Source organism: Cupressus sempervirens, chromosome 4, assembly GCF_028749045.1.
Source record: "Cupressus sempervirens isolate cs-2001-9-10 chromosome 4, ASM2874904v1, whole genome shotgun sequence".
Taxonomy (NCBI): Eukaryota; Viridiplantae; Streptophyta; class Pinopsida; order Cupressales; family Cupressaceae; genus Cupressus; species Cupressus sempervirens.
In genome coordinates this window covers 715013265-715301622 of record NC_143121.1, presented here as the reverse complement: position 1 = coordinate 715301622, position 288358 = coordinate 715013265, and the positions used below count along the sequence as shown (strand labels likewise).

At 34.9% G+C, this 288358-nt stretch overlaps 2 protein-coding genes, 1 long non-coding RNA gene and 1 pseudogene across 5 annotated transcripts in view; 2 read left to right on the top strand and 2 right to left on the bottom strand.

The window, feature by feature from the left end:
* LOC149563273 (expansin-A4-like) overlaps nt 1-3303 on the bottom strand; it is a 4377-nt gene extending 1074 nt beyond the window's left edge. Inside the window, exons 1-2 of the mRNA XM_089826622.1 lie at nt 2062-3303; nt 1197-1515 (exon numbers count right to left, since the gene is read on the bottom strand). Of these exons, the coding sequence (XP_089682748.1) occupies nt 1197-1515; nt 2062-2200 (458 nt within the window). The 5' untranslated portion in view covers nt 2201-3303. The remainder of the gene's footprint in view (nt 1-1196; nt 1516-2061) is intronic.
* A 73203-nt stretch (nt 3304-76506) lies between these two features.
* Nucleotides 76507-243391, bottom strand: LOC149563271 (uncharacterized). 3 transcript variants are annotated; one of them, XR_016364047.1, is made up of 17 exons: nt 242835-243391; nt 216452-216553; nt 190088-190201; nt 189823-189910; nt 189640-189686; nt 188923-189525; nt 158547-158678; nt 158227-158352; nt 157574-157764; nt 134084-134236; nt 133718-133861; nt 133500-133610; nt 133133-133348; nt 132832-133024; nt 102364-102434; nt 77326-77445; nt 76507-77182 (listed from the first exon to the last, which is right to left on the bottom strand). XR_016364047.1 is itself a non-coding variant. In XM_089826621.1 (17 exons), the coding sequence occupies exons 1-17, from the start codon at nt 243342-243344 to the stop codon at nt 77054-77056; spliced, it is 3054 nt and encodes a 1017-aa protein (XP_089682747.1). In that variant the 5' UTR covers nt 243345-243385; the 3' UTR covers nt 76507-77053. The 3 variants fall into 3 exon arrangements, 2 of the variants coding, with proteins under 2 accessions (XP_089682747.1, XP_089682746.1); XM_089826621.1 differs by having other exon boundaries at nt 133678-133861; nt 134084-134200; nt 242835-243385; XM_089826620.1 differs by having other exon boundaries at nt 133678-133861; nt 242835-243382.
* Nucleotides 230832-235885, top strand: LOC149563272 (uncharacterized). The gene is made up of 2 exons (XR_016363550.1): nt 230832-231308; nt 235208-235885. It is a non-coding gene; the product is annotated as an uncharacterized LOC149563272 (long non-coding RNA).
* An 836-nt stretch (nt 243392-244227) lies between the features above and the next one.
* Nucleotides 244228-246883, top strand: LOC149563270 (chloroplast protein FOR GROWTH AND FERTILITY 2 pseudogene; annotated as a pseudogene).
* Nucleotides 246884-288358: the final 41475 nt, after the last annotated feature.

Below are 288358 nucleotides of genomic sequence, written 5' to 3'. Positions count from 1 at the left end.
CTGGTGGACAATCTGTGCAGAAGGTCTAGTGAAAGTGGAGAAGATGTGTGTGATTTCAAATGAGCCACCTAAAGAAATGGGTTTAGAAAATGTTGTTGAAGTTAGATGAGTGAAAAGATGTGAGCATAACTTATAATATTGTTAAAGTTGGACGAATGAAAAGATGTGAGTGAAACTTCCAATTTGTTGTTAGAAGTTGGATGAGGGAAAAGACATGGATGTGATTTCAAATGAGCCCCTTACACAAGAGAAAGCTTATAATGTGACATCTAAATCTGATAGATGAAGAGATGATTGCACTTCTAAAAGTGAAGAACCAACATAAACGTATCAAATAAAAACATAGGACCGTTTAAACTTAAAACTTTACCCTGGTAGAGAGCTCATACGATACCTACATCTCAGTAGGCAATATGCAAGAAGACAGAAAAGGTCATGTCAAAGTGGGGAAGAGGTGGGTTTAAATATATGCGTGATTTTAGATGAACCACCTAAACAAGTTTAAGTTAAAATATGCTGTTACTATTGGATGAATGAAAAGATTAACAAGAAACATATGGTTGTTTAAACTTATACCTTGACAGACGATTTAGCAGGTGGATAGGTTTACCTTCTTAATGGAAGGGTGTGATGTCTGCATTCAGGTAGGATTCATAAGGAAAGCAGAGAGGGCCATGCCAAAGTGAGAAAGAGGATGAAAAGATAAGTATTATTTCAGAGGAACCATCTAAAAAGTCAAAGTTAAGAATACATTGTTCAAGTTCGATGATGAAAAGATGTGTTATTTCAGATAAAACACCTAAACAAGACAAAACTTATTAAAAACAAACCACCAGTATAGATCTTTCAAATAAGAAGCAACACATGGCTGATTATTCTTGTATTCTGGTAGAGGGCTTAGGACGCAGAATGGGTTACCTTTTGTAATGGAAGGATTTCAGGTAGATAGAGAAGGCCATATTAAAGTAAGAAAGACGGGACTAAAAGATGTGTGAATTCAGAAGAACCATCTAGACAAATGTTATTTAAATTCACTAATAATAAAACTAACTGTAATGTCACAACAAAATATACAGTAAACAAAAAAATATGAGTCCGATTTCTAAAATAAACAACTAACAGAGACATAAAAAATAATAAGTAGCATGTTGTAGTTGTTTAAACTTTTAAACCTGATAGGGGGCTTAGGAGGTTACCTTCTGTAATGGATGGGTACGATACGCGCATTCCAATGGGCAATCTGGAGGAAGGCGGAGAAGGCCATGTCAAAGTGGGGAAGAGGCGGATTACACCATCCGCCATCGTTGGCCGCGAGAGCATAGTTAGGCGGGCAAAAATTGGTGGCCGTGATTACCACCGATGGATTGCCGGGCAAACACCATTCTGTGTTATCCACGCACTGAATCTCAAAGCACGCTCCGCATGCGATTCCGCTGTTAAACAGCGCTGTGCTCAGAGCCGCCGTATTCGTTCCATACCCTTGCTTGTACAAGTTCCCATAACCACACGCACCCGCTGCATACCACATTTCACACAAATCAATTTGGGCAAAACTAAACAATCAATGGCAGGGAACATTCGGAGAAACAGGGGTTTCTAAGTTGCTATTCAAATACATGGGATTATGATATTGCTATTCGAATTTAACTGTGTAATTTTTGAGTCAAATTAATTCATGAGTAGTGGTCATACGAACCCATCTCTAGTGAGAATGGATAATGAATAGTGGTTCACACGAATTTAGCTTCCATGAGAATGAATGAATAATGAATAATGGTTCACACGAACCTATCTCTCAATGAAAATGAATAGATAATGATTAATGATTCACACTAATCCATCTCTAATGAGAATGAATGGATAATTAGTTATTGAGTTATCCATGGGTTCGTGTGAACTACTATTTATGAAACCTGGGTCAATAAATTTGACTCAAAAACTCCATAGCAATATGACAATTTACCTTGATGTGGAAAATATCTCCTACTTGTCCAAAAAAAAAAAGGAAGAAAGAAGATTGTTTAAAGAAGCATTTCCTTAAAAAAATTGACAAATAAGTACCCATGGTGACAGAGGCATCGAATCCATCGTAGAATGTGGCATTTGCTTTGCTCCACCCCTCATCTTCCTTGTACACAGCAGCTTCCGAGCAGCTCAAAAACCATGAAAAACAGAGCAAGTAACAGAGAGTACCTCTCATGGCGTCCCTAAGAGTTTAGCCAATGAAATGTTACAGACACCCACATGAAATTCTAGGTAGATTTGTAGTATAATGGGGTAAAGTGTTTTCGGAGCAGATATAGTGGGCTAATGATGTTTATTCTTGCCTTGCAATTACTGAAGAGTATATATCCATTTGCGAAGGAAAGGATGGATTCAATGGAGGCAAACTACAGAGGAAAGGCAGCTTTAGGTTTGTTTCATATTACAGAGATTCTTCATGACAACGCTGGATAATTCGCTTTTGTAATTGCTTTCGGAAAAAGAAATCCCTTCCAGCATCTTCGCTTCAAATTTGGTGGCACAATATTCTTTAGTTTGCCCTGGATTCCTTTCCTACTTTTGCCTTTCCTCAAGTATCATATTCTTCACTTGAATAAGAAGGCTCTGGGGTCATGTCGAAGCTGGGAAAGATTATTTCATCCGATGCCTGGAATTCCTACACCTGCCGGTATAAATTTCATTTTGACCCGCTTCGTTAATTTTACAGCGAATTGTTTGTTGGCTGCCTTGTGTAACATAACCTTCCAAGTTCCTCCAGAATCAATATTTCTCTCGAATTTTCAATAGCAAACACTTATTTTCCCATCTTTTAAAGAAAATAGAAATGTTTTGAATGTTGCCCTGCCAATTTTCTATCAGCAATGCACCTGTACTTTTCAAAATTACAAACACCTGACCAAGTAGCAGCTCAGTAGTTATTATAATTTTAAAAACAGTTAATAAACTGATCTTACACTGTCCCTTATGAAGTGGAAATCCGCAATGGCAATACTAACATTGGAAATCACAGTCAATTTCAAATTGCGTGGATGCCCAGCAATAGCCTGAGTAGACTACATTTGGTCCATACAGCCATGCGGCCAAATTAGGTCATTTGATAATAGATAGAAAAACCATCTTATCTTCAAGATTGAATGGAGGTAGGGATGGGGCTTTGTTTTAACGTTGAGAGGCATAAACTATACTTCACAACTACTTGTATGCATTTTAGCTACCCATGCACAGAGAAACTCAGTCATTAAATCTAGTATTTTCTATAATGTTGCGGCCATTATTTTTATGTCAAGAGACATAAACTAAGTCGTAACCACTCTATGCACTTCACCATTCTTTTAAAGAGAGACTTGGTTCTTGAATCGAACTTCTTTTAATATTGCATAGTGAGATTTTTAAAGTGGATTGTGTGAGGTTTTTAAGGTAGATTGATGAAAAAAAAATCACATAATCTATAATAAAAAATTGTGGAAATTTGATATTCTAAATTCTTTTTATATGACAATTTTATTTTCCTAATTAAATAAAATGAATAAAGATATGTTGCTATTAATTTATTTATCTTAATAAATTATGTAAGATTAATATTTAAGATATATAGATTATGTTTAATATATATATACATTATTCATAAAACTTCATATCAATATTTCAATTCACCTTTATTTTTCAAAAGTTTAGTTTGGAGTTCACATGTCTAGATATGATGCTACATTAACATGTCTTTTTGTCTAGGTGTGGAGAGTTATCTTTAAAAAGAGATATATAGTTGTGTATGTAATTGGTTGTTTTTAATATATATTGAAATTATTTTGAAAATAAAAGTTACAACACTTTTAATGCTCCACACAAGGACATTGTGTCCAACTACCATCACCACTATTAAACCATGCTCCACTATAGGATTCTTCCCCGTACATACAAACAATATTTATATTTCTCCACAATGACACGAAACAATTTGAAGCCACCCAACTTGATTAAAGTGTTTTTGACCTTTTCTTTAGTTAGTATTACTAAGGGTTTTTGGGATTAAATGGTCGCATAACATCCCTTCTCTTGAAATGAAATCAAGGTTTGATTTTAGTTCTTTAGTAAGATTGATGAACTTTTAATACAATTGTAAATGTCATCCCAACTAATATGATTAACAAAGTTAGTATCAAATCGTATGTGAATCTTGGTGAAAGATTAAAAAAATGGTATCTGGAAACTATTTTTAGAACTATTAACTTCAACAAAGGTATGATAAGTTTTCTCTTTTTTCATCCAAGTTGTCCATCTTGAATAATGATGGCATTTGTATGTGCCTATTTTAAAAGGTTTCAACCATATGATTGGCAGTATGGACCTTAAATTGACACACTTTTCTTTAATGTCTACTATTTCAAGGCATCTTTATTGCTTCTAGATTTGCCCATTTAGGTGACTCTTCACCTTCTCTTTTTTAGGCATCAAGAGTCTCTCAAACATCTCTTTTAATTTTGTCCTAGTCTCCCAAAGCTAAGGATGTTTGATCTTGGAATTATGAATTTTGCAATTTGAATAGATCCAATTTGTCTTCTAGTTGGTATATGGTCTCGTTAGGTGGATTAGTTGCCTCATTTTGCTTCTTCTTTAACCACCTATTGGTTTTTCAATGTTTTATGTTATCTTTCCATGAGTTAATGGTCTGTATGGGCTTTGATGGTGTGACTTTCTTCAGCCACCTTTTTAAGTAAATATATGCAACACTACTTAAATGGCAATATAAATAATTGTGACGTATAAAATGGTGATCAAGGGTAGACCACCAAATTATCCGTACATTCTAGAAAAAATTGAGGACCTCAAATGCAACTTGTTGGAGGACACAAATCAAATCAACACAACCCAAATTGGAACACAACCCAAATTGGTGTTGCTAATGCAATATTAAGTCCTTTTAGGGATGTGAAATGTAAGGTTTCCTTTTTCTCCCAATTTGTGTAAAGATATGCAAAGAAATAATATGCAAATAACATGGTCATACAATGATAAACAAAAGATCTAATCTAGTGCATCAAAGTAAGTTCTATGAAACAATAAAAAAAGGAAAAGTGCCCACCTTGAGGGTTAGTAGAGGATGCAACTTCATATTTGTAGAAACCTTGTCATACTGTATTAGAACTAGAAACAAACTAAGATTTAGAAATCTTAGAGTTACAACTTTCGACTATGAAAATCTCAACATTCCAAGAATAGGTTGACTTGCGTTGAACTATATTGATATAGGCCAACTTGAGGTGACCTATACTTTAGAGAGCTAGAAATTAAGGTCTCAAGACCATGATTGAAATTGTATCTCACAAAATGGTGATCTAATTCTAAACAATCTTATAAATCTCACATTTTTGTGATATGAGCACTAGCATCAACAAGAATATCATATCCTAGAAAGTTACGAGTTATCTAAATTTTGGTACACTCTGGGACAATACGAAATGCAATCTATTAGATAATAACCTTGATCTTAGGGACAACAAAGCAGTCTCCATTATAACAAGTATCACGATCTCTAACACATTACATGAATCGATGCTTGATATATGAGAGGTGTTAATTCTATGTAACTGTGATAATATATTGATCTGAACAGCAAATTGTACAAGATCATATAAAGCATGAAGATCCTTATTTAAGGATTGGTCTCTTAAATACACTATTTATATGACCTAATCGGCATCTTCATTGGGGCACATATTATGTTCTATTTTGTATAGTATAGTTAGTAGATTTACTAACTAATCGTAATCTCCTTTGGATGCCAATCTTGGGAAGATAAATAGAGAGTTTATATAGAGGGCCGACTTGATAAGAGTCATGTCATGTCCTTTCTAAGGAAATTCCTCTTGATTGCCATATAAATAAGGGTTATTAATGTGAATAAAGGATACACAAAAATTATATGGTCTACTCCTTTAACATTTCTGCCCTATCAGATTTTTAACAAGTATAAAACATTTTTGCAGAATAATTATTATACTCTAGATAACACTTCATATCTAGGTCTGACATTTCAAGATCATCTTCAACAATTAGTGAAGGCATTATATCAATTTGGTAGTTCAAAATTTGCAAAAAATTTAAATGGTATTAGAGCTCTAGTAGTCAAACCTTGGCTCTGCAAATTAGTAATTAGACTTGATTCATATCTAGTAACATCCTTCTACCTTCAATGGCTAGCACAATCAGACTCGAAGACAGGTTTGATGGAAAAGAACACTTTGTTGCTTGGAAATTCAAAATTATGATGATTCTTGAAGATAATGGTGTGAGACAATTTGTTGATAAAAAATCCAAGTAACCTGATGTTGATCCTCATAAAACTATCTAGATTAAAGGAAATAGAAAGCCATGCAAATCATATTAGATGGGGTTAAAAATGAAATAGTACCTATGCTAATGAAACATCAAACAACATTTAATATGATGAATGCATATGAGGTTAACAATGCAACTAGAACCCTTGCACTAAAAAAACAACTAAATCATATATAGATAAAGAAGGGAGAATATATGAATTCATACTTCCTAAGGGTGGCTAATCTAAGAGATGAACTTGCAAGTATAGGGACCATAATCAAAGACAAAGAGCTAACACTTATGGTTATAGATGGGTTACCGAATTCATGGGAAAAATTCTCACAAGGAGTAAGTGCTAGAGACAATCTTCCAGACTTCAATAGAATTAAAGGAGATTGCCTTCAAGAAGAATCTAGGAAAATTGAAAACTAAAGATGAAGAACTTCATGTTCTTAACAAAAATTCCTATAAAGGCAAGAAGAAGAACTTCAAGAAGAAGAAGGGTAATCAAAGAAATGACAAACCTTAGAAAGATTTATCCAAAATAAAATGCTTCAAATGTGAAAAATTTGGACACTATAGATCTAGTTTCCCTAAGAATATAAAGCAGCAAGTAAACTGTACAAATGTTACTAGGAAAGAAGTTTTTCATGTATTGTATTCTACACTCTCAAATGAAGTATCAAGAAAAGCATGGGTAATTGATAATGGATCATCTCAACACATTACAGGGTACAAAGAAGTACTAGACTCAATATCAAAAGAAGTTGATGGTGAAGTTACCATAGGTGATATTTCCTCTCATTCAGTTAAAGGAATTGGGAACTACACCTTGAAACTGAAGTCAGGTATTTCTCTACATCTCAAAAGAGTACTTTGTGTACAAGGAATAAATAGGAATATAATATTTGTTACAACACTTGAAGATGATGGACATAATGTTATATTCATGGATGGTAAAGTAATGACCTAGTCTAAGAACTCTTCATTTAAGAAATCAAAGTTGATGGGTCAAAGAAAGGGATACTTGTATGAATTAAACATAGAACCTATTCAAGCCTTAATTCATGAAGCTACTGATATAAATGAAATATGGCATAGAAGGTTAAGACATCTAAACTTCAAAACCTTATCAAATATGGAGAAGATGGTTACTGGTTTACCTAAGTTGAATAAAGATCATTCAAGCATATGCAAAGGATGCACTCTAACTAAGAACACCTAAAGTCCATTTCAAGATAGCACTAGAAAAAATAACAACATTATGGAATTAGTCCATTCAAATTTATGTGGACCTATGTATGTTCCTTCTCTTGGAGGATTCTAGTATTACATACTTTTTATAGATGACTTGTCTAGGAAAACTTGGATTTACTTCTTAAAATGTAAAGAATTAGAAGAAACCCTTAAGAGATTTGAAGAATTCAAAACCTTAACTGAAAATTTATCTGGACATAAAATTAAAAATCTTAGGACTGATAATGGAGGGGAATACACTTCAGATTTGTTTAAAGATTTTTGTAAAGAAGTAGGAATTAAGAGGGAGTATATTGTTCCTTATAACCCAAAGAAAAATGAGGTAGCAGAAAGGAAGAATAAAATAATCATAGAAGCAGCAAGAGTTGTGATATTAAATCAAAATTTAGAATATTATCTTTGGGTAGAAGCCTCTTGTACTATTATCTATATTCAAAATAGAAGTCCTCACTTCTATCTTAGAGACAAAACTCTTGAAGAAGTCATTTTTAAGGTTAAACCTAATATAAGCCATCTTAGGATATTTGGGTGCTCAGTATACATACATGTTCCAAAAGAAAAGAGAACTAAGTTAGAACCCTCTGGGAGGAAATGTATTATTGTTGGGTATGGTGAAACGTCTAAAGCATATAGAATTTTCATACCTGGTCAGAAAAACATTGAACTTAGTAGGGATGTAATATTTGAAGAAGATTTAGCATTCAAAAGAGCCCTTAGTTCTAAAGATCCCACACATTTACCTAGTTTTGAAGAAAATCATGAATCTGAGTTTCAGAGGGAGAACATTGAAGAAATTGAAGATGAAAATCAAAATCTTAATCTTGAGGAAACTCAAAATCTGAAGAAAATATCACTTTGGGCTATTAAGACTATAGAGGAAGCACAAGACTTTACTACACCATCTAGAACCTTCAGAGAGAGCAAAAGACCCAAAATATTTTCTAGTTATATAGCAAACATGAGTGATTTATCTAAATTAGAACCAACCAATGTTTTAGATGCTATTAAACATACAACTTGGAAAGATGCTATGATAGAAGAATACCAATCTATTATTAAGAATGATGTTTGGGAAATCGTTCCAAGGCCTGAAGGAAAATATGTTGTTTCTTCTAAGTGGATATTTAAAATCAAGCATGCTGCTAATGGTAGCATTGAAAAATATAAAGCCAGATTCGTAGCCAGGGGATTCTCTCAAAAAGAGGGAATTGATTATGAAGAAACATTTGCTCTAGTTGCCAGACACACCTCTGTAAGAGTAGTCCTAGCTATTGCAACATCAAAGGGATGGAAAGTACATTAGATGGATGTAAAAACAACATTTTTGAATGGAAAGATTATAAAAGAGGTACATTTGAAACATCCTAAATAATTTGAAACTCATAACCCTAAATTATTTATTTGTAGGCTCAAGAAAGATCTCTATGGGATTAAACAAACTCCAAGGGCATGGTATGAAAGAATGTTCTTAAACTTGAGAAGTATCTCTCAAGTTTAGGATTCTCCATGAATGAAGCTGATCCAAATCTCTATTATAAAAAAGGATAAAGATGATATAATAATTTTGATACAATATGTTGATGATTTACTAATAATAGGTGATGACCATCTTATAGATCAATACAAAGAGAGATCTAATCAGAGAATTTAAAATGAAAAATTTAGGACTCCTTCATTACTTCCTAGGACTGGAAGTATGGCAGAATTTTGATAGCATCATACTTAATCAAGGAAAGTATACATTAGACATCTTGAAGAGATTTAGAATGTGGAACTACAGACCTATGTCTTCTCCAATGGATACTAATCTATACAAACTTAAGGAAGTTGTTACAGAATCACCTTCCATAGATTCTACTCTTTATAGATAGACGATTGGGTCTCTTATGGACTTGGTAAATACAAGACCTGATGTTTTCTATGTTGTTAATGCTTTAAGTTAGTTTATGTGTGAGCCAAAAGAGATTCACTTAGCTGTAGTCAAACACATTATGAGATGTTTATAAGGCACTCTTAATCTTGGGCTCAAGTATGAGAAATTGACTTGGACTTAGATTGGTACACATACTCAGATTGGGCTGGAAGTGTTTTTGATAGGAAAAGCACTTTAGGATGTTGTTTCAGTTTAGGCTCAACGATGGTATCTTGGATATGCATAAAAAGGCATCAGTAGCATAGAGTTCCACAAAAGCTAAATACATTGCTACAGTAATGGCCTCTCAAAAAACAGTTTGGCTTAGAAAGTTACTTGTGGGATTATTTGATCAACCCATGAATCTTACTATTATTCATTGTGATAATAAAAGTTCCATCAAACTTTCTGTGAATCCTGTTTTTCATGACAAATCCAAGCATATTGAAATTCCTTACCATTACATAAGAGATATGGTAGATAGGAATACTGTAAAATTAGAATACATTTTCACTATAGATCAGACAATAGATATTCTTACCAAACCTCTCTCTCAAGTGAAGATAGATCAATTGAGGAGAAGACTTGGTATGGTTGAATTATAACACATTTGTATTCTTTAATTATTAATTCAAAATAATTTTGAATTAAAATTATTATTTTCAGGCTATTGACTATTATGGGCGTCACCATTTGTATTCATTATCTAAGAGGTGATGATCTCTAAGATAATGAACACTTATATAGAAGACATTATGAGAGATGACAATCTCTCAGATAATGTGCTTAACAGTAGAGAACTACTGTTAGATCTGGATGAGTTCAAGATCATAATGTGATATAGACATTTCTATGTCTATGAGTCACAACTTGGATAAAGGAAGAATTTAATCATTCTCCATATTTTATCATGTATGTTGCATTCCATGCAATATTGTCATCACTAGTATAAGTGATAAGTCATATCACATGATAGTAATATGAAATAGTAGCATGTTTTCAATGATACCACATGCTTAGAATTTTAAGATAGAGATAGAGTATCAATCTATGCTTATTCATCTTGATTGATGGTGCTAGATATGTTATCTCTCAGTATGATTATCAAGTTAAGAGGGAGTGTTAATTCTATGTAATTGTGATAACATATTGATCTGAACAACACATCGTACAAGATCATATAAAGCATGAATATTCTTATTTAAGGATTGATCTCTTAAATACACTATTTATATGACCTAATCAGCATCTTCATTGGGGAACATATTATGTTCTATTTTGCATAGTATAGTTAGTATATTTACTAACTAATCATAGTCTCCTTTGGATGTTGATCTTGGGAAGATAAATAGAGAGTTTATATAGAGGGTTGACTTGGTAAGAGTCATGTCCTTTCTTAGGACATGCCTCTTGATTTCCATATAAATAAGGGTTATTAATGTGTATAAAGAACACATGAAAATTATATTGTATGCTCATTTAACCATTTTTCCCTATCATATTTTCAGCAAGTATAAAACATTTTTGCATAATAATTATTATACTCCAAATAACACTTCATATCTAGGTCTAACATTTTCAAGATCATCTTCAACAAGTAGTGAAGGCATTATATCAGTTTGGTAGTTCAGAATTTGTAAAAACTTTATGAGAGGAACTATCATAGGATATATATTAATATATAGCCTAACCAAGGCATGATCATAAAGTATAGAATAACATGGGATATTAGTATGTGAAGTAGATCAAACATATGCATATATGTATGTATATATACATACATATGCATGTGTGTGTGTATACCTACATATGCATGTATGTACATATAAATATATATATGTATGTTCCATATACTGATATCATATCCAACCGAAGCTATTACTTTAACATCCTTTAGGTTTTCTCACTTGCACATGTCATTCTAGGTTATCCCTTTGGTCATTTCCTTAGTCCATCCTTGTAGAAACTTGTTGTCCATTCACTTAGTGAACTTGGGTTTCATCTAGAGCCTTGTCCTTATTACCATTTTTCCATTATCTTTTTAGCTTATCATATCCCTTAGTCATTTGGTCCTTTCCCTTAGCTTGCATTTAGATCCCCATTTTCATTACTTGTCTTATATCACAATATCCTTTACTCTCATTTTATTAGATCATCTTTAGGGCATCCTTCCATTTCATTTGTCACCTTTGACTTGCATTATTTTAAACCTCTTAAAGTTATGGGGTAGACATTAAGTTGCATTTATCTCTTCCACCTTCCTTAGAATCATATTAGGTATTTCCCTTAGGTTCATACCCATGGCTAAAGCAAGGTCTCCAACTACTTGGAGATGAGCACAATCCTCAAAACCATCCATGGGTCATTTCAACTCAAGACAATTTCAATTTGAACCAGCACAACTCCCATATTATAATGCCAATAGGGAATCACCTATATAGTCGCATATTGATCTATTTGGAGCACCACAAGAACCTAACATTATAAACAATCCACCATTTTCTAGAAATTTGACATTTGACCTTAAAAAATGGAACAAAGGCCTTACCTCACATGCCATACCTAGCTATGATAACAATCAAAATGAACCATCCCCCAACTGTCAAGAAAATTCCCACATACAAATTTAATCTAAATCATCCTCAAACATGGACTCAATATTAGTTGGAAATGATCCTTTGATGGAAAAAGCCACGAGTTATTCCAAGCTTACAAAAAATTTGGATACAATGTTATTTAGTGACCCTATTGCATATGCCCTTTGTCTTCAAGACAAAATAGAATCAAGTTTTGAGCTTACATATAGATAGAATGAAGCTCAATCACAATACCAAAAATAAAGGTATTTACAATACACCATACACGACTCACAAGATTATCAAGAACCCCCTTGTCAATGAAAGAGCATAAAAACTTAACTTAAAATGCTACCTCAAATCCTTTTATTATTCCCATATACAAGTTCAATCTTAATCATCCTCAAACATGGACTCAATATTATTTGGACATGATCCTTTGATGGAAAAATCCATGAGTTATCCCAAGCTTACAAAAGATTTGGATATATTGTTATTTAGTGACCCTATTGCATATGCCCTTTGTCTTCAAGACAAAATAGAAACAAGTTTTGAGATTACATCTAGATGGGATGAAGCTCAATCACACTACCAAAAACAAAAATATTTAGAATACGCCATATACAACTTACAATATTATCAAGAACCCCCTCATTGATGAAAGAGCATAAAAATAAGACATCAAAATTTAACATCAAATGCTACCTCCAATATTTTTATTAGTCCAATATCATTTTCAAATCAAAAGGATACCCACATAAATACCCATGCAACAACATTTGGAACTAGATAAAATTCTCAAGTTTGGATTGGGAGCTTTTTGGATCCCAAAATTGGCTCATCAAAGGTTCCTCAATCAAATTAACAACAAATATAACCAAAAAAATTCACCACAGGTATGCCCTTTATACATCCATAGATTTAAATGTTAATATCCAAAAAAGTCTCCCACTTTTCATGTCATACCCTTTGAGTGCACCATCAAAAGGATCCAATCAAAATTTACCCAAATTCTATATACCTAGATCAAAAGTCTCCTTTTCAAATGTGTTGTGACAAGTATTCCCTTTTGTTGGCCAATTAAATTAATACTTATTGTAGATTCAAAAGTAAATAGTGGTGAATAAGGGTTGATTATATCAAAATGATTAAAACATTCAAATAGGGAAAAAATGTTTCTTGTCACTTGTTACATTGCTAGGCATACAACTAAAACCTTTCTTTGTTTCAAGTTTTTGTTTGTTGAGAAAAATGGAAATGGATGGAATATTCCATTCCAAAATCTAGTGATGGTTTAGTTTGTTCAAAGGCTAAGTGTTCTATCTTTAAAAAATTGCCCCATCTGTTTGTTGGCTTCGATTCACTCATCCACCTCCCTTCTCCCTCTACATTAGTTTTTGCCTCATGCCTCAAGCACTCATATTTTCCTTCAAATGCCTCATTTCCAATTGTTAAGGATTATACAATAGAAATTGATCCTATGCAATGTCCCTTGTACTCCTTGGTTTAACTTTATGATCTATAACAAATGGTTTTTCATAACAAAAACAAAGACAAGTTATAAAGAGATTTTCCCAACATTCATTGCATAGATAACTGAATTCATTTTCATATGACATTAACTATTTAACTATCAACAATAACTATTCATTAACTATCAACAATGACCATTTTCATTTGTGATATCTATATCAATGATCAATTGAAATAAAATAATTGTATAACTAGATTAATGATTAAATAAAAATAATTGTATCAATAATTAACTAAAATAACTAGATTTTAATGATTAACTAAAAATATCTATATCAATAATCGACTGGATAAAATAACTATATCAATGATTAACTGAAATAAATAGATTACAATTAACTGAAAATAACTATATTTAACAATAACTATAATAATGATTAACTATCTTTTTCTATGTACAAGTAAAGTAAATGCTTATTATGGAAAGAGGATAAAAGAAAACATACACGTATCATCCGGTGAGTCTTTAGTTGGTTGTACAAGCCTCGGCTTTCAATAAGAGGAGAAGCATTGAATTAGGCTTAATGTCCCAACCTTAGACCATACTTACCCCCATACAATCTATTGAATTAGAAAGGCTCTACCTACCTCAGGATCGGGCTTGGGATACTCTTAGTCTAGCCACCTGAGCATTCTGGTGTTTAAAATGTTTGCACAATTATGGATGAACATGTTTACATAACTAGCACCACTAACATCAAGTGATCAATAGATGACAAATATGACTTTAAACTACCTTGGCCAAGGTTTTCTAACAAGTATGAGGATGCACCACTGCTCGACTTGACAACAGGAAACATTAATAAGGATGAGCATGAGCTATTAAGTAAGATTATTTAATTTATTCAATCAATCTTATTCCACTTTTGTGTTCTTGTAGATTTCATCTCACCTCTTCACATTTTCCATGGCTATATAGTCAGTGAGTCCCAAGTGCTTGAAAATTCAGAGCAATCAGCTCTATCTATTGATTCTCAAAGGGTTCATTGAATAATATATCTTATCACAAACTATGACTTGAACAAATATGTTCATTAAGACTAGTAGAAACATCATCGAATTTTGATTCCCAAATGGTATATTTAAATCAAGATTTTATTGCCTTTAAATAACTCTTTTCTCAAGAGGTTCTATTTGATAATATCTATGATGATTATATCTATAGTCTAGTTGTTATGGAAGTAAAAAAATAGTAGCAATTGACATGAAGATATTCAACAAAGCTTGGAACATGGTTGATTACATAACCTGAGACTAATCTAGAAAAGAAAAGAAGTATGAGCCTAGCAGGCCATTATGATTCAACCCGTCCACAAACATTCTTCAGGTGCAAATCCAGTGTATAAATGTGTTACGTCTTTTGCAAACAAGACTATAAAAATAAAGACTTGGAATGCTATGGATGGCAATGGTTTTCAAATGATAATTGCAAGATATGGGTTCATGATTGGAAGTCAAAAATGAGAGAGAGAGAGAGAGAGAGAGAGAGAGAGAGAGAGAGAGAGAGAGAGGTGCTTGAATAGGTATATATTTGCCTCTCATTCTCAAATTCTATTAAAAATAAATAACGTGACTCCTTGGCTTCCATAACACAAAGAAATATCTTGGCTCTTTGAACACCAATTAAAAATGCCAAGTGATAAATCAATTTTTAAAAGAAAAAGAAAGAATAAAGGTTGGAAGAAGATTTGAAGATTATAAATCGAAGAATATTATGGGTTATATCTATCTACATATATGTAGATATATTAATGAGGTGACATCATTTTATTATAAAGAAATAATATTATGTTGTCACTTTATATTTATATCTATGTGTGCATACATAGTTATGTATTATAACAATATGGTGAAAGATCATTCAAAATCCTTTGAGGTACATATTATATTTTAATTAAATTATTTTGTGTTTAAAATTGTTTATTTAATAGCTCATGTGGGTCCTTCAGTTGTATCTTGAAGTTCAAGTTTCTAGGTCCTTGCCAAGGCAATTTAAGGTCACACCTGTCAATCCTGATGACTGGACTTGAGCTAGTACCCCATTCTGATGATTCTATTTAGCAATGCTTCCCTTCATCTTCTCCTACAATCACCCATGCAATACTTCCACGATAATAACAAGTTACATAATAATTTCCATACAAACATTTAAAAGAATTTTAATTCTTAAAAATACTTCTAAAATCAAGCAATTGCTAAACTTCACATGACAAATAATGATTAACGACTGTTGTATGTAGTTTCGATTAGTTTTAATGTCTGATGAAGTATATGCTTAGACATGATTAAATCAGTTTGGATATAATGCTCATCATTAGTATCACAGTTAGATTATTATCTTGATTGTAATATTAATGTAGATTGCTCTCCTTAAAATTGTTCTTGTTTAGCCTTTAATAGAACTCCTTGCATATTTGTATGGATCAATCTTGTTAAAAGATGATCTAATTAAGGAGATGTTAAATAAACTAATCTATTAGTTAGTGCGTAAAGAATAGACATGATCTATGTGGCCATATTCATGAAGAGTCGTGATTCTTACTCTTACTAACCCTTTGCATGATATATAAACATTATAGAATTATATCATAATTAATTCATTAAGTGTTGTCTCAAACTAAGTCGAATATCATAATATCTAAGTTTATTATCATGACAAGACTACATTAATTTGTTGCCTTGAATTGTGTCAAAATTCATGAAAGACTTAGATTCAAAAGGTATTACTTAAATCATCTCTTAAGACAGAGTGTTGAGATGGCTTCGATTGTATCTAAGTCATAGCTATGGTAGAAAACAATTGATGTACATATCATTGTTAGAATTAGATGTTGTTGGCATGTTCCATGAAGTGATGTCTACTATAAACAAAAAGGTCACAACTATGATATGATTAAGAGTTCTTGTTGAAACTTATATTATCAAAGAATAACATCTAGTGTGATAAATATATATTGATGTCTTTAATATGACATTCTAAGATTATCGTGATAATGTATTCTATAACAATCCTCCTGAGCTAAGAGGGAGTGTTAAGTTGTAGCTTCTGTAGGATTGAACTATCCTAGAGTTAATCCTTCTATGGTTATTGGTAATCATTAATTAGACATACTCTATTAGATTTGCATAGAGACATGTCTCTTCACAAGACATGTCTCTTAAAGATATATTTATATATCTTGGAAATCTACAATTGAAACACATAGAATTATCACAATGTTATTACATTTGCAGAGAACCTAAATTTAATATGGTATCAGAGTACTAGGCTATAAATGTAGAAAATAGAAAGAGGAAATTCAAAGACTGATAAATATATAAAGCATCAAACAAATGATCATGTCTTTATATGATCATGTCAGCTATAAAGACAGCAACATAGATGGAAGAAAATCAATATGAGACGTAAGACAAAAAAAAAAAAAAGTAGTGAGAGGATTTACTTGATTTAGAAGTGACATATAAAGACAATAAAATCATAATTCATGTGCATCAATATGGAATGTTGTGATAATACTTTTGAAGGTACAATAGAAGAGGGCATAAGTATTGGCAACGCCATGTATTTATTTTATGACAGAAGAAGAGACCATATCAATACAAATCGAATGAGATGAATGAAAACAATAAATCATTATTAATGACTCATCAACCATATGTATTAAAGTTAAAAGTAAATGGGTTATGAGAAGTGCAATTTACATGAAGTTTACGGACAAAAATTATAACCAAATTTCAACGTCTAAAGAGGATGTTGTCAGGAGTCTTCATTAGCAAAACAATACAATTGAAGCCTTCAGAGGTTGAGAGTATGATTAAGGTTCATGTGATGAAAATTTTATTATGATCAAAACAATGATATGGAATTAAATAAAACAAGCAACATAGCAAACACCGATGGAGATTTATAGCAAATACAAAAACAATTGAGAATGTGTTGTTCAGATTTAACAGAAATATAGAGGTGTTTTAGTTGATATGTTATATGTATAATAATGGAAATGGCTTAAGAAGTATTGAAGTCACCACCCTCCATGTCTTTACGGTGCAATTTGTCTTATTTATCAAGCAGTGATGATAGAGAGGAATTCGTCATCTATGGACTTTGAAGTTTGTGTGCCTTTAGTTTTGCATGACTAATGCGAACAAGAATCACTCAAATGAAGCAAGGTAATAGTCTTAGTGAAGACCCGATTAAAGACCATGCAAAAGGAGTGACGAAATTTCAAGAAAGAAGCAGCATCTAGTGTTTCTTTGAAATGAGTTGAGACACATTAGAAGTTCATGCATTTGTTCAAGCAAGACTTATTTGCATATATAAAAAACATTATAAAAAGAAGAAACCAGTCACAATGGACATTAATGTGAGTGGAATAGGAACACCATCTGCATATGAACAAGGAGCCATGAAAGTTCAAAAAGAAATGGATGAGTCAATGAATTCATGTCATAACAATGACTATAGATTTGAATGCAAAAATATTGTTTGAAAGTATAAGCAGTGATTAAGCAAGACAAAAACCATACATTACCATCAAAAGCTTGGATGCCACATCATAAAAAGATGTGCATATGTCAATAAGGTGATTTAGTTCTGGAAAGTGATGTCTGTAGCAGTGAGATTTGCAACAAATATTTATTATTTTATGCTATTCAAATCAGTATGGAATTATCATTATAAAGTTTGAGGGTGCATCCAATTTCAATCAGTGTCCAATAATCAAAAGTGCATAGGAGTAAGGAGTTCTTGTTAGTGATCAAGAATAAATGAGGATAGAAAGTAAAAGGAGTTATTATATTGAAGTTTAAAATATGTCATGTGTGGCCACCATCGTGCATCTTCGAATTTTGAAGATCTAGATAAAGAAAATAAATACCAATGGTTAAGTTGTTCAAACATATCGGATTAAAAGAAGTTTGAGGACATTTAATTTTTTAGTCATTCAGGAAGAATAATGTGTTGGAATATGGGTATAGAACCATAGCATAAACACAAGGATCATCCCTAGAGGACTGAATAGGAACATAATTCATCTACAAATGGGAGTCATTTTTAAAAAAAATTGTTGAAGTAGACCATTTTATGGTTCAAATTAATAATGATGAAGTATGTGGGAATTCTAAATTGTGGGGGGGGTGAATGATTATCTTAACCAATGTTTCATTCCCCATTGGAATCATTTTATTGTTTGATGCATACAAACCTTTATTGGAGCAATTTGTATCACAAACAGATAAGTATTCTTATCTCTCATATGTATCTACTCTTTATAGTCTCTCTATTATTTCTATTTCTTTATGTACAATGTGAACTATTTATCTTTGATCTTTTCCCTTGTATCTAAAGATGATCTTGCATGACAAGAAGGTTGTCACCTCACACTTGCTATCAAATATTGTGCAAACTCAATCTTGTGAAGTAGCTCCAAAGAAGTTGTGATCTAGAATTCATTAGTCTTATGATGATCAAGATGGATAAAGTGAGTATCTTGAAGCAAATATCCATGATGATCAAGATTATGAGTATCCTTCTTTATTAAGAGGGAGTCTGACACCTCTTCTAAGGTAATGTTGGAGCTCAAAAGAATTATAATTAGAGGGAGTCTAGAAATACATGGGTGTGACTTCGTGATTTTAATGGGCCTACCTCTATGCACATCATGAGAAAGTATTGACTTATCACCTAAAAGTTGAAAAGATTAATTTTTTATTTAGTGGGAGTAGACCATATCACTTTAGAGGTAAACTTTATATGATTAATGTTTTTTGTTTCTTATGCACTTATTGACTAACATCATATGGTTGATGACTATATGCATACAATGATAAATCTACTCTTGTAGAAAATTCTCCATGACTTAATGTCATGTGACCTTGTGATATGTATCTTAAGAGTGATACTGGTGCACTTATCACAAGGATGAGTTATATCACTTAGTTGATATGGAGGTGCACTTGCATCATTTAGTTGGTGCGTATATGTCATGGAAGGTGATGATCTTTCATTGACATATGTTTTAAGGTATCTATTGTAAGGTGACAATCTTATCAATAGGTGACCCTCCTTCAAATGTGTTGAAGGTAAATTGGTTATTCAAATTGGATGACCCTCCTTAAATCTGTTGAAGGTAAATTGGTGTCATTGTTCTTTGGGCTGAATTTTGCCAGACACATTGATAACCATCATGGTTCTTTGGTCTGGATTTTGCTAGACACCATGAAAAGTCTATTATGGTTCTTCAGGCCGGATTCTGCCAGACACCATAATTTGACCACATTTTAAGTGGTGTATAACCTTGTGTTATACTTCTTCAAATTCCCTCTTTTCTAAAGAGGGAGAGTTGAGGAATTTAGCCTCATAGTGAATTGAATTAAATTCCATATGTTAAATATATTGATATATACATATGTGTGTCAATGGATTTATATTGATATTCTTAATATGTCATTTTAGGAATATCATTCTAAGACCATATCTCTTCATATACTCAAGAGAATAATGTGTTATATATCAATCTTCCCTAGTTAAGAAGGAGTATTAAGGATGGTAGCAGTTATGTACATTGAAACTACTGGTGGATATTCTATCAGCCACATTTGAGTGGTACTCATACCTAGTAGTATAAAGATGTTTCAAACCCTCATTGCTAAAGAGGGAGTGCTGAATGTAGTTTCTATTAGTTTTAATTTCTAATGAAGTATATGCTTAGAAATGATTAAATCAGTTTGGATATAATGCTCTACATTATTATTATAGTCAAATTATTATCTTGATTGTAATATTAATGTAGACCGCTCTCCTTAAAATTGTTCTTGTTTAGCCTTTAGTAGAACTCCTTGTGTATTTGTATGGATCACTCTTGTTAAAAGATGATCTAATTAAGGAGATGTTAAATAAATTAATCTATTAGTTAGTGGGTAAAGAATAGACATGATCTATGTGGCCATATTCATGAAGATTCATGATTCTTACTCTTACTAACCCTTTGTAGGATATATAAACATTATAGAATTATATCATAATTAATTCATTAAGTGTTGTCTCAAACTAAGTCAGATATCATAATATCTAAGTTTATTATCATGACAAGACTACATTAATTTGTTGTCCCGAATTGTGTCGAAAGTCATGAAAGACTTAGATTCAAAAGGCATTACTTAGATCATCTCTTAAGAGGGAGTGTTGAGATAGCTTTGATTGTATCTAAGTCATAGTTGTGGTAGAAAACAATTGATATACATATCATTGTTAGAATCAGATGTTGTTGCCATGTTCCATGAAGTGATGTCTACTGTAAACAAAAGGATCACAACTATGATATGATTAAGAATTCTTGTTGAAACTTATATTATCAAAGAATAACATCTAGTGTGATAAATATATATTGATGTCTTTAATATGACATTCTAAGATTATCATGATAATGTATTCTATAACAATCCTCCTGAGCTAAGAGGGAGTAGTAAGTTGTAGCTTTTGTTGGATTGAACTATCCTACAGTTAATCCTTCTATGGTTATTGGTAATCATTAATTAGACATACTCTATTATATTTGCATATATATATATATATATATATATATATATATATATATATATATATATATATATATATATATATATATATATATATATATATATATATATATATATATATATATATATATATATATATATATATATATAAAGTAGATATGTTATAATTAATGATTAATTAACTTATATATATAACCATAGAGACATGTCTCTTCACAAGAGATGTCTTTTAAAGATATATTTATATATCTTGGGAATTTGCAATTGAAACACATAGAATTATCACAATGTTATTACATTTGTAGAGATCCTAAATTTCATAATGACTATCTTCATTAATAGTTAATACAATGGATATAAATAACTACCTATTTCATAGGATTATGAAAGAAAAATCCGTTCAATCTAACATCTCTAAGAAAATTTTAAATTAGTTCAAAATTTGGAATGTAATATACCCTCCCCCTTAAAATTTTCATCGTCCCTGATGAATATCACAACAAAACTTTAAACAATATCTATTCAAATTATTTCAAGAAAATAAAAGTTCAAGGTCTAGCCCTATAGAAAAGATGAGGGAACTTTTGAAAATTTTTGCGATAATCTTCCCAAGTGGCATTATCTTCTGCATACTGATCCCATTGGACCTTGCATTGAGTCACCTCTTGATTCTGTAAGCACAACTTATGCACCTCGAGTATTCAGAGTGGTTCTATTTCCACCACCCCTGGTTCTTGCGCTTGTAATATGTTCCAATCAACTATATGATCATGATGAGTAATGTTTTTCTTAGGGTATGACACATGGAAGACATCATGCATCCTTGCAAGGGTTGGTGGTAAGGCAATCCTATAAGCTACTAGGTTCAGAACTTCCAATATTTCAAAGGGTCCCACATACCTTAGGGCTAACTTAGAATTCTTACCAAACTTGATAGTACTCTTCTGAGGTTTTACTCTTAATAAAACCTTTTCTCCCACTGAGAATTCCCTAAGTGTTATTTTTGCATCTACATAACATTTATGTCAGTCATTGGATTCCTTCAATCTCTGACAAATTTGGATGATCTATTCTTCCATCTCCTTAAGCATTTTAGGCCCAATAATAAGTATATCTTCCAATCGATTCCAACTCATAGGAGTTCTACATTTGCAACCATATAGAAGCTCAAAGGGGGCCATTTTAATGGTGGATTGGTAGGAATTGTTATAAGAAAATTCTACCAAAGGTAAATACATTTCCCACTAGTATTGCAGATCCATACAGTAAACTCTCAAAAGATCTTCTAATACCTGGTTTACTCTTTCTATTTGACCATCTTTATCAGGATGATAAGTTGAACTGATGTTTAGTTTAGTACCTAATGCTGAAAATAATGTTTGCCAAAATCTAGAAGTTATCCTAGTATCCCTATCTAAAATAATTTTCTCTAGAACTCCATGCAATTTGAAAATTTCTTTTATGAATTTATGAGAGATTTATGGTGCTCCATTAGTTAGATTTCCTTGTATAAAATGAGAAACTTTTATCAGTCTATCTACTACTACTAGAATGGTATTATGTCTATTTCGTGTCATAGGTAATCCTTGTACAAAATCCATGGAAATTATCTACCATTTCCATTTTGGTACCTCATTTGGGTGCAAAAGATCAATTGGGTATCGATGTTCTTCTTTTACTCGTTGACAGTCCAATCATCTTGCCACAAATTTTGTTACAGTCCAATCATCTTGCCACAAATTTTGTTATCTCCATTTTCATTCCTTTCCAAAAATATAGAGGTTTTATATCTGACAACATTTTAGTTACTCCAGGGTGTCTTGAATATGGAGTTGAATGAGATTCTTCTAGAATCATTCTTTGAAGTTCAATTTTGTTTAATACATAAATCTTGTCATGATATCTTAATAGTCCATCCTCTTCTATCCTAAATTCTGAATACTTGGGGTCTTGAGGGTCCCTGATGAGGGCTAGGTTGATCTCTGCATAAAATTCATCATGCTCTAGATGTTGTAAGATCTAGTCCTTTAATCTGAAATTTATAGTAGTCATTTCTAAAATGTGTCTCCTCCTACTTAAGGTGTTTGCACTTTGTTTTCCTTGCCTTTGATGTAACTTATGTCAAATTCATAGTTTGCTAAAAATTCCATCCATCTTCTTTGTCTAGCATTAAGATTAGGTTGAGTAAAAAAATATTTTAGGTCATGATGGTTGGATCATAGATGAAAAAAATTTTCAATCAAATAATGTCTCCATATTTGAAGAGCATGAAGAATAGCTGCTAATTCTAGATCACAAGGGGGGTAATTTTGCTCATAATTCTTCAATTTTCTAGATTTGTATGCAATTACCTGCTGATCCTGCATTAGCACACCTCCTATTCCTTCTCCTGATGCATCAGTTATAACAACAAATTTCTTTTGTGGGTCAGGTACTCTTAATATGGGTGTTGTGGTTAACTTTTCCTTCAAGTATTCAAAAGCTAATTGATATTTTTCTATCCATATAGATTTCCTTCCCTTTCTCTGAAGTGATGTAATCGGGTAAGCTATCTTGGAGAAATTCCTGACTAACTTTCCATAAAACCCTTCCAATTCCATGAAACTTCTAACTTCTGTCACATTTTTAGGTATAGGCCATTCCTTAATTGCTTTGATTTTTTACGAATCTACAACTATTCCTTGAGTTAATATAATGTGTCCTAAATATTGAATTTTGTTTTGATAGAAAGCACACTTAGATAATTTTCCATATAATTTATGTTCTCTTAAAATTTGTAAGACTATTTCTAGATGTTCTTGATATTCTTCCTCATTCTTTGAATAGATTAGAATATCATCTATAAAAATTAGCACAAACTTATCTAGGCAATCTTGGAATATGCTATTCATGAAGTTCATAAAATCTGTTGGAGCACTGGTTAACCTGAAAGGTAACACTATGAATTCATAATGCCCATACCTAGTTCTGAATGCAGTTTTGTGAATATCTTTGTCCATAATATGAAGGTGATGATATCCTGACTTCAAATCAATTTTTGAAAATATTGTTTTGCCTTTCATTCGATCAAAGAAGTCATCAATTCTAGGAAGTGGATACTAGTTCTTGATAGTAACCTTATTGAGCATTCTATAATCTATGCATAATCTCATGGTTTTGTCCTTCTTCCTAACAAACAATATTGGGGATCCCCATGGTGATATATTGGGCTGAATAAGTTTCTTATTTAACATATCTTCTAATTGTATTTGCAACTCTATTAATTCAGTGGTGGTCATTTGATATGGCGTCTAAGAAATGGGTTCTACTCTTGGTAACAAATCTATGGTAAAATCAAAGACTCCGGATGTTGGTAAACCAGAGAGTTCTTTGGGAAACACATCCTGATAATTCTTTAGGTAGGGATATTTTTCTTCAAAAGATTCCTTTAACTTTTCTCTAATTCCCCATCTTCAGAAATGTAGTCATCTCCATATGTGGTGTTTATAGGATCTCTCATAACTTCAACTCTTAAAGAAAAAATCTCACAACCCTTTCTTCCACATTTCTTAAGGTGCATGGCAGATATTTGTTTTGATTTAATTTTATGTTCAATCCCTATAATGCTTGTTGGTTTGCCTTGGTCATCCAGGCAATCTACAGTTTTAGCAAGACAATCCACCTTGGTCTTATGCTCACTAAGCCAATTAATGCCTATAATAATGTCATAAGACCCAAGAGGTGCTACATATAGATTCAATTTAGTGAAGAAATTTAGAAAGTCAACCTGAGCCTCAAACAGACACTGCTCTACCTTAGCCTTTGACTAGTTTTCATACTCGACTATCCATGGTTTTTCCATAAAACTAGATCTCTTTGGAAATCTACTTAATAGTTTAGGCGATATAAAACATTCAAAAGCTCCAGTATCAATTAAAATAGAGACAAGGTTCTCGTAGATCTTACCCAAAGTTTGAATCGGGCCTATATGTTGTTCTGCTTGTCTATCATCCAGGGCTACGTGGATTCTTTGCTAGAAAACATGTTGTTATTGTGGAAGAGGTGCTCAGTGTGGCTAATTGGTGTTGGGTTTGATGGGGTATTTACTAGCATAATGATCTCCCTCACAATTGTAACATCTTGAAGGTGGCCCCTTTTTTTCATTTCTCTTATTATTTTACTTGTACTAAAATTTATTTTAAAATCCTTGATTCCATTTCCTTTTGATTTTGGCTTGCTATACTTGTAATCCTTAAATTGTTTCTTTTGGGATCTGATATTTGTACCTTCTGTATTCTAGTTTTTTTTTTTCTTTTATTATCCTGAATGGAGTCATCTCTCTTGATTTTGTATTCCTGTTAGACAACCTTCTTTAAAGTTTCTTCTATGGTTCGAGGAGTGAGAACATCAACTGCTCCTCCTATTCTATTATTCAGACCCATGATGAATTTTCTCACTTTCAGATTTCTATCTTGTTGATATGGTGTTACATACTTTAGTAGTCGGGTAAATTTCTCCTAGTACTTGTGTACAGTCATGTCTCCTTGCTTCAGGTTTTGGAAATCTAGTAATTTTTGGTCATAAAAGGTTTGGGTTAACCAACGATTCCTAAAAATGGTCACAAATTTTTCCCAAGTAATTTCAGTGGTTTTAATGTTTTGTTCAACCTTGGTGTTTCCCCACCATGTAGCAACTTCTCTAGTAAAGTGGTATATTCCCCAAATGGCCTTTGAGGTTTCTGAAAAGTTCCTAATTTCAAAATACTATTCCATTTCAGTTAACCAACCCTCTATATCCTCTCTAGATTTAGAATTGACAAATTTGGGTGGTTTATTTTTCTTAATATCTGTTGACAAATTAGTCACCATTTCTTGTTTCTTTTGTTTTTTAGTTTGAGTGGGTGAAGAGGTTTTCTTGTTGTATCTAGAGACTTTTGTCTTTGTTCTAAGAGGAGATGATGATTGTGTTTCCTCTTGGTTATGCCCCATCTAGGCTGCCATCTCATTCATTCTCTTTTCCATATTATCCAACTTCACTTGTGTTTCTTGCAAAATCTTAAGTAACAAATTAGTGGATGATTGTGTGTTTTTATGGACCATGTCATGATCTACAACATTTTCATTGCTATTCATTTTGTTTCACTAGTTTAACTTGAAAATTTACAAAATTTAGTGTCAATTTATTGTATACATAGTTTTAAGTGTGTCTACAACAAATTAAAAGAGTTTTGCAAGTGCATATAACACATGAATAAAGACATTTATTTAATTAACTTTAATACTTTTGCTGCTACATTCATGACAATCTTATTTATAAAAATTTCCTCTACTGAGGATGTTTACATTAGGGAATCTAAATTTTTCTTCTCAAAATTCAATTCTAATTTAGATTTGTACATATCCTACACCATCCAGGATCTGTGAAAATGTAGAAGAGAGTTTCCCTGACAAGCATTCCAGTTTGGAATTAGTTTGTTCCTATATCTTGTTTTACTAGCAGGAGTCCACCTGACTCTTTCCTTCTTCATTCGTTGGAAGGCTTGGTTCACGCTTTCATTGTCTTGGGGCATAGAGAAGCAAGTGTAATCAGAGTTTGGCATGTTTTTAATTAAGTACAAGAAGATGGGATGTTGAGCCTTCTTGCAGAGTGTTTTATATACTTGCATCTTGTACATTTATTCTAAGAAATTTTTAGTTTACTAGTAAGTAGTGTGCCCTAGGTTCAATGTCAAACCCAGCGCTTTGATACTATATGTAACAAACAATTTTTCATAACAAAAATAAAGACATGTTATAAAGAGATTTTCCCAACATTCATTAAATAGATAATTGAATTCCTTTTCATATGATATTAATTGTTTATCTATCAATGATAACTAAAACAACCATGTTCATTTGTGATATCTATATCAATGATCAACTGAAATAAAATAACTTTATAATTTGATTAATGAATAATTGAAAATAACTGTATCAATAATTAACTGAAATAACTAGATTTTAATGATTATCTAAAAATGTTTGTATCAATAATCAATTGAATAAAATACGTGTATCAATGATCAATTGAAATAACTAGATTATGATCAACTAAAATAATTGTATTTAACAATAACTATTATAACAATTAATTATCTTTTTCTATGTACAAGTAAAGTAAATGCTTATAATGGAAAGAGAATAAAAGAAAACATACACATATCATCCGATGAGTCTTTAGTTGGTTGTACAAGCCTCGACTTTCGGTAAGAGGAGAAGCTTTGAATTAGGCTTAACCTTTCGACCTTGGACCATACTTATCCCCACACAATATATTGAATTAGAAAGGCCCTCCCTACCTTGGGATTGTGCTTGGGATACTCTTAGTCCAACCACTTGAGCATTCTAGTATTTAGAATGTCCACACAGTTATGGACAGACATGTCTGCATAATTGATACCATTGACATCAAGTGATCAATGGATGGAAAACATGCCTTTAAACTACCTTGGCTAAGGTTTACCGATGGCTTCAATGACTCGATCACCACCGCTCAACTTGACAACAGGAAACATTAATAAGGATGCGCATGAGCTATTAAGTAATATTATTTAATTTATTTAATCATATCTGATTCCACTTCCGTGTTCTTACAGATTTCATCTCACCTCTTCACCTTTTCCATGGCTATATAGCCAGTGAGTCTTGAGCACTTGAAAATTTAGAGCAATCAACTCTATCCATTGATTCTCAAAGGGTTCATTGAATAATATATCTTATCACAAACTGTGACTTGAAACAATATGTTCTTTAAGACTAGCAAAAACATCATTGAATTCTAATTCTCAAATGGTATATTTAAATCAAGATTTTATTGCATTTAAATAACTCTTTTCTCAAGAGGTTCTTTTCAATAATATCTATAATGATTATATCTATAGTCTAGCTATTATGGAAGTCAGAAAACTGCAACAATTGACATGAAAATATTTAGCAAAGCTTGGAACATGGTTGATTATGTGACCTGAGACTATTGTAAAAAAGAAAAGAAGTATGAGCCTAGTTGGCCGCTATGATTCAACCCCTCCACAAATGTTCTTCAAACACAAATCTAGTGTATGAATGTGTCACATATTCTGCAAACAAGACTATAAAAATAAAGACTTGGAATGTTATGGATGGTAGTGGTTTTCAAATAATAATTGCAAGATATCGGTTCATGATTGGAAGTTAGAAATGAGAGAGAGAGAGAGAGAGTCAGACTTGAGAAAGGAAGTCAGGTGCTTGAATAGGCATATCCACCTCTCATTCCTGACTTCTATTAAAAAGAAATAACATGAATCCTTGGCTTCCATAACATAAAGAAATATCTTGGCTCTTTGAACGCCAATTAAAAATGCCAAGTGTTAAATTAGTTTTTAAAAGAAAAAGAAAGAATAAAGGTTGGAAGAAGATTTGAAGATTATAAATCGAAGAATATTATAGTTTATATCTATCTACATATATTTAGATATATTAATGAGGTGGCATCAATTTATTATAAAGAAATAATATTATGGTGTCACTTTATATTTATATCTGTGTATGTACATAGGTATATATCATAACAATATGGTGAAAGATCATTCAAAATCCTTTGAGGTACATTTTATATTTTAATTAAATTATTTTTTGTTTTAAATTATTTATTTAATAGCTCATGTAGGTCCTTCAATTGTATCGTAAAGTTCAAATCGCTAGGTCCTTGCCAAAGCAATTTAAGGTCATACCTGTCAATCTTGATGACTGGACTTGAGCTAGTACCCCATTTTGATGATCCCATTTAGCAATGCTTCCAGGCCCTTCATCTTCTCCTACAATCACCCGTGCAATACTTCCATGATAATAACAAGTTCCATAATAATTTCCATACAAACATTTAAAAGAATTTTAATTCTTAACCATAACTCTAAAATCAAACAACTACTAAACTTCACATGACAAATAATGATTAACGACCATCTTCATTAACGGTTAATACAATGGATATAAATAACTACCCACTTCACATGATTATGAAAAAAAAATCTGTTCAATCTAACGGCTATGAGAAAATTTAAAATTAGGTCAAAATTTGGGATGTAACACGATCTCTTGGCTAACAAACTTGCAACATATGTTAATATTCCACTAAAGAAAGATATAAATTAATAAGATTAGATCTAGTCACTAAAATTGTATGCAAGAATATAAGATCCTATCTCCCACTTAATTCCCTTCTTGAGGAGAGGTTGTGATCAGATGCTCTATTCTCAAGGGAGTGCTTTTTGGGGCTCTAGTTATTTATAACACCTCTCTTCTAAGCACCATCTCCTCATTTTATTTCCTCTCTTCAAGACATTATGAATAATTAGAATTAATGTACCCATCCTTCCTAGAGGAGATCTTAGTTGTGTTGATGTTTAGCATCGAAAGAAGCAAAACATGAATCTTCTATGCTACCTCTACTTTGGAATACATCTTAGAGATATAAGCATATGTGTTTTGTTACTAATATCTGATATACTTTACAGAGATATACATATGCCACCACTGTTTGATATGCATCATAGAGACATATGCATACGTACATATATTCATACTGATGTATGCATACATATACGTATGCATATGAAGTATTGATAGTAAAATGTGCATAATATTGACCAACTTATATTGGTCAGACTTCACATCATCAACAACAGATGTTATTATTCGTGGCAGGTTTCATACCCATGCCTTGGCATTTTTATTATTATCGGCCCCTTGTGTTATTGGGCAACAATATATAACTAATACTTGACAATTATTATGTTAATCAACATGCCTCCAAAGAGGCATGTCCCTACATGGCTTTTGGGCCACGTAGAGACATGACACTTTAGAGTCATGTTTGTCTCCAGTTTTATATATATATATATATATATATATATATATATATATATATATATATATATATATATATATATATATATATATATATATATATATATATATATATATATATATATATGCTCATTCTAAATGCAATGAAAAGCATCAATCAAAAGGCATACTCAGTACCTACAAATTATTATCACCATTGTTTATTATTTATTGTTATCATTCTCATTCTATTATACAATGATCAGGAGTCTCTTCCTTTACTGAAGAAGGAAGACTAATAAAAGGTTACTACAAGTCACAGTTCAGATAAGTTATTATATTCTGCCCAATTTGATTTAGAATTTATCTACAAGCATTTGTAATTTTTTTATCTATCAGATATCCACTATTTTTAACATGTTATTAGAGTTGCACTGATAAGAAAACCATTACAAAATATTAATTGTAAATTTGAGTCAAAATTAAAAAGAAAGAAAAGTTTTAGTTAAACATTAAAATGGTGAATCGTGTAAGAATTGAACATAGACTAGATGGAGCGTCCAACTTTTCATCTTGGAAAAATAGGCAATTAATAATTCTAAGAGAGATGGAATTAGAAAATCACATTGAGACAAATTTACCCATGCCTAAAAATGAATCTGAGAAAGCATCATGGAAAAGGCATAATAATAAGGCAATGAAAATAATCATAGATTCAGTAAAGGATCATATACTTCCTTTGATAGCCAATTTTGAAACTACATTTGATATGTTCTCCACTATTCAAAATACATTTGAAATTAATAATAAAAGTAGATTTCTAACTCTATAACAAGATCTACTTTACATAAAAATGAAAAATGGAGAATCCATTACCTCTTACTTCCTTAGAATTACTGAATTAAAGGATCAACTTGCTACTATACAAAGTCAAATGGATGATAAAGAACTAAGCATGATTCCCCTTAGAGGTCTTCCTCTATCATGGGAAACCTTCATAAGAGGTTTGAACTTCCAAAATTTGATCAACTAAAGAATGAATGCACTCAAGAGGAGTCCAGATTAGCCTCTAGAGGTCTAATTTCAAATCAAGATGGTGACATCTAGGCATTGTATTCCAAATCAAATAAGAAAAGAAATTTCAAGCATAACGAGAAGGACCACAACAAAAATTACAAATCTCACAAACAACGTGACTAGTCCAAAGTAAGATACTTCAACTGTTATAAGCTTGGTCACTCCTACTATGTGTGTCCTGAAAAATAGAAAATTCAAGCAACTTTAGCATAAGTTAAAGAAGAAAATAATGAGAAAATAGATAAAGAAAATTATGCATTTATAGTAGCTCTCTCAAGTGAGTTAAGCACTAACCAAAACACTTGGATCATAGATAGTGGAGCTTCTTGCCATACACCAGATTTAAGGATAAGTTTGAAACCCTCTCAAATCATGAATAAGAAGAAGTAACTATTGGAGATAATTCCTCTCACCCTATTAAAGGCATTGGTACTTGTTCCATTCAACTAAATTTTGAAATCACTCTTCAACTCAAGAATGTCCTATATGTGGCAGGGATTAAAAAAAATATTGTCTCCATCTCTGGACTTGTTGATCAAGGGTACAAAATTGTATTTCAAGAAGATAGAGTTCTATCTTGGACTAAGAACTCATCTATTAAGAAAGCCATCTCCATTGGGGTTAGGGATGGAAGTCTTTATAAGCTTTGTAATTATCAAAATCCAAAGTTAAACTTAACTCTTAGTAATGATAAGTCAAATTCCATTGAAATCTGGCATAGAAGACTAGGTCACCTTAACTTTTGAGCCTTATCATCTATAAGTAAAATTATAAAAGGGCTACCAAATCTAAAATTAGATCATTCAAGTATTTGTAAAGGGTCTGCTTTAGGTAAAAATACTAAACACTCCTTTCCAAATAGTGTTCATAAATCTAAAGACATACTTGAATTGATTCATACAGATCTTTGTGGTCCTATGTTAGTTCCCTCTCTTAATGGATGTCAATTCTATGTAATTTTTATTGATGACTACTCTAAGAGAACTTGGATTTATTTTATAAAACAAAAGCAGTCATCTGTGGTCTTATCCAAGTTTAAAGAATTTAAAGCCCTTGTTGAAAATCAATCAAGACAAAAGATCAAAACCCTAAGGTCTGATAATGGGGGTGAGTTCAAATCTAATATCTTTAAAAACTTTTGTATTTCTATTGGCATTAAGAGGGAGTGTTCTGTATTGTATAATCCTCAACAGAATGGAATAGCTAAAAGAAAAAATAGAACTATTGTTGATTCAGCCAAGGCAATATTACATGATCAAAATCTTTATTACTCCTTTTGGGCTGAAGCATCCAATACTGTTGTCTACATTCAAAATCATTGCCCTCACTCTATATTAGAAAACACCACTCTAGAAGAAGTATTTACTAGTGTTAAACTAGATTTAAGTCACCTAAGAATATTCAGATGCCTGATCTATATTCACATACCAAAAGAAAAGAGAACCAAATTGGAGCTTTTCGAGAAAAAGAGAATATTCATTGGTTATAGTGAAACTTCAAAATAGTATAGGATCTACATTCTTGGACAAAGAACAATTGAGATTAGTAGAGATGTTATATTTGAAGAAGATGTTGCCTTCAAAATTTCTAGTAATAGTGATGAATCCATTTCAGAAGAAGATCAAGCTACATAAATTGAGAGGGAGGATAATCCTGACATCTCTTCTATGTCAAATCATACAGAATTAGAAAACTTCCACCATACCAATAAGAAGAGACCTATTTGGGCTAGGAAAATGTTAGCTAAAAATCAAGTTGAACCAGATGATGTAATTTAGGAAAGCAAAAGAACTAGGAATCAATCTTGTTATATTGCACTGCTATCTGAACTCATAAAATATGAACCTGCCAATGTTAAATAAGCACTTTCACATAATCTTGGAAGGAAGCTATGATTGAGGAATATAACTCTATATTGAAAAATGATGCATGGGACATTGTACCAAGACCCAAAAACAAATTAGTTGTTTCTTCCAAATGGTTGTTCAAGATTAAACATGTTGCAGATGGAATTATTGAAAACTACAAGGCAAGATTTGTAGCCTGAGGTTTCTCTCAAACGGAAGGCATTGATTATGATGAGACTTTTTCCCTTATTGCCAGGTATACTTTAGTCAGAACAATCCTAGCTATTGCTACATCTAAAGGATGGAAGGTACATCAAATGGATGTCAAAATAACATTTCTCAATGGAAAGATTGAAGAAGAGGTTTATGTTGAACAACCAGAAGGGTTTAATACTTTTGATTGCAAGACTCATGTTTGTAAATTAAAGAAAGCACTTTATGGTCTTAAACAGGCTCCCAAAGCCTGGTATGAAAGAATAGATAATCAACTACTAAGATTGAGATATGCCAAAAATGAAGTTGATCCAAATCTATACTTCAAATATGAAGGTAATGATATGGTTATCTTTGTATCATATGTTGATGATTTGCTAATTACAGGTGATGAACATCTTATAGAGAAATGTAAGCAAGATCTTTCTATTCAATTTGAAATGAAGGACCTAGGGTTACTTCACTATTTTTTGGGGTTAGAAATTTGGTAGCTAGAAAACTACATTATACTAAATTAGGGAAAATATACAGTTGACATATTAACCAAGTTTGGAATGATGGAATGTAAATTGGCTGCTACCCCTATGGAGATTAACCTACACAAACTAAAAGATGATATGAATGAATATGAGGATGTGGATCCTACTTATTATAGACAAATTATTAGATCCTTGATGTATTTGGTTAATACTTGTCTTGACATATGCTATGCAACTCATACCTTAAGTTAGTTTATGTGTGCACCTGAGAAGATACATTTGCATTCAGCTAAATATATATTGAGGTATCTAAAGGGTACCATTGGAATGGGAATCAAATATGACAAAGTCAATCTTGAACTAATTGGATACTCAGATTTTGATTGGGCTGAAAGTTCTATTGAGCGTAAGAGCACGTCAGGATATTGTTTCAGTCTTGGATCTAGTATGATTTCTTGGACTAGTCAGAAGCAAAATTTTGTAGCTTTAAGTTCTACCGAAGCTGAGTACATTGCATCTTCCTTGGGTGACAGAGAAGCAGTATGGCTACAAAATTTGCTTTCAAATCTCTTTAAAAGACCTTTGAAGCCCACCATGATATATTGTGATAATCAAAGTTGTATCAAGCTTTCTTCTAATCTTGTGTTTCATAATTGCTCTAAACACATTGAAATTCCATTTCATTACATCAGAGATATGGTTAATCGAGGAGTCATTCAATTGGAATATATATGTACAAATGATCAGATAGTTGATATCCTTACCAAACCTCTTGCTAAAGTGGAGCTGAAATACTTTAGAAAAAAACTTGGTATGATTATTTGTAATGGAAATTTTTGAAATAAAAGAGTTGTTTTATTTGAGATTTTTTTTTCCATTGGTTACTTAATAATATTTGATATGTAATGAAAGGTGATGATCTTTCATGGACATATTCAAATGTAAGAAAATTATTTACAAGGTGATGATCTTGTAAATAATTATTTTTGAGCTTCTCTAGACATTGCTTAAGTGCAAGTAGAGATTATTTTTGGGCTTCTCTAGACATTTCTTAAGTGCAAGTAGAGATTATTTCTGAGCTTCTGTAGACATTGCTTAAGTACAAGTAGAGATTATATGAGCCTTCTCTAGACATTGCTTAAGTGCAAGTAGAGATTATTTCTGAGCTTCTCTAGACATTTCTTAAGTGCAAGTAGAGATTATATGAGCTATCTCTAGACATTGCCGAAGTGCAAGTAGAGACTATGTGTGCTATCTCTAAACATTTCTTAAGTGCAAGTAGAGACCATTTACTGTTCATCTGATATTGCTTATGTGATGACTTTGATTAATATTTTACTTCTCCCTAGCTAAAGAGGGAGTGTTGATTTTTAGCATCAGAAGAAGAAAAACATGAATCTTCTATGCTACCTCTACTTTGGAATACATCTCAAAGATATAAGCATCTGTGTTTTGTTACTAATATCTGATATACTTTACAAAGATATACATATGCCACCACTGTCTGATATGCATCATAGAGACATATGCATACGTACATATATTCATACTAACATATGCATACATATACGTATGCATATATCTTTGTCAGCATATGAAGTATTGATAGTAAAATGTGCATAATATTGACCAACTTATATTGGTCAGACTTCACATCATCAACGAAAGATTTTATTATTCGTGTTAGGTTTCATACCCATACCTTGGCATTGTTATTATTATCGGCCCCTTGTGTTATTGGGCATGGCTCATTATGTTATTGGGTGACAGTATATAACTAATACTTGACAGTTATTATGTTAATCAACATGCCTCCAAAGAGGCAAGTCCCTACATGGCTTTTGGGCCACATACAGACATGACTCTTTGGAGTCATGTTTGTCTCCAGTTATATATATATATATATATATATATATATATATGTATATATATGCTCATTCTAACTACAGTGAAAAGCATTGATCAAAAGGCATACTCAGTACCTGCAGATTAGTATCACCATTGTGTATTGTTTATTGTTATCATTCTCATTCTATTATACAACGATCAGGAGTCTCTACCTTTACTAAAGAAGGAAGACTAATAAAAGGTTACTACAATTCACAATTCAGATAAGTTATTATATTCTACCCAATTTGATCTAGAATTTATCTATAAGCATTTGTAATTGTTCATCTATCAGAGATCCACTATTCTTAACAAGTTGTTCTAGGCCTTATGGATAATCCATCCTTTCATATGCAATGTACTAACCTTCAAAGACATTTTTCCTAGCTTCTTTTAACACTTTGTTACAAAATGGCTTTATTGGAGCCTTTTAGAGGTCCTTATATGTTTGACTTGATTCCAAAGGAATGGGATGAAATCCCTTATCCTCTTGGCTAATAAGGGCAGAAACCTGAACTTTTTTTTTTCTATGCTTTTTGCTATTTTTACTTTAATAATTTTAAAAATATTTGTTCCTTGTTGAATAAAATCTCATGCACTTGGTGCTTGATTCTCCAGTGGGACTAGACTTCCAAATGTAGTGGCCTCATAACCATACAAAGCTTTGAAAGGAGTCATTTCGATGGACATATGATGAACTTTGCATTATTGTAGTATTCTCCTAAATGAAACCATTACATGCTTTATGTTGCCCAATTACATAGTTCCTCAAATATCCTTTTAACCATTTATTTACTACTTATGTTTGTTTTTCTATCTAGGGCTGGTAACTCGTACTACGAGCCAGACTAGTTCCTACTAGAATTGGTTGAGGAATTTTCTATCTCTATCCTTGATGACATTCCACGAGAATCCATGGAGTGTAAATACTTATTTGAATTATAATATCACTATTTAATGTGTTGATGATTCAATGGTAGCTATAAAAAATGACCATATTTGGTGACTCTATCGTATACCACATAAATGCTAGTCTTCTCATGTACATTGAGTAGGCCAACTATGAATTCTGTTGAAATGCTCTCCCATTTTTTATTAGGAATAGGTAGGGGTTGTAGTAGATCTACAAGATTCGTTTGTTCTACCTTATTCTATTGATATATCATACATTCTTGTACATAATTCTTGATATCTTTCTTCAAACCTTTCCATGAAAAATTATCTCTTACCTATTTATATGTTTTGAAATAGCCTTCATGGTCAGACAAAGGAATATCATGATACCCCTTTAAGATTGTGTTCTTTATTATTGATTGGGGGGTTAGGAATGCTCTTCTTTTGTAAAAAATACTATCATTCCAGATTCTGAAATCTTCATTTGGGATTTTTCCCTCTAATATTTCACTGACTTTAGGATCCTTTGCATACTCAGCAATGATATCTCCCTTCCAATGTCTTGAAATACTGGTAAACATATTGAGGTGAGAGAGTCTAAATAAAGCAACTACCAATGTTCTTCCCAAGTTTTACTATAAATGAGTATATCATCAAAGAATATGAGGAGAAACTTTCTTAAATCCTGCCTAAAAATATGGTCCATGCATGATTGGAAAGTGGCTGGAGCATTTGTGAGACCAAATGGAAGTACTAGGAATTCAAAATCCCTATAATGACATTTGAATTTAGTTTTTTGGACATATTTCTTCCTCATTTTGATTTGGGGATTCCAAATCTTAGATCATTTTTTGAAAAATACCGAGCACCATGTAATTCTTCCATCAACTCATCTATTCATGGGATTGGATATCTATTTTTGATATTTTTCTTGTTTAAGGCTCTATAATCAATGCACATTCTAATAGTTCCATCCTTTTTGTTGATGAGTACTACTAAAGAGGCAAATAGACCACTACTTGGTTGAATGTGCCCTATTTCCAATAATTCTTTAATATTCCTTTCAATTTCCTCTTTGTATATATGGGGATGTCTATAAGAAGTTGTTATGACTAATTTGGCTCCTTCCTCTAATTCTATGAAATGTCCAAAGCCTCTTTTAGGGGTAGACGCAGAGGGACGTCTTCAAAAATATTTTGACTCTCTTTAGGATGTGATGGATATCTACATGTATCATGCATTCATTACTAGGTGATTTATCAAGGACCATACATTGAACTACCCATTTTCATTGGTCATGTCTAAGGATACATTCTATTTTGTTGCAAGACACTACTTTGGTGGATCCATCAGCTAATCCTTTTAATGTTATATCTTTTACTTCATGTTTGAAACATATTTCCAAATTGGGGTTATCTATAGTGAAACACCCTCACAATTCAATACAAGACATTCCTAGGATGATATCATTTTGTAGTTTTACAAAATAAAAATCAGTTTTTATCGTATGGTGTAACACCCCACCAGGGAACCCAAAATAAATTAATCTCTATGTCACTAAGTTTTCTAAACATTTTTTTTGAAAGATTAAAACAAACAAGAGAATACATAGTGGAAGCAATAGCTCACCTACATACATAAGCAATACAATAATAATTACATCTCTCAAGGGTTCTATGATGTTGAATCATGCACATAAGTTTTATGAAGATTAAATCTAATAATTAAACAAAGTCCATATCATAAAATAACCATAAGTATGAAATCACATGAAATAATATACACATACATAAGATGCCATATGACATAACCAAAATGCATATTCATCCTCTGTACAAGTCACAAGGTATGAAATTATAAAAGAATATACATTATGATAAGATAAAACATCTCATAGGATCTTAAATAATCAAAGTACAATAAACTAGAATATGACCATAAAACATATTCAAAAGATCAAAATAATAAAATAATTGCACAAGGTACTTCCTGCATCGGCATCAAGCTGTCAAATCTCAATGGTATAAGAAACACTACCACTCGACCTCATAGAACCTAAATTATCCACTTCCACCATGTTGAGGAGGTAATCTCAAGTCCCAAATAGATAACAATCCAAAAGTCATAACAAAAATCTAGTTCAAGGAATCCTGATAGCAATCTATCTCAAAGGTACCAAGTACACAAGCAACATCTATTCCCAGAGGCAACAAAGAAATGTAGGAAACCTAATATGCATGTGGGAAAGTGTCATCACATGAGTCAACTCTAAGGTTATCCTGGAGCCTCTCTAGACCTCAACTCCCTAGTGACTCTATATAGAATTAGTATCCTTTCTTACAGACAAGGCATACTAACGAGGCGAGGTTGCAACTGAGCATCCTCTCTACTCCCATCCTAGCTTGTACTAGCACTCAAGACATGAGTGAGATAACATAGCAACTCTTGTTAATTCATTTCAATCCCATTAACACAATATTATCACTTATTAGAACAACTTACAATGGGCTACCCTGGAAGTCTCTTTAGGGCTTCAACCTCCATTGCAAGCCATCACTAAACATTATAGGTCAATTTTTGACCTTTTATTTTGACCAAGCCCTTAATTGGCTTGTTGAATACATTGATTTTGTTTTAATGACCAAGTTGGTTGAAAATTTGACCAAATTAGGTTTTCCTAATTTGGTCAAAATTTCAACCAAATCGGGTTCAAATAACAAAAAAAAGGGAAAAAAATTGTTTGTTATTTCTCCACTAGAGGAGGTTTCGTTGACGTGCATCATGAGAGCTATTTGAGGTGAGGTAAGACTCAAAGACTTCCATGGATCTTTTCTGCATTGTGTACAAAAGGTGAATAAAGATGAATCTAATTGCAAATCTAACTAAGTTTAACATGGGTTATTATTGCTTCTTCCTTCAGTGACTATGATAGGGGTTTATAATTATTTTTGGGCATATCTCGTGTTCTCTCGATCATTGCCTTATCATTGTTGATAGGTGACCATGTAAGAGTGAGATATAATTAACTTCATATATGACACTCATTGACCAATTTTATGTCAGACTAGCTTGTTTGGTCTTCCAAACATAAAATGGTAGCTCTATTGAGAGGTTCCTTACTATATCATATATGCCTATAAGGAATCAATGTAGGATTTGATTAATAATTTCCAAATTAAAATTAAAATTTATTTTCATTATATTCTTTTTTGTTTTGAATTGGAGGATATTATAAATACACGCTAAGCCATCCAAATGATGTTTTACTCAAGAAAATAAGTTCAAGTCCAAAGGGTCAATTACAATATAAATTATATTTTTTTAAAGTGTCCTTTTAGATTTTCCAAAAGACAAATGATTGAAATTCTAATCATTTGCTCACATGAAGTGTAACACTTTAATGTATAGATTGTTAAAAAACAACCTTAAGTATGGCAAGTTTTATTTATAAGCACCTTTTTCCTATACAAATTGCATCAAAGGACAATTAAGGTAATGAACCCTTGAGAAATGCAATATATTGAGCAGATTCTTGATAAAATGTTTCTTGTAAATCCAAAACCTTCATATGTCATGCTCCTCCATGATCAAAATCACAAAGTGTATCTAGCTACATGAAGTTTCTATTAAGAAAAAGGGGTGAGAGAGTAAAGATGATAAATGTGACTTAGAGAAGAAAACACTAAGCTATGAGACAAGTTATTCACAAAGTGTCCAAAGCTACCATGATTTAAAAGATAATTTTAAAAATAAAAGTGTTGATTTCATAATTTTACCTAACTATGAGGCTCTCAAATAGTAGATCACCACTCTCAAGAAAAAGATTTAGTACTCAGATAACCTCTGAAGGTTGATACCATAAATGTGGTTGCTCAAGTGATGAACTTTTTACCACTAAAGAAATATTTTTTGTTTCTTTACCCTTGCGATTTCCTACTACAATGGTCTCTATCATAGCTTTTGATGCTAGAATGAGGGAAGGATCAACATATGGAAAAGTCATTATAAAATCTTTGTTCTTGTCCTACTTCAAAAAATTAGCAATATATAAATCAATTCACAAATCCAAGAAAATAAATGGAGATCTATATGCTCTATAAGTTGAAATCAAAACTTCAATTTTTGTCCATCTATAAAAGACTTGAAATAAACAGGTCTAAAATTGAATTAAAAGGTTTAGTAACACTTGAATTTTGTATATGCCCATTGTGGAAACTTGTGACAAACTCACTTTGTGGGACTTAATCTATAAGATAAATCATTATTGAAGTAGTTGCACCCTAATATTTAGTTGGTATTTTTTTTCATTTTTCATAATCCTTACCATATCTAGAATAGTCGTCTTCTTCCTCTTAATTAATTTACTTTTCTATTGATTTATCTTTTTTCCAACTCCTCCATAGTACCATGATGCTTCCAAATATTTTCAAACATAATGGAGGGATTCTACCCTTGTCTATTAGACATTATGACCTTGATAAGTGTCCACTCTCCTCCTTATCTTGGGTCTTAAATGTGATAAAAATCATAAAATCTTATGGTTTATGCTTAAAAATACACACCTATCCCTAATTTCTCTAATAATATATAAAGATCATAAAATATTAACTCTCTCCTACGCATATGACCATATAAATTAGTGTGCACAAACTATAATGGTGTAGATTTTCCTTTAGAGTTTTACAATTGAAAGAGATTCATATTTTATTTTAATATAATTTTGGCTTGGAATATACTAATAAGCTATAAAATTTATGAAAACACTCTAGCCATCTCATTTTTTTAACAATAGACTCAAACCAATGTAGTTAAAATGTTCATACCCAAGATGTCCAAATAAAGAGGATTCTTGAACTAAACTCTTCAAAATTGATCATTGATATATTTCTATCCATTTTCTAGGCATGAAGCATGCAACTAAGTATTGATATTAAAAAATAAATTTCTATCAAAGGAAATACTTTTTTCTTTTTCCTTTTTCAGTACCATTAAAATATTTTCTCCTGTTCTTGTTAATGAAGACATGTTCACATTTCTCCTTGAATACTTTATAGCCTCATCGTATTAGTTACTTGACACTCAAGACTTGTAGTTAGTACAAGGGGAAATATAAACATTGTCTATCTCGTTATTCTTTCCATGCTTGGTGTCAATCCTAATAGGTCCTCTGTGTACTACTAGAAGTGCTCTATTATATCCCATTTTAATCTTGGATAGGATATTTTCATCCATAATAAAGAAACTCATTACCACTTTGTATTTATTTTATTCAATGTTGAGATGTAAAATTTCAAGTCCGCCCTAATCACCAATGATGCACATGAAAAAATCCTTTAAGTGATCAGCATAAACTACCATTTCATCAATTATATTTATCCTCTTCTATGTTTCATCATATTTGTTTTCCAAGCTCTCCCTTAATGACCAAATTTACTATCATAATAACATGCTACATTTCTTTGACTTTGAGCTTTTAAAATTCTTCTTGATCCCAAACAATGACTATAAGCTACTTGCTCCCTGTAAGCTATTTGTTACTCCATAGCTATTTACCACTCAACTTCCTCACTGAGACTTTCCTTTTCCTCTTATGAAATGATATAGCCTCTTCCCTAACCCCTTCTATTAGCTCAAAGGTTGAAAGAGTTCTCTTGGGAAGGATTTGGGGAGAACAAATCAAATTATCCACCATCAATTTTGAGAGGTCCTTTGCTTCACTAGGTGACCCAAATATACAATCCCAATGACTACAAGCTCTAGAAAGTCATTCATTTCCTGCTATTACTATCATCTTCTTTGCCTTGACACCATAATTTTGTCCCTTTAATATTTTCTATTGTTTCCAACTTTTACTACCATTTGTTATGTCTCAAAATTTAATGTTTCTTCTATTATGTCTACAAAAAAAAAAAAAAAACTAGCACAAAAAAATTGCCATTCCTTTTAAGACTTAGGGCTTTCTTAGAGCTAATACTAACTACTACATTTAAAATCCCAAAACACAGACGTTAACTCATTGCTTCACTTGCCAATCAATTGGCAATGTAGAAACCATAAAGCCCAAACAGAGCTAGAAATGAACTCCTATGATTTCTATTAATTGTAGACATGACATTTACAAACTTCTCTCAAACTCATATTATAATATGATTTAAACTACTTCATCTAAATCAATCAGAAGTTGTAGCCACAACTGACTTATTCAATTGACTAGAGCTACATCAATTTTATATTCCTTTGCTCCACTAGAATAGTAACCTTGCTGCATTGCAAACTCTTCTATTCTATGTTGTTGCACATTAACATTCACCTCATCTTCTCAAAATTGTTGTTCACAATACATTACTTTTCATGCTTACCATCCCTTGTCAAAAAAATGCATTATTTCTCTATGTCTATTACTATCCACTTAAAAGTCCATCTTCATGTCAAAATTTGAATTTAAATTTGCATGCTTCTTGATGTGCATTAGGATGGAGGACCCACAAGATGCCACAAAATCTTCAACGAATTTCTTCTGATAGGTAATTGGTTGAATGAGGATTCAGAGACAATTACTTTTCTAATAGATGATTACAATGCAACCTCAACTTCAAGGCCACCTTTCAATACCTCTAACAAAATCCATAACGAAAGTGTCTATTTGAATGTACTAACAATGACATGCATTTCCAAACCCACAATTGTAGGCTTCACCATGGGAAAAGCACTAGATGAATCAATGGCCACATTAATCTCATCATTCTCTATATTACATGAAACCCTTTTAGGGAATTTTTCAATATGAGATAAGTTTCTCAGCCTCTCTCTTTTCTTCCCCAAGTCTTGTACATTCTTCTCCAATTCATGAATGTAGAATGCAGCTGCTATGAGATGGTTTGATAATAAATGCTTTTCCTGATAAATTAGGTCAAATTTGTTAGTTCTTCAAGATTATATAAGGGTAGATCAATGAATAAATAAATAATTGCATAAAAAAGTAAAATGTACTTTGAGTTGTGTATGATAGGCTAGTAAAATATGAGATCATTGCCATGGCCTCTATGTCAAACCTAATGAGGGAAATCAACACCATGTTCTTGCTTCTAAGCTAATAGCTCTTTAGGTGCATTTTCTTACAAAACATTAATTTTGTTGAACAATTGTAAACTCTTAGAAAATGCATTTTTGTTTTCTATTAGCACTGACGGGCTTCCCTTGAACAAAATCAAAATGGAGAGGCATAAATGAAACACAAATTATGACATTTCCTTGATTACACCCATATCTTCTTATTATGTCCCTAAGCTAGACAATAATGTCTATTGGTTCTCATCAACAACTAAGATAATTAGTCCTCTACCACTATCAAAACTTATCAATGGGATAAAGATAGTCCAAATAAGTAATCAATATTCAATGCGAGTTGTGTTGATGCAGTAGATTGAGATATAAATGGAGCATACTTATAGGGGTGAGATGGGTCGCCGATCATTGGGTGAAAAATGTGATGAAAATGGATGAAATGCAAAGGTGAGATGTTGAAAAGGAATAATGGTGAATTTGAGTGAGGTGACCAATTTTTTTTTTCAAAACCATATGTGCAAATATAAACATTAAGTACAACATGTCCAATATTTTTGCAGATATACACATTAATTATACCAAATTTTTCTTTCAAAATCATATGTGTAGATATAAACATGAAGTACAACATGTCCAAAAATTTTGTAGATATACACATTAATTACACCAAATTTTTCTTTCAAAATGTGATATATTTTCCTGTAAAGAAAGACCATGTCTGTCAACATGAACCTAGAACAAAATAATGAGACAATTGCTAGATTGTGGTCTTAGTTCCAAAGAAAAGTTGATAAATATAATTGTCCTTGCAAAAAGTGGAAAGGCTTAAAGAATTGAAGAATTCTAATCACAATAGCCCAGAGTCATTGTAGGGAACATGGTCATGTTGAAGGGGGGCACAAATTTTGTTGATTGGTGAATGTGGATTTCCAATTGGAGGAACATGGAGGTGTGAACATCCAAGCTGAGGATAATGCTCTCATGAAAGAAGATGATCCAATGAAAGAGAACATAATTGAATACGATGGTATTGGTGTAGCTGATAATATGTTAGAGGATGTGATTGAAGAAGATGGTATTGGCGCAATTGATCAAGATGATCATGATGATGGTACTAGTGCATCTAATAATGATAATGAAGATGGTCTTGATATATCTATACTTGAGAAGACATGCAAGCCCCTATACCAAGGCTCCCAAACAATTATTCTCTCTTGTATAGTGTTGTTGGTGAACTTGAAGATTATGAATGGTTTATCCAATGCAAAAATGTCATGAATGCTAAGGTGTGCCATTTATCTCATCTTCGATGTTAGCATACCATTACTATTCATTATATTAACAATTCATATTTGTTGTTGTAGGTTAATAGGTGAGTTTTTTTTACCACCATCAAACATTATGCCTTGTTTGTACAAAAAATTATCTACCATTATGAATCAAATCTGAATAAAGTATTAGACAATACATGTATGTCCGAATGATCACATTCTCTATCATAAACAAAATGAATTTGCAACAGAATGCCTTGATTGTCATATTAGTAGATATCAATCATATCAAATAATAAAAATGGTGTCTCACAAGGTTTTTTGGTACATTTCCATTATTCCACATGTTGAAAGATTATTTAGATGCACTAGCTTGACACAATTTATAGATTGCCATGCACACAATAGAAGTCAAGATGACATTCTGCAAATGTCTATGGATGGTTTTGAATTTAAAGACATAGAAAAAACATGGCCACACTTTAAAGAAGAACCTCATAATCTCAAACTTTCACTAACAACAGACGATGTCAATTTATTTGGAGATATGAAATATGTTTACTCAGTGTGGTCTATTTTTGTTATTAACAATAATATTCCTCCTTGGATGTCCATAAAGAGGGATCACATAATGCTGTCAATGATTTTACTAGGTATTTTTTAATTTAATAGTTATCTAAATTAATTTATAAATAGTACATCAAAATGGTCATAATAATTATGTAATATTTTTGTTCATTCAATTACTAGGTAAGTACAAAGTTAAAGATATGAATGTGTATATTGAACCCCCTATTAACGAGTTGTTGAAGTTATGAAATGGGGTCACTATGTATGACATCTGTAGACCAATAAGACAAAGACCATTTCAATTCCATGCAATGCTTGTATAGACAATACATGATGCCCCTAACCTAACTTATTTTTGTGGTATGTCATATTGTTAAGGTCACATATTTTTGGTATGTTATAGTGCTTACACATCAAATTGTTGTATGTTTAAGTTGTGCATGATAATTTTACATGATCCTATTGTACATGATCTTTTAGGTCTTCAAACAAAGGCAAAATTTTCATGTCTAGTTTGTGGTCCAAAGATGAAATCTCATTATTCAAGAAGTTTAGGAAAGAAGGTGTTTGATGAGTTTAGGCACTTTCTCCACAATAATCATTAAGTATCGAATTACTAAAAAATATATTTTTAATGGGAAAGAAGAGACAACATCAAGGCCACGAGGAATGAAACTTCATCTATGGAAGTTGAAATATGATCGACTAAATCATCGAGGTAATGTCTAGTTTGTGGTCCAAAGTTTGAAATTTATATTTTGATATTGCCTTTTATTTAGTAATGATGTAATTGATGCTCATGAAGGTTGTCAAGGCATCAATGACCAAATTTTTAGAGGAATAAAAAGTTATCCTCCTCAATTTAGTAGGTTACCATACTATAAAGATCTCCCAATTGTGTTTGATGTTATGCATATTGGAAATAATATAACAGAGAAACTATGGAAAACATTGGATGGAAGGCGTGATAGAGAAAAAATTGCCAATATTTGTAATGATATTCATAAATCCAATCATGCATTGAAAATTTTCATTGAATCAAATAGCAACAGAGACCACATAAATATGAGTGCCCTTCCTTGGTTATTAACGGAGTAGCAAAGTGATGCATTAAAAGAAGTCATTAAAAAAACAAAATTTCCCATAGGATTTTCTGCAAATATAAGAAGTCTTATATCAAAGAAAGGTGATTTTGGGCTAGGATTAAAAACATATGATTGACACACCTTCGTCAAAGTAAGTCATGTTCTCTATTTACAATGTATTTATAAAATTGCATGTACTTTTTATTATATTATTTCATAATATATTGAAAATATTATTTTTTAATAATTGTAATATGTCCCACCTCTATCTCTCACACACTAATTTGACAATAATATTAAATAAGTTATATATGATCTTGGAAAATACATGAGGTCAGAAGTATTATTTCTTAGATTTGTTGTACATATATTATATTTATGACTTGCTTTACTTTTTTATGTAATTCATTGTATATTTTTATTTAAAATCTCATTTATATGTTCTTGCATGTTGAATCTCTTTTAGGTTCTTATCATCTAAAGAAATTGATATAAAAAATATAAATTATTGGAAGAGAAAATTTTTACAACTTATGTGTGAAATGCAAAAGTTTCTACCTTCAACTTTTTTCAATGCTCAAGAAGACTACCTCATACATCAAGTTGAGGAGATTGAATCGTGTGGACTTGTACAAGTTAGGTCAACGTAGATGGTTGAGAGGCACTTGAAATTTATGAAGAGTTTGGTTTGACAAAGAGCACATCCTAAGGGTTCTATGGTAGAGGGATGAATGGCATACTAGATCATGGTGTACATTAGTGAATATTTTTTCAAGTTCTCATCAAAGATCCACATAGATCACATTTGGGATCCCAAATCCATTAATAGATTCGAAGGGGAGTACTTGATGGGGAAAGGTAGATTGAGGAAAGTGAAAGGTAATTATAAGATGTTATTGTAGTTAATTAATTCTTATCCATCATCAATATAAACTATTTCTAAGTGGTATAGTTATTTTCTTTATAGTTAGTCATGAGTGGGATGCACTACATTTATATATTGCAAACAATCTTGATTCGATCACAATATGGATTCAACAGTCTAAAAAAAAGTCACTCATTAACATGGGATAGTGTTACATCATTAGTTAAAGATGCTCATTATAATAGAGATCTCAATATTATGCCAATGGTACTTGATCTAATTTATGACTTAAGAGATAGAAAGGTATGTATAAGATTATTAATCATGACCCATAAGTTTAATATCAAATCACAAATCAATGAAAACAATCTTGATATGTTCAAATAATTGTAGATCAAGCACCACAAAGCAATGTACTACCATGGTCATAAATTTTTCATAAAAAAGTTAGACGAAACAAAGAAAACTTGTGATTTGGGATAAATGCATTCTTTGAGGTCACCACTATTTCATCTAGAAATGGCATACATCCTCAACAATGTGAAAATTGATACTATGACATTTTGGGTGATATACTTGAGTGCGACTTTAATTTATTCAAATTAGTTCTATTTTTCATCAAATGGTATAGGCTATGAATGAATCAAAATGATCCTTATAGTACTATTATTGAATATGGTAGTGGATTTACAATAATTAATATAAGGTCATTTGAGCCAATTGGAGATGAGCCCTATGCTCTTCCAAGCTAATATGAGAAGTGTTTTACTTTGATGTTCCACATAAACCAAGTTGATCATTTATTGTTAGACATGATCCAAGAGGAAGGTCAGTGAAGTATAATGTGATGGAAGAAAATAATAATAATAAATTAGAAGATGAAGTAAATTATAATCATGAATGACAATTACACAATGATGATGAAGAAGAAGATGATAATGATTCTGGTGATGCTGACGATGATGGTGATGATGATGATGATCATGGTGATGAAGATAATGATGATCAAGGAAATGATGGTAATGATAATAGTGATGAAGAAGATGATGATGGTGATTAAGATGGTGGTGGTGATGATGATGATGATCAAAGTGACAAGTACGATGACGGTGATGATGATGATGATATGGATGAAGATGTTGATCAATGACATGATCAATGAAATGTATGTTGAGATATGATCAATGTCAAGTATGATGGAGTTATTTATTCATAGAAATTTTTTTGAATTATATGTTTTTATAATTAAGTTATTATGTATTGAACTCTACTATCATGGAGTATATATAATGATTTTGCACAGCGACCACACATAAAGTAGAGGCAAGGAATTAAAAAATATAAAATGATTTTGATGAATGCATCATGTAATTTTTGTCTTCTAAATAATTTGTAGCATATATCATGTCATTTTTGGCTAACTTAAGATAAATGATTTACATATGCAGGCTATTTAATGCCTTTGACCAAGATCATGCACAACGAAATGGATTGACAGGTATAAGTCAATAGAACCTATAGATACAATTTTTTATTTGAATATCTTCTCTTTACCATCAACATCAACTTTAGTCCTAGTATGTCTCTCATTTTATGGATTGCAGGTATCACCAAATAGGTATTTTTCTACTTTATCTTCCTCGAGTGAGGAAAATGTGAGAATAGAAGACAAAAGTGAGACATCTAGTAGGTCTAAATTAGGGAGATCAACTAGAGGTCAAAAGATTAGAAGAAAATTAAATAAATGAATGCAATTTTTCTTGTTGAGTGGGGGGTCATGTTCTTATGATAATGAGAGTGAAGGCAATAGGAGGGTCCCTTTAAGGTACACACATCTTCATAAAGAATGGGTACCCAAGGAACTACCTCCAGTTAACACTGATTTTTCTGTTAACAAAAGAATATATCGCATAGCTCCATCTTCATTACAAGGTTTGGGCCTATTTTCCATAGATGGCATAAATGTTAGTTATAATAAAGTTGTTGAATTGATGGAGTATGCAGAACCTTGTTGCAATTAAAACAGTTGGATGCAAATTGTGAAATAAAAAAAAGTATGCGTAGGTATGAATTATCATCAAATTATATACAATGCAAAGAAAATGATCAAAGTAAAAGGCTCACTATACATATTGATGGAAGACCAAAATTAAACAAGGAGTATTTCAGGATTTATAAATAGTTCTTGACCTGTGTCAACTAATAAGTGGTCAAATTATATATTCAAGACACACGAGGGAAATCATATTTTTGCATGTGTGATAAAATCAGTAAGTGTAGGGGAAGAACTTTTGATAGATTACAATTTGAATTGTGTAGATACAACAAAATTCACTATCATGGGACTAGTTAGTACAACATTTAAACTAATTGCCTCCAATTAATATTGATTCCAATAGACAATCTAATATTTTATTAATAATTTTTTTTTCTAAGTCTATTACTTTCATTTCACTACTGATTGCTAAGAATTATTAATTTTTGTCACAAGGTGAGATGGATCCATGAGAAGGCACATGTAGGGATTAGACATAGACAACTTCTTCGACAAAGGTAAACCTTAATTACTATAATTGTACAAATTATATAGAAAAGAATATCATATTATTATGTTCTTTTCTTTATGGATTTGGAGTTATTTTGATAAAATTTTACAAATATTGATGTCACGACTTGATACTTATTGATAGGGAAAAGAAAAAATGGGAGTAGATCAAATGCAATCTGATATTGAGGCATCATTTTTAGATGACATCACATGTAATGCTAACCCCATCTTCATGGCTAGTCAAATAAAAAATATATATTAATGAAATTCTTAACCTTTTCCTCAAACAAAACAAAACCAAGGAGACAGAGGCACTCAAAGATGAATTGATACTTAGAGTCAATTCTTTGAAGGTAAGTAGTACTTAATCTTAAGAAATAATAAAAGTTTAATAGATGTTTATATTTGATACTATCTTATGGATCATGATCTAAAATATTATGTGTTCTTCTTATAGGATTTTGTGACACCTCTGAGACCGCGTAGTTAATATGGGGAGGGTTGTAGTGCACAACCTTCATGTAAATAATCCTTAAACCTTTAACCATTCATTTAACATTTGGGATGCTTCTAGCTAGTATACCTTTTGATCTTTATCTATTGCAAATGTCTTTGATAATAATGTATTCCTCAACTCATGATAAATTGTGGATGCCTCCTTTGGTCACCGCTCTAATATTGCTGATTGCATTGCCAGCAACAAGGAGTTTGCATACATCTTCTATACCAAGTACAACAAGTAAAACTTTGCTTTGTTATATTTTGTTATGTACTAATCATGCAATGATTTTTTTGTTGGGTGGATTATAAACTCATGGACCTATTTTGTGCACTAATAGATACACCTACAATTGATACAAGAATAGAGACCACTACTAGTGAAGCTCAACCATTTCCTGGATCAGCCCATGTTACTAGTACTGGTTCATTTGTGGGGTCATTGTTGTTGAACAAGAAAACTATATTTCCATTAAAATTACCAAAGCTTTTAGGTGCTTTAAAATTGGTAGTATTTACAATGTAATTGTAGTTTACTTATACATAACTCATTTTAGACTGATAATCCCATGATTTTATAGGAAATGATACTTTCTATGATACTCTTTTTAAAATGGCATTGAAGCTATTTGGACCCACCATACGTAAAAAGTACATAGTTTCATATCATTGCTACAATAATATTCTTTTATTCCATTTATTTTACCATATTAAATTTATTGATCTAACAATTTTATTTTTTTCAAAAAAGGTGGAATGAACAAGATCCTAAATTAAAAAATCAGCTCATTACATCTTTTGAGGACCTCTTTGGAAAAAAAACATTTTTGATATTGCCCTACTTCTTAAAAGAGCATCCAAACATATAAAGACTATGAAGGAACAATATAGAAGGGCTCTAATGGTTAACCCAAACTAAGAGCATCCTCCTATGATTCCACCAATGAAGTAGAATGAAATAATGGAAAATGCAAAAGAGAAAAGGCTAAAGGGTAGAGGAATTCAACCAATAGACGAAAAAAGAAGGTAGGCCATGATATTATTAAGTAGAATGTAATAATGCACTAATTAGTGATCATTTTATTTATATAAGCTAACATGTTTTAAACTTTTCATAGACTACAAGACACATCAAAAGCTACAGAAGCGAGACTACAAAAAGTAGTTGTTGTATGAAACTTCATTCTCGACTTGTAAGTAGCAGCAATGAAATTTTATATTTAAAAAATTATATAATGTTGCAAACAATTTTGTTTAATCAAATCATACATGCAAAATTGACATTATTAAGCAAAAAATATAGGGCACGAAATTTAATGCAGAGCCCACAAATGAAGACAAAAAAAATGCCTCAAAGAAAGGCTATAAAGTCATGTCTGCATGCCTACGCCAAGAATCCAAAATCCATACCGAAGAATCTGGTCATGAGATTAGACGCAAGTAAATTGGTCAAATGAAAATTAAATAAGATTGAATAGTTGAATTTCATGTTTGGTGTTAATTTCAAACATAAATTGACTAAATTTATGTTTTATATATCAAATTATGATAACAATGCACATAACATTTTACTACAGCCTTCAAATCCTATCACAGAACCTACATGTGATGAAGGCTATGATGTACATCATAGTGGTGGAGATATTAATTTTCTATTGGAAATTAATTACACAATTATGAATATAATTTAACATCTTCAATTGTAATTTGTTGTGTAAACTTTTTTTGAATATTTTAGAGCATGTTGAACATCATGGTGAACGAGTGGAGCATGTTTGAAGTATTCATTATGTTGAGGTGGCAGTTGATCAAAATGTTATTGTACATGATGTGGCATCGTCAGATAAGAAAAATGCATGTTAGGTTCTACTGGTTAATGAAATATTTGTAACAGTAAAAGAAAAAGAAAAAGAGTATGCCAATTTAATGCATTTACTTGTTATTGCAACATAGACCCCTTTAGTGCAATAACCTTGTGCTCCTCAAACTAAGAGGAGGCATCATAGTTTGACATTACATGTGCCACAAGAATAGAATGATGCTCTTGTCAACCTTTTCCTTACGAAAGCTAAGAAAAACAAAAAAACAAAAAAAAAAATTAAAATTAAAAAATTATCTTTTTTATAAGTGTATTCAAATCTTATAAGACCTCCCAAGGTGTACATTCAGTTAAACCAACCATATTGCCCTCCTTCAATGGCATAACTAAAAAGTTGCACAAAAATGTTGTGGACCAACTTTTAAAAGTTGCTCACCACATTGCAATTTTTTACATTTTTGTCTTCTATACCCTTGAAACCTTTTTTAATGGAACCAAATAAGTTCAATAGAGGTGTTCAGGCATAATTTGGCCCCCTAGTAACCAATATGCCTCTTTTTGTCCCCGAGACCCATTTGAACAACTTCTTGACAACTTAGCAACTTTGACATTTGGGACCCTAATCAACCAACATTACATTTCATGAGTTCCAAACACTTGAACAAGATACTTCTATTTGTTGGCTAAGATTTTGTGTTCTTGAGGTTTTGTATTGCTGATGGTTGTGACTCTTGTCCACAAGTTACACTTCTCTACATAACTTTGTTTGTTGGCATTCTCTGTCTTCCACTGAATATTTTCTAGGTACATCTAATACAATATACTGGATAGTTTTAAGGTTTGAATTTAAAGTAAGCGTGATAGAATGAGTTTAAGTTTGAACTTTTTATGACGTAGTTTCTTGAAGTCAAGTAGAATGCAATTGGCTTTATTTGTCACAATGAGGTATGATTTATACTAATGATTCTCATTGTAAACAAAAGTAATGATGTTTTTTAGTTTTATAATTTTTTCAAGCTCATCAAATGAACTAATTTGAATTACTCAAAAAAGTTCTTTCTTGATCATCATTGGATTTTAGTTACATAGAAACTCCTCAATCTACATTTTCTTTATAAGAGTGGCTAATGCTAATTCTTGCCTACACATGTACAATTTAGATGTTTATTGGAGATGGTGCAAAACTTGTTCAAGATGCATTTCAGATTGCAAAAGAGAAAGCTCCTTGTGCCATCTTTATAGATGAGTTTGATGCAATTAGAACCAAATATTTTGACAAGTACTGGGATTTTTTGTTTTCATTCTTGTTGGTAAGCTCACAATGGTAAATAGTTTAAATAATAAAATTGTTTTGGATTTTAAGCTTAAATATTTCAAGGAATTTGTTTATTATGTATTAGTTTGCAACATTTACAAATCAATATACTTTATGTTTAGAGAACTTTAAAATCACTTGTGTATGACCTCAATATGAATTGAAATATTAAAACGTCTCTTTAATTTGAGTTGCAATTGCAAGATTGTCTAATCTTTAACCTTCACGAGTTATATACAAACAATAAATATAGTCAAGCTGCATACTATTATTATATGAATTTAGCCCATTTGAATCAAATTTCAAGTTTTCTATTGAATAAAGTACCTACTTCCTCAAGAAACAAATACATTTCCCCTCCAAGTAGAGGATCCCAACTCTTGGGGAATAGTGTGATTGTCTTCTAATGGTAATTCTCTGATCATGGTCAAATCAGGGTCATCCTGATGCAAAGTACACAACAAGATCTTCTTTCCAATCCAAACCACAAATGAACTTAAAAAGTTGAAATGCAACTCTTACTTTTCCCCAAACACCAACTATCAATTTCAGTCCAGTAACACAAAGAAACCACAAACAACACTTTAGCCTAGGTGATCAAATTAGGCTAGGGCTTGCTAGAATTGCCTCAACTGGGTGGATGAAACTAGTCTATTGATTTGGTGACCTCCTATAGACCAAGGTTGAAATGTTCCATCAAGAAAATCTGATTCACAATCTTCTTTTGTTGATCACTTTCTCAAACAATGCATTCTAAGGCTAAATACATAGTTATATTTAGCCTAGCACATCAAGTTTGAAGTGGCAAATGAGCTTTTCTTGTCCTGAGCCTTTAGTCTTAAAATACACCCTACCTACTTATATTTCACTAAAGGACATCAATTTCCAATGGTGAAATTGTAAGTTAAGGCCATTTCTTGGCTCCAAACCCTTGAATTAAGGGTTTTAGACCTGTAGTTAAAGAAAATGATGTAACTATCTCCAAAATTAATCAAACTCAACCAAACCAAGTGAAAATGAAAGCTAATAAAGATATCTAACTTTATATGTGCATTATTTGTCCTCAACAATCTATACGAGGATGTACAAGATAAGATTTCTCTAGAAAATAAGTTTTTCCTTCATAAAAATGTTGATTCTTTCATACAACTTGATCATCTGGTATGGGAGGGATACAATAAGACTTAAATGCCTTCATCCAACCGATTAAAACCATCTCTTGATGGTTATGAATGTTGGGAGGTTAAAAAGGACTTTTATGACAACTTTTCAAAACTTACATTTTTACACTTATTCAATTTTTTGCTAAACATTACAACTTTTTGCATTTTTTATCCTAATTGATGCCAAATGATCCCAAACCTTTACTAATGGTAGGAAATGTATATCTAAGGTAAAAAAAAACTTGTTTTCAATTATTGAATACCCAAAACACTCAAAACCCACAAAACTCAACCTAGTGGACTTAGGACTCTCTTGGCTTATAAAGTGGCCACAAAGAGCCTTGACCACACAAGAGGTTAAAACAAACAAACACACACACACACACACACACACACACACACACACACACACACACACACACACACACACACACACACACACACACACACACACACAATGCATTCACACACACACACACACACAATGGATGCTATTAACACATCACATCCTTATTACACAACAAGCAAAGAAAACAACAACTCTTCAAGAAGGAGATAGGTCTAGGTTCCCTGCACCACATCCCCTTTGAGGTCAGTTGTATTAAGATCCATTAGCATAGACTCTGGTTTCATTTGCATCCTCCATCTCATTATGATTTTAAAATTTTTTAATTATTGATTTAGCCCTCCCTCCCCTCATTATGCTCTTCAGAGTTAGGTTACTAGTACAAGAGCACCTAGGTAAGGCTCATGGTAAACCTAGGATTCCTAAGTTATTTTGGCTTGTAGTGGTCCTAGCCACACCATTAGTGTGATAAGGGGAGTAGCCTAGTCTTAAAGTGAGGTGTGTTAGAGTAGGAAGCCTTAATAAGTCCTTAGTGACCATAGTTGCAAGTATGCCCATATCAGGTCAAATAGGGTGTTTTTGTGATTTTTGTGGTAAATTGGCCAAGCAAGGGAATTGAATTCATTTTCCAATGTTTTAAGACCTTAGATAGGCATTTGGTGAAGTTTGGTGGACTTCTAATTAAGTTTCAATAGTGAATCCAAAAAAATGTAAAAGTTGTCAATGTTATCATTGACAACATTAACAACATTTGTTGCATAACTACAACTTCGAGCAATGGGTTTCATAACTATTTGAAATCATTTATTTTGAGCCTTGGTCAACTATTCAAGGCTATGCTTAACCTGATCAAGGAGTTGGCTTAAGTTTGGAAGAGTGTGTACGGATTGGACATTATCAAGAATAACCCTAGCTTTTGTTTTTCTAAGCATTTGGTGTTTTAATAGAAAGAATTAAGTGTTGTAACCATTGGAAGAGTTAAAGTAGTTCATTTCAAGAATCCATGTGGTGTTGATTTTTGATTGTGTAAGCTTTTAGTTAGTTTTGTAAATTCTTTTGTTTTCTATTAGTTCATTGGTCTGAACTAGGCAACTGGGGAAGATAAGGTCATAGGTCCTCTTCAAACCGTGGCATTTGTATGAGATTTTGGGATTAGGGAGGTGAATCCATGTACATATTGTAAAGTGAAGGATGGACCCTAGAAAGAAAGCAAGGTATTTTAAAGGTGATGCCCTAGACGAGCCAGAGTTGCATGGCTAGGGATCACAATGAGTTGCTGAGGTGATAAGGTGGATTGAAGGCATTAATAACTTCAATCAAAGCTTAGAGGGAGGTAGACATATGAGGGCTGAAGTCCCAAGTTCCATGGGAAGTAATAGTGAAGGATTTTTGGAATGGAAAACAAAGTTCTTGTCAAATAGGCCTTGAATGCCTTAAAACCTTGATTTATAGGCATGTTTATAGGTCATACTGTATGGAAAATTTGGGAGCCAAAGACCTTATGAATATTTTAGGTCTCTAAAAAGGGTTTCTAGATCAAGGTTTAGTTTGCCTCTTTGTTAAGGTATTTTTCAAGTCATTTGAGTTTTTCACCAAAAGCAAGCCTAATTGCTTGTAGCCCTATTTGGAAAGCAACTGTTGTGTTTCTTGGAACTCGATTATGGTTCCAATGCCAAATGTGGTTTCTAGCTTTGTAAAGGGTCCTAATGACCTCCGAGAAGTATACATCTCTTGGGGGCGTGATTATTGAACATGTTGGGGTAGATTGTGGAATTGGTGAAGAGGGAGCAAGAAGAGCTAATGCAAGCCTAGGAAGTGGTATGTGGAACTATTGTTCTATCTAATTAGTTTTCACTAGTTGAAGGAAGTAGGATCTCATATACAGAATCCTAAGGAGAGTAGGGTCAATAAGAAACCCTATTAGGTCATAAGAATGGCCCAATGAGACCCTAGAGAAACATAGGGTAGGAGCAAAACTAGTGTTGCATTAGTTACATTTTAAGAATTTGTCATAGGTTTAATTAGAGTTTTCATTCCCCATTAAGTATATATTGAAGAAAAATCCTTATTGATGTATCCTAACAAATTTGATTTGTCAATGAAATGCAAGGAAATGCTATTGTGTGAGCACTCTAGCATTAGAGCTAAGTTTGTAGTTGCATTCCTTCATGGGTGAGGTGGTGCTCTTATTCTTTCACATTTTATTTTTGTTATTTGACACATTTATGAATTTATTTACTTTCTTGCACATTCATTTAGGAATGGAATGAGTGGTATCAAAATTCTATTGGCTCTCACTGAAGTATTTTAAATTTATATTGTAGATTCCTGGAGTTACCTGACTGGGGAACAAGGGAACAAGTTTTTGGGATGGGGACCAAGGGCGTAAGTTTTTGGGTGGTAGGGGAACAATAGAAAGGTGGTTGCATAACTACATACGATTCCTAGGGCAAGCTTTCAAGGTGCATTCAAATGATTTTCAAATCAAGAACGTATCCTTAATCCCATCTATAGATGTCACCTACATAGTTGATTGTTCCCAATTAGTCATGGCAAATCTGTTGTATCTCATGTGATATCGCTACCAGATGAGTATTCTTCTTTATTTTATAATTATCCAATTAGATCTATTATTGGAGATTTTGGACTTCCATTCTAAAACTCTCCAAACACTTCGACAAACAAACAGTAACACTTGAAGATAAATATCCAAACTAATCACCAACTAGGCTGTCATCGGTGATTACTTTGGATATTTATCTGTAGGTAATTTTTTTAAAAATAAATCATGTTGGTTGAAATTTTGACCAATGTTGATTAGTATTGGTCAAAATTTCGACTACACTTTTGGTCAAACTTTTGACCAAAGCATCGACCAAGATGTCATCATGGGTTTGGCATCCTAGTCAATCGAGGGAGCCATTTTGACCAAGTTTGGTCAAAAGTTTGATGGACCTTCTTGCAAACAAGGGAGGCCATTTTTTACCAAATTTTGCATCGATATTCTAACGTTAACTTGAATTGGTTGAAGTTTCAATGAGGAAAATAGTGACAAACCAATTTGTAGATTATTTGACCAACATGAGGAGAAAATTTGACCATTTTTTGTTAAAAAATGAGGCCAATTCTACTAGTACACTTCCCAACATACAAAAAGATAACCTACCCTAAGCTCATAACATAAGATCACAATAACCACATTAGTCCTATATGAGCAACTAGAAAGCACTATAAAAAAAACTAAGCAATCCTCAAAGGTTAAATCAAGAAAATCACAATATGAGCTTACATAACAGAATTGGTTCTCAACATAGAAACACGTGAATACATCACAATGGTTGGGAATGAAATAATTGTGACTAAAAAACATTACACAACAACACCATAAATCAATCACTTTCCAAGCCTTTGGTAAACATACCTAACTAGTCAAAATAATAGGTTTCCCCAAACCCATTGTAAGAATAAAGTATGATATTTCAATATGCATTTACAACCGGTGTAGTTATTTAGTCATTTTAATTTTCCATAATAATTCTCTAAAGTTTGATTTGAGTAATAATTTCTGTTTTAGTTTGCCAAAGTTCTTGATTGATAAATTTCCAAATCTTAGTTTGATCAAACAAGATTTCATTTTCAATTTAAGAATTCATCTTTTTTTAATGACCATGTATTGTCTTCTTAGATCAATGATCAAATGTCTAAATTAGAAAGCATCCCTTTTAAAAGAAAAAGTCAAATATACAAAGAAACTATTTTAATACTATTTAATATTCAATTATAATTATATTAAATGTTAATTACATTTAATTTACTAAATTAAATTAGCATTAAATAATAATTTAAATCTAAATATAATTAAAAATTTTAATTAAATAATACTAAAATAAACTAATTTATTATAATAACTCAAATTAACTAATTAATATTAACTCTTTACTAAATTAATTTAATTTTTTTACAACAAATAATAAAATAAACCCCCTTTGGGGTGGGGCCCACGTTCATGGCCCATAGGGCTCACACGACCCCTCTCCCAAAGGGAGGCGGTTGCCCAAGCAGCCGCAACAACCAACAACAAGGGAGGGGGGGTCCGAGGTCATGAACCAATTCCCCAAAAATTATATGATTATTTTTTAGAAACTAGAACAATTTTAATTAACGTAGGAATTAACTATATTATATTTTTTATTTTTCTTTCATAGATCTAATACAAAACATATTTTCAACCATTTAAAACTTCTTGAACGATAAACTTTCTTAAGTCGAAACCCAAACCATGAATTACTTTCCTTCCAATTTTCTAGTAAGGGTTCTCAAATTTGTTTCTCTTAGATGATTCAATGATGAAGAACAATTGTTTCAAGAACAAGGGTTTCGGTTTGAAAACACGATTTTTGTAAACAAAGCTCCATATAACAAGCACAAAGAAGATAGAGGTGAATCAAAAGATTTACTATGATAAACTCTACAAAATTCCTATCTCGAAACTACTACATTTGGGCCCGAATTGTGATGGCAGGTTGTTGCAATTGCAATGATCATCCATCATCCAAGTGACAGTACCACGAATTGGCTCTTGTTGGATAGGCATCAGACTTTTTCTGGCAAGGGTATTCGTCATAATTGCTATGGATAAAGCTATCATAACTTGGAAGAAGGCAAGAGCAAGAGTTCAATTGCGACAATAAACTATTGCAAATACAGTGGCTTTGGCTTTCAATTTGTTGTCCCAATTGCGACAGTTGTGTGACAACGATGCTATGTGAGTGAAAACTATCCATTGGAACAATCTATCATAATTGCGATGACATGTTGGATTATTAAAAAAAGAATTTGGCAAAAAATTTTGAATAAGTATTCCCAGATTCCCCACGAGGACATCAAAAAGCGGCTCAAAGTCAGCTATGATGTTCTAGGGAACCAAGAGAAGGAGATGTTCTTGGATGCATGATCACTTGAGGGACATGAGGAGGGACATTGCAAATGGATAACCACCATATCACCTTTGGTCTCCAAATTCGGTTATCGAGGTGAAGTTAATGCCTTCTTGTATGGATTTATTAGTCATGGCTTTGGTTTCAAGATATTCCTCCTTAACATGTGAAGTCAATGCCTTCTTTTTATGGTTTTAATAATCATGGATAGAGCACCCAACTTCTCCAGTTATAGTGATCTCTAAAATATTTCTTATCTTTACTTTGGTAATTTGGGAAGTAATACGAGTCCGAGGAATAACAATAGATTCACACAGTTAGTTGTTATGCAATCATAGGTTAATGTTGAACTTCACTTGGGTTCGAGAATAGTTTAATATTCTCTACTAATCAAGGCCAACCACATGAAGGTAGAAGCTCATTTGGCCCCATCCCCCCTCTCCCCTGACATCTAAATTCCTTGTTAGCATCTAAAATTCATTCATTCATTCCATTCATAAATTCCCCATTAACATCATACCATTGATTTGATAAATTTGTGAATGCCTATCTGAATCGAGAATGCATGTGCAACTGCATTCTATATGCATGGACAATAGGTGGAGCTGAAAAAACCCACTACATTTATATTTATTTAATAGGTCTATGAAAACATCTAACAAAAATGCAAACCTGTTGGTTTTTTCAGCTCCACCTAATGTCGTATGTATATGAATTGAGATTGCATATTGAACTATGGTGTCCTTCTGCATTGCTTGAAACCAAGAGATTCACAAGGTTAGTTGTCATGCAATCATAAGTTAATGTTGAGCTTCACTTGGTTTCAAGAATAGTTTAATATTCTCTACTAATCAAGGCCAACCATGTGAAGGTGGAAGCTCATTTGCACCCCTCCCCCCCGCCCAACATCTAAATTCTCCATTAACATCTAAAATTCATTCATTCATTAATAGAATCCATTCATTCCATTAATAAATTCTCCGTTAACATCATACCATTGATTTGATTTGTATTTATATATACACATACATACATACATATACAAATACATACATACATCTACATATGCAATTTTATTAGCTTGGAAAATTGTATTTGATCTTTACTCAATCACCAAGAGATAATGTAATCTGTAAGTACAAATTTTTGCATACTTAGTTTGGTATGAATAGTTCCAATTGAATTCATTTGAGGAGAGTGAATCTACTCATGATGATAATGGCTCCATGTATTGGGTTTTTAGAGGAGAGAGACTTACAAAAGATTAGATGTTGTTTCTAGCTCAAATGTTCTCAATTTTATGTTCACAACTCAAATGCTCTCCCATGGCCTGAGCTAAAACTCTCATTACTGCATCCAAAATTAAGGAATGAAATATGATTATGTCTCCAACAAAGAATTGAAATGCAATTTTTTCGGATTCCAGTTAGCACTATGTCAATAAATTCAAGAAATTCTACTACCATGCAAATTAACTTACATTAATTTCAAAGCTTAGGTCCTAACAATAGTTGAAAGGTAAATTGTTGTCAAAGAATGTGCTAAAAACAAGCAAGAATACATATTTAGAATGAACACAGATATTGGCAACAATAAAGAAACATATAATCCTCTTATACATAATCAAAAGTATGTCAGAGATGAACTCAAGAAATTGAGCAATTGAGTAATCCAAATCTAACCTTTCAATTACCACACTCTATCCATCATTATCATTTTATCAAATTGCATAGCAGATCTAGAGATTTATCCAAATAATAAATTACACTCATACAGAAGGCTCATACTGTGAGAGATATTCAAACTTGTGGACTATTTGGAATTAATACTACTTTACCACTAAGATGACACTATAATGGAGCCATAGAGATATACTTCTAGCTTGTGTGTCATTCTTGAAGACCAACTGATATCTCCACTATCAAAATTATAATATCACTACTCACTCAGAATCCCTACTCACTTAGAAGATAAAAGACTAAGAGGAGATTTGAATAAAATTATTGTGATGTTGTTTTGTAGACAACTTATATGGATTCATATGTAGTGATCATAGGCCAAAGGTATTCATGTGTATCATACACTTATCATAAAAAAACCCCTACTTACAGAAGTTGCTTCTACTACTAGAGCAAGTATTCCCCCTTGAGTGAGCAACTGTACGCCATTTGTAAAAGCCCTTTACTTTTTTGGGACATGTAGCACATTCTATGTTAGTAAAATTCAAGTTTGTAGTTATTTTCTTTTTCTTTTTCAAAGATATGAACAGTGATTGATTAGAATTTCTTGCATTTGTTTCTAGATATTACCCTCTATCATTTCCTTTGTTTGGATATTATTGTCATCTTTAATTTTCCAAATCTATCCATACACATCTTCCTTCTACCCCACCATAGGCAGGGACTAGAGATGCATGCAACCCTTGTTCTCTAATGTGCATATGGTCAAATATAGACATGAATTACATAAGCATTATTTGCTGACCTACACATGGTCTTTTATTTTATGAAGTCCTCAATATGGCCTATTACAAACATACAGTCTAATTCTAAGAAAAATAATAGTCTTAAATGTATATGATTAAATAAAATAAATAAGAGTACTAGTTGTAGCTATATAATTCTAGTATTTTTTATTATGTTAAACAAAATGTTCAATAAAACAAGTATGAAGTAACATAAATGGATCATCTTCTCAATCCTATTATGACTTAATGTGAATACATCTGATCATTACCTGGAAAATATTATGCACAAGATCTTTACTCACTCACCAAGAGATAATATAATCTCTAAGTACAAATTTCTACATACTTAGTTTGGTATGAATAGTTTCAATTGAATGAAAGGATAATTGCTTGTGTGAATTCAAGACATGAATGATTAATTTAATTTATCACAACTACTATGCAAGTGTATATGTATGCATGTAAAGAAGTTCACATAGTGAACTGATATACATACATACATGCACATTTGCATACAATAATCATAATCAGTTATCCTTGAATCTAACCATATATATGAACAAGAGATACATGTTTAGAAGGCAAAAAAAAGAACATTTACATAGGTACCTCTTCTCCCCTTGAAGAGAATCACAGAGCAAGGGCACGATACGGAAAAGAAATGCTGCGATCACAAGGGAACGACAAAAAAATTCTAGACCTCCACTGATCTCCACCAACGTTTAGAGCTCTCCACCCTCTTTTGTGCGCAACTCTCCACACTCAATCAAAAAAAATGGGGAATGATTAATGGCATGTTTTTTTTTTTTTTTTTTTGTTTATAATCCATAATCCACAATTCACAAGATCTTTCTATATACATACATACATAGACACATAGATATGTGTGTACACACACACACACACACACACACATACATATACATATGTATATATATGTACATAGATAGATAGATAGATGTACATGAAAATAATAATGCACTTTCTAAGAATTTACAATTGTTCCACAAAATTAATGTTTAACAAGAAAATGCACCTAAAGAACTATTTAGCTTAGAAGCAAGAACATGGTGCTAAAGTAGTACAGAAAGTTCTTGACATGAGAGGTCCACAAGTGAGGGTGTTGACCAATCTTGAAAACTTGAATGTTGAAATTAAAGCTATTGATGATCAAACACCTATGCCAGAGTTACAACATAATGTGAAGTTGATTTTAGATATGGTAGAGACAGATATTTAGAAGTTTGGTAATCAAAATTTAAGGCACAAGAGCGAAGGAGAAGGAGCAGCTTTAGAAAGAGAAGGAGCAGTGGCTTTAGAAAGAGATTGCATAGCAAAAACAACTAGACAATATAGAGGATATTATGGGAGCCACTAGATAAAATCTAGTAAAGTGTTTTGGTAGGTACTATGACATTGGAATCACTTGCAAGTGTCTTTGAGAATTTATAGTTCAAATATCAAGAGAACTACAAGTTGTGCAATTTGTCATGTATTGCATCTGCATTTGCTTATAAGAGCATTTCAAGTATTGGCACTGTTTCCTTGCGATGATCCCAAGTATCAAATTCTTATGAGTGTTTCAAGGTTTGGAATCACTTCAACATCCTTTGCATGGTTTAGAGGTAATGTCATTGTGGCAAAGGCTTCTACAAAGGAATGAACCTCATGATTATGGCATTTACACAGAAACATAACTTGCTTCTTCAACTCCTTACACTCAACTCTTCACTGAAGTTATTCTTCCAGTAGTGAGAATAGTTGCTACAAATTCCTAGGAGCCAAGGGACCCTAAACCTATGCTACATTTTTTGGAGACATGAGATAAGTTACTACCGGCTTGAGTACTTTATAACATTCTGGATCATTTAGTGATGCCCAAATTGACAACCATAGTAGATACTTGGGATCCTTGTAGGGAGAGTGTGCCAATACATGCATGGTTACATCCTTGGCTTCCATTGTTGGGCCATCGTATGGAGCCTTTATATCCAACCATTCATTATAATTCGGGGAATGCACTTCATGCCTAGCATGCAAGTGATGCATCTACATATGCAATTTTATCACCTTGGAAAATTGTATTTGATCTTGATAGTTGGGAACAACTGATAGTTCATTTTATTGTACCTAATCTAATGATAGTTCTATAAGAATTTTTAATCAACCCAACTAATCAACAACTAGACCCATTTAACTGGGTTATGGCTAGTTTCTTTCTAAAAATATCTTCTATGATATGTTTTTGTAAAATTTCTTGTGAGTTAAGCCATTTTTCCTGGTCTACATTATTTTTATGCAAGATCTCGAGTTAAGTCACTTACCATGGGTTGAGTGAGTTTTATTGTTTTATTATTTGGATTCTGGAATTTGCATGCAACTGGATCAATTTTTTGTTGTGCTAAGATGTAATAAGCACCTTAAAAAAGATCTCTAAGAGATACATGTTTAGAAGGAAATATAAAGAGATACCTTTTTAGAAAGAAAAGAAACATACATTTACATAGCCCTTGAAGAAAATCGCAGAGCAAGGTCACATCAACAAAATTGTAGAGCAAGGGTACGTACGACAATGAAATCATAGAGCAAGGGCACAAAGACCAAAAGGGCATGACATGGCAACAAAATTGCAGAGAAAGGGCATGACAACAAAATGTAGAGGTCATAAGGGCATGACAATGACATTGTAGAGAAAGGGCACAACAACAAAATGTAGAGATCACAACAATGAAATCAAAAAACAAGGGCACGATAATGAAATGCAAAGATCATAGCAACAAAACACATTAATCACAAGAGCATGACAACATTCAGAGCTCTTCACTCTCGTTCGGAGCTCTCCACCCTCTTTCGCGCGCAACTCTCCACAATCAAAACAAATGGTGAATGATTTATGTCGTATTTATTTTTATTGTTTACACTCACATGGGCATTGCAATTATGACACCAACATTGGTATTGCAACGACATCAGGGACAATTGCAAAAAAAAAATGAAAATCACCACAAATTACATCGCCATCACAAATTGCCATCGTAATTTGACCCCAGATGTTGTAGTGCAATTTGATGCTAAAAACTGACAAAAACTCAATAAATGCAAAAATTCTCATCCCTCAAAATCCTCTCAAAAAATTGGTCCTCCAAACCTATGTGTGTGTAGAAATGAGCTTCAATCTCATAATAAAGAGTTTAACTCATCCCAAGGTTTTGAGTTTACGAACTTGCAAAGGCTACTTTTTTTTAAAAAAATTATTATTTTAATTTATTTAATTCCTTTGTGCACGCTTTTTTCCTTTAATTAAAATAAAACTTATTTAAATTATTCCCACTACATTTTTATTAAATAAGAAGACATTTATTTAAAACATATTTATTAATTTAACTAGTAATAATATTTAAAGTTTATTATTTAAATGCAACTTCTAAATTTATTATTATTAAATTAAATAAATATAATTATGCCAAATTTGGTCTTTTAATTAAATCTTTTAATTTATTTCTTCCATTTAATTAATTTCTCAATTAATTAAATATAACTAAAATTTGATTTTTCTTTATAAAATTTTCGTTCAATTAAATCATTTAATAATATCTTAGGTTGATTTAATTATATCCCAAAATCACAACAGACCCACAACTCAATAAGAAAACTCATCTAAAGGACAAAGTATGAACCAAACTTAAAGGTTAAAAATCTCAAAGTCACATCACTTTGATGAATTTGAGTACTTGTTCAATAATTTAGGGCAATTGGCTCAAGTTTAAGATTTGGACTTGAGAATTATCTCCCCTCTTTTACCATTGAGATACTATGATGAGGCATGCTCATCCTGGCAATTCAAGGAAGTCAATACTCCGTACCTGCAATCTGCATAAAAGTCAAACATGTACATATACATGTGCACCCATGCACGTGCACACACACACACACATATCTAAACTAAACAGGCAATGACACAGAGTGGTACATCATGTAGATCCTGACTAGCAGGTAACTATGACTCCCTCCCTCAACCACATCAGATACGCCAAACATAAAGTAAAACATACATGTACACCATACACATGAAAATATGGTGTAAGTGATCATAAAACCACATATAAATCATCCATACAACTGTCATCATGAAAATAATTGAAATCACTATATGATATATACAAAGCATCATCATCAACAGAATAACCATGAACACATCAAATATCAGAGTATAAAGTAACTCATCAAATATATAATATAAGTATGAAAATAACATCAACCTAAAAGAATTCAACAATATAACATAAAAGGAAAACTAAGGGTAGGTGCTACATATGGTTACTTAGATTAATTTCTAATTGGGGAATGATCTCCATGCATTGATCAAAGGTGCCAATATTATCAACTTGAAGCCTTTGAACTTTTGAGTTTGTAATCTCTTCCTTTCCACCAGGCCCTTGCTAATGAAGTTGTGTAAGGCACTTGAATACACTAATGCAATCACTCTTTGAATTTCTAATGTTTCGTTGATGTGAAAAGGCTTCTTTCCACTTTAGTAACCATTTCTAGTGTCCCCAATTCTTTCTCATCCACCTTTATTTTTCATTTGTTGCTTCATCCTCACTTGCTTCTACCATTCAATTTAGTTGTCACCTTTTACATTGGTGGTCTCGTGCCCAAGGTTCTTTGCATTTGAAACACAACCCTTTCTTAGATAATTCATCCCTATTTTTAATTGTCTCTTTCCCTCAACATTGGTGTCTTGGACTCCAGTGTTTTTTACAAAAGTAGCATGTTTATCCTATATTTTTCCTTTTCAATCCTTCATGCTCATTTGGAGTTTTAGGAGGGTAAGATTCTAAAACTTTTCTTGAATGCATTAGATTCCACTTTTTCATCCTTTTGGATGGCTTCTTCCATCATTTGAGGTTCTAAAGGATTGACTACTTTTTTATTAGAATCTTTTAAACCTTCAACAAATAAATATGTAAGCCTTCCTGGGATAAGTTAGGAACCATGACTGGAGGTTTTTGGAAATCATTTGCAAATTCTTATACTGTTCTGTGTTGTTTCAAATGATTTAGTTTTTTGAAGTGTCCTTTAAAAAGCTTTTGAGAGAATTCCTAGAAAGAAGTTATGTTTTGATGTCCTAAGGAGAGAAGCCCATTGTGTCACAATTCATGTGTTCTTCCCTCTAAGTGGAGTATGGTAAATTGGAGAGCATCTTCTTCAATCATCGGGCTAAGAGTAAAATAGGTATTTAATTTTTGGAGCCATGCATGGGCTATCATTTTTCTTGATCCATCAAAATTTAGTAGTACTACTTTGTTCACCTTGTGTTTAAAATCTTTGTTTATGTGCCTCCTTGTTCTTTTAGTGGTCTCGTGTTTTTGACTCTCACAAGATTTTGCAAATGTTATGAGTTCCCTAATTTTAGGTTCAAGGTTGGCATAGGCTCTTCCATTATCTATTGGGTTATTGGTGGGTTGATCTATACCTTTCTCTTCCATTGGCATTTCTTCTCTTGGTAAGAAGGGGAGACTTGGGATTCGAGAAGATGATGACTAATTAATATCTAGTTCATTCAAACTTGTACCTATCCCATAGGAAGAATTATTCTTAAGGTTATTAATAGACTTTCACATATTTTGCAAAGCTTTTAGGAGGGGTCAATTGGATTGATCTAATCTTTCATTTTGACTTATGAGAGTCCGGTTTGTTTGTTCCATGTAAGTTCTTAGCTTGTTGGCCATTTTGGTCATAGTGGTCTTCTTAGTTCTTTTCTCAAAAGTTTGCATGAATTGATGTTCACAAGATGACATGATTATACTCTGACACCACTGTAATGTCCCTTGTTCTGCTTGGTTGAATTTTATGATCTCCTGATTAATGAACCTTGAACATATGCTAGTATTCCAATAAAGAAAGATATAAACTAATAAGATTGGATCTAGTTACTAAAATTGTATGCAAGAATATAAGATCCCATCTTCCACTTAATTCCCTTCTTGAAGAGAGGTTGTGATCAGGTTCTTAGTTCCCGGGGGAGTGTTTCTTGGGTCTCTAGATATTTAGAACAACTCTCCACTAAGCACCATCTCCTCATTGTATTTCCTCTCTTCAAGAGGTTATGAATCTTACTTGTTCTAGGCCTTATGGATAACCCATCGAAACTATCCATCTTTTCATATTCATATGTTTTAGTCATTTCCATATACTGACCTATATAGATACTTCGCCTGACTTCCTTTGACACTGTAAGAAAATATCTTTATCAAAGCCTTTCGGAGGCCCTTAGATCTCTGCCTTGATTCCAAAGGAATGGGAGTTCGAATGGGATGAACTCCCCTATCCTCTTGGCTAATGAAGGAAGGAGCCTATACTTTTTTTTTTGTACAATAGAAATTCTTCTATTTTAACATGAGAGTTTTACTTCAGGATATATGATATCTCTATGTATGTATTTATTATATGCTTAGTGGGTTTTATTTGTAACTAGATTGTAGCTTGACAATCTCCAATTAAGAGAATTGTTGCCAGTCTATGTTCTTTCACTGTAATCACTTGTTATTATTGCCAATTTATGTTTGAGGGATTTATCATTAAATCTGGGTAACATGCTACAACTGTATAATCTAGCTATTGATAAGAAATGGTTTTGTTGCCTATTGAAATATTATTTGATGATTTAGTTGGCTTCCTATCTTATACAAATCGCTTCTTGTTAGTAGAATTGATGTTGATTGTCCTATCACTACCTATATCTATTATGGAGTCCACTTATTTCTCTTAAAGTGTCCTTTCTTGTTCAAATGGTGGAATGATAGCGATCATGATAATGAAAGAATTGTTTTTCCCTAGTTGAGGTGGGAATTGTTTTCGGACTGTGATTGCTCAGCTTGCCTTTGATGTACTTTGGTAGGGCTTAATTAATGGCGAAAGATCTTGTCTATTCTCCCTCTGCTCACTATGATTTATTCGCACACATCTAACTAGTGTATGTTTAATTAATTTTCTCTATTGTCCTAACCAAATCGTTTTGCTTGATCCTTCTATCTCTTATGTTTATCGTTCGATGCCCTTTACATATTGCTCCCTTATTATTGAGTCAGACATGTGTTGGCGAACCGTTTGCCAACCTAGACTGAGTGCAATTTATTAGTCATTGCCTATCTATAGGCAGGGTACTAATGTTTTTAGTGATGGTCATAATTAATTTTTATTTACAATAGTTCTTTGTTTATTTCTAATGTTTATAAAGCAGTTTATTTTTAAATTAATTTTTAAACAGTAATTTCTAATATATGATTGGTGAATCATAATTTTGCTAGGGGAAAAATTTATTTTTTGATACAAAAATTTAACAAAATTCAATATCTAGAATGTTCCAATGTCTATTAGGCGAACACGAGACTACAACAAGAGGACCAGTTTCCAGTGACACAAAATTTCCAGATGCCAGGGCAGCCTTTGCCATCGAAGATCTAGAGCAGAGATCCAAAAGACACGTCAGGTGACAAAAATATGAGCTCTTTTTCCTGTCTGCTTGCGCTTATTTTACCAACGTTTTTGGAACTTTATCTTTGCTGCAATTGCCGCCAATGCAAAAGGAGAAAAGTGAATGAGGTTGTAGAGAGATCGGCCAATAGCGTATGGCTTATATCTATATCTGAAAAAATTGGAATCATTTGAGCTGTTGCGTTCATTCTTAGTTCTATATTTCATCCGTTCAGGGAAGTGTTGGGCCACAGCTAAGACAGGGCACTAGGTAGGTAACGGACATAGTGGGACCAAGGCATCACACCGGAGCATCACAGTGGGACCAGGGCAGTAGACACAATACCAGACAGGGTTAAGATCCCAAACAAGCTCATTTCCAAGTGCAAAAGGAAGACTGGGCCCAGCCCACAGCAAGATAGTGGTAGGCCTTTAAGCCAGGGGTTTCAAGGTGCACTTTTCAGTTTTTTTTTTGTTTTATATATTTGCTCTTGTTAGTTTTTGTTTCGTCCTTCTTTCCTTTGATCAATGGAAAAAAAATTTGTGGATACACAAACAATGGGAAAGAAAACAATGGATATGCAAGCTATGGGAAAACAAACCATCTCATTGGTCAAAAACGGTTAAGAAATTCTAGTGCACTTTGAAACTAACCATTTAGGTCAAGTCAAAATGGCATCACTCGGCAAGACAGGGAAATATATTTGGGTCAATGTTAAATAGTTCAAGGGTATTTTAAAACGTAGACTTGCTCACTTGAAAGGGTCACATGAAAAGCAGAAACACAGGCAGAGATTGCATAAACTAGAGAAGAAACAGAAAGATGTTGTCAAAATGTGCCCTCCTCCACACTTAGATGGTGACAATCATTTGTGTGGTAGTAGCAACTTTGTTGATTCTATCACTTACAGCCCTACCTCCACACCTCTCGCTTGGTGCCTAGATCTTTATGTGCAAGAACTTTTGAGGGCCAAGAGGAGGTTGGAACTCCTAGAGGCTAAGGAGCAAGAAAGTTATTGTAATATGCAAATGTTAATTGCAACAAATAAAACTCTTGCAGATAATAACAACATTTTAAAAGCTCAAATCTCAATGCTGCAAGAAACACTTTTAGTAGGGAAGCTTGAATGGAAGAACATGAAGGATGAATGGAAAAACTTGAATGCTACATTGGAAACAAACAAGGTCACAACAAATACTAAGTCATCTCATTATAAGGAGAGAACGATTCTTCACACTAATTTGCTGGGAAAGGCAGAGGTTGAAGAGGAGAGAAGTTTTTTAGAAGTCACCAAAACTTGGGAGAAAAATAGCAAACACCTTGATATGGCAAGAGAAGAGGCAAAGATTTGTGTGAACACACAAGATGAAGAGGTCAAGGAAAGGCGGCGTAGGGCATCCAATTTAATTATCAAAGGGATACAAGATTATGGGGAAGGCGAAGACACCCTCAACTTAACGAGGGATTTCCTACAAGATGTGTTGTTGTGGCAAGGACAAATCTATCAAGCTTGGAGGGTTGGCAAACCACACACTGAGAGAAATAGGCCAATCAAGGTAGTCATGCCTAGCATTAGCGACAAACAAAATCTACTTAACAAAAAATAGCTCTTGAGGGGTTCTCACTTTGTTTTAGATGAGGATTTAACCATGAGACAAAAAGTAGAAAGAAGAATGGAAATGTAAAAAATTAGAACGGCTAGAAATGAAGGCAAAAGAGCTTGGATGTTCAAGGGAAAATCAATTATTGCTCATTTTGGCCACCGCTCCAATGAAGGGCAGCAAGAAGGCAACAAAGGTGTGACAACAAACACTTTAGCATGCAACGATACAACAAGATCAGCAATCACACTTAGCGATAATAACTCAACTTTGAGTCTTTCACATCAAAACAAATAACAAACAAGCTTAACCTAGGCGTCCTTAAGTTTAGTTTGTTGGAATTGCAGAGGTAATCCGTGGAGATGTGGGCCTCGGTTAGGGCCTATCGCAGAAGGCAAAGACATTATTTGTCTCATAGAGACACATGAGCATGAGGGATGTAAGACACCATTGTTTGAAGGCTATTGGAAGATGGCAGTGTGGAATGAGGCAGCGGGAAATGGTAAAGGTCATGGAGGTATAATGGTTCTAGTAAAAGAAAGAGAAGGTCATGCCATTCAGTTGGAAAAGACTGATTCTAATAAACAATTTATATGGCTCAAAATTGTGGAAAATAACACTTCTCAAGATTGCAGCCTGTTACTTTGCTCCACAAGTATCTAAAACTTATAAAAAGTGTGGCTTAGATCACAATGACCCCTATGCTGCATTAAAGAAAGATGTTGCTATTTTTTCATAGCATGGGGATGTTCTTCTTGTTGGATATTTCAATGCTAGGACAACAAATTGGCAAGCAAGTATTTTCAGCTCCAAAGTAAATAATAATCCTATTTGGCTCACAGAAGAAAGAAATCATCAATGGGAAAGAATATCCGAAGATGCTAAAGGCTGCAATCATTTTGGGGAAGAATTGATCACTCTATGTGGCACATTTGATCTCATAATTTGTAATGGTTTGGCTAGATGGGCTAAGTCGGGCAATTTCACTTACAACACATACAATAGGGCAAGTGTGGTAGATTATGTAATTTGTTCATAGAATTTGTATGAAAATATTGAAGAAGTTGAAATTGGAGAGCACATTTGGGATCTCAAATCAGATCATAGACCGCTGTACGTAAATTTGTATTGGGTAAAGGATAGGCAGATTGGGGAAAAAATTCAAGGCCCTCAATACCCCCCTTCTCAGGGAAGAATTTTGTTAACTTCAGAAAACAGTAACACTTTCAAAGCTACTCTTGAGGAACTTTGTATGGGACACCCTATGTATAAACATGGTGTTAACAGTCATGATTTATTAAATCTGATTCATGAGGCTCTTTCAAAATGCAAGAGAGCAAAAAATAGAAAATCTGAAACTAATTGTTTTTTAGCCAATGCTTGGTTTGATAAGGAATGCAAGAGGGCTAGGAGAAACCTAAGGGAATCAAATAGAACTAACCTTGACATTAAGGCCTACAAACAGATCCTAAAGAAGAAAAAAACCGATTTTATGTTCACAAGGAGAGAGGAGCTAATTTTCTTGGGCATAAATAACCCCAAACGTTTTTGGAAAGAACTCCAACCAAGGAGAAAGCAAACTGAAAATAATATTACTGCCACCCAATGGTTTGAATATGCTAAGAAACTTTATGAACAAGAGGTTGGAGTGGGACAACCACCTTTGGTCAACGATGATACAAATCTTTTCACGGTGTAAGAGATAGAGACAGGGATTAAGAAGTTAGGTGGAGGTAAAGCAAAAGGACCTTGGTGCGCTCCAAGCAGAACATCTGAAGTGGGGTATGAAAACTCTTGCACCACACATCACTGAAATTTTCAACAAAATCTGCCAAGAAGGGTTTTCGAAAGATTGGACAATCAGCCTTGCAATACCACTTTTTAAGAGTGGTGATGTTAACAATCCCTCCAACTATAGGACTATAATGATCAATCCCCTCTTTGCTAAATTTTTTGGCAGCATGATAGGAACTAGGATCAGCAAATGGGCAGAAGAAAGCCATAAATGTGCTAAAAGGCAAGCTGGTTTTAGGCCAAAGCACTCGATAGTGGATCACTGTGTCACTTTGAGACACATTATTGAAAAAGAGTGGGAGAAAAAGGAAGAGGTTTTTTGTTGCTTTGTTGACTTTAAAAAGGCTTTTGACATCGTTGCGAGAGACAAGCTTTGGTTTAGGATGGAAGAATTGGGGATTCCTATGCATCTTAGAGCTATTGTTCAGGATGTACGAAGAGGTGAAAGTCAAAATTAGAACTTCAGATGGCATTTCAGAATGTTTTAGGAGCAATATCCGAGTCAAACAGGGCTGTCATTTATCTCCTACATTGTTTGGTTTATATATTGACAAACTGGAAGACTGGTTAAACATGCAAAAGGGTGAAGGCATTCAGCTCGGTGAATTTGTTATAAAGCTGCTCTTATATGCAGACGATCTCATTTTAATTGCCAAATCTGATGGCGGTTTGCAAGATCATCTATCTTCTCTTGAGCGCTTTTGCGAAATGGTGGGGATGCAGGTCAATATTAGCAAGACTAAGGTTATGATTTTCTCTAATAATAAAAAACAACATCAACGTGAATTTTATTACAATGGAAGTGTTCTTGAAGAAGTTGCGGAGTATAAATACCTTGGCATCGATTTCAACAAAAAACTAAGCTGGTCTAGCTGCAGGTATAAAAGGATATTAGGTGGGTGGAAGGCTTTTTATTCTCTTCAAAATAAGTGCCGTGAAGCGGAGTTGTGGGATTTAGAAACTATTCAAACCTTGTTCGATCTTCTTGTGCTGCCAATTGTTCTTTACGGGTGTGAATTATGGGCCAACAACACTACTATAGCACAATGGAAACAAATCAAAGGAATCCAAAAGCGCTTGATCACAAGCAAGTTTAAAATCAAAAGCACTGTTCCATACGATATCATGCTAAGTGAAATGGGGGTTGTTCCTATTCAGGCACTTGCTATGGTTTGCCTTCTAAGCTATTTAAAAAGAATCGAAAAAATGGAAGAGGATAGATGGCCTAAAGTTGTCTTTAGTGACACACTATGTAAGCGAAAAAGGACATGGATGCAACAAAACATCAAATGGATGAGTAAATGGAATATTCAATTCAATATGTGCCCAACAAATAATAAAGAAATAAAAGTCTTTGTTATGGAGAAATTCTACAAGAGAAATTGGGGAAGCGAGATTAGGAGGAAGAAACTATATTATATAAATGAGTTCAACCCCACTTGTGATCAATTCCAAAAATCATACATAGGAGCCAACATTTCTTGGAGGGCTAAAATTCTTATTGCGTAGCTGAGAACCAACTCTCACCAACTTCGGTGTGAGATCGGGCGTTGGAAGAGGCCAAAGGAGGCTTGGGAAGAGAGAATTTACAGAGTTTGCAATTTTGGGAAAGTGGAAACTGAACAACACTTTATTTTAGAATGTGAGGCCTATAAGAGTAGCAGAGATAAATTTGCAGATACTATATGTGACAGTTCTTGGCATAACTTATTCAACGAAGAGTACATTGAGCAATTGGGTGGACTCATCATCATCCTGCACAAGAAGCAAACAGTGCTACTTAAGTCTGCTTGAGTTGTCTTGCTGTCCCATAGGCTATTTTTAGCCTCGTGGATTTAATTTTTTTATCTATCTATCTATTTATAGACATAAGTGTCTCATTTCCAATTGTTGTGGCATGATAGTGGTCGTACATTGTACTGCCAACTGTCGCAGGAGTTGTCTCTATTAGTGTCAGACTAAATCCCTCATTATTCTAAACATTGAAACTTTCTTGCCAGCATTTGATAGTCACGGAATATAAAATATAAAATTATGAAGTGTAACAATTTTTAGATATTTGATAAATGTTTATATTATAAGATAGATTTTTATTAATTTACTTGTATTAAGGAAAAATATAACACAAATCAATTATATTTAAATATCTATAAAACTATAATGTATACTTAAATTATATATATATTAGACATTTACACAAAGATTATATAATACATTGAAAAATATAATTAGTGAATAAAAATAAGGTTTGACAATTAAAAATAATAATGTAAATATATTTATGTATTTTTAAAAAAGTGCCTTCATTTTACATTTCTAATGTTCCTAATTCTCCAACATAAATATGATTTTTTTTTAAAATTACGACTCAACTATTGCACAAATTTATCTTTCCTCTTTGACATGAGGCAAGGACTCAAGCTCAACCAGAGCTCTTGTTTAGAATATGTTTTGAAATCTCCCAAGATATCTATTTGTTGCCCGTGATTGGTTTATAAATACTATGATGTCTTCAATAGTCGCGACCCATTTATTTTGTCTTTATTTTGTGTTTATCCAAATAATACCTGATTTTGATGATTATTAATTGATACGTATTGCTTGTTAAAATTATGACAGTTAAATTGTTATTAACATAGATAATAATAATAATAATTCATTATGTCATTAAATTATTATTAATTTGATAATGAAATCATTATTATAATAGCTATTTTTAATATTGATTAATAACGTATTACATTGCTAAATTTATCTAATTGGATCTAATCTTGATAATGATTAGAATGGATCTATTGTTTATTTGTTTCATGAATTTTATCAAGTTTTTTGAATCAAATGTTTACTATGCCATCCTAGGGCATCTTGCTTAGGTCTCCCTTGCATCCGTTTGGTGTAAATCTTTTGTCTATCTAAGGCAAGTGTGGATCTTCTCAAGGGTCTTCATTCTGTGTCTCCTACGCATTTTTTTCTTCTTCATGGAGAACATTTATGTAGAGGAATTGGATCCTTCTTCCTAACATGTGGGTAAAAGGGATTTGGTGCACAAATAAAACCACCTTGCCTAGTGTTTGGGAAGTATTGCAAGAAGACCATTCTGCTGAATTTGGCATGGTCAATATATTTTGTTGTTTTTGATCATATATCGTAGCTTTTCATAAAATTTCCACATGAACTATGGCACATAAATTATTAAAAAGAGCTAGCAATAAGAGCACCTCCAATATTATCTGTTATACAATAAAGCCAAAAGACATTCAAATTATTTATTGGCAATGCATTTAAGTCCAATAAACCAACTTTCTCTCAAGGATGTTAAAAGCTTCCATCATCATTATTGAATATATGAACAACTAATACCTTATAAGAATAATTCTCCATAAGTTTGAAGCTCTAGATTGCAGTCTTCATTGCTACTTATTTGTGTAAGTGAGACCGTACAATTGATGCTCCTTACACTGGCGACGCTATTAGAGACAAATGCTGAGATAATTTCCTAGATCTCGATTTACAAACAATAATAAATCAACAGCATCTCTTGTCACTTACCTAATTTACATTAACAATACTTTTCTAAAGAATTGGTAAAGCTGAGTCTATCTTCTCCATTATTATTCTATGTACAGAAGCTTGTGCACTCTTGCTTCAAGTCACCTGCAGCCATTGTTACGAGGGCAAGATTGCCAAAACCGTTTGCATTCAATGCTTTAATGTGGCTTTAGCATGCTTAGTCGCGAACTACATCTATAACAATCTAGTTTAAAATGTTCCTAATTACAAATACATTATTTACCTTCAAATTGCATGTCTTTTATCATGGCTTTAATAGTACAGAAGGTAAAGATGCTCAAAAACCACAGCTACATTATATCTGGACAATTCTGAAAAGCTTTCAGTTCCCGTGCACTCCAATATTGGCTGTTATAAACCCATGTAGGCTCGATAACTCCATCTTTCAGCAAGTTAACATGTTTTTTCCTGGTATCCCGCTGCAAATGTCAAACAGAATTAAACATTGGATCCAATGGTTATCTACAATTTGGACAGTTAATCAAATTGAGCCGTTACAGAAGCCATAAAAAAGACAAGTACTTGCAACACGCAATGATAATAGAGACGAGATTAATCTCACCTGTTGAAACCACATGCATTTCCACTCCTCTAGCTGGTCTTTTCGCCACTTACAGGCTGCACGCTGTTTCTCCTCAAGTCTATACTTTTCAAATGTAGCTTTCTCTACGTCACCATTCTCCTAAAACAACAAAGGTATCATATTATTTTCTACAAGAAAATAGTATGAAATATGATTGAAATTCTGCTAATATAGAACTGTGACGGAAATGAGCTATTCAGTTTTTTTTTTAGCTGGAATCTACATTTTTGCATTATCAATGAACTTTTTCAAAGAAAGCTTTCCTCTGCATAGCTTAATGAGTGTGTAGGTGGAATGACTTTAATAGAAAGCCTCCATCTGAAATCAGTTTGTAGGTAACTTCGGCATGAATGAAATGCTTCATGGAATCTCTGTTAAACACAATTTTCCACGACCATGTTTCCTATGTTTGGATATAGTTAAATGGCCTCTTCTCTCCTATATAGTTAAATGACCTCTTCTCTCCTATAGTTCTCTTTTAATCTTCGTAGTCTAAGTTTTCTGCTGCTAGCGATTTTTGGCCATTGCAGTCAAATAACCAAGAACGAATATACTACTCCAGTTCCATACTTAGCTAGATTATTGAGGATATTAAGATTTACAAATGCAATATGTAAGCCCATACCATCAATCCACGGGTGGAAAATATAGCAGCCAAGCATTACCTATTTGTGGAACACAAGATCCTTCCGAACCATCACAAATATCCTTTCACGTTGTAGACTCAACAATAAAATTCAATAATAGAACAGAAGACTTTTGTCTTGCAAGTTGCTACTTGGTCTCGAGGGTACTTCCTTTGCAAGACTGAAGATCCATATTCACCATACATTCCACATAGTTCAAGAAGGGGGTTGGGTATCAACTAGACGTTTTTGGTCAATTCTTATGTTCTCTTTGACACCAAATCCTCATTACTTCTCACCAAATCTTCATTCTTCAGAGAACTAATTGTCAAGCCAGAAATCTGACCGGTCTAAACGATGAAGCTATACTGTTCTTTTAAATTGTCTGTTACAAGAAAATCCTTAAAGCAGTCAGCAATGTTAAATTAATAGTAATTGCTTGATATTATTGAAAGAATGAAACGTACATATATTGACAGCTACATTGTTGATGTTTCCTAAAGAAATAATCAAACACTGAAGACTTAATTAGAAACAAATCTGATCTTGCCTAAAAATAAAATTTGACCATTAAATTAAATATGCAAATATTTTTCTAATGCCTTCCTTTAATAGTCAATCTGTCAACTACACCAAGTTAGCCCTAAAATTTTACAAAGTTTTCCAGGCCCAATGACTTGGTTAGGATGTCTGAAGTCTGATCCTCAATTGGAACATACTGCAATTGTATTGATCCATCCTCTACAAGCTTGAAAACGTAATGAGAGTGAAGTTCAACATGCTTGGTTGTGTTGCAAAGAAGCTGACACCAATGATTTGAGATCACGTTTCAAGATTATGGATTCTCATTCCTTCAAACCTCAGATTTGTTTCAATGCCCTTAAGCCTACACAAGGCTAAAACCTACAATTTTGTTAACCAACACTCAATACTCTTACCAAACCTTTTAGACACCTTTGAATATGCCCACATGACCTGTACAGACTCTCCACGGCTTCCAAGAACAGAGATCTAACTAACATAACCTGTACAAACTCTCCACGGCTTCCAAGAACAGAGATCTAACTAACTTTTATGGTTTCCTTGCTAAGATCACCTAAATTCTAGTAGTTTTCAAAAACTACTAAAATGATGATAACCTGCAAACCAGGCCTCGTATCCAAAAACTAAAACCTGTGTTGAATACCCTTTTGGGCTCTTTTTAACATATCCCAAAAATAGGGCAGGTGGTTTTGTACAGACATCCTAATTTTGACTGTCCTCTTTCCAATTAGACCAAAAAGCATGCAGCGATTGGGGTTTTTCTGGCATATCTTTCGGTATAGACTTATTTTAAGAAATCTAAAGCCACTTTTGTATACCCATTTGTCCATATAACAAATATTGAAATGGGGTAGGATTGCACGGGACTCAATTTTGACCATTCTTCCTCAAATTATGCCTACTAGGGTTTCAAATATGTCTGTAGTTAAAAAGAGCTTGGACGAAATAAAAAGCAGTAGAAAGAAGACTCAAATCTCTTTTCCACCATAGCATACTCAGGTCGTGAAAAGGTCATACATATCCATTTCATACAATGAAATCAGCAATTTAATGTTCCGAAATGCAGAGAAAAGGATGCCTTTTATGAATATCACTTCAAAATGGAACACTCCCACCTTGTGTTCGACCTCCCCAAAGTTATTTAGACATGTACCAACCATCTACAACTGATTTTCCAACTACCACCACTCTAAATCCTTTATTCTCTTTCTATGATTCTTTTGGTATTCTCCTAAGTTGGTTCTGTTGCTTTTGTGAACTTTTTGGAACATTATAGGCATCATGTTGGATCTACATCTGGGTTCACATCGTGATCTGTTTCTTTGTGGTGGAGATCTCTTGGATTCTTGCTCAGACCTATTGGCTCTTCACCTTTCACGGCCAAATGGAGCTTTCCAATCTTGCCAAGAAATTCCTTGATTTGCAAAGCTCCACGGCCCATCGTTCAATGTTCCTATGTTTTTGGCCAACCTTTCTATGAGTTCACGCTTTATTTCAAACCTTGTTGGAGGTGCTCAAGATTTGGATCCTGACCTCACTTTGGAAAATGTGATCTTTCTTGGTTGATTTGATGCATGCAATGTTCTATATATTTTATGTAATTGATCCTTAAGGAGGCAATGCTTAAAAGGATAATTAGGTCTGCATGCCTATTTCGTAAGTCTGCCTGCTTCTGGACACTTGAAATTGATTCTTTGATAATGCAAAGGTCTGATCTTGCATTCTATTAATTCCTTCTTGCTTTCATTGTGTGACTCTTGTTGCACAGTTTGGATTGTCCTCATTGAGGATCCTCCACTCATGCTGCATCATAATGTGATCCCACAAACAACCTATCAACCTCATATGACCTCAAACACACATAAAATGATCTTAATTGACATTATTACAGAGGAGAAACACAAAACGGCACAAAAATTACAAAATGGCCTCATGGAGGCATGAACTCAACTAGATGCTCTTGCACCAAGTCTGCTCATTGAAGACCAGATTTTTGGCAAGTTTGCGCACCCCTTGATTGTCACAAAATAGAGGTGAAGGACTTCAGATGTGTATGTCAGCAAACATTTGCCTCACATGCTACTTTAACAATTCCCTGATATTCTGCTTCAGTCGAGGAAAGAGATACCCTCTGCTATATCATTTTGGTCCACGTGACTACACCTATACCTAGATTGAAGACATGGCTAAATGTAGACTTCTTGTTATCAACATAAGCTGCCCAATTTGAGTCTGTGGAATATCCCCAATAGATATTTACCCAATTTCTTTCTCAAAATAATATTCAAAACATAAGCATATGAAGTTGCATTACAAACCAACAATATAAACCAGTAAATTCTCATAAAGTATCTTAAAATATGTTATTGCATTATACCTCAGCAATACAATAACTAGCATTCAAAATCCAATCTTAAGCATAGTTTTATAGACTAAGGAAAGAACCTGTAAGACACCTGATGTGACATCTTCACGGACAATGGGTTTGTGTCCACTGTCTACCGGCACGAGGGGCTACGTCCTCACGCTGAATGAAAGCTGAAGCTTTCCAAATAACTCTCGCAAGAGAGAAACTGAAATCTGAATCATAAACCAAGCATACATGAATGAACGAGTCGATCTCCTTTTTAATCCCCAAAGCTGCGACTCTTCGACTCCCTTCCCGTCTTTTCGTCTTATCTCTCATTGTCATTTTTAGCCCACTTTATTGTACTAAATTGACCTATTATAATTTTAATCCACGCTTTCATAGTCAATTTTAATATTATATGGATGTCTTTAAATTTTCTAGTGTCCCAAAAAGGGGAGATTACAAAATCTTCCCTCCTCGAGATTGTTTGTCCTCAAGAAATCAATACCAGGATCCCATATGAATCAATAAGTAGCTCTGTAGCCCAATCCGAAAATGAATCCTGCCACATTGTGAAGCAAGGTGTCAAAATGCAACCTTTCCATCAACCAGATCCTTGGATCCCATGTTAATTTATGAAGTATCGTTGCATCTGTAGGCCGTACAACTTTGATTATTATTGCATCCAGTCTCAAACTATGAAGAACTACAACAATATCCTCAAAATGCCATAGATACATATGGTCAACACCTGGATCCCAAACCATCTCATGTGCATGTTAAATTAGAACAACCTAACATGTGCTACCATCATATACAAGTTCCCCAATCCGACTGAGAATCTTACTCCCATTGAGATCACAAGCACCACTGTGGTCAAATAATCATGGGAACTCAACTGTGTGCCAACCAACTCCTGAAAACATTATGAACCATGAGAATGTTCCTCCCGGATCCCACAAACAAAAGGGCCATCCATCTTCCCAACTATCTATACTATGTTGTTGCTTTGTGCCCATAATAGGTGGAGTACTCTAGCTGCTCAATTGTCAAAACGCTGCCCCTCTCTCTGTTTGCACTCTAGCTATACTGCTCACCACATCTCTATCCCAGGCTGATTCATAATCAGCGTTATGTCCCTATGTCAAGGCAGCGACCTCTTCATTACAACAATTGTCAATCCAAAACTCCTAACCAAAATCAATGAGTGTACCATCATCAGACTCGAATAGCAAGTTCTCCATTATCCAATCAGCATCAACTTCAAACAAAGGGTTGTCTACAAGCTGAATACTATCAAGTTCATTAATTACTTCTTGGAAAAACTCCTGCCTCTCTTCACTCTCATGCTCTCAAAAATGATTTGTGATCCTAACTTGATTTTCTGCTTTCTAAAAAGCAATATGCGTATCATCCAATGCCTTAAGAGCATACTAAAGCTCCATGTTGAGCTCCATACTCTCATTATTTCCTTTATTCAACTGATCAACATATATTCCAGCAACCTTAAGAATATAATCCCTATCGGAAAGAAAACATAAATAATCCAATTTCATAGATTCAAAAGCTGTTTTGACTACCTGCAAACCAGCAACAAGCCAATCTCCTTCCACTCCCCTTTGAGCCTTCCTATGGAGATCCTCCACCATCATGTGAGTGCTGTCCTAACGTACTAGAGATGCCACAACCATGTCTTCACTAACCTTCAGATGGTTCTTTAAGGCATGCATCTCATTATTATCATGTTGATACAACTCATCGTCTTGTAGTGTCATCTTGGACTATTCATTGGAGTTAATATCATGCATATAAGAAACATATGGTTCATCGTACTAAGACTTCAACATGTTACTTCGAGTACAACCAACTTCATCAATATGTTTGTCAAGGCTAACCTCCAAATCACCAACATAGAAACTTGTGCCCTATGTAACATGATCACAAGAAGGCTGCAAATCAATGGTAGTTGACTGCCCTTCTTTTCCAAGATCATCTATTAGATGATTTTGGTCTCTTGAAAACTCCTCATACAAATTTTTGCACTTGTCTTTTGCAAAGAGATCCTATACCAATTCAAAATACTTCTTTTTTGCCACATCGGTCTTGTTTTGAAGTTTTGGATGAAAGTTCATATAATTTTTTAAAAAAAGTTGCTTTGAATTCATGCTAGAATTTTGTTATATTCATCATAAATGTCGAGTATATCTACTCTTATATCAAATTGGAAATTATGGGTTAGCTGTTGTTTAATTTGACCAAGGTCCTTTGTAACCCTGTCTTGATTAGGCATTTTCCCCAACTAATATCTTGGACTTGGCTACAACCAAAACTTTCCAATTTGCTCAAATAATTTTGTCAAACAATTGGTGGGCGTACAACGTCAATAGATTACTTCAGCAACACCCTAGTCCAACTTTCAAATAGACCTAAGTCTTTTGATGTAAGGAATTTGTACATCGTATCATCACTCTTTCGGAAAGAGAAGCTATAGGTGATTGGTACTAGTGATCCAAAAATAAGGTGAGAAAGTATTGCTATAAATCCATTGAACCAAAAGTTGTGTCCAACTGTTTCTGTGAACTTGTTTTGGTGGAAGTGATGGAGATACAAAATATTTCTTATGATTAGAAAGAATGCAACAACCAATTTTGCAATGCTAATCACAATCACAGTCAAAGATTTTGCCTCCCAACTAGCTGGATGGTAGCATGTGGCTGCCAATATGTCTCCCACTGGGTCTGCCCTTTATGAATATGTCTCCTGAAACACTTTGCACCTATACCATCGTTACACCTTGCATTACTGTTGGAGTCGACCTGGTAGTAATGTGCTTGGCTGGTGACCCCCTAACCTCTTCGGTAGTCAATACTGCACACTCGATGCTTGCAAAACTTATGACCTGCAGTCTGTCAGCAAGACCCCGTACTAACTCCAACTACCTCTGCATTCAATCTTATATCCTAGATGTGGCTATTGAATGGGATGGTCTGTGCCTCCAATTGGAAATAACATCACCCGTGTCTCAGACTTGCCAAGACACTTCCACTGATTTTTGCCGCAACTTTCACTATCTCCTTTCGCAACTCCCACTTTTCCTTGCCGAAACTCTCATTATCTCCTATCAAAACTCCCATTTTTCCTGCCGAAACTCTCACCATGGTCTCCTAAGACTGCAAACTTTCAGGTTACACTTGTATCATGGTTGTTACAAGATTTTCATAAGATATTTCCATAGTGAAATTGTCTTCTCCAAATATTTTGATTCACAATTGGTTACCAACTAGTTGCCTATTTTAATTTCTGGCTTGTAACGCTCTTGTCGTCAGTTCTGATTCTAAAACCCATAGACTAGCTTCGCCAAAATTCCCAACAAATCATTTTTTGCTACCTCGTATACTGGCTATAATGAAGTCTCATTCTAATTCCATCCAACTCCTTCGAGAATGAACGATTGTTCTGTCATAGGAATGGCAAGTGGTTTGAATGCTTAAAAGTAATTAAAACTTCTTTCCTGAGACACTTGAAGTGATGTCTCCACAGACAATGGGTTTGTGTCCATTGTCTATCGGCACGAGGGGTTATGTCCTCATGCTACATGAAAGTTGAAGCTTGTTGAAGTCAGTTTTATACCACTACATAACATATAGTAATTGAATATTTGATATGGAATACCAAACACTCAACCCTCTCTTGAAAAGTTAATACTCATAAAGAACATGAGAAAACTCCAAAGTTCCTTACACTTGTGGATACTAACTCAGTTATATTAATGTGATTTGCTGGTTAATCACGTAGGCAAGCTTACGTTGTTCTTTTAAGGATGTCAAACTTTTGTTGTGATGGTGATGAAATCTAGCTTTGCAACATATATTGACTTGACTTCCTCAATTTACTTTTCCAATTTATCTCACTTCCAACTTTGCTCTTCAAAACTCCAACTAGGCTTTACTACTACTCCTATGAATGGAAAGATTAGCAGATGGACGGGGATCAAATATGATAAAAGCTTGCCAGCGACGCTACCTCCATAAATACAATAATTCAAGGGGAAAAAGACTATTACCACGCAAGGCTTCCTAACAAGCCACTAGGATGCTAGTGGCCTAGTTTATGGATCCTTGTCAAACATCCACTAATATCACCATGCAACTATCCATCTATTCTTACTCTTGCTTAACAACTTTCTTGAAATAAAATCTACTTTAACAAATTCAATGGAATTTAACTTTAACTATTGGAAGTAGAAACCATGCAATAACGCCAAGTGTTCTTAATCACCATGCAAGACACAACAATGATAAGCGAAGCAATTTTGGTATTATGTAAGCAACAATTTTCTTCAACTCTTTACAAATGAGGGCAAATGGCCTTATATAGGGGCCAAAAATACAACCAACGGTAGAGATTAAGAGGTAAAATCAACCATCTAGATCAAATCCCAGAAACCCTAACTAGGGTTGCCACCCCATCGGCCAATGAGAATACGCCACCTTATCAATGGACTAATGAAAAAAAAGGAAAAGTGGCAACCAATGAGAAGGCACCAAAATGGTAGCCAATCAGAATTAGACACCTTTCCTACCCAAGAAGAAAGGAGAATTTGCCACTTGAGCTTACATCAAATGATCCTCTAATATAATTCTACCCTTTTCTTTCATCTTCTTAGTCAAGGCAATGAACTTGGCTAGCCTGTCATTGACTTCCTTCATGGGAGGGCAAAGCGTGTGCTTTATCTTGAGCTCAGCTAAATTCATCATGTTGCTTGCTGCTTGTAGTGTCTTCTCATGATCCTTCTCATATTCTTTTGCATATCCAATAAAGGCATTGAGGGAGGCAAGGTTGCTCAAATGCTTCTTCCTGATGGCAACCTTCCCTAACTCATCCAATCTCGATCCAAACTCTGTCTCATTGACATTCTCCTCTTGGATATCATCAAAATCAAATGCAACCCCAACATTGCTCATCATGGTTGAAATGGAAGTGTCAACACTTGGGCTGTGCTATGCAATCTCATTCTATAGCTCTTCTAGTATCCTCAATCTGATGGCCAAGGCAACATACCAAGATTGCACCGTACTCCTTCCTCCTTCATCCACCAACTTGGTTCTCTCTAAGTATCTCACCGGTAGCCCAATAACTGCACGTAGCCTGGGAATGGCTAAGTCCTTGACTAGAAGCAAATCCTTCCACTCCCCTTCAAATGTTCTGAATTTGTCTCTAATAGCCACCAATAACTTGAATGTTGAGATAAAGGAAGACAAGAAATTTCACCCATCTTGAATTATATCATTGATCCAATCTTTGATTTCGTGCAGTTGAGCCAATATCTCTTCTATGTTGCTCCCGCTGTCTTGCGGAAGGGCTGCTTGATGCAACTGTTGGATACGCTGGCAATCTCTCCAATACTTGTTTTTGGCCTCCAATTTTACAATCCTCTCGTTTGCCTTCCTCAACCTTTCTCTAATTGAAACCATGCCTTCCTAGAACTCCTCACACTCCATGTCATCCGTGATTCTTCCCAAGTCATGCTCTACTATCTCATACTCCTGGGTTACAATTTCATCCGTTGTCTTGCTAACCTTTGGTATAGCAATCTGAACTTTTCGGTGACCCTCATCATTGCTCCTGGTTACCTTTGCCACTATTTTTGCAATTTGTTTATGTTTCTCACCATCTTCCTTTTCCACTAACCTTTGAATATCTTCAATTGTTCAAACAATCACCACCTCACCTCTTGGCATAAGCATTTGCCTTAACCATAGTGGTGTAGTGCATCTCCCCAAATCTAGATTTGGTTCAACTAGCAAAGCATCACCAACAGTGTCAGGTGCTAGGCTTACTTCCTCAATATCAATTGGCCTATCCTCTTCTTCACTAGTGACTGTCATATCATCTCCATGCTAGTTCTCCAAGAGAGGAGAGTATTCAGTACTGTTGTAATGTTCCCGTTATAAAATAAATCATTAATCAAACTATTGGGCCAATTGATTTAATATATCTCAAACCCTTTTTTTTTTTATTCCATAGTTTTTGTCGCCATCGACTATCTTTGTACACCCTCGGAAAGTTTTCCCCAATAGGTATTTAAGCACGGCTTGTAGGTAGTTAGGTATGCGATTTGATTATATTTCCTTGTACTACAAATTCCCATGGGGATTCTTTGTTGTTCGCCATTTCGGAAGTGAAATATCTTCCTTATTTGGCTTGTGTGGTTTTGGTCGGATTCAACCCTCACCTTATTTCGTTGTTGCATGAAAATGAAATACTTTGCTCAGATCTGGCAAATAGGAGCACCATCTTTTAGCAAATATTAATTGAAAGATATTCTTGTTCAAATCTCCATTCTTGTTTGGCATTGCTGAATGAATTTAGCATTAATAGTTTTGGGTGCATGATTGAAATTGTTTTCCATCCGTACCCCATCTTTCATTCGCCACATTCATTGCAAATTTCGTACTACATATCCGTACGACCTCAGAATTCACTGTATTGCCCTCCATCCTACCGTACAGCCTCCTTATACATATCATACGACCTACAACTTCCGTACTACCTATCCATATGACATTAGAGATCACTGTACTGCTTTCAATCCTACTGTACGCCCTCCATACATATACCGTACGACCTCCATAGATACATCGTACGGTTTCTTTACTGCCCCTATGTAGCAACACGCTACTACCTTACAGACATCATCTTGTTCCCCCCTCACCTACCTTACCATACGGCTTCATTTCTTGACCATACGACCCTCTTTTGCTCCCGTACAGTCACACTAGTCTTGCCAGTCTACCTTACAAAGGGAATTCTAATTGCTAGAGGCTTACCATAAGGCCATACAACTACTCCCCTTGCTCCTTCCATAGCCATTTCTGAAATCGGACGAAAATACTTAGAGAGGAACATTATAGTGGTATTAGAGCTTCGATCTTGCTAGCCTATGGACAATGAATGAGAGTTTATAGCCAGAAGAGAACACATTCCATTGATAGAATGACTGTCGAACTGGAACCCACAACCGCTGAACTTGTGGCACTACTAAGGGAGCTTGCAAGGAATCAGGCACAGATCAATGATACTCAACAACTCATGGAAGAAACTCTCAAGAAGTTGGCAGACAAAAAAATATTTGATGAACAAAATGGTCACAACGCGGACTCGATGTCGGGTAAAGCAAACCCTCATCCAGCACACTCTCGACCTTCCATGCCGTCTTTTCCTCTATGGAAAAAGGCTCCACACGGAGGGAAACAATCGACCTTTGAAGATATCCAAGAACAATTGAGGGAAGATTGGAAGAATGCGAATTTGGAGGAAGATATATCCTACAAAGATTACACAGATCTGAGAATGAGATACTCGGGAGGTGGAAACAGAGGATATTTTGATAATGATCTCAGAAGGAAGTTGAGTAAAGTAAATTTGTCTCCATTTGACAGATCTGGATCCATATCTGTGTAAGCGTGGGTAATGAAGGCTGATACTTACTTCCAACTTAATCCCATGCCAAAAGAAGAAGCAATTGAATTTGCGGCATTGCACTTGGAGTAGCGCATGAATGGTGACATCACGACACCATTACACTAGGGCATGATTAGATAAATACTTATGCAGAACTCACTGAGAGATTGATATATTGAATCGATGGTAACGATCCAAAACTCAATTTCAAAGATTTGGCACAGCTGAAGCAAACTAGATCGCTCGACTAGTACATTGTAAAATTTTAGAAACTCTTTGTTTTGGTCATGAACATTTCTGAAAGAAGACGAATAGTGCTCTTCATGGACGGATTGACAGAGCCACTGAAAAGTTGGGTAAAGGGGTTCAATCCTGCCACCCTGTCAGAGGCCATTATGAAGGCACGGAGTATGACAACATCATCGGCATCATCCTCTCAAAGTTACTCACATTCCAAACGGTCAATGTTTCTGAGAAACAAAGATAATAAACCTCCACCCAAGAAGCCGTCATTGGACGAAGCCACCAGACAGGAGCTCCGAAGGAAGAAACTATGTTTCAACTGCAAGGGACCTTGGGAGCCTGGCCACAGATGCCTTGGAAAAGGAAAGATCCATTACATTGAGGTCGTGTCGGATGATGAGGACGAGCAGGAAGAAATACCCTCCGAAGACAACCAACATCACGATGACACCAACCAGGTTAGTTTGAACCGTACGGAAAGAATTGCAACATTGGTACGATGTGGAGGAACTATCGCCCTAGCTGGTAGCCCAAAGTGCACAGTATTCCATGTACGGTGAACCCTTCAAGGACAAAGGGTTATGGTCATGCTCGATAGCGAAGCCACTCTAAACTTCATAAACTCATCTTTGGTAAAGCGACACACGTTGGATTTCAGGTCAAGGTTGCCGGAGGGACTATTCTACCCTGCACACACCTTGTTCCTCAACTAACTATCACAATGGCAAATCACACGGTGACCGAGGATTTCTTCATAGTGGACCTTGATGACATGGAGGTTATTTTGAGCATACAGTGGATGGAGACACTTGATGAATACATTCAAAGCTTCAAACAGATGGATTTCACTTTTGTTGTTGATGAAAAAAGGTTGTTCTCCGTAGAATAGCAAATGAGGGTTCGAAGGAAGTTTTTGTGCATCGAATGGAGGCAATTTTTTGGTGTGATGATGTTGCTTGGGCTGCACATTTTGTTTCAGCAGAACCTATAAAAGGGCAACAAACACCTCCACAAAATGATGATCTCCAGAAGATTTTGAGCAACCATGATAAAGGTTTTGTAGAGATTCCTCCCGGCATATCACCTCATCGAGAGTTTGAACATACTATCGAGTTGGAAGCAGAAGCCAAGCCAGTCATAACCACACCGTATCACCATCCCAAGAAATTCAAAGATGAGATTGAAAGGATGATTCAAGAACTGCTAGAGAAATAATGGATCCATCCCCGTTCTAGCCCTTTCACGTCATCAGTGGTATTGGTCAAAAAGAAGGACGAGACGATGCGCATGTGTGTGGACTACCATGAGTTGAACAAAAAAAATAAAGAATAGATACCCCATTCTAAGGATAGATGAATTGCGTGGTGCAGTCTATTTTTTGAAAATAGATTTCCGTTCCGAATACCATCAAATCCCCATGAGGGAGGAAGGCATGGAAAAGAAGGCCTTTCGTTATCGCTACGTGTATTATGAGTTCCAGGTCATGCCGTTCGGATTTAAAAATGCACCTACTACATTCCAATCATGCATGAATCTCATCAACAAACAATTACGTAAGTACTTATTGGTATTTTTTGATGATCTTATTTATGGCAGGACATAGGAGGAGCACCTGAAGCATCTAGATGAAGTCCTAAGGATCATGAAGGAGCATTCTTTGTTCGCCAAGCAATCCAAGTGTAAATTTGATACGACAGAAATATTGTACCTGGGGCATGTTGTCAGTAAATATAGAGTTCAAGTTCATCAGGAGAAGATTTAGGCTATCCTTGATTGGCCTCCCCCAAAATCTCTCACAGATTTGCGAGGGTTTTTTCGAACTGTGCAATTATTACCAAAGGTTCATTAAAGGATTCTCTCAGCTCAGTGCACCCTTAATAGATTTGACAAGGGATCTTTCCAATGGAATGAAAAGGCACAACTCACTTTTGATAAGTTAAGAGAGGCAGCGAGCACTTGTCTTGTACTTGCACTACCTGATTTTGCTCGACTGTTCATTTGGAGTGCAATGTATCCGGAGAAGGCATTGACGCGATATAGATGCAAGATAGACACCCCATAGCTTATGAGAACTGGAAGCTTACACAAACAGAACGCTTATATTCCATCTATGACAAAGAGATGTTGGCCATCATACATGCACTAACCAAGTTTTGGCAGTATCTAGTGGGTACCAAATTTGTCGTTCGTATGAATCACAATAATTTGAGATATTTTTTGTAGCAACGGGACTTGAACAAGAGGCAACAAAAATGGGTAAGCAAGGTTCATGCTTTTGATTTTGATATTGAATATGTGAAAGGAAAGAACAATGTGGTTGCAGATGCCTTCTCCAAGAAACCCGCCATCTACTCACTAAACCAGATTTCAGCTGACAGGAAAGCATATTTGTTGGTAGAATATTCCAAAAACACATTTGCCTATGAGCTAGTAGATGGCAACACCCAGGATGATCGGTACAAAGTGATGGACGACATCATTTACTATAAGAGTTAGATATTTTTAGTGCTAGAATCCAAACTGAAGCAGAAAATTTTGAAGGAGGTACATGACTCGCCCTTGGTAGGACATCCGAGCTTCCTCAAAACTTACAAAAGTCTCAAGGAGAGGTTTTCATAGAAAGGACTTAAAGGAGACATATTGTAGTATATAAGAGAGTGTGCGGTCTACCAATAGAACAAATTCGAACATACTCTACCTGTCAAGTTACTGCAACCTCTGCCAATTCCAAAACATAATGGAAAGTATCTTGATGGATTTCATAACTAGACTTCCCAAGGTGAACAGAAAAGATTGTATCTTTGTGGTGGTTGAAAGATTGACAAAGTACGCACATTTTTTTGCCATCCCCTCAGATTTTCAGGCTGCACAAGTTGCTGATCTATTTTTTAAGAAGTCTTTTGTCTGCAGGGATTACTTCGAAACATTGTCAGTGATCGGGATGGACAGTTCATTAGTGTTTTTTGGACAAAATTGTTTCAGTTGGCAGGGACAGAATTGTCACCAAAAACTAGTTACTACCTTCAGACAGATGGGCAAACAGAAATTGTGAACAAGTGGCTCGAAAGTTACCTTTGAAACTACGTTTCGGCACAACAATGGGCATGGGTCAAATGGATACGCCTAGAGGAATATTGTTACAATACCACATACCACATGTCCATCAGAATGGCACCATTCAAAGCTCTATATGGGTATGAACTCCTTTCCTTTGAGTGACAATCACACACAGAGGGTGAGGGACTAGCTTTAGGAGGGATAGGACATCTTTAGATGCCTGAAGGAAATCTTACAACGGGCACAAAATCAATAGAAGATGTACATTGACAGACATAGAATGGAGAAGTTTCGAAGTAGGGGACTTGGTTTGTCTTAGGCTCCAACCATATTGACAATCCTCATTAAAGAAAAAGGGAAAAGAAAAATTGAAGCCACAATTTTATGGCTCCTATTGTGTAGTTCGTCGCATTGGTGAAGTCGCCTATGAGCTAGAACTTCTGGAGGGGAGCCATATTCATAACGCCTTTCATGTTTCATGCTTAGAGGCCGTAGGTCAGAACATCACGATAGCCATAGACCTTCCGCCGCTCAATGAAGGAAACCTCATTTTGGAACTAGCCAAGATCATCGAAGTACGTGAGAAGACCCTGCAGAACCACACGGTGAAGGAATATTTGGTGAATTGGAAACACTTATCGTTGGACGATGCAACTTGGGAGGGCGAGCACATTCTTTAGCATTTGGCATTGCATTTGCTTGAGGACAAGCAAAATTTGGGATGGGAGGACTGTAATGTTCCCATTATAAAATAAATCATTAATCAAACTATTGGGCTGATTGATTTAATATATCTCGAACCCATTTTTGTTTTGATTCCGTAGTTTGTGTCGTTGTTGGCTATCTTTGTACACCCTCAGAAAGTTTTCCCTGACAGGTATTTAAGCACGGCTTGTAGGTAGTCATTAGGTATGCAATTTGATTATATTTCTTTATACTATGAATTCCCGTGGGGATTCTCTATTGTTCACCATTTTGGAAGTGAAAGATCTTCCCTATCCAGCTTGTGCGGTTTTGGTGAGATTCAACCCTCACCCTATTCCGTTGTTGCATGAAATACTTTGCTCCGATCTGGAAAATCGGAGCACCATCTTTTGGCAAATATTAATTGAAGGATATTCTTGTTCAAATCTCCATTCTTGTTTGACATTGCTGAATGAATTCAGGATTGACAGTTTTGGTGCATGATTGAAATTGTTTTCCATTTGTACCCCATCCATCATTCACCAAATTCACTGCAACTTCCATACTACATATCTGTACGACCTCAGAATTCACCATACTGCCCTCCATCCTACCTCCATATACATATCATACGACCTGCAACTTCAGTACTACCTATTTGTACAACATTAGAGATCACTGTACTACCTTCCATCCTTCCGTATAGCTTCCATAGATACACCGTATGGCTTCATTACTACCCCCGTGTAGCAACACACTACTATCGTACGGCCATCATCTTGTCCCCCCTCACCTACCTTACCGTACAGCTTCATTCCTTGATAGTACGACCCTCTTTTACTACTATATAGTCACTATAGTCTTGCCAGTCTATCATACGGAGGAAATTCTAATTGCTAGGGGCTTACCATAAGGCTGTATGGCCACTCCTCTTGTTCATTCCATAGCCATTTTTGAAATCAGATGAAAATACTTAGATAGGAACATTACAACTATTACTATAACCAATTGATTCCGAATCAGAGCTCACCTCTACTGTGACCCCTTGTCCACTTGTATTAACCTCTTGGCTCCTAGCCTCAATTGTGCTCTCACTTGATGTGTTGCATTCAGTCTCTTTGCTGGAGGCTCCTGATGTTCTTTACTTTTCTCAACCTCCAAATTTCTCTTCCTTCTCTTAATTGCTCTTTGTTGCTGGCTATTGCCCCCACCTTTCTGTCCGACTGACTCCGCTAGACCCTCTTTCTCCGGTTTCACCTTCTCATAAGTAAGGCGTACCTTCCGACTTTGTAATTTCCTTAACTTCTCATTGTGCCATGACTTAGTGTGGAGATCAACTGTCCTCGTAACTGCCTCTAAGGAAGGATCCTGATGATCATCCTAATCCATTGAACCCAATCCTGTTCCATCCACTATATCATAATCTTCTTTTAGCACATTTTCATCATCTTCCAGTTGATTAGGAATATCAAGGCCTCTCCATTTGATCGCCCTCATCATGTCCACTAACAACCTTGAGAAAGCTAGCCTCCTCACATGAAATTCATCTTGTGCATTGGCCCAAAAATCTTCTATAGTAGGAATATGTTTGGATGTGTTTTCGCAAGATGCCTTGTTAAGACTATTAGGATCGAATCCTTCTCTTGCTCTATACCATCCTAGATGATACCATTCTAACTCCTTCATAGCTGTAAAGGCAATAGGGTTGGGGCAAGTATCATTGCCTATTCCAAATGAGAAGGTAATCCTCGTCTCACCTTAAAGTTTTATCATCTTGTCATAATGCTCAAGTTGCTTGACCAACTCCATCAAAACTATTCTGTTGGGTGGTACCTTGGATGTCTCTTAGGACAAATTGTACTTCCTACTACTCTGATATATGTGAATTGCAGAAATTGAATGAACCAACTCCCATACTTAAGTTTTGCTTCTACTTCCAATGAGAGCCTCCTAGCAGGTGTCCCTTGTAATATTCTTACTGTCTTCGTAGCAAATGCATCATAAAAAATCTTATAATCTTTGGTGTTGTGCAAATGAAGTTGTGGATAGCACTCATGCACCAAACATTGTCCTAGACCATTACCAATCACTCCTAAGGCCTTAAGTCCAAGATGTTCATATCTTGGACTAAATCAGATAGAAAAGGTAGGACCCCATGTAGAATTGCTTTTGAATTTGTATTGTCCTTAGTTGCAACTCTAAATTTTCACTTATAATTCTAGCGCAATCAAACTTTGTCTTTCCATTTTCAATTTCATCAATAAAATAGTACATCCAGTTCTCGAATAGCATACCTTGAGCCACGCTCATGATTCGGCTGAGAAGCGCAATAAGGTCGCCATACTCTAATTTGAAATCTCACTTGGTGAGTTTTGAGGACTTGGTAAATCCCTTCTTGCCTTCATGTAAGCAATTCTTCTTTAGATGAATAAAGTAGGCATCCAAATTATTATGAAAGAACTTGGTTGTTTGATCCATCATTACCACTGTCATGCCTTTATGCTGGGGAATATTGAATACTTCTTCGACCACTTGTTTGCTGATGTTAGCCAACACTCTCTTCCCTTCACAAAAAATGACAAACTTGGTCACAATATCAAATCGGGATGCACATTCCATTACCAATTCCGGACAAGGCAAGGTAGAAGGGAAAGCTGCCATGTGTAAAATTCCGCTGTTGTAGATCTTCTTTGCCACGGGGATTGTCCTTCCTTCAATCTATCCTTCAACTATACCATGTTCACCATGCCAATATTGGTGTCACTTATTCGCCTCATTTTCGAGAAGGTGGTCTTAGGTATTATGTTTTCCTTGTCTTTTTTGGTATTCATTCCTTTTGGGTTCTTGCTTGTACTAACATCCACCATCCTAAACACTTATTTCTGCCTCTTCGCTCTAAATGACATGGACTATCCTTATAAATCTCCCAACTTCTTTCTATCGATAGAATCTAACTTATTTTTGCCTCTCCAAATCCTATCTCTACACTTATAATTGCCTCTCTAGCCTAGGGGTGGGACTATCTCTTATTTCTGCCTCTTCGTTACCTTAGGATAGACTACACTTATATCTCTCAATTTCAATCCTAGGGTGGTCTAGGTTATTTCTATCTCTTGAAATGTCCTATCATGGAATCTACACTTATATCTCCCAACTTCAGCCTATCAATGGAGATAATGAAGTGGTGGATGAAAAGTGCAAGAAGATAAGGGAAATGAACCAAACAAGAACAAGGAATAAAATCCACCTTTAAAACCAATCTTCACCTTTAATGATGAAGGAAAATCTTACCTTAAATATGCCTTCTACCAACAATCAGGCCCCTTCAAATTCAGGTTTGATCTTAGAAATTTCAGTCCTCCAAAATGTGAAGCCTTAGCAAATGGATTACTTGCAAAAATCTGCTCCTTCCACCAAATTTCGACCTCCTTGCCAAAATCGCCCAATTAGAGGAAATCGCTGCCCTACGGCAGCAAAATCTGCTCCAAATCAAAATTTTGTCCATCTAAATTTGCCCACACTTGCAAAAATTAGACCTCAAAGCACCTTGTCTCTCCACCAAACAAAATCACCCCAGCTGAAGGAAACAATTTGCTGCCCTAGGAGGAAATCAGACCTCCAAAATCGTCCAATCTTGCCTAAAATCATATCTTCATCCAAATTTTCCTTAGGGCAAAAATTGCCTAGCCTCTAGGAAGAAATTCACAATTCAAAAATGGAAATACTCAAGCCAAAATTGCTGCTAAAGGAGAAATTCGCCCAGCTAGAAGAAATCACTCAACACCAAGCAAGAGGAGTAGAAATGGAATGAGGAAATAAGTGGAGGGAAGCCCTTTCTTATATCCTCTTGTTGACCTCCAGAGTGGGCTGACCTGTGTGGAGGGAAACAAAAACTTAAACCCCCCAAAATGGCCCAATTTTAAATAAAACATGAAAATAACTAAGCCCCATAGCAAAAATTGACCCCTTTTAATTGCCAGTTTGGCCCAGAATTACAAAATAGAAATAAGGTAAGTCTAGAAAATGTCAAAATTTTCATTTAACAACATTTTGACAATTAAAATATCATTAAAATCGAATCTAACAAGCCAAAAATCAATTTTTCATTCCAAATTACCAATTTTCTAACATTTCTAAAATCCTCTAGGCGAAATTTCAACCAAATTAATAAGATTTTGCAATTTAATCGAATTTCAATTTTGCAATACCATCTTCTTCACCAAAACTACTAAAGAAGAAAAAGGGCTAGAGTTGGGTCAGACGTGTCCCATGTCTAAGAGTTCCTTAATTGTCCTTTCTATTTCCTCTTTATAGTGCCTAGGGTGACGATAAGGAGTGGTAATGAAGGGTTCGGTGCCCTCCTCTAACTCAATGATATTCTCAAACCCTCTATCTGGGGGAATACCCAAGGGTATGTCTTCAAAAACCCTCTTGTGCTTATCAAGCATTGGCTAAATGTCAACATGAAGCTGCTGTCTTGAACCTAATGTAGCCTTAGAGGAAATGAAATAGTGCACTTCCCACTCCATGTCATCATGCCTCATAATAACCTCCATCTTGTGAGCTGAAATCAATCTAGGTTCACCCTCTGGCATGGCCTTGAGAATCACCTGTCAGCCATCCTGTAAGAATTCTACCTGCATCTTATCATGATCCACTATGTACCTACTAATTGTCTGTAACCATTGCCTACCCAATATAGCATCTAACCCATCCAAGTCAACTACATAAAAATTTGCCTCTAAAAGATAGTCATTAGAGTGAATTGAGAGCCCTAACACTTTTCCTATGCACCTTAATCTATCACCTCTTGCTATCCTAAGTTTGAACCTGGATATATCATCAACCTGTAACCTTCTCTTTAATGCCCAACGTGTGCTTATGAAATTATGTGATGCACCTATATCTAAAAGGCACACAATACGCTGCCCTCTAACTACACCCTGCAATCAAAAGGGGTGACCCGTGGGATTGCTAGAAAGGGAAGCTACGATAGGAGATTGTCCCAAAGTGGATTCCTTCTTCCTCTCTTTAGGAGGTTGCTCCTCACTTTCTTTCTCCTAGCTGCCATCAACATCGCTGCCTCCCTACTGCTCATCCTTCTCTTCCGAAAGAACTTCGACATAATGTATTTTCCCCTTGCCCAAGCACCTGTTATCTAGTGCCCATGGTTGCCTACAAGTGAAGCGTAACTTCTTCCTCCTCAACTCAATCCATGTTTCAAAGTCCAACCTTGGGGGGAAAGTCTTTATTTGGTTCTTGTTCTTCTGGATCGAAGTGGACCCCTTATAAGGTTTCTTAGGAGGTTGTATTATTGAAGAAGGTGAGTCTAGATCATCTGCGATCTTAATAGCATCATCCAATGTGTTTGGTTTAAGGACCTTGACCAAACCTCTAAATCTATTCTGTAAGCCCTCAGTGAACAGCATTACCTTGTAATGTTCTATCATATCAAAAACCATAACCGAGATCTGCTGAAACTCAACAATAAAGTCATCTAGAGATCCACCCTGTCACAACTACGCCAAATCCTTGTAGTAGACCTCGATGTCTTTCCTATCAAAATGAGTGATCAGCTTAGAGCTGAAAGTCTTGTAAGATGTAATGAGACCATGATCCTGGGCGACCAGCCCATGATGCCACCAATCATATGTTGCTCCCTCTAAATGCATTGTGGCAAATCTAATAGCACCTCTCTCCAACATGGGCTAAGTGTCAAGTAGGTGTCTAACTTGTGAATCTAAGCTCTAGCGGATGTCTTACTGCTGCCATCAAAAATAGGGAGGGGTAACTTGTTCACGGCATGCTTCAAGTCCCTATTTTGTGCCCTAAGCCTCCTATCCTACTGTGGCATCTATGTCTCCCTTTTTTAATTCATGTATTGAACAATGGACAAATTCTATTTAATCGGATCAAGGAATAAATCCCATTCATCATACATGGCCATAACATTATTTGGAAGTAAGCTTGTTGTTGCAGGTTGGGCTACCTCTTCCTCAACATTATTCTTAGCAAAAATGGGCATCAATGGCCTGTCAGTGTTCTGTGTGGGGGCCCTTACAGCCCGGGGTGATCTTGCCACAATACCACCTCCACTGTGATGAATCGATGCTCTCTTGTGTGTCAGAGCTAGCTACTGCATAACACCTATAAGCTACTTAAGTGTAGTAGTGATATTATTCTATCCATCTCTAATAGCCCACAAAGTTTCCCTCGCTTCCCATTCCTATTCATTCGCTTCATGAGTCATCTGAATAACCTGTACCTGTGCAATTTGTTCAACCTTTTCACCCTAAATGCTTGTCTCAAAGGTTAGCTCCTCATCAACTAAGTAATTGTCTTCAATATCAATCTAATCAAAGATCCTGCCTATTTAGGTCGGATGTGACTAAAATTATACAATTTCCTATTCATGCCTATCTGACATTTTAACTATTTTAACCAGCCTGCAACTTCAATAATTTACCCACAAGTTGGCAAGTCTTGTGGCTCTGATACCACTGTAAGATCCACCCTTGATCTAATAAAAGAAATCAAACCTTGACTCGTGGAATTTTTACAAATAGTTTGTGTGCAACCTAGGTGCTGAAAATGCTGATACCACTATAGTATCCTTTCAATGGTTATTATCAAAATTTTATGAAATGGCTACCCAAAATATTGACTTAATGACTCCAAAGAACTTGCATTATTGGTGGCTCAAGACGTTAGTTTGCATTGAAATATGTAATATCGATTACAACAATGATAGAAGATATTAATCTAATATGTAGGAAACAATGAAAGGAATTCCTAACTCATATAGGAAGATATCATAACACAGGAAAACTTGAATATAAAAACTAATGAGTTGCATACACACCCGATCTCACCAACAAGAGGATGTTGTTGTTGGGAGTTAGGCACACTAGCTGCTACCATATCATGTTCCCTATCAAAGCAGCTTCAAACTAATCCCTGTCTAGGTTCCAGGCGTTGCACAAATAGCACTACCCGAGTCACTACTTGTATAGGCTCTGTCATGTAGATGTCCCGTGATGGAGAAATTGGAACTCATGACATTCTGAGCAAGAGTCACGGGAATGTGACTATCAATCCCCCATGTAACTCTGATGTATTCAATCTCCCATGTAACTTTGTTGTATAACCCCAACCCTAGAAGGAGGTCACCGCTCGACACAACCCAAACTCAAGCAATGCCACAGTTAAGGCCTGAATGTTACCTCTGTCACGCTAATTGTGGGTTGACTGTCCTCCATATCTGTCGGCTCCAACTTCTATTTGTTGTGTTGATATCTGAACACCAATGACCCAGCCCAAGAAACCTTTCTCTTCGATTGACCATGCTCTTCTATCTGCTGTAAATCTCAAGAAGATTTCATGATGCCTCTAACGTGCTACCTCTAATTCTAGTCTGAGTAAGCAAGGTGAGATACTGGGGCTACGTCTAACCTCTCGATTCTTCTTAAGGGGTTTCTTCCTTAAGAAAACTAGTCACATTTAGGCAACCAGGATTATTTTCAAAATATTGATATATTTCATAGTTACAATCCCAAGGAGCTCATTGTTTTTATAGCCTCGATATGAGGGGAAGTACAAACAACTAGGCAATGTGGGATAAAAGCCATTTTTGTCTTCTAGTCACTTAAGTTACTTTTGTTATAAAATGACTTTAAGTCATAAAGTAACTTTATAAATCCAATTTATAGAATAAAGTAGTTAACTATAGAAAAGCTCCTCCACTTAAAAATTTCCCCAATGAAACCAAATAAACTCCTGTGACTGACTGACATCCTAATGATCAATGTCGTTACCCTATCCGGATGGGGAGATAGACCAACAAAGCACTAGTAAGGCCTAGCACGGAGAGTGGGATATTACACAAAGCGAGCGGCAACATTGCTAGTCATTCAGGCAATGACTGGCCCCTATGACTCTTTATGCCCTTTTCTTTTTTTCACATATGTATTCATGTTTTCAAATTCAAAATTTGAATTTCTCCTTTAGCTAGTTTCACAGCTTGTGTGAAACATTTGAACATATATGATCAATAAAGAATTATATTTTCAGAAAAAGCTTGTAAAAAATCAGTTTTATGTAATGCTCTTTCTTCTTGAAAATGTAAATTTTCAGCTCTTTGGTTTACACGAAATCAAAGTTCTTGGACACAAAAATGCACCTTTGATTGTCGTAAGTATAGTTCTACCTAAATTCAGCTAGGGGCAAAAATTTAGGTAACATGACCTTGGCCTTTCCACAAAGAAAATTAATTGTTCCCTTCGTCCAAAGAAGAGGAGTTTGTTCTGAACAATTGTTTGATGGAGGATGAACTAGCACTGATACCAAATTGTTGAGTCCACGATTCTGCAGCAAAAGCTTGGCACAAAGAGCTGAGAACTCCAAGTCAACATTAGTTCAGGCAATATTGAGCATCCCAATAAAGTGCTCATAAGACTTTGGTAGTCATTTTAGAGTGATTACTACCATGTCTTTGATGGGTGTGAAATTGTGCTTCCTTTTTATATTTCTTCATGCATTTTATCATCCCTTAGCCTTTCTTATAATCCCTTTTATGTCATTTATTATTGAAGAAATTAGGTACATTTGATAAAGTTGAAAGGTTAGAGGATAATTCCTAGAATACCATAGTACTGCAGAAAATGACAATAATCTGATTGGTTGTGCTATAGGAACAAGAATGATAATGCAACTAGTTAAGCGGGATGCAAACTGGAACGTCATGAGAAGCTGGTATTGCGTGTGGATGGAGTCTATTATCTATTAGGCAAATACTGTTTTGATTACGACCATTTCAATTTTTATGTTGAAAAGATCCTCAAAAGCAAGCCTAGCCTCTTTTGAACATAATGTAGTGATAAACATTCAAACATTAAAAGAATGAATGCTGTATTTGTGTGAATATAATCAGATCATATTTTAGCAAGCTTTTACAAAACGAGAGCACTCCTGAATTGTATTAAAACTAATTATAAAGTGGGTTGGTAGGTCAACGGGATAGCACCTCAGCAACAAATGGGAGATCCTAGGTTCAAGTCCTAGCTGGTCCATGATTTTTTTTAAAAGGTATTAAAGCCCAGCTAGGAGGCTTTGGCACCCACCATGTGGCTCAAGTGCAGATCTTGGAGAAATGAGCCACAACTAAACTTTAAAAGGAAAGATCACAAAGTGATTGGGTAGCTTAGTCACAGAAGTCCAACAACCATGGGATATGCAAAGCCCCATTCTTAATCATGAGGTATTGTTCAAAATAATAAAGGCCCATTTTTTATAACTAAAGTCCAGGGAGTAGAGAAGTTCAACAACTAGGGTATCATTTTACATTAGTAGATCGGGAGCAAAGTCAAATGAGATACCTATACAAGGCCATAGGAAAGGCCAAGAACGCCATCCAAAAGTATTATAGTGGAGATATAGAAATACTGGGACATGTATGGAAAATTATTGATTGGAAAAGAAATAATCAACTCCACTAACCATTTTGTGCACCAGCATGCTACCTCAACCTATGAAGGGCCTCCCAGCATGTATTGTTAGGATGTCCCCTAAAGATGAGGTCAACCACATCATTATTGAAGAGTTGTAGAGGAACTAGTATGTTGAGAGGAGACTTTTCTCTTCACCAATAGTTATCCAAGGTTTACCAACAAAGCAAAACGTATTAAAAATCCTAGTCTTCACTTCAAAATTTTCATGTTCATATCTTCGACATGTGCGATTATTTCTTGCTTAAATTTTCTGAATGCCTTCTTTAAGACTGCTTGGTGGAAAGATTAGGGCAAAAAAATCCAAAGCTTCATAAGCTAGCCTTCAAAATTTTGACCCAAATTTGTGACTCTTTTAGATGTCAGCAAAATCAAACCTTATCTCATCCCATTAACATGAAGATTTCAGCACAGTCTCTCTTAACATATACTATAATGTTAACAATAAATTCTATAATCCATTCAAGAAAATAATTGGTGTCAAGGCAAGATATAATAAAGAAAAAATATAGACATAATAAAATTTTATTTTCAAATGATTCCGTACCAATGCCCGTTGATCTGGTCTAAAACGTGAATCAGTGCAAGGTAGTTGTTCTTCCAATCCAGGCTTCATCTCTGCAATCAAATAGAAGCATATTATTATTTGGACATGCATTACATGCCTACCTACATACATACATAAAAAATGTGTGTGTGTGTGTAGACATACATACATACATACATACATACATACATACATACATACATACATATATATATATATATATATATATATATATATATATATATATATATATATATATATATATATCTATGTATATGTATGTATGTGTGTGTGTGTGTGTGTGTGCATATGCTAGAAGATACACCAATTTAATATATGAAGAATTTTTCAATTCACCTTGGTTGAATGTTTAGAGAAACACATATTTTATTTTTTGCCCACTGAATTTCAACCTCATAGCCAAGCATGAGAGGAGTACTTGCCCTTGAAATCCACATACAGATATGTGTGTAAAAAGAATGTGCATGGTCAGTTGTTTTATACTTTCTGTATATTTCTGTTTTCATAGCCTTTAGCGCTCAGACATTAAATAGGACATTCTGGTTCTATGTTCATTAAGGATGCTAGCACCCCATGCCATCATCCTCGACTCATGCATTTGTCCCGGGCAGAGCTCATTGAGCTTCCCAAGAGACCTCTATGGTCTATGTTTTAGGTTTGTCTAAATAGTTTATTTAATTTATATGGATGGTTAAAATAAACATTTAGCTAAGTAGTTGACAAACTCAAAGGTTGCAATTGAAGGTTTGTCCAGAGTGAAGATTTGAGATCCAAACCGTTGAAAAGTTTATTAACCTTCTGAGTAGTTCATTTTTCACTCTCTGCATTGTCAAGGAGTTCACCCCTTAATGATTTTTTAAAAGGGGGAAGACTGAAAATGTATTCGTGAGTCTGTATGTTGCCCATGCTCATTTATTTCCTGTCCATGCATATTATTTTAGATTATGCTAGTGATAATCTGATCAAATTCCCAACCTAAAATAAACAAAATCTCTGGAACCGAGTACGACTTTTGAAATTGAATATGTAAAAAAAAAGTTATGTCTGTGAAGTACCATTAACTACAAACAAATAGAAAGAATATTTTTAATTAAAATTCATGAATCTGACATTGCTGAAATCCCTAGACATATAGTATTGTATGAGAGAAAGTAAGAACAGTTAAATCACACACTTGTTTTTTATGTTTTAAAATTTCTATGACTGAAAGAAAAGAATGGGATGTGCCCTTTTAGTTCTGGGAATTTTCTGGTTTTTGAAATAAAATTGAATTGTAACAACAAACTAAAACGGAAGTTAATGCTAATCACAACTGCAAGTTTAGAATTTCATGTCAAACCCTTAATGCTGATTAAGAAAACTTCACATGCACCATTTATTGGCAGATATAAATTGTACGAGTTAAAAAACATCAAACACAACTGCTGGTTTTGATTGACATAAGCCAGAGGCTGCAAATGTATATTCAGAAATAATCATAATAGCAATAAATAAAGATTTAGAACTAATTTTATTCAAATAATGAAGCTGGAAACAAGGCACAAGTTTATTTAAGTGATGCTGGGAACATAAATTCAGAAATACAAAAATTTGTTTCTCACAAGGCTCCTTGCTGATCTCAATGAACGATCAATTTGCTTGATTGAAAATGAAGATAAATGCCAATGGAATGATCAACGAGACCTTTGGCAAGGTAGTTTAATCGCCAGTAAAAGTTGGAACAAATATCAAATGGCACTTAAAACCCTATTCCAACATTAGCATTGCTAAATTATAAGAACCAGAAATAAAAATTACAACTAACATGTGATAAAGTAAAAACATTAGAAGACACTAGAGGTTATCTTGGGAAAAACCCTCCTCACCAAGGGAAGCAACCCAGCCCACCAAACTTATATGCCTTTCTCAAATAATAACTCAATTACGAACTGTTCTCTCTCTGATTGACAACAACACTTGATCAATCATACAAAACAATTCAAATCAATATCTCCTCTTCGACCCTGTCAATGGATGCAAACTAGAGATGGAATATCAATTAAAGTTAAGAACAATCACTAGCTCACCACTCAAGGTGCACTTACAATGAACAAGAGTCTAATGAAATCTACTCCAAGTAAGGATTGAAGAAACCATGCAATAAATCAAAGCAAACATTAAGTTATCCACCATAACGATCAACAACGAATCATTAATCACTTTGATAGCATTATAACAATAATTTCAACAAGTCTCTCTTGTAGCATTGTCTAACATTGATAAGTAGGAGATGTTTTCCACAACGAGTCAAATTGTGATATTGTTATCACGACTCAACTGTGTAGTTTTTGAGTCAAACTCATTGACCCATATTTCATGAGTAGTGGTTTACATCACCTCTGTGAGCATCATCTAGATCCAATGCGTTTTAAGTGTTCCATTCATTATCATGAGAGAAGGGTTAGTGTAAACAACTACTCATGAAATAAGGGTCAATGAGTTTGACTCAAAAACTACACAATTGAATCTTGATAGCAACATCACAATTGTTTAGTATGTTTACCCTTTTTTGTTTGGGATAAAACATGTCCTCGTGGTTCTTTGAACCACACTATGTGCACAGCATAGTTCCACCTTTTTGGTTGCTTTGACAGTCCCATTCAACATGGCCCCACTTATTGCATCTACGACATTATATCAAGGGTTGCCCCTTCGCATTGTATTGGATGCAACTTCAAGTGTGTTGTTATTGCTATTATTGTTGTTGTTTCCTCATTGGTTGTTGCAATACCTACCTGGCAAGGCATTAGAGTTTGTAAGTCAAGGTGATGTGGTGGGTGGAGTTGCATGTTCTCCTTGTTTGAAGAGTACTTGGGTGCTCCTAACCTCCAAAATGTATAGGAACACCTTAATGAAGTATCCTAATACTCGATAGATGTCATAGATAGGAAGAGATTTACTTTGTATAATCTTCAACTTTACAGTCAGTGCACCACAATTCTTTTCCATCTTTGGTAGCTTACTTCTCGACTCTCATCTCCTTCATCATTCACATCATATCTTTTTGGAGAGCCTATATGGTCTTGGATTCTCCGTCACTATTGTTGTCTATACTATCATCATCACTACTTTAATCTTCATTAGGATATCTTGTTTTCCTTCTCAATGTCCATTGCATAGTTATAGGTGCCCACATAGGAAGAAGGGGGGACTCCTTTAACGAACCACCTTTTTTAGTTCGCCCGCTAGTTGGTTTTACAATTTAGCAATGAGTTCTCTTAGCCTACAATGGTAGGCTCGTATGGTCTCATTCTTCCCTTGTCTCATCACCATCTTGGAGTACTTTGAATTCTTCCTAATGTCCTCAAGTCATCCCAAGATGTTTTATACATTCTTGGCAAATTTGTGCACAAGTCAATAGCAACCCTATATAGATACACGTGCTTTGCAATGGAAGGTAGGGTCCTTTGATGCATCTCCCAAAATTTAAGTTGTTTCTACTTCTCCACAATAATTACCATTTTTCTAATCATGTTGATACCTTGTGTGTTGGACTCAAGTGAGTCGACTCTTTCTCCATGTACCTATGCTTCACTAGTACCTTCAACCACATGCAAACTCTCAACCCCTCCCCTAATGTCATTTTAACCTTTGTTACCTCCCTCAAATTGATGCTCTCTCCTCTCCAAATTTTTGTGGTTCTAACCCCCTATCCTTGGTACCCCTAATATTATCAGGTTCTTAAAATCTAATAGAGTGTTTTACACTACATCTCTATGAAGGTTTCTTTCTTCACGGTCTTCCTCCCTCACGAAGGATGGGGATGACTCACTTGGTACAAAATTAGACTTCGATCTCTATTTGTTCGTCACCTCTCGCACTAAAGGGTTTCTCACTTGGTCAGCAAGGCACTCCTCTACCTTGTCAGGGAGCAGTAAGTTCCTTGCAATTTCTTCCTACTTTTTCCTTTTTGGTGGTGTTCCACCTTCCCCACCAATAGGCCTCTGCCTCCCACAACTCTAGCTTCGATTGACACTCCATCTTTGGTTTTGTGGGGACTTGGAAATTCTTCGACTATTCCCTGCAACTATTGTTGTCTCTCACTTTTTTCTTGATTGCAAAGATTTTTTTATGAGGGTTTTTGCTTCCCTCTCTACATTTGTCTCTCTCCTAGTATGTCACCTTATGTCCTTGTTCAACAGAAGGGGCATTAATTATTCAAGTTGCTAGAGGTACAATGCCTACTTGTGTCGCACTCTTTCCTCCAATTCATCTCTTCATACTGTTACAATTTTTGCTGTTAACATTTATGTTTGCCTTTAGGCACAATGTTGTACTTCAACCAATTTTCATGCTAGGAACCTTTGGACACTTCTAAGAAGATCATAGATAGATGGTCGCACCGAGAATTTTTCACATACTGTGTTTTCAAGATTTGCTATCTCGCGAGCTTCCCTCTGCACATATTGTTGGATTGAAACTCCCTGTCAAGTCCCCTTTTCTAGGCTAGTAAATTTTGTTGCGCCATTCTACCTTAGATTCGTGGGCTAACTGGGTTTTCTCTTGGATCAGATTGCATTTTGGCCATGGTAGATCCCACTGCCAAACATTCGAGATTGTTTTAGTGGGATTTTCAAACACCTACTATTTTTAGAAGTCAGCAAGCTCAACATTCTTGGCATTTCAATGTTGGACTAGGAGCGTCTCATCAAGACCTTTCCAATAAGCTATCACACTTGCATGTCTAAGTCCATCTAAATAGTGATTTTAATGCTTAAAGATTTAATTGATTTATTAATAAAGTGACTTTATTACATAAGTTCATATTATTAAATGCCACTTTATTATTATATGGGCACTTTATTGTTTTGGTGGGAAAAACGATATTTCAAAAATAAAATAGAGAAACAAAAGTAGGAATGTGAAGAGTTGCCAGGATAGTCTTAAAAGAGAAAAAGAGAGTTTATTTGTAGCAGACTTGGTTTATGGTTTTGGATCTCAATTTCTCTTGGAGAGTTTGGAAAGCTTCAGCTTTCAGCAGGTGAGAGGATGGAAACACTCGAGCTTGGAGACAGTGGACAGGAATCCATTGTTGATTGGAGACATCACAAAAGCGTTTCACAATGTGCTTTAGGTTTATATTTCTAATATCTAATCTATTTGTATTTCTGTAACTATGATTGGATTTTGTAGTTGTTTGCTGAAGAAATTCAATGCAATATTATTTCTAAAATTCATTTTTGTTGGAGACTAATAGCAATATTCATTTATGAGACTATTTTATCTGGATATTTAATGGGTTTTGCCGGTTAAATCTGAAATGCATTGCATGAAATTAATTCTTTAAAATTTCGGAGATTTCATTGGGAGAATTGGGACAAATATCTGGTTAGGGATATGTGTGCACCAAGTCTTGCATCAATTGATATTCGTTTGGTACTTCTTCTATGTCATTGGTAATTATAAGCACTCGTCGTTCAAACAGTTCGCCCATTACTCTATCATCATGCCTTTTGTTTATTTGATCTCCAGGTTCAAATAGGCAACAACGCCAAAATGTTTACTCCCTTTAAGTTAAGGTTAATTAGTTCATGCACAAAGAAAACAAAAATTCTCACACAATATTATAAGAAACATAACAATGCCAAATAGAAATCATACAAAAAGTTGGTAGAATGATAAGCTTTATTCTATGTAATGTCATATAAATTGTAACATATTCTTGGTGCTAGATTACATTTATAAAACACCCGATGGTTTGTTGAGCCTTCTAATTGTCAATTCCTACAATCACCCAACAACCAACTTCTATTACATTGTCATTACTAATCAAAACATAAAACCTGAAATATTACTCCCACTAACTAAACTGCAGCTAACAGTGACCTAAAGTTGAAATTTCCAAGTTTTTCTAGTAATTTGAATCTTGAAGATGGTTGATTGAATAAATGAAATAGAAGACTAGTTTTTGAGCATGAAAAATTGAGCATCTAGAAAGTTGGATTTGCAAAAAAATAAGTTAAAGGAAAATGTTGCTATTTGGAGAAGAGAAGGTCAGTTAGACAAAACTAGGAAAGGAAATTAATGAATTCCAAGGGGGGATAAGATGGTTACAATGTTTAAGAATCAATTTGTACTTTCAAATAATGAATTGAAAATGTTGAGGATATTATAGAACCTTAGGCAAAACTTGAATCCATTCAAAGGAGTTTGCTTCAAATGTAGAGGGTATTGTGCATTTGCATGCCACCAAGGAAGTGTTGGCAAAAGAGAGGAGAATAGTGCAACTATGACATATGTGTAAGACCCTATACGATCATCAAGATCTGGGTGAATCATTGGTCAGGAGGAGAAATCCACTGCAAATTGAGACAACAAAAGAGTGGGAGAACACAGGAAAAGTTTGTTTCAAACATGTAAATCAAGAGGTAAGTGTTGCAAAATTATCATTTATAGTGGTAGTACAAACAATTTGCTTACTAATGAGATGGTAAGGAAGTTGAATTTGAAAAGGATGAAATATCAAAGCCCATAGAGGATTGCATGGATTCAAGATGAACACAAGATATTGGTGAGTAATGTTTGGTGAAATTTCACATAGGATCATACCATGATGAATATTTTGTGATATTATGCCAATGGCTGCATGTCATATCCTCCTCGGAAGGCCATGGTAGTATGAAAGGAAAGCAATTCATAATTGAAGAAAGTATACCTTTATTGTGATCTTGAATGGGAAGAAGCATATCTTAATACCTTTGGAGTAACATTAAAATCTAATCTATTATGTCAATGGAAGGAAATATTTGGATGGATTGAGACATGAATATATGGGGTTTGCATTGATTCCAGGCAAGTGCGACAATCAAAATAGAAAGAGAACTATAGCAAACAAAGAGGATAAAGTATTTCAATTGTTGACAAAATATCAAGATATAGTATAATGTACTAGAAAGATTAACACCAATCTAGAGCACTAATCATCATATAGAACTTATACCTAGAGCTAGTTTTCCAAACACAACAACACATGATGAAATCAATAGAGAATACAGAGCTCGATAGACAAGTGGAAAAGTTGACAAGGAAAGAATTGGCTTGGGAAAGTGTTAGCCCTTCTATTAGTAGTCGCCTTTATGTTTTCTTTAGGGTCTTAGCCAAATTCATGATTTGGACCCATTCATCCGACCCGTGATCTCACAACTCTTTTTGGGCCAGCCAGTTCTCGTTCTTGGTCTTTATCGAGCCTTCTCTTTAAGTCAGTCGATTTTTTTTACCAAGTCCTTGGTATTTTGAGTTATCTTTTTGAAGGTTTTGAACCTTCAAACCTCTTTGAACTGTTTGAACCACTTTGAACTGGGTTCAAAATGGTTCAAACATGTTCAAATGATACAAGTGTGCTCCAAATTGCCGATGGTGGTGAATCTTAACTCCAAGCTAGATTGTTAGGTACGACATCATCATACGGGGAAGTGGCCAAGAGCCCAAGGTAGTGTGTGACAGGATGTCATGACGTGGCATAACCTCATGAAAATAGTTGATTTTTTACAGCGCTAACCTTTAAGGGTAGTCATTAATTTAAGTGGTAATGGATAATTAATGCATGTTAGGCGATTTAAGTGATAAAATGGCTTCTCACGTGTGGTTGAGTTGTAATGAAGTAGGAAAGCATAAGGTGAAAAGACAATTATTTATTTCGCTAGCCGTAAGTTTTCAAATCTATTAATTTCATGAAATGCAAATCTTTCCTCTTTTGCCTCATGATTTTTTATTATCTTTTTAATTTAAAAGGCTCATTTTCAAGATGACAATTTGCTAAGTTTCAAAATTGGCAACAGAAGAGGTGAGATATAGAGGTTCAAGGGAATCTTTTGTGATCTTTTTTTGGCGAATTCAAGGTGATTTCTCTACAGCCCTTTTCAGTATTATTTTCCTACAATTATCTTTGTATAGAAGTTGGGTGTTATTGTTGATTTTTTGTTAAAATGCCATGAGGTCGTCTTTGCATTCATTTGGTAGTGGTCATCATATGAAGTGTAAAGGGCCCCTAATTACAGATGTAGACCTTAAAGGGGTAGTCGTAGAAGCCTTTTTGACCAAATTGTGTGACAAGGCAAATAAGCCCTATTCTGGTAAAATTCTTGACAATGGTCCATTGTCAACCACAGATTTTCCACCAATCGTTATAAGCCCTAAACTAATTCTAGAATGCGCAAGGCATTATGATATCAGGTCCACATGTATAAGGGGGAATGATGGCAAGGTATTGCTTTGGTTAAACCGGGAAACCATCATGTCTATTTTGAAAATTCCCAATTAGACCTTGGATTATACCCCTACCCAATCCCTAGCTGTGTTCAACGAGGCTCTTGAGAAAAACTGTACTGTCATAGCTAGGTCTTGGATAGAGAAATTTCAAAAGGGAGATTTGTGTCTACCTAGAAGTTTGAATAAAGATCACATGAAGCCCTATATACATGATTTAGTGGTGCTCTTATATAGGGTTAAGGGGTCAGATGAGCTTACCTATACATAAGACTTTTTCTAGCTATATAGAAATCATATTGGATGGAAAACAATATATGCACTGTGGAGAGTTAATCATCGGTTCGCCAAGGGAGCAACTAAAGGTCACTCAAACAATTGAGTAGGACTTTTCATGTTGTCTTACTTGATGTATTGTTTAGCTTGTATACAAAATTTGCCAACAATCCCTCACGAGCCCTGGACCAATAACATTGTCATCTATGATTATTGCCCCTTATTAAGGAAAGATTGTGTCCATGCCAATTATAGAAGGGTAAATGATGTGTTCATGGGCAAATTGTGTTTTGAGTTGGCTGATATGTAGGAACAAAGGATTTCCCCTAAGGCCCACCAGCTTGTTCGAACCTATGATAGCATATATATTCAATTCCCCATGTTCACCTACATTAGAGTAGGAGGTTTTGATGATGAATCCACAAGACTACCTAGAAACTGTGTAGATTGTTTTATACTAGAAGAAGTATGTAGACAACTAGCTTTCGTAGCGAATAGATATCTTCCTAAGGAAAAATGGGAAACTGTTTTCCCTGTTAAATTGGGCAAGCTCTCATGCAAATCAGTTAAAGATGCAATCAGCATTGGCTGTGATTTGTGTATTTTTTATTTTGAGTTTTATGAGGGAAGAGAAGACTTTGATAATAAAGGGTTTGCAAGGAAAACCTTGGAGTTAGAAGGACAGACAACTGTTATGATATTAAATAGTTTCTATTTACTCTCACACTTCTGTCTTTTTCTAAAGGTCACTCTTTTGTAGTGTTTCCATAAACTCCTTTTGTTCGTTATGGAAAATTTCTCTTTCTCTCTTCAAAATGTTTCTATTTCTCTCTTTGTTCATTACAGAAACATTCTTATATATACTTGTATATATAGATCATTTATGATCTTTGTTTAATAACACATTCATTATTTACCATAATATGGTATCAAAGCAAATTCTTGTCCTCTTTGAGACTTTTTAATTTCTTTTTTGAAATTATTAGTTCAAACTTTTTGAAATATTTGCTCAACTGTGTTCAAATTTTGTATTATTTTTTCCTCCAAACCCGACTATGGATTCGATGTCCAATTTTATTTCTTTTGCAATTTTCTTTGTGCAAAATCTGCCTTTTTTTCAAATTTTCCCTTTGTTCAAGAACTCTACAAAAAAATTTCAAGTTTTTAATCCGACTAAGGTTTTTTTGAAAACCCTCAATTCCTATGTTTGATAAACAAGTTTTTTGAATATACTTGGTGGGTTTTTGTAGATCTCAATTGGGTTAGTCTCGCTCTTTCCTGGGTGCATTGTTTTCCATGCTTCAATTTTTGAGCCAACAGAATCAAAATTTGATAGCAGATTCTATCTAGGTTTTTTGAGCTCTTCTTCAGGTCTCTTCAAAAGTTGTTGGGTCTGTTTACCGCATAGGTTAATTAAGAAATGCACACAGACAATGAACATGAACAACAGAATTCCTTAGATTATTCGCATATGCCAGAACATTACATTATGCTTCATAAGATAAGATGATTAATTAATGATAGAAGGTTTACAATAATCCTAGACGGGATATAAATACTATCCGCCGAACCTTCCCAAAGGAGTCCGTTGGCCACAACATTATGTCCGCTACAAACTATTTACCCATCGGCTACAGAATACAGAAACACCGACGACAATCATCCCGTTAGCTACAGAAACACCGACGACAATCACTCCATCAGCTACAGAAACACCGACGATAATCACTCCGTCAGCTGACATAGTTTCTACCGACGACATCATCCCCCCCAAAAGGAAAAGTCGTCTTCGGATGACAATTACAAAATATCTGAGATAAATTAACAAACAAAATACATTAACAAAATCACTACAAAAAAAAATTTGCTTCTGTCACATCACTTCCACATTCATCCCATTACATATGTAGCCTTTGCTGACACAATACTGTCTCCTCAAGCTGACCTTGATAGCCACCTGTGCTGCTTTCTCTGCTTCCAATATTGGGTCCACTGAGCTAAGTGTCGCTGTACTGCCTTCTGGATGACCCACTCCTCCCGAGCTCTCTATGCATCCACCAAGACAGTCTCTCGGCCAACACCTACTCCCAGTGCCTTTGGTACATAGACACTCCATCCTTGCAACAGCTCCAAGTCTTCATCAACTGGTCATACGTCCCATGAATGATATCCGCAATGACTGGGGGTCCAGGGGGCAACGCCCCCGCGGGGTCTTAGGGCGCTGCCCCTCACCGCCAAGACCAAATCAGCACTCCGAAATCCACACAAAATTGCATGGAACACACTATTTCTGTCATTTTCTGCCGATTCTACACTCTTCCTGGCAACCGCTGGTGCTTCCCCTTCCCTTCGGTATCCTCCGATACTCATTCTGAGCATTCTTAATTTGTCGTCGTTTTTTTCTTCTTTTTTTTAATTTTTAAGAAAGCTTCCTGCCACCTTCCCCTGCCGAAATCAAGACACCTTCGGAGCATAGAGTGTAACCCTGTAAGATGAAAAACATCCGCAGGAACCCAGCTACTCCACAGGAAAAACTTCGGACTCATCCACGGAAAGAAGGAAAGACTCTACGGATAGACCGGAGCGTCTCTTTGGAAATGCTATTGCAAGGGTGGTCTTAATTACGTTGGCAGATAGATTGCAAAACATGATGACCCGCTACACTTGAGACCATTGAGGGAAGACAAGTTGAACAATTAGAAGAGAGACGCAAAAAGCCTCGGGCACAAGCCTATCCACCTCCAATTTATCTATAATCTCATGCAGAACATCCGTGGGGAAATCATCCACCGGGCCTATCGTGTGCCGCAATATTAAGGCAAGGGAGAGAATTTGCGTGCTTTTCCTGAGACTTACACCAAGGCTGAACAACCATAAGCTGCTCAAGTTCCTGGAAGTCGCCACGAAAGAGAATACAAACCTCGCCAGAGATTGATTTACACCCGCAGGAGATTGTCGTTATACAAAAATTAGAATTCGAAAGTCTTCATGCAAAACTTGTGCGGGTAAAGAAAAGCCTCTGGATGCTTCCGCGGACAAATAGGGACGGCAGGGTGTTGACCGCGGGGAAAACTCTCGCAGAGATGTGCTCGTGGGCAATCTCCCGCAGAGAGTGACCAACAGACATGTGCCCGCAGGGCTTCTCCCGCGGAGAGTTGCCCGCAGGGCTTCTCAGCTTGCACTTTTTTTTTCAAAAAAAAAAATGAACAGCACCTTAATTTTTCCTCCAAGCATCGCCATTTTGCAACGACGACGATGAGGGAATCATCTAATCATTCTACGATGGTGATGGCGACGGCATCTTCTTGGCACAGTAGAATCCATTGATTGCGTGAGGTACATCTTGCCCGTCCAATGTCCCCAACTTTATCACTAGATTGTCGTTGACCTCCCCGATCTGATATGGTCCAATCCATCGTGCCTTAAACCTTTCCTATTTGCTTTCATTCTGATTGTCATACTTGAGTACCAACTACCTCAGCTGAAACTTGTTGAGTTTTTCATGCCACACCTTATGCTTGTTCTGTGTCACCTTCGTCGCCCACTGTGCCTGCGGTCGTCGCGCATCTAGATTATTTTGTTTTTGTCAGCACCCTTCAACTAAATTTATGGTGTGATGCATTCTTTTCTTCTTGTATGGTTCGTTCATCGTGTACCGGACAATGGAATGTTTCTTTTTCAGAGTTTGTATTATATGTCCTTCCCTTCTTTAGCCATAACCTCCTTTGCGTCATCTGCTTCTCTGTATTCCTTCGGACACTCATTTCCCTCTTTTTTATCACCTTCGTCGACCCTTAGCATATTACAACTCAGAAAGAGTTCGTAGTCTTCTATTTGCCAGTGGTAAAGGCCATTCACCGAGTCTAGGTCGTCATCATTTGATCCTCCTAGTGTCAATACTCCTTTGTCGTTCGGTTCCATTCTCCTCTTTCCTTCATCGTCATTTCTTTCGTCGTCACTGTCGCCTTCACCTTCTGAGTCTGACGATGCTACCTCCTCACCTACCATTTGTGTGTGCAGGTCAATTATGAATCTTTTGCCTCCGCGCTCCATTGATAGGGTATTTTGTTTCCAATCATGTTTTACTTTTGCTTACACCAACCAAGTCCGTTCGAGAATAGCATCATATCCTTTTCTTTTCAATGGAATGACCACAAAATCCAATAAAAATGGTTCTATTCCAATAATTATCGGTTGCGCCCTTAAGGTTTCCAACGGTTTGATCCCGTGCTAGTCCGCCATGAGCAACTGAAATGTAGGTGGCCACAGCATCGGCTTTTCCAACTTCTTCCAAGTATCCTCTGGCAACACATTCACACCGGACCCTCCGTCGACAATTGTGTCTGTCAGAACATTTCCCAAAATCCCCATCTCGACGACCACCGGATGCCGTCCGGATGTGAGTGCCAGTAGCATTGGGTCTGTTGTCGTCGTTGGACTACTGTCCCTTCCTCTGTCCTCTATTGCTTTCGGAAATGGTGTATGATTCAGAATGGCCGTCCGTAACTGGGGCATTGTGAGAAGGTGGTCACTTATCTTGACCGGTATCTCCATTTGTAAGATCTGTCGTAAAATGTTTTGTTCTGCGAAGTTCCTTGCCAAGGTGTCGGTGATGTCCTTCAACTGAGATGTCTCCCCTGACGATGCCTTTCCAATTTCCGCCTGTGCTTCCCAAAATTTCCTCTTTTCTTCTGTCGGATCTGGGTACTCTTTTGCTTGCCTTCGTGTAATTGCCAGAACCTCTTCTTCATCCATTTGGACGGTGATCAAATTCACTCCAGACTTCAGGCACTTGGCATCTTCATGATCGCCAGGTCCACACCATCTGCATAATAATTTCAGTGTGTTTGCCATTGTACAGTCCCGCGCAAAATGACCCCACAAATTACATGCTCGGCATTGAACAATCGGCCGTCCATTTGCATCATACTGGGTCCGACTTCAGCTCCCATTATTATTGTTATTGTTCACATTGTTGTTATTTTTCCCTCTGTTATTATTCCTGTACCCTCCGGATGTGGCACCTGCACTATTTGTATTTCCGCTACTGCCTGACGGGGAAGCCTCCTATGTAAGAAGCATCTGCGGAGATCCTCTTGTCTTCATGTTAAAGGGGCACTCTTTTGTCGAATGGCCTATGATCTGACAAATGTCACAAAATTGGTTCTTTGGACACAATCCTTTAGTATGACCGTCAGTCTTACACTCCGTGCACCATAGGTCACTGCCTTTTGGCTCCTTCTGCATGTTTTTAAACTCCTTCATCATGCGGATCATGTCCTTCTGTAGGGCACGAACCTTCTTACTGTTGCCTTCATCGTCGCTGCTATCACCTCCGACAGGCTCGTCGTCATCCGAATTAGATGAGCTAGTCTTCGTCTTCTTCTTTGTCTTCAGCTCACTTTCGAGGTCCAATGCTTTGTTATAAGCTTCTGTATATGACGACAGTGGCACAATTTTCATTTTCTTCCGCAGCTTCGAGCGTAGGCCTTCCACGAACCATCTTTTCTAAAGTCCGTCTGCCGGCTTACTTTCCATTTTGTTTATCAAGTCTTTTAATTTTCTGGCGTAAACGCGGATGGTTTCGTTCTTCCCTTGCTTAGTATTGAAGATCTCTGCTACAATTTCATTATCATCCCGCAACAATTTAAATTCTGCCAGAAACTCCTTTTTAATGTTATCCCAACTGTTTAGCTTTTATGGATCTGTATCAGTAAACCAATCAATTGCTATGCCCCGTAGGGTGGCCGGAAATTGCCTCATCCAGTCGTCTTCATCAGTTATCCCATTTGCCTTCCAGATCGTTTCAAATGTTTTGCAATGTCGAATGGGATTGGCTGTACTATCGCCATTGAACTTCGGCAGTTTCTCTTTTGGTCCCGCCATCAAAATTGGTTTCTGTAAACAGGCGTTGCTCGGTCCTGCAACACTGGCGCTCTTCACTCCCACACCGACGGTCTGCACTCCCACACTGATGGACTGGTCTCCCACACCGAAAGACTGCACTCCCACATCGGTGATCTACACTCCCACACCGGCGGACTGCACTCCCACACCGGCAGATTGTTCTCCCACATCGGTGGACTACACTACCACACCGGTGGACTGGTCTCCCACACCGGCAGACTGTTTTCCCACATCATCAGACTCAACAGCTGCAAACCTTGGTGAAGAAGGGTGTTCTGAAGTTGTCTCCCGCAGAAGTGTATCCTGGACGAAGAGGTCACTCCATGCTTGTGCTCCCTCAGCACTCCGAGCCGTGTGAGTCGATGCTCTTCCGTCTGAATTCTCTTCCCTCGGCGAACACAAATTCAAGAACTCCTCCCGTGCTTCTTCCACCAATTCCACCCGCTACCGAGTTTCCTCCAACAATTCTTCCGTGCTTCGGTTTCTGTTGGCAATCTTCTGAAATCTCCTTCGGCGTTCGTCTTGCTGTGCCAAAATTAAATGGTCTTGTACAGTACGGATTCCATCTTTCCCCTTGGCCTTATTCCAATCCTTGTTAAGCTGATTTGGCATTAATCTTCATTCCTCCCACCTTCCAGATTCATAAGGCAACGGCGCCAAATGTTTACCGCATAGGTTAATTAAGAAATGCACACAGACAATGAACATGAACAGCAAAATTCCTTAGATTATTCGCATATGCCAAAACATTACATTATGCTTCATAAGATAAGATGATTAATCAATGATAGAAGGTTTACAATGATCCTAGATGGGATATAAATACTATCCGCCGAACCTTCCCGAAGGAGTCCGTCGGCCACAACATTATGCCCGCTACAAACTATTTACCCATCGGCTATAGAATACAGAAACACCGATGACAATCACCTCGTCGGCTACAGAAACACCAACGACAATCACTCCATCGGCTGACACAATTTCTATCGACGACATGGTCTTCCTTCAATCTACCTTGAAGTTAGTGTCATCCCAGTTTTTCACTCTTTTTCATTGAAATGTGTAATGGTATGTTTCACCAGTATTATGCTAGAATGCAGTCAATGATTCAACGAAAAGAACTACAACACCTAAAAGTAGAGAATGATGACGATCTTCGAGTACTGTCGCCTTGAGGTGCTTGTTCTAGGTACCAAAACTCATCCTACCATAGTCAATGATACTTAGAGAAGTTTGATGAGTGTAATCGTGGTGCAATTATGCTTATTAAGCTTTGGGTTATTGATGATCGGATGCCTCAAGTGTCGTCTAGCAAGAAAGCTACAGAGATCTAGAAAATACTAAAGGATCTCCATGAGACATTAGATAAAAGTATAGCCTTCTTTCTAAAGAGTCAACTATTCTCCATTATTATGGATGAGCATATGTCCTTACAAGACCACCTTCTAAAGATTAAGGACATTAAGGATTAGCTTGAGGCCATTGGCCCATGGAGGAAGAGTACATGGTGGTCATTACTCTGAAAAGCCTACCACCTTCCTATGAGCACTTGATGAGATGCTCAACATTACTACAACTAATGTTGACCTGAAGTTCTCATGCGGCAGGATCGTTGGAAACAATAGTTTGGCAATAGTGCTCCTTTGTCCTCTTCTGAACAAGCATTTTCTGCAGAATTCTTTAACAAGGATAAAGGCCCATCTTAGTCATCTGCTTAGTCTCATAATAGCTCCAACAAGAAGCAAATTTGGTGCAACTATTCCCACAAATTTGGTCATGTGATCCAAAATGTAGGACTTACATTGTTTTTGACCAGCGGAAGCAAGGAGGGTCTTAGCCAAAGGCCAACATTGTAGAACATGCAGACCTCTTTGATTAACTCGAGACTATCTTTTATGCTTTTTAAGGATGTGCAAGTTTCTATTTTTTGAAGATAGATTGACCATTAAGGGAGGGTATTATGATATTAGATAGTTTCTATTTACTCTCTCTTTCGTCTTTTTCTATGGTCACTCTTTTTGAAATGTTTCCATAAACCCTTCTGTTCGTTATGGAAACTTTCTCTTTCTCTCTCTAGAATGTTTCTATTTCTCTCTTTGTTCGTTATAGAAACATTCTCATGTATACTTGTATATATAGATCATTTATGATTTTTGTTTAATAACACATTCATTATTTTACCATAATAATAACATCTTCCCCCTACATTGAAGATTTTTGGGAAGATAGCCTCAATGAGAAAGAAGTCGATAAAAGAGATCATTCGAGGTTATCCTTATCTCAAATTGTGTTTTTTCAATTAAAAATGAATATACATGGGTTACATGAGAATGGTTTAGAGGTTGTTGAACTAGAGTATTTGAACTAGAAACAAGTGACTTTGTCTACTATAGATTGGACAAAGGATGAAGAAGATAATATCATTTAAAGAATTAAGCCTATTGTTGAGCGCACAAGTGCCTAGCTGAAACAAAAGAAAAAGGAAAAAGCGTCCAACATGCAATCAAAAGAATCTAAGAAAAGTTTGCAACCTTCCCCTATAGATAATAGAGTTCTCTCGGTTGATCATGCAGGTGTAAAAGAAGGTTCAGGTGGGAAAAGTCGTGAACAAACTAGCAACCAGCCTATTGTCCGTAAAACCCGATCCCACACTAAGGTTCAAAAGCAAGTGGGAATGGTAGCCCAAGACTCCACCATGATGGACTTAGACCAAGACAAAGAACATGGCATCACTTTCATGGACAATGACTCTAGGTTCAAGGGGCTATGGATACAGTTTCATAGGTGATTGACACCCTGGTCACCTTGGTTAAAGATGCATCAATGAAAGAAACCTCCGAAGCAGTACCAAATTGGTTATCTAACTCCATAACCAAAAAACACTCTGGTGCCAACATCTATTCCTATCAAGGATGTTGTGAGTAAATACACTATCAAAACCCCCAGGACTAAGAGAACCAAAAATGTCGCCAACTTGATCACTAACTTGAAAATAGGGGAGGTAACTACTGAAATTATTCATTACAAACCAAAAGGAGACTCTACTGATTTAAGTGTTGGTGACTTTGAAATAACTAGAGTGGATTTAGGGGTAATCAACAAAGAGACCAAAGAGCACTGGTTAGATCAATCTACTCAGAACATGTTGGTTCAATCACAAAAAGATGGCAAAGAGAAAAGGGAACTTAAACAGATGAGCAATGCCCTTGCCAAATATCATAGATTCATTCGGTGGATTTGGAGCATTACCCATGGTGCAGGCACCATGTAATAACCCTTAATAGGTGATAGCTTAATTAAACATCAATTTTCTTTCACAAGATTAATGGTTTGAAATTTCATCAAACACTTTGCATGAAATCTTTATCTCGCTGTCTTTTATCTTTAGATTACTTTTGCTTGCTTGTAATGGTTCAAATTTAGTTTAGACGCATGCAAATGTCCAAACAAAGAAGCTGAAGTACAAATGCAATCTTTTTGACCATTCAAATACATACATATGATTTCAGCCTATGAAATGTGCATCTATAGCCAATAGACATTTATACAAACACTAGGCATGCAATCTAATGACTGAAACACATAACTACAACTCATGAAATTTGCAATTAAATGAAGAACTTGTAGGTGACTTCTGTAGATATCAAATTGCAGCAGATTTGTATGAAGAACAACGTGCAACAGTATGCTCCCTCCAACTTAAGGCAGATCGCAGTTAGCATGTAATAGACACTGCCCCAATAAAGAAAACATCAAACTCCAAAGGAAAATGCAGGTCTGCAACTTATAATTTCTGTCTCCAAACCCTTTCAAATCAGACCAATTCACTCACAAATATTCACTTCCCTTGCATAGGTAATACAGTTGAGAAGACAAATCAAATTGCTATACTTCAGCAGCAATTTGCACTACCAATTTCAGACAATCTTCCACTATACTTCAGGAGTGGATAACAAATCTTCAGAACAAACCCTTATACTTCAGCAAGGGCACAAACTTCAGAGCCTCAAAAAAAGCAGCAAAGTCATCAAAAGAAATATAATATCCAAGCATGTTTTTCCCAAAGAAATGAGCTCATATTGATAATGCCTTGGTTGACAAAAGTTTCGAAAAGAACTCAACTTCTGAAATTGTGAAGGTTTCCCAAAAGAACTCAACTCTTGAAACTTTCCAACTTAACTCTTTTGGCAACATTTAATACTTGACTTACGCATAATATTAATGAAATAAATGGCCCCTTCCAATGATGACTCAACCCTAAACTTAAGTGATATTATAAAGTTAAATTATAACTTTATAATAAGTCATAATGATTTAAAAATAATTTGGCCACTAAAAATATTATAACTTACAAAATACTCATCATTTTATATGTCGTCAGAAATAGGAGTCACACCTATTATTTCTCCAAGTGACTAAATGCACTTTCCAAAAATAGAAAGAGTCCATCTCAATCAACACCCAACTTACCAAAAATAGTAAGTATAGAAAACTAAGCCTAAATGAAGTCCGATTTGAGCCAAACAAAGACCAACTTGTAACTTACTGAATTGTGGGAAAGATAAGACCCTCCCAAGCCAAGCCACTACCTCAGAAGACCCTCTATCCATAATAATCAGCCTACGAGAAACACAATAATAGGCTAATCTCTCAAACTCTGATACTGGCAAAAATGGGGACATTACAAACCACAAACCTCTGATTTCAATTTTCCTAATAGCAAGAAGCTATTAAGCCAATTACAAAGAGGAAAAACCATTGATGTCACGATGGATAATTGGATTGATAAAATAACAAAAAATGGGGTGAAGTTTATTCAAGAATCCAATGTGATTTTCAACAATGCAGAGGCTTTTCTTGGAGAAGTTCGAACCCAAATACCACCCTAGGAGGCCGACAAGGCTAAGTGGAAAGCAATAGTCACTCAGATTCTAAAATAGAAGAATATGGGACTGTTAAGTTTCTAGTGGAGAATCCCATAAAGATAGTGGATGCGAGAATGCTTTATACCTTGAAGAAATATGTGGGGTGGAAATGCTCCATATACAGGTCTATGACCAGTCAAGCTCAAAACATTGAAAGTAAAATCAAAGGCATGTATGATAATTTGATTAAAGATATGAAAATTGCTAGCCTAGCCAGCCTACCACATTATGAATAGGGGACCCTAGATTAGGAAACAGTTGTCAAAACCTTAGAAGAAACCATGAAAGCAATCTAGGAAAAAATAAACCTTATAACAACAAATTTTACTAAGGTTGCACAAGTGGAGTTGATGTTGAGTTGGTGTACAACTCACCTTACCAGTTATGTTGACTAGATTTTGAAGATGAGACAGGAGAAGGACACATAGATGATGAGGATCTTGAGTTTGGAAAACTCAAGTATAGGTACCATCTAGAAATTAGTGAATGCATTTTGGAGCTAAAAGCTGACACATGGGACCATTGGAGAGGATGATCAAGTTGACAAAGTAGGGGGCAACTCGCCCATTTAATTTGGCTTTTTTTATGTTTCTTGATATGTTTGAACTCTGGGAACAAGTACCCTCCATAAACTATTAGTTTTTATAATTGTCTTAACTATCTCTAGTAGGTCGGGTTTTCAGGGAGACCTTCTGGTGATCTAAAACTATTTATATGCTGAACTAAGCATAGTTAAGGGTTAGAATTAGATACAAGGAAAGAGGACTGTATTGATCTCTAGATAGATGTTTCGATTTACTTTTTTCTTGGATAATTTGAACTTGATACATTTTGCATGTGATGAATGAGATTATCTTAGTCTTTTGAACTTTGATAACAATTGAAAATAGTGTTGCAATCTGAATCTTTAGTGTTCTTATCGATGAATGGAAAAATTTTGTTGAGGATATTTGCTTTTGTTTGCTAAAACTATCTTATTATTTTGAATATGTTTGTGGTTAAAGTTCATATATCATCTTTTATTGGTACATTTTAAGGATTTCCATGAAAATCTGAAAATCTTTGTTCCTTCCTCAAGTTCTTATGAATGATTTGAAATTATATTTGCTAAAGTCACTTATCTAAGAATAAGTAAGACTATCTTTGTACTTTTAGGTCAAAAGCATATGCACTTGTTTAGAATAGGGATTCGTTGTAAATCTAACAAGGGAGACAATATACTTATGCCTACCCAAGTGTAGTGAACTTATATTGTCTTCAAGAGGTAATAGGGTCAATTGAAGAGAAGGTTAATAAGAAGACAAATCTGTTCACCAACAGAAAGTTTGAGCCCATGTGCGGAATCAATTGTTTTAGCACCAAAGAAGGAGAGTGGCATCAATAGAGAATGCAAAGCTATATAGACAATTACAAAAGTTGATGAGGAAATAATCGATTTGGGGAAGTTTGGGCTCATGTTTAGTATCAATTGTGTTACCACCAATGAAGGACAATGGAAGATGTGCATAGATTCAAGAGGTATCAACAAAATCACTATCAAGTATAGATTCTCGTTGTCATGGATTGTTTAAGCAATACAATGTTATGTCCCCTCTTCCGGATTAAATTTGAATGTTGTAACCTGCAACCATTCGTCAGTATAATATAGAAAAATTGTATGTGAAACACATTAAGAATATTGGATTAAGAAAATATTAATCTAAATACTACCCATACTACCCTTCCTAATCCTTTGAAAAAGATCCTTCTCAAACCTATTTACCGTACAGGGTAAGAACTTAACACATGTAGTATAGCATGATTCAACGCAGAACAAATACTTTATTCATATATGCACTCAATGATTACAATCTGAATACAATGACTACAATGATCACAATGATTCCAAAGTCCATCTCAGACGTGTACATATACCTTTCCGAAGGGGTAACTCAAGCATCACGCGCCCGTTCGGATACTATTCTACCTGTCCGCTACATTATACATTTTACTGACTACATCATCCCCCTCAAAAGAAAAAGTCATCTTCGGACAACAATTCCAAAAAATATCCAAGAGAGATTAACAAAACGGAATACATTAACTGACTAACAGCAACAAAATAAATTTGTTTCTGTCACACCACTTTCACATTCGTTCCGTGCCTGCACCAAACTGGTCTCCAAACCACATTGCATCTATAGCCTCTGCTAACACAATATTGTCTCCTTAGCTGACCTTGATAGCCACCTGTGCCGCTTTCTCTACTTCCAACTCCTGAGTACACTGAGCCAAGTGTCGCCGTACTGCCTTCAACTAGATGATCAGCTCTTCTCGAGCTCTCTATGCATCCACCAAGATAGCTTCACGTCCAAACAACTACTCCGAGTGCCACTTTTGACACACAGACACTCCATGCCTACAACAGCTCCAGGTCTCATCAACCGGTCACACTTCCCCCGACCGATAACTGCACCGACTGGGGGTCAAGGGGCAGCGCCCCGCCGCCAAGACCAAATCAACACCCTCAAACTCACACAAAACTCCATGGAACACACCATTTTTGTGATTTTCTTCTGATTCCACACTCTTTTAGCCAACCACTTGCGTCATACTATATTCTACTCCAGCCTCCGTTGTTATTGTTATTGTTTCCACCCCTTCTGCGTCTATTATTGTTGCGATATCCACCCGAGGTTGAATCATTGTTTGTGTTATTGCTGTTGTTAGATGCTTCCTACATTAGTAACACCTATTGGTGTCCTTTTGCTTTCATGTTAAACAAGCACTCTTTCAGGGAATGTCCTGCCACCTGGCAGATGTCACAAAACTGTTTCTTCGGGCATGAGCCCTTCGTATGGCCATCCTCTTTACAATATGTGCACCATAGTTCTCCCTTCACTGTGTCCGGATTCTTTTTCAAATTCTTGAATTCTTTCATCATCCAAAGCATATATTTTTGTAATGCTCGCACCTTCTTGTTCAACTCCTCATCACTACTGCTGCTTTCCGAGGATGAATCATCTGAATCAAAGGATTTATGCTTTTTTTTCTTACTTTTCTTTTGTTCACTTTCTAAACCCATTGCACAAGTATACACGTCGATGTACAATGCTGGTGGTACAATCTTCATCTTCTTTTTCAAAGCCGACCGTAGCCCCTCCACAAACCACCATTTTCTCAAACCGTCCGCTGGTTGACTCTCCATCTTGCCAACCAATTCTTTTAGTCCTCTGGCATAGGCTCAGACTGTTTCATTCTTTCCTTGTTTAGTACTATATATCTCTGCTACTATTTCATTATCGATCCGAACCAATCTGAACTCTGCTATAAATTCTTTTTTAATGCTCTCCCATGTATTGAGTTTCTGAGGATTGGTGTCGGACAACCAATCTATTGCCACACCCTGCAAGGTCGTTGGGAACTATCTGACTCAATCGTCTTCATCCGTCACGCCATTTGTCGTCCATATGGTTTCACACATTTTACAATGTCAGACAGGGTCTGCTATACCATCACCATGAAACTTGGGTAATTTTTCTTTAAGACCTGCCATCGTTACTTTCCTTTGATTCTGAGGTACTTGTGTACTCGCACTGTTCTGAGCGCCTACGCTGTTCTGAACTCCCGCACTAATCTGAACTCCCACGCTGTTTTGTACACCCGCGATGTTTTGTACACCCACATTGTTCTATATAAATCTTGTTTCCAACAACAGCGTTGCCTGGTGAAAGTTCTTCTTCAAATGAGGCTGTTCTATTCTCTGCTTGTATCCATTTGTTCGGTGTATCGGGAACGAAGAGATCACTCCACGCTCATGCTCCCTCGACACTCTGAGCCATGCGAGTTGCTTCCTACCATTCGAATACTCTCCCCTCAACATATACAAGTTAAGAAACTCTTCCTTTGTTTCTTCCACCAAATTTAAGTGTTGTCGAGTCTCCTCCAGCAATTCCTCGACACTCCTTAGCCTACTAGGTGAGTGCACTCCCTCCATCTGTGCCTATTCACCCCTTCAGTGCCCCTCAGCAATCTTCTGAAGTCTCTGCCTGCGCTCTGCTTGCTATGCTAAAACTAAAAAAAATTGTGTTGTACGTAGTTCATCCTTATCTTTCACCTTGTTCCTATCTTTGTTAAGCAAATTCGACATTAATCTTCATATCATTCCTTCATTCCAGGTACATCTAGCAATGACGCCAAATGTTTACTGTACAGGGTAAGAACTTAACACATGTAGTATAGCACGAATCAACACAGAACAGATACTTTATTCATATATGCCCTCAATGATTACAATCTTAATACAATGACTACAATGATCACAATGATTCCAAAGTCAATCTCGGACGTGTACATATACCTTTCCGAAGGGGTGACTCAAGCGTCATGCACCCATTTGGATACTCTTCTACCTGTCGACTACACAATACATTTTACCAACTACAAAACCATCTAACCCTCTGGTGAGAATTGTATCTCAATTAGGTAACTATCATATGAAGAATGTCTTTCTTAGGCCTCTTTGGGAAATCTGGTAACACTACTTGGTAGAGATCCCACCTCTAACCAAGTCTCTTGTCTCTAACATATGCATATGTTTGACCACTACAATATATATTGTCTTTAAGAGATTCTCTACAAATCTCTCTTTGGGTTCCGATTCAGAATCCCAACATTCAACCAAGAATGTCCTCTAATCTTTGAGTTCTCTTAAAAGAAATTCGACATTCTAATGAATGCTCTCTACCAAGTTCTTACTTGATCTCTACGAGAACTACAAAGTTCTCATCTCAATCCTTGATCTTGATAATTTTATCTACCAAATGATTGATATTTATTTATGAAATAAACATATTAAATAAACACACCTCTGGTTCCCTTTAGTTTTTTCATTTTATAATCCTTCGTTGAATATATATTACTTCAATTCCCAACATTTAACATATATTAGTTTAGTTTCTTTACTTTCTCAACTCAAACATAGTTCAACTCTCTTAGGCATAATTATTTTTTAATCCTCCCATATTTTATATATCATTTGTGTCCTTCCCAAAGAGTTGCAAATCTTCATAATCACAATTCTTTTGAAAAGTCATAACCTTTCATAATGACAATCCTTTGGAAAAGTCATAACACTTCATAATCAAAATCCTTTGAAAAGTTACAACACTGCATATGCACAATACTAACAAAAAGTTACAACACTTCATAATCACAATACTATCAAAAAGTCACAACCTTTCATAATCAAAATCCTTTTCAAAAGTCACAACTCTTCATAGTTAAAATATTTTCGAAGAGTCACAACCATTCATAATTACAACCCTTTCAAAGAGTCACATCCTTTCATCATTGAAAATATTTGAAAAAAAAAGTCACTTATTTTCTTCTCATTCCTCTTCTAATAACCCTTCTTTAACTCTTCTCTTCTTCTCTTCTTCCTTCCTCTTTAAAATGAACTCGCCTCCCTTTTATACCTTAATTTTAAAGAGTCACATCTTTTTATTACATCTCTTGACTTTTTATTAGATTTAGTTAATTTATATTATATTATATTATTTATTTATCTATTTTGTATTTATTATCATTTATTAAATCTTATTTAGAAAGATAACATACTTTCTACAATATTCTCTTGTATTTAATTCTATTTATTTATTTATTCATTTTAAATTTATTATTATTTAATTATTTTAAATATTATACTAAATATTAGTTTATTGAAAATATATTATATATGTAATTTTTATTTCTTATTTCTATACTTGACTATGATTTTCTTATCACTATTTATTTAATTATTATTAAAATTATATCTTAAAAATGGGGACATGACATATAAACTACAAGTACTTCATCAAGGCTGACCTAAAGAGTAAATATCATGATATCAAAATCAAAGAGGGAGATGAATAGAAGATTACAGTAAAGACAAATGAGGACTATATAAATTGTTAGTCATGCCTTTTGGATTGACCAATGCACCAAGTACATTCATGCGAGTGATTAACAAGGTCTTGAAAGAGTTTTTGGGTAAATTTATTACTGTTTACTTTGATAATATTTTGATTAGCAATAGGGCAATAGAGGTACATTTGTGGCATACTAGACACTTATTTCAGAGGTTGAGAGAATAAAAATTATTAATAAACATCAATAAGTGTAGTCTATTTGAGATTTAATATTTTTGTTGAATGACTAAAGATGGACTCTAACAAAGCCAGACAAATTGTAGAGTAAGATCTTTTCATGGATTGACAAGTTTTTATTGTGAGATCATCAAGAGATTCAATTCCATCTGTATGTCAATAACAGAGGCAGTAAGGAGAGATCAGGAGTAATTCACGTGGACACAGGAGCACAAAAGAGTTTTGACTATTTGAAGCAAAACATAACTAACCAACTAGTGTTAGCTTTCCCTAAATTTGAAAAAGTATAGCAAGGTGATTGTAATGCTAGTGTTAGTGCAATAGGAGTAGTATTGAGTCAAGAATGGAGACAAATAGCATATTTTAGTGAGAAGTTGAATGATGCAATATAGAGATACTCAATTATTATTAAGAATGCTATGCCATTATACAAGCCTTGAAGAAGTAAAGACACTATTTATTGTCAAAATATTTGTGTTATTCACTAAGTATCAAGCCTTGTAATTTTTGAACAGTCGGATAGAAAAAATCGCAGACATGTGATATGGGTAAAGTTCGTTTGGAGTTACATATTTGTGTTAGAGTGTTAGAGTCGAATGTAAAACAAGGTTGCAAATACAAAGATGAAGGTAGTTATAATGGGATTTGAACAATTAAAACACTTGTATGATGGTGATCTAGATTTTGTGGAAGCCTAGAAAGCAATTAGACGGTTAGTAGTGACAAACAAAAGCAAGTGGTTGGATTATTTCTTTCAAGATGGTATGCTACCCAAGGGAAACCAATTGTGCATTCCAAAGAGTTCAATACAAGAGAACTTGATCAAGGAGAAATGTTGTGGTGGATTAGCATGACACTTTGGCATATAAAAGATAGTGCCTATGCTAAGTGAACATTATTTTTTGCCTCAAATTTGCAAAGGTCTTAAGGAAATTTGTTTAACAGTGCAGAACCTATTAAGATGCAAGACAATCAGCTAAAATATGAATCATACCAAGCTTTAGCCGTATTTGAATAACATCAAGAGGACATAAGTGTTGTTTCATATGGGGTTTGTTGAGGACTTAGAGATGACATGATTCCATATTTATGGTAGTAGAACAATTTTCTAAGATGGTGCATTACATGTGTCAATGTATGTGTGGTTGAACTATTCTTTTGGGAGATAGTGAGATTGCATGAATTACCAAGGAGCATCATTTTTTATCGGGACATCAAATTCACAAGATATTTCTAGATGAAATTATGGAAGATGATGAAGATTTATGTAAAATTCAGTTCAACATTTCATCCACAAACTGATGGGAAAATGAAAGTAGTAAACAAGAAGCAAGAAAGTGGGACATAATACTATCACAAGTAGAGTTTGAACACATTAATTTAGTAAACATAAGGATCGAAGGGAAACCATTTCAGATTGTGACTGGATTATAGTTTAAATAAGATAAGATAAATTTATTAATGCCCAAAAAGAGACCACAGGGGTCTAAGGGACTGAAAACTACAAGGAAGAGACCACAATAGTCTAAGGGTCTAAAACGAATATTGAAACTTAGAGAAATCAACAAGGAAATCTATAGACTACAAGGAAGTAGTGCATAATTAGGTCAAAGAACACTTAGAGATACTGAACAAAAAATACAAATATGGGACATGTGAATAGAAGAGAGACAAGGGATTTGGAATTGGGGACAAAGTGCTGGTTTATCTTAGACAGAAATGCTAGCACATACATTATACATATAAAAGATGAAGATGAAAAAGTTAGATACGTAAGATTCTCAAAAGGTTTGATTTAAGGAACTGATGTGAAATTGAGTTGCCAGAAGCAATAAGTATATCACCAATATTCAACAATGCAAATCTTCATCAGTATCATGAAGGATTGTCAATTAGCAAACACCGCAGAAATTTCCTTTAAAGAGCAACTGTGGTGCAGGAGTACCTACATAAAGAGTTTTTTTTCAATTTTTAATTTCACTTCCACATGTACATATGTCCATCATGCATTAGGATAGATCATGTTATTCATGTTTTCATGTTTGATAGGCTGTCTTCATGTCATCTAGTCTTTTAATTGCATTTAGTTATAATATAGGCTTATTTTGTAAGGCACTTACATGATTTGGCACACCTATAAGCCATCATGTTCAAGTTGTCAACTAGCCTATAATCATGTATTTAGTTCATTTAATTCAATATTAGGATCATCTAAGTGTTTCATAGGGGTCACACAAATAGAAATGCATGGTAGTTTAATATTGCTTGCATAATACAAAGTTGCACTTTTAAAACTAAGAAATTCTAGAAATTTTAGAAGTATAAGAGTCTTTTAAATACACAAGAGCTCAAAAGGCCAAGAGTCACATTAATATACGCTTTGTTCGTCGAATTATATCATAGGGAAAATGTATGAACAGCAAAAAGGGTTTTTTTGACAAGTTTGGATATAGAAACAAGAGAGATTTTCTGATTTTTGCAAAAACATTTGCCACTGTCTGGTTCCCATTTGTATATGTGACCTAGTTAAGGTCTAAAACTTATATGGTTGGATAGATATTCGAATTGGCTTTTAAACGTATCTGCTTGGAGGTTCTAACTCTTCTGTATGAGGGAGAAAATTGAAATTTACTGAACAGTGGTCAAAATTCTGGGTATTGTTCTTCACTTTTTTTTTCTTGTTTCCAGCTTTGTCATATGTTTTTGTCAAAGAATAAGGGTATTAATCCTTCATAAGTGTTTAGGGGGTTGGAATATCTTTCAAATGAATCAGGTTTGAAGTCTTGAGATGCCAGTATGTGTGAGATATGATAAAATCTTTGACAGAAGATCTGAATTTGCTAAAAGAAATTTGTTGTTTTTGATATCTCTGCATCATTATTGGTATCAGAGCTCAGAAGATTCTGAGCGTGTAGATAGAAGACAATCTACACCAGGTAGTGTTGGGTATTTTGATTCTTCTTGTGAAGTTATTTGGTTGCAACTGCAGGTTCACTCGCTGCAAATAGGTGGACATGGAGGTCTATCAAAAGGGCCATAGGAGATGGTCCATTGTGTGTCGCCAAGAGAGTAGAGGAGAGGCAAGAGAGGACTCCCAGGTGAGGGACACAAGTTGGTGTTTGTAGCAGCATGGAGGAGTGAAAATCAGATGAGAGATGCACCTTGGAGGCAGCCAACATAAACTCCATAGATAGGAATCACATTTGAAAGAATAAAAAGGAAGTAGCAGAGAAATCAATCCAGTGGTGAAGACAAAGAGGGAAAATGTTTATTTGCAAATCCCCACCAGAGCATTTCCATGGGGCATGGAAACATTTCAAGTTCGGCAGTATGGTGCAGGGCACCACCTCCACCAAAGAATTCAGATCAAATCATTATGTTATTTTTTTTTAAAGATCATAGGATTAATAATCTACATTATTGTATTGAGACAGATATTTCATAATAATTGTAATCAAGATTCCAAACATGGGAATACGAATGGTCATAGAGTCATTAAAAGGTTTGTAACCACCAAACATGGTCTATTAAATAGACATTATTGTAATAGGAGACATAGAGGTCGATAGGGAGTTGAAGTGAATAGATAGATACTCCATATAGCTCTCTGGTGGTAGCCAAAGAGCATTGTAGTCTGCAGATGGTTTTGCTAATGGAAGTATATATTTAATAGTGTTTCAGTTTTGCCGAGTTTTCTCTTTATCAATTCTTGATTCGCTTCATGTGTATTCGGTTACAATTCATGGATAGTTGGTTCCTAAATGGAAGAGCATAACAATAACATGTTACGTATTCTTAAAGGGGATTGGGTGAAAGTAAATAGGTTTCTAATATATTGGTCCCTTCTAACTGTATTGAAGACTATCGGGTTTTGCTAATGGGAAGTGTTATTGTTTTTGGTTGTATGTATGACAGAAAAAAAATGGTCTTGGTACGAGACATATCTCTCAAATGAACCATTGGATTTCCCCCAAAATTGAATATGTTTTTCCAGTGCTAATTACACCCATCTTCACCGGAGCGATTGAGAAGTTTTAATATCTCTAAGAGTCTGTCCAGAATAGAAGAATGTTAAATTGAATAATGTTTTAATCGGTAGAAAGACAGTTAGAAATGTATTGTTATTATTGGAGTATAGGAAGATTGACAGCCTCTAATCTATGTTCATAAAGAATGATAGAAGATTATGCAGATTTGGAGATTGGATAGAATCTCTGCATCAAACTGCCACAACAACATGAACAGATATAGGTGCTTTGGGAGAAAAGAATTGGATGCAATGCCAAGAATAGAGATAAAGAGAATGGCTAGCTAAATGGAAAGAAAAACACAGAGAAAACTTGTCATGGATTTCACAAGTTGACATAACTTGCTTTGGATTTTCTCCAGAAACGACAAAGTGTGTGACTTACTTTTCAAACAACCCCGAAAATTTGGTAGAGCATCCAGAAAATCTCATTGCGTTAAAGTGCATGTGCATGTGGACTTGTTCTGAACAAGCATACATGTGTGTCAGAATAAGTTATAATCTTTAGCAAGGTTTAAATGTACCATAATATTCATCATGGATCAAAAGGAGAGGTCAGGACTCAGAACACATGTTATCGGATAAATCGTGGTTCCATTTCCCCTGCACAACCCAGTAAAACAATAGGTCCTAATAAAACTGAATAAAGATCCAAGGATATTCAGAAAATAAAATCCATGTTTGGCCCCAAACTTAAAGTTCCTTTAGACATAGCTTGAAATTTTAAACCCAGGAAACTTTTAATGCGTAACACCAAAAAATACTTCAAGTGAAGTATCCTATGAATCCAGCAGAAAATTCTTAACCTAGAAGCAAACCTGGTATTTAGAACCAAGATGTTATTGAATTAAAAATGTTCTTGAGGAAGTTCTCTTCCAGCACACCTATTGAACTGAGAATAACTTGATATCCAATTTCAAGAAAATACAAATATCTTTACCATTGAGACCAATTGCAAAATGGTTAAAACAGTACTGCTGTTGAAAATCCTCTGGAGGATCTGGATGCTTCCAAATACATCTTGAAGAACTATATGGTTCGTGGCAATTTGAACCCAATTCTAGAGATGAAAATATTTCATCCATGTAGTTTCCGTATATTGAAATCTGTGGCACTCCTTTATCGTTGAATATCTGCAAATGGTACTTATCCTTTAGAATCAGTTCTATTTCATAAATTTCCTTGAAATAAATGAATGATGTTGTAGAACATCCTTGCAAACCATATTTATGCCTGCATACCTTTCCAGAAATTCTACCCTGTTCTATATTGTTTGCTTTATGAAATTGAATACGAGCAACCTCTTTTGTTCTGTGGTTCTGAACAACCATCTCTCCATAATTGTCCAGCCATAATTTGCCAATGATAATATTATGAACAGAAGAAGACACCTTGTTCCAAGTGTAATGATCATTGTACTTTGGAAAATGCAAATGAAAAAATCCCGCAGGAAGAACCTGAGGAAAACAATTCTCCTTTTAGGTCTCAATCCTTTAACCAACTGGAAAGTCAAACTTCAAGTTACTATATATATTGAGACATTAAACTGAACTTTCACTCTAACAGTATAAGCCTTTTTGTGGAAATTGTTCACTGGTTTAATCTCACCTCCACACTTCGACCCCAAAATTTGTTCTTAATTTCAACTTCACCATAGAAAATATAGTCTCCCGATGTACTTTCCGCAAAAAATGACATAATTGGAGGATGATGACTAACCTGCCAAAGAAATAAATTCAGAATCATAAATACAACAACAGAATATCTCTAGTTTTCATGTGCTTACCTGCTCACAAATAAAACGTGCTGTATTATCAGGTGCTTGCCATTCATATGTTTCCCCTAGCAAAGGGTTGAAGGGCTTATAATCTCGATGAAGACTGCCATGATATGTTGCACATGCAAATGCAGAAACCCACAAGAGTCGTTCAATGGAGTCATTCAGTTGAGATGCTTTCTCCAATAAATGGCTATCCACGTCAGAAATTCTTTATCAGTTACAAATTACATGGACAAGAACTATCATAAGCTTTTATTTGTACAAATTATAATTTGTAGTTGATCTCTAACAGATAAAGGATGACCAAGTTAACTCCAAGCATTTCAAAATAAATGCAAGCTAAAGAAAGGGATGTTCAAATAGAAAGTGTTCTAAAATCTAAACATTTTCCAATCCATGAGAAGCAACTAACCGATGCTGCATTTCTTCTGCACAACGTTGCAGCATTGAGAGTGGTTCATTCAATGTGGCCGGCATGGTAATTTGGGTTAGATCCTTTCCAATTGCATTCTTCAGAACTGTCCATAAACTGAATCCACGAGATATAGGTTTGGGTGCAGGTAACCTGTTAGTAATATTCCTTAAGTCAATCAATTTGTAAGGAAATAGACCAGTTTGAAACACATTTATATACAAAACAACAGTCACCCACACACTAGCTGTAGCAACATGGTAACATTAATGCATTATGTGATACCAAACTGATATACTTCCAAAGAGTTCTAAGCACAAGTGAATTTGTAGTGACAAAGTGATTGCTACTTGTATTGGTACAACTGAAAACCTGGTAAATTGAGTGTTCCACTATGTCCTTGAATAAATGTTTGTACAGCGATATTTGACCAAAGTTTATATAACTTGTAATTGATGTAAAAGTTTCAGTCAATGCCAACGAGCATTTTTAAAATGACAATTATGAATGGGTACCAGTATGCAACAGCTTGTCGTCCCCTCTCCCTAAACGAGTTAGCAACAATTTGATTTAAGGCCCAATTGTTGTTCTATTTAAGTGCTCCAATAAAGTACTTTATAACAATAAATTAAGTTGCTTTATATTATTTTCATTAGGAAAGAAGATTACTTTAATTGTGGGTCCAAAATGTAATGCTTCTAAAGGAAAATTTAATGTCCTCATTTTTAATCCAGATTCTCATTTTCAAAATTGAATTTTCAGTAATAGCTTTCAAGGCCAATAACCCTTGGCAATGTGATCTAGAGGACAAATACCCTCAATTTCTATACTGAACTTAGTATAAAACCCCCTCAAAATTGTTTCAGCAAATGAATCTTTATGGGAAAATCGGAGCAAACCGTGATCAATCTGTCCAAATTTGAGTTTGATTTGAACTCAGCAATTTTGATAATTCTAATTAATATTTCCCAACTTTGAGGAAATTTTAGTGGTATCTGTTGGAGTTATTGTGCCACTGCAGGGTAGCTAATACTTATTGCCGGTTTTATATGATTAATATATAATGTCATTACACTAAACTCTCCTAACCATCATTGTAGACAAACTGGACATCTCCTGGAGTTGATTATGGAACACCAAGCTGGAGACCAGCATATCTGATGCGACCTCTTGTAACGTCCCCATTTTAGTAGGCTCCTGCAGTTGCCTAGGTCAATTCATCCTCGCGACCCTCGTGAGCTAACAATAGGATTTGAGGGTCTTAGTTGTGTGGTTATAGGCTTTCCAACAACCTATGGTGTGCTTTGGCTCCATTTGAGGGACTTACTATTTATAGTAAGTTAATCTATTGGTTCCGATGAGCTCAGTTGAGTTAGAGAAGTTGGAGGATCTTCTCAATTTTTATTTTGGGCTTCTGGTTTGAGCTCCAAGAATCTTGGAGGGAGCCTCTATTTATAGTAAGTCACCCGATTAGGTTCATTCATCGTCTTTCATCATCAAGATCACTTTGGTGTTGTTAGATTTCAATTTTGATGCTTCTTCAGTTGTTTTCACAAGACAGGTGAATTATTATTAGTATTCATATAAATATGCTGAGGTTGCTATTTTTGATAGTGTTGTTGGTTGGTCACCTTAGTATCATAGCTCACTGGAACCGGGATGAAAAGCTAAAATCAAAACCATGGCCTTATGTGTCAGAATTTTAAGTTATGTTGGAAAAATGTCATTTTCGGAGCCAAAAGCAATTAATATTACAGATTATAATGGCACTTTATTATATTTTAATGTTGTGTCTCAGAAGCTTCTTAAGTGAAGTTCATTTGGGAAACTTTGTGCCATTTTGTAATGTTCCCATTATAAAATAAATAATAAATTAAACTTTTGTAACGGGCCGATTGATTTAATGTATCTCGTTTATTTTTGTTTCCATAGTTTGTGTCGTCGTCGGCTATCTTTGTACCTGTCAGGAAACCTTTCCGAGGGTGTCTATCTTGCATCAGTACCGCTTCAATGCCTTCCTTAGACGCGTCGCACTCCAAAATGAATGGTTGAGTGAAATCAGGTAGTGCAACTACGAGACAAGTGCTTATGGCCTCTTTTAGCTTATCAAAGGTGAGTTGTGCCTTTTCATTCCACTGGAAAGACCCCTTCTTTGTTAGATCTGTTAAGGGTGCACTGAGCTGAGAGAATTCTTTAATGAACCTCTTGTAGTAACTGCACAGTCCAAAAAATTCTCGCAAATCTGTGAGTGATTTTGTGGGAGGCTAGTCAAAGATAGCCTGAATCTTCTCCTGATGCACTTGGACTCCATATTTACAGACAACATGCCCCAAGTACAATATTTCAGTCATACCAAATTCACATTTGGTCTGCTTGGCAAACAAGGACTGTTCCTCCATGATACTTAGAACTTCATTCAGATGCTTCAAGTGCTCCTCCCATGTCCTACTATAAATAAGATCATCAAAGAATACCAATAAATACTTACGCAATTGTTTGTTGAAGATGCGGTTCATGCATGATTGAAATGTAGCATGTGCATTGGTCAATCCAAACGGCATGACCAAAAACTCAATGTCTGTAGTGACAATGGAAAGCTGTCTTCTCCACATCTTCTTCCTTCATGTGGATTTGATGGTATCCGGAATGGAGATCTATTTTTGAAAAACAAACCGCGCCATGCAATTCTCTCCGTACGGTTTAAACTGATGTTGGTGTCATTGTGGGGTTGGTTATCTTCGGCCGGTATTTCTTGGGCGGAGGTTTAACCCTTGGAAACGTCAGTGGTTTAGAATGTGAGTAACTTCAAAAGGATGATGCCAATGACGATGCCATACTTCGTGCTTTATTGATTGCTTCCAACAGGGTGGCAGGATTGAACCCCTTTACCCAACCTTTCAGAGGTTCTACCAGTCCGTCCATGAAGAGCACTACCTGTCTTCTTTCGAAAATGTCCGTGACCAAAACAAAAAGTTTATGAAATTCTGCAATGAACTGATCGACCGATCCAGTTTGTCTCAGTTGTGCCAAATCGTTGAAATTGAGCTCCGGATCTTTACCATCAAACCGTTCTATCAATCTCTCCGTGAATTCTGCATAAGTATTTATTTGATCATGCCCTAATGTGATGGTATCATGGTGCCACCATTCATGCGCAACTCCCTCCAAGTGCAACGCGGCAAATTTGATTGCTTCTTCTTCTGGCATAGGATTTAGATAGAAGTAGGTATCGGCTTTCATTACCCATGCTTGTGCGGATATGGAACCGGATTCGTCAAATGGAGACAGATTTACCTTACTCAACTTTCTTCTAAGATCATTGTTAAAGTATCATCTGTTTCCGCCTCCCGAATATCTCATTCTCAAATCTGTGTAATCTTTGTAGGATATATCTTCTTCAAGGTTTGCATTCTTCCAGTCTTCTCTTAGTCGTTCTTGTATCTCTTCGAAGGTTGGTTGTCTCCCTCTGTGTTGTGCCTCTATCCGTGGTGGAAAAGTCGACATGGAAGGTCGAGAGTTTGTTGCCTGAGGGTTTGATTTACCCGACACTGAGTCTGTGCTGTGACCATTTTGTTCTCCAAATATTTTGTTGTACTGTAATGTTCTCGTTATAAAATAAATAATAAATTAAACTTTTGTAACGGGACGATTGATTTAATGTATCTCGGACTCATTTTTATTTTTGTTTCTGTAGTTTGTGTTGCCATCAGCTATCTTTGACTGGCCTCCCCCAAAATCACTCACGAATTTGCGAGGATTTTTCGGACTGTGCAGTTACTACAGGAGGTTCATTAAAGGATTCTCTCAGCTCAATGCACCCTTAACAGATCTAACAAAGGAGTCTTTTTAGTGGAATGAAAAGGCACAACTAACATTTGATAAGCTGAAAGAGGCCATGAGCATTTGTCCCGTACTTACACTACCTGATTTCACTCGATCATTCATTTTGGAGTGCGACGTGTCTGGGGAAGGCATTGGAGCGGTACTAATGCAAGATACACACCCTCGGAAAGGTGTCCCGATAGGTACAAAGATAGCCAATGGCGACACAAACTATGGAAACAAAAATAAAAATGGGTCTGAGATACATTAAATCAATCGGCCTATTACAAAAGTTTAATTTATTATTTATTTTATAATGAGAACATTACACATTTGGAGATTATAAATATGAGCCCATTTGTTGAGTAAAGCATTTGATTATTTGATTATCTATTTACCTTTATTGTCTTTGTGACAATTCTGAGTTTCTAGTTTTATGCCCTTGCTGAAGTATAAGAGCTTGGAGTTGAATATTGCATTGATCCTACAGCTGAGGTATTGGGGATTGAATTCCTATGTATTGCATCTTCCATTCTGTTGCTACTGTTCTTGGAAGAAGTTTTGGCTTGGAGTTTTAGTGTATGAAGTTCTGGTGGAATTGAAGTAATTAAATTCTGAGAATTGGTGAGTGTCTTCCTTCTGTGTCTACTGTGATTCAGAGGGCACAAATTTTCTGAAGTTGATAGTTATTTCTGCAGTATAATGGTTTATCAATCTGCATTTCTTGGTGCCCTTAATTCATGCTATTGGTGTACAGTCACTCTCTGATTGGGACTATAGAATATCCTGTTTTCGATGCCTAATTAAGGACTGTCAACAACATTCAAGATCCTATGTCTGGGCATGATCTCTCTTGCAAATTCTAGACCTACGAGTTAACACACAGGCTGCAATTAAATTGGCGGACAGTTGGAATCCATTGGAGGCTACATCTGCAAGAAAGGAATTTGCATTTCTAGCTTGCGATTGGATCTAGATAAATTCCAGAGTGCTGCAATTCTTATTTCAGTTATAAAAATCAAGTTCATCATATCATTTGGAACAGCTTTAGGTTTTTAAACATTTTCCATGTAATTTCCAGATTTGATTGTATCATTTAATAGCCCAATTGGACTCTTGTTAGTAATTAGTTCCCTTCAACAATTGTTTTCATCAATTTGGTTTGAAGTATTTATAATTCAAAGCCAAGAATTCTAGAAGCGCTAAACACATGAACAAAGGAAAAACATATATATATATATATATATATATATATATATATATATATATATATATATATATATATATATATATATATATATATATATATGCCCATCTATCAACATAGTTAGTGGAGTTAATGTTTCGGAATTACATATCAGAACTTTAATATTTACAATTATCATAAATTTCAAAGGCTGCATTATATGATAGATTGGGAAAATATTTATTTGCATCGGGAGATCTGGATATTGGTTTATGAATTTTTGCTTGCCAAGTGTTTGACAAATTGTCAGCATGCTGAATTGTAGTGTGTTTTTAAGTTATAACCAAACAGGGTTATTACACCTCTTTTCTGGGCAGATCTATGCCTTGTCAAAGCCACAATACTCACTCCACCTTCAAGCCAATACTTGAGGACCAGTTATATCTGAACAGTGAACCTGAAAGATTGCTGTTACCCGCATCAAAGCACCACCTTGTGATGCACTAATCATGATTCTGCTACCTCAGTGAATTATGGCTGTGGAAAATCCTTATTGTTCCCATTAAACACTACTGTATTGCAGGTCTGCTGTCTTGTTTGTTTTCTGAATACTGTGATTGATAATTATAAATAACAGAATTAATCACTGCTGTTATTACGTTTCTGTGTTAAACCAATTTACCTACGAATTATAAGTTAGAATTTCGCAGTATCTTTTATTATTACTTTAAATCAGAAAACACAAAAAGAATTTATAAATTCTGAAAATAAATAAATAAATAAATATAAATATATATATTTATCAAATCAGAATAACAAAACATTTGCTTTATTTTTCAGTTAAATTAGTTATATCCACATTCTTGAAATTTTAGCAGATTTTTCTATTTCAAATCCAATTCAAAATGCAGTAAGATTATAAAATTCAGAAAACGGAAGCAAAAATATATTCAATTATTTTTGGAGACCCTGCGGGGAGATTAGACGGCTAGAAGACAAATATAATAACATATCCAACAAGGAAAAGGGGGGGGGGAATAAGGAAATAGATGTGATGGCACTGTGATCATTGTAATAAACTCCAAGAAACTAATCCTTGGAAGGAATACCAAAAGAGGGAAAAAATATCAAAACAAATCTCACCTTACAAATGGAAGAGCCTATGTCTTTGCTGAGACGAAGCACGAATCAACAAAAAAGCTCACTCTGATAGAACAAATGAGACTAACAAAACATTTAAATACATGGCATATAAAGCCCCTTGAAAAAAATACTAAGCTGCAGTTAAATGAAGAGCCGTAGGGGTAGAGAAAATATAATCACTTTCATAAAGAATACAATTATCAAAATAGAAAATTGAAAATATCCTAGAGTTGGCATAAAATGCATATTATTATGGTTGATTATATTGGTTCTCTGTCAATGTATTTGATTGCCGGTGTAGTCGGCAATTGGTTTGTAGTCGGCATTCGGTGATTTAAGTATTTAATAATTGTGTTGGTGCGTAGTTAGGAAGCAGGGAGTGTGTCGGTTGGTTTCTAACCAACCGACCCCTTTATAAGCAGATTGATACTTGGACATTGTACATTCATGTTTTTGGTGATATTAATAAAATAAAACTATTCCTCGCCTCCATTATGATAACATTGTGGTATGGTATATTGGTGAGTCTGACAATAATAGTTGTATGATATTCTATAACTTTTGGTAGTAATTACTCTACATTTTTCGCGCCGTAGCCTAAGTTCAGACCTAGAGGTATTGTGCTAGACAGGATGGACTAATGGGAAGACCATTTATACCTTGCATCCAAATTACTAATAGCGACAGAGAGGAGGAAATAACTAGGGACGATCAGTTGACATGTGACTTGGTGACAGCATGGGAAGTTGCGGTCGAGTAGTACGTGCAAAGGGAAGCCCGTGAGAGGATGGTTCCTGAGAGCACGGTATGCGACGAACTCTCCGTGCCACTGGCGGTGCACGATCTCCTAGGACAAATTCCTTGGCTTTTGGCAAGGAACCTCGTACATATTGAGGATGAAAGAGCACAAATTGAGAGGAAAAGAAGGTAATAAGTTCTTCAACGGTTTACTGAGAGTGTGTGGAATCCCAAAGGAGAGGAACCCAATAAGCCAAGATAGGGAGATAGGCACTGAATTACTTCATGCCCCTAATTCCAAATAAATATCGGAGGACAGCACCAAAGGACGAAATTGAGGAGGAAGTCGCCCTAAGAACCTTATGTCTCCAACAGCAAGAAGAGAGACGCTATAACTGGAGAACACAAGGGGATTCCCATCAAAGTCAGGAAGGATGGATTGAACATACTATTGAGAAACTAGCCAATTTGGTTATTTCGGAAACACCAGAAAGGCAATTCGAGTGTCGGAAACCAAAAACCCCTAAACGGCAAGAACTCTGTCAAGAGGAGATAAGGAGTCAGGAGTCTAGCCCATCCGGAAGTGGTGTTCCATTGAGAGGTAAACTTCCATCAAGAAGTGGAGTTCCATCGGGAAGTGGTGTTCCATCTGGAAGGGGTGTTCCAGCAGGAAGTAGGGTTCCATCCAGTGGGGGTGTTCCCTTAGGAAGTGGTGTTTCATCAGGAAGTGGCATTCCACCAAGAAGAGGTATTCCATCTGGAAGTGGGGTTCCACCCAGTGGTGGTGTTCCCTCAGGAGGAGGGGTTCCATTGGGAAGGCGACAACAAGGAAAGAAAATGGTAGTCAATAAACAAAAATTGCCTAAACTTACGGGGGACGGATCAAAGGACCTTGCTTGCCATTGCAAAACCTGTATAACTATATGGCAAGCGAACGGGAAGAATTAAATTAAGCCAAGTAAGTTTAAAATTCGTTGGCTGGGGCCTTATAGAATAATGGAACTAAAAGCAAATGGAGCAGTAAAGTTAGCTACTCTTGATAATCAGCCAATTAAAGATCTTGTGAATGGGTCCAAATTGAAAATATATAAAGAGCGAAAAGTTCCTGCCTACTTTATAAACCCTCAAGACTTCAGCCAAAGTCATTTCTCCTTGACTAGGCAAGCAGAGGAAGGCGAGTGCAAGTACAGTATAGAGGATTGTGGACGTACGACATGTTTGGACAATGGAGCAAGGCAACATATAGCCTATTAGACCGTACGGAAGGGGCAGGGTTACAGTCGTATGTGGGATCAGCCATACAGAGGGTAGAAGCAGTGTACCGTACAGAACCCAGTGTACGAACAGATTTTTGATATAATTGTACGGAATCTAGCATACGAAGGGCGGACTTGGTGGACTTGGTGTGCCGTACGAAACCCAACGTATGGAGGATTGGCATCTAGGAAGGATTGGCCGTATGAGGGACAGTGTACGGAGGATTGGTCGTACGGGAGATTTCTGTACGAACTTGCACAAGGTTAAGCTGCATGCGGCTATTGTATGACAACATATCAGTGTATGGTCAGATCAAACATATTCTTTACAAATTACCATTCTACTTGAATTATATGGTTACTGTTTCAGCACATGGCCAACAGTTCTTTGGGGTGGTCATTGGAGATATCTCAACACACGCTAGCAGATTGTAGATTGGACATATTCCTCTGACATGGTGAAGTTAAGTATGGGGAATCCCAGCCGGGGCCACATTGTTGATTCCAAAGGTACTAAAGCTGCTGCCTTATAGGCAAGAACTCAGAAGTCAGTCATGGAACAGGGCAAGACTAAACTGTCATAGAAGATCACTGCTTCCAGTATCAGTTTTGAAAGTGTGCTCGGCAGTGAGTGTAGGGCATGGTGGGAAAAATCAGAAGTAGATCATCCTCTTCAGAAGACGTTGGTCGCAACAGAGGTGGACAAGATTATCTTTATGCCGATCTTTGATTTACACGAATTTGAACATATTCTCCAAGATTTGATTATGGGGTATGATGGAGCAGGTCATAAATCTGTCATACAGTATGCTCAGCACCAGGTGGTAGTTTCTTATTCTTTCGAAGTACTTAGTAGGGTTTTTGGAATCCCTAATCAAGGACAGGAATTGAGCAAAGCCCCTATGACAGGAGAAGACAAGCGAAAATGGCTAAAACTCCTGTGTCGCTAGGATCTTACCAATGAGGAATGGGAAGGTATTTTGAAGAATAGTCGAGGGCTGAGAAAGGTTTTCATTGTGAATGAGGAATGGCGTTGCATGGTAGATTTGGTAAAAAGTAAGCTCACAGCTAGCAATCACACCTCTGATATTGCTCTTTGGTTGTTGCCAGTGGTGGATGGCCTATCCCAAGGACAAATTTACAACTGGGCTCAACTCCTTTCTGGTAGACTGCGAGAATTTCTGGAATTTCGGCATAAGGCTTTCTACATGCCCCATCATGCAGTGGTTTTTTTCTTGGAGGCAGTTCAACTTCAAGTTAGTAGTGAACATCATGGGACATTGGTACCAGCAAGTAGAGTGGAATTGTACCGACCAACGATGACTTATTGGCTACATCTAGACACCTTGGGTGTGGGCTCCCAAGGTTGTGGTGAACCCACCAAAAAGAAAGCACGACGGGCCGTAGGAGCGAAAGAGGATGAGGACCAAGTCAGTTCTGAGGACACAACGAGTGATACAGATTCCTCCTCTTCTAATTCCCAAGCAGCCGAGATTCGCCTAAGTCACTAACAGGGCACCCCAAGTGAAGTAGTGTTTCTGCCACCTACAACAGGGCCCCTTCCTACGAGGGTAACTGAGGTTCCTCAGCCGGCTTCTCCACCTAGTGATGTTGTGGTACCACTAGTTCCTTCTACTAAAGACGCAAGCTTAAAAGCAACAAGTGGCTTAGGACACTTTCTGACATGGGGGGCTTCTAAGCTATCTATTCCAGGAATCAAGCCCCTTCTCTTGCCAGACCAGCATACTCGCACCTAAGTGATTAATTTAAGAGGACAAGTTCATTGTGGACACAAGGTACGACTACAGACACCTCTCGGGCTAGAGGTGGTCCATCCTGTGGCTCTCGTTGTTAAGTCAGTTGTGGGGGAGCAATCGAAGGACCCTTCCTCTCCCAGTACTCAAGTGACAATGGCAAAAGAAAATACGATTTTAGAAGAGGCTGACAAGTTGCTAGAAGAAGAGGGGTTGGTGTCATCCCCTGTGCCCTCATGGCTTGAGGACCCAGTGGAGATACAGAGTGGGCATAAGGAAGTTCCAGCTTCTTTTGCAGCTCAGGCAGAAGGATTTCTTACGGAGTTATGGGTTATGGAGCATTCTACCCAAGAACTCCTTCGGCATGCACAGTACTATAACTTGGAGGGTGAACTCACTATGCCTGCAGCATTAGCCCAATTCATGTGAGCTAACTGCTACACAAACTGAGGTCTCTTAGAACCAAGTAAATACAATCAAGAAGATATTGCCACTACTTGGACCAGCCGTTCTATCATTTCTCAGACCCAGGTTGCTTCCTCTCCTCTCATGGCCTCTCTGGCTACTATAGAGACTGCTTCCTAAGGTGTTTTTTTGGAAGCCCAACAGGACAAACATCTTTATAAGCAAGTGCAGGCAAAAAAGACTGCTCTGTTAGCAGGTTGGCAGTTGGAGCAAGTTGACTTGGAAGGCAAGCTGGCTGCAGCTAAAGCTAAAAAGATGGATACTTTGTGGGTACTTCAGGGCATTCATACTAAATAGAAAACGGCGAAGCAGGAGCTGCAACGCTTGCGAGGCACTCTGAATCTAGGGATGTCCTCCAATCCTTCTTGAAACATTTCTCAATTGTTTTAGTTGTCGTCTGGAGGACAAATCTTTTTTTGGGGGAGGATATATGTAGTCGGCAATTGGTTTTTAGTCGGCATTCGGTGATTTAAGTATTTAACACTTGTGTTAGTGGGTAGTTAGGAAGTGGGGAGTGTGTCGGTTGGTTTCTAACCAACCGACCCCTTTATAAGCAGATTGATACTTGGACATTGTACGTTCATGTTTTTGGTGATATTAATAAAATAAAACTATTCCTCGCCTCCATTATGATAACATTGTGGTATGGTATATTGGTGAGTCTGACAATAATAGTTGTATGATATTCTATAACTTTTGGTAGTAATTGCTCTCTACATTTTTGGTGTCGTTGCCTAAGTTCAGATCTAGAGGTATTGTGCTAGACAGGATGGACTAATGGGAAGACCATTTATAAAATGCATATTATTATGGTTGATTATATTGGTTATCCGTCAATGTATTTGATTGCCCGTATTAAATTGTTAACACTCTCAAATAGTTTCTGTGTTAGTTGGTTGAAGGTTGTGTCCCTCTTGGCAATTGTTGGGTCCTTTAAATATTTTGTGTACCACCAAGGAAGGCAGCATCGTATGGTCGGGTAGATTGTAATCTTTAATAGACCATCTCTAGTCTTCTTCTCTGTACTATATTTATTCATGAGTTAGCAAAGATATATTTTACTCCTATATCTAGTACGCACTGCCATCTATATTATTATTGCATGTAAATTACTAGGTATAGTGATAAACCAAGTAGATTGCCACATTTAGTAATTATGCTATCTATATTATTGTTCCATGCATGTAATTACCAGGTCAAGACCAAGTGATAAGACAACATTTAATGAGTGTACAACAAAGATAACAAGGGAGATAACCATCTATATAGATTTCATCAAATGAGGAGTACAAATAAAATTTTGAGTTGACTAACATATTTCATGGCATTGAGAAACTATCCAACTTAGGAGGACCTGTGAATGGAGGGAGTAGGAGCCAAGGCCTGGAAATACCCAAGGTGTTGGGGATGCAGGAGGTGGATGTGTTGAGGATGCGTGTGTGGCCAAGATTATAGGGAAAGCATGCGAATGTAGTAGTCAAAATAGTTCACCTAGGTCTGATGCATAAGGGGGCAATCAGGCAAGAAATATGGTGTCTCCTTTCACAAGTTCACACGTGGATTTGCAAAAATTGCCAAAGATCACAAGGGATGGGTTGGAAGACCCTATAAGGCATTGGAAGAGTTCAGACTATCTGGGTCACAAATGATCAAAATCACAAAGTCTATTCGTTGAGAGTGTTTCTAGAAATGGTACAAGGTATAGCCATTGATTAATTCACAGAACTAGACACTTCATCTAAAGCTTCTTGGGATGCACTTAGGAGGGCATGCAAGGTTGCTATGAGATTGAGATTGTTTTTGAAATTTATAATACCAAAGGAAGACCATTCAGCAATGCTATGAGGTATAGCCAACAATTGGTTCACAAAACTAAATAATTCATCTATACCTTCTTGGGACACCCCAAGAGAGCGCTCAAGGGAGAGCTTAAGTTACTAAGAGATGATGAGATTGTTACTGATATTTATAATACCAAAACAAGGAAAATTGAGTGTAGGGGCTTATAATCATAGGCTTAACGAATTGTTGGGCAAGTTTGAGAATCAGCCAGCCGACAGGTTGAAGAAGAGGTGGTTCATCAAGGGGTTAATTCCCTCCCTACCCTAAAGGGTAAAAGTGGTGCCTCCACTCTTGTACTACAATAACCCTATCTAACTCATACTACACAATTCATATGATATTGTAAAATTTCAGTGCTATACTCAAATGTGAATGTACTACTTATAGTTGTTCAAGTCAATGAACACAAATTATATATAAATCTACTAGCAAGCCTCTGCTAGTTAATTTAATTTCCATATTCATTATACTAAGTTTGCATACCCAAGTTAGAGAAATCATGTGTAGAATCCAGTAAGAGAACAAATGAACAATCACAACTTTCAGGTAATGATTCTATACCTCAAACTTCTATACAGTTTGGTTGTTCATGAAACAATATGCATTTCAAACCTGGTGTTTACTAACAGCTCGTGACATTCAATTAAATTGCTACAACAGAGTATGGACTACCATACAATGTTAGAAAGCTTAATCTAGAATGAATCTGTAGTTGCTCATATCCTATCATTTGAACAGCAAAAATACTAGGGTTCTGATAACCTTTTCCACCCAAATCGCAGCTAACAGAGATTGGAAGAATGCTGCCAATATGTCATGTCCCTTTTTTGGAGGTAATTTGATTTAATTAATTTAATTAATTAAGTTGTCCAAAATAATGAATATTTTATGAGGATGACTAATTAATTATTTTAATTAAATAAATAAGTGGTATTAAGTTAATTATTTATAAAGTTATCAAATAAACAAATATTAAAAGGTAACTTTATATTTAATTAATTTACTAAAGTGACTTGAATTATAAAATATTTTATAAAGTCACTTAATAAATAAATTAATGTTCTAGAAGTTTTTGGAGAAAGTGGAGGAAAAAAAATAAATAGGCATCCTAGGCTTCATTCTCACCAAGCAGATTTGTTGTTGTTGATGTGCATTGTGGAGCCTAAGGTTTCTGCAGTAGTCACAACTGGCCATTGAGAACGAAAACTCTCAATTGGTACGCAATTTTGAGGGTGTGAAATATCACTTGAATTATTGCAGTTGGGAGGAAGATACTTCAGTCTTCTATTTGTACTACATTGAGAAAAAATATTAGAGTACAAAAAGCAGTCCGAAAAACCAATCCGAAAAAGCAGTCCGAAAAAGCAGTCTGAAAAAAGCAGTCCGAAAAAGAAATCCGAAAAAGCAAATTCGAAAAAGCAAAGAAAATTATTAGAGCCATCTACAATCAGGTTCCTTTGGATATTCCATGCAGTTTTTCTTATCATTTAGATGCCTATTAGAAGGTATGGCTGTAGGTGAAAGTCTGTAACAAATTTAAGCATTATTCTTGCGGATATAAGCCAAGAGTCTTGGCCATTTCATACTAGCATTGTAGTTGACATTTTATGTGCAATAAAGGGGACATAAGTTGCAGATCTGATATAGTTGTAATTGAATATGTGTTTATCATTCATGATCAGCTTATTAGTTTGCATGCCAATTGTTTGACAAAATGTCAATTGGTTGTAGGTTCTCTTTTTGTCATAAATAATGTTATAATTTTGCATACCAAGTGTTTGTGTTAATACCACTTGGCTATAAGTGCATTAACGCCATCATAGGTTGCATCCAAAGTGTTTGTCATAATTACTATTTGTTGTAACAGCATATTGCAAGTAGTTTTTAGTTATATATATGCATTGTATATTGTCAAAATAAGTTGCACATTCACGTTAGGTCATTGTGTAGTCAATTTTGAGTCTTCTTGCAAAAGATTCTCATTGATGCAAATTGAAGAAGAGTCATTAAAGCAAACTGAAATACTATATCAGTCATATGACCCTTGCATGTGAGTTGTTTGATGAAATTTCTTGAGCTTTTATCAGCATTTTGAGATCAAATTTGAGCAGGGTCATTACACAATAGCACCCTCACATAGTCATGCTCAGACAAGAAGGAATGGTGTTTGATTACAGGTCAATATGCAGCAGATAAACACCCAATTCAGGGCCAATGTTGGGTGTTGCTTCCTGAGGCAATTCCACACACCTAGCTGCTCTAGTGTGAGCCCCAAACAGTTCAGCACGGACTCCAGAATAAATATCACAGGTCCTAAATGAGATTGCAGGGTTGTAATTTCAGAAGCAAGCTTCTAGAGAAATTCAAATGATGCTCTTTGCTAGTCAACGCAGGTACAAATTCAATAATATTTTCCCAATGCTAGAGAAATTCTTCAACACAAAACTCTCCTTAGCCATAGTAAAACAGTGGGAGAAATGGCCAATTGTATACATCAGCACAATTGCCAATGCAAACTCAGAACAAAATCTCAAATTTGAATCTGCAATACTTCAGCTGTAGATCCAACGGAACAACTCAAAATTCAGACCCTTATACTTGAGCAAGGGCATCAAAATTTAGGACAGCAAAGGAAACAAAAGAAAATAAATATCCAAACATTCTTTTCCCAATGAAATGAGCTCATATTTATAATGCCTTGTTGACAAAAGTTTCCAAAAAAACTCAACTTCAAAAATTGTGAAAGTTTCCCAAAAGAACTCAGTGCTTGAAACTTTCCAACACATCACTTTAAATATTTAATACTTGGCTTGTACATATAATACATGGCCACTTCCAATGATTACTCAACCCTCAACTTAAGTGAAATTATAAAGTTAAATTATAACTTTATAATGAGCCATGTAATGATTAATAGTAATTTGGCCACTAAAAATATAATAACTCCCAAAATACTCATCATTTAAATGTCTTCTGAAATAGGAGTCACATATTATTCTTCCGTATGACCAAATGCACTTTCCAAAAATAGAAAGGCTCCATCTCAATCAACACCCAACTTACCAAAAGTAGTAAGTACACAAAACTAAGCTCAAATGAAGTCCAATCTAAGCCAAATGAAGATTAGTTTGTAGCTTAGTGAATTGTGGAGAAGATAAGACCCTCCCAAGCCAAGCCCATTTGTTAAAAAACCTTCCATCCACAATAATTAGCCTTCAAGGAACAGAATAATAGGTTAATCTCTCAAACTTTGATGCTGGCAAAAATGGGTACATTATAGACCTCTCCTAAAGATTGCTTGTTCTCGAGCAATCTGGCAACACAATGAACTCTAACCTCCACCTGGATCCCAAATGAAGAAGTATGTGGCATGTGGCATCCCTGTCAACACTAAACCAACTACATTGCCAATATCATCAAGTCCATCAACATCGCCTACAATATAGCACCCAATACATGTGTTGATGATGTGAAAGTTAGGGCATCATCAGAAGATAAGTCCGTAGGAGATCTCAGCATACTCTTGTTACCTCTAGCCACCCACATAATATATATTGAGCTAGAATCCTTATCATCACCAACAATCCCTGGACAAGACATAGCTACAAGAGAACCACATGCACTCATACCAACTGCATTAACAAGAGGTGTAGCCATGTCAAAATTTGTGGACATAGGAACATCCCCAACTGGCGTAACAAAGAACTACACCAAATCTATAGATGGTGAAAACTCATAATTAGCATGTGCACTATCATCAAAACACACATCAACGACTGCATGCATATCGCTAAAATCCTCAATAGATGGCTCAACTGGCACAAAAGTAGCTACCAATATGACTATCATCACATGCTCTTACTCCCACTATCGCTACGTTGCAATCAAATGCATAATCCTCGGGACCAACTGCATCATTCGACTCTACCTGACATGAATTCCTGCTATACTCCACATCCACCATGTCCAACTCATGTAGTGTCTCTGATACCACTGTATCATCACATTTCACTCTTCAAAAAAGTGATATCACGCTCTGCTCAAATCTCGAAGTTAAAATAAATTGGATTATCTATTTGTGATTTTGATTCAGCTCATTCACTAGCACATCCAACTATTTCACAAAACCCCATATCTTAGATTCAAGCCGCAATTCAGATATCTCATTTCCCCACGTAGCCATGATGAATGGAATCTTGCACGACAGAGTTTATGATTGGGCAGCACTATTGGCCGAGCGGATGTCAGAGTTTATGACATTACAGCACAAAACATTCTATATGCCACATTATGCTATTGGTCTGTTTTTGGATGCAACAACGCAGATGATCCCAAATGATGCACTAGAGGCAAAACCGGGACCACTCGTGCCTGGCAAACCACCTATAATGCAATGGAAGCACTTGGATACTCTCGGCACCAAAACCATAGGACAGAAGCGACCAAGACCAAATAATGGTGACACAGATAGCGGCAGAGAGGAGACATCTTCAGAGGAGAATGGGTTTGAGGGGGAAGAGTAGGATGACGAAGAGGTAGAAGTGATCACGGCTACGCCCTTGAGGTTTCCACTGCCTGTGCTTTCGACTACGACACACTTGGTTCCTGTAGGTATACACGGTATCCCAGGGTTTGGATAGATCAGACAACCGATAGTGATGACACCAATTTCTACTACGACGCAACCCACCGTAGAGACACGAGCTGTAGTAGAGTCACATCTAGCATTGACGGAGATAGTAGCTTTGGAGGCACCGATCGAGCCAGCTCGTGGGACTCTACCAGATACCGGAGAGACTTTGATACCAAACATGTAGATGGAGAGAGACACAGAGATAGGGGTGTTGGAGGTACTTGCAGGCGAGGAGTTGGGGGCATCAGGTGTCCGACTGGATATAGTAGGATCTGATACAGTGGTCACAGTAGACACAACACTGTTGGCATCACCTGAGTAGGATAGCGAGAGAGAGGACAGAACCCAGAGGGTGAAGTACAGAGTTCCACCGAACTCCGGCATCTCGAGTGACATACTTGCTGACACCTGCACGGGAAGCCATTTTGGAGACTCCATTTTAGGAGGGCGTGCAGGCACAGAGGGAAGGAGTACCGCATAGCGCTATTGAGCGTATGGCGGATGCAGTGGAGAAGGATATGGGTATACAGTAGGAACACCCACTAGCGCAGGAGATAGTGAGGACGGAGGCAGTTTTTCTTGATGATGTCGCAACTCTAGCATCTCGGGCTCGCGAGGTTCTGGCTTTGGCAAAGACGCAGGCATTGGAGTCAGTAGGGAAGGAGCTGGAGAGAGTCATATCCTTTATATGGACGAGATGTCCAGCTACCTTTATGGTTTGTTTTGAGGAGAGGGGATGGCCCGATGTGGAGACCTCGGAGATGCGGCAGGATTGATCCATGATGAGGGATCCCGAGATGGAGGGTCAGATTGAGATACTAATTCAGGAGATCGCGCGGTTACACAGGGAGATATATTACACTCTTCGGAGGAGTCAAGCGGACTAGATAGCAGTTGAGAGAGCTCGGGAGGAGTCAGCTGCCAGGTTTGCTTTGGAGAGGGCAGCCTGGAAATCGGAGAGGGCAGCCTGGCAATCCGAGAGGACAGCCCTGTTAGCAGAAAAAGAACAGTTAGCAGGAACAGTTGGCGGCGGAAAAAGAAAAGATGGCAGCGGAAAAGGAGAAGGAATTAGGAGAGGTCGGAGAGATGATACAATCAGCCCTAGAGCTCTAGTTGGAAGCAGAAGTAGAGCTGAAGATCAATAAAGAACAGGTCTACAAGCTAAAGACAGAGGTGAACGAGTTGTGGAAGCGGACGGCCACTACGCCAAGGACGCATCCCTCTGTCTAGTACTTATGCATTGATGCATTTTGTTAGTAAAATTTTGTTAATGAATTTTGTTGTATTGTCGTCCGGAGACGACTTCTCTTTTGGGGGGATGATGTTGTCGGTAAATGTATAGTGTAGCCGACAGGTAGAATAGTATCCGAACGAGCGCGTGATGCTTGAGTCACCCCTTCGGAAAGGTATATGTACACGTCCGAGATGGACTTTGGAATCATCGATAGATCATTGTAGTCATTGTAATCGGATTGTAATCTGCAAGTGCATACATGAATAAAGTACCTGTTCTGAATTGAATCGTGTTATACATGTGTTGAACTTCTTACCCTATGCGGTAAACAGTCCATCCCTAGGTGGAGAATTGTGCCCTTTGTGAGTATAATACCTACTCGGAAGGAATCTACTGTCACCATCCATGTCACTGAATACCAAACACGTATTACCAATCACTGAATCAAATGCTGACAATCACATAAACACTAACCAAAATAATAACTGAGCCCAATTCCTACAGGCTAGTAGGAAAGCTCTCTGATACCACTCTAATAAACCTATCTAACTCATACTACCCAGTTCATATGATATTGTAACATATCAATGCTAAAATGAAGTGTGAATATACTACTCGCAGTTGTTTATGTCAATTAACACAATTTATATATAAACTTGCTAGCAAGCCTCTACTAGTTAATTTATTTTCCATATTCATTCTATTAAGTTTGCATAACCAAGTCAAAGAAATCACGTGTAGAATCCAGTAAAAAGAGAACAAATGAACAATCACAACTTTCAGCTAATGATTCTATACCTCGAACTTCTACACAATTTGGTTACTCATGAAACAATATGCACTTCAAACCTGGAGTTTACTAACACATCATGACATTCAATTAAATTGCTACAACAGAGTATGGACTACCATTCAATGTTAGAAACCTTCATCTAGAATGAACCTATAGTTTCTCATATCCGATTATTTGCACAGAAAAATACTAAGGTTCTGATAACCTAGTCCACCCAAATTTCAGCTAACACAGATTGGAAGAACGTTGCTCATAGCACTCTCACATAGTCACACCCAGACAAGAAGGAATGGCGTTTGATTGCAGGTCAATATGCAGCTTTCAAACACCCAATTCGAGGCCATTGTTGGACATTACTTCCTAAGACAATTCCACACACCCAGCTGCTCTAGAGTGAGCCCCAAACCCTTCAGTACTAGCTCCTAAATAAATATCACATATCCTAAATCAGATCGCAAGGCTATAATTTCAGTCGCAAGCTTCTAGAGAAATTCAAACATTGCTCTTTACTAGTCAACACAGGTATAGATTTAATAATATTTTCCCAATGCGAGTGAGATTCAACACAAAACTCTCCTTAACCATAGTAAACGAGTAGGAGAAATGGCAAATTGTATACCTCAAAACAATTGTCAATGCAAACTCAAAACAAAATCTCATATTTGAATCTACAATAATTCAATTATAGATTTAATGGAATAACTCAGAATTCAGAACCTTATACTTCAGCAAGGGCATCAAAATTTAGGACCTCAAAAAAAACCACAAAGGCAGCAAAAGAAAATAAATATCCAAGTGTTCTTTTACCAATGAAATGAGCTCATAGTTATAATGCCTTGCAGGATGATGATGATAATATTGAGGGTTGTAACGATGATGAATAAACAACAATCCAAGCCTTCTAGCAAGATATGAAGAGAATGATGAAAGAAATAAAAGTTGACAAGGGACTAGTAAAGTAAGTAATGAAATATGGTGTACAGAGTGAAAAATTAAAGAGCATGTGAAAGATAATTGTCCTAAAACAATATTTTGTGAGATTTGCCAAGTGATGGGTCATTTGATAAAAGAGTGTCCATATAATTGAAAGACCAAAAGCACACAAGTACTCTTCACATAGGGTGGTCATGGAAATAATCGATGGAATCAAATATTGTACAACTCAAGAGGACAACCAATCATATAGTGTCAAATGTGTAACGAATGACTCACTTTGTACGAGACTGTCAAAGCAAGAAGAACAAGAGCTTGTTGTGCAAGTGGTGTGGTCCAGGGAACAATTGTAATGTCCCTATTTTTGGTAGGTCTACATAGTTGATGGAGTTAGCTCATCATAGCGACCCTCGTGAGCTAACAGGGTGTTTTGGGGGTCCTAGCTGTGGACTTACTATTTTTTGTAGGTCTATTTTCGGCAATTGCTATTTTTGGCATTACAGTGGGTGGCTTCAGCAGTTGGTTGTCACCTGCAGTTAATAAAGTAATAAATTGCATGAGCTCTTATTTATTTATTAATCATTGAGTGCATTATTATAATAATGACTTTAAGAGATATTTCTTAAAAAGCGAGTTGGAAATTTTCTAGTGTTGAGTTCTTTTGAAAAACTTCCACAATTTCTGAAGTGGAGTTCTATGGAAACTTTGGCCAACAAAAACTTATAAATGAGAGTTCATTTCATTGAGAAAAGCACGCTTGGATATTTATTTTCTTTATTACCTTTCTGGCTTTTTTTGAGGTTCTAAAACTTGATGCCCTTGTTGAAGTATAAGGGTTTTGATGCTGAGAAGTGTTGGGTAATTTACAGCTGAGGTATTGTGAATTCTCTTCTTGAAGGTTATCTGAAATCACTGCTGAGGTAAAGTGATTTGGTTATTTGTTGAATCTCTCTTATTATTATTGTCTGTGGCTGAGAATTATTGTTTCTACTGGGGAATTTTAATTGCAATCTGTGGAGTTCAATCTAGTTTTGAGCAATTTGAATTTGGGTTTTATGTGCAAATTTGGACATCTAATATAATAGCAAGGCTGAAGCATATTTATGTGATGTGGAGTTATTGATTGAAATTGCTCTAGTTCATAACAGTGGCAAACTTATAATTCTGCCTGGGCAGCATTTGTTCTGGAATTTACATTAAATTGGTGACCTGTGTTGTCTAGTAAAGAGCAGCATTTGAATTTCTCTAGAAGCTTGCAACTGAAATTACAGCCCTGCCATCTGACTTAGGGCCTGTGATATTTATTCTGGAGCCCGATCTGAAGGGTTTGGGGCTCATGCTATAGCAGCTAGGCGTGTGGAATTGCCTTAGCAAGCAGCGTCCAACATTGGGTCTGAATTGGGCGTTCATCTGCTGCATATTGACCTGCAATCAATCCATATGGTCTGCCATTTAAATTTTGGAGAACAACGTCAGGTGTTAAGGCAGCACTAGTATTAATTCTGGGCTGCGATCTGTTCACAGGAGGTTGGCATTAATTCCAGTAAGCTGAAAACGATTTGGGAGTTCTGGAAATTGAGTTAGAAGAATCTCCAGTCAGCTCTGAAGTTATGTCTATCATTTCCAGCCTCTGCAAATATAGGGAATTCTTGCACAGTTATGAAGATCTGATTAATATCCAAAGGCTGCAATTTAAGTGTGAATCAAAGCAAATTCATATTACCAAGTTCTTAATGAATAAAATGATGAAATTTTTAGTTTATGATATATATACAGAATTGGATATTGTATCAGAATTTAAGTGATAATGCATTAGAGTTTATGTAAGTTCATGGTGCAGAATTATATTTGGTATTTCATTATGTAAAATTTAAAAGAAAATTGGCCTAAGGGTTGATAAGCACTTCCCTTGCATTCTCTAGTTTGATGTTGGGAAGCTTGCCAAGTGTCTGACAAGATAGCTGTCTGATTGGTGTGATAAATTGGGGAATTCGGAGTAATTCAAGTTATAGCTAAGAAAGGGTTTTTACAACCATGAGGGCAACAAATGCCCAAATCTACGATTTGTTCCATCATTTACCCTCTAACAAGCCTAGTGCTGGTCCTCTAACACTAAGAAATTTCTAATATTTGTACTCATTTTGAAGTTTCTGACACCAGTTTCTCTACTGTTAGTGCTTCCTAGGATCTAGTAAAATCCTTTATTCTGTTCTAGTTTATTCATTGAAAGTTGAAATTACATTCTCTATGCCTATCACACACCTGAAGGGCTTATTATAGGCCTTCCAATGGTCATAACAACATTTCAAACTTGTTATGGCCGTTGGGGAAGTTTTTGCTTTGATTTGCAAAAAGTTGCTTAACAACTTTTCAAGCAATTTTGCATTTTTTGCACTTTTTGTGCTTTACAAGCAAATGTTATGAAAACTTAAATCTAATGACCCAAATAGGTCCTAAACATGATAAAACATGAAATAATCCTAAATCCTAAGATTCTAGGCCCTTTGACCATCTTCACCATAGTTGACCAAGGGCTTATAACAATGCCAATCTTGGAACTAGGTCATACAATTTGGTCTAGATGTCTATTTGATTAATCTTTCTAAGGTTTTATATTGAGATCCAAGGTTTTATATTTGGATCCGAAGTTGATATTGATTTATTATGGGTGCTCCTGCACCAATATACCTATCTTCATGACCTTATCCAATTCTAGATTTGAAATCCTTCTTTCTTGCATCAAAATGAGTGTCCCCAAGAACCCTTCTCAAGAATCTTGCAAACATTAGAACATGAAAAAAAGACAAGATGATGCAGAATATATGAGATTTGATCATGAGTTTGTGAGAAAACAATAGACTTCAGTCTAAGAACTTGAAACAACATGGAAGTTTCATATAGGTACAACAGATTCTTACCTTGCATTGCTACCAAATCCAAATGAACAACAGTCAATAACTACATTCAAAACATTGTAACAAACAACACAAGTTTGCAAGCTTGTTTTGATTCCTATTTTCTAGCAGCACACAACTATTTTCATGCTCAAATCACACTTCTCTCTCTACTTCTAATCTATGTGCCACCATTTCCTAGGACAGTCTAAGCACCAATAAATGCTAACTAATACGATTAAATATATGAATTTTATCCTATCCACTTACTTCTTTAAGTATACTAACGGGCTTAGTAAATTAAACTTATGATATTCTAACAATATCGGAGAGTTCCCAACAAATAGATTCTATATAAACAAATAAGAAGAGATAGAGACAAGAAATGAGCTAATTTGGGAAAAAAAATTGAGCAATCTTATAGTTCAAGGAAACGGGAACTTAATGATATAACTCAAGATAATTATGTTGAGGAAAAATTGAGAAGTTCACTTTCCAACCTGCATTAACAAAGGCTTCAAGAGTAACCAAAAAAATGTAAATAAATAAAAGAATGGATGCTTCTTCTGAAATTTTAGGGTTTTATAAACTACTTACCAGAGATAGATGAATTACTTACAAAAAAGTAATAATATTTTCCTTCACTATTATTATTCATGGGCAAAATCATTAAATCATTACTAAGTCTTCTACAAGATTAATCATTATTAATTGGAGAATTTAAAAACATTGCAGAAGAGAGAAACTAGAACTAAAGGATGTAGCAGATAACAACAAGCTTTTGAGTATGTCTCAACCTGGTCCGAGGGAAAACATATTCCTCCCCTTCCGGCTCGGATAAGACATCAACATCATCTTGCAAATCAGGCATTTCTGGTGGCTCTTGTGAGAGATCTACCTCTTCACCCAATTCCTCTAACTCTTGTGAGGCTATCCCCTTAACCATGTAGTCATGCTGATTCAGGACTTCTAAGGCTTCAAAATACTCCTTCAGTCAATGTGATAGTATTGTTAGAGTCAAAGAAAACAAATCAAAATTTAATTCCATTTGCATTCAAAAGAAGTTCATGCATAAAGAGCAGAACGGCAATTCAAAAATACATGATGTAATAGCATATATTGTATTGAAAATTTGTTTCAGACAATAATAATGAACAGAAATCTTTCTATGTCAATTTATCACTGCATGTTAAGAAAAAAATCATGAAAATGAACCCTGAATTAATGGTCTGAACAATAAATATGTCAAACACTTTAATCTTCACAATATAATTTTTGCCTCGCATGGTTTCAAAAGTTCAAACAAATGGGCAGTTTAATATGTAAAACATCATCCAATGGAGGTAGAAGTTAAAGAAGCTGAAAACAGACATGACATTAACCACACTAGGGGTTCTAGCCTTACCAAATAATTTCAAACTTAAAAATAAAATAAATGCATGGCTCTTACCTCATTGGTGAGGTTAGTTGATACACAGGAAATTTCATCGTCAGAATCTTGAACATCTTTTTCTTCTTCCATATTCTCTCTATATGTTTTTCCAGAAACATGAATTCCCACCATAGAACTCTTACTCTGCATCGTGCATGAAAATAAAGTCAAGAAAATAGAATGGAGAAAAACCACGAAGAGACAAGAGCAAGTCACTTATATTATAAATTGACATCTTTTAAAGAAGACAAGGATATTCTCCTTCGAAGTAACTCTGTGGAACCTGAGTTGATTGTAAGAACCTAGTGACTATACAGAGCAAAGTTCAATAAACCTGCCAGAATTTTTTCTTCTGAATCAAATATTTCATTCTGGTATTCTTGTAAATGAGGTAGCATTGAGCAAGATTCCTTAAGTGCAGCATTTTCTGCTTCCAACAAAACTCCTCTATGAATCTCTTCTTTGAGAGCCTACATCACCCCAAAAAAAAGTGTTTTACAGTCTTTTCATGCTAGAAGTTAATCACAAAGACTTTCAGTTCAAAGGATAACTAACAGCAACAGTAGAATATATGAAAACATACCACAAACTAAAAAGTGTTGAAAATAATCAGATATTATTACATTTAAGTGGGCATATATATCACATTAAAAGAGGCACTGGCATCTTCATTCTAGAAATCATTTTTTTCTTCTTTTTGTAAGAGAGAACATGGCAATAACCTATCATTAGATAGCATGTCAGACCACAAGTGCTAATTCACTCCAAATTTACTAAAGATTAACATAAAAATACTCTGTTGTAGCAAAGAATCATGCCATATACACAAACAGGTATTATCTTCCAACAGTTATCCATTTTTGCAAGATAGATATCAGCCCATGATATGACTTATCGGCCTCATGTAATAACACTCGGTCATATACTTCTCAATCATGCTAGTCATGAGCTATAATCTCAGATCTGTATGCTCAATGGATGTCAACCAAGATCCTGTTTGGTAGTTAGAAGGATAGTGCATCTGCTTTGTAGGGAATCTCCTAAGAAGAACACTTGAGATTTGGTTAAGTATAAATGAGGATAAACTAATGCATAAATGTTAGTATGTCACTCATTCTTAGTTTCTCAGCACCCATCTCTACTAGGGCCTAGTGATAAAATAATTACCACCAGAAGCTCTTTCATGTATTAGTAACTTCTGAGAACAATGGAACAGCTTGTCAAACCACTGTGAATCTAAAATAATATGTAAAATGGATAAGATCAGTTTATGATATCTATCATCAAATAATCTCAAGAGTTGACCACCTTGACAAAGATGTCCACAAACTCGTAATAAACTCACTAGAAAGTATTCGAAGATGAGAGAGAAAGTAAACGTGGACTTTCTACTAATATTTTGAAACAAGTATTTACAATATATAAATTTTGATTATACATCAACGAAAACCATGTTACAGAAAACAGAGAAATGTAATATATCTTATGCTGGAAAGCATAAACAAGATTTCAACCTCCTCTAAGGAATTCTATTGAAAAAGAAAATTCCGAACATATAAAATGTTGTATTAAACTATTAAGAGATTCCAAGAATTTTACACAGCCAAATCTGAACATCAGTGGTATCCACATATGTTACAAATGTATCTCACCTTCTAAGTTTGAGGAGATCCACAGATACATCTATTAGAATCAAAGAATCTATAAGCATCTAAATCTGTCAGATTTCAATGCAGCACCTGTATGTAGAGTGCATTGGTTTTCAACAAAACATTGGTATTTACAATTCTAGGTGGCTACCAGCAACACACCAAGCCTAATAATCTGCAGAAGTCTTAATTTCAAATCCATGACCACTTATATGTAGTGCGTCACCTCTGAGTTTCCCTGTGCTCTTTCTAGGTAAATTATTGCAGAAATTCTGGTAGGCTTCTATTTGTATCCTGAGTGCCTGGGTTGGGAAATCAAAGATTTAAATTTGAGCTGAGACTTCCTTTTCCTGTGGAAGTTCTAGACCAGATTATTGTTCTTAAACTTTGGAGCAATGGTTGCCAATGAGAAAAGCGTTTGATTACATTCGGTACAGAAATGTTGACAGATTGAATTATAGAGTTTGTCTTTTAGCTAAGTTACCGGTACGGGTACGGGCACGGGCACGGATATGGATACGTGGGTACGGCAACTTTTTGGAAAGGGGGTTTGGGTACGTTTGGATACGTCTATACAAATAACATATAAAAATCATAAATATATAAATACATATGCATTTGTACAACTTGAAAAGTAGAAACAAAAGTTACAAAACTAAAAAGTTAATTTCATTTATTAAAATAAAATAAAAATATCTTAATCCACAATTAGTATAAAAATAAATATTTTCACTTAATAAATTATAATATCAAAACTAAAACTATATTATTAAATTTGAATACATAATAATAAACATAAATACATTTAAATTTTTATTTTTATTTTTATAAATTAATGTATAAATAATTTGATAAAGTTTATAAAAAAGAGATTCTAATTTTGAACGGACTTGCAGTTCCGTCGTTGGTAATTTGTAAACAGGTTTTTGTGGTGCTTCGAAGTAAAACTTTTCGCGCATTAAAGAAAATGTTTTTGAGCGGGCAATGTAATTTTTTTATGAGGATTTCATTTTGACCAGGTTTCTCTCTACTGCCTGAAATGTGCTGAAGTATCTTTTGGTGAAAACTCTTCTTAAATAATACCCTATATTTTTCCATCACTGTTTCTAGCTCCTGAATCTTCCTTCCGTCTCCATTTCCTGCCATGGATACTTTATCAAAGCAATGTGCAATGGATTTTTTGTGATTTCCGAAGAGAAAAATAGACAAGCTTTATTCCATACGAATTTGAACAATTTTTAGAACTTTATTAGAATTCGCCGAACTTCGAATTTCATACATAATGTTCGGCGAATCCTGTTACTAAGGTCAACACCCAGATTCGAAGTCAAATTGCCATGTCAAAATTTAAAAAATGACCAGATTCAGGTTGCAAAAGGCACATATGTTTAAGGTTTTTTAAAAACGGAACCCAACTCAATTCCACAAGGTTTTTTGAACGATTCCGATTCTGATATGTACTGTACCAGAATCTGAAGGAAAATAGCGGAGTACCGGTAACTTAGTCTTTTAGACAAAGGACTCCTTTGGCTATTCAATTGCAATGTCTTCTAGTTTGTTTCCTACCTATGAGGCCCAAGCACGAAAAGAGTGTGTGATTTTCAGTGGTTCCTTGTGTGTCTATTGATACTTCTTTTGTGTACATATGCCACCTTAAAAACATCCTTAATACACAAGGATTTACCTTTGTGATTGGATAGTAGTTCCTCTTTGGGAAGGCCGGTCGATTGTTCCTCGAGTGTATCAGAGGTGGTCTCAGATCTCTTAAGATAGATCATGTTTTCTTGTGATTGCTATGCAAGAAAACCCCTATCAGATGGCATGTTCATGAAAAAGCCTCTACCAAAAAGGGATATTCTCATAATCTACCAGCTTTGCCAATTTGATCCAATCCATGTCTAAGATTATACAGTTCAATTGGAGTATTTTCAGACTGATGATAAAATAAATCCTTGAATAGTCAAAAAATGCTATGATACTTGACAAATTCAGAATTTGATAATGTATTCACCCATTGTTGTTGTCATCGGTGGAAACTGTGTAGCCGACGGGATGGTGTCGTTAGTAATTGTTGTGTAGCCGACGGGTTCATGTCATCAGTAAAGATTGTATAGCCGACAGACTCCTTCGGGAAGGTTCTGCAGGAAGTAGATTAGTATTGTTATGTAGCCGACGGACCCATTCGGGAAGGCTCGGCGGAAAGTATTTATGCCCCGTCTAGGATCATTCTAAATCATCTGATGAAGCATAATGTAATATCTTTGGCATATGCGAATATAAGGAGTTCTGCTATTCTTATCTATTCTCTGTATGCATTAATCCGTTTACCCCGTACGGTAAACATTTTGCTCCATTGCCCTATGAACCTGGAAGGTGGGAGGAATGAAGATTAATGCCAAATCAGCTTAACAAGGATCGGAATAAGGTCAAGGGAAAAGATGGAATACGTACTGCTCAAGAAAATTTAATTCTGGTAGAGCAAGTTGAACACTGAAGGAGATTCCAGAAGATTGCCGACGGAAATCGAAGCACGGAAGAATTGTTGGAAGAAACTCGGCAGCGGGTGGAATTGGTGGAAGAAGCACGGGAGGAGTTTTTAAATTTGTGTTCGCCGAGGGAAGAGAATTCAGATAGAAGAGCATCGACTCGCACAGCTCGGAGTGCCGAGGGAGCACAAGCGTGGAGTGAACTCTTCATCTGGGATAAACTTCCGCAGGGGACAACTTCAGAAGATCCTTCTAAACCAACATTCACAGCTGTTGAGACCGTGGGAGAACAGTCAGCTGGTGTGGGAGTGTAGACCGCCAGTGTGGGAGAACAGTCTGCCGATGTGGGAGTGCGGACTGACCATGTGGGAGAACAGCCCATCAGTGTGGGAGACTAGTCCACCGGTGCGGGAGTGCATACCACCAGTGTAGGAGTACAAAGCAACGGTGTGGGAGTGAACAGCGCCTATTTACAAAAACCAATTGTGATGGTGGGACCAAAAGAAAAACTGGAAAAGTTCGATGGCGATGGTACGGCCGATCCCATTCGACACTACAAAACATGTGTAATGATCTAGAGGGAAAATGGCATAACTGATGAAGACGACTGGATGAGGCAATTTCCGGCCACCCTACGGGGAGTGGCAATTGACCGGTTTACTAGTACATATCCACAGAAGCTAGACAGTTGGAATAACATTAAAAAGGAGTTCCTCGCAGAATTTCAACTGTTGCGTAATGATAATGAAATTGTTGGCGAGATCTTCAATACTAAGTAGGGGAAGAATGAAACTATCTGTGTCTATGCCAGGAAATTAAAAGACTTGATAAACAAAATGGAAAATAGGCCGGCGGATGGACTTCAAAAAAGATGGTTTGTGGAAGGTCTACGCCCAAAGTTGTAGAAGAAAATGAAAATTGTGCCACCGCCATCATACACAGAAGCTTATAACAGAGCACTAAACTTGGAAAGCGAGCAAAAGACAAAGAAGAAGAAGAAGACTAGCTCATCTGTTCTGATGACAATGAGCCTTTCGGAGAAGATAGCAGCGACGATGAAGGCAGTAGCAAGAAGGTTCGTGCCCTACAGAAAGACATGATTTGCATGATGGAGTTTTAAAATATGCAGAAGAAAACAAAGGGCAGCAAGTTGTGGTGCACGAGTGTAAGACCGACAATCATACTAAAGGATCCTGTCCAAAGAACCAATTCTATGACATTTGTCAAATCATGGACCATTCGACAAAGGAATGCCCCTTTAACATGAAAACGAGAGGATCTCCGCAGGCGCTTCTTACATAGGAGGCTTCCTTATCGAGCAGTAGCGGAAACACCAATAATGCAGGTGCCATGTCCGGAGGATACAGGAATAATAGTAGAGGGCAAAACAACAATAACAATGGCAATCGAAGTCGAATCCAGTATGATGCAAACGGACGGCCGATTGTTCAATGCTGAGCATGTAATTTGTGGGGTCATTTTGCGCAGGATTGTACAACGAAAAATACACCGAAACTATTATGTAGATGGTGCAGACTCGGCAACCATGACGATGCCAAAATCTGGAGTAAACTTGATCACTATCAAGACGGATGAAGAAGAGGTTTTGGCAATTACATGGAGGCAAGCAAAAGAGTACCCGGACTCGGCGGAAGAAAAGAGGAAATTTGGGGAAGCGCGAGCGGAGATTGAAAAGGCATCACAAGCAGAAACATCCCAGTTGAAGGACACCATCGGCACTTCGGCGAGGAATGCCGCGGAACAAAACATCGTACAATAGATTTTACAAATGGAGGTACCGGTTAAGATAAATGATTTGCTTCTTACGATGCCTCAGCTCCGATCCACTCTCACAAATATTGTGCTAGTTCCTAAGGTACCAAGAGAACTAGGAAGAGGGAAGGAAATTGCTACAGGTGGAGAAGATCCAATGTTGCTAGCCCTCACATCCGGACGACATCCGATAGTCGTCAAGATGGGGATCCTCGGACATGTTCTCACAGACACAATAGTCAATGGAGTGGCGTAAATGTCTTACCCGAGGAGACCTAGAGGAAGCTAGGACAACCGACGTTGTGGCCACCTACATTCTAGTTGTTGACAGTGAACCAACAAGGCATTAAACCTCGTGGCATTCTGATGGCACAACCGGTGTCGATTGGCACACAACCATTCCTGCTTGACTTTGTTGTGATCCCGCTGAAGAGAAAAGGATACAATGCCATTTTGGGCCGCGGATGGCATATTCAAGCTAGGGTTAAACATGACTGGAAGAAAAACACTTTATCACTTGAAAACAAAGGGAGAAAATTCATCATTGATTTGCACACCCAGATGGTGGCTTTGTCCTCGGATTCTGAAGCAGAAGATGAAGGGAGGCAACGTATGGAACCAAATCAGGAGGGAGTCCTGCGGTTGGAAGGAGGATCAACAGATGATGATTTGGATTCTGTCAACGGTCTTTACCACTGGCAGATAGAAGACTATGAACTCTTTTCAAGTTGTAATATGTTAAGCATCGATGAAGGTGAGAAAATAGAGGAAAATAAATGTCCGAAGGAATACAGAGAAGTGGAAGAAGGAAAGGTGGTTATGGCTGAAGCTAAGGGGAAGAACATACGGTCCAAACCCAGAAAAAAGAAAGATCTCACTGTCCAGAACACAGTGAACAAACCGCACAGAAAGAAAAGAATACACCGCACCATAAAATTAGTTGAAAGGTGCCGACTGCAAGGAAATAATCTGGATGAGCAACAACTGCAGGAACAATGGGCCACGGAGGTGACACAAACCAGACGTAAGGCGTGGCATGATAAGCATCTCAAACTCAACAAGTTTCAGTCGGGGCAGTTGGTACTGAAGTACGACAGTCGGAATGAAATCAAACCAGGAAAGTTTAAGGTTAGGTGGTTCGGGCCATACCAGATCCACGAGGTAGGTGACAATAGAGTAATAAAATTGTGGACCTTGGACAGACAGGAAGTGCCTCAGGCAGTCAACAGGTCGAAGCTGAAAATGTACCATGTACAGAAGAATTCGTTGTCATCGCAGAAATGTCAAGTCGGCACGTCTTCCTCGTCATCGCAGATTGGCAAGGTCTGGAGGGAAAATTAAGCTGTTGTGTTTCAAAAAAAAAGAGAAAAAAAAAAAGAAAAAGAAAAGAACAAAAAAAAAAAAGAAGCGGAGGTGTGGCCGCAGGAATACCCGCAGACTATTGCTCCGCGGGCAGGTTGTCTCACGGACACCTATTCTACAGGAAGCTTTCTGTGGCTGGTCCCGCGGGTCTCGTTCTTCCGCGGCCTTTTTGCTTTTCCGCGGACCATTGTATTCTTCCACGGGCCTTTTGTTTTGTCTGCGGGTGCTCTCATTTCCCTGTCCCGTGGGTGATTCTTGCTTCCCCGCGGACATCCTTCTTTCTCTCCGTGGAGGTCTTTTCTTACCCACGGGCGGCATATTTTATTCTCGACGGTGTTTCTCTTTCCACGGACTAAGCAATGGGCCGTGGGTTCTATTCTTCTGCAGACTAGTCTCTTCCAGTGATGTTCCCTCCTTTCCCCATGGCTGGCGTGTCTTGCAACAGTTAAACTTTGCTCCCCACGGGCTACCTAAGTCTCCGCGGATGTCTTCTCCTTCCGCGATAAGCTAAAGCATTTTGGCATTTGGGCCTTTGGCACGGGAAGATCGCAGCGACAGACCAGGCTCGGCAGTAGCTCGTGTTCGTAAGACTCTAGAGCAGCACTTCCTTTTTGTAGATGGCAGTTGTGTCTTGGTGTTACCTTCTCATGGGCATTATGTCTTTTAGCCGTGGCTTGTCTTACTCCCACAGGGTTACACTTTAAAGCAACAAGTGATTGCGGCACTTTCAGCAGAGAGAGACCAAGAAGGGTGACATGAGATTTTCTAACATTTAAAATTTAAAAAAAAAATGACAGCAAATTGAAACAGTTTGGATAAGTAATGCATGATGACAAAGGTAGCATAGATATAAGCAGTTGCCCTAGGACCCCGCGGGGGCACTGCCCCTCGACACCGTTGGGGGCATTGCCCCTAGACCCCCAGTCGTTACGATTAATCAATCGTGGGAAGTGTGACCAATTGATGAGACTTGGAGCTGTTGTAGGCATGGAGTGTTTGTGCACCAGAGGCAGTTGATGAGACCTAGAGCTACTGCAGGCGTGGAGTGTCTGTGTACCAGAGTGGAGTAGGTGTTTGGCATAAGGCTATCTTGGTGGATGCATAGAGAGCTCGAGAGGAGCTAATCATCCAATTAAGGGCAGTAGAGCAACACTTGGCTCAGTGTACCTAGGAATTAGAAGCAGAGAAAGCGGCACAAGTGGCTATCAGGGTCAGATGTCAGATTGGCTAAGGTGACAGTGTTGAAGACCAGTTAGTCAATTAATATATTTTGGTTGTTAATTTGTCTCAAATATTTTGTAATAGTTGTCAAGAGACGACTTTTCTTTTTGGGGGGGATGATGTCATCGGCAAATTTTGTATTTGGTAGCCAACTCGATTATGCCGTCGGAGATTGTGTATTTGGTAGCCGACGGGTAGATTAGGATTGTTTTGTAGCTGACGGACCTCTTCTGGAAGGTTCGGCAGAAAGTATTTATACACCCTCTTAGGTCATTGTAAAGCATCTTATCACAAGTTAGGTAATCTGTTGGCATATGCGAATATAAGAAGTTCTGTTGTTCTTATCTATTGTCTGTATGCATTAATCCGTTTACCCTGTACGGTAAACAGCTGCTCCACATTTTCTGAGGGTGAGTTCTTGCATATTCACTAGAAGCCACAAGAACAGGACCCGTAATGAAATTGTGATCAAAAAATCCTCAGTGGGATTGAAATACGAAGCCAAATGGTTTAGAAAAACCTATCTTTTACATATCCAAGGGCCTCTTTGGAATATCTATAGATTTAAATGATTTCTAGTTTCCTTGATCCAAAGACATTTTAGGTTTTGAGTCATGAAAAGGTTGGGTTCATGGAAAAGACCCCTTAAATTTGCAAAAAAAGGCTCAATAACCTTCCTAGGGCCAATACTGTTGAATGAATTAGAAAAATATTCCCTACAAATCCACCTTGTATTGTGGGAGATGGTCAATTGTAAATGAAAGTTTAAATTAAGATGGGACGGTTTGTGAGGAGGCCATGTCCCCTCCCAAAGGACCAGGCTTTTCTTCAATAAGCCTTGGACTTAGTTAGGGCATTCTGAATGTTAACAAAAAGAGAAAATAAAATGGTCGAAACACAGAGATGGACATGGATTTTGGGGTTGGTGGTAGAAGTGGCATTTCCTCTCATCTAGCAAAGGAATTTTTAAGTAGACTAATCCTATGAATTTAAATATCACTACATATAACTACATGGAAGCTAGTATTAGCGACCAATATGCTCAATGAGCTACCCAAGGTCACATTTGTAATGTCCTCGATTTTGGCAGGTCTACGCAGTTGATGGAGTTAGCTCATCATAGTGACCCTCTTGAGCTGGCTGGGTGTTTTGGGGGTCTTAGTTGTGGACTTACTATTTTTAGTAAGTCTATTTTTGATAGTGTAGTGGGTGGCTTCAACAATTGGTCGTCACCTGCAGTTAATAAAGTAATAAATTGCATGAGCTCCTAATTATTTCATTAATCATTGAGTTGCATTATTAATAATATTTATATTATTTTAATAATGACTTTAACAAATATTTCTTAAAAAGTGAGTTGGAAAGTTTCTAGTGTTGAGTTCTTTTGAGAAACTTCCACAATTTCTAAAAGTGGAGTTTTAAGGAAACTTTGTCCAACGAAAGCTTATAAATAAGAGCTCATTTCATTGGGAAAGGCACACTTGATTATATTTTTTTTTTTGTGCCTTTGTGGCTTTTTCCTAGGTTCTTAATTGTATGCCCTTGCTGTTATACAAGGGTTGGAAATTCTGAGAATTGCACTTGCAATTTAGCTGCTAAGATATAGCTAAGATTGCATAACTTCTCTACTGTTCATCACTATAGCTGAGATGTGTTTTCATTCCACTGCTGAAGTAAAGTGGATCTGGTATTTGTTAGATAATTCTCCTACTGTGATCATGGTGGCTACGGAGATTGTTCTCTAAAGGGAATTGATTGTAATGTGTGCAATCTGGCAATTGATTTAATAACTGATTGGAGGTATTGGAGTCTTCTATTTTTATTATTGGTTGTGTCTGAGATTGTTATCAGCCAGATGCCAAGTTGTGTTGAAGGTAGCTGGTCTACCAAATTGGGCTGGGCAGAAGTAAAACGCAATCCCAACTCTTTGCATGGTCTCACGTCCTTCTGAAGTGATCTGCGATCGACAATTACCTTGGATGCTATACCCAACTGGCGGTGACTTGCAATAGGAGTTGTACGGGTCAGACCAAACTATCTTTGCCTGCGTTGGAAGATTGTGGGGTTGCTGCGTGCTGACTGGGCACAAATTCTGCTAGCCGTGGACCATATTAGTGTTGGTGTTGTGCATCAGCTACGGCCTGCACATTGTCATTTTCTTGGCATGTTGACAATCCAAATTGAGAGCCGAACAAGTTAAGTAAATAAAATCAGGTTCATAATTCATTCCAGTTGGTTATGAACTCATTATGCATTGTATTCTACTCTTGAGTAAGGAAAAGTTTGAGTAATAATTTTCTATGCTTTACTTCTGTTTTGTTATCATTTATATATTCCTGAAAATACAACAAAAAATCAGAGAAAAAAATAAACACAGAATACCCATATTGTTTTCATTAACAATATTCAGTTCTAGCCAGCTAAGGGATTTTACAACATTGTCACATATGCTTGACACAAATTGTCCGATCATCAGCAGGACAGGCAGTTGTTGCATGATTAACATATCATAAGAATATCTATTTGTAAGGGGTTTCTCATATGACATTGCTCATAATTCACATACTCGGACTTAGAGAGTACTTGGCATGCCCAAATTTTCAACTCAACAAAATCTCAATAACTTAGAAAGTACTGAAAATTAAAATCTCATACAAATACTTTTTTTTTTTGTAAAATTCAACTACAAAATGTAAAAAAAAATGACATCTTGAAAAAGAAAACGCATGTTTTATAGAGAAAACATGTGAAAAACATATTTTAACCAGTGTTTTACTTGTGTCGACATTTTTCCCCATGATTTTTTGTCTATAAAAACACGAGTTAAACTTGTGAAAACTTGGCCAGCAGAAAAAATAGAGTACTCCGCAACTCGGACAGCATTCGCAAAGTTTGCAAACTATGATAATACCATTCATGTGTATAAATATACTATGCCCATCAGTTACACTAATAATTAACAATATTTAATTGTTAGATTTTGTTCCATAACAAATATTCTACAACAAGGATGCAAAATCTCCATGAAAATGTGCATATGAAATTCAATTGCACTCTCTAATAAAATTTATAGTAATTATTTAATGATTGTTGTTTTTGTGGATGTGATTAAATAGTACTTGCACAATGTATGTGTGTGTCTTTAGACAACTTAATGATAGCCTTTCACATTTCAAAAACATTATTTTACCAATAGGCCCTTAACACACAAGTTACACATATAACATAAACTATAAGCAGCCCATTAATCTACAAGCTTCACTAGACTTGGATGATTGACCAAGGGAAATTGCACCACAATTCAGCTACTCTATAACCCCATATGCATCAATATAATGTCAATACACTCATTACATGTGTAAAGTCCCCAATTTAGCAGGTTCATGTAGTCAAGATTGGTCAGCTCATCATTGCGACCCTCGTAAGACAATGAGATTTGAGGATCTCAGTTGTAGACTTGTTATTTATAGGAAGTCTAATCTTGGATAGCTTCTATTTGTGGCAGTGCAGTGGTGGCGTAGTTGGTTAGTCATAATTTGCACAAGATTGAGCTATTTATTGGTGGAGTTCATATTTATTGATTGTTTAATGAAGCTTCATTATTATTAATGCACTTTATCTTATTATATGTTATAAAATGGTATTGTGATGTTGAAGCCTCTAAATTGAAAGGTGTGTAGTTGAAGCTAAGTTGCACAATTGGGATTATAAATATGGCTCCAATTATGAGAATTAATCATCCAATTAATGTTATTCGCTTTTGATAATTTGTTGAGGGTTTGAAAGCTGATTTTCTCCATTCCATTGTTGAAGTATAGTGGAATTGGATCAGCACATCCAAGAATTGTTGGGAGTGTCTTTCATTTTGTTCCTACTGTTGCTTGAAAGACCGATTGTGGTGGAATGTTTACCTGCATTGGACACCATTCCTCTTTGATTCTAGGCGTTCAATTACATTTAATCAGCATGGAGTTATGATTGTTTCGCGAACGCTCAAACCACATGTTCTTGGCATACAATTGCTTGAGGGGAAATCTCTGCAATATCAGGTGTGTGCATTTCTGGAGTTTGTGGTCCATTTCCTTATTGTTGGACACATTTATCATCAAGCATGTCTAAGGCCTAGATTGTTGTTTGAACCAGCTATTGAACTCTTAAGGCTGGGCATTTCTTTCATACTAAATTGGCGCCACTGTGGCCATGAAGAATCAACGAAGGTGGTAGCTAGAATTGCCAGGCTTGTGACAAACACTTAGGCTGGCATGTTGTGATCAGTTTGCAAGAAACTACATTCAACCTGCACATTTGGACGGTGAATTCAAATATAGGTTCCAAACTATAATTTGTAACTTGTCATTACTTAATGCAAAAAAGTCTATGATTTAGTAAAATTTGCACATTGTAGTAGTTGTTGTAGAAATTCATTTGTTACTCAGAATTATGTTCTTTATCAGTATTTATTTTCATATTAAAAAAGAGCAAGAAAAACACAAAAACCAAAAAAAGGCATTTGTTTTCATCGACACTGCAATAAAGACAGTTCAGGCTCTTTACAATGGTATCAAAGTGATTTTCTGCCATCCTGCAAGAATTGGGCTCTATGACAAGTTGTTTAGTGCATTATTCTGAGACTTGGTATTCAATAAATTATTGATAGGAGGTTTACTCTGGCAGAAAGTATACCCGTAGAAATCATACTTCTCTACTTAGGAATGGAGATCCAAATATTTAGTTTAATACTGTTAGCAATAGAGGTGTTGGTGATTCAAGTGGATTAGCTGGTACAAGTTATAGGGACGCTAGCAAAGGTTTTGAGATTGACAGAGGGGCCAGAGAGACATTTAAGGACTTCGCAACTGGAAAACACCATGTTGCAGATGTGTTGCACCAGCTTTCTGACACTTTGCGGCGGATTGCACTCCCTTGAGGATGGAGTAGGGAGAGGGGATCTTGAGATGATTTTGTTAGTTCCCATAGATCTTGAGCTGATGACAGGTCCGGAGCTAGTGATAGATATAAAGCAGAGCACTAGATTAGGATTAATGACAAGGTTGACAAATCTGATTATACTGATGCTAGTGATAGGCCATAGAGACCTACATTCTTGAGACCTGAGGTGGATGTAGTTAGTGCTGAGACTATGGCTGCACCCTTTGTGGATGATGTGGTTGTAGATTTTGCTGATTGGAATGCTCTTCTACAGGCCGTTAAGATGAAATTGAATTTTGATAGATATCTGACACGAAAGCATGAGCATTCTAGAGGTAGGCCTTCTCCAGATAGACAAAGGCTTAGATAGTCTAACTTACGAGAGGTGGCCAGTAAGATGACTATGGCACATTATGGTGTTAGTAGTAGAGTGACAGGCTCATCCATGCAGCAGCTTATTACCTGAATCCAGCATTTCATTTTTGCCCTGACTTCAAGGCTGTAATATCCCTCTAACAATAGAAATTTTAGATATTCAATTTTTGAAATAAATGTTGATAAAATCATTTCATGAATTGTAATGAGATATTTGATATAAAATTACTATTTATTAGTACTAATAAATTATTACTATATAATTTAATAAAATACTCACTAACTAATTGCCAATAAAATAAATATTACAAAAGAAGGTATATTACATGAATAACTAAATTATCAAAAACATTATTATAACATATCATAATATACTCCCAAAACTATACTAACTCCAAACTATAAAATTAAACGTAATCACTCCTAGATATTACCTAAGCATTCCTAACTAAGCGACGTGATCTATGATCCAATCAACATGATACATGCTATAAGAATGAACGGGGAGAAGAGAAATAAAACACCAAAAAAATGGTCATTAAAATACCTACCCTTAACTTGAACAATACAGTCTATGTGGACCTATTGATCAAGAGGAAGGGAGAATATAAAAATATTTTAAAAGTACATTACCATCGAATGGAAGAGAGAAGAATAATACCTGCCAACATTGAAAAAATAAAGGGCTGCAATATTGTATAGAAGGTGTGATTACAAATGATAAAGGAGAGAGATTAAAAAGGCTAACAAACCAAAAAGGAATCCATCGAATAAACACAAGTTATATACCCGAGATTTTAGGAGTGGCATAAAAAGTGGTGGAAATTGTCAATAATATAAATCACTACTTAAAGAGAACCTCCCATAAAATCTAAAGTAACATTAGTGAGTCATTCTCCCCTCCACTTAATATAGTATTATTATTATATTAGGGAAATAAAAGATATTAAAGTTAAAGGGCATAGGGTAAAGAAATGTCAAAACATATAAAATAATAAGTGTAGAAGGGATTAAATAAAAGGTATATTAATTTATTATTTTGGGAAAATTTCATAATATTAATATATTTGAATTGTGTATGAAACCTATTCTTATATCTTTGAAGTGAACGTAGACTTCATTAATATTCAAGTGTAAAACATATTTAAAATCCCTAAATTGGGATTGAAAAGGTTAAAGAATATATTCCAAAGGGGATAATACAGTGGTATCAGAGCATGATCTTGCCATCCTGTAGGGTTAATACAATTATAAACATTTCAAACTATTGAACAAAAGTGATAAAGAAGTTTGAACAATAAAATTATTGGGTAAATCATGAATATAGGTTCATGAATACAAATGATTTGTTGTCAACATGGGAGAGGTAGAGTAAATCCACTTGAGATAGGTAGATCCCAAAATGGGTAAGGACATAGGTTCCAATACTTTGAGGAAAGATTCCAAAATGGGTGAGGACATGGTTTCAAATGCCTTGAGGAAAGAGTCCAAGATGGGTAAGAATATGATTCCAAAGTCCTTGAGGAAAGAGTCCAAGTTGGGTATGAACATGCAGTCCTAATGCCTTGAGGGAGCCTACTTGTAGATAGGTATTTAGCGCCCCGCAACATTGAAATCCTCATCCTCTTAAAGAGGTAATGTATAAAAAAAAAGGACTTGAGCTCAATTTGCTAACCTATATATTTCATTAAATGAAACATCAAGGAAAATATATCGATACTATAAAGAGCAATCATCCTATATCATTCATCATCAAGCATGAATCAATCGTACAATGTCAATTAACTCATCTAGTGCACTTATCAATTTATCATGTAACACTTGGTTATATTGTCAAACTCAATCTTGGAAATTCAACAAGTTGTAATAACGAGATCTAAGGGTCCATTACGATCTAACATATCAAATGAAAATTGTAATTGCTTGAGGACAAGCAATTTTGGGAGGGTAGAACTATAATATCCCTCTAATAATAGAAATTTTAAATATTCAATTTTTGAAATAAACATTGATAAAATCATCTCATGAATTGTAATAAGATGTTTGATATAAAATTACTATTTATTAGTAGTAATAAATTATTACTAAATAATTTAATAAAATACTCACTAACTAATTGCTAATAAAATAAATATTACAAAAGAAGGTATATTACATGAATAACTAAATTATCAAAAATATTATTATAACATATCATTATATACTCATAAAACTATGCTAACTCCAAACTATAAACTTAAACATAACCACTCCTAAATATTACCTAAGTATTCCTAACTAAGCGACGCAATCTATGATCCAATTGACATGATACATGCTATAAGAATGAACGGGGAGAAGAGAAATAAAACACCAAAAAATGGTCTTTAAAATACCTACCCTTAACTTGAACAATACAGTCTACGTGGACCTATTGATCGAGAGGAAGGGAGAATATAAAAATATTTTAAAAGTACATTACCAACAAATGGAAGAGAGAAGAATAATACCCGCCAACATTGAAAAAGTAAAGGGCTGCAATATTGTATAAGTGGTCTGATTACAAATGACAAAGGAGAGAGATTAAAAAGGTTAACAAACCAAAAAGGAATCCATTGAATAAACACATGTTACATACCCGAGATTTTAGGAGTGGCATAAAAAGTGGTGGAAATTGTCAATAATATAAATCACTACTTAAAGAGAACCTCCCATAAAATCTAAAGTAACATTAGTGAGTCATTCTCCCCTCCACTTAATATAGTATTATTATTATACTAAGGAAATAAAAGATATTAAAGTTAAAGGACATAGGGTAAAGAAATGTCAAAACATATAAAATAATAAGAGTGTAGATAAGATAAGATAATATTATTAATGTCCACAAAAAACCAACACAGTTTATAGAACTGAGCATACAAACAGAAGAGCCGGCCAAAGCAGAAGAACCAAACAGTGACAAAGAAGAAACAAAAGCAAGAGATTAATAAAAGACACAGTAGAAGGGATTAAATAAAAGGTATATTAATTTATTATTTTGGTGAAATTTCATAATATTAATATATTTCAATTGTGTATGAAACCTATTTTTATATCTTTGAAGTGAACGTAGACTACATTAATTTTCAAGTGCAGAATATATTTAAAAAATCAAAATTGGAAAATTGAAAAGGTTAAAGAATATATTCCAAAGGGGATTACAAAGGCGGATGAGGAGATTCTAACCAGCCTATATAAGATGATGCAAAGGATGAGTAGTGATGGCAATGTCTTAACTCCAACCATTGAGCTAGACAAATTCAATAATCAAGAAGGGGCAATTTTCTCTAGCAAGATAGCCACAGACACTCAAACATCATTATAGCTAGGTAAAAATAATATATTCTTAAAGTTAATTGGTAAGTTTATGACACATGCATTTTAGTTTTTGATTTTGTAATTTAGCCATAAAGTTGTAGTTGAGACTAGTTGTTTTTCTTTTCCCTTATTTCAAATAGATGGTGGCAAATGTTTGGACCCTCAACCCCAAATCTTCAGAAAATTGTCATCCATATTTTGAGTCAACCTACTAATACTTAAGAGGATGTGAGCGCAATTGGTCTATGTTCGAGCATATTCACTCGAAGAGGCAAAATAGGTTGTCTCTACAGAGGTTGAATGATCTTGTCTATGTTCATTATAACCTCCATCTTAGGACCAAACTGATTTTGGCCACTCACTCCTCTCTGATCATTATGGAGGACATTATTCCAGAGTCAAAATGGCTCACTAAGGCTACTGATGCAATCTTCACTAAGGCAGACAATGAGTGGGTTCACTAGGAAGATAGAGAGGTTGAGGTTGTGGTTGTGGCTCTGGCAGAGGATAGGCACGTTCAAGCATTGGCAGACGCACACACACAGGCTCTATTGATGTTGTTCATGTGTCTATCTCTCATTTGGAGGCTATGGTTGCTCAATCCTCTAGGACCTACCTTAGATGCCTTTGTAATAGGCAAACAAGATACTCAAATATTGAGGCTGAGACTGCAACCAAGCTTGAGGAAGATGATGAGGATGATGATGAGGGTTCAGCTAGTGCTTTAGCAGATAGACTTGTTTTTTCATTTTGTTTATATATCAACATACATTTCATGGATCTTCATCTTATATGCATTTATGATTTGATGTCATTGGTTTTATGGATCTTCATCTTACATACAATTATGATTTGACAACATTTATAATTCTATATATCTATGTCATGACTCGTTATGATCCTATGATTTCTATTTACTTCAGCTACAATTTACATTTTATTTATGTGATGGATTTATCATTTATGTTCCTTTTTTATGTATGTTAGCTTCTATTGATGATGTTATAGTGTGTTTATGTTATATTCAATAAAGGTTGAATGAAATAAATTTTAAATCGTTAAAATCTCTAAATTTCAAGGGTTATTTCACATTGCCAAGTCATAGCTAATTCACGAGTTGAGTTGATCCTATCGATTCCAAGCCAATTCTAAGTTTTGGTTCTTTAGTGCATACATAACAATGGGAGTAGCATTTTCTAGTGCATGTTCTTTTGCAATTTACAGCTTTAGTTTTGGTCCTCAAATTTCTCGTAGAGATGCACTTCACTAATAAATGATATCCAAGAGATATGTTGTACCCATATGAAATTTACCATATTGTAATGAACCTCAAGTCCAAACCTTGTTTTTCATCGAAAAGGACAAACATATTTCAAAGATATTTCATGTTCATGATTTTACATTTCTATTTACATCTTAGTAGATCAGTGAATATGAATTTTTTAAAAATCCATCAATGGCAAAGAACAGAGGAAAATCAGTGAGGAAGTGATGGTGAGAATCATAGTTGGCATAGTCGCAGTTTAATATGTAATATTTGGAAACTCCCTGAGTTTTGTAGACAGGAAAGTTTTTTCCCAGATTCAACAACACGGCCGCCACCAAATAATCACCGAGTACTTGCAGTTCTTTCAGCGATTTTTAATGAAAAACTCATCCATGAGCGCAAGCCAGCAATATAGGCCAAAAAAATAAATTTTTCTTCACAAGTTTCATTTGTAAGTTTTAGAGGATTGAGGAGTGGAGAGAAGGGTTCCAAGGAATTCTTAGGTGATTGCAAGCTATTGAAAGCAGATTTGAGTGGATTTGTAGAGGAATTCAACTGATTTTAGAAGACAAATCTCTTTCCTAGGTAGGTTTGCTCGGATTATTTTTATAGTTTTAAAAAATGTTTTCTTGTTTCTTGTAAATGAATTCAAATCATTTGAAAGCATTTCAACTCTATGTTTGAATCATTTGAAAGCCATTCAGCTCTATGTTTGACAAAAAAAATTGAAGAGTATATAATTTTTTTTCAAAAAAACCCTAGTTGTTCGTTTAGTTTGTTTAGTTCCTAGTCATAGATCTAACTTCTAACTGCTAACTTTGTTTATACATTTTTCTATAAATTTGTATGTGTAGGGCATCGGTTAAGCATTTAAAAAGCATGACAAGTTCACAAAAAGAGTGGCCACAAACTTCATGTCCATCTGGATATATAGGCACTCGGCCTAGAAATGCAAGAGATCAAGCATGGCGGTACGTCTATGAAGCTCCAAATGATGTTGTGAAGGTCATATGCATTCCATGTGAAAAACTTATTTCTAGAGGCATAAACCACTTCAAGTACCACCTTGCAAGCATGAAACATGATTCAACTCCTTTTTGCAAGGTAACTGATGAAGGAAAAAAAATTATCAATGCCCTACGTGCAGCTATTGAAGAGAAAAATTTGAATAAGGTGAGGGGGAAATTAGCTATCAGAGCAGCCATAGCTGAATCTCAAGGAGCTCCTATTGATATTCAAGAAGAAGAAGCACTTGAGAACATAGTGGGATCTCTTCGTGGCCCATAGATCAGCAAACAAAGTGTCTCTTTTTCCAGTTTCACTCCTACATTACCTAGTTCTTCATCACCATCTGCATCAAGGATTGGGAGTTATTTTGTGTCCAGGAACATAGCTAGATCACAACCATCACTAGAGGGCACTGGATGGAACAAGGAGGTGCATGAGCAAACTAATATTGCAACAGTTGATTTTTGGCTTTTCAACATTTCAATGTATGTGGCTGATAGTCCCTATTGGTTGAATTTGTTGGACGCAATTTCAATATCAGGCAAAGGGTACAAGCCCCCTTCTCGCAAAGATTTGAGTGGAGGGTTAGTATTTTACTATTTAGTAACTATAAATAATTAAAATCCACTTGAGTTCACTGTTATATTTTAAATCTTAATTGGTATTTTCTATTTTTTACCAACAATTTATTACACCTAAATTTTGTAGTTTGCTTGGCAATGTGGTTGATAGGGCAAGAGTACTGATACAAGACCAAAAAAAGAGTTGAAGAAATATAGCTGCACCATTTTATCTAATAGGTGGACAGATGGAATAAGTAGAACCATTATTAATTTCTTGATTGCTTGCAAAGATGATGTGGTGTTTTGGAAATCTGTTGATGCCTCCAATAAAGTGGAAAATACACACACATTGGCTTTAATGTTGGAGAATGTTGTCATGGAGGTGGGAGTAGAGAATGTGGTGCAAATCATCATAGATAATGTTGCAGCGTATGTTGCAGCAGGTAAATTAAAAAATTTATGTTCAATATGAATCATGAATGTAATGCTATGGTATTATTAAATTTATATTTGATGTAAGTATGGAAAGTTTGTAACTAATTATTGATTTTTTACTAATCTTTTAGGTAGAATCATCATCCAAGAGAATCATCCCACACTTTTTTGGTCACCTTGTGCAGCACATGTCCTTGACCTTCATTTGGAGGACATGGGAAAAATTGAATGGGTGAATCCAATTGTGGAAGATGCAAGGCGGGTCACCAAATATATCTATAATCACCCGTGGGTTCTTAGGTTGATGAGAAGGATCACTACAAACAAAGATTTGGTAAGCCCTGCTATAACAAGGTTTGCAATGGTGTGCTTGACGTTGCAAAGTATTATCAACACAATATTGCCTCTAAAACAAATGTTTGTGTGTGTTGATTGGGTTGCTTCACCGTACTCAAAGAAGGCCGAAGTAGAGGCTATGGCATGAATAGACTTTGATGATAGGTCTTTTGAAAAGGCTACTGAGATTGTGGAGGTAACTTCATGAACCAAAACATTATTTTTTTAGTTGATTCAAGTTTCATTATTAATTTGTAACTTACTATGTTAGTAACTAATTTGTATTTTTCAAATTTCAAATGTAAATGTCTATGCCCTTGGTTAGAGTCTTGGGCATATGTGATGGGCAACAATCCCCAATGGGATGTCTTTATGAAGCCATGGATTATTATGAAGTAATTGGTAAAAAACTTGCTTGTTATTAACAAAGATTGAGAGGTCTATATATACAAAAGAATAAAGCATTGTTTCCTTAGGAAACGATCATAAAGAACAGAAATATTCTATTATAGCTAAAAGAAAGCTAAAAAAGCTAACAAATAACTACAACTAACTAAATATCAAAAATATTCTAATATTTACAATAAATTACAAATAGATTACCATTAACTAATAACAGATGTTTATCTATTATCATAATACCCTCCCTTAATGGTTAATCTATCTACAACATCAAGCTATCCTCTAAATTTGACAAACTTATCAGGACCAAGAGGCTTGGTGAAAATGTTTGCACTCTGCTCTATGGTAGGAACATAATGCAAATCTATTGTCCCATCTTCAACCAATTGTCGTATGTAGTGACAATGAACATCCACATGCTTGGTTCATTCATGGAAGACTGGATTTTGGGTTAACTTGATAACGCCTTTGTTATCAACAAACGGAGTAGTCAGTCATACTGGTGACATCTGTATATCCCCAAGCATCCAACAAAGCCAAACAACTTCACATCCAACCTTTACAATCTCTCTATATTTGGCCTCTATAGACAAGAGAGAAACTACTTGTTGCTTCATACTGGTCCATGTGATGACACTTGATCCCAAATTGAACACATATCCAAGAGTTGACTTTTTATTGTCAACAAAACATGCCCAATCTGAATCTGTGAACCCATTGAGTCTAGTAGTAGAACTTTGAGAGTAAAGAAGATCATACTCTGAAGTGCCCTTGACATAATAAAGCACACGATTTTTTGTCATCCAATGATCAGCCTTAGGAGCTATCATAAAGCATGAGATGTAGCTGACTGCGAAGCTAATGTTAGGCCTAGTAGTAGAGAGGTAAATGAGGCTGTCTACTAGTTGCCTATAAGTATTATCATCAACGGGAGGAGAATCAGACTTAGTTGATAACTTGAGACTTTTTTCCATGGGTGTAGATGCAGGCTTGCAATCTTGCATACAGAATTTGTCTAATAGAGCCCTAACATATTTGGATTGAGAGATGAATATACCATAAAACTATTGCCAAACCTCAACACCTAGACAATAATGCACGAGCCCAAGATCAGTCATATCAAAATATTGACATAAATTCTGTTTGATTCCCTGAATCAAAGATGTCAAGATGTTAGTGATGTTCAAATCATCCACATAAATAACCAGAAGGGTGATGTAACTTTCAGTAGTCTTGATGTACAAATTTGAGTCTGAAGAACTCCTCTTGAAGCCTTGATCATTGTGGTACTTATCAGTATTTATGTACCATGCCCGAGGGGCCTACTTCAAGCCTTAGAGAGCTTTTACCAATCTGAAAACCTAATGGTCTTTACCAACAACCTTGAAACCAGAAGGTTGCATCATGTAGACCTCTTCATGGAGATCACCATTCAAGAAAGCACTCTTGACACCCATCTGATGGACCTTCCAGCCAAACTGTGTTGCCAAGGCTATGACTAATCTGATTGTGCTCATCTTTGCAGTAGTAGCAAAGGTCTCCTCATAATCAACCCCATGACGCTGAGAAAAGCCCTTTGCAACTAAACGAGCTTTGTACTTATCCAAAGTACCATTAGATTTGTATTTGATTTTGTAAACCCATTTGCAGCCAATGGGTTTCTTCCTTGGTGAAAGATCAGAAAGGAGCCAAGTATTATACTAAGCAGGCTCTGGTGTTCAGATGTCATGGCCTAATCCTACTCTGGAATCCCCTTAGCCTCGAAATATGTTTGAGGTTCAAACACATTGTGAATATTGGCCATGAGAGAAAAGTTAACAAACTATGTAGATTTGCTCCTTTTTTGAGCAGTTCTCCCATCGATGAGCTCACCATCACGAAGATCAGCAAGTGTCCTAGCCCACCACTTAAGCCGAAGAGGAGAACAACCAACAGTAGTATCAGGAGATGCTTGGTGATCAGCTTCTTCATTAGAAGAATCTAGATCCAACGTAGGTGAAGCATCTACAAATTGAGGTGATCCTACAAGAGAAGTTGGAGGTGTTTGTACAAGGATCACTATTATAATTGGAGCCACATGAGCTATTGGAGCCCTCCCATTAGGCGGACCTAGTGGAAGCCTAACTCCCAAATCATGAGCCTTCATAGGTTGATATGCTCAATCAGGAACAAGAGAAACAAGCATGAATGGTCTTCTTTACTCATCAAAGACTACATCACGATTGTACAGGAAACGAAATGTCTCAATGTTAATCAAGAAGTAGGCTTTGTGAAGACTATTGTATCCAGCAAGCATGAGTTTCTGACTCTTGGCATTCAACATGGTGTGCCACGCATCAGGGATTCAAACAAAAGCAAGGGAACCAAAAACCTTCGAGTGAATGATTCGGGGCTTGCGACCTAACCAGGCCCCTTCTGGAGTTTTACCTTTGACTTCCAATGTGGGTGACTAGTTCAAAAGATAAACTGCAGTATTGACTACTTCTTCCCAAAACTTCTTTGGAACATGTTTGCGTTCAAGCATGGATCAGACCATCTCAGTGATTCTTCTATTCTAGCGTTCTACTACATTGTTTTGTTGTAGTGTGTGGGGTATGGTTAACTGGCGTTTAATGCAATGAGTATCCAAGAAGCTAGAAAAATCATTTCTAACATCCGATTTTCCAAGTCTAATTTATCATTCAACATAAGCATAGAATACAATTATAACTTTGATTTCATAGGAAGACAGTTACATCATTCATGTTCATGTGGATAAGATTTACCATTTAAAAAAAAGTATACAAAATTTCTTAACTAAAAACTTGAATTTCCATCAAATGAAATTACTACAGAAATTGAAAACCACATATCTTGGAAAACTGAGTTCGAATCAAACTAGGGATGCTTCTACAACCACTCGGGTTAGACCACAAATACACTATAACAATTTCATAAGACAACTATCATTTAAAAACCGCTATCTTAAAATCAAATTAAATACTGCTATTATTCTAAATTAGGGCATCACATACCATTGTATAAATTAGGGCATTGTTTACCTTCGGTTCATTTAGGGCTTCTAATACTGCTATCTCACTTAGGGCTTCCAACACCGTGGATTCATTTTAGGGCTTCCAGGACTACGGATTCAAATCAGGGCTTCCGCGACAACAAATTCAACTAGGGCTTTCAATACCACTGTATCATTTAAGGTTCCAGCTGTTACCCAATCAATTAGGGCTTCGGATTTCTTTTCCTTCCGATTACTTATCTATGACAATTTCTCAAGATTAGATAAATAATTATATTCAATATTCATATATATGAAAGTAAAATGATGATAACAATGAAATACTTCAATTTAATCTTACCTCCTCATAAATAAAAGTGATAATACCTGTTTCCGATAAACAATTGAATGCATGGCTTATCTCTGTCTGACGCATATCCGATATCTTGAGAGAGGTGAAACATTGTCAGGGGCTTTACCACCCAACCTCGAACCACAATATATCCCCACATGATCTCTAACGAGAAAGGCCCTCCCTACTCGGAATTGACAGGGGACATTATTCCATCCACTAGGCATCATGATATATAACACGCCATACAACTTGGCAGCAAGAGATCACGATAACAGGAAAGTGCATGAGCTATTTATTAATTCATACTAAATGTTTATTGGTAATTGACATAACTGATACTGATTTGTATTGTTACAGAGATCCTCTCTTTCAACTCGTCACCCTTTTTCTTGGCTACACAGTCAGGTGGATCCTAGGTGTTAGGAATTCTCGGATCAACTGGTTCAGCCATTTGTACATGTATCTAGCATTTCACAATCTGTGGTTACATGAATATGTTCTTTAAAGATTGAATGTTAAATTATTTAATGTATTCATAACTGGATCTCTTTTCCGCGTTGTAGCAAACTAACTCCACCTCTTCGCCATTCAAGCCATCAAGCCGGTGTATTCCTCAGTGTTGATATAATTCTGGATTGTTTGGAAAAGCATTTTGATTTATAAAATCAATCAAGTTTTAAACAACTACCATCTGGATTAATAAATGATGTATTCTCAAGGTTACTCAAAAGTGTACTTCAAAAAAACCAACCACTAATATTGTATATTATTCACAAAATTACTATGCATAGCCAGCTATGGGAAAAAAAATACTAAATCAAAAAAGGGAAGAGATGGAACAAGTTTAAATTATTCTTTGACCTATCTTTAGGTAACATGTTTCTATCCACTGCTTTAGCTTTGCACATCTTCATTTTTAATGGTATTCCGCCAGTGATTTCCTTGGTGTGGAATATATATATTTACCAAACAAAGATGATTGTATCAAAAATCCGATCAAAGTCATTACTCAAGATTCTATGGCATATTTCAAGGTTTAAACTAAAATAGAGATTATTAATGAGATGCTGGACAAAATAGTCCAACCAATAATATTTGATTTTCAGACTAGAAAGGAAATAGACGGCTTCACAACTTTTCTTATTTGGAAAAATTATAAACTATTTCAGGTTCAGTCAATCTCCAATGGATATTCCAAGCTCACAGCCGGCTTAGAAATAGGGTGGAGAACATGCATATATCCTTGCCTTGGCTACAGACTCAGCATTTCTTAAACATGAATATCATTTCAGCATACTAGATTATGGTACAGATTCAGTGATTAAAGGTACAAGAACAAAACAATCATAAGCCTTACGTGACTCCTGCTTACTTTGATGCCGGTATTTGCCTTTCTCCCTATTCCACAACCTGCGGCAAGGTTGAGATTGTAAAACTAGTAAAAATGAGAACTTCGAATTCCAAACCTTGTAAAACTGATAACTTCTAATAATAGGTATTGACACAGAGGAAAAATAAAAGAATAGTTCGATCTTGAATGCATGGCTCAATTAAAATGGAAGGCTTGACTATACAGCTTCTCATAGTTACAAGAACCCATACGATTTCCAATCTCAAAATCAACTTAAATCCCCAAGGTAATAAATCAATTAAAAAGAAAAGAGGAAACGATTAAAATGAAAAGATTATAACATAGTTCCAAATGCCAAAATATTAAATTGATTTCCAACCCAAGATGATCATTCGGATACCAAATATTAAATTTACTAAGAAGAAAGAAAAGAATAAGAAGTTGGAAAGAATTGGAAGATTAAAATTCGAAGATTATGATAATACAATTATTATAATTCGATCATTATTATAATGTACAACTATTAAATTATTATTAAATAATAATGGTGCCAAATCATTTAATTATATTGAAATGAACATTTATAAACAATTATCAAAAGTACTACGACAAAAGATAATTTAAAATCCTTTAACATATGTTTAATATTTTATCCCAATTATTTTAATTAAATTATTAAATAATTAATGCAACTTCCGCAAATGTATTCTGGCTACGTCCTTTACCCGTCTGCCGAGTGATGGTGATGCCCTACCTAATTCTTTTCTGACATTGCTTTCACCCTTCGACATGCTTCCTGCAAGGAAAATTCTTCGTAATTAAATTATATATTATTTAATCATAAATAATCATAACAATTAACCTTTCATCTTAATTCCATGAATTCACGATTAACGATAAACTAACATGTCATCTTCACTTGAAATCATAATGACCAACTATCTTACCATTTTGCCAGATTATATCAAATTAAACTGCCAACCATCTTCATGCAAACCTCAATGGCTATATTTCAAGCTAGGTCAAAAATTGGGATGTAACATCATTAGAACAAAATTCCTCCCATTGTTTGATCTGAGAGTAATAATAGATTTCCCAGACTATTTTTCAAGTAAAGGTTTAAACATCTAAAATATAGGAAATGCATCTGATTTCTTTTTAAGGAAATACACCTACATTTTTCTACTAAAATTATCAACAAACAATAGAAAATGCTAGGACCCAAGAACACGAGTGGTCATAGGGCTACAAATATCTGCATGAACAAGTTGAAGTACCTGAGAAGCTTGCCATGAATCGCCATTGGTGAAAGGTGTGCAATGTTGCTTCCCAGCCTGCCATGCATCACAAACTCCAAGTTGTTGAGTTTGGATATGTAGCAATCCAAGGACAAGCTCTTCCCAAGCAAGCTATGAGAGATAATACACAACTATCCATATCGCTGATGTCAAAGTGCACTAACAGAAGACCATTGAGAAGCGCCATAGCTAAGTCTCAAGAATCACCAAAATTAGTAAGTCGGAAAAGACCATGATCCTCAAGACCCACTACAACAATAGACTGTTGTCAATTTCTAGATCTACTAGCTCAAAAATTAAGGCATGAAAATAAAGGTACTCAAAAGAAATGGACGACAACCTAGTTGAGCTCTCAAAAAGCCCACAAAGAATCCATTAAAAAAAAATTAAATCTGATACATAAAATTTGTGTTTCAAGCAAAAACAACCTTGGCTGCAAGAAACCCAAAAAGAATGGCATATTTGCAAAAAAATGTAGTGATTGGGCACAGATCTAATGCCAACAAAAAAATGCTAGAAGATGAATAGCAGTTGCAGAAAAACCCTAGCTCAAACCTTGGGATTTTGAAGAATTTCTCAAAAAGATGGAAACCCTAGACGGGCTTTCAAGGAAAATTACAGAAAAAATTTGAAGTATTGGCTCTGATACCATATTACAAAGTAATTGGTAAAATACTTGCTTGTTATTAACAAAGACCGAGAGGTCTATATATACAAAAGAATAAAGCGATGTTTCCTTAGGAAACGATCATAAGGAATAGAAATATTCTATTATAGCTAAAAAAGTTAACAGATAACTACAACTAACTAAATATTAGAAAATTCTAATATTTACAATAGAATACAAATAGATTACCATTAACTAACAATAGACATTTATCTTGTATCATAATATGGAAAAGGCCAAAGAGGTTGTTAAAAATTACTACCATGCAGACAAACTCAGATTTGACCGCATTTGGGAAATAATTGATAAGAGGTGGAACAATATGCTCTACCAACGCATTCAAGCAGCAGGGTACTTCCTCAACCCCAAATTCAGGTACTATGATTCTCCTTGAGATTTTGCTAAGACTTCATTTTACTTTGTTTTTTAAGGTTGTGTACTAAGGCTTGATTTCATTTTATGTTTGTTTTAGGGCTGATGATTCCTATTCAAATCCTAAAGGAGAGGTCATAGAGGGTCTCTCTATATGCATTGAGAGGATAATATCTGATGAAGCGGTGAGAGATCTTATTGTGACCGAACAACAAGTCTATGTGGAATCATGGGGTAATTTATTCTCTTCTACACTAGCAAAGAGAGCAAGACGCACTCAAGCCCCAAGTAAACCATCAAAGTTTAAACTTAAAACTTTTGCAAATTGATAAGTTGTGTTTTCTAATTATCTTTTTTCATTGCTTTATAACTTATTATATTTTGTGTTGCAGATGGTTGGTGGTCAAGTTGGGGTGGAAATACCCCCAATTTAAAGAATCTTGCTCTCAAAGTCTTGTGCCAACCTTGTAGCACATCCCATTGTGAGCACAATTGGAGCTTATTTGAGTCCATCCACACAACAAAAAGAAACAAACTAACTCAAAAAGGGCTCAATGACCTTGTTTATGTGCACTATAATCTTAAGTTGCGCATAAAAAGAGCACAGAGTTCAAGATTACCTGGTCCACTTGATCTAGATGAGATAGATCCTTCATTTGATTGGGCAGCACAAGAGCCAAGTCCATTGTTTTCAGCAGAGGAGGTTGCTAATAGGGGGGTGCCGGAATAGATTTTCATTTCACAATGGATGACATTGAGGACAAGGACAATGTGGATTCAAACTCAGAGGAAGCATTACTAGTGTAACATATTGGAGATATACCCACTTCGAGGACACAGAGCCAGTCAGTAGGGATGTCGAACGAGGAGGCATAGCCATGGACTTCATAGTCAAGCAGCTCCCGCCTAGTCCCAGTGTGAGGCACCTCTTCAATGTGATTGTATTGATGTATTTAGTAATTTACTATTTAGTATTTACTTCTAGACTTCTTGTTTGATAGAAACTATTTACTATTATGCTTCCCACCATCAGCATTCCTTATGAGAATGTGATTTTGTGCCGACTATGCATTTATATATATATATCTAAACTCTACTTATTTCTTCTGTTTTCTTTGACTAACTCATTAAATGCATCTTCACATTGAAATTTGCAATAAAAAAAATTAATTAATTAAATTTTAGCAATTTTTTTAGGTTCCCAAGTTTTTTTTTTAAATTGGCCTATTTTTTCCTAAATAAACTTTTAGGGGGTTGGCGAGTTGTTGTGGGTTCCGAGTTTTCCAACCATGGTGAGAATTACCTGAGACAAAGTATTTTCAAATGAAGATGTTACTTGATAGCTGAATACATGCCAATAAGAAGATAGAAAACTTCTAGTTCATAATCTGTCAGTTGGAAAAGCATATCAATGAGCTAAGGAAACATAATTATATGTTAAGACAAAAGCCTGTAATAAGACAAAGAGATGTGTGCCTACGAACTTGAGAACAAAGTTTACTTGATTGTAGGAACAGTCTAAATCAAACTGGGACTCTTCAAGGGAGATCATGTTCTAGATTGTATATTGGATATCAACATTACATGAGAATCTTGATTTTAGCATCACAAGGAATTCAACATATCCAGGTGGTTTCCGATTGTCGTGTACCCTAGGTCTTAGAGTATTTGGTCCAAGAAACGTTTCCATTAACCATAAAATAAAGGTTTTCTTTTTCAATAGCAACTACTGGTCTTCCACCTCTTCCATAGAGAAGCAGATGTTGGTTTGTTTAAGTTTGAGATAAAACTCATTTCCCTTAGTTTATGGGAACTTGAGCTTGGGAACCATTCACTGCACATGGTATTTGAAGAAACCATACAGTCATTTTTGCAGATTGCTGAAATTTCTTAGCTGCAGTTAGTCTGGTACATTGTATACACCATATACTAATACATTTATATACTTATTTCCATGAATGCATTTGATAAACTGATGAATGGATAATCAAACATACAATAGATGTGCCGTTGCATCTCTTTGGCATATAATTTCAAAATTATTATTATCGGTTAAGGTATTAAAAGGTGAATAAAGAACATTCAAAATAATGACAATTTAGATTTAGTAGTCTTGAAAACAAGTTTTTCACGGCCAGTCCACTCATCAAAACTCAGCAGACATAGGCTCACAAAATCTCCCTGACAATACTCAGTTATCCCAAAAACTCCACAAGTATGTAAGTTTCTGTACCTTTAGTGAAATTCTAAGTAATTTAATACAGACCAATGCTCTCATAAGATATTGCACATGATATAGTGTACTCAACATGAGGGAGCTACGAATTTCCAGTCATGTTTGAAAGTAGTCATATATATTATAATATTTTCTTTTAAATGTACCCTCCATGCGTAAGAAAAGAAAATCAATGACACACCACAGTCGTTATTGGATGATATTCACTGCTACAAAAGAAATTGTCCTGAGATTGCAAGGATTAACAAAATGACAACAAAAGACACAAAGAAAATACATATATACGAAAAGTAATACACACCTTTGAAAATGCATTCTGAATTTGGTTCCAAGAATAGTAAAGTGGATTGTCTGAGGCTGGTTGGTTATCTTTATCAAAACTTGTAGTGGTACATTGTTCAAATGGTTTTCTTTCATCTTTTAAACATTTCAATATCTTGTCACCATAGCTGTTTGCATCCTCTCCATGAGACACGAATCTTTCAGTACAATTAGAATAAGTGTCTGAAATTTTACTCACTGGAAAATTAATATTTTGGTGTATGGATGACACTGGAATCTGTTTAACCTCAGTATCAGATAAGGATCCACTGGATAAAGCATATGGAACACTCCCACCTTTTCTGCGCCGCCTAAACAACTCCCTACCAATGCATCCACCCAAATCATGAAAGCCAAATTCACCATCTCCAATTGTAGCATTTTGGGAGTGTCCTTCTTTCCTCCTTATTGTTGAATGAGTGATAGTCGATCCACTTCTTATTTCACTAAATCCATTATCGGTACAAACTGATTGTCCATGTGTTTCATTCTTGTGCAAGTACCCTCTCTGTGTCTGTGTAGTGATCTCACATTCTGCAACTGTTGACAAAGATGGCTGCACATCGACTGTTGACAAAGATGGCTGCACATCCAAATTGTAGCCAAATTTTCCCATTGCAGAAGGATGTCAGTTACTTATCCTTAATAAATTTGAGCTATTAGAATAGACTTGATTTTTGAAGTCGTGATTGCTTACCAAAACTGATACAGATCCCTGATGTGTTTGCAGCTGTTGTAAGAAGACTAAAAAGCAACAAGTTCCATGACAGGTGAAATTCATATAAGAAAGCAAAAGCACAGTTTAAATAGAAAAGATGCTAAGGCATGTGAGCAGAAGAAAAGCAATAAAGAGTAAATTTCCAAAGCTCTGAACATGTACCCTGTCTGAAAGGTTCAATTTCTTGCATTCTTCTAGATAACCTTTTTTGGAGTTCTTTCTCCTGCTCCTCCAATCTCAGTTTGGCAAGCTATAAAAAAGAATAGTCATGTATTGCATCACAATATAGAAAACATATTTTTTATATCAAGTTACAATCATTAACATTTTTCAAACTTTAAAAAATTTCTGACTAGTACCTTTTATTTTTTGCATTTTTGTCAATTGACAATTAAACTTAAACAGTAGTTCTAGAGTTACAACTTACTACTGGAACTCTTTGGTGCGGCAAAACAGACTGTGCAGGAATTGTTCCAGTAACTGTTTTTTGTAATGATGTGTTATAAGTGTGAATTGATTGGTGAATGGCGTCTATCCAGGCCTGCATAAAACATTTTTCTTGTATTATTTCAGATTGGTAGTGTATTACAAAGTAAACATGAAAATATACTTTCCTTATTTGAACAATAGATCTCAGTATGAATTCATAAGTTTAAGAAACAATGCAGGTTTAAAATAATAACAATAACTATTCTGAATGCATTAGTATAAGAAAACAGTCCTGACATGAATTAAATCAATAACTAGTAAATTATAGCAGAAATTAATTCCTTTAGAAAATATATTTACAATCAAAGTGGGGCGATGGAACTTGTTTATGTAACTTCCGTTGGTTTTGTTAGTTGAACTTTTGAACCAGTTCAGTGCTTATTCCATGTGCTTCCTTCACCCCTCTAACAGATGAGAAACATGAACAAGGGCTCTTCCCAGACTCAGCCAGAGATAGTATGTTATAATATAGTTGGCTTCTTTTCTTGCCCAGAATAAAAATATATATTTAGATACTTATTACCTGGATATACCTTTAGTACTCGAGTCAACAACATGATTAGTTTTTATGAGAAACCATTTTTCTGTAAACTCTATCTTGTGTCTACCATAGAGTAATCACAAGGCGAGTCACAAAGCACACAAGAAACTCTAAACATGTGTTAACAAAGATTTTAAGAAAATATAGTGTTTCTGGGTTTTCACCATTCACCTCTTTCCCAATTGGTAATGCTTTATGTGATTATGCTTTATAAGCATTCCTTATCTAACAATTATTGTCAAAATAGGATTATTGTAGGATTTTCAAATTTGTTCGAGCATATTTAATTCTTAATTCATTGCAACAATGACTATTTTCAGCGTGGCTTTTTTCTGTACGACCTTTAACTTATTTATAGTAGTGAATAATTATAGGACAAAGGGGCCCACAATGCCCATAAGCACCTCTAAAAAAATATTGGTATTGAGAACTGATGCTTTTCTACAAACCACACCTTGAGATATCGTTACCTAGCATCTTTCCAACTGAGAAGGATTTTGGTCGCTGTAGTCTTACAAGCCTTTCTTGTTCTGAGCCTATCTAGTAGAACAATTGCAATCTTTTTTTATTGCACTTTTTCCTCCTCTTCTCTCACATAATGATGTTAAAACGAATGAACATATTGTTGTGTGGACAGAATTGTTGATTTTCTAGGATTGCTGCCAATGTACTAATAATGCAAATGAAGGCTTATAAATATGAGAGGAGATGTGTCTCATGAAGAGACATGTCTCTACGATAAAACAACACTAGTTAATATATTAATATAATAGTAATATAAATAATCATATATGTAACTCATCTTAAGCATATATGTTAACCATATATGTAATATATTATTATATATTATATAATAATGTATAATGTATAATATATATAATATATATTATATTACATATGTAATATATTATATATATAAGATATTTATCTTAAAGATGATTTACCATCAATAAAGTATCTCATGTCAAAATGAATCCGACAGAAGCTACAACCTTAACACTCCCTCTTAGCTAGGGAGGATTTATTGAACATATTATGCTCTCAGGACTATGAAGAGATATCATCTCAGTATGATATTCAATTCACTATGAGGCTAAATTTCTCACTTTTTATAACACACAATTGAAGCAAATTCCATAACTTCAAAACACCACCTTAAGTGTGGTCTATAGTAGTAACTATGTCATGGTGTCCAGCAAGATCCGGCCCAAAGAACCATGATAATAGGTCTACCACTTATAAGATTGCCACCTTATAACGGTTACCTTATTTTTGTTCATTATCATGACTTCTAGCACTCTGGAACAACAACTTAATGAAGTTTGTCATGATAACAAGTCTACCATTTATAAGATCGTCACCTTATAATGGTTACTTTTTGTTTATCTATGTCAATGAAAGATCGTCACCTTTCATTACATATCATATTTGAAATAGTAACCACCATGAACTAAGTCAAATGGTGGTGTAAAGGCTTTCACCTCAATTCTCTCTCATAGAGAAGAATGCAATACAAGGAATTTCACTTTGAACTTCTCCTCATAGAGAAGATACCATTCACAAGGATTGCACCTCAAAAATTCTCCCTCTGAACAATGATCTTGGGAAGTCAGGTCCAATAGTTACTCCCTCAGAGGGTCTCTTCCCTAAAGGATTCTTGTCAAACTCACTCTAAATCTGATATCAATTTTCTGATTTTCTAGTGATAAGTCATCACTTCCTCATAATATGCATAGGAGTAGGCCCATCAATATCATGCAATCACACATGTATTTCTAGGTCCTCCCTCTGAGTATCAATCTTCTAAGCTCCTGCGTTGCTTCAGAAGAAGTGTCATACTCCCTCTTAATATAAAAGGATCTCATAATCTCAATCATCAAAGATGTTTGCTTCAAGAGTCTCACTTTATCCATGCTAATCATTAGGGTCTTTGGAGCTACTATCATTAGATTGAGTCTTGCACAATACTTGGTAGCATTTGTAAAGTACCAACTTCCTTTTCCTATAAGAACATCTTCAAAAACATAAAGGAAAAGATCAAGGCAAATAACCCTTATAGTATGTATAGAATTACAAATAAGAGAGAGATAATTGTAAAAGATAGGAATACTTATCTACACATGAAGATTCATAAATTGTCTTCTTAGATTATTTGAGAATGGAACATCTCCCATCTAAAGAAGGTAAGTGGGAATGGAGCATTGAATATTATTCCCCCCACAATGTAAAATTCCCACTCATTCCATATTGTTGAACAATTTTGCATCAAATCAAATATGGATTCCTTTCACATCATCTCTTGTGTTGATTTCCCCAAATATAAGATCTACCCCTTCTGCAAGTAAAGAGCTGATCCAACTATTGGATCTAAATCGACACATATCCGTGCTCTCATGTTATGTGTGGCCCAATGATTTCTTCCCAACCGAGACACTCTTCAATTGTCGAGTTGTCTATTCAAGACGATTTTAGACAATGCTTGATCCACTTATCTAATCCGATTTGTGTTGCCCTTGCTATCCAAAATGAGCTAAAGACCTTGATGAGCTGGTTATATAGGAGAAACATTGAATATTATTATTCCCCCTACAATGTATAATTTCCACTCATTTCATTTTATGGAGTCGGAAAATTTCTACCAATTTGCTTTAGGAGTAAACTTGTAATCTATTTGTGATCTCAATGAATATCCACCCTATTAACAAAACATTTGTTCAACTGAATCGCATATTTCCTATCTTAGCTACCACTGTGATGACCCCTTTCTTTAGTAAGTTTTCTTTAGCTTAGCACCTTTTGTATTAATTGAAATAAAGTTTTTGCTCTCAATTTGTTTAAAGTGGTAGTTAATATGAATATCTTATTTTGACAGTAAATGTACATTCTTATTCATTGAATTTACATTCTCATTTCATACTTTCTTCCTTATCACTAAAATTATGCTATCAACACTAGAGAATCCATCTCAACATTGTTTACTCCCTCTTAATCAATAAGACCAAGTTCACTAAAGGTTAACTAAATAACATCCTCAGTCTTCCCCCTCTCTTTCAAGGTTGCCTCTAATAACATATCAGGCTCCCTCTAAATCTCAATCTCCCTCTCTCTGCAATAACATTCTTGGAGGAAAAGATCAAGGCACATATCTCATATAGTATGTATAGAAATACAAAAATAAGAGAGAGAATATTTTAGATAAATTTCTAATTGAAATGTACAAGCATATATTCCATCTTCTATATATATAAGAAAAGTTATATAATAAACTCGTTTAAAAAACAAATTTCGTATTAATAAAACAAGTTACCTTTACATAACATACCTCACTTGTTTGACCTCCTATGATTTCAAGTTTCATTTTTGTGGCCCTTCATAACTTTATATTCTTTACTTTCTCTTATTGTGAGTGACATATTAAATACTTATAAATTCATTTCAAACCGTTTGAAATGAATTTATAAGTATTTAATATGTCACTCACAATAAGAGAAAGTAAAGAATATAAAGTCATGAAGGGCCACAAAAATGAAACTTGAAATTATAGGAGGTCAAACAAGTGAGGTATGTTATGTAATTGTGATTATATGAGTTGTTACCTTCTTTTATTACCACCCTTCCTCTTAATGTCCACCTCGTATGATATAACATGGTTTTCACCTTTAGAATTCCTCTTTTCACACAAAGGTCGTGACTTTTCAAAACGCAATCACTCCTTTATGTTTACACTTATCGTAGACTAACTTATACTAATTTGCTCTTATCTTTGTCACCTTCATATTCAACCAACCATGATTTATTGTGTATGTCTCTTACTATTTTCTTATTAATTTATGCATGGGATGGGTCCTCTTTGCTCCCATGGCACATGAGATGGCTAACCTGGAAATTTATGTTTAAAATTCTTTTGTTATGTCCATGTATAATGCCTAGTCATCTAATATATATAGTAATCCATATCATGCTTATTAGGCGGTGATAATGATAAACATAAAAATACAAAGGAAGTGTCTCCCGTAAATGAACAATGATGAATGCACAATCAGTCATGAACAAAACATAAGAACAGCGAGTCTTCTATCAATACCAAAGTAACAAGAATCGGAATCGGATCGAAATCGGCAAGGCCGAATCAAATCGTGAATCGGCCATGAATCGGAATCGAATCGGCCATGAATCGGAAAATTTTAAAAACCCTTGAAATTTAGTGAGTAACTTATTTCATAAACCCTTTATCGCTGATTCGATTCACCGATTCACAAAAAATCGTTTGGCTTGAATCGAATCGCCGAATCGCGTGAATCGCATGAATCGCCGTGATTCTTGGAACTATGATCAATACAACTTCTGCAATGACAGTTTATAGACAGGGATCCCTCCCTCTTATCCCCTTGTCTACTCGTGATCAAAATACTTTTCAATACCTCCAATCGCTTGATGGCATTATATCTCTCTTTTAAATATTGCTGGAGTAAGATCCTCTTACATGTTGGCTCCCTTAGTTTCAAGATATCAATAATATTTTATCTTGTTTCAAAACAACTATAATTGATGTGGAGTTTGCTCTCAACCGATTCTTCTCATTATCATGTCTCTTCAAGACCAATTGGTTTGTTATTTAAGCATATATAAATCACTGATTTATCTAATTTGTATCTATTAGCAACTAATTGCCCTCTTTATTAAATTAGTATCTAATGTTGAGAGACATTTTATATACAATGATCTAAATTCCTTTACCGCAATCTAAAACCAATTCTGAATAGTTTGAATGACATGTTTAGCTCATTGATTGTGCTTTTCCATGTGATTAGTTTGATATGCATTCGTAAGTGTTGAGATGAATGTTTTCTTCTAATACGATTATGTTTCCTATCACACAGTCATGGATGCCAACTTCCCTGTCAAGATAGTAGAGCATGTATTTCTTCAATGACCACTTGACGACCTAGATTGCTGACCAGTAAACTCTTTTCATCCTTGTGTTGTATAATCGGTTTGTCTGTCTAGATTCAATAACACCATCAATCACTAGTCTCATTTGCCAGTGAAGTTGACTCAAACTTGATGATGCCCATCATCACTACATGTATCTTCCTCATTTGTGCACTAAATATCTTCAATTTATTCATTCTACAACTAAGTATACATGTGGGAGCCTTTGGATTGTAAGGAATTTCAGAAATAATTAGACAAGTCGATTTTTATCTTATTTTCTCATTAGATTCCTATTCCTTAGTGACTATATTTAGCATCAAAATATTTGGAACTTGGAGTCATAACACAGATCACCATACTAGTGATTTGCATTTAATTATGTAAATGGTTGTTCATCATAAATCGCAGGAGAATTCTGAGATGGACTGCACTTATCCTCATTTTGATCTATACTATTCTCTATATTTATCACCAGTCATAGTAAAGAACACTGCTCTGATACCATGTTGATTTTCTAGGATTGCTACAAATGTACTAATAATGCAAATGAAGGCTTATAAATATAAGAGGAGACATGTCTCATGAAAAAACATGTCTACGATTAAAAAAAACTAGTTAACAAATTAATATAATACTAATATAAATCAAAGTAACAAGAATCGAAACCAGATCAGAATCGGCAAGGCTGAATCGAATCGCGAATTGGAATCGAATCGGCCACAAATCGGCAAATTTAAAAAATCCTTGAAATTTAGTGAGCAACTTATTTCATAAACCCTTTATCGCTGATTCAATTGATCGATTCACAAAAAATCGTTTGGCTTGAAACTAATCACATGAAGTGTCGCAATTCTTGGAACTATGATATAAATAATCATACATGTAACTCATTTTAAGCATATACGTAATATTAATATGTTAACCATGTATGTAATATATTATTATATTATTACATAATAATGTATAATGCATAATATATAATATATATTATATTAGATATATAATATATATTTATATATAAGATATTTATCTTAAAGATGATCTACCATCAATAAGGTATCTCATGTCAAAATCAATCCGACAGAAGCTACAACCTTAACAAGAATAGACAATGTTGTATTGAATTATTGTTGAGATAATGGGTGTTGCACACATTGCATAACATTGTTATATTGTATTATTTTATTTTATTATGTAATGTAATGTTGCCTGCAACACGTAAATATTCCCATGGGATACACTTGATGAGTTGTATTATAACATTGTGATAATATTTGATGCAATTATTTAATATTGGGGAAAAGAATTAAATTTTCAATATTAAATGTGAGGTCAATGGGTTAGGTAGCACATGGTTTATGTACTACCACTTGGTAGTTTTGTGGGACTTGCTATTATAAGCAGCCACAAGGGTAGTTGTTGGTGTGAGAAGATAGAAGGGAAAAAGTCAAAATTCAAGCTGGACAAGGCTTGACAAGTTAGCTAAGGGAGCATTTGTGAAGGTTGAAAGCATGGCATGGGATTTGTGGGTTCATGCATGTTCACATAGATTACTTGGTGATGGCTATGGCTTTGAAGGCTTCCATGGTTGTATTGCAATGGTATTTTTGTTGAATAATACATGGTGATGGATGCTTTTGGAGGCTGAATTTTTTTCTCTCAATGAAGGTTTCCTAGTGTATATTTTATGTCACAATTTTGTGGGTATGTTCTCTATTCTCTTGCATGTAGATTTTAATTGCATATTTATTTTAAATCTATTATGGGTTATGTAGAAATGGTTATATTCTTTGTTACAAGTTCCCTTATATGTTTACCAAGGTAGTAACAATGGAGAACCTGAACTCCTCTTCAGTTTTGATTGGTCTTCTAGACTGAACATGAATAAAAGAATAGCAGAGTCCAAAGTGGTTTGATCTAGTGGGAGCCTCATGGAGTAGCAACATAGCTATAGAATCAGTCTCCAAGTGGGAGATTGTTGTTTAGTGTGGAGTCTGATCAGTCTCCAAGTGGGAGATTGTTAGATTGTGGTGACTGATCAGGAAAGTACTGTACAAAAAAAAAAAGTGGACCCTATTTTATCGAAATTTTGGGCCAACATGTAATTATTAATTATAACCCTAAAGCAAAAAAATACTTGTATAAAAGGGCTTAGGGTTAGAGATTATTTCATAGTTGTGATGCGAAATTGGTTCTTGTGGTGGTATTGAGCTGTAAGGGATTACGGATTGTAATCAAGTTGTAATCACTATATTGTAATAATATCGGGCTTGTTGTTTGGTGGAAGTAGCCTAGGAATTAGGTGGACCACATTAAATCTTGGTGTCTTGTGTTCTTTTCTGTGTGATCTATTATTTTCTGTTATTGGTTATATTTGCATATAATTGTTATTTCTGTCCATAGTTTAATCCTAACAATTATAATGCTATGAATGCAAATATGACTTGGAAGTGAAATTGATATTTTCATATATATGAATGATTGATAAAGTTTATGATTGGTCTAACTATAATATCCCCATTTTTGCCAGCACCAAAGTTTGAGGGATTAGCCTATTATTGTGATCCTTGTAGGCTAATTATCGTGGAGAGAGGATTTTTTGAGGTAGAGGCTTGGCTTTGGGAGGGTCTTGGCTTCTTCACAATTCAGTATGTTCTAGTTTGGTCTTCGCTTGACTTAGATTGGACTCCGTTTGCACTTAGTTTCATGCACCTGCTACTTATAGCAAGTTTGGGGATGATTGAGATGGACCCTTTTTTTTCAAGCAAGTGCATTTGGTCACATGGGTAAATAATAGGTGTGACTTCTGTTTCAAATGGCATATTTAAAGAATAAGTATTTTGGGAGTTATTATTATTTTAGTGGCCAAATTATTATTAAATCATTGTATGGCTTATTATAAAGTTATAATTTAACTTTATAATTTCACTTAAGTTGAGGATTGGGTCATCATTGGCTGTTTCAAATGGCATATTTAAAGAATAAGTATTTTGGGAGTTATTATTATTTTAGTGGCCAAATTATTATTAAATCATTGTATGGCTTATTATAAAGTTATAATTTAACTTTATAATTTCACTTAAGTTGAGGGTTGAGTCATCATTGGAAGGGACCATTTATTTAATTAATTCATAGAAGACTATGCCAAGGAATTTATTATAGTTTTGGAAGGAAATTATTATCATTATATATTATTACAAATTCAACTCAAGTTTGCATTTAAGTGAAAAGTGTGATGAAGAAGCCCAATTGCATTATAAAAAAGACTTCATAGAGGAAAAGAATTCATTCTTGTCTGTTGCTTTTTGATATTTCTCTTGTGAGGGTTTCTAAGTTGTGAGTTTCAATCCATTGTTGATGTATAATAGATTTTGGTCTTAGATTGAGACTTCTCATACTGTTGTTGCCATGGCTTAAGAAGTAATTTAACTTTAATGAAACTGGACTTCGGGAATCAGAGGTAAGAGTGTTTTGAAAATTAAATTCTGGAAATTACATTGGCATTCTCCATTACTGTGTTTCGTGTGGCTTGGAGGATATTGTGTGCTGGAGGTATTCAGTAATTCGTCTCTGATATTTGATTGGATAATTATGTCTGCAAATGAGTCCCCAAAATGATATTTAAGTCTGCAAATCGGGATGCCATTTATACCTTGTTCTGGGTGTCTATGAAATCCTGTTCAGCATTAAAAATTTGCTGCATATTTTCTCCAATTCTCACAATTAAGTCTAATTAAGCTACAGATTACATCTGCAGCCTGGGCGACATTTGGGTCTGATTGTGTGGGACTGATTACCAGGCATTTTTGGATTGGGTGTGAAGAACATTCTATTTGCTACAATGTTTCCCTACAGCTGTGAAGTTATCAGGTTCCATTTAATTATATAATCATTTATTATACTGCAGCACAGTTTGTTAACAAGTAAATTCAGAATTTGGTGAAGTTATTTTTGCATTCTTAGAATTTAAATTTCAACTCAGAATTCTCATTTCCTGTTTATATGCAAAGAACTCTCAAATTAAATACAAAACTACCAAGGACAACATATTTGATCTATTGAAGTTTGCTTGCAAAGTGTTTGACGAAATGCCAAACTGTTGAACTGTGAAAGAAATTGGTGCTTGTCAAGGTTATAACTGGTTGGGATTACTACAGTCATGTCAAAGTGGTTTCTTACCATCCTATGGGGTAGGAAAATATTTATTATTTCAGATCTGCTTATATTTGGAACGACCAGCACTCTTGCATTTTTCAGTTATGGACAGTCGTAGGAGAACTAGTAGTTCTCGGAGCTGGTGGAATAGTGTGGAAGATATTTTTAAAATAAATGCCTTTGGAAAGAGTATGGAAAGACTTAAGCTTTATTAACAAAGATTGGCGGTGAGACTATCGGATCCAAAGACGGTTGACAGGGCAGCGAAGTATATGGCTTCCGCTTTTAGTAGCCTGGCACCAAGGATGTAGGGAAGAAGGCTTGAATTCTCTCTGGTTGGCATTTAGGAAGTAGATGTACTTGTGTTCAGTACGGCACGCACTAGTCCTATCCATAGTTATGATGATAGATTTTCTACACATAGACATGTGGGTGTGTCAATGCCATTGGTGGATAGCAACACTGTTTAGAACGTTGAGGATTCTAGAGTTGTTGCGATTAGTGCAAAGGCAATTGATGCAATTGTTACCACCGATTGTTCAGGCTCTCTCGAGAAGGGAATTGTTATTGGAGATTTATATGTCATTTGTCGTAATGTTGCTCTTGAGCAGGGGGCAACATCTTTCTCAAGTGGGATAAACGAGAGTATGGAGCTATCCAGCTACAATATTAGTGATCTAGGTGTTACTGTGGAGTCAGCGGATGGCGGTTTATGCTGCAGTGTTATTGATTCATAGCCTAGCATAGAGTCATGTGTGCAAAGTAAGGTGACAGTATTGAGGCTCTGTCAGGTGATGGGGATACTGATAGTATGGACACCTCTGATGATCCATTTAGGGATACTATGAGTTGTTGTGGGTCTGACTTACCTTGCCAAATGATAGGTGACGACTATGAGGACGTTTTGGATGGGTCCCAAGATTAGGATTTACAGGTACTTTCTATTGAGGAGGAAGCAGAGTCATGTGAATAGATTTATATAGCAAGAGCATCCACTTCTTCATATGAGTTGGAAGAGGTACCGAGTAGTTGTATCTTGGTTACAGATATGTGCAAGAACAGGAGTGCACATGAGGTGAGTGATCTTGTAGTGAGTAGTTGTGATTCAGTTTCCTATCAAATTGCAGTTAGTGAGGTAGAGAGCTTGCATAGGAGGCTGGGGTTACAAAGGCATCATGTGGCTAGTCAACTGAGGGTGAGTGATGGTGACATCTATTATGATGCTATTCGTCATACATTAGCCACATCTGGTTGGGGTGCTCCTATGTTAGATGAGCATGGTGATAATAGACTTTCCCTAGCAAAGGTTCATGCACTTCGAGAGGCTGTCAAGATCTTCAAGCATAATTATTCATAGTCAGTTGTTGTTAGATATTACCTTAGGGTGTGTGGTAGCACCTGTTATCAGGAATTGTTAGGGAAAGAGGGGAAGGGAAAGAGGGGAAGGCGGTTGAGCTCATCCAAAAGCTTGAGGTGCTCAATTGGCTCTTTAGGAGTCATAGCCATGGTTGGATGAGATAACCGTGGAGTTGGAGCAGGTACAGTCGTCACCAACCCCAAACCCTGTTTAGATACATACTATGGTTAGTGGTGAGTTTGCTTCCACAATTGGGGATGAGAAATGTAATGATGTGAAAGTCACATTCGTCCAGGATATGGGTGTAGTAGGAATGGAAGAGGTGAGAGCATCAGTAGAAGACTGCAATGTGAAGCCTATTCTGCCATGTTTTCAAAGGGATTAGTTGTGGATTGCCGGCGAGCAAGTTGATTCTTCCACATATAATTTCTACTACACTGAGTTATTCATGGAGTATTTACTTGAGAGTTTGGATTTGCGGGAGGATCCATACAGAGTGTCTGAGGCTACTCTCATCTGGAGCTCTCATGCCATGTGGAGGATGGTGGGAAAGCCTGTAGAGACTTTCTCTACGATGCTTCCCCACAAGGATCTTGTGGTCGAGTTTGTTGAGAGGGTTGCCCAAAATCTTGCCTATCCAATAGCCCAGAGTCAAAGATTGGAGTTGTCTCCTGATTCTAGTTTGATACTCATGAGCCCTTGACAAAGATTGGGATTTTTTATCGACATTACACTATAAGGAGTGCTCATCACTTCTCTTTTGACCCATAGGTAGAGGGTTTGGTTTCACGTCGATGTGGGTTGGCTCCATTTTCATGCCACCCTTTATGGGATGGGTTTGCACCATCTGCAGTTGATAGGGTTGGTAGTTGCAAGTTAGTAGTAGGCTACTTGTAGAGTCAACATATCCACGACAATTTTGTAGTGCATGGATATCAGGGTTATGGCACATATACTTTTGGGAGTGTTAGTTCCTTTTGCATAGATGGGCTTCATACTCGTGTCAGTTTGGTAGGGTATACAGGGACTTTTGATATAGCAATATTGGATAACCACTTCTCTTTGTTATGGATAGTGTGGATTATGTCTCTGCAAGGATCTAGGTGGAGATAGGTTTAGCAGTGTGAATTGGTTGAAACGCCATCATTGGCATGGTGACAATACACTCAGGATAGCTCTGTGGATCGAGTTATTATCACAAAAGTTTGTAGATGATGCCAACGACATTGCACATACTTTTCCTTGGGATCCGAGTGGATTGTTATGTGCATTTGGTTTTGGCAATTGCTTGAGGACAAGAAATCTTTTGGAGGCAGACTGTAATGTCCCCATATTTGCTAGCATCAAAGTTTAAGGGATTATCCTATTATTGTGATACTTGTAGGCTAATTATTGTGGATAGAGGGTCTTTTGAGGTAGAGGCTTGGCTTTGGAAGGGTCTTGGCTTTTTCACAACTCAATATGTTCTAGTTTGGACTTCGTTTGGCTCAGATTGGACTACGTTTGGGCTTAGTTTCATACACCTACTATTATTGGCAAGTTTGGGGATGATTGAGATGGACCCTTTCGATTTTAGGAAAGTGCATTTGGTCACATGTGAAAATAATAGGTGTGACTCATGTTTCAAATGGCATGTTTATAGGATGAGTATTTTGGGAGTTATTATTATTTAATTGGCCAAATTATTATTAAATCATTAAATGGCTTATTATAAAGTTATAATTTAACTTTATAATTTCACTTAAGTGGATGGTTGAGTCATCATTGGAAGAGGTCATTTATTTAATTAATTCATGAAAGCCTATGCCAAGGAATTTATTAAAGTTTTGGGAGGAAATGACTATCATTATATATTATTACAAATTCAACTAAAGTTTGCATTTAAGTGAAAAGTGTGATGAAAAAGCCAAGTTGCATTATAAAAAAGACTTCACGGAGGAAAATAATTCATTCTTGTCTATTGCTTTTTAATATTTCTGTTGTGAGGTTTTCTGAGTTGTGAGTTTCAATCCATTGCTGATGTATAATGAATTTTGGTCTTAGATTGTGACTTCTCATACTGTTGTTATTGTGGCTTGAGAAGTAATTTACATTTGATGAAATTGGAGTTCGCGAATCAGATTTGTGATTTAATGTCCTGCTGAGGTAAGAGGGCTTTGAAATTAAATTCTGGAAATTACATTGGCATTCTCCATTACTGTGTTTCCTATGGCTTCGAGGATTTTGTGTGCTGGAGGTATTCAGTAATTCATTTCTGATATTTGATCGCATAATTATATCTGCAAATGGGTCTCCAAATTGATATTTGAATCTGCAAATTTGGACGCCATTTATACCTTGCTCTGCTTGTCTGTGAAATCCTATTTATGCATTAAAAATCGGCTTCATATTTTCTGCAATTCTTGGTGATTAAATCTGTAACTAAGCTACAGATTGCATCTGCAGCCTGGGCAACAGTTGGGTTTGATTTTGTGGGACTGATTACCAGGCATTTTTGGATTGGGTGTGAAGAATATTCTATTTGCTGCATTCTTTCCCTACAGCTGTGAAGTTATCAGGTTCCATTTAATTATATAATCATTTGTTACATTGCAGCACAATTTGTTAATAAATAAATTTAGAATTTGGTGAAGTTATTGTTGCATTCTCAGAATTTAAATTTCAACTCAGAATTTTCATTTCATGTGTATATGCAAAGAACCCTCGAATTAAATACAAAACTACCAAGGGCAACATACTTGATCTATCAAAGTTTTCTTGCAAAGTGTTTGATGAAATGCCAAACTGTTGAATTGTGAAAGAAATTGGTGCTTGTCAAGGTTATAACCGATTGGGGTTATTACATAACTACATATATGATTTTAATTGGGTCCAAGAGGCTTCACCACTGTCTAGGAGGAGAGATACAGTATCACTTGGGAGAGGGTTGCAAACATGAGAAGAGATCACAATTGCTATTGATGCCTAATTTGTGTCTTGTGAGATAAGTTGACTTAGTGTTTGTTGTTGGTCTAGTGTCAATGAGTAGTGTCAATGTCTTGAAGATCTCAGTGTCATCACCTAGACTTGACCGGTTTTTCTTGCGAGGGATCATCACCATTTTGAAATCAATGTCTTTTAATATTCTTCGAAATCATCATTATTTGATTGTCATATATCATCAAATGTAATATGGATAAATGAAGAGTTATGTATATAGGTATATGCATATGAACCTGGAATGAAAAAGAAAGTGTATGAATATATGTACATACACATTTCGGTAAATGATGTATTAATATTAAATTTTGTATTAATATTTTTTCTCCAAAGAAGTGGGTAAAAATTTACTTAACAAAGAGAATTACAAAGAAGACAAGACCAAAGAGCAAAAAAAGCATTCAAAATCATCCTAAGACTCCCAAATAATCTCCCATTTCCTCCATAACAAGTTCTTCCAAGCAACTAGAATTCTCAAAAGACAAGTAACTCAATTCTCGACTTTCCACAATCACATCTGCTCTGAAGCATATTTCGCCAAATAGTCCACTACCGTATTCCATTCCCAAGGAATATGACAAAAGGTAATAGAGTCAAAGGATCTACTCAATCTGGCGATTTGGCTGATCACCATAGATAATTGCCAGTTCTTTCCCTTCATGTCCCATTTATTCAACATTTCAACCACAACCTATGAGTTCAATTCACAAATGATCTTTCACCATCCCAGGGCACAATAATACATTGCTAGCATAGTGACCCTTATATGTAAAAAAGAGGAATTGTACGAACCCATACAAATCTCTTCTAACTCCCACAATCCCGACATGCCCAATACTAGCTCTTGGTAGAGTCATCGGTATTGACCTTCATAACTTGATAAGGAGGTGGTCTCCAATAGGCATCCCATTAAACCTTACTCCTACCATGAAAAGCCTCTTGCAAAGGAGGATCTTGGGTCCCATAATCCTTCGTACCCAACCTCTAAATAATCGCCAAGTCCCCTAGATCCAGAATGCTAGACAAATCACACTTGACTAAGAGTGTGTCCTGTAACATGCTAATAATTTGCATCCATAATTTGATGACTTGTCATTTTTTTCGTAAAAATTCCTTCTTTTTTTATTTCCAACCATATTGACAAAAGAATAACTGTAGGGACAATATTCCAAGCAATATGAAGAAAAGAGGTTTGGACAATGGAGTACCCTAGCTGACCCCAAAACTCCACCAATGAAGAAACATGAAAACAGGATTATTCCAAACCCCCCACCAACAATGTTAGATTTCTTTAGAATAGGGACACAAGAGAAAAAAATGAAACACACATTCCTCACTACTCTTGCACAAAACACATGTAGTGGAGCCCTCAAATCCTCACTTGCACAAGTTATCCCAAGCAAGGCATCTATTCTAACAACTAGCCACATAAAATATTTGCACATAGGCCAAGAAAAAACACTCCAAGCCTGGTCTCACCAAGGAGCTCTAGCTCTTCCATAAAGTTGTCAATCCAGCTCCTTAGATCCAAAGGCAACTAAGAATTAACCTTTCAAAGTTGGAACCCCAAGCAAGCATGCCTCTCTCTTCTCCAAAGAGCTAAAAACCCTGCCTACCAAAATCCTTGCAAGCTCCTAGTGATCCTCCTTAAAGACCCCAAGAGGCCATTCATGAGGCTCTTTCAAACTAAAGACATTTACTTGTCCAAGAAGCCTCCACCTTAGTGCTCCCACCCTCGAGAAAACGTTACATGAAAATCAAAGATGTCGATACACAAATTATAGAGGTGGGAGCCCATCCCAAGATCTAGCCAAAATTAAGCCTTTGTTCCTTTATGCAGATCCAAAACAACCCTTGTCAGATTAACTTAGCACTTCTTTTGAGAGTATTCCAAATCATGGATAATTTACCCTCAATACTATATCAAACTAAAGACATTTACTTGTCCAAGAAGCCTCCACCTTAGTGCTCCCACCCTCAAGAAAACGTTACATGAAAATCAAAGATGTCGATACACAAATTATAGAGGTGGGAGCCCATCCCAAGATCCAGCCAAAATTAAGCCTTTGTTCCTTTATGCAGATCCAAAACAACCCTTGTCAGATTAACTTAGCACTTCTTTTGAGAGTATTCCAAATCATGGATACTTTACCCTCAATACTATATTAAGAAACATTATTACATGACATATTAATATTGACATTACAAGGGAAATAATAACTTAATTTAAATTGTTAAAGACTTATCCTTATATACCAATTTATTACTAAAAAATCAATCTTGACTATTTATGTTCAATACTAGTAGAAGAAATATTAAGCCACTCGATGTGAGGCCACAACATCTCATTCGTCGTGGCAAGATTTTGACTCTTAAAGCTCGATATGAGATCAAGTTTAAATAATACTTTGCAAATTCAATTTAATTTTTTCATTAATGATATTCCAACAAGCACTATAATCATAGCCGCTAATGTTATATTCTCTCAAAACATTATTTGAAGTCATATTGATGACTTTTTCACTGCTAACAAAGTTAATTATTTATAAAGCTCGATACAGTTCATAAGCTTTGGTTGCAATCTGAAACTTTGTTCATTCAATATCATATACATTTGCTTCTTTGTTTTATTAAAAACCTAAGTTTTATCAAAGAAATGAAAGTATATCTTACTTAATACTATGTGGAAGCATGTATGTGATTTTCACTGAAGGTTTTGGAAAAACTATGGTGTCTGCCAATATAAGGAATAAAAGAGAATGCAAACTTCTGATTATTATCGGACCACCTCATCTATAAAATGATTTTCTAGAAGGAATCCATAGAGAGCTAAGCTTGGAGCTTGAGTTAATGAGAACTCTATTATGGAAGGTTCATGGCACCATCACAGTCATGTTTCTCCTTCTCATGTATAAAGTAAGTTGTCCTTTGTTTGTGCAGTTCATTAGCTATTGTAAGGAGCTCATTAATATGATCACGGACTTGAACTGTTGCTCCATCATTTCTAAGTCTGCAAAATAGAAAAGCTCTTAGTTGTAGCTCTTGAGAATGGCTCTAAATACTAGCATGTCTTTTTCATTAAGCAGTAAGCAATGTAATCTTAGTACAAATGGTTCTTAGCAATTGTGAAAAGCTCTTTAGTAGAAAGAAGAAGCTCAAATTACTCCTATATGTGTCTTGAATCGATAAATTCTGAAAAAACCTAAGTGAAAGTTCAATAAGGTTACTCAAATTCTAGCATGATTTTTTTGAAGCTTTATTTGCATTCACTGGTTCTTCAGAACTAAACCATAATCTAAATTATTCCGAACTCTTCTAAGAGAATTAGTAAGGTTAAAAGGAAACTTACCTGAAATATTGAAGCTCCAAATTGTCTAAAACCATTACAATTCTTAATTGTCTTGATCAATAAGAATTGCATTATCATGAAGCACATATGTGCATGCATGAGAGAGCAGGGCCAATATGAATAGGTATGCATGTAGTAAGAAAAGATTGCACATATATGCATATCTATAGGATGCTGAGTTTGCTTCAACATGAATACACGTAGGGTGCAGTTATTATTAAGATAATATCTTATACTTTCTATAATAGTCAACTACTTGTCTGTAGTCCGTCTTCAGTCCAGATAGGAATGTTTCCTATCCTGTCTCTAGTTTTGTTTCTAATTCCGTCTTCAGTCTATGTTGTTTCTTTTAGAAACAATGTCCTTGTAATTCTTTATAAGGAACACATTTGTTCCTCTGTTAATAAAATGAATCATCCGGAAATCCGTTAATCTGCCAACTCTTCTTGAATCTTGTAACATGGTATTAGAGCTAGTACATTATTTCGAAAACTTATAATTCCTTTTGAAATTATCAGTGCATAATTTTTCAAAATTATTTTGTGCATTTCTTGGTGCTCGTTCTTAGAAACCCGCCTAGGGTTTTCGGTCTACAGGAAAAATCCCGAATTCGGGTCTATTTTCAAATCATCTCTCAAAATCGCGTCCGTTTGGGGGCCCTTGTGCGGTAAGAAAACGGATTTCAAAGCACCTGTTTTGCGTCACTGGAACGGTAGCCCTAGCTGTGACCTCCATTTCCAATTCTGTTCTGCTTCTTTTTTCCAACTCGCGACTAATAAAAAAAAGAAATCACGTCTTTAAGCCTGCACCTACGCGGTTCGCGTCTGACAAAATCTGCCAATTGTTTGGCGGTCAAACACGACTTTTTTAGCTCCGTCTCAACTTGTCATCGTGCTCTGGGAAGCAGATTCGACCTTTTTTTCAAGAAATTTGCCATTTTTTTAATCTCCAATCTGACGGCTAGGGTTTTGTTCGAAACCCTAATTTTTGGGGTCGAAAAAATATTTTGTTTGCAGATTCTTGGTGGGTTTTTCGAGAGCTCAACTAGGTTGTTGTCCGTTTTTACTAGGTGCCTCGATTTTTGAGCCAGCAGATCCAGAAAACGACAGCAGGTTCCTTCTGTGTTTTTCGAGCTCTCTTCTGGGTCATTCTCTGATTCTTCTGGGTCTTTCGTATTTTTGCCTCGAAGAACGTGCCTTCACAGATTTTCACCATTTTTCATTGAAAAACGTGCCATGGCATCTCTAACAAATATTCTGCTCGAACATAATTCCAAATTCAATGGTCGCAATTATGGAACCTGGAAGCAGCGCATCATCGCCATCTTCGAATATCGTCGTTTGGATGAGCTTGTTCTAGGCACAAAATCTCCTCCGACCTCCAACCAAGCAGAACAAGACAAGTTTGATGATCGCAGTCGAGAGGCTATTATGCTTCTTAAGCTCTCTGTTATTAATGATCAGCTACCGTAGATTCCTTCCGGCAAGTCAGTTGCAAAAATCTGGAAATATCTAAAGGAGCTGCATGAAACAACAGCACAAGTTGTCGAGCTTCCTAATCAAGGAAAAGCTGCATTTTTCACCTTCTGAATCTGTTTCTGTTTTTTTGGGTTTGTTGATTTTCTCCTCAAAAATCATTTCAAGTTGTCTGTAATACGCAAGGTTGCGTGAGATTCTAGGTTTTACCGTTTTTTCCACAAAAACGAAGTTTGTAAATGCAACTTATTTTGAGTCATAGCACTCTTCTAGCAAAGCTTCTTGGTTTCAGCATTCTGTAGATCCAGGGAGGGTCTCAATTATCACAGAATGTTCCGACATCCGTACGTTGCCCATTAAGGGAGGGTATTAAGATAATATCTTATACTTTCTATAATAGTCAACTACTTGTCTGTAGTCCGTCTTCAGTCCAGATAGGAATGTTTCCTATCCTGTCTCTAGTTTTGTTTCTAATTCCGTCTTCAATCTACGTTGTTTCTAAAAGAAACAACGTCCTTGTAATTCTTTATAAGGAACACATTTGTTCATCTGTTAATAAAATGAATCATCCGAAAATCCGTTAATCTACCAACTCTTCTTGAATCTTGTAACAGTTATGGCACATATCAATGTGCATAAAGAGAAGAGTTTTTCATACAACACAATAAGTAGTACAAGTCAAAATTAACTCTAGAAATGTCATAAGAAAAGTGGATTTAATTTGATCCAGGTGGATCTCGAAGACCTCAAAAATTCAACGGGCTTAGAGTCTTCCAGAACTAGCATCAATGCATAGAGCACAACAAAACATTCCTTGACACAAATTGAAGCATGACAAAAGGAGTTTATTTTCTCAAGATATGCTTAGTCATTGGTTCCATAGGGCTATGAACAACAAAGGTTGACCAAAAGGGAAAAAATGATTGGCTCAAAATTGGTCAAAAATTGTCTCAAACTAAAGAGCTCATCAAAAGCTTCCCAAAATATTTTGAACAGACCAAATACGAGTCGCACTCAAAAGTCAAAGCTAGACGAAGTTCTGCAATCAAAGGATGACCAAGGGAACCAATGATGTCAACATGACGTGGCAAAATTGGTGACATGACAAGAATACTACCATGTGGCATAATGATGGCGTGGCAGGTTGTTGAGGTGGAAAATTTTGATGCTAACACATGAAAAACTCAGAAGATAACACATGGGCATGATTGAACTAATAAGAATGTGACACATATAATAGTCAAGTGTGTGAAATAGTGCCACGTGGCACCAAGCAGTGTCTTAGTTGAGATGGTTTTGATTGTTTAAAACAAAATAAGGTTCGAACCTTGAACCTCCCATTACCTACTTTTCCTCTTCACCACTACAATATGAGAGAATTTTGGGATACGTTTGGAAACCTTTTTGTCTTGTTAGCTACTTTAAGGCATATAAGACTAAAACAAGTTAAAGCATATAAGAAAAAACCAGAATTTTTGGTGATTTGAACCTCCAACCTCTCACCTCCTAATTATCCACTCTACCAATGGACCATGTTGGACATGCTTTGCTATTTTTAGCCATCAATACATTTTGTTTTTTAAATAACATTGGTTTTATTTGAGTGGTTTAGACTATTTAGCTTAGGGTCAACATAGCATATAATAAAACCAATAAAATTATCAAGGATTTGACATTGCTAAAGATCCTAAAATTAACATAGGGTAGTTACTTTATGGTTATGATTTAAATGTAATATGTTTTATGGTTTTTATTGTCAACCATAAATAGCATGAAAATTGTATAAAAGGGGGGTGTGGTCTTTTTTTGAAAATACATTGGGAGGTGGTCTTTCCTTAGTGGAATTTTGGGAGAAGAAATTTGGGAGAGAATTCTCTAGAAAATTAAGTGGTTTCATAATATGAGATTAAAACTTAGTGTTTTCTTTGAGAGGAATTTTCATGACTTTCAAGTCATTTGTAGAGGCTTGATGTCTGTGCTCTTATTGTGAGAAAGTGAGTTACATCTTTAATGATTAGCATCAGAGCTAGGCATGGACATGTTGCCAGATAGATCTTGTTATTACAGATTGGAAGCAAGAAAAGCCTGATGTGCAAGAATCTTCCTTGAAGCATAATGTAACTCAATGAAAGACCATGGTGTTGTAAGAACATTTGCATCATAGTAATGCCATTGATCATGCATATTTGCAGATCTAGAGAAGTAGCTAGAGTCTGGTAAGCACTGTTATCAAATCCCTTTATCTCTCTTTTCTTGGTTCATGTTCTTGTTATCTTCTTTACTTTCCTTGAATGCAAATCATGTCCTTGTATGGTGCAAGCCTTGGCATCCAGTGAAGAGGAGAAGCATTGTCAAGGGCTTAGTCTCCCAACCCTAGCCCCTTAAGTATCCCCACACAATCTCAATTGAGAAAGGCCCTCCCTACATTAGACATGGGGCATCATTGTCCTACCACTAAGCATCCTAGTGATAGAATATCATACCACAACTGGCTCGACAACAAGATTCATACCCTTGAACCACCATGAGCTGACACAATTTTTATGACATCTTTTATTTCTTGATTATTGATACTGATTGTTTTATCTTTTATCGTGCAGGGATATTCCATAGTTCAGTGGCTATAATTCACACCCTTCATCTCGACTATGCTGGTCTTCCTAGATGAATTTCTAGGGTGATTGGAAAAACATAATATATCAAAGCCATTTACATTCTGCCCATCTCTGAGCTTATGGCTTAACAAAGATTCACATTATATTTTAAATTACTGGTTCTGCTTGAGAGTGCTACCCCTTATCTCAGGGACATATGGACAATGCCCCTGTATAAGCTTGCACCGAATAGAGATCTTTTGAAATAAGCTCTGATATGAAATACAATATTCTGATATGAATTCAAATTTCTGATATAATACAGTGCTCAAACATGGAATCAATATTTTTTATGGATTCAAGATTCTAATATGAAATCAGTATTTGAATAAAGGAACAAGGTGTAAATATAAACTCACCCATTTGGGTTGTAGCTTGGTCTTCAAGACTTATGCTAGTGCACAGCTTTGCAATGGTCACCGCCTTCACAAGAGTTCCTTGCACTTGCAGACTTTAAACTCTCAATATTGGAGACCTACGACACTTGCAGGCAGTAAATACGCTTCTAATATCAGAGGTTCTTGCACAAAGTAATTATGCATATCACAAAGCTATCATGGCTAGAATGAGAATGCAATAATAAAGATTATCATGGTTGGAGATTGAATCCAAATAACAGAGTTATCGTGGCTGGAGATTGAATGCAAATAACAGAATTATCATGGCTGGAAATGATGGCAGAATCAGAGCTTCAGTACTTGGTAATTGCTGTGGTATCCTGTTCAATGGTAATAGTCTTGTTGTATGTATAAACTGCCTCGTGCTCGGTTGAAAAAAAGAACAAGAAAAGTGGTGGAGGAGTTATAAAGAGAACAAAGAGCCATTGATACATGTGATACACATTTAATATTAAAAAGGTCACCAAAGTAAATAATTAGCAAAGTGGTCGCTCAAGGAAATAAATAAGACTTTGGCCAAGGATTAAAGAGATAATAATATTGTCTTAATATATAACATCATGGTATCTATAAATAGCTATATGCATATGTAAATAGATACATGTACATGCATAAACCCCAACCATATATTTCTTACATATACATCAAATATCAAGTATGTGTATAGGTTCTTATATATATGTAATCGGTTTACATATATACACATGAATATACACATATTCATGTATGTACATGTGTAGATATTTAGGCATTATGGTGTCGACATGTAAGGACATGCTTATACACCAAGAGGCTCCCACCAAATTACAAAGGTACCAACTTGTTCATAGTTCAATTTATGCTTAGTGATTTCTTTTATTATTAAGTTATATATAATTTAACTAGTTAGCTCATGGTTGTCACTTAGTATACCCTTTCTTAACTGGTTGCTTTCCCATAGCCATGGTGGTTAAGACTCGTATCTATTGACTCAATGGTAGGTGGTGCCCTCATGCCCAACTCCTTCTCTAGCAATGCTTGCCCCCCTTCACTGTATTCCTACAAGGGAAATTTATCACGGTAATAACATATTTCTCATCTTTATAAAATATCGAAATTATCATAGCATATAATCATATTAGCCATCCATTTCCAATTCATATATCATCATAATGGTTGACTGCTATTCCAATTTTCCATGATATTATAACGAATAACCAACACTTCACTTTCACATAAAACTATAACGAATAACGAATTTAACCAATCATTCAACTTCGTATGAAGCCTCACCAACTATAAAGGAGCATTTAAAATTGAGCCAAACATTGGGATGTAACAATGTACTTTCATGTTTTTATCTTGTAGTTTAATATTTTTAATTTATCTTCTTGTTAGTATGATAATGCATGTTAAATTTCTTGTCACGCAATTATTATAAATGTAGGATGATCTGCAAGCACTATTTTGTTGATTTCTTAATTGTACATAATGGGGAGGCTTCCATGGTGAAGTTTCTTTTCATTATTTTTATCTTTCTTATTTGCAAAATCGAAGGTTACACAAAGACTACTGAAAGATAGAAACAAAATCGTAGGCCCACAGCAATAATTGGGTTCGATGTTATGATAATAGGAGAGAGAAATATAATTGCTTAATGCATTACTTACAGACTACAAAATATTAGAGTCTACTATGCACCCTTACATTTTTGTTTACACACATATAGATATGCAATAGAGAATACTTGCAATAATATTCAATAAAAATAACACTCAAAATCTAAATGTTTGAAATATCCACAACTGAAAACTTGAAAATAGCTTCAGATTCAACACTGAGGTTTGACAGCAATATATCATTCAATAGATCAATACCTAGATGGCCAAATTACATCAAAATGGCAATACAAGCTTACTCATTTACTGCTTTTACAAAATAAGTCTGATATTATCAGCAAACTGAACTCCCAAATGATGTCAATAAGCATGAGAAAGAAGCTTCTCCACCTCCAAATCGATAGCACCAGTTATGGAAACCCTACATGCCTCCTTTGCAACTCCTCAAAGCTCCAAACCATATGCATCCAAGTCTAAGGAGCCCACACTGAAGGTAAAGGATGTATAGCCAGCTATAGGGGGGAGCGGATAGCAAAATAAGATTCTGAAATGACCACTTTCATCAGTTAAACTACACGTCTTGCTCTTGCAAATCCGCTCAATGAATTGCTAGAAGATGCAAATCAAAATCTCTTCAGATAAAGCCCAAATGTAGTTCATAAATGAAACCTCCAACAAACCCACCATGAAAGATCTTTCACTTTCAAAGTGAATGTCCTCTAGGAAGGTTTTCATACTCACAAAGCCTTTGGATAAAAAAAGTTTATTCCAACTAAACCCTGTTATCCAATATCTCCCAGCACATGAATAACAAAATGAGCTCCAAGTGAGTATTTAAAGCCTCTCCAAACCCCACACCCAAAGATAAATAAACTTTATTTAGTTAATTTTAAAGTCTCATTATGTCTCCCATGTGGGAGCCCCTTTTAAAAAGCAGTTTGATTTACATTTTAAAGCATTGATTCATATTCTCTAGACACCGTAAGATACAGTCATTTTATAAAATACCACTAAGTTAAATGATTAACATAATGTAACACATTAATGCTATTTTAAAATAATTCCCTTGGGCACCATAAATCAGCGAAGTGTCATCATCTAATGTAATCACTGACTAACCCGGAGTATGGAAAATTTGTCCAAAACCCCTCCAAAAAGTGTTATGTGAATAATGGGATAAGATATAATAGTGTGCTAAGAAATGTCATCTGCGATCTCTCTGAGAGGTTGAGACACTGAAGTTCTTCAAATTCAGGTGTGATCCCTATCCAGAGATCCCTGGCATAGGCTCTAAAAAGTCCTTCAAATAAATTTGTGTTACTGAAATCAAAGGTATTTCAATCTTACCTAAGAAAAAATTTATAAGAATGCTGAGTCTACATTGCTAGTAGGTTTCCACTATCCATGACAGTATTCTTTTTGCTTCTGGATTTTGATTGTGTGTCCATTTTTTGAGCCAACGTTTCAGGTCACACTCAGTGAACCATCATCAGGGCAAACAAGAGAGAGCTCCAAGAAGATAAAAAAAGTGGGTATTTAAAGCTCTCCTTTGAGATTTCTCTTGCTTGCCCTGATGCTGGTTCACCGAGTGTGACCTGAAATGTTGGCCCAAAAAATGGACACAATCAAAATCTAGAAGCAATAAGAATACTCCAAGTCTAAAACCAAATTGATTAATTTCTTCTTTTAATCTATTTGAAGTTTCAACCACCAACATATTAGTGCTCATCAAGTACCATAATTACTAGCATATAATGATGTATTCAAAATATACGGTTATACCCCTAGTTAAAAGTAGCCACTAGAACATCTTAAAATTCTCATTCTCACACACAAATGTAGAAGGTCAACTATTCTATCCCATTTACAGTTTACACCATAGGAAAAAACATGTATTACCAATCCTCAGTTTGGAGAATTTCCAATCACCTTTGGCATTAGGAGAGACACTCTCAACGATACCCTACTTCCCGTGATGATTGTTAACGTGGGTCTTCTCAGCCCAAGTCATTCTCTGAATGACATTATCAGACTCTATGTTGCCCGTTTTGTGGTGTTTGACGAGAAGGATAACCCTTCCTATGTGCCTAACCTGCATAAACTTGAAACTTGTTTTCCATTAATTCCATTCTTTTCACTTTGCCTACAGTTTTGAACAAAAACTTTTTGATTGCAAGATTGTATTTTTGTATAGCATCCATGCATACTGACTTGTTTGGTGTTCACTCATTTTGGTTCTCCCCTTCTAATTTTGATCATATTGCTTTGTAGCTTCAATTTTTCAACTCCAATTGCTTTATTTTATATTCTGTAATTCCTTTATCAATCATGGTTAATTATAGTAGCTTCTTGAAATTTATTTGTCATTTGTTGAGATTATTATACATCACAATTAGCCATAAAGACTAACCTAAAATGTACCTTTTGGAATTTATCCCCCACTTAGTATTAATCTCATTACTGGTTACTGATCATTTTTGGGCATTAACATGTTTATCTCTCTTCATGTACAATATCCTTAAGGGATGACACAAGATTTATTGAACAACCTTGGATAAAACTGAGTGAAATAAAACTATAGCTTTGTGAATTATAGGGGGAAAAACCATGCCCAAACTACCTAGCTTGTGATCATTGGAGGTAAATAAAAATGTGAAGAGTTTAAGCACTGGGAAAAAAGGTTTTTCCCTTTCATTAATCCTTGTAAAAAATGAATGTGGGTGATGAAGCGGCAAAGAATCATATGACTGTTATGAAATATTTGGAAAACTTATATAAAAAATAGATCATATCAAATTATAAATGTTTTCAGGATTATACATTTTTTATTCAATCGACAATGGATTACTAGATGTAAGTACCTGCCTCTGCCCCTCTGTTGCAGTACGCAAATAATAGATTGCTGAGTCCTTCACAATCTTATATTGAGTACCCTTGCCAGGAGTATCAACAACTGTGGAACCCTGCCATAAAAAATGCAATTAGACAAAGCAATTATGAATAATATAATTTAGGAACTCTCGTACTTGTGAAAATTAATGATCATTAAAGAAAGAATACGCAAAAATCTTCATTGCACCTCATAATCAATGTTGAATTGAAACAAGCAACTCAAAAGGCTTTCACATGAGTGAATAAGTCTCAAATAATCTTAAAATGGAGCTGCATGACTATGATTAAACCATCTTCAGTCTCAAATCTTCTTTGAAAAGTACCTCCACAACCATGACTACACCAAGACCCTTTCAAAGAAGATTCATGGCTGAATCTGTTATGTGAAAGCCATTTGAATTGTTTTCTTAATATACAGTGGAAGCAAGGTAGAGTTACTTATATGACCCTGTTCACAAAAACTCCTAACAGCTGACAAAACAAAAAAATTAACAAAACAAATATTGAAATATAAAACATTTTCCATACGATAAAATGTTAGAAAAAAGTTGTTGATGTCAAATGTCAAATGTCAAAACAATTACCATTAATGTCAAAGCCATTGAGGAAGGAATTTGTTATCTAAGTCCAGGATACAGATAGATAACAAAGGCAGAAATGTAAATGTCTAAACTACAGCTAGATGGTAACAGACAAGCAATTATGAAGACAGGGATCAAATCAATATCAACAGTGATTAGGCAGAGATGAAAACATTTGGAAGTTATCATAGCTATTGTGGTTTGTATGCTGAATATGTCCAAAAGCTCCTAGCATGGTTAATACTCTCAAAACCAAATAGTTTTGCAGAAAAGGATAGTTGTATATAGCAAAACTACAATGATGATATCTGCATATGATATTTGTATAAATGAAGAATACTTGTATATATACAAGGAGTGTTGTTCATTAAATGTCAGATACATATGAGATAAGATAGATAAAGAAAAATTTATTAATGTCCAACAAGAGACCAACAAAAGGTCTAAGGGACTGCCAAAATAGAGCAGTCCAGTAAAAAAACAAGCACCAAATGTGTCTGGGAGAAGACAAAGCCAAAAGCAAAGAACCACCAAACCAAGGCAAGTGGGAGACACCAAGAAAAGCTGGCCCACAAACCTGCTATCTAGAGTCTAAACAGCTGGGAAGAAGTCAAGAATCAATGGATAAGCCATAGGACAGAGGATCCTAAGCCATCTCTAAGAACTCCTGATACCACTAGTAGAAGGAAGTTGTTGTCGAGTGGAAGAAGATCTGTGCAGATGTACAGCCCTCGGGGGTCCAGTTTGGGGATCCAATGCCTGCTTGGTACCCCGCATGGGGGAAACCACAGTGAAAAAGGAGGTGATGAGCTGGTCGGAGTGTGAACTTGAGCGGTGGAGTCACTGCAAGGTGTAGTCCCGGAGCCTCCATGTCTCATGGAGGTAGAGTGGAGGCACCATTGATTTGTATAAGTGAAGAAGACCTAGAGGGTCAGAGTCTCTCTAAATAAGCAGTAAAATCTCTCTCTAATCTCGTCATAGATGTGATAGTGAAAGATGAAGTGATTCTCCATCTCAACCACCCCCATGTCACAAAGCTGACAAATCCTATCCTCCCTAGCCAAATGGTAATCAGTTTGAATGCGAAGTCGATGAGAACCAACTTTGAAAGATCCAAGGGATAGAGAGAGAGCATGAGACCAACCATGGGATAGGTGCAAGGGGCGCACAACGATCCCATCATGTGACTACAATAATACTCATATATATTATAACAATGAAGAATGCTTAGCACAAGCTACATGCCAATGATAGCAGAAGGAAGCCATGTCAATTTGTATATTCGATCAACACATAAGTTTGTATATTAATTGAATGAAATAAAAGACAAGGACGTGACAATCTGCCACCTCACATAATAAAAGACAATTTCTGTTTACCATCCAATAATTAAGACAGAATAATGATTAATTATGTATGTAGTGTTAATATTTGTTCCTAAAGAATCGTAGAGGTGTGATTTTGGAATAAAGAAATTCGAGATGCCACGTTGTCATTAAGAATTGTGAATAAAAATCTATAAGCCACAACGGAAAGATATGGCTGTTCATTTCAAAAGGATGTAACTCTTGAGATAAAGGCATCTATATGGAAATAAAATTTTGTAAGAGGTGGATGAGTGTCTAGTGTGTGGTGTGAAGTTATATCAAGGAAATTTGATATACACACCAAATTCAGAATATATATGTGAAGTATATATGGGAGTTTAATGCTGAAAATATAAATCAAACAAGGAGAGGTTTTTGAAGATGAATTACAGATATATTGATAGTTCTTGAGGAGAGTATTATCAGAACTTTATTCAAAGTTTGATCAAACTTGCAGAAAATTCATGAAGTAAGTTTGTAATCAGAATTTGTGACAATATAGTGAATCCATCATCAATTGAGATAGCAACATTGCCAATGTGGAATTTCAGATTTGAGTGAAGTTGGTGCTTTGCTTTTAGGGGTTAGTGTCTCTTGAAAGTTGGTTTGTCAGAGTCGATTCTACTAGTGAGTTGGTGCTAATAAACTTAGGGTTTAGTACTTCTAGGAGGTTGGTGCCTGCAAACAAGATGTAAAAGAAGAATTCTAAAAAGCATTGATTTATTGTGGCTTTTCTCTCATTTGAGTTTCCACATAAAACGATGTGTTATTGTGTTTTCATTCTCATAGCTGTTAAGTGTAGTAATTGATGATATTATGATGGATAAAGTTTAAATTGGTAAAAATAGTTGTTATAGTAATGCATACACCTCAAAATAACCGTATGCTCTTCATTTGATATCAGAGAAGGTTCCCTTGAACAAGTCTTGCCGCTTAGAGGAAGATTATAAAGAGAACACATGGCCAACAATTATACAACTCACAAGAAACCATCTTTGATGGATTGTGGGACAAATTATACATTTTGGGGCATTAAAATGGAAGCATATTTGAATGCTCTTAGATTCAATGTTTAGCAATTAGTAGTAGTTGGTTATACACCTCCATCAACTCCACCAACAGATCAAGCCAAAAAAGGGAAAAGTAAGAATAATTTCAAAGTCAAACATGCTATTCTATGCAATCTAGCAGTTTGTGAGTTCACAAAAGTCATGCATTACAAATCAACAAAAGAAATATGGGACAAACTAAGAAATATCTATGAAGGAGATGTCAAAGTGAAGAAAACAAAAATCCAAACTCATCGAAGGAAGTTTGAAAGCCTCAAAATGCAAGACGCTGAAGATATGGCCTTGTACCTACTTCGAGTTGATGAGGTGGTAAATACAATGAGATTTCTTGGAAAACATTGATGAACAAATAGTTGTTGAAAAAAAACTAAGGTCCTTAGCATATAAAATTTGATTCCAAGGTGTCTTCGATGAAAGAAATGAAAGAGCTAGACCAACTAACAAAGGATGAACTACATGGTATTCTTACCGCTTATGAAATGAGGATTGAAGACAAAGCACTTGAAAAGAAAATCTGATTCAAAGCATCAAAGAAGGAGAAAAACAAAAAACATATATCAAGCAAGAGCTCAATTAGTGAAACTGATGAAGTAGAGGCCTATTTCTTTAGGAAGTTAAAGAAAGGCAATAGAATGTACAAAGGAAATTTTCCTTTCAAATGCTTCAATTGTGGAAAGATTGGACATTATGCTTCTAAATATCCCCAAAACAATAATGACTTAAGATGAAAAGGAAATGTATAGAAAGAAGCAAGGCAAGGAAAAAATTTAATTCAATCAAAAGAAGAAATCCCCAAAAACACAAGAAGACATTTTATTCAACGGTAGCAGCACGTCAAAAGAGAGAAGTGATGAGTGTCAAAGTGTTGATGAAGAAGTAATGCATTTCATGGCCATAGAAGATACAAAAGACAAACATGAAAAGGAATGAGATGTCAACAAATTGTCCAATTAAGAAGAGGATGTAGATCTTGAGGAAGAGCTCCATTACACATACAAATAGAATGAGAAATTGAGAAAGAAGATTAGTAAGAACAAGATGGACGCTAAAGAAACTTTAGAGTCCCTAGAGAAATATAGAAGACTTTGATGCTCAACTAGTAGAAGCTAAACAAGTTGAGAATGAGCTGAAACATAAACTAGATATAAAAGATCTGGACTATGACAAATTAGAACGAGAAGATTCTTTTGTTAAAAAGAAACTGACTACTAGACATTTATACTCTTTTAATGTATACTGTTTTTTATGTAACAAGTTTGGCCAAATAGCATCAAATTGTAGAGGCAAACTTAAAAATGTACCAAACTCCACAAAGAAAATCTATAATTATTTTCCCCATTAAAGAATTTTGATATTATATTTTATAGATGTAACAACTTTGGACACATGACCAAATTTTGTGGAACAATTTTCAATGATCATCCTAGCCATCTCAAGAAACAACCATCCAAAGAGTGGAAGAAAAGGGAGGAGAAAAAAGAAATGGAGGAATCAACGTTTGTCCAAACAACTTTTCAAGCAAGCAAGAAGGATAGATGGAATGTGGCTAATGGTTGCTCAAGACACATGATAGGGGATAAAAGAAAATTCACCTTTTTTAAACCAGCAGATGAAGGAACAAGTGGTATTTGAAGATAACTCAAAAAGAGATAATAAAAGGAAAAGGAACACTTCGCCTAGAGAATGGGAAGACTAAAACTAAAGATGTTCTCTACAAAAAGGGGTTAAAAGTTAAAACAGAATTTGTTAAGCATAAGTCAACTATGTGTATCAAGGGCATACTGTAACCTTTCTTCCTAAAGGTTGTGCAATCAGAAAGGATGGAAAGCTGATTATAGGTGCTTATAGGATAGACAACAATCTTTATATTTTGAAAAAAATCAAGAGTGAAAGGGGATGAAAACTAGTTGTCGGATAAGAGATTAGGGCATCTAAACTTTGACAATTTAGTCAAAATCAGTCACAACGGAACTGTAAGAAATATACCAAGGATATCAGAACCTACAAATACTACTTGCAAACAATGCCAACTTGGGAAGCAAACAAGAAGCACTTCAAAAACTAAAGAGAATTCTACATCAAAACCACTTAATCTCATGCACTTAATCTTTATAGACCAACTAGAACAAAGAGCCTATGACGAGAAAGTCATTTCAAGTTGTTGATTGATGACTACTCCAGGTTGACTCAAATTGCCTTCCTAAGGGAAAAATCAGAAACCCTTGACAAACTCAAAGCTTTCAAAGAGTTTGTCGAAAATGAAGTGGGTGCAAAAATAAAATGCCTTACAACAAACAAGGGAGGAGAATTCACCTCTCATGTATTTTAAAAAAAAATTGTGAAAGGATGGAATAAAAAGACAATACTCAGCACTAAGGACACCCCAACAAAATGGGGTTGTAGGAAGGAAAAACAGAACAGTTCAAGAAGCAAAAAGGGCTATGTTAAATGAATCTAAGATAGTAGATACTTATTAGAAAGAGGCAATTGACACAACAATCAACATTTTGAATCATACACAAATTAGGGTGTGTATAATGACAAAGCATGCTATGAATTATGGAAAGAAAGACTTGCAATAGTCAAGCACTTCAGGGTTTTTGAAAGCACATGTTACACATTTAGAGATGAAAATGACTTAAATAAGTTTGACACTGGAGTAGATGAGGGAATTTTTCATGGCTACTCCACCAAAAGTAAAGCATATAAATGTTACAACAAAAAATTTATGAAGTTGTTGAGATTGCAAATGTAAGCATTGATGAATGGAAGCAATTCAAAGAGGTGGTAGAGGGCAATTCTGAAATACAAATTGTAGGTGAAGAAGAAGAAGTCAAGGATAACGAACCAGAACAAAGAAGTTCTAGAATTCCTTCAAAAGAAACATCCAAAACTCCTTCAATGGCACCATCAAAAACTCCAACAAAATTTGTTCGAAGAAACCATTGTAAAGATTTGGTCATTGGAGATCTGGACACAAAAATTCACACAAGGAGAAGACATGCCAATGTTGTAGAGCATGCACATTTCTGCCTTCTTTCCAAGATAAAATCAAAGAACTTTAATGAAGCAGTGAGGAAAAGTTTTGGTTTAAAGCAATAGAGGAAGAATTAGACCAAATTGAGAAAAATAAAACTTGGGAAATTGTTCCAAAGCCCAAAGATAAGAATGTCATTGGAACCAAGTTGGCATTTTGCAATAAGATGAATGAAAATGGATAGATGACAAGAACAAAGCAAGGCTTGTTTGCAAAAGATATGCTCAAGTGGGAGTGGATCTTGAAGAGACATTTAAATTACCCCAGTTTCTATTAGAATATTGTAATTTTTCTTCAATTGTCATCTTAGTTAGTCTTTAGTTTTAGACATTTTCTATTTTTATCACAATTGTTTCTTTTAGAAACATTGTCTCTGCAAATCTATATAAGGAGCTTTCATTTCCTCCATTTAATAACAAATACAATAACATCAATTTACCATAATAAGGTATCAAAGTGGGTTGATGGGATTTCACAAATTTTGGTATTTTTTTTTAGAAAAATTCAAGCCTCCTTTAATCAGGAATTTTTTTAGAAATATTTTTTTGATTGTTTTCAAATAAAAATTGCTAAGTATTTTATGAAATTTGTGGTTTGTCTTTTAATATTTTTGCCAAAAATCGCAAGCCTAATTGAGGGTTTTGGTTGCGCAATTTCTTAGTTTGAGAAAAAGTCTCTAATTTTGGGGGGTTGGATGTACTTGCATTTTTGTTGCATGTACTTGCATGTTGCTTGCATGTTCTTTTTGTAAGTTGCATGTTCTTGCATGTGTTTTTTTACCATGTGAAGTGTCATGTTTTTCCACAAGAAGGTTTATAATTTTTTCTTCAAAAATTATACTATGGGTTTTCAATTTTTTCCCTTGAAAATTTTCTAATATGTTTTCATAATTTTTTACTTCAAAAATTATCTATTAGTTTTTAATAATTATTTCCTCAAAAATTATCTATTGAGTTCTAATTATTTTTCCCTTAAAAAAATGTTGTGTTTATAATTTTTTCCTCAAAAATTATCTATTTGATTTTTACCCTTTTTCCTCAAAAATGATGCTTTCTATGTTGATCCCTATCTTGGATTCTATTGTCTAGTTTTGATCTAATTTTCACCTCAAAAATTGTGTACGACTTTCTCGATTTTTCATCTCCCCTATTTAATAACAACTACAACAACATTGATTTACCATAATAGTTGCAAGGTTGGAAGAAATTAGGATGTTTCTAGCACTTGCAAGTTATAAGAAATTCAAAGTCTACCAAATGGATGTAAAATCAACCTTCCTAACTAAAGAAGGTGTACATTGAACCTAGGTGATTTCTACTATTAGAAAAGAAAGTTCAAGTGTGCAAACTCAAGAAAGCACTCTATGGGCTAAAACAAGCCCCAAGAGCATGGTACTCTAGATTGGACAAGTACCTTCAAGAAAAAGGTTTCAAAAGGGGAGTGGCAAATAGTAACTTATATATCAAAATAGAAGTTAACAATTTATTAGTTGCAGTAGTATATGTGGATGATATCATTTTTAGTGGATGTATGGAAAAGATGTGCAAAACATTTTCTTTATATATCCGACAAGAGTGTGAAATGTCCATGCTAGGTGAGTTATCCTTCTTCCTTAGATTGCAAATCAAGCAATCAAATGGGGGAATTTTCAAATCCCAAACCAAAAATGCTAAAGAAATGTTGAGGAATTGGGAATGAAAGATTGCAATCTAGTCAACACTCCCATGGTTACAAATTGCAAGCTTAGTAAAAAGGATGAATCTCCTGATACTAATCAAATTCAATATAAATCCATGATTGGAAGTCTCTTGTATGTGATAGCCACAAGGCCTAATATCATGCAAGCGATTCAATTAGTAGCATGATATCAAGCAACACCAAAAGCAAATCATGTCCTAGTAGCTAAGAGAATAAGTATCTTACAAGCCTTGTAATATGGTATCCTAGAGGAAAAGATCTCTCTCATAGCCTACATAGATGCAAAAAGGGTAGGCAATATTGATGATAGAAAAAGCACAAGCAGAGGAGCATTCTTCCTTAGTAATAGTCTAGTGTCATGGTTGAGTAAGAAATGGACTTCAGTTTCCTTATCCACTGTGAGGTCGAGTATATTGCAGTAGTAATTTGTTGTACCCAATTTTTCTAAATGAAACAAACTCTAAAGGACATCAAAGTTGAATATGAGCATCCAATTTCCATATTTCGTGATAATGCAAGTCCAATCAATATATCAAAGAAACCAAACATGCACTCTAGGATGAAGTATATACCAATAAAATGTTGTTTCTAAGAGAACAAGTACTTGAGCAGCAAGTAAAATTGAAGTATGTAACAACCACATAGAAAATAGTAGATTTTTCACAAAACCCCTTCCGAAGGAGACCTTTGAGTACCTAAGGAAGATGTTGGGAGTGATATCACTCTCATCTCTTCACTACATGCTTTACAAGAAGCATGAGTTCAAGGTAAAGTGTCACTTAGCCCCTAGATAACCCTTGTTATTGATGTCAAAGGGGGAGATATTGAGAAATAGAGAGCAAAGAACTAAGGAGGAGCATTGTTAACCAAGATCATTATCATTGAGAAGTTACCATCAATGACAAAGGGGGGAGATTGTTAAAAAGTTGTCATTGATGTTAAACATCAAAACAATTGTTACTAGTGTCAAAGTCATTGAGGAAGGAATTCATTATCTAAGTTTACGATGCTAGATAGAAATGGTAGAAATGTAAATGTCTAATCTACAAGTAGATAGTAATAGACAAGCAATTATGAAACAGATCAAATGAATATAAACAGCAATTAAAAAAAGATGAAGACATTTGGAAGTTATTATTACTATTATGGTTTGTACTGTAATATTAAATATAAAGTAATATGTCTTATGTCACGATTTGAGGCATGCATGTGGAAATACAAAGAGACATATTTTGGGAAATTCAAGAGACTTTTGGTTGTAATGTGAAGAGTCTCTCTATGTGTTATATATATTGCATCAAACGAAAGGTATTGTACACTTGAACATTTTATGATCAATAAAGTGATATTTTGTTGTGTGGTTGGGTTTTTCCCTTCAATTTTGGAAGGGTTTTCTTGGGGTAATTTTTGTGTGTCTGGTATCAATTTTGGCTATTCCTTATGTTGTTTAGCATTTTATTTTCAAGGCAAATCTTAACATGGTATTAGAGCCAGGTTTGATTAGAACAATGAAGGAAGCCTTCTTTCCTTTGTATATTCGATGGAATTTCAATTTGTGTTAATTTTATGTAGCTGCAAGTAATTTCTTACAAGTGTTCTTTATTTCAAGCTCCTTTCGAGCCTCTATATTTTTTGTACAGCTTAAAGAAAGGGGCATTATCTTTTCTCCCTATACTCGATGGAGTTAGTTCTTGTTTTTCGCAATTATTCCTTGTTCATATTTTTGAGGCTTATCTCCAGTAGTATCAGATCTACTTGTTTACTTCTAGGTAGTTGGTTGGTAGTATCAGATACACTTGTTTACTTCTGTATAGTGGGTCATACCATTTTTTTATGCAAGGAATTCTTTGTACTTCACCTTCATAAACATTAGTGCTTTCTTTTCGGCAAGCAGGCGTTAGTGTCATGCCATAGTACCTTATCTTTTTCTTCATGGGTGAGCCAAACATGCTTTCCTTCTTGGTATCCATTTTAAGTCTCTAGTTACGTCAAAGTCAAGCTTCGTTGATTCTCTTGCTCGTACTTTTTGAGATGTTGATTACTTTAATCGTCAAGGCTTGTTTTTCTTGTCAAGAATTTTCAGTTCATTAAAGTTCTCTCTTCGTGAAGACTTTTACGTTCTCTCTTCGTAAATCATCATGTCAAGTTGCCTTTTAATGATAGGTTATTACAATTGGGATGTTACTCTCCTAGGCACGGTGACATTTTCATTCACCTTCTCTCTTTCCCAAGTTGTGGCTATCCAACGCTCCTTGCGCCTCATTGGTTCTAGCTCACATGAGAGAGCTTAAATTTCTTAGCGTTTTTTTACCTATTTATGTTCGCATTTGTTAGTTGTGATTGTTTACATTGGTGTTTATTGAAAGTAACTTCAATCTTCGAAGGTGATTGTGTTTCCAATCTTTTTTATATATTATTTGTGATTATTTTGTCGTATCAAAGATTTTCCTATTCAGGTGTGTCGTGCTTTTTGGTATTTCTTTATCACAAAGCATCGCTTTCATTTTTGTCAAGACATCTGTGTGTATCATGGATAGTCATGTGTATTATAGTGACACAAAAAGAAAACTTTGTGGTGTGAGTGATTCAGAGTTCATCAATTGGTGGTGCTAGATTATTGTCCTTAGTCTCAAATTGTTGTATATATGTTTGTTCCCTATGTGCGCTCATTGGCACCATGTGTTTATAATGATCTGCTAGCAGCCAAATTCTATATATTGGAGTCCTCGCTTTCATGTCTTCGGTTCTTCGCTTCCATATTAAAGATGCCATGTGTCTATCATTGCTTGGTGAGAATGCGAGAGCTTTTCAGCTTTGAAGAATATTTTTCTCCCTGAGCAGCAATATTGACCTTCTCAAAGTTATATTGTATTCTCAGTTGTGTGTTGATATGATTAAGTCGTTTCTATTTGCAGTAATAGATGTGCAAACTTATTCTTCTTATTCTATGTATTTGCAGTGATAAGCATATGCTTGATCAATGGATGATTGATTTTTGTGAATATAATTCATATGTTTTAGTTTTGTTAGACTCTAAAACTTTTGCAGTATGCCTTTTGATTAATAGGGAAATCTGGATAAACACGTGTTCTCTGCTCTTATATTTTTGAATGGGGTTTCTTATATTAGCTTGTAACATCAACAAGGAAATAAGTACATCAAAGAGATAAATATTCTAGTTTTGTATAGCTCATGAATTTCATATAACTAGAAATAGTGTGTCCTTGATATTGATGATAGGTTTATCTCTCTTGGTTGTAGAAACAAGATGCAACAAGAAGTAATGAAATGGGGATGTTTCTTTGATGTTAGATATGTTCAACTTCAGAGGGAGGACCCTATCACAATCTTATTTCATTATCAAAGTAGTCCTTGATTGATCTATATGATAAGTTGATGTTAATATCTATTGGTTGTAGAATGCAAAAACAATGATCTTTAGAGGGAGATGTTCAACTTCGGAGGGAGTTGGTCTTGGTTGAGATATTCTTTATAGTGTTGTAGATTGTAGCTGCGATAGAGATCTTTATCTCTATAAATATGGACATTATTATCATTATGATCACCTATAGCTGAAGAAGACACTTATGATTACATTGTAATATTAAATATTAAGTCAGGTGTCTTTCAAACTATGTTAAGGCATGGAAATAAAAAGAGTTGTATTTTTTATAAGCAGTTATGTTTTGGAAATTAAAGAGACCTTCGGTTAGAATGTGAAGAGTATCTCTTTATGTGATATATCGCTTCAAGCGAAAGGCATTGTACAATTCAATTTATTATCAATAAAATGATCTTTTGTCATGTGGCTAGGTTTTTCACTTCATTCTAGAAGGGTTTTCCTAGGATAATCCTGTGTGTTTCTTGTATCTTTTGGGTCTTCCTTATTGCAGTTTATCTTTGTTTTTGGGTTAAATCCAACATGGTATCAGAGCTAGGTTGTGTCCAATGATAAAATTTCTCTTGTTGCAATAAGACTATTTCAGGATTATGTACGACAATTTTGTGGTGTTATTTTTGAATCATTCTATATTTTGGATATCCTTGTTATCATCTATGATACTGATGCTTTGGTAGTTTCAATAAGAGAGGTCTTCGTAACATCGCATTCAAGGCATGCTCCATTGATAGCCGTAGCAACAAATTACCTACAAATGTGGGTCTTATTCCAAAGCACCTTTGAATAAAATAATGGATTTGCTTCTTACCTCAACCACCTCCACCAAGTCTTATTGTGCAAGTATATTGTGTGATGTTTTAGCTCAACACTGTATTGTCAAAATCACAATATATTTTGGTTCAACATAATTTTGTTCATAGCTTTGTTCTCTACACATTCACCTTTGCTCAGCTCGTTTCTTGCATGCCTTTCACCATTTCTTATGTATCGAAAGTCTTTGTGTTCTTCATTTCTTGTGTAACATCTAGCGGTCAAAAATCTATAATAACCACTTTAGAAATGTTCAAAGAGCTAATTAGTTCGAAAGCCATGGAAGAGATGCGGCAATTTTTGACTTAGCCCAATCCACTTTTGTAGTTGCGTGCGGAGATTATGCGGCTCTAAGAAGGATTTTAGCAGCCCTCAAGTCAGAATAATCCTTAGAGATGTCTTGGAATCGTACTGGAAAAGTCTCAAATGGACTACAGGAGATTCTTGTAAGTCCCATTTTTCATTGACATGTCTAAGTCAAAAGGTACTAGGAAAGCTTTTCTATTTTACTATCGATCATTCATAATGGTGTTCATATCTGAAGACATGCCTCAGATACATTTTCTTTATCCTATCAATATTTAGTGTCTCAAAGGTGAAGGTTGCTACAGGATGAGTAACCGTTGAGATCTTGTTTACGACAAGTTTTCTTTTACCTGACTCTCGTGTCATCTTTGTATTGTCAAGCATCATTGTGAACTTTCACATTTTCATTGGATAGAGTGAAGGAGTTTGTAACGACAATCTATTTCCATTCTCTTATTACGTTCATCTGTCCTTTCGTGTCACTTCATTTTACATGTATATTTTATCTCGTTACACACATATTATTTAGGTAAGCTCTGTCATGTGCGAGCATGTGTTGAGTGCATCATGAAATGTATTCATGAGAAGCTTCCTACTAAAATTTTTGGCACAATACGACTGTTTGGTTTTCAAGCACAGGATTCTAGAGTTCATGTAATATCAATGAAAGGAGTACGATGATTATTCCTTGATTGATGTTCCATCTTACTATTCTTGCCTCTGAAATCTCACTTGTTTGGGAGGAAAAGATTGATTTATGCGCATCAAGTTGGATCCACTTTTGCAGGTCGAAACAATTTCAATTTGAAAGGAGTCGAGTTGGTGAAGCAGGAGAGGAACTTTGTTGGTGTTTAGAGCAATTCACAAGAAATCATTCTCTCAAATCAGATATGTTCTTCTGACTATGAGTGTATCTCTATATAGAAAGAGGCTAACAAAAGTTCTCAAAATAGCAAAAGATATTGGCAGGCCACTAGTTTTGATGTTGCTCGAAGCTCAATTCTCACTCATTAGTTTCATTTTTCTTGATTGATGTTGTGTTTATGTAGTGGCATCGGTGGAAGTAATTACAAGAGGGCTCAAGCTTTGTGTTCTGAAAGATACATGTAAAGCAGTTACACATCTCAGCTATTTGATTTTCTTTTGGAAATAAGTATTATAGTTTTCCATTATGCATTTTGATTCATATTGATGCATAGCGGCTCAAGTCAAAATCTCTTTCGTGTGTGCATTGATTATTAATAACCATTGTTGGTTGCAGGATGCAACCAAAAGCAATAAAGTTAAGTGTCACAACCCCTCTATAGCTCATCCTTTGCAAATTTCTATAGATGTCTTGTTAAGTAAGACATGTGACCACCTTATCATTAAGCTTTACTTAATTTTGAGTTTCTGGAGGTTAATTATTTAGAAATCTTTCAATTATTTAATTTGATCTCTTCATTATGGGTGATTATTTAATTGATTTGACTTTTAACTTCTTAGACGTGGTGTATTTAATTATTTTGAATTATTTAATGGAGTTGACTTTAATTTCTTAGAAGTTTATTAGAGTATTTCGCGATAATTTAACCGAGTTGATTTAAATTTCTTAGAAGTTAATTATTTGATTCTTTTCACAATTATTTAATTTGGTGATTTTAATTTACATGTTATCTAGATTAGATGATTATTTCTTAGTCATTTAATTATTTCACAATGAATTTTTGGAGGCCATAGTCTTAACTAGAATTCTCTTATAAGTTCATTATCATTAAACATTATGAAATAAGTAATTATAAAAAATAGACTAGACATCGAAAGTAATGAATATATATATATAAGTAATTAAATAAACTTAAGCAAAATAAAGTTTTTATGAGCAATAAATAATAATTTAAAGCATTGATAATATGAGTAAAATTAAATCAATATCAGGTAATGTAAAAATATAATTATATTTCGTATAACCTAACAACATTTCATAAAATGAATATAAATATACATAAATGACTATTAATCACCTAAGAAAATAGTATAAATTAAAATAAGGAGAAACAATAAATTAATAAAATATAGTATATTAATTAAAAACGTTACCATGGCCAAAGAAGTTGTTTTTTTATCTATTTTTATCATATTTGAGTGAGCAGAGCCGAAATAATACAAAAAGAAAAAAACTTCACGTACAAAGGGCAGAGCTGAGGATTCAACATGGAGGCAATTGAAGAGATATGAGACGTCTACAGGAAAAAACATGGCAGGAGAAGAGCAGAGCATGGACATGTACAGGCAGCGTGGGAAGTCAGGGGTAAAAGAAATCAGATCTAAGATGACTCCAAAAACATTTCTGGAGGATTTCTAACCGACTTAAGCATAAATAAAAGGGGAGGGGAGGAAAAATTCTAAAAGGAGCCACAGATATACAGGCAGCTGGAAATCAAATAAGCAGTGCCAATATTAGACAGAAAATTGTCATACTGGAAAACTAGACCAGACAGGGGCATAGGCAGATGGGCAGTATAGAGCATGGAATTTCCTCCAGCTAAGAGGGAGAACAATCAACATCACATTCTGGGTATTTTTGGCTGTTATTTCTTTTGGTGTAGAATAATGACCACCAAGTATTCCTTGATTTCCTTATTTATGTATTTATTTCTGAGGGTGAAATCCTGATAGAAATCTCTGATGGAATGAATATTGTTGGAAAGATTTTTATTTTTATTTGTCTGAAAGGATGAAGGTAACATGTAAAGACTGTTTACAACACACTGGGCAGAAGGTGATAGGGTCACCTTGTTCTATATCTGTATTTAGGGAAGAAGGAAAATTAAAACAAAGAAAATATATATTCATGAATTTATGATTCAATATCCAAAGATTCTGGGAAAAGATATGAGTTTAGAAGAGTTAATATTAACTGTGTGAAGGTTTTACTCCAGCTCTAAAATAATAAAATTTCAGTGACTATTTATTTCCAGTATTTACAAATTCTGAAAAGGTTGTGTTTAGAAATTATAAATCTAAAATGGATTGGTACTTTTGAGTTCTAAAGAGATGTGAAGCATCAATAACATACTACCATATACGCAGCCTGTATCTATGTATGCTATAGGTTTTCTTGTTAATAGCATAGAATTATATGAAAATCTGCAGTAGCACAGAATTGCTGTAAGTTCCTTTATTAACTTACTGTGGAAAAGAGTGTTCGTCCTGAAGTATTCTATTAAAATCATTAATAAGATTTCCCATTTTACTTGGCTCTAACCAGTATTCTGGTGCAGCCCATTCTAAATTGAATCCATATCCCAGAGGTGATTCGCTTATTTAATTTCTTCTCATTCTCAGTATGAAATCTGGAAAAACTTTGAGCATTCTTATCCTCATTATTTTAGCTTGAGTGAAAGCTGAAAACAAATTAATTATTCGTATCATTCTTAGTCCGTAGTAAATTCTGGAAGTGATGCACTTATCTCATTTCATGTTTGTGCTTATGAATTCTGAAAACAAAACAATCTGGAAAAGATGGAATTTCCTTCAGCACCTCAAAATGGTGATACTTTTATTGGATAACCTCCTATGTTATCAGTAGCTCATAAAGGACAATATAGACAGCTAGATATTAAAGGCTCTCATTTTTATGTCAAGATTTCCAATGAAGTACTGTTCTAAAGCTGAGTAGTTGTTCTTCTCATAATATTTAAAAGCAAAAAAAAACCTTTATAGGCTAGTGTTTACATTCTAGTGTATTGTGACCAAAGATAAGACTGTGTAACCAAAGGGACTGATTGGATTGGTGATTTAATTATTCTTCTTAAACTTATAACTCTTTTAAAAAAAGATGAAGCAGTTCCAATAAAGTGACTCTTGTTGGCAATAATTGAACCTATAAATAAGGAATAAACAATATTAAGAAACCTTACTAACAGTTTAGGAGGAAACTGGATAGTAACAATTAAAGTGAGGAAATCAGATGTATGCACATAGGTAAAGCTTGCACATATTTTATCTACAACATGAAAACAAACACTATGCTGTCATAGTAGATGTTTAGGAAAGGCCGCCTGATTCGCCCGAGTAGGTGTATGAAGGCGAAGAAATGTTGTGAATGGGTAAAAGACCTCAAAGGTTCCATTCCCACCACAATTACATCAAACTTAGTACAAATAGAACTACATATCGTTAGCGAGTGTGCGCTCCATTGGTGTCTTGATCCCGTGGATACGGGTATGTAGGCAGCCTGGAAGGTGAAGGATACCTCCAAAGCACAAATACCTTGGACATAGATTTTGTGGCTACTTACTTCTCGTTTAGTGATGAATTTCTAAAGCTTAATAATAACTTGGTAAAAAAAATTAAAGATCCTTAGGAAGGTACCTATACCTGGCCGGATGCTCGAAACCTGAGAAGGGGTATAGGACTTAGTAATTCTCTCAGTGGTCTTACACCTAGCTAAAGGCTCAAAATCCAAGGAAAGGTGTGGATCTATTGGTAATGATGAACCTTGCAAAGAACCTTGGCTCAATCTTGGGCAAGCTATGTAATTTCTTGCAAGCTACCCTGGACTCGGATTGGCCCCAAAGGGTGAAAGACTCTGATCAAATCGTTGTCTAATTCCTATCCCCTATTATAACCCATCCCGATTGGATGGAGGTATGACTTCCAGGTCACTTAAAGATCTTTCCTACCCCATAATGGGTAGAGGTATGACCTAATAAGGTCACTTATGTGTTCCTTTGGTAACCCATCCTGAAAGGATGAGGTGTGGAGTCTCAATCACTTACATGTTCAGCCTACCCGAATGGGTAGAGGTATGACCAAAGACGGCCGCTTAAATTGAGTAAGTAATGTCCCTATTGGATTGAGGGTTGGTCCAATGGACTAACCACTTGGCCCTGGACAGAAGAGCCCGGATTGGCTAGTCAATATTAAGTCCTATGAGGACAACGTGAAAGGTGGCAATCTCCTAAGCAAACTAAAAAAAAATAGTTAGTAAGTTGTGCTTATCAATGGGATAACTTTTAAATGACTTTCTATTTTATTTTAAGGATAGGATGGTCCTTACATGAAGGATGTTGATTCAAATGGAGAGGAAGATTTTTTAGCTCTACCGGGAGCTTTCATCTACTTGTGATGATCAAAGTTGTTTATGTCAAGAGGGAGTCATTTTGACTCTCTGCCATTCTTACATATTGTTGTGTGGTTTTCACACAAGCACACCATTGCAAATGGGGGCCCCTCTTTTTTTGCTTTAGCAAGTAGGAGTAGTTGTCTTTGGTGGTTTTGGTTGGCAACATTTTTTTCAAGTCTCCAAGTCTAGGGTGAGTTTTAGTAATTTTGGCTCATCCGGAAGCAATTTTGTCTCAAGTTTGTGTAGGCACTTTGGTACCATTTAGGGGAATTTTCACGGTCCAAGTCCAAGAGGAAAGAGAAAAACATTTGATTTAGAAGAGATGGATTTCTATGTTGGAAAAGGGGACGTTGTTTGTGAGAGAACCAAAGTCTTGGTGGAAATTTCATATCTTCTGAAATCTCCCCTTCAATGAAAATTTCGGGCCTCTCCCCTCTGGTGAAAATTTTGGAAATCCTGAAATCTCCCCTTTGGTGGAAATTTTGGATCTTTTGAGATCTCTCCTTTTGTGGAAATTTCGGATCCTCCAAAATCTCCCCTTTGGTAGGATTTCCACTCCAATATAAATTTTGAATCTTCTAAAATCTCCCCGTTGGTGGATATTTCAGATCTTACAAAATCTCCCCTTTGGTGAACATTCTAGACCTTCTAAAATCTCCCCAGTCCTCATTTCTCCCAAAAATCTCAAGACTCAAGAATTAATTTGGTGACAACTTAAGCATTGCAATTTTAGAATGATGAGGGGAAGAAATTGATAATTTTCCAAACGATTTTCCCTTTGGTGGAAATTTGGCAACTTCAGAATTTTCCACCAGTGGAAATTTCGCATCTTCTGAAATTTCTGCACATTGAGTCTCCCAAGTTTTCCATCCTCTAAGGCATTACAAAATTGGTTTATGGCATTTGGGCAACATCATGATCAAGAATAGAGCAAGGAATTGCAAAGATCGTTCAAATAAGGAAATTTTAAGAACACCAAATTCAGTGGAAATTTTGCAACTTCAAAATTTTCCACTTTGATCAAAAATTTTCAACTTTGGAATTTTCCACTCAGTGGAAATTTTGCAACTTCTGAAATTTCCCCGGCCAACTATCATTCTTTGTTAATTGCCAAAACCAACCTACCTCTCCTCACCAAAAACAAAATAAATTGATGAGAGAGAAAATGACAAAAAATTTGAAGCAAAAAATAAAAGCAATAATAATAAGTGGTTTTGGATTGTGATGAGATTAAAATTTGCCTTTACTTTGCAAAATGGTTGGTTTTTAATTGGGATGAAATTTTGATGTGATTTAACTTTCAGATCTTTTTACAAGTTTACTGCTTTTCTCCTTTGTTTTGCAAGGTATATTCAAGAACGAGAAGGGCTGGATGGAAATTCATTCTTGGGAAATCTTGGAAAATCAGAGCATTGTTGGTGCACATACCCTCCATTGTCACACCAACACAAGGAGAAGCTAGAGGGCAAGGTGATGATCAAGGCCTCAAGACTTCAGGCAAATACTACAAGGAGATGGCTCAATCCTAAGGACTCAAGTGAGAAGGATGCATGGTCAACCTATCAACCTGCAAACTCAAGTCATAATCAAGAAGAAATTCAAGAAAAAGCAAAGGATCTAGCTACATGAAGACATATTCAAGGAAAATCAAAAAAGATCAAGTTCACAGGTTCACGAAGATGCAAGTGGTTCAAGCCAATTCCATGAGAAAATTTCAAAGGATAGAGAAATCTCAAGCATTGAGAGACACTTTTTCTCAAGCCAGGACTCAAGCACAGGATAGGGATGACGAGGTGGCAATTGTTTGCCTCTTCCAATCGGAAAATTTCAGTTTCAAGCACAATTAATCATAATGTGCCATGTGTCCTATTTTCTCATTGGTTTGCAAAATCATTGTAATTTTCTTATTGGCCCATAAATTGGTGCGTTGATGTAATTGGTTGTAAATTGGACAACCCTAATTAGGGTTTTTGGAAAGAAATGTTGACCCTTGATCTTGAATCAATCTTGGCCCTTTATTATAATTGAGAAACTATGAAAGGCCAATGCCTTCTTATTTGTAATTATTTAGTTTTAGAGATTAGATGATAAGAGATTAGCCTAGAGATTGGAGGTAGTAGAGAACTAGGAGATTAGAGTAGGATAGCTAAGGGAGGGACTTGATGAAGTTGTTGCTATAATACTTGTCAAAGTAATTGATAATTCATTGTTGGTTCTTCATGGTGAATTACTTGTTATTGCTTTGGAGTGTTGCATGGTTTCCTCATTCTTTCACTTGGATTAGATTTATTTTCATTTTGAATTAGTTGGTTGAATGGAAGTTGTGGATGTTTACTTGTTTGACTCAAACAAATCCGGCCACTAGCCTCTTGCTAATGATAAGGGTGCCTTGCATGGTAAACTCGTGATGATCAAGGCCTCAAGACTTCAAGCAAATACTACAAGGAGATGGCTCAATCCTAAGGACTCAAGTGAGAAGGATGCATGATCAACCTATCAACCTGCAAACTCAAGTCAGAATCAAGAAGAAATTCAGGAAAAAACAAAAGATCTAGCTACATGAAGACATATTCAAGGAAAATCAAGAAAGATCAAGTTCACAATTTCATGAAGATGCAAGTGGTTCAAGCCAATTCCATGAGGAAATTTCAAAGGATAGAGAAATCTCAAGCATTGAGAGACACTTTTTCTCAAGCCAGGACTCAAGCATAGGATAGGGATGATAAAGGTGGCAATTGTTTGCCTCCTAGAATCAGAAAATTTCAGTTTCAAGCACAATTAATCACAATGTGCCACATGTCTTATTTTCTCATTGGTTTGCAAAATCATTGTAATTTTCTTATTGGCCCATAAATTGGTGCGTTGATGTAATTGGTTGTAAATTGGGCAACCCTAATTAGGGTTTTTGGGAAGAAATGTTGACCCTTGATCTTGAATCGATCTTGGCCCTTCATTGTAATTGAGAAACTATGAAAGGCCAAGGTCTTCTCATTTGTAATTATTTAGTTTTAGAGATTAGATGATAAGGGCCCGTTTGGTTGCTGGAATATGATTTTAGAATTGGCATCTGGAATCCTTGATTTGGGATTCTAGAACTTGAAATCCAAGTTTCGGTTTTGGGGATTCGATTTGGGCCTGTTTGGTTCACCGAGAATTCAATATGAGAATGCACGTTTCCTCCATTTGGTTGCACATTAGAAAATGGAATTGGAATACCGAAATGAACAAGTTACCAAAGATTTGTTTCCAGTCAAGGGTTTAAGTTACCAAAGAAATGGTATGGAAGCTGCTGCGAAAGCCCTACCAAACAATGGAAGTCGCTGTGAAAGCCCTACCGCCGATGAAGATTGCAACTTGAAGAAAACGATGGAAGCCGCTGCGAAAGCCCTACCAACGATGGAAGCCGCTGTGAAAGCCCTACCCGCCGCTAAAGATTGCAGCCTGAAAAAAACCTCTGCAACCTACAAAAAACGAAACCCATATGAATGGAGTAGAACCCTCGTCCAAAGAAAAAAATGCACAAAGCTGAGACGTACTTGGTTGAGCGAGCAAACCGAGCACATTGCAACAAATACATTCGAGCGGGAGAAATGAAACAGTTGCTTGCGGATGTGAAAAAAATATCACTTTCAACAAATATCATATGCCCATTTTAATAAAAATTGGAATTAAAACAGGTTTATGACCAATTCCAGGTATTTCGATGGAAGACGAAATCCACGAAATGGGCTATAAATGAGGATACGGAATCCCATTTCTATCAAATTCTAATTCGTGTTTCACACACCCAAACAGTGGATTGAAAAGTTATTAGAATACGGAATTCTAATTCCACCTCAAATCCACGATCCAAACGGGCCCTAAGAGATTAGCTTAGAGATTGGAGGTAGTAGAGAGCTAGGAGATTAGAGTAGGATAGCTAATGGGAGACTTGATGAAGTTTTTACTATAATACTTGTCAAAGTAATTGATAATTCATTGTTGGTTCTTCACCGTGAATTACTTGTTATTGCTTTGGAGTGTTGCATGGTTTCCTCATTCTTTCACTTGGATTAGATTTATTTTCATGTTGAATTAGTTAGTTGAATGGAAGTTGTGGATGTTTACTTGTTTGACTTGAACAAATCCGACCACTAGCCTCTTGCTAATGGTAAGGGTGCCTTGCACGGTAAACTGGTGAAAACACTTAACTTCAATTGATGTTCAATCTTAGTTTTTCATCTAGATGATGGGATTGTAGAGAGGATATTGATGCGAAAATCATTTGTGTATTCCTTAAAAGCTTACACTAGGTGGGTGGAGCCGTTAGTGAGATTACATCTAGTAGAGTCCAAGTCATCCATGATTCCTTACATTTATAGTAGAAATAGAGGTCTAAGTCTAGTGTAAGTGGAGAATTAGGAAGTTAGGACCTATATTTTCATTGCACATTGTAGAGCCAAATCATTAGAAGTGCACAAGTTGATATCCATTAAATGAATAGCATACGTCCCTTTGTGATAACCAGCATATCACATCATAAAACTGCGTGAAGTCCACTATTAAGAAGAAACCTTGAAGTCATTTATGATCTTGCTTTGCAAGCTTAGATGAGAGATGATTTTATATTAACAGAGGATTGAGTGTTTGGTGCTTCTCCTCAAAACATTAAGTGTTTGATTTTGCATGTTGTAGTGGAACAAAACTCACATCAACACATATGTTGTTAATATCTTGGTATTACAAATTTTGAGACTCTTGTTGGAAAAGAGTTTCGACTGTGATTTTGTGTTAAACAAGCTAGGCATACTTTAATGGAACTAAGTCTTGTTATTGTTATGCCTATTTCTATTCTTGGGTGAATAAATAAGATTGTAAGAATCGGCTATGATAACCCTTTTGCTCTGTGAAGTGAACATCATGTTGAGAGAGTCCATGATGACATCACATTGAGAAATCCATGATGGGAGTTGGATGTCATGTTGAAAGATTCAATGGTAGTTCACAGTGAGAGAGTCAATGATTAAAGGCTGAGCTGTGATTCTTACAAGTTCATCATGTTGAGTGATTCCATGATTTTTGTAGGGAATAAATTATTTTCGTTATCATGTTTAGTGATTCCATGATTATAAGTAATTGTTATAGGTCTATTATGTTGAGTGATTCCATAGTAAATTATTCGTTTAGTGTCATGACAACATCATGATGAAAGTTGGTTGTGTTTCTTGCAAGCTTTTCATGTTGAGTGGTTCCATGAATTTTATCTATGTGATTAGATAAAATCATGGATATGTTGGTTGCAGCCTCGTGTGACTGTTCAACTAAAGATCACTCTCTGGCTAAGAAGGTGTGTTGGAGATTGTAGCTACGATAGAGATCTTTATCTCTTGAAATATGGATGTTATTATCGTTATAATCACCTTCAGCTGAAGAGCACTCTTACAATTAAATTGTAATATCAAATATAAAGTCATGTATCTTTCAACATGCGTTAAGTCATGGAAATACAAAGAAGTGCATTTGCAATAAAGAGTTATGTTTTAAAAATTGAAGAGACCTTTGGTTAAAATGTGAAGAGTCTCTCTTTATGTTATATATATTGCTTCAAGCGAAAGGCATTGTGCACTTATTTTTATTATTAATAAAATGATTCTTTGTCATGTGGTTGGGTTTTTCCCTTCATTCTAGAAGAGTTTTCTCAGGATAATCCTATGTGATTCTTGTAGCTTTTGGGTCTTCCTTATTGTGATTTATCTCTGTTTTTGGGTAAATTCCAACATATAGATTCCCGGCTTTTCTTATACGTGCTTCTAATGCTTGTGGTTTTGATATTCTTGTTGGAAACAAGTCTCAGCTATGATTTTCTTTGTTGATTACGAGTTTTTATTCATATGAAATTAATAATAGTTATGAAGTAAACCTGATAACTCTTTCACTTATGAGAGATTTATAGTGAGCATCATGTAGAGAGAGTCCATGATATCATCATGTTGAGAGATTCTATGATGGGAGTTGGAAGTCACATTGAGAGAGTCCATGATTGTATCACATTGAAAGAATTCGTGATAAAATGTTGGTTGTAAACCTTACTGAATTGTCATGTTGAGAGAGTCCATGACAACGTCACATTGAGAGAATCCATGACAACCTCACGTTGAGAGAGCCTATGATGTATGAAGATGGCAAGTTTGTCATGTTGAGAGATTTCATGACAGCATCACGTTCAGCGAGTCCATGATGAATGTGGATTGTAATTCTTGCAAGTTTGTCATGTTGAAAGATTCCATGACAGCATCACGTTGAGTGAGTTTGTGATGCAAGCTGATTGTAATTCTTGCAGGTTTGTCATGTTGAGAGATCCCATGAGAGCATCACGTTGAGTCAGTCCATGATGAAAGTTAATTGTAATTCTTGCAGGTTTTTCATGTTAAATGATTCCATGAGTTATATTTTATGAAAATCTATGTGATTAGGATTTATCATTGACATTTTGGTTGTAGTCTTAAGTGACTATTTAGCTAAATATCTCTCTCGCTAAGAGGGAGTGTTTAAGATTGTAGCTGCAATAGAGATCTTCATCTCTAAATATATGGATGTTATTACCATTATGGTCACCTTCAGCTGAAGAGGACTGTAATATTAAATATAAAGTAATGTGTCTTACATCATGCATTGAGCCATGCATGTGGAAATACAAAGAGTCATATTTTTGGGAAATTCAAGAGATCTTTAATTATAATGTGAAGAGCGTCTTTATGTGTTATAAATATTGCATCAAGCAAAAGGTGTTGTATACTGAACTTTTTATGATCAATAAAGTGATTTTGTTGCGTGGCTGGATTTTTCCCTTTGATTTTGGAAGGGTTTTTCCAGGGTAATTTTTGTGTCTCTTATATCAATTATGGTTATTCCTTATTGCTGTTTATCATTTATTTTCTGGGCAAATCGTAACAGTGTATAGCAAAACTACAATGATATCTGCATATGATACTTGTATATAAATGAAGAATACTCGTATATTTACAAGTTGTGATTGTTACATGCCAGCTATATACGAGAAGACTACTCGTATTTATTATAACAATGAATAATACTCAATGCCAGTGATAGCAGAAAGAAACCACTCAGTTTGTATATTCACTTAACACAATAAGTTTGTACATTAATCGAATGAAATAAAAGACCAGAACGTGTGAAATAATCTGCCATGTCACTTAATAAAAGACGGAGATTTCTATTTAGCGTCCAATCATTAAGACAGAACAATGATTAAATATGTATTCAGCACTAATATATCTTCCTAGAGAAAACTGTAGAGGTATGATTTTTGGAATAAGTGGTTCATTTGAAATGCCACATTATCATTAAGAAATGAAATAAAAATCTATAAGTCATGATGGTAAGATATGACTGTTCATTTCAAAAGGGTGCAACTGTTGAGATAAAGATGTATATATGAAAATAAAATTTTGCCAGTGGTAGATGAACATGTAGGATGTGGCATGAGTTCATATCAAGGCAGTCTGATATACACACCAAATTCCAAAAATATACATGAAGTATATATGGGAGCTTAATGCTGAAAATATAAATGAGAAAAGGAAATGTATTTGAAGATCAATTGCAGATTTATGACAAGACTGTGAAGATCAATTGTAGATGTATGGATAGTTCTTGAGAAGAATATTATCAGAACTTTATTCAGATTTCAACCAGACTTCAGCAAATTTGTGAAGTTTGTAATCAGAAATTTGTCAATATAGTGAATCTGTCATCAGTTGAGATAGCAAAATTGTCAAAGTGGAATTTCACATTTAAGTGAAGTCGGTGTTTTGCTTTTGTGAGTTGGTAACATATTTTGTAGGTTGGTGCCTACAAAATATGGGAGTTTGGTGCTTCCAGTGAGTTGGTGCTCATAAATTTAGGGGCCAGTGCCTCTAGTAGGTTGGCACATACAAATGCATTGTAAAAATGGATTTACATAAAGCATTGATTTGCTGTGGTTTTTCTCCCATTTGGGATTCCACATAAAACATAGTGTTATTGTGTTCCCATGAGCATAATTGTTAAATTTAGTAATTGATGCTATTATGATGGATAAAGTTTAAATTGGTATAAATAGTTGTTATACTGTTTCACCCCCTCTCCCTCTCGATATAACCGTGTTCTCTTCAATTGGTATCAAAGCAGATTCCTTTCAACAAGCCTTGCCACTTAAAAGAAGATCCTAAAGAACACAAATGATCGACAATTATGCATCTCACAAGACACCAATATTTGATGGAACAAATTATGCATTTTAGAGCATTAAGATAGAATCATATTTGAATGCTCTAAATTTTGATGTTTGGCAATAAGTAGTAGATGATTACATGCCTCCATCAACTCCACAATAGATCAAGCCAGGAAAAGGAAATGTGAAAATAATGCTGAATCCAAAAATGTTATTCTATGCAATCCAGCAAATTCATCATCCATGCAAACCATAAAAAATAATGAATATATAGACAATCATAGTAAATAAATATATAGACATTAATTATATTTATAACAACTAAGGTGGGTCTGCATGTTTAAAAATATTAAATATATACACAATAACTATCATGTTTCTAGAAATTGAAATGAATCTAATTTTAAAATTGGAGAATTTGTAGACTATAACTGTGATCTTGTAGAGAAATTGGGGTAAATTTGGATCCAAAATGACGAATATGCAGTCAATACTTTTAGTGGTTGTAAAATATCGAGGTAAGTGTTCTTTCAAAAAAGGCTAATATTTAGACATCATGTAACGTCTTCGTAGAAACTGATGCAATCTTCGTTTAGAGTTGACAATTGTGTCTGGACAATTGTCCGAATTAGCCATTTTGCAAAAATTATTCCCTCAAAATATCCCGAGTTACAAATACTGCAAGCCAGAACCATTAATTTTCAAAATTCTGTCAAACTGAGCACAAAATATTTACCGAAAAAGGATATAAACGAACATACCAGGAGGCTAATGCAGCCAGGGCGGCCAATTTGCTCAGAATTCTTGTAATAGAGTAACAGACCAGGCGGATGAGCGACAAACCAGCGCCGCCTCCAACGTTTAAAGCGGCCAGCCCAAACGAGCATCCAGCCTGCAGCCGGTGCTCCAAGTAACCTACCGCTTAAGCTTATGCTGCCAATATTTCCATTGAGTTTGTTCTTGCTGCCTCTCTTTCGCCATCGCCGAGGATCATAAATACGTCTAAAACCCTGCTCCTCTGTTTTTTTCCCCTTATGTTTTCCCAAGCCCACTCTGTAATAACGCCTGCGCTGCTTCGTCTCTGAAATTTCCATCTTCGAGAGATCACCTGAAAGCGTTGGAAATTTACCAAATTTATTAATGCCGTTGCAGTTGATTCTTCTGCTTCCCTCCTCCTCTTTTAAAGCAAGCAAGGAATTTGACGTGTTAGAGGAATGTTTCAAGGTCAATCCATGGCCTTGTCGATTTTCTTGATTTTCTTTGTTTGACATTTACACAAGTGAGCTATATATAGTGCCGGTCAGATTGTCCATTGGTTTCCCGTACTTATATGCTTCTACTTCGTCGTTTTTTGGTCAGTTTATTCGTGAGTTTTTATTAAACAATTATTTTCCTCCGATTTCCAGGGACGCTGATTCCCTCGAGCGTCCGCTTTGCTTTATTTGCTTTTTTTCACTAATTTAAGAAAAGTTTCGTTACACAATTCCCTATGTGGATAACAACCCCACTTGCATTGATTTAACTCTTTTAGATGTAATGATTATGTAAATGGAGAATATACTTTTTTCCCCTTTCATTTTTTTCATTTGTCTTTAGTTATCTTTATTTCTTTAATGTTCTATTTGCAAGATATCTAATTGTACATTTCCTCTTCCCAATTATTATCATCGAAATGTCAAGGAGAAATGTTAATGAAACAAGGGTTGTGCATAGTTGGGCCTTAGGTAGGGGTATAAGAGAACATGCTTGTTTGGTTGGGCAAGCCTTGAAATATGAATGCTTGTGAGGAGACAAGTCAATGTTTAAGAGTGTTCTGTCAAAGTTGTTCGCTTGTATGAAAGGAACATTTTTATTATAGGTTAGCATGTGTTTCATTGTTTCGCTTTCGTACTTCATCCTACATTTACCACAACAATATAGAAAAAGTCGTTTCTCCACTTCTAAGTGTGTTGATAATGAACTTACTCCTATGTACCAATCTAATTAGGAATCAATCAAAAGATTAGTAGTTGTTAGTTCTAATTATAGCATAGACCTGATTGTTAATCAAATATATAATAATGCAAGTGAGAGCTACATTGTTCAGACATATTTCCTAGACAATTATGTCCTTGAAATTTTCTTTTCTCGCCAAAAGGTGTATTCCTCCTTCAAATGACTTGCATTGGAGTTGTTATTGTACTCTCAATATTGACTTTAGTCTCAAGACATCCTATTTTTGCAATATCAAGGGTCATGTGTACTAGTTTTGGTACAAATGGAGCATATGTTGTTGTTACAATTGGAGAAAGGGCAACTAGCTCCTTTGTATAATCATAATTGTTTAGTAGTGCTTAGATTGGACTCATTGTTGGCAATTTGCACACTTCAAATGGACTTGATCACCTTGTTGCTTTGATTCCCATTTCAATTGGTCACACAAGAGGGAAAAGTGTTGTAGTGGGAGCTTTGTGGGTTAAGGTCATGATGTTGGACAAGTCATTTTTGGTACCCTCTTTCTTAAATATTGGAAGATAAATTGCACATTGAGCTTCTTCACTCATGGGAAGCTCGAGTTTTAGGCATCTTATTACTTGTTATTGGATGTGTGGGCATTAAAAAGGCATTGTGAGTTCCTAAATTGTCTAGTTGTAGAGAGTGGTAACCATCAAGCAAATCTATTGGAACCTGTCACTACTCTTGAAAGTGGCAAAAAAAAAAACTCAAGTTTCCAACCTTTACGAAAGGAATAGTGCATGGCTTGCAGCGAAATGCACTTCATATGGTTTTACCTTCCCCTGTTCTACCTTCTCATTTAACAAGAGGAGATTTTCTCTTAATGTTTTTCCTTGGAACTATCATGACAATGGTTGGTTACACTATAGCTATTCAATTTTTTTAATGAACTCTTCTCGACCATTTCTTTATTTTTCCAAAGTTCCCCCTTTAGGGCTTGAATAATACTTAAGGATTGTAATTTTTAATGTTTCAAGTTAAGAGCATGAGAGTTCCCCATGATTATCATATGGCATTATGCATCTAAATCATATTTAATAAAATACATACTTAAGCCACATTACCTTAATCCTCTCCTAATCACAAACTCTAATGTGGATGGTAAAGTTATATTTCTAGGTAGAAAAGTCTCTAAGAGGATCCCTCATGAACAAAGCCCATTTAGGGGATCTTCTCCTCACTGTGATCGAATTACTCCCCCTTTGACAAACCCCTATCCACATAGTTGTATTAGTGAGTAATTAAGGATTTGGCTAAGTGTTATAATCTTAATTAATAATTTCTCTTATTGAGTTTCTAATCATAACATAATGTATTTGTATATATCAACATATATACATATCCACTTATATCTAATATATTATTTTGATTGGCTTTACCATGTGTATGTATGTATGTATATCTATATCTTAATGTGCATCAACCAAAAACCATGTATACATCATTACATATTAATATATTACTTAGTTTAATGAATATATTCGACTCTTATTCCTCCTTTTATAAAGACTATCCTATAAATCTTTACTTCTTATTCTTCTTGATTTTAATTCATATATGTAATCTAATATGTTCTTTATATTCAACTCCCCTTATTATTTTAGCCCTCTTATGGCCAATGTAATCACCCTTTTCTCATCTCAATAGTCCTATGACTAGTTCAATTTCAATCTTAGTTGTGTCCTTTCATGGCCTAAGAAATTATCAAAGACATTACTTATCGTGTTTGTTGCTTCCAAGATTTATCATAGTTGAATGTTTGGACAACACTGGGAACTTGAGCCATGTATCGATTATCAATGATATGATTAGTTTAGACAAATGTTCTTTGTTCCTTATTTCATGGATCTATACTCCCTCTCTTTACTCTCTTTTTTGCTGAAAAACATTGGTCTATTGAATATCCCAAAGGCTTGACAGTGAGGAGAAGATTCCAAAATGGTCGTTGTTCATGAGGCAGCATCTTGGAGACTATTTCTACCCAAGCACAATAATTCTACCATTCGCATTAGAGTTTGTGATTAGGAGATGATTAATGTAATATGGCTTAAGTATGTATTTTGTTAAATATGATTTAGATGCATAATGGCATATGAAATTATGGGGAACTAAAATGCTCTTACTTGAAACATTAAAAAATGTAATCATCAAGTATGATTCAAACCCTAAAGGGGGGAGTTTAGAAAAAATAAGAAATGGTAGAGAAGGGTTCATTACAAGTGGTATATTCTCCTCATTGAGGCCAAATTACTCCCACTTTCACAAACTGTCTATCCGCTTAATTGTATTAGTGAGTAATTAAGGAATTAGCTAAGTATTATAATCTTGATTGTTGACTTACCCTATTGAATATCTAATCATATAATTATTTATCTATCTATATCAACATATATACATATTCACTTGTATCTAATATATTATTTTGATTATCTTTACCATATTGAATTCATTATTAATAACAAATTACATACACACACGCATGCGCGGTGCACGCGTGCGCGGTGCGCGCGCGCGCGCGTGTGTGTGTCTGCACATATGTATATGTGTATGTGTATGTGTGTATATGTGTGTGTGTACATCAACAAACAACCATGTATACATCATACATATTAATATATTGCTTAGGTTGATGAATTTATTATGCTTATTTCTCCTTTTATAAAAACTAACCTATAAACTTTTAGTTATTCTTCTTATTTTAAACGGTCTATAACAGTTTTATAGTGATGCACTCAAAAAAAAGGTGCCAAGGAGAACAAAAGTACTTTCATCGGGTTCTTCACTTATTATAATTACATTTAGACATATTCTTTGACCCTATTTTTACTCATATAGCATCTAGATTTTATATTTTCTTTTCTTTCTCAAGTTTATGTTGTATTTTTTCAGCAACTAATACAAATTGTCAAATTTTAAACATCATTCAAAAGTGATGTTATATTGAACCTCGTATTTATGCTATTTAACCATTCTAGTTGTTTAGTCTGTAAACATTTTAAAGTCAAAATTTAAAGCATGATTGAAATGACTCTCAAGAAGAGTGAGCTATATGGACCTTTCTTCAAAATAATATAACTATCCCTTTTTCATATGTGTATTATAATAATTAAAACTAACATAAAATAAATGAATATATTAAAAAATACAATATATTCCTAGAAAATTCTAATAAATCAGAGGAAAAGTTTTAAATTTAGAGATAATTACATTCCATTGCATCATTGAAACTATATACTTTGTTATTTCTCACATCTTTTTAGGATGATGCATGTAAGAAATCAATCCATTGTTGCATTCTATCTCATAATTGAGATTATTTGATTGTTTACTGGTGGCCTTCCATATATTCTATTTCTCTCCATATATGGTTTTAATGTTTTTGTGCACTTGAGGTGGTATTAAGGAGCAATTTAGCTACAATGATGGGACACGGTGATGCCAAATGTCTTAGGTTGCCCACATATTTGTAGCAACTTGCACTAATAATGTTTAGATTACATCAATAGAATGCAAGTTGTTCGAGATTTATACTTGTTTGAATGGCATCATTTTCCTAGTACTATTTTGCCATATTCATTGTAGTTTTCTTTAGTTTTTATCATGGATTTAAACTTGATCAACTACTTTAAATGATGGTTTCTCCAAATAAGTGGTGCAAGAAAACTTATTTCAAAAGTGTTTCATGAGCTATAAGTTTTGATCCTCCTCTAAATGTAGTCTTACACATTTTAGAGTTTAATGGTGTTTGTATATAGCTTAAAATTTTAATTTCATAGATTATAAATCAATAGGAAACACTACATGAAGAAATCAAAAAGAAATCCAAACTTTATATTTTATGAAAATCTTGAATTCAAGAAGACGACAATATAGATGAACATCTATAAATATCAATAGTAGGGTGATTTTCTCACAATTCACATGGTACTTAAAAGAGTACTTCAAATGACTTTTAAAAAATCATTGATTTCAATTAAAAATATCATTAAAAATGCCTTCAAAATGTATACTATTGATAATTCATAACAATGTCTTATTCCTATTTGTTGTTTTAAGGCTTTTGTCTTAGTTTGTTTTGTTTCTTTAGTGCTGAAGCACAATTCCTCGTGGGCTTTCGTAGCTATTTATGTCTGATAATTTGTAAAAGTTTTTGGGTCCTTTAAAACCTGTTTTTACTTAATCAAAACAATGTCTCTATTAAATAATCAACATTCTAAAGAATATTAGGTTGAAGAAAGTAAATTCATCATAATTTTGATGAGTGGTTGAGATCAATTGAGCATGTTTCTCAAATGACATTTTAGATGGTTGTCCTCTTTTTAATGATAGATCACTAAATATGATATATATAAAAACATTGAACCAAACACATAGACAACTAATTCGAAAATAACCTTTTGAATATAAATATCAGTAATAATCCACAAATAAAGATCTCTATTGAAAGATCGCAACTATAGATAACAATAAGATAAAGTAAGTTCATTATTTGATGGGGTGGCTTAGCCTTCTAGTTAATCATAAATAAATAACTGTGCAATCCGCAAAATCCTTAAATGGAAAAGAAAGCACACATATTTATGTCCAATACATAATTGTTTCAAAAAATAATATCGAATACATGAATTTGTGAAAAAAATAAACAATCATCTAAAAGAATTTATGTGATAAAGAACGTAGTTTATTATTAGACATGGTAAAATCTCAAATGAAACATATTTATGCAAAAACTTAAATCAAAAAACACAACACTTCCTAATTGATGATTATGTAAAAAAAAAAAAATACTTGTACAATTGTCTTCGTAAAGCCATGATTATTTTGACCTTAAAACTGTCCATCCGTCTATCTATATTAAAAAAAATCATTCATAAGAAATTACGAAGGTGGGGGAAGAAACATGAAGAAAAAGAATTAGTAGAAATGATTAAAATCTTGGTTCTAAAAATAAACAAAATAAAGCAACATAATTTAGAAGTATAACCAATACTTGATGATGACATGGTATTATAGTTAATAGATCATAATAACCACCATGAAAAGACTTCCTAGAATGTCGTGTGACTCATCTCACAATGAAGGGTTGTGGATGATTTCAATAATAATATCCAATGATGAAGTTGAAATATGTTGGGCAAAGAACATACCATATGAAGTGAATATTTTGGGCACGTGTGAGCATTTCTTTTCTAAGAATAGTTTGAAGGATAAATAACAATTGAACACGTTAGAATGAATTTAAAATGTATAAATATATGGAAAAATGATTATAACCATAAAATGATATTCTCATTTAATGACAATTTCACTCTCTAACATGTGAAATGGCATTCACTAAAATATGGAAAATTATATATATTTAAAGAAAATATTATTCTAATCTAAACTAGTTTTTTGTAGTTAAAAGTAGTCTTTCAAGATCCCAATTTCATTGACACAAATTTAATTGTAAACAAAAGCAATTCATCTTAAAAATATATACTATGCAATAAGTAATTCTATTTGAGAAAGAAAATAAGAAAGCAAAAAAAATTATGTGAAGCAGGCAAAAGCATACAACGCAACGATAACTTGCGAGCCTCTCATGTGGGAGGTCTTGGGTTCGAATCTACCTTCGCTTAACATATAATAATAATAATTAATTTCAACAAATAATAATAATTAATCTAGGCTTCGACCGTTTACCGATAAAAAAAAAATCTTCTGTGAAATATTTTTTTCCCTTAATCTTGTCTTCCAATCTAAGATAGAATAACATAAATGAATGGTTTTCCATTATTTTGATATTTTAATCATTTTTCAATTAAAAATAAAAAAATTTACACTAACAAGAATTGATATTGTTATCAAGATTTAACTGTGTAGTTTTTAGGTCAAACTCATTGACCCATGTTTTGTGAGTAGTAGGCCACACGAACTCATCTCTCATAAGAATAAATGGAGTATTTAGCACCCATTGGATCTAGGTGACACTCATAGAGGTGAAGCGCTCAATCCTTCACCATTATGAGCATCACCTAGATCCAATGAGTGTTAAATGCTCCATTTATTCTCATGAGAGATGGGTTCATGTGAATTACTACTCGTGAAACATGGGTCAATGAGGTTGACTCAATAACTACACATTTAAGTCATGATAGAAGTATCACAATTTGACTTGATAAAGAAAATATCTCCTATGTACCTAGCAAGAATTTTTTTCCACGTAACAGATTTCATACCCACTCTTAATAAAAAAAAAATCTCTCAAGTATGCTAAGAAAAATGTTGTAAGAATAAAACACCAAAACATTGTACTAAAGTTATTGATCTCCAAAACTTTAAACCATGATTTAAATCATGAAACAAAACATAGGTTACTTTTAAAAACTCCTATAAAATCTTAGCCTTGGCAACCAGAATGTTGAGTGAATAAATTAAAACTAAAATAGAAAGTGAAATTGAAATTGAAGTATAGCCCACAATTAAAATAAACTCTAGGCAACCAAAAACAAAAGATGAAGTAGCACAATATCTAGGATGCTCAAAACCTCATAAAATGTGTTATACAAGTTCTTCACCCCTCTTAAGACCTCGGTGTCTTCCCTTTGGAGATTTGCCTTGTAATAAGCATACATAAAAGACCCATTTAAGGATAAAATGCTTCAACAATTATGTCATAAATTATGACATTTGTTTTTCACAAAATTGATGATAAATCACCAGCCAAAATCTAAACAAAAAATATTTAAAATAGTATTTAACTGTGAAAAATGAATTGTAATAGAAATATTGCTTAAGAGATTAGGTTAAACAAGAATTACATTTTTTTTTGCCAAAGAATGGATTAATGTAGAAAAGTTCAATGAGAACATAAGTCCCCTGCAAACAACAATAAAAAAATAAATCAAAATAGTGTGACTCCTCCATTGTTGTGTTGTAAATATGTCACTATACTAAATAAAGAAAAAATTAATCACAAGCCAGATACATCGAATTTCTACCTATCAATTAAGCTTCAACATGTAAAGTTTCAAATAATTGTACTACAAGATTTTCTTTTTAGATCTAAGGCACCAAGATATTTTCTCAATTATTTTGGATGTTGAAATTAGATTTTCTTCAATCCAGTCATAAAAAATTATTATAAAAGGATTTTTCTTGTTTTGTTTAGGACTCAAGAACATGATGAACTTAAAATCCACAAGAATAAATGATAGCTTATGTAAAAAAATCCACAAGATCCTCATGAAATCCTTAAATGTTAAAAAAAATCATATTAGTATCTTCTCTTCTTGTCTATTCATAAAACTTATTCTTGTGTTGCAATTTCACTAATATATAATAAAACTAAAGTACTAAGATCAACATTTTGTTAATGAGGCTTAAGACATATTAGTTGACTTTTGGAATATGTTTTAAAATGGAGATCAAGACATAGACTATGATTTTTTGTATATTAAAAAGCGATGATAAGGAACATAGTGGTGGAATAATATAATGAATCATAAGTGAGATTGGTTACATTATCATAGTTTTCATTTTTTCATAAATTAAAAGAGGCCCCTATATTTCATGATTATTTCATACACAGTGGAGATTATGTTGTCCTAGAAAAGAAATCAAGATAGAATAGACATAAGTAGGAATAGGGAAAATCATCGATGTCTCCAAAATTTATTTCCCAAAAGTGTTTTGATGCCAACCATGCTTAACGAAACATGAAATGGGATCGTTCCAATTAAGAAGGGATTGGTTTTGATAAAAGAAAATATTGTAAGTTATCTTTCATTTAGGAAGAAAATGGAAGTGATGAATTTGTTAATATCAACTAGATCAGATGATTTCATTAGTTAAACATCTTCATCCTAAGCCATTGAATACAAGAGAAAGAGGACCTTCTAAACATAACTATGAATATTACCCAAGTTAGATTAGCATGAGCCAAGTGAGGTGAAGGGATGCCAATAATAAATCCAAATTATGCCAGGGAACTATTCAATCAAGTCCTCTTTCATGCAATTTTTATTAACCTTTGATATGAAATGTGATTAGATTAAATTGATTGGATTGATTGATAAAGAGCTAGATTGATTAACTTGCCTAGGGTTGATTGATTTAAATGCAAGAAATACATACACAAACCTACCAAAGAAAGAAATAATATTTGAGATAGAAGGGGAAGAGATAGGAAGTGACTAAACTTTAAAATGTGAAGTGGAAGACACCTTTCTTCTTAGATAATAAAAGTCAAAAAATTTTAGGGCAAAAACTAAGACCAAATCAAGAATTAGGAGAGAAAACTCCATATCTCTAAGTACAAGTCAACCTAGTTAACCTATTCCAAGCATATGTTCCACCAATTTGATATGTTCCCAAAATGTATAAAGCTAGTCAATCTCAAATCTCTCAAAAGTTTCTTACAATAGGGTTTTGTTAGAAAGTAAAGTCCACCAAGATAATTGAGGGAGGGATAGGGGAGTGTGAATTAGTTAGTTATGCATTTAAAACAAATCTCAATATCTTTATTAATTATGAAACATGTAAACAATAGATGCAACTACCATAGAAAGATAACCATGCACAATAACACCAAATATGTTAACTAGGAAAACCTGTTATCAAAGGCAACACCCTAGTGGGAACGATGCCCACAAGATGATGTACTAATATAAAAGTTCCTTGTGAAAGGATGGACTCTATTAGGAGCCAATGAAATACACTTAGTACATATGAGTCCCTATTATGAGGCTTTGAATGTTAGGAGTTGAAAGGAGGATAATCGAACCCATAGTTCAAATAGCCACAAACTATCTTAACTAAACAGTCTTTAGTATATCATTTCCAAGTTCTAAACTGACTAAATAACAACTCTTTGTTAGAGTAATAAAGTTTTTTCTTATTAATTAAATCATATTGATTTAATTATTAAGTCACTTATTATCTCTAGTTTAATTAAGCTAAACTTTGGGCATATAATAATTAATTCTTTTATTAATTATTATTATGCAACCTAGGATATTTTTCTGTTAGGGTTTTGATCTCCATTATAAGGATGATCTCTCTCTATATAAATTTCATTCATTCAATTTTGATAATAGCAATCTCTTTTTTACTCATAAAGAATGTCTCATCTGTGGATCTGGGAATTCTAGCCTCCATAACTTTTTCTTCTCTCTTTCTGTGATAGATGTTTACATGCAGGTGATTCTTGGGAGCTGTGGGGTTGATCTTTTCATCAAGTTCAACATGGTATCAGAGCTCTAGACCTTGATGCCCTTGTTTTGTTTATGAGAAGTTTGGCTTGGCTTTCAGATCTATGTTTTTTCTTTCAAAGGGTTTCATTTTTTAGAGGTTTTTTGTATTGAACCTAGGGGTTCACCATTTTTTGGTGCAATTTAAGCCCAAATGGACATCACTATTGAGCTCAAAGTGCCCAAAAACCCAGGTTTTCATAGAAAATTTGTCCAATTTGGACACAATTGGAATTTGAGGCTAAAAGATATTGTTCTCGATTGGGCATGTTACCTGAGGTAGTATTTTTTAATTTTTGCACGAAAATCAATATTTTTTTGGTTCAAGAATTGAGATTTTTGGTACGTTACCCGAGGTGGTGATTTTTTCAATTTTAGCACACAAATTGGGATTTTTGGTTCAAAAATTGAGATTTTTTTGGCACAATTCTCGAGACGATGATTTTGTGATTTTTGACACAAAATTGAAATTTTTTGGTAAGCAAATTGAGATTTTTGGATACGTAAATCAAGACAAATTTGGTGCATAACTGATATGCTTCCTGAGCCAATGTCTGGTACTAGTGAGTACATTTTTCAAGGCATTTTAGCACAAATCCCAAGGCAATAATTTATTTTTCTTTTCCAATGCTTTTTTGACCTACATGTGGTTTTTTGGCCATAACTTGCTCATCCGAACTCCATTTTTTGATCTGAAAGAAGCCTTAGAAAGCTGATTTTGAGCCCATTGTGATAGTGTAGTTTATTTGACTTTTGATGTTGTTTTGCTTTTGGTTTATGCAGTCAAAGTCAAAGGTTATATTTTGCACTCTAGGAGACATATCTTGAGACATTCTATTTTCCACATTCTACTCTAGGCATATCCCATTTAGTTTTTTTCTTTTTTGCATTCTGATGGATATCTTGGTCATTTTAGGTCTAGCAATCAATTTTTTTGTTTTGGATATTTTTCATGGGTTGTACTATCTATTGTATCAACCTTATGTATCTTTTGATCTTTCTTGACATCCTTTTGTAGTATTTTTGCAAACACATTGAGATAAAGTGTCACTCTATTGCATTTTGAGATCTTGCACACCTTTGTGTTTTTTGTACTCACAGTACATTATAAAAAGCCTTGAGGGGTTTCATGTTGGCCATATTTTCCATCTTCCTTTATCAAGTGAGTGTTCCTTCCATGACATTAGCCTCATGATGTGTCGATGGCACGTGCCATTATAGGTGTTTGTACTTCTTTTGCACTCTTGATGTTCCTAGTTCTTCTTTCCATAGGAGATATTGCGTTCAATTTCAGTGTTCATGTCTTCCCTCTCAGCATTATAGGGGGGTTATGATGGTTTTATTGTTTTCTTGGTTCGATGGAGTGAGCTATGTATTCAATATTTGATTCTATGTACTAGGTGATTGCAGTGGCTAGATACCTATGCATTTCGGTGAGATGGATCATTTACCATACAGATATTCTTTCATTCCTATTTTTGAAGGCCATGAAGATACCTTCCATCTTTGATTGATAAGCCCTTCAAACTTAGTCTTCTCTATCTAGTCATGTTCTATATAGTGGAGGTTCTTTAGATCAGTAATTTGGTAGTGTTTGCAGCTTCATGCTTCAGTGGTGTTCTTCATGATCATCCTTTTGTTCCTATCTTCTGGAACATCCTTTCCATCTCTTTTTGAAGTTAGGTTTTTCCCACATGGTTTTATCTATCTCTCCTTTTTTCAAAAATTTGGTTGTGCTTGGGTACCTCATCAGGCCTTGATGTTGGGACATTATTTCCTTTCAACAGTAGTTTCTAGGTTTTTAGCTACTCCCTAAGTTTATCTTAAGGTGGCATGTTAGAGTAATAAAGTATTTTCTTATTAATTAGATCATAATGAATTAATTATTAAGTCACTTATTATCTCCAATTTACTTAAGCTAAACTTTGGGCATATAATAATTAATTCTTTTATTAATTATTATTATGCAACCTAGGATATTTATATGTTAAGGTTTTGATCTCCTTTATAAGGATGATCTCTCTTTGTAAATCAAGAGTGTCTCATCTGTGGATCTGGGAATTCCAGCCTCCATAGATTTTTCTTCTCTCTTTCTGTGATAGGTGTTTGCATGCAGGTGATTCTCAGGAGCTGTGGGGTTGATCTTTCATCAACTTCAACACTCCTTTCCCAATACAACTCCTTTGAAGCTCATAGTACATCCTTAACACTGATCTTTATTTTGATAAAACATAATTTGTTAAATATATTAGCTTTATATGTAATTTTGTAAGTTATGATTCAATGATTATTTAATATTAAGTATTGATGCAATATTTGGATGGAGATATTTGTTTGTGTTTTATATTGTTTAGGATACATTACATGTCAAACTCAATCTTTTTCTAGGACCCACACACCTTCCTTGTATCAGTCATCATCTAGACAGTTACATGATTGTCTTGAAGGATTTCAATGAAGACCATCTATTAGCAGTTATCTTGGATTTCTGTCAACATGTCTTTATTTTCTTGTATCGATGGTCTCTTGTATCTACAACAGTTATGATATTATTTTATATCATCTTTCGGCATCATTTATGAGGATATAATGTCGCTCATAGCTTTTTCTTGCTCTCTGTATTGGAAAATGAAAGAGCACTCGTGGAAATATTAGTTTGAACCATTTTTTATTCAAGTAGATATTGGCATCTTCTTATATGTATATTAGTCTAGTTTCAATTGTTGTGCAGTTCACGTATGTATTGTAATCAATATTTTGCTGTGAAAGTGAGAATCATTGAGTCTCATCTGATATTATTCAGAGGGGATAAAATTCCCTCTCATGTTTATGTGATCATAGAGCCGCAGCCTTGAATACTGTAATGAAATTTATTATATCAATAAAGGATTCATCTTTGAGGTTGGGTTGTTTCCCTCAGTGAAGAGAGTTTTTCCCAAGATATATGTAAATGGTTATTATTTAAGTTTTCTAGTCTAGTTTCAACATAATTCACATCCAAATTTTGCATAACACAATGACCTCACCAATGATTATAACCAAGGAAACAAATTTTCCTTTATACCAAGTTGTAATAACCGATTAAGTCAGTCTTGAGGCTTTCCCAATTTAAAATGAATAATATAGGACATCATTAAGATGTTACAATTACATGTTACATTATAATTAATACTTCCCATAATGATTTTATCAATAGCCAGCTCATTGGAAACAACACACTGAACAAACTTTATAAGCCAACTCAAACTGAAAATCTAATTTTTCCATCTTTAACATAGCATCTTGAACATATCTTTGGCCATCTTATAATATTTCTTAACTAAATTCCATATCTACTAAAAGATAAATATAATTTACCAGTACCAGAATGTGATACAAAGAGGGAGAGAGAAGAAAGGGGGAGGAAACATGATCCTATGGATTGATCATTTAAGACCTTTTTCTCTCCCATCCTTTAGTGACCTTATGGACCATGGATGGATTCATTCTCAATTAGCTCCTTCTCTTATTCTTTCCCACTTCATGCATTTTCATCTACATAGTTTTGACACCTCAAGGTTAGCTCCATGTGGGTCAATCCTAGAATAGGTCAAATCAATTCAACCAATTCTAGTAGAAGTTGACCCAAGTTGGCCTATTCCTTGGATATTTTGGGTCTCAAGGCATGTTTTGTCTCAGGGTCGTGAATTCAAAGTTGGGTGGCCTACCGAATTACTTTATTTTTCATCCTAAAAACTAGTACATAAGGAAGCCTATGCACCTAATTTTCACATCATGAACTTTCAAGAGACATCCAAGTAATTGCGTGGGACAAATTCAGGCATTCAAGCAAGAAGATTATTGTCAAGCATTCAAGGCATTCAATACTCAAGGATCCTTTGTGAGCATTTTCTCTTCAAGATCTAGCACTTTGGTGGCCATTAAGGGAGGAGATCTATGTTGAGGCATTAATCATCTTCTTCATTGATACACATCTATGTCCATATCTCCATGATGTGGTTTTGCTAGTTCAATTGTATTTTTGGATATTTCTTACATTCTTCATTGCAAATTCAACATTGACAATACACAAACATTACAAAATCATTATTGACAAGGGTTTCTTCTATTGGAAATATAAGAGGAGTAACTAAGAGGGGATGGTTGAATCAGTTGCCACAAAAATAAATCCCAGATCACTTAGATGTCAATAAAATCAAACTCTATGAAAACTCAACTCTACTAAAACTCAGAAAACACACAGACAAAATGTTGTACCTTGGTAAACACTAAAATAACTTGACAAATCCTTAACATGAGTATCTTAAGATATTATATATGATTAATATTAATTTAACTTAGTTGCAAACACATAAGAGAAATAACATAAACATAATTAACACCAAGATTTAATGTGGAAACCCAATTTGGGAAAAACCACCAATTGCAACTAATTACTGATTTTCACTCTTCTGAAGTGAGCCCTATTAGGAGCCAACCCTGTTAAAGGTTACAAAATACACTGTTATGTGTGACCCTGTTAGAGGATTATTTGACCCTGTTAGGAGTGGCCTTGCTAGAGGTCTTTAGACAATTCAATAGAAATGCCACCTTGTTAGAGGATTTACAAATAGTTGTTAGGCTAACTCTGTTAAGAGATTTAGATCACTGCTACAATGGTTAGAGAGTAACAATGAGATGCCCTAATTTCTTATGCAACTAAATTGCTAATTATAGATCTCAATCCTGTCTTGTAAACTTGATCCTTTTTGATCGAATGTATCTTTGCATCTCAACAAGGATATTTTGCTTATCCTTCTAATTCACTTCCTCTTAGCATCATAAAATCTTCAATTATGTTCCACTTATACTATTAATTCTAACCCTCAACTTGACCTTCTATTTATATCTTATGCAATGTCAAGTTGGATTGAATATAACTTAGAATAATTAATATTCATCTACTCAATCGGCTAGAACCAATAGACAATTCAATTGAATTCAATATGCTAAAACAAGAAAATCCTCCGTTAGCCAACCCTGCTTGATAGATACTAACTCAAACAAACTTTCCTATTTTAACCAAGTGAACTCAGTTAACATTGTATTATCTTTGAGGTTACACAAAATGTCATATCATTCCTAGTCAGTGTATGTCAAGCTCACTTGAGCATTGAAGACAATTTTCTATGTCTGTCGAGCATTCCAAAGTTTGCCTAGCTTAGAAGACAATGTCTACTGAGTTCACCAAGGTGAAAAAGGAAATTTTGTGGAAGTTGAGCGTTAACCAAGCTCACTTTATTAATGAAGGAAATATTGGATGGAACCAGTGCTAATAGAGCTCACTCGGTTACCAAAGGAACTTTGTAAGTATGCAGTGTTAACCGAGTTCACTTGGTTAACATAGGAAAATCACTTTTAGTTAGTATCTACTGAGCAGGGTCGACTAATGAAGGATTTTCTTGTGTTAACCAAGTGAACTCGATTAACACTTCATATTCACAAAGTTCATTTGATAACTAAGTGAGCTTGGTTAACACTAGTTCCATCCAATATTTCCTTCATTAACCGAGTGAGCTCAGTTAACACTCAACTTCTGCAAACTTTCCTTTGTTGCCTGAGTGAACTCGGTAGACACTGTCTTCTAAGCTAGGCAAACTCTGGAACGCTCAGTAGACATAGAAAATTGTCTTCAATGCTCAAGTGAGCTTGACATACACTAACTGGCAATGATATAGCATTTTTTGTAACATCAAAGACAATACACAATTAATCAATTGTTTTCAACATCTTAAAGCAGGGTGAATATTTACATTTATATTTCTTCCTTTCATGTTTTAATATAAATTTCAAGGTTGAGTTTTCAATATAGGGCTTGACCAAGGCAAGCCCTCATCAAACCAAAAGAAAAACCAAGTTTTACTATGTGTAGGAGAAAGATATCAAAATTACAACCATAGATCTAGAAACTACTTGTCAAAACACCTCTCAAGAAGTTGGGTCAACTTCTCTACTATGCACTAGTAACATGTCAATCTTCTCATCAATTGTTCAAACACTATATGACCAAGTCAATCTATTCTTGAAGGTCTAAGCAAAAAATGGGTTTTCTATTATCATTGTGAATTCACAGTTGAAAGTTTAATCATAGGTTCATATCCATGTTTTTTGGAGAAAAAAACCATATTACCTTGCAAATTTTGAGGTATGCACTTTATCATTCATTTCACTTTTTAATCTAGACTTGTTTCCATATCTTAATTGGATTGATTACATATATTTATCACTCATACCTATTTGACTCTTCTCATTTAATCAATTAGGTTTAATCTCACATTTATAGTTACACATCTTTAGTCAATCTACATTGCATGAAAGAGGACTATTTTGTGTACTTACTTGATATAATTTGGTTTTAGTATTGGAATCCCTTTATCTTTTTTGGTTTTTTCTAATCTAACTTGGGTTAAGAGATGTGGTTAAAATCCCCTCTTTCTCTTGTATTTAATGTTTAATTGATGAAAAGTGTTTGGTTAATGAATTTACCCTACATGGTTTATAACATTAACCTCCCAACCATCAACATTTTTCACCAAAACATTTCAAAAAACTTGACGCATCTCTTCTTTTTTACTTTGGACTTAAATACCTTAAACTCTCTTTTTGCATTAAGTGTTTACACTTAGCATGTTTTTATTGGGAGGTTGGTACCACCACCCCCTCTAGCTGAAGGTATCATTCAACATAGACTGATGGATTTATGACATGTTCTTAACCGCCTCCTATGGATCCTTGTATCTAGTAGTGGTGATGTTCATTGATAGCTTGATCTTTTGTTGTAATGACATTTGTGATTCCTACAAGTGGTATCAGAGCATTGGGTTATGGGTTCAAATCCCTCGAATCATGTTGGGGGGATTGTTGGGAGGTTGGCTCCTTTTTCCCCTCTAAGTGAAGGTATTGATCAGCATAGATCAATTTATTTTTGACATGTGCTTAACCACCTCCCATGGATACTTGTCTCTAGTTGTTGTAACGTTCATTGATAGCTCAAGCTTTTAGTGTAATGACAATGGTGATTCCAATAGTTTTGGAGTTAGATTTAGCTATATTATTTGGTTAGATCTCTCTTTTTATTCTCCTTATTACATTGATATTCATGTGGTTAGATCTAATTAAATTTTCATTATGTGATCTCCCCCTTTATGAGCTTTATTATATTAAGTCCAACCTATAGTATTTTCGCTAGGAGAAGACATAGACTTATGGCATCTTTTGATCATGATTCCTGTTTTCTTCCTAGGACCCATGTTGATAGCAATATTCTTCCTAAATATCTCAATATTATCATAGAAAATAACTCTTCTCACTCTTCCCATGATGAAGGTGAAGCCTCGAGGGTTCCTCCTTCCCAATATGATAAGTTCTCTCATGAGTTTGATAAGTTGGATCATTGGTTTATACAAGAGAACTAATATCCCAATAGTGTTTTTTTCTATTGAGGCTATTAGGAATATTATTACACACGATGATAATAACATTTCTATCTTTCATGGTAAATATCACATTATTAATACACATGTTAAGACTTTGATAGAATATTCTCAAGAGTTAGGATATGTACTCCTCCTTCCATAGGCATTGAACCTTTCATTCCTATTTCTACCTCTATTCCAAGAATTCCCTTGTATACACCACCTCTCATTATGAATTATGCATAAGCCTCTAATCCTCTAAGTTTTGGTCTTCCTAACCATTCACTTCCCTTGAGTATTTCTCCTATCTCTGTACCTTCCTCATTACTTTCTTATAATGTTGTTCCTTTCAAATATTCCAATCCTCTACCAAAATCTTTAAATATTCCTTCCACTTCCTAAAAATACTTTTCTAACACATCCAATATGACTATGCCTATTGTTGCATCTTCTAATCCCACCACTAGTAGCTTGGTTCAAATTGTCACCACTTTACCCCCTTATTCTATTGATTCATTTCAAATACTTTCCAATGCTTTCATTCAACAATTTCAAAACAATGTTGGTCCTCGAATTTCTTTGACTAATTTGATATATTGTAAGGATAATGTTAAAGAAAAAGTTAGTGTATTTATTGGTAGATTCAAACATTTTTATGCTCAAATATCTCATAATGTGCCTAGTCATGATATTCAAGTTATCCTTATTTCTAATTTTCACAAAAAAATGTTAGAGATAAGATTTTCACTAGTGAGTTTACTTCCTTTTCTCATCTTTGTGAAGTGCTTCATCATTATCAGTTGCAAGTGAGCCAAATTGAGAGCACCACTCTAATGGATCCTATTACTATTGATAAGATTTATATCAATGTTCATCAAAATAAGTTTTCTAATCCTAACACCTACATAAAAGTCAATATGTCAACAAACACAATTGATGTTCAAGAGGCTACTAAACCTAAAGATATAACTACTTTTCCTTTGTGTATCATTCTAATCATAAATACACTAATTTATATGAACCTTTTCCAATGGTGATGATGAAGTTCATTGATGATAACATTCTTAAAATTCCTCCTTATATCTATCTCATTGATAGTAGAAGACTAAATCCTAAGTCATTTGATCAAAATTCTTTTTGTTAATACCATCGTCAATCTAGTCATGATACTTGAAAGTGTTATTCTTTGAAGAATTCTATGCAAGACCATATTGATTTCAATGTTATATTTTTTGATGACAATTTTAATAGTAAAAATAAATATTTAGTACTTCCTAATTAAAATTTGAAAATATTCACCAACCCTTTGCCTTCACATTCAACTAATGTCAATAATCAAACTTATTCTCGTGTTACTAATATTAGTTATGATGACAAGATAGAAGAACCTAAGTATTCTTTTCCTATTACCTTTGATACTTTTGATATGTTTAAGGAACCTAATGGTCATCTCTACATTAATGTTAGGGTTTCTCATATTCCTTCATGTGGTGTTTTGATTGATCCCTCTCCTTCCATAAATGTTACTATTGAAGAATAATTTTTTAATAAATTATTGCATATGAATACCTATGACACATATAATGTTTAGATTAAAACTTATATTGGTCTTCTTTATTTCCGTGAAGGCTCTATCAACCTTCCTATGACCCTTTCTAGTAAGGTTGTTTGTACTACCTTTGTTATCATTCCTTCTTTTGATCAATTTCAAGTTATGTTTGGTATTCCATAGATTTTTTCCATGCAAGTATCATATTCTCATATTCATAAGTGCATTAACTTTCCCCATAATGTAAATTTTTCCACTATTAATCACTCTATATATAAACCCTTGCATCCTTGATAATGTGATGAGATACATTTCTACTGGCCATCTCTTCCTTGAAAGAAACCTACTCATCTTGATCATCTTTACCATTCCTATTAGAAATATAAGGTAGATAATATTATTTATCTTAGCCTTCCTAAGGTTGATCCTCATGTAGATATATTTCCTACTCCACCTATTCTTTTTCCTAATATTCCTCAACTCGTAGGTTTTCCCTCTTCCAAATCTAAGCTGGTTGATAATATTCATTTAATTTTAGCTTGTAACACCATTCGTAATCAACATACTCATAAGCGTCATAAGAACCTTCAACTTAAGGAAAAATAGCATGCTCTTTCTTGTCAAAGTACATCTTCATCTCAACCTTTTCCTTCCTTCGATCAATCCATGCTTGAGCCCTTGGAAGAAGTTAATCATAGTAATATCATGCAAATAGATAAACATGATGATTGAACTTGTATTTTAAATTCTATTAATCTTGATGTGGAAGATACTCTTGATAATTATTCTAATATACATGTTTGTAATGATGAATATGAAAATATTGATATGGATTAAGATTTTCCTAATATGATTTCTACTGCCATTAATAACATTTATTGTGCCTAGAACTTCACTCTATAATTGGCTTTCTTAAGTTTTATAAATTTGGTCTCAAGGTTTTTTGGGTTTGTTAAGTGATGGATATTACCATAAATATGAAGTTGACAGAGTTGCGTGTGACATTAGAAATTATATGTGAATACATTTGCATAATTTTTCTAAGAAATAAATTGATAGGGACTTTTGAGTGATATAATTTATTGTTCATATTGGTGGTCAACCAATTTTGCTCTAGCCTACCATTCACACTAGTCTACTAAAAGATCAATTATGTTTATAGAAATTTAATGAATATGGATGGTTGAGTTATTCTTTAAGGTTGAAGGGTTTTAGTTTTGATATTTCATTTCAATTTATAAATAAATTCAACCTTGGTAAGGCTATGATGAAATAATTCAGAGTTATTGCCTTAGAGGAAAGGATTGTAGAGGTGATTGGTCTACTAGTTGTTGATGAGCCCTATCCTCATGGTCATGACACTAGAATAGCTAGATTTAAGTTTACAATAAGAGAAAATTTCTAGTTGGAGTTAGAAAATAAAGGTTCAATAAGTTATCATTGCCTCCACCATATAATCAGTTGGCTACCTATGTTATAATATACTTAACCTTTGAGGTTCCCTTTTTTTGTTTGCATGTAGTATATTTTAAAATTCTTATCCATCCTAGGCATGGTTAAAAAATGAAACATGCCTAATTTCCCATAGGATCTTTTTTCCTTGAGTCTTGAGGAAACCAAAAAAGGGAAACAAAATTGTGTAACTTGTCATGGAGTCATTAAATTATTAGTTGATGGGTCTTTATGGTATGTGTCACCCATAAGTTGGGAATAGTCTTTCTCGACCAATAGGGTGGAATTAGATAATTTAGGATCTAGGGGAAGAGCTCTTCTTAAAATTACAATATCATCTATGGATGGGATGCTAAGAGAACACTTGAACACTTCATTAAAAAAATTCCTCATGCATCCAAAAAAACTACAACTAGGTTTACTTAATCTCTTGTTAATGAAGCAATTTCTAATATTTTATTTCTCAAACTAAAAATGCTATAGAGACTATGGATTAATTCAATAAATAAAAGGGGAAAAATAAGCTGAGTGAAGAAGAAGAGATAAAACAAACCCCTAAGTTGGAAGCCCCTAGTTCCAAGCTAAGGAACTCCTCTTTCTATTGTGCAATCTTATATAGACAAAATCTCAAAAAGAAAACCTTAGAAGAAGAGTCCTAAAAAAATTATAGATAATTTGATAAGGAGGAGTGTGAGAATTCTTGAGAAGTAGGCAACTCAAGTTTAGGATAATCCTAGTATACCATAGAAGGAAACTCTTATGATTATATAGCTTAGTAGAAGAAACATTTATGGAAGATCATATTGAGGCAATAGGAAGGGAGATAACATTTTTATCTTACCCTTCTTCTGAGATCGAATAACACTCTTTGAGTGGAGAAGATGTGGATAATTCCTTATGGGATTATAATGACATTGAGGAAGGATCTCTTGATGATACATCTCTTGAGAATATGTATGAGAAAGAGGAAAGGGAGGAAGATAGTCTCTTGTATCCATAAGAGAATAATGAAGAAGAGATAATTCCATGTCTACTTAACGAGATATTGCAAGGTATAGAAAATTTAGTTGTTTCACTTGTTGAACTTTTGACACCTAATAATCTCAAAATATATGAGTACAGTGAAATAGGGAGGTACAATATGGAGATAGGGAGGAGATTAGTGGTTCAACTAAGAGGCCACAAATGTATAATCATACACCTCCTATTATTTAACATGTCTTTCAAAATCTCTAGATTTCAAAATCTATAGATTTTTATGAATAAATATAGTATGAACACAATATGGGGGAAATAGAAAAGGCTAATATGAAAAACAAATTTTAAAAACATAAACAATAGGTAGAACATTTGAAGTAAAAACTTGACACAACAACTAAAATGTTTTAAGAATCAAAGAAATAAAGACCACCTTCTAGGGTCCATGCATTATGTTTGAAAGAATAATGTCTTTTGTTTAGACTAATGAGAATTATTAAACATCTTGATCCTAATAATGAGACTCTTGAAATGTTTTATGATCTTTTCCAAGAATCCCCTAAATGGATACACAATTTACTATGTGAATTTTATTAGCACAATTATGTTGTGACATTCTTGAGTAGAATCATCTATTGTTTATTGGTAATGCGAATTCGAAAGCATTAATGTCTTGGGTTAGAAATGAAATTAACGTCGATGATCAATCCAGAAGGTACTTTGAAAAAGAAATAGACACGCCTCTAACTTTGAGGTTGAAAGGCAACAATCCTTCAACTATGTACTTTAACTGGTTAAAAATCACCTAAGTGTTTTATAAAAAAAAACATAGGATCAGGGTATTTGTTTTAAGGGAACAATTTTATAGGGAATTTGAGAGAATTCCCTTCCATAAAGGATAGATGGTTTCTATAGGAATAACACAAAGGTATCAGAAACTCCCCATGTCATTAGAAAAAGTAGAGCCTCATAGTTTGATTAATTTTAGGGCAAGAATGCAATGTTCTCCTAGATACATCCAACTACAAAGGCAAGAAGGGGGAGAACATTGGTTCCCTTTAAATTTTTAGCCTCATATTATGGTGTAGTCACTTTATAGCTGCACTAATATACAACTAGACCAAGATGTAGAGAATAGAAGGATGGATAAACTAGAACACAATAAAGGATTTTACTAGATCCTAGGAAGCACTAACAGTAGAGAAACTGGTGTTAGAAATTTCAAAATGAGTGCAAATATTAGAAATTTCTTAGTGTTAGAGGACTAGCACTAGGCTTGGTAGAGCGTAAATGATGGAACAAATATTTTTCCATTTTTTTAATGGTATTTTTTGTGTTTATCTTAGTTCTTGATATGTTTTCTGATATTATTTCATTGTTCCTTGTTATGTGTTTCAAATACTTTTTGTATTCATGGTTGGGTTGGTGGCATGAAACCACATAGACCTTTAGTTTCATGGTCTCATAGTTTTATTATTTATATTTTTATGATTTAATACCTATGGTTGAACATTAACATCTTTCATAATACTATGGAATATACTTATATATGATATTATATAAACATTTTTTAATGAATAATCATATGGTGAATGAATATATGTTGCGTGTCATATTGGATACATATTATTCTTTGTCCTTTTTCAAATTTATTCAATGTAGTATTTTTTAATTGAAGAAGGAATTATCTTGCCAATAGTGGCATGTTGTGATGGTTAAGTTGTTGTGTTGTTATCCTTTCCATCAAGGTTCAAATCTCATGGGGATGAGGTCCCCCGTTTGTGGCCTCACTAGTTCATAACTCCAGGTCAAAGCGTTTACCCCTCTTAAAAAAAAGAAGAAGAAGAAGAAGAAGAAGGAATTATCCAATAAAGCACCCAAGAAATTAATCATGAAGGCTAACAGTTCTAGAGCTAGTTTGAGATTAAAAGTTAAGAGACATTCAAGTTGAGAGTAAGTCAAGAATATTGTCCTTAATGTTGATAAAATATAGGAAGTAGTGGGAACTAGATGTGTTCTTCATGTTCATTGAATGAATTTTTGTTCCTCATTTTATGGATATATTTACTCCCACTTCTTAGTATGCAATAATGGTATTTACTAATTCCTTTGGTGTAATCAGATATAAAGTTAGGTTTTACTTATAAATAAGTAATACTCACCTACATGGGCATAAAAAGAAGAGAAAAGAAAGAGTGATGTGTGTTATCAACACATTCTTATTTTATCTAATTTTTTGAATCTTATCATATTTATTTCCATGTAAATACAATAAAGGAGCTTTGAAGATTTGGTGTACGGGCACCCGCTAAATGTAAAGTACATGATACAATCAATTATGATCTTGGTTGAATCAAGGAATTCAATCAATACCTATGTTTGAGTTAGTAAATGTCATTACTCAAAATGGGTATTGAGTTAAAGACACAAAATTTGGTTTTGGAATTTATTTGGTGTCCTTGAAAACATTCCAATTGATATTTAATGTAGGTCTTATCTCTATCTATTAGTTTCTTCATAGAACTGACCTAATTAGGCCTATTAGGTCTTTGTTAGTCAACAATATTTTTGCTCTTTTTTCGACTATTAATTCTTGAATTGTTGGAGTTGGATAGAGGTAAAAAAAGGCTACTCAGAACATCCATTTTTTCTTAAGTTCTATGGAAAAGTTGAGAGTTGGGAGGAGAAGTTCAGGTTGAAGGGCTGCATGAAAAGTTGGCTCTTTGTGAAGCAAGTGTATCACAATGAGTTGTAAAACCAAAACCAATGGTAGGAACATGTTATCCTAAAGGAACTATAACAAATTTCAAGGTTGTAGAGTCTATTAATAAATTGGTACGTATTTTGGGGTTGTGAAGACCTTGTCAGGGACATTGAGTGGTCAATGTACGAGTTGAAGTCTTAGAGGCACCTTGTGGTCTAAGTCGGGACCATTAGTGAGTATTGTCAAACCAATACGAGATTTTAGATACTAATATTATTCAATTTCTTTAGGGAAAAATTGATATCCTTTAATAGGATGTAGAACTCCACTTTTTGCTACTAAGCCATTCAAAAGACATGTGAAGGGAAAGAGATAATCCCAAAATATGATTCACCTTTATAACCCAAATTAGATTAAGAAGGATTAAAGGAAAGGTATGCCAATACTTTATTTGAATTATAAAGGAGAATTCAATATAAGTAAATACACTCTCTGGCCCGTGTGTGATAATGTGTATGCAAAATTGAACTAATTAACTAAATAATGTAGATCTACATGTTAAGTCTATACAATCAACCCAATTAAAATATAGACCTAAGTTAAAGTTACAAAGGAAAAAAGATATGGAAGAATCTCCTTGAAATGCATAGTACAAGATGACTTTTAGCTCCACAAATCATAGCTCTAGATTTGCAAATGAGAATTTGACTATGAATATCTAAAAACCTAGAAAAACCTAGAAATTGTTTTTTTGGAAAAGAAGACAAGAATAGGTTGACCTATTTGTAACTGTACAAATCAATTCCTATGAGGTTTCCATATTCCAAGGGCCATATAATTAATTCAAACCAAGATCTCCATAAATCTTTGAAAATTTTATTTTTAGCTCTATGATCACAATTCTGCTATACTACTCATGCACATAGAAAATAAAGGTTTTTCTTGTTTAGTGGATGAGAGCTTTCCTTGGACAAATCATAGATTGAAGAATCAACCTTAATTGAGAAATATAAATTTAAATGAATGAAACAAGATAAATTTAAATATTCACCTTGCTTGTAAAAATCCTTTTTAGTAAGGACTTTTTATTCTTGTATGTTGTAGATGTTGAATTCGATATGTAAATGCAGACTATCTCCACAAGTTGAAAATGATTTACCAAAACCACATCATGAAGCCATGGATGTAAATGTGCATCAATGAACAAGTTGATGAATTCAACAATTTAGATCTCCTCCCTTCATGACCAACAATATGTTATATCTTGAAGAGGAAATGCTCACAGTGAAACCTTCAATACTTGATGAAATATTCATTGCTTGAAATTATTGAATGAAAAGTATAAGTGCATCTCTCATCAAAGTATTAGGTAAGTGCATGGTTGCAAAATGAAGCCTCCAAGTCTCCTTATATACTAGATGTTGAGAGGGAAAGAAATACTAGTTAACTAGAGAATGAGAGTTAACAAATTAAAACTCTAAGTCTTTTTAGGCATTGGCCCCACCATCGCTAGGGAAGAGGTCAACCTAGGTCAACCTCCCTAGACTAGGTGGACCTGGGTCGAGCTATTCCCAAGGGAGGGAGATAGTGAGCCATAATAAATTCATGAAAATTATAGAAAGACCAAAGAGAAAGGTGGAAGAAAATAGAGGAAATGGATAATTGAGAATAGATCCATCCATGGCCCAAGAAGTCACTATGAGATGTGTGCTAAAAGGACTTAAAAGATAAGTCCTTCCATTTTAAGACGGTACATTTATCCCCCACTTTAGCAGGATTATCAATTGCCTCAAATTTATGGTAAAGTAGATCAAAAGGAAAGAGAAAAATGTATCATGACTTAGGAGACAAAGAAATCATCAAGCCCCCAAAAGACTTGAGTCTTTTGTTGGAAATCTAATTGAAAAGATTATTGTTGAAAAACAAAGAAGATTGATTGCAAAGAGGGAGATTGTTGGTAATCTGATCAAAAAGATCATTATTGAAGAAGAGATATTGTTGCAAAGATGTAATTGTTGATAAAGAATGTTTTCAATCATTGTTTTGTCACTGATGTCAAACTTGCTATTTGCTAGAATGACAAGTACTATCACTTAGTTGATTGATGAAGAAGATTTAATCAACAAGATGTAACAAAAGTACCCAAGGGAAAGGTTGAGTTGTGATTTTGTAATGAAGTACAAGGATCAATTAAGACAATGGTAAAATGATGTATTGATAGTATACTTGAAGATACAGATGTTGGCCACACTTAGAAACACTGGAAGAATAAGTTGTAACAAGGTTGTCTGCAAAGCTCAACTAAGTTCATTAGCGAGTGTCAGGCAAGTTAGTTCATGCCGAGCAAATTTTTAGTTAGTGCTGAGTAAATGCAAATCTAGTGTGTGTTTAGTGATACAGAAGGAGCTGAGCAAGTTCAGGTGTTGAGCATTAGAAAACTTAGTGGATGTCGAGTGAATCCACAATAGGCGTCAAGCATCAGTAAAATGTAGTTCATGCCAAGTAACACAGTATGTGTCGAGCACCAAAATTTCAATAGTGTCGAGCTATTGCATTATTTGAAAAGTCAAAGATTCACCAAATCTGAACCAACAAGGTTGTTACCTTAAATTTTGTAAACCAGATGGAGGATAAGGATGATGACCCAAAGGCACAAAATTTTAGATAAACCATTTTTAGGCAAATTCAGGAGGATTCTTCATGATGTTTCTAGAAGGAACAAGATATGGGTTGGATTCAATGAATCCTACCTAATCCATTCAAACTAGAATTAAAGGAGGGAAGAATTGAGTGGGAAAAGCAATTCCAGACTTCTATTTAAGAAGTCATAGGCCAAGAAGATAGAGTTGTTGGTGAGCCGAATTGCAAAGTGGTTGAAGGGTGTCAAGGAGAAGGCATCAAGGAGAAGAAAGAATAGAGCATAGAGACTCTACTTTGATAAGTGGTCATATAGAGATTGCACTGGTATATCAAGCATGGAGACTCAAGGAGACAAAGTTTGAAAGGACGACAAGCTGTCAGTGCTGCAAAGACTGAAAGCCAAACAATGTTATGAGCTAAATAGAGACCTAAAATCTGCAAGATGGCATTCCAAGTGAATGTTCTAAAGTCCTCTAACTAGGCCCACTTCTAACAGGGTGGCTAAATCCTTTAACTAGGTCACATTTAATAGTGTGTTATAGCCTTTAATAGGGTAGGCCTTTCACAAGGCATCACTTCAGAAGAGTGAGAATTGAGTAGCATGTTATTGGTGGTTTTTCCCAAATTGGGTCTCCACGTAAATCACTGTGTTATGTGTTGATTCTTCATGTGTTATTCTTGCATGTTGATTTTCAGTAACTTGCTAAGTAGGAAAGTTTAAGCTTGGATGAATGAACAGTTCGATGGGCTCACTTTACTTGATGAAAAAGTTTTATTAGGACATTTGGACCCTAAATAACTGATTCACCCCCACTCTTAGTTATTCTAAAGCATTTCTAACATCTTTATCATATCCAAAATCACAATAAGAGAGATAAAAATACAAAAGGGGTGCAGTTACTCACCCAATAAGGTTTCTGTGTCTTATTATGAACCACATAATAAACCAAAAGAAAAGAGAAATAGGGGGAAGGTCTAAAAAATGGAGATGGTGTTGAATGGTTTAAAAAGTGTGTGTGGCATGCTAATCAATTCATTGAAGGATCCAACTTCAACAGAACTCCATGTCCCAAAAAGAAGGATAAAAAAGAACCAAGGATAAGGATGTGTGTTTTCTTAAGGGATCAAACACCCGATCAAGCTTCCTAGACTATTAGTAGTCAAAAGAAGGATAAAAATAAAGGATTGGACCTCCCAAATTATTAGTACTTCAAAGAGAGATCCAAAGAGACCAAGCCCCCAAGAACTACTAATAGTTATAGTAATCAACAATGCACAAAAGGAAGAGAGAGAGAGAGAGAGAGAGAGAGAGAGAGAGAGAGAGAGAGAGAGAGAGAGATATATATATGAAGTGGAAATACATAGATTTGAGGATAACCTAGGAATCATACCAAGCATATGAGGCTAAAGTAATCCAAGCTATACTCAAAATCCATTTTTGGTACTTCATGATATAAAAGGATGAGTAGAGTGTAATCCCCCACGTTAAAGAAATTGTAAACACCTTCATGAGATAAATAGATAATGTAAGCCCTATCCATAGTAGTGGGGCCCTCGAGATGAGCTAAGGATACATGCATCCCTAAGAATGTCTCCATTATGAGATGCCCCCAAGAAGAACATATCAAGGGAAATGATCACATAACAAAAAGAGAGAACACAAATGGATCTACTAACTTTAGGGTTAGTATGATCATATAATAATATGTAACATTATATCAAGTATGAAATATCATCATTCCCTAAAGGAAGTATAACTACAACACAATGGAGGAAAAGACACATAAGAGTTACAAATAAGAGTCTTTTTGGGCAAATAACATGGAGTCCAAAAAGAATCAATGCTACCATATCATAATTAACTAAGAAAACTATACAAGATCACTAATAAATACAATAGAACATGTAACAAGATATAGAAGAATATATATGACAGGTTTGATAGCTCTATCATCTTCTACTCACAGAGCAACAAGGATCGTCTAAAGAATTCTAAACAAATATATAACAAAAATTACAATATGAGGGAAACACAATAAAATAACACAAATACTATCATGCTAAATGAAGTCCATGTCAATCATTCTTACTACCTCCCCCATCTTAGTCTAAAATGTGAGGTGGGGGATGGTAACTCGCAAGAGGAATGATATCAAACATAGTAGGAATCACAACCAATTCCAAGAAAGGACTCTGATGGGAGTCACTATGATCATCACTAGAAGTGAAGTTGCATAGAAATCATGTTAGGAAAATCATAATCCATATCAATTAATTCTTCATCACTACTAACATGTTCATCATCAAGTGTATCTTCCATATCAAGATTAATAGAATCTAAAATATGAACAAAATCATCATGTTTATCCATTTGCATAGTATTACCTTGATTAGCTTCCTCAAAAACTTTCACATGGCTTGATCAAAGGAAGATAATGGTGAAGATGATGATGCAAGTTGAGAAGCAAGAGAATGAGCTTTTGCCTTAGATTTAGCTTGATGGTTCTTGTGAGATAAACTAGAAGGACTATGATCAACTACCATCGGTTTCAAAGAAGGCATGACAACAAGGTTAGATATAGTAGCTAAAGGAATAGATGGAGAAGGAAAATTAGGTTCAAAACTTTCACATGTCTTGATTGAAGGAAGATAATGGTGAGGATGATGATGCAAGTTGAGAAGCAAGAGAATGAGCTTTTGCCTTAGATTTAGCTTGATGGTTCTTGTGAGATAAACTAGAAGGACTATGATCAACTACCATCGGTTTCAAAGAAGGCACGACAACAAGGTTAGGTATAGTAGCTAAAGGAATAGATGGAGAAGGTAAAGTAGGTTCAAAAGTGGAAAGGATAGAAAAATTAGGCAAGATAGGTGTAGGAGAATGATCGTTAGGAAGGATGAACTCAAGAATCTTGTCTACCTTATAATATTGATAGTTTTGAAAAAAATGATCAAGACGAGTAGGTGGTTTTCAGGAAGAGATGGCTAGTAAAAATCTATCTTAGCACAATCTCAAGGATGCAAAGGCTTGTAAAGGGAAGGATTAATGGTGAAAATTTCTCCATTATGGGGAAATTTAATGCACTTATGAATAGGAAGCTACATATTGCATGGAAGAAATCCATGACATACCAAGCTTAACTTGAAATTGATCATAAGTAGGAGTAATAACAAATGTAGTATAAAAAACATTTCCTTATAGAGTAATAGAGAGAGAGTGATAGAACCTTGAGGATAATAAAGAAAACCATTATAAGTTTTAGTCGATAAAAGATTTGTATCATAGGTATTTTTATTCATTTGTTTGTTAAAAGCATGTTCTTTAGTAATCACATTCACAGTTGAAGAAGGATTAGTCAAAAGACCATGAGAAGGAATATGAGAAACTTTAGAAGTAATGTAAATAGGGCCATTAGGCTCCTTAAACATATCAGATTGACAAAAGGTGATAAGAGGTGTATGTTTAGGTTCAGACGGATAAGAAATCAAAAGTTGAGATTGGCATTCAACATGATTAACTTCTTCAATATTATCATCATAACTAATGTTAGATGAAGAAGGTTGATTAATGACATTTGTTAACTATGAAGACAAATGGTTAGTATAAATTTTCAAATTCTAATTAGGAGGTGCAACTAATTTATTTGTACTATTAACTTGAGCATCGAGAGATATAAAATTAGAATCAATAAGGTCCTTAATAAAATTCTTCAAAGTGTAGCACTTTTGAGTATCATGGCCAGGTTGACAATAGTATTAACAAAAAGGATTTGAATCAAATGACTTAAGCATTGATTTGATAGTGGAAATAGGATGGACATGAGGAATTTTAATACTTCCACCGTGGATCAATTTAGTCAGCACCTTAGGTAAAGGTTCAAATAATTGAGTGCACTTATGATTAGGATGACATACAAGGGAAAAACTAGTTGTATCTTTAGATGTACTAGCCACTTGGTAAACAAATGTGTTGGTTGACTTGAATTTGATTTAAAAAATTAGGTATAGAGAACTTGTTTGAATTATTAGTGGCATCACTCTTATCACTACAAGTAGGATCCATCAAAGTAGAGATATCAAGTTGACTCTCTTGTAATTGGTAATGGTGAAGCACTGCACAAAGATGAGAAAATGAGGTAAGTAAGGAGAATCTTATCTCTAATGTATTTCTATAAATTAGAAATAAAGATACATTTAATATCATGATCAGGCACATGATAAGATAACTAAGTATACAAATTTTTAAATCTACCAATAAAATCAACAACTTTCTCTTTAAAAACTTGCTTATAATGCATAAAATTGGTTAAAGAAACTTGCAAACCAATATTATTCTAAAATTGTTGAATGAAAACATTAGAAAGAGTTTTAAAAGATTCAATATAATAAGGAGGTAGAGAGAAATACCATTGCAAGGCTCTATCCCTAAAAATGTGTGGAAACAACTTAGCCATAAGCCTATAGCCATGAGAAAAAAACACTATATATAGTCTGGAAAGTTTTAACATGAATCCTAAAATCTCTCTTACCGTTATTAGTCTCAAGTAGAGGTACCTCAACATGTTGTTGTATAACACACATGCAAGACATAAAAAGAAAGAGGATTAGAAATGTCACATATAGGAATGTTATACTCAGATTGATTGAATTGAGTGACTTATTGTTGCAACACTGTAACATTTTGAACCAAGCTACTGATGATAGGATTGGAAGATGTGATATTAAGAATAGTATTAGACGTGTCAGGAAAATTATAAGAAGTAGAATGAAAATACAAAGATATTAGTGGAGGATTAGAGTGAATGGGTAAAGGATTGGAATTAGTAAAAGGGACTACATTATATGAAGGTAAAGAAGAAGGTATGGAAGTAAGAGGAACACTCACAAGAAGTGAAATGCTAGAAAGACCAACATTCAAAGGAGTGGAAACTTGTGTGGAATTCATCATAAGAGGTGACCATATTTAGGAATTCTAGAAAGAGTGGTCAAAATCAAAATAAAAGATTCAATAGTTGTGGAAGGAGGAGGATATCCTAAGTCTTGAGCGCATTTTTCCAAAGGCTTAACATGAGTATGAATAAGGTGAGATATATCATGTGAGATAAAAATATTATTATCATCATTATTAACAAATTTCTTAATAGACTCAATAATAGCAACAATGTCAAGATTTTGATGTTCTTGCACAAGACAAGTCCCCAATTTATCAAATTCATGAGAAAGTTGATAAACCTATGAAGGAGGAACTCTTAAGGCTTAATATTCATCATGGGATGAGTAAAAAGAGTTATGCTCTATTATAGGATTAAGACCATGAGAAAATATGTAAGTGTCATCATCAATCCTAGGGATAAAAATAGGAATCATGGTCAAAGGAACACATCAATCTATGACTTCGTATAATGGGAATGCTATAGGTTGGACATAGTGTAATTAAGATCATAAAAGAGGAGATCACAAAAGAAAATACAAATGAGATCTAACCACATAAATGTAAAAAATAGCATAGAAAGAGAGATCTAACCACAAACAAAATATAGCTAAATCCAACTCAAAAATTAAAAAATAAGTAAAAGGGGTTAAGAAGAAATAAATATCTAACTCCAAGAAAGAGGATAAGAGGTTAGGTTTATCAAAATGCTTCGGGGAAAAATGGAGATTTTTAAATAGGATCTAGTCCTCCATCTTTTGTCACTAAGCCATTCAAAAGATATATGAAGGGAAAAAGATAATCCCCAAATATAATTCCTTATTATAACCCAAATTAGATTAACAAGACCTAAAGGAAAGGTATGCCAATACTTATTTTAAATTTTAAAGGAGAATACAATATAAGGAAATATCCTCTTTGGCTTGTGTGTGATAATGTGCATGCAAAATTGAATTAATTGATTAAATAACGTAGATCTAGATACTAGTGTATATGATCAGCCCAATTAAGATATAAATCTATGTTAAGTTTTTGAAGGAAAACATTATATGAAAGACTCACCTTGAAATGAGTAGTGGAAGATGAATTTTAGCTCCAAATAGTGTGGATCTAGATTTGCAAATGTGAATCTAACTTTTAATCTTAGAATAAAATTTAAAAACACCAAAAGCCCAAAAACTAATTTTCTAGAAAAGAAACAAAGAATAGTTTGATCTGGTTGTAACTAAGCAGAATGATTCCCATGAGGTCACTATGTTTCAAGGCCATGTAATGAAGTTGAACCAAGACCTCCAAAAATGTCTCAGAATGTTATTTCAAATTTATGATCACAATTCCATTGTCCTACTCCTACACATAGAAAATGAAGGTTTTTGTTATTTGGTGGATGAGATCTTGGATTGGTCAAGATCTAGATCCAAGAATCTATTTAGGAGGAAAAGGGAGACACTTTAGTAGGATTTTAGATCTCCACTTTTTAAAGCCACTAAGCCATTCAAAAAAATTTATGAGGGAAAGAGGAAAATCTCCAAATGTGATTCCACTTTATAACCCAAACTAGATTTGCTAGGACCCAAAGGAGAAAGGGTGCCAATACCAAATTCAAATTATAAAGGAGAATTAAATACAAGGAAATACACTCTTTGACCCTTATAGGATAATGTGTATGAAAAATTGAACCAATTGCTTAAATAATGTAGATCTAGAAGCTAAGTGTATACAACTAGCCCAATTAAGACATAGATCTAAGGTATATATGTGAAAAGAAATGAAACATAAAAAGATTGAGTTTGAAATATGTAGTAGAAGATGTATTTTAGCTCCAAAAGTCACAGATCTTAGCCTACTTTTGATTATATGACTAGAAATTCCCAAATGAAATGATGAAAGGAACATAACCCATAAATAATTCATCCAAAAAATTAGTAAGGACTAGGTTGACTTGGAAGGACTAATTCCCATAGAGTTGACATAGTCCAACAGAACTATAGTCAAGCTAAGCCAACTTCTCTAGAAAGCTCTAAGGGAGTTATTTCCATATCTGTATGTAAAATTTTTCCATCCTTCCCCTACATGCAAAAAGTGAATGGCTTTTGTTTTCTATTGGATGAGGGCTTACCTTGGTCAAGCCATAGACTGGGGAATCAACCTTGAATTGAAATGTAATTGATAAAGGAAATTATTTCATGCAGTAAGATTAAATAATATCAAATGAAAGATATAACTACCTTCATAGATGCAATTGCATTTGATATGTGATCAAGTGTGTAAGTGTAATATCCTTGACTCAAAGAAACCATAAGCCAATCAAAGAAGTTAAAAACTCATGTATGAAAAAGTATGTGACATTCCATGATGAATAATCAAAGAACTTGATTGGATTAGAATGATAGATCTCCCCATTAGATCCAAACTCCACTACCACCTTGAAGGAAGAAGCTTGGTGCAACAAGGAGATGCCTAGACTTGAATGCTTGAAGATGCTTGCTTAAAGAAGAATGCTAAGCAATTTATTTCTTATGGAGTGATATCTTATGAAGATGAGATATGAAATTGAAGCCCCAAGACTCCTTTTATACTAATTTTTAAATGGGAAAATAACTTAGGCTGAAAAGAGAGTAAATTAAATTAATTGGAAAACTCGAGACATTTTGGGCCCTAAAGCCCACAACCACCAGGGAAAAGGTCAACTTGGTCAACCTTGACCTGGACTAGGTAAAATTGGTTGACCTAGCCCCATGTAAGGGTATTTTAAGGCCTTAGAAAGGCCAAGAAGGAGGTGCAAGTGAAACTTGAAGATAACAGGTTAATCAAGAGATATGGTCAAAAGAGTGGAAAAGCAACACCTAGAAGACCATGCCAAAAGGTAAGAGATGATGAAGAAGCATGATATGGAAGGGGAGAGGATTAAAATAGACCAAAACCATGCTAAGGAGGTCTAAAATTTGTCAAAATGAAGTGTGTCCATTTTAAGACGATACATTTAGCCCCTACTTTAGTGGGAGTATGAGGCAAGTCATACTCTTAGTAAAGAAGGAAGAGAAATAAAAATTTCACAAGGAGGTATAAAATCACTAAGATTAAGGATAGAATCCTCCAAACCTAGGATCCTAACTCCATTACCATACATAAGAGCACAAAAACAAATAAAATAAAATAAAAAGGAAAATCCCAAAAGATACAAGGAAAAAAAGGCTCTAAAAAACACAAATCAACTAGTGAAAGGGACCTTGATCAATAGTGCCCCATCTACTAATATCATATTCAGAATGATATTACAAAAAATGAAAGATCACATAGGACATCCAAGAGAACCTAAAGGATTACATCCTTCATGATTCTATCCTACCAACATGAAAGCATGGAGAGAGAGAGAGAGAGTATTTAGTCCAGTAAGGTTTGTGTGCCTTATTATGAATAAAAAAAAGGATGGATTGAATGTTATAAAAGGATTTTGTTCTTGATATTCAATTCAAAAAATAAAAAATAAAAAAACAAAGATCAAATAGTCTAGCAAAATTGTGTGCAAAGTAGTCAACCTTGTGCCCATGTCGACAACTTAAGCATGTATACATGTATATATGTATGTATCCACCCATAGATCAATTTCTTAGTATCACCACACATTTTAAATGTTTGTGTGTGTTGCCCTTGGAGGGATTTAGAAAAAAGAAAGTGTTTCCTCAGGATGGATAAGTATCACTTATACGCATTGAGGATTTAGCAAAAACAAAAAACAAAAATATGTGTTTCCTCGACATGGAGAGATCTCACTAATACCCGTTTAGGATTTAGAAAATGTTCATGTGTTATCCATATATATGATTCTTAGCATATGTTCTTGTGTGTGCAAAAGAGACATAAAGCAACAATGCATAGATTTGAGGAAGACCTAGAAATCATACCAAGTGACCAAGGCTAAAGTACTCCAAGACATTCTCAAAATCCATATTTGCTACCCATGGTTGTCAACAGAAACTATGTACAAAGAGGTCATATGTATGCCTCCATCCTTATGATACCATAAGGACGAGAATCAAAGATAACTACTTCTAGAAACAAGGAGATATCCTCTAATGCAATGTATGCCAAAAAATTAACAAAGAACAATAACTCTTATAAGCTAAGGTAATAGATAAATTATGAAATGATATGTCACTTGTGAGAAGAGATCTTGTGTATAAGACATCTACCTTCAAGATGAGTGTCATGAAAAAAGATACAACTTCAAGACAAAGAAAGTAATAAGAACAATAATTCATATATTTTGCCTCTAGTATATAGGTAAATTAGGGATCCTTGGAAGAAGGGTGACAAACTTTAAAGTACATAGTAACGGAATTTTTTTTATAGTGAACATAGTTTTTCAAATAAAGAAGAGGTGATGATAAAAAATATTCACCTCTTTTATAAGAGAGAGTCATGATCAAGACACAATTCATTATAGGAAAATAATGCCACATAATAAAAAAATGCTATTGTACTAAGGAAAGGAAATCTTTAGGCAAAGAGAGAGATAAATAATTTATAAAAAACATTTCCCTCCAAGCATGAAGCAAGCATATTGTGAAATTATATAACAACATCTTTCAAGATATCAAGATGAGTCACAAACAACAATGAATAGTTGTGCTTAAAATACAAACACCCTATATTTGCAAGAATAATTATATAATAATGCAAAACTATAGATGATTAAAGAAAGAAACATCATAGGATACCTAACTCTAAACAACATAGAATGTTTAGAAAAGATATAACTTATTAATTAAACTATAGATGATTGTTAAATAAGAAACATTGCTATCCAAGGTATAAAAATATATTTGTTAGGAAAAAACACACAATCTTCCATGAAACAAATCTTTTCATAGCCAAAGATAAGAATGTACCATAAATAATGCAAATTATCTATCAAGAAATTAAATAAAGAGATGAAGGATACCACATTATTCCCACTTAGTTATCACAAAAGAGATAATAAAGGGGTAATGGATCCTTGAGAGAAAAGAAAAGGAAAATCCAATATGCCCTAAATGAGAGATTCTTTTATAATAAAGATGCACGCACTTACAAACATAGTATTGCACTTGGGATGTTAATCCCTATGTAACACAATAAATTCATGCAAGAGAAAACATCAAATTATAAGAGAATGAATGTTCATGAATGATATTGGAAAAGAAAAGAGAATAATAGTTATACCTCCCTAAGTGGTTTTGATTTATACTAGACATCTAATATCAAAAAAAATAAGATTTCACTTTGGATGTTAGTCTACAAGTAATCATAATAAATGGATACAAGAAAACAAAAAAAAGCCAGCAAAGGAAGAAAAATTATCATATGGTATAGATAGAAAGAGTAAATAGGGTCATTTCCCCCCAAGGAAGAAAAGAACAAGAATAACTATTGTGTTACTTACAAAGTCCGACAAAGAGTCCCCAAAAGATAGGCTAACAATGTCACATAGCTAGGGTAATAATTTCACATAGCTTGGAGAAACAAAAAGATACCATTCGTCATTGTAAATCATATGAAATATAAAGTAATAAATGAATTTAAAAGAAGGATGAAGCATAGATGAAGAAGGTCTCTTGGGTTTAAGGAAATGTAAAGAGAAACATCCAATATGTGTATACTCATCAAATAAAGGTGTTTATATAAAATGTTAAAAATAATAAATGTTGGTGTAGAATCTAGGGTTTACCAATCATAAAGAGTTGAGAAGTCACTTATAGAGTTAATGTGAGTGGGATCCTTAGGATATAATGCTAGACTTGTGAAAATAAGGCCATAAGAATCATATTTTTCAACAAGACCTAGATTGTGGTAAGATGTGTCATGAGAGGAATAAGACAAAGCATCAAATGTGTGGTCTTCTATTTATAAGGAACTCTTTGGAGGAGGATAAAAAAAACTCATAAAGGCCTCATGTTTAGAAAGAATATCAATGAAATGCATAGAAAGATGTTGATTATAAGAAATACCCTTGTCATCGTCTAAATTTTTCTTATGAGGAAGGGAATAATCCATGTCCTTGTCTAAGGTTTCATAAAAAATAGGAGAATCATCCAAGGGGGAAGGAAAGCACACATTAGAGTAGGATTTTTCATAAGGAAAAGAGTAATCAATATTCCTATCCAAGGGCTCATCCCAAATAGTAGCACTATCAAGGTTAGGAACATCATGAATCACTAAAGGTTTATCAACATCAATTTTTAAAAAGATGAGCCTCAATAAAAGAGCATATCCAAGAATCATCATATGCATAAAATAGAATGTCTTGAAGATCATGAAGATAACTTGAAAGTAGAGATAACAACCCTATGACTATAAAGAAGATGAAATCTAGGAATGAACTCAATGCAAAAAAAATTATATTTTCAAAATGCAAATATATGAAATTCAATATATATAAAAATAATGTTAATGAAAAAGAAGATATAAATACCATCAATGCAAATAATAGCAAACAAAGTAGATCTAGATACATCCATTAAACACCTAGTGTAAAGAACAAAGTAAGGAGATCAAAAGATCTAACTCCAAAATATACAAGAAGAGGGAAAGAAGTTGTGTTCATCAAAATGTTGAGGGGAAAAAGGGAGACACTTTAATAGGATTTTATATCTCCTTTTTTTGGGGCCACTAAGCCATTCTAATATATTTGTGAAAAAAAGAGGGAATCTACAAATATGATTCCACTTTATAACCCAAAGTGGATTAGCTAGGAGCCAAATGAGAAAGGGCACAAATACAAAATTTAGATTATAAAGGTAAATAAAATACAAGTACACTATTTGACCCTTATAGGATATTGTATATTGAAAATTGAACCAATTGCTTAAATAATATAGATCTAGAAGCTAAGTTTATAAAATCAGCCCAATTAAGATATAGATCAAAGGTAAAGATATGAAAGGAAATGAAATATAAAATACTCACCTTGAAGTATGTAGTACAAGATGTATTTTAGCTCCAAAAATTGTGGATCTAAGCTTTTTTTTGAATATCCAATAGTAGATTCCCAAATGAAATGATGAAAGTAAAAAAAACAAGAAATCATTCATCCTTAGAAGCAGTAAGGACTAGATCAACCTAGAAGGACTAATTCTTGTAGAGTTGATATAGTCTAATGATAGTGTAGCACAGTCAAACTAACTTATCTAGAAAGCTCCCAAGGATTTATTTCTAGATCTCCATGCACAATTCTGCTATACTGCCCCTACACACATAAAGGGAAGATTTGTTTTTGTTTGTTGGATGAGAGATTGCCTAAGTCAAGCCCTAGATTAAGGAATCAACCTTGAATTAAAATGTAAATGATGAAGGAAACACTTGCATGTAGTAATATTTAATAATATCAAATAAAAGATACAGTTGTCATCATAGATGCAATTGTATTTGATATGTGATCAAGTATGTAAGTGTAATAGCCTTAACTCAAAGAAACCATAAGGAAATAAATGAAGCCAAAACCTCATGTATGGAAATTTATGTGACATGCCATGATGAATAATGGAAGAACTAGAATGGATTAGAATGAAAAATCTTCTCCTTAGATCTAAACTCCACTACCACCTTGAAGGAAGAAGCTTGATGCAAGAAGGAGATGCCTAGATTTGAATGCTTGAAGATTATTTCTTGAAGAAGAACACCTTGATTTATTTCTTATGGAGTGATATCTTTTGAAGATGAGATATGAAAATTAAGCTCCGAAGTCTCCTTTTATACTATTTTTTGGGAGGGAAAAAAACTCAAGTTGACCAGATGTAAATTAAATTAATTGGCAAACTCGAAACATTTCGGGCTCCAAAACCTGCAACCACTAGTGACAAGGTTTACATGGTCAACCTTGACCTAGAATAGGTCAACACAGGTTGACCTAGTTCTAGGGAAGGGGATTGGAAAACCTAGAAGGAGGTGTAGGTGAAATTGGAAGATAACATGTTGATCAAGATATATGGTCAAAAGAGTAGCAAACTAACACCTAAAAGACCATGTCATAAGGTGAGAGATGATGAAGAAGTATGGAGATGATGAAGAAGTATGATATTCAAGGGGAGAGAATTAAAAGAGACCAAAAAAATGCTAAAGAGGGCTAAAATGTCTCAAAATGAAGTGCATCCATTTTAAGAAAGTACATAATCTACCTTAATTAAGAAATGTAAATGACTGAAACACGATAAATATAAGTATTCACTTGTCTTTTAAAATTATTTTTTAGTAAGGATTTTTCCTTGTTGTGTGTTGTAAATGTTAAATTTTATATGTAAATATATACTATCTTCATAAGTGGAAAAGGATTAGCCATAACCACATCATGGAGTCATGGATGTAAATGTATATCAATGAAGAAGAAGATGAATGCCTCAATGTAGATTTCCTCCCTTGATGGACAACAATATGCTAGATCTTGAAGAGAAAATAATCACAAAGAATCCTTGAATACCTAATAAAATATTCCTTATTTGAATACTTGAAATTCTTGAATATCTTGAATGTAATCTATAAGTAAAGATCTCATATATTTATTAGGTAAGAGCATAGTTACAAAATGAAGTCTCTGAGTCTCCTTATATACTAGTTTTCATGTGGGAAAACAATACATGTCAATCGGAGATAGGGAGTTAACAAATTAAAACCCCAAGGATTTTTGGGCTCCATTCCCCACAATCCCTAGGGAAGAGAGGTCAACTTGGTTCAACCTCCCTAGACTAGGTCAACCTTGATTGACCTGTTTGCAAAAGAAGGAGAGGGTGAGGCATAGAAAACTCAAGAAAAGTACAGAAAGATCTAGGAGGAAGGAGAAATAAAATAAGGGAAAGGGAGAACCAAGAAAAAATTCATCCATGGTTAAGGAAGTCACTATGAGATAGACGCTAAAAGGTCTTAAAAGACAAGAACACCCATTTAAAGAAATTAAACAAAAGTATGTTCCTTTTTTTTAGTCTTTCATTGAATCCTAGGAGGTGAATTTGTTCCTTAAGGAGAGCATGGAAGGACCTATATCATTTTTTGTGTCAGAGAAAAGTTATCATCTCTTGGAGAAAGTAATATAGTATATTTTAGAACTAGAGTTTGTGGGTAAAAATCACAGTATGTTTTCCAATTTAAAACTTGTTGAGAAGGTGAAAGAATAAGAAAATGAGAATAAGTGGTAAAGGGATAGGTTGGAATATTTGGATGAAAAGATATAGTATAAAAAAAAATTGAGAAAAAGGGAAAATTTAAGGATGAGGAACAGATCCCTAAACAAGAAGAGGTGAATATCCCTAAGAATCAAATACTTATCTTCAATACCTTGACATCTAGATGAGGAAGAGTTGTGGTAGGGGATGAAAAGTTACCTATTTTTAGTGGTAGGATGGATGAAAAGTTTTTCATGGATTGGATTGAAGCATTTGAGAACTAATTTGACTATGAGGAAATTACTAAAGTTTGAAAAATAAAGATGGTTGATTCCTAGATGAAAGGAGCAATATTAACTTGGTGGAACTTTGTACAAGCAGGGAGATTCAAGGAAGGAAATGATAGGATTTCTATATGGAAGAAGATGATGTTAATGGTGAAAGAGACATGTGTTCCTGAAGATTATGAAATATAGATATATAAGAGAAGATAAAACTTCAAACAAAAAGAAATGGATGTCAACCCCTACATAGAGGAGTTCCAAAAAGTAAGCCTTAGATCCAAAATAGTAGATAGTGAAAGTGTCAAGGTAGAAAGATGGTTGAATGGATTAAGGATGAGCATCCAAGAGGAACTTAATTTATTGTGACCTAATAAATTCAATAATGCTATCAGTTAGCCCTTAAGGTAGAGGAGAAGATCAAGAGAAGGTGGGAGCAAAAAATAGAGAAAAAGGTAGAAAACCCTTTAGAGGAAAGGGACAACATAGAGGAAGAGGATCAAATTTTAGATCTCAAGGAGAAAACAATCAAGAAAAATCTAGGATTGATAATAATGGAGGTAGATTTAAGAGGAAGATGACCTAATTTCAAAGGCATATTTCAAGGAAGAGGATCAAGATAAATCAAGTGTTTCAACTACAATCAAGAGGGACACATGTAAAATAGATGCCTAGAGAAAGAAGGGCCTAATTCTCATGCAGAGAGGACAACTTGCCTAACTCAAGAATCACATTTCCAAAGCATTAAGACCTCTGATTCCTATGGATATACAAAACAAGGAGAGGTACTCATGATGAGAACTCTCCTCAAAGTAACAACAACCAGGGATCCACCTCAAATAAAAGGAGTGTAGAGTTTTGATTGATTCAGGGATAACTAAAGATTTGTTTATTCTATAAATGGTAGAGAAGCTCAAATAAAAGATAATATCCCATCCATGCAAATACAAGGTCTCATTGCTCAATAAAGGAATGGAAAAGTCTTAGTAAAGAGAATTCATGGGTAGAGTTTTAGATTAAAGCTTATAAGGGTAAGTTATTGTCTGATGTGGTGAACATGGAGGCATGCCATATTATCTTTGGAACACCATGGTAATATGAGATGAAGGTACAACATGATGGCATTATAAACATGTATTTCATAAAAAAAGGACAACAAGGTCACTAATTTGTTACCTCTTACAAAAGGAAGTCAAGAATAAACTAAAGGGAAATAAGCCAAACTCATGGTGATGGGAAGCAAGGATTTCCTTAAGGAACTAAAGGTTAACAAGAGACCATTTTTTTCATTGATAGCTATACTCAAAGATAGTATGTAGTCTTCTACACTTAAGAATTGAGAGACATGTGATATATCAGACATAAGGAGTGTGATAATGATGATAGAGAAATAAAAAAAGGAGAAGCCTATGGTGAATCGATAGTAGCCCCCATACTTGAAAAGTATAAGGGCATAGTAGCAGACAAGATGCTAAGGAATTCACTACCTATGAGAGATATCAATCATTTAATTAATCTCATACTGGGGGATACATTACCAAAGAAAGTGTCTTATAATATAACGTCACAATAGAATGAAGAAATTTAAAAGCAAAGACAAGAGTATCTTGACTCATGAGTGATTGGGAAAAGTTTAAGCCCATGTACAATGCCTTATTTTTTGGCACCAAAGAAGGAATGTACTTGGAAAATTTTCACTAACTCAAGAACCCTCAACAAGATCACAATAAGGTATAGATTTTAGTGCCTAAAATAGAAGATTTTCTTGATTTTTTGGAGGTGCAAAATATTTCTCAAAGATTGATTTGAAAAGTGGATACCATCAAATCAGAATAATCCTAGGGATGAGTGGAAAATGACCTTCAAGATTAATGAAAGTAGATATGAGTAAAAGGTGATTCCCTTTAGGTTTTCCAATACCCTAAGTATATTTATGAGGCTCATGAATGAAGTCCTCAAATATTTTATAGGGAATTTTTTGATAGTTTACTGGGATGATATTTTCACTTTTAGTAGAACTAAAGAAGATCATTTGAAACATCTAGACATTGTGTTAAAGAGATTACATGAGGAAAAGTTGATGACAAACATGGACAAGTGCACTTTCATGTAAGAAGATACCACCTATCTTAGATTTGTAATCTCCAAAGGTACTTTAAAGATGGATCAAGACAAGGTAAATTCCATTCTCTCTTGGCCTATCCCTAGACCAATCATTGAAGTTAGAAGTTTTCATTGAATAGCCAAATTTTATTGGAAATCAACAAGGGGTTTTAGTCCAATTTATGAATCTATATTTGATACCATAAAAGGAGGAAAAAATGAATGTTCATTTGGATAAAAGAAGAAGATGAAGCCTTTCAACTTCTCAAGAAAAAGGTATCACAATAACCTTTCCTTGCATTCCCTGATGTCAAAAAAGTATTTCAAATTGAGTGTGATACTAGTTGTTAGGATTAACCTCAAACAAAAATAACAATTACATGCAAATATAACCAATATCATAAAATAATAGATCACGTAGAAGACAACACAAGATGCCAAGATTTAACATGATTAACCCAATCCCTAGGCTACATCCACCAACATCAAGTCCAATATTATTATTATCCAGTGATTACAGTTCACAATCGCTTACAACTCAATACTATCACAAGAAGCTACAATATCACCATTAAATTATGAAATACCTAACCCTAAGCTTTTTTATAGAAGATTTTTCCTTTAACAAAATTAGAGCTAGAATAAGTCATCCAATAGGAAAAATAGCAGCCGACGCCTTTTACAATATAAGGGCATTTTTGGCTTTGGGGGTACTGCCCCTAAAAACTCCTGTAGGGGAGTTGCCCCTCCACCCACCCTATCCCCCCAAAACCCCTTCAGGAGAATTTCCACTTGACCCCACCCTAAACTGTGACAATTAGTACACCTGAGGTACTTCCCTAAGACCGCACAAGAGTGCTACCCCCAAACCTTCGTAGAAATAATATGAGGAGAAAATTGCACCAAATAAACCACTGAGTCTTATTAGGTTCCACATCACAATAATCTCCCACTTAGAGACTAATCAAACTCTACAAAAATAACCTCCCACTTGGAGATTGATCATAGCACTACTAAACTTGTAGCTCCCACTAGAATATCAAACCACCCTAGACTCTATTGTTCTTTTATTTTGTTTAGCCTAGAAGACCAACTAAAGCTGAAGAGGAGTCTAGATTCTCCCTTGTTACTACCTTGATAAACATATATGTTGGATTATCATCTGTATGTATCTTGTCCACATTTAACTGTCCATCATCCGAAACTGACCAAATGAAATGGTACATCAACTGTATATGTTTTGTCTTTGAATGTAGAGCTGAATTCTTTGCAAGATGAATGACACTCTGACTATTTGTAAACAAATAATTATCTTTCTTAGGGTGTTTCAATTCTTCCAAGAAGAATTAAATCCATATCATCTCCTTGGTTGCCTCTGTAGTGGATAAAGCATTAACCTTCTACAACCAAGAAACCCAGCTCATTGCAACCCCACCAACAGTAAATACATAACATGTAGGACTCTGTTAGGTATCAACATCCCCTGCCAAATCTGAGTCAACATAGCCCTGTAAATCAATAGTATAGCCCCCAAAATGTGGACACTTACTAGATGTTTCTCTCAAATATCTGAGAACCCATTTAACTACATTTCAATGCTCAATTCTTGGATGATGCATATAACTGCTATCAACTCCCACTGCATGTGCAATATCTGGTTGTGTACATACCATAGCATACATCAAGATTCCTATAGCTAAAGCATAGGTTACCTTGGACATCTTATCCTCCTCTTCTTGTGTCTTTGGACACATCTCCTTAGTCAACTTCAAATGACTAGGTAAAAGGTGTGCTGATAGCTTTAGCATTCTCCATAGAGAAATGTTGAAACA

Bases quoted from the DNA above. Each gene is read 5' to 3' on its own strand.
- LOC149563271 (XM_089826620.1), bottom strand. From the start codon at position 243,344: ATGTCAAACAAAGAAAATCAAGAAAATCGACAAGGCCATGGATTGACC. The intron at 133,349-133,499 runs GTGAGATTAAAC...TGTTTTCCTCAG, and splicing joins TTTGGGGTCGAAGTGTGGAG to GTTCTTCCTGCGGGATTTTT. The intron at 77,183-77,325 runs GTGAGATTAATC...TGACATTTGCAG, and splicing joins AATGCATGTGGTTTCAACAG to CGGGATACCAGGAAAAAACA.